Source organism: Gopherus evgoodei, chromosome 4, assembly GCF_007399415.2.
Source record: "Gopherus evgoodei ecotype Sinaloan lineage chromosome 4, rGopEvg1_v1.p, whole genome shotgun sequence".
Lineage (NCBI taxonomy): Eukaryota > Metazoa > Chordata > Testudines > Testudinidae > Gopherus > Gopherus evgoodei.
In genome coordinates this window covers 144,353,970-144,642,327 of record NC_044325.1, presented here as the reverse complement: position 1 = coordinate 144,642,327, position 288,358 = coordinate 144,353,970, and the positions used below count along the sequence as shown (strand labels likewise).

General features: G+C 43.8%; 4 protein-coding genes and 2 long non-coding RNA genes across 9 annotated transcripts; 2 read left to right on the top strand and 4 right to left on the bottom strand.

The window, feature by feature from the left end:
- The first annotated feature begins 7,467 nt into the window (after positions 1-7,467).
- LOC115650960 lies at positions 7,468-17,362 on the top strand. The gene is made up of 7 exons (XR_004000269.1): positions 7,468-7,934; positions 8,834-10,023; positions 11,878-11,995; positions 13,553-13,604; positions 15,035-15,250; positions 16,266-16,373; positions 17,197-17,362. It is a non-coding gene; the product is annotated as an uncharacterized LOC115650960 (long non-coding RNA).
- Positions 17,363-58,374: 41,012 nt separating this feature from the next.
- LOC115650951 (membrane cofactor protein-like) lies at positions 58,375-100,311 on the bottom strand. The gene is made up of 12 exons (XM_030561670.1): positions 100,176-100,311; positions 77,220-77,411; positions 76,255-76,351; positions 75,293-75,378; positions 73,574-73,786; positions 71,512-71,694; positions 70,605-70,796; positions 65,559-65,738; positions 65,114-65,143; positions 63,442-63,502; positions 61,134-61,239; positions 58,375-58,800 (listed from the first exon to the last, which is right to left on the bottom strand). Exons 1-11 carry the CDS (start codon positions 100,273-100,275, stop codon positions 61,149-61,151), a joined length of 1,425 nt encoding a protein of 474 aa, XP_030417530.1. The 5' UTR covers positions 100,276-100,311; the 3' UTR covers positions 58,375-58,800; positions 61,134-61,148.
- LOC115650959 lies at positions 61,246-87,785 on the top strand. Of its 2 annotated transcripts, none has more exons than XR_004000267.1 (4): positions 61,246-61,986; positions 83,760-83,828; positions 85,800-85,964; positions 86,819-87,785. It is a non-coding gene; the product is annotated as an uncharacterized LOC115650959 (long non-coding RNA). The 2 variants fall into 2 exon arrangements; XR_004000268.1 differs by having other exon boundaries at positions 85,742-85,964.
- A 3,651-nt stretch (positions 100,312-103,962) lies between the features above and the next one.
- On the bottom strand, positions 103,963-160,970 carry LOC115650943 (complement receptor type 1-like). 3 transcript variants are annotated; one of them, XM_030561634.1, is made up of 40 exons: positions 160,917-160,970; positions 160,154-160,336; positions 159,211-159,393; positions 158,452-158,634; positions 157,003-157,194; positions 156,569-156,665; positions 155,202-155,287; positions 150,695-150,889; positions 149,581-149,763; positions 147,503-147,679; positions 146,741-146,923; positions 145,836-146,018; positions 145,081-145,263; positions 143,633-143,824; positions 143,196-143,292; positions 141,983-142,068; positions 141,006-141,194; positions 139,128-139,310; positions 136,589-136,765; positions 135,809-135,991; positions 134,951-135,133; positions 133,987-134,163; positions 131,286-131,468; positions 130,426-130,608; positions 127,262-127,438; positions 124,372-124,554; positions 123,532-123,714; positions 122,773-122,955; positions 121,340-121,531; positions 120,998-121,094; positions 119,734-119,819; positions 118,987-119,169; positions 117,412-117,588; positions 115,413-115,595; positions 114,508-114,690; positions 113,757-113,939; positions 109,389-109,418; positions 107,206-107,281; positions 105,923-106,004; positions 103,963-104,769 (listed from the first exon to the last, which is right to left on the bottom strand). In XM_030561634.1, coding segments are annotated over exons 1-39 (6,036 nt in total). In that variant the 5' UTR covers positions 160,918-160,970; the 3' UTR covers positions 103,963-104,769; positions 105,923-105,946. The 3 variants fall into 3 exon arrangements, with proteins under 3 accessions (XP_030417494.1, XP_030417495.1, XP_030417496.1); XM_030561635.1 differs by lacking the exons at positions 103,963-104,769; positions 105,923-106,004; positions 107,206-107,281; positions 109,389-109,418 and adding exons at positions 110,905-111,009; positions 111,187-111,210; XM_030561636.1 differs by lacking the exons at positions 103,963-104,769; positions 105,923-106,004; positions 107,206-107,281; positions 109,389-109,418; positions 113,757-113,939 and adding exons at positions 110,905-111,009; positions 111,187-111,210.
- A 1,587-nt stretch (positions 160,971-162,557) lies between these two features.
- Positions 162,558-173,221, bottom strand: LOC115651278 (complement component receptor 1-like protein). The gene is made up of 6 exons (XM_030562217.1): positions 173,154-173,221; positions 169,927-170,118; positions 169,593-169,689; positions 168,221-168,306; positions 163,714-163,908; positions 162,558-162,781 (listed from the first exon to the last, which is right to left on the bottom strand). The coding sequence occupies exons 1-6, from the start codon at positions 173,218-173,220 to the stop codon at positions 162,558-162,560; spliced, it is 861 nt and encodes a 286-aa protein (XP_030418077.1). The 5' UTR covers position 173,221.
- Positions 173,222-176,594: 3,373 nt separating this feature from the next.
- LOC115651277 (complement receptor type 2-like) lies at positions 176,595-263,901 on the bottom strand. Its single transcript, XM_030562216.1, has 21 exons — positions 263,813-263,901; positions 260,164-260,327; positions 259,179-259,265; positions 257,687-257,734; positions 256,318-256,374; positions 253,390-253,435; positions 250,660-250,754; positions 228,830-229,252; positions 224,460-224,645; positions 219,179-219,272; positions 217,237-217,322; positions 216,221-216,412; positions 214,959-215,138; positions 212,267-212,452; positions 206,835-206,928; positions 201,210-201,295; positions 200,190-200,378; positions 197,575-197,754; positions 197,392-197,451; positions 185,202-185,231; positions 176,595-177,468 (listed from the first exon to the last, which is right to left on the bottom strand). The coding sequence occupies exons 1-21, from the start codon at positions 263,818-263,820 to the stop codon at positions 177,413-177,415; spliced, it is 2,547 nt and encodes an 848-aa protein (XP_030418076.1). The 5' UTR covers positions 263,821-263,901; the 3' UTR covers positions 176,595-177,412.
- Between the last annotated feature and the right edge of the window lie 24,457 nt (positions 263,902-288,358).

Below are 288,358 nucleotides of genomic sequence, written 5' to 3'. Positions count from 1 at the left end.
GTTTTTAACTTTATAAAAAAAATAACAGGGAAATTTTGAAATGCTTTGAACTGAAAAATGGAAATACTTTGATTTTGTGGGGGAAATTTTATAAACAAAAAATTCTGTGAAATCAACAGGTGCTTGTGAAATTTTTTGGTGTTGCTAAATTTGCATTTTTTCAGTGAAAAAATGTTTTGGTCAAAAATACTTTTCCAGCTCTAATTGTAAGCACATAAGGTGTTTATAGGTGGTTATAAGCTATGGCAATAAGCAACCTATTGACCTCTTGGTCATGCAAACAATTGATTAACCATGTATTAAAACATTTATTACCTATGTATTAGCACTTTATAATGTATTTGTAAATGGAATCTTAATATTAAGTGTGACCAGTAGAGGGTTAGCAGACAGGAGGCAATGGAAACTAAAGTGGATTGAACATGGATAAGGACTTGTTAGTCCTGAGATGGTGGTTTGGTATGTTTTACTTCCTGGTAATATTTAGTTGTTTGCAATATAGCTTAGAGGACTAGGTCCTTTCCAGTGCTTGTGAAAGGCAGAGGGTTTAGGGAGAGAGTGCTGGACTGGGTGAGGAAGGGCTGTGGGGCTCGGTTCTTACTTACATTGAATGTTGTTTGGGATCCATTCCAAACAAGTCTGCCAGAGCTCTGTTTGTGGGTGAAAAGATCTGTTTCTCTCTGCAGGGGAGGCTTGAGCAGGGCTAGCTTCCTTGGTGTGGGAGGTGCAGGCCCAGTCAGATTCATGTGCTTCCCATCCTCAGTGCTGGAACAGTGAGAGGAGAGAGAGAGCTGGTGAAAAAATGGTGTTTCCTTCCATGGAAAATGTTGACTAAAACAAATTAATTTTTGTCTAAATTTTCTATGGAAAATTTTGATTTGGGGCAGAAATCCAATAATTAGTCTCTTTTTTTTGTTTGGTAATACTGCCACTGTGCTTCATGGGAGTTGAAGTTTGAGTACCTCAAGTTACTATTCTCCTTTATGGGCCAGACTCTCTGGTGGGACTACATCTCCCATGATACACCATAGTTTTCCCACTTGGAGGGGGGAGGCAGTATATACCACTCCCTGGCCATGGGGCATCATGGGAGATGTAGTCCAGCCACAACAGGCAATCAAGCTACAGTTCCCATTGAGGTACTGCAGCAGTATTTTCAAATCAAAATATTTGGGTTTTCTGGCCTTTGGCTTTTCAACAAAAGATCAAATTTTCCATGGAAAACAGTCACTTCTCATGAAAAATTTTGTTTGGTCAGAAACTCATTTTTTCAGCTCCCTTAAGCTTCTTTTCAGGGCTTGGAAAGGGTCAGTTCTTGAACTGCCTCCACTTCTCTTCTGTGTAGCAGGGTATACGGGGGCAATTTCTTTTCTGCCCACTTCACTCTATCAGTGGGAGGAAGGACAGGTCCACCATACCTCCAGAGGTGAGGAACGTGCATGGCTGGGTAGTATGAATGAGCTGGGTATATCTGCAGTAGACATCTCCCTTGGGAGAACTGTTATGTCCTGTGGAGCAGGGACAGTGCACGGTGGAGGTGGGAATTTCATGGCGAGAGGAGGTATGTCAGTGCTCCCATACTTTTTGTTATAGGAGAGGTGTTTCCCTAGTGGAAAGCAGGCTCCCAGCACAACCCTGCTGCCTCACTGACTCTCAACCCTCACCACAGAGTCCAGCCCAGTGACACGTGCTGTCTGGTTTGTGTATGTCCCTTTTGTATGTCAGTGACTTGTGAACCTGCTGAGTGCAGAGAATGACTATTTCTGTGCTTCCACTGCAACTCCTGGTACTTGCAACTGTGCTAGCAGTGCAACTCAGTTGCCCAGAGCACCTCCATGGGCTCTATTCTTAGCAGCTAATAGCTGAAATAATTATGTTTGTCTCAGCACCATTTGCTCCTGAGATTTGGAAGTTAGCATACCCTCCTGCTCAGGAAGGCTTTCTGCTTCCTTTCATTGTCCCGTGGAGTGTGAAGTGGTCCTGGGTACTCTAGGGCCACACATGCCTACATCTTGGCAGGGCTTCCTTTACTGACTGCTGCAGAGTACAAAACACTGCTAGGTGTGAAGTGGAATGATGAACAGGGCTATTATCTTGAGATGCTAAGTGCCATTGGACACAACACCAACATGGGAGGTGGACTCTTCCCTGAAATGACCTGCATGTTAATGCATCACCATCTCATTGAAAGGGAGGGAGGGAGAGAGAAAGTTGTCTTCAGTTTGTGTTGTTCAAATTTAATAGAGTAAATTGTAGGACTATGTTTTCTCTAAGCTAGGGCCAGATTTAACCTCTGGGATCTAATCTTCTAGCTGGAAAATGGAGCAGATTTTGGTGACTCAGGCACAGAGGGAAATGCATAAAACACACTGAAAAGTGCATATATAGTATTAGTGCATGCAAAATTATTTGGTTCAATTTTGTGGTTGCAATTAGTTGTGCACTCACAAGCAGGTGCGTGGATTGAAGACCTTTAAGGTTATTTGCAAGTGTGTCCTTTTTTTTTTTTTTTTTTTAACATGTGTTCATGACAGTGCTTTCTGGTGTTAGCCATGACCACGAACAGAAATAAAATACTGTGAGCATAACAGAGAACAGTGTATGTGGCTTGGGATGGGGGTGATAAAGAGGTGGTATCGTTACTGCTTCTGACCTATCTTAATCTGGAAGGAACTGGAAATCTTACAGGAACCAGTTTCTCTGACATTCCAAGACCAAACTAGTTTTGATATGATGAACTTCTCAATCGAGCTGAACCCAACTCTAGTAGTAACTAGTCATTACTTTTCTAAAATAGGTGCAGGTAACTTTCGAATTGTAGATTAGGCTACCAGCCCCTTGGAATAAAATACAATACAATGTAGTCCATTATAAATGTTTCCTTGTAGACGACAGTATTTGCTCAAGTAACTATCCACCCATGTTTTGGAATAGCACATTTCCACTGTCATCTCCATGCTTCTGTGGTCATTTAAAACAGTGTCTTAAGGTGCTGTGTGTATGTAATTTCCCATCCGTTTCCTTTAAAAGCCACAATGTTCTGGTAGCTTCTGTTTCAAGCGAAGAAAGGTCTCTTTACCTGATTAGGTTGTTTGTTTTATAATTTTTTTTTTTAAAAGGAAGGCAGATCGAAATCAAAAACTAAACATTTCTATTGATCTACCTAAACTATATTTAAAAAAAAATTTTTTTTCAGTTCATGAAAGTTTTTGAAATTTTAACGTTTCATCCTGATTCAGGACTGGAACTTTTTTTTTTTTTTTTGAACTCTCAGAAATTTTTGTGGGAAAGGAAACTGTTTCCCATGTAACTTTCTTCTTGCATCTTCCTCTGAAGCAGTTTGATATAGTTAGCCAATGACTGTGTAGCCCTGAATTGGCACATTTTAATGGTGCTCATGTTTGCAAAGCACTCAGCAGAGTGGAAGAGCCATACCAGTACTAAGCAGTATTATTAAGTTGCACATTTTTTTCATTCTCTTTTGATCTCTTGCTGCTTCAGTTTACAGCCGATTGTTCCCCAAGGCACCATGCTGCAACGTCATTGACACGGAGATTGAGGTCATGAGGTTGCACATACACAGCAGCTGCAACTCTCCATTTATTCTTGGGCAAGAATTTGTCTGGCACTGCTTAGGCCTGTGGATTATTTGATCTTGGGCTTTTAAACAGGACTTTTGCCCTGATTTTAATAATTGTAGTTTCCTGTGCTTGAGAGGTAATATGAGCTAAGGCTTTGCTAGTGGTCAGAGGAAAGTCCTATGCAGTCATCTACTGTACCACTTGAGTCAGAATTTTGCTAACATCAGACCAAGGACCTCATTTAGTGAGTGCACAGCGAGGTTTAGTTAGGTTCTTGTATCACCCACAATACCACTGTAATGTGGCCAGAGTATTACATGGGATCCTTAAGTGTTCATGTGTGAAATCTGGAGTTATGGAATCCCATTGCTGCTGAGAACGTGTGCCCTGTGGTGGAGGAGAGGGAAATGACATGGGAGAGTGTGAGGAAGAATTTGAAATGCCAGAAACGTTTTTGATGAATTAGCAGATAAAGTTTAATCCTGCACTTGCCAGATTTACTGATAAAAGGCACCACTCTGCTTCTACCATGATCCCAGTGGAAAATTGCCAGCTAATATCAGCTAGGTAAATGGCCAGCAGGGAGTCTTGATATTTGTTTGCTTGTTTATATTTACCAAAAAAAATCACAAAACTTGTAAGCGTCTAATAGTGTGGTAGCTAACATGCCTAACTGCGTTATCTGCATGATGTATCCTCCTCATTCCTTCTGATTGCTCCAGCCCGTTGCTTCTTTTTTTCAGTTGAATTGCAAGCTCTTCGGGGTTTCTTTATCCATGTCTGTACAGCACCCAAACTCTGGGGCCCTGATCCCTGCTTGGGGCCTAGAGGTACTATCAGAATATAAATAATTATGTTCTGGCAATGTGCCAGAAATGTTCCATGTTTGGTTATTTTAAAATGAACAGTTTCTGTCTGTGGAGACACAAATAAAAGAGAGCCAACCTCTCTCTCTACCCCCAAATAAACCCTCAAAAAATACATTAAAACTCCACTTTCCCCCCGATCCTCACCTTTTAAACACTGTGGCACTGACAAAATGTGTGCTAAGAGCAGTACAATAGTGCCCTGCTTTCTGCTGCTTTCCTGTCCTTTTCCTTGATCTGTTCACACAGTACTTAGCCCAATGGGATCTGTATTTTGATGGGGCGTCTAGGCATTACCACAGGATAAATAGTAATTATAAGGGCTTTGAGACAGGGACTTTTTCTCCTGGTGTATCTGCATAATACATCGCGCACTGCTGGTGCTATTCTAAATCAGCGGGATGCAGAGTGAGTGAAGAAATCAGGGTCTGACCTTGAAAGTTAGTGGGGTTCATGAGACACATAAGGGTAGGTGGAACCAGCCTAGCAAGCTGTCTTAGGTGTTTTCTGTGTAATATGTATACTGCTGGCGATAATGTCCATGTGACAATGTCTCTTTCAAGTGGCTGGTTCACACCGCTGTAATACCGGCTGTTTGCTTTCATCTCCTTTAGCTCAGGTGACATAAACTGTGCTTTGGTGATGAACGTCTTAGGCTCAGTCTCCACAGGTGACTATATGTCTGTCTGTACGCATGCAGCCACGTTTCATTGCATCCAATTGATGGAAAGTAACCTTACTGGGTCACTACAAAGATCGGGATGCTCAGTTTCTTTATAGCAGCTACAAAACACCACCTATATTTCTTGTATTGGCTTCTGGCTGTTTGGTGATCTGGAGGGGCTATGCTTCTCACTCCAAGTCAATGTCTTTCCCCCAGTATAAGATGGTTCCTGTGACTTGCATCTTTTGTCAGAGTTTTATTTTATAAATTGGGACCTTGCAATTATTCTTGTTCATGTCTGCATGCAACAGGTGTCACTTTCAGTATAATACAGAGGAATCCCAAAATAGCTCAGACTCTGAAGGAAAAAATACTGGTTATTTCAGCCTCAGCTGTACTGAAAACCCAAAACTCACAGCCCATTCTGAAATCTGGTATTAATATGGCAGGTGTATTGATTTTGTGGTGTTCACCTGTATTTTTTTTTCCCCTACAGATGCTCTTTCTTGCGCAGATTCTTTCATATGCTGTTGGCTTTTCATTAGCATCTACACAGCTGTCTGGTTGCTTAAATGCTATACCTGCCTTTGCTCTTCCTCTGGGTTTCCCTAGTTCAGATGTTCTCAAATTGTGGTCTGCGAGCGCTGTTCAGGTGGTCTGCAGATAGTTCCCTCTAAGCTGTGCTCCTGGGCAGTTGCACACAAGAGAATGAAGGGCCACCCACCTAATTAGTGGAACCACGCAGGCGTGCCTCCACTAATTAGGAGTCTGGATCTGAAGAAGACGCACCTGTAAAATGAGGTGGTAGCCTTGGGGGGGAATAGGTGGTAGGGGCAATGGAGTGAGAAGAGGGGTTGGGGGGAATTTGGGACATGCAGGGCTGTGACAGGCAGAGAAGGAGGCGACTTTCCCCCAGCTCCAGGGCTGCGGCTGCTGGGGAGAGACGGCTCTCCTTCCCAGCCCCAGCTTGGGGGCTGCCATGGCTGGGGAAAGCGGGAGAGACCCCCCTCCTTCCCAACGCCAGCTCGGGGGCTGCTGCGGCGGGGGAGTGAAAGCACATCCTTCACATTAGAAAGGTAAGACTACTGATACTAAAATATGAGTTGTGTGCTTTTATTTATAGAACAAAAAAAGTTAATTAAGTTTTTTTTATATAGTGCTTTTATCCAAAGCGCTTTACAATATTTAGCTAATGGTACAAATAACATTTGGAAAGATCATTAAGTGGTCTGCTGAGACCCTCAGCAATTTTCAAGTGGTCCACGAGAAAAAAGTTTGAGAAGCACTGCCCTAGTTCTTGAAGAGAAATAATCTGAGCGTCCAACTTTCTTTGTCGAACATGGGAGCTAGCTGTGACTCACTAGGGTTAACCTTCAGCCTGCTGCCTGAGGAGCTGTGTCCAAGCCCTCTGGAATGTTTTGCTTGCCTAACCCATGCAGGGTTGTGCTGATGTTTTTAGCTATTATGAAGATTCTTGGACTGTGCCTGGGTCACCGGCACTACTAGTCAATGTCGTCATGAGCCTCAAAATCTTCACTCTGGGCACAAGCATTCATGTTATCTGGTTAACACATTTTTGAAGTCTGTGTGGATGGAAAGGGAAGAGCTTACAATTTTCCAATATTTATAGTAACCCACACTTATGTAGTTTGTCTCTTTGTCTCCCTCAGGTGGTTAGGAGTTCTGGTGTTATAACACAAGAGCTTGATGAATCTGCTACAGCCTTTGGGCTAATGCAGCTGAGTCTTTTAGGTCAGGCAGTTGAGGCTCATGCTTTCAGATCCAGAGGTCCAAAGTTTCATCCCTGCTGCCAAAAACCCATCCAGGGAACATCTGGTTACATCCCTGTTTTACAAACACTTACACACACACTTAGCGTTACTCAAGCAAGTGGTCCCTTTGAAGTTCCATTGTGCGTAAAGTTAAACATGTGTGTAAACGTTTGCAGGTTCTGGGCCGAAGTGCTTTACTTTCCAAAGTCAAACCGTGTCTCATATCCCTGAAAGAGTTAATCAGACAGCATTAATATGCCATTGGAATGTTGTTGTTGTTTCTTTTAGGAGTGGGAGAGGATTTACCCTGGTTTAAAAAGAAAGAACACCACAAAGTTGTCCATGCTGTCAGTGGCACTTGTTCGAGATTTGCATTGCTGACTACCGACCCCAAAAGAGTTAACCGAGTAGGTGTGACTAAGCAGCAGAGAAAAAGATGCAATCGTGCGAGGTTTGGAACCAAAGCAAAAAAACGGAGGTGAGGAGCATTAATAAAAACAAGAAAAGGGCAGAGGTGCAGAGTCCAGCAGTGATTGACTTTCTTGATTTGACTGGCCCTGGCATTGTTGGCATCAGCTCTCCTGGGAAAGCTGCAGTTCCGCTGTTATAACACAGGGAGCAGCCTGGAGAATTTTGAGCTGCGTCACAGAGCTCTGAGAGAGTGAGTGAGTGTGAGAGAGAGAGCAAGCTCCCTCGATAGGTCTACTAGCAACAGCCCTGCTGCAGCAAGGGGGGAGAGAGAGAGGCAGCAAGAGAGAGAGAGACAGAAGTAATAACATCATGGACTGGGCTTCTGCAACCGGCCAGCTTAATTTTTAAAAAATTTATTTTGGCTTAATTGATATTGGAGGGTTCGCCCATTGACGATGCTGGAGACATGATGCGTTTAATCCCGCGGGGAGGGAGGGTGGGCAGACGTCGGAAGGGTTAACGGGAAGAAAATTCTGGAACATTCTATTCTGCGGCGCTGCACAGCGAGCGAACGAAGGGCTACGGATTGCGCAGATGTTTAACGGGCAGAGGTCTTCGGCTCGGGGTCCGTCTTTCCCACGTACGTATCCTTTGATTGGGATTGGGTTAGAACTGCATCTTATTTTATTTATTTACATGTTCTTCTCTCCCTCCCCACTCCTCTAAGTTCAAACCCCGGAGTGGCTTTATGATTTTGGCTGGATGTTACTGCACTGTTCTGCGTCAGAGCCGTTTTCTGAATGGAACGATGGCACAAGTGGTACGAATGTCGCTCTTGCCTGTGGTGCTGTTATGCAGCTGGGGGTGGTGGTCGTGGGGGGAGATGACAACTTTGCAGAGGCTGTCATTTAATTTTTTTTTTATTCCTCCCTCCCACCTATTTAAAGGCTGGCACGTCGGCCAGGGCTTGGTGCAGGGATTAACAGACACTCTGCATTTTAAAGCTTGGAGGTTTATCACTGCGTAGTTCAGAAAGTGGTAAATGGTGACGCAGTGATCATTGGAGGGCATGTTGTCCAGTTTTTAAAAGCATCAGGGGGACAGGTACACAGCGCCTTTCAGAGGCTTCCAGACTAGCAGAAAGGGGTTAAGGATGAGTCGAGAAGGGAAGCTAGGGTTTAGGGATTAAATGTCATCATTTTGGCGTTGGAAAGTTGTTTACCTTGCTCTCTCCGTGTCTCCATGTTGGCAGCCTTCCAGCTCACATGTGATAGTCTTGCCTGTACTGCTGCATCATTAACTAAGTGGCTGAGCTTGCACATGATTGGCTGGGGAGGGTTCTGAGCCTGAACACTTGATCCTATTGGTAGAAGGGGTGATGGCAGGTGAAAAGCTCTCTTGGATTGGCTGAGAGCAGGGTGTCAAATCTAAATGTTGATTTCACTTGCCTCAAATCAGTTCCAAACACTTTGTGACTAAAATCACCTGGGTTTTTTCTTTTTTTAAGGCAGACATTTGAAATCTCTTTCTCTCTTGCAGGGTCAGTTATGCAAAGTAACAAAAAGCAAGGGAAGAATGTGACAAACTCTTCAAAGTGGTTTGTTATGTTATTTATGCAAATAACACAGCCAGAACCAAGTATTTCATAGCTTGAATTACTTCAGTGACAGGTGAGTTTCCTGTTGTTGCAAAATAAGCCACAGTGACATGTAAGTCAGGCCAGAGGAAAGTGATAGACTTTTATGCATCTTTCTCTTCCTTCTAAGGATATTAAGTTCTTATTATTGACCAACACCACAAGTCTAGGAGGGACCTGGAAAAGAGGGTAAGGAGGCCAAGACAAACAGGAAGACATTTTTTTCATAACTATTTTTTGCTATCTTCGCACCCTCCCCTGCCTCCTCGAAGTGATGATAATGAAGATTTCAGTTCTGCTCTGACGTTCTGTGAACAAACCATTTGAGCTTGGATCATCTTGCTCAGAAAGCCATCCGGATTCTGAAGAGGAGTAGTAACTTGCTTGATCATTCAGCAGGGAGAGTTATTCCTTATCTCTTTTTCATGTGAAGTGACTTCAAGAATATGGGGGTATAAGCATTTAATGTATAACTTACCGACATCTAAAGGGCCAAGTATAGATCAGATGTATTGTATTCTCTTTCTTGATTTCTTTTATAATAGTTTGTCTCCTAAGGTGCATCCTGATTTTTATATAATGTAGATACATGCGCACACACCATTCCAACACTGATTTCATCAGGTCTTAAAGAGCACCTGCCTTGCTCTCTTGCTTCCAACTCAGTGTCTTAGGGCAATAAAAAGGAGGGAGTAGACCATTTCCAAAGAGGGAGAAGTGGTAGGAGACAGGAGGAGGGAAAACAACAAGCCAGAGGGGATAACTGATTTGCTCTCCTCTTTCCCTTCTCATGCCCATCTCTGTTTTTCGCCTCTCCCCCCTCTTCCAAGGTTCACGGTGAATTTGAAATGCTCTTACTGCGGTTGCTACTGCCCCTGCTGACTCGCTGATCCCTCACCCTGTGGATTTGTCTCCCGTGGAGTCTCCTTGCTTCCTGCAGTGCCAGGTCCGCAGAGCAGCGGAACGGCAGTAACAATATGTGTCTGTTCGTCTTACTGCAGAGCACACAATACGTATACGTATATAGGCACAGTACTGCAGTTGCATTTGTACAAGGCAGCAGCTGGGTTAAGAGCTGTTGCTTGGGAGAATGGTGAGTTAAGTCTATTTTGCTGAATGTCATGTATATGGGTGCCCCTTGTATTTCCCACCTATCATTGCTGGGGGCTGTGTATTAACTTGTAACATACAGCGCCCAATAATGATGTTTGTCATACTGTTTGGGGTTCCCACTGGGAATTGGATTTAGAGAAGGAGGCAAAGAGCAAGCATCCTTTCTAGGCACCCATATTCAGGCATGGAGAGTGGTTCCTTTTTATTCCTTTTCTCATTTCTCAGCCACTTACAGAGATGTTTGCCTTCGTGACTCATTTTTGTTGTCTTATTTTAACCTTTAAGTTTAGGTTTACTGCTAAACACATGTTCACATGGGAATTGAGATTACATGCTGCAGCTAAATCTATGGGACTCAAAAGATCATCTGAAATAAGGCAGTGGCAGAGGCATGGTATTTTTCTGTAGGGTGATGGGGAAAACTGACTCATTCAGATCATGTGGCTGGAGTTATTAATGTAAGTGTGTTAGAGGTATGAAGAATCAATTGGTCAAAAGTGGTCTAGTGGTTAAGCACTGAACAGGAGTCTGGAATTTTGGTTTCTATTCCTGGCTTTGCCACTTACTTGCTTTTGTGTGACCTTGGTCATGTCACTTTGCCTCTTTGTGCCTTGGCTTCCTCTTCTGTAAAATGGGGTTTATCATAACTGCCTCAGAGGGTTATTGAGCAGCTTTGTTCATTAATGAGCTGAATCATTTAATCTTTACTCAAGCAAAACCCTTACTGATTTCCATAGCAGTGTTTACCGTTCAAGGAGTCACAATTTGGGACCCTGTTGTAAATCATGTTCAGACCTTCCAATGGACGGTATTATGCATTTGAAAGCATTACCTTAATGTTTTTCTTAGTCCCTTCTGGCCTTGGAATCTATCACAATTGTCCAGGGTGGTCTCCCCTATAGCATAGGCCATGGAAATTCCAGTGTTTGTTTTTTTTTGTTTGTTTGTTTTTTTGCATTTGAGCAGGGCTCTGAATGGGCGGCCATGGTTTCTTCCTGCACTTGTTTTGCTGATGGTCGTGTTACATCTGTGACGCATTCTGTTTTGTTGGTGATGGGAGTCTCCACTTTGTGGAGCAGAGTGGTGAGGGTTAGAACGGAGATTCGTGGAGACATAAATTTAACGTCGGTAGCATAGTGTGTAACCATAACCAAAGCAGCAGTTGTATCGGCATCCACCATTTTCACCCGTCGTAAGCAGCAGAGGAATCCAAATGGAGGCAACAGCACCGCTAGCCATTTTGTTGCTTGCAGAGTAGATTCTAATCTTGCAGTGCTGCTGCTGTTAATTTCCATGTTGTATAAATACAGCGTTGGACTCTGTGACAGAAGCTTTGCTGATGCTATGAGGAGGTTATGTTCTTTCAACAAATGATTTTGTTGTTGTTTGGAGAAATCTATTAAAAAACATCCAAATACTAGATTTTTGTCCCCTTCCCAACCCACCAGAAATCACCCCCCAAACCACTGAAAAAACCACATCTTGCTTTAGGATTTTTTTAACCCTGTGCATTGTGTTCTTTTGTAGTTGGTATGGGTGTGGCCAGGGATTACCAGTCTTTGATGCCTGAGGTTGGGACGTATGCCGCAGTGGTTAGCTGTAGCTCAGACTTAGGGCTGGTGATGTGCCTGATTACAGGGTTTCCATATAAAATGCCAATTCTGAGTTGCTTAGATGCCCTGGTTTATAGAGGGGAAATCGATTCCATTGTTTCTCCTGCCCTCCCGCCCCCCTATAATTTTTGCTGGAAAAGAGCAATGGATACTTACGTTGGTTCATGGAACGGTTTTACTAGTATTAAGAAATACTGATTGTTTTTATATAATTTATGCAGAGATCGATCTTGGAATAACTGTGCTCGTGCCCAGAGAGAGGTACCTTCCACAGCAGGGTGGACTATCAGACCACCTCCTGCAAGGTCATTCAGCTGTCTCACCATCAACCACTAACAGGTACTAGAACCAAATGTCCTTGAATGTTGATGATGATGATCAAGCTCTGCACCTGTTTCTGAGTTTTGCAAATGGTCTCTACTTTTGTAATGGGCCAAACTAAAACCCTAAATCTAAATAACCATAAAAAATAGTGGTATTTTGAAATCCAGTTCTGAGTTTTGTGCTCTGAGCTGATCTTCAGAACTGGTAAAAACCCTTTTTCCTGGACTAGTAGGCATGCGGGAGCAGATTTTTAAACATAGACACTTAAGTTGCACCTATGCAAAAAATTAATAAATAAAAAGCCATCCATATTTGTATATCTGCTTACATATTTGTTATCACTCAAATTCCTTGGGTTGCTGATTGTGCTTCTGCCAGTAACCATCTAGTTAGCACAGTCCCTTGTATATTCTTAGTGCTAGTCACTGCTCACTGGCTTTTCTGCTCCTTGCTGCTCTGCTGCCTGACCAGCTGATTCCTGATTCTGTGCAGGTGTTTTCATTTGCACAAGCCAGTGATATTTTCAAGTAACTCTGGGCTCCTAGTGTGTAGTGGCATTGTTACTTAGGTTTTCTTGTGGGTGGAGAGGCAGCACTGCCATCAGAATTAGCAGCTGGGTTCCTTTCCCATGAAAACTATGTGGTAGTTTGTCTGCTGAAACACCAAGCCAACACAGCATGATTAAGCTTTCCAAGAAGCAGATATTTCCTAGTTAAATATATCCCTTCATCTTCAAGCACAACACTTTCTGTATAGGGCAAATGGGTTAGAAGGTTTGTCCTGACACAGCCACTGGCTTCATATTTGATTATGAAATTCATTCACTTCAGAGTTGCTATTGAACTATTGGCACATGTGTTAGACTGACAACATTTGGATACTGGCAGCATGGTTCCCCCATCCTCAGACAGATACGTGGGGTCCATGGTACATGGTGTCACAACTGCCTGCATTCTTGCAGCCCATCCGTACGTGAAGCACTGGCTTCAATCCCCTAAGTGCAAGGATAATTTCTGTGGAGGAAAGGCAAATGTAATGGTTCAAGGACCAGCTCAGGACCACACGGCCCGAAGTGTGAGACTTGTGGCCAGAAGATGAAAGTTCTGAGTCTCTTTCATCAACAGTTTCAATTGGGGGATCTGCAAAATAAAGCAGAAGAAGTGGTTCTAATATGCGTTGAACTACAGATAGCATGTGGCTATATGGCCTTGCATCAAGGGCTTGTATGGCAGCGATCATTTTAGGGGCATTACAGTACCTACCTTCTAGAACCCTTCTGTGCCAAGCCACTGATTGGTGGCATGCATGTAGCCCACCTTCCCTTCAAGGGCACAGGGAAGGGCTTGAATTGCCTTGCTAATGCTTAGAAACAGACATTTCATAGAAGTTAGCAACTGAAAAAGACCCTTTGGTTTCCATCTAGTCCCATGGAGGATTGTTCACTACAGTATATTTTCTACCATGTTGTTCAGGCTAGCTTTAAATGGCTGAAACAATGAGTCTGCTAGCGCTTTTCTTGGATGCACTTCCACAGTCTAGTAGAGCTAACCGCTAGGCATTTCTCCTTAACAGCTGCAATTTCCCTTCACTTAATTTCAACCCATCGCTCCTTTTAAAGCCTGTGGTAAGTCACTGACTTCAGTGGAATTTCATCCTCATAAGCCAGCTCTGAATTTGACCCCTTAGATTTTAACCCACTAAGGCAAAGTTATTCAAGCTTTTTTAACCCTCTCCATTTCATCTAGACAGAGAAGATAATGTGGCCCCCTATGGCAAGGTCATAAAATGTGGGGTGAACTTGCATGCCATATGAGTTGTGTGTCTAAATGCAGTGAGGCGAGTTAGCATTGGCTTGCAGTTGCATATTATGTCATTTATTCTTTCTAGGCTGGCATGAGACCAATCAGAATGATACTGTTATGATCTATGACTAGTGGATCATAGTGTTCTACTGGGTTGTCTTGTCCAACAAAAAGCGTATTGGTCAATATTAACTCTTTTATTTGACTCCTGCATGGGAGGGCTGGTAGGGTGTTAGGAGGCTGCAGATAGATGTGACGCAGAGCTGGGCTCTGTGGGCACTCCTTTCAGGTTGCTGCAGAGAGTGGGAGGAGCAGGCACAAGTGGGACTGCAATAGCATGGCTTCTCCAGATTTTCCGCCGTGCTAGCTTTGGCAAATCTACTGCCGATCTGCAGCCCGGGCAGTGGGATTCTGACCCATGGAACACTCTGCTGTGCTAAGCCACATGTTCTTGGTCTGGTGGAGGGAATAGGACTTTTATTTGGTGGGGGATAATGCTATACAAGCTCAATACTCCATTTAAAAAGGTTTTAATATGGCTCTGATCATTCAAAAGCTGCTTTCCTGTTTAAAATTGACCTTGCCTAACAAGAATTGAAACCACTAGCCATATTAAACGACTTGGCAGAGCAAGGGTTAATCATGCAGTAACATGGGTTCAGTGCAGCAGTTACGCATAAGAGAAATTGCTTTGAAATGTGACTGCGTAGCAACCACTTTTTGAATATCTCCACCATTTCAAAAAAATCTTCCCGCCACTTCTGCCTGACAGTACCAAACTTTATTCAATTCTCTCCATGTTTTTTAAAAATATATATATATTTTAAAATATTTCTTAAAAAAACTAGTGACTGGCCAAACCAAACCCTTGTCTGTTACTCAGTTAAAAAAATCTGCATCTCAATCTTTCTGCCCAGTTAGATATTTCCAAGATAAATATGTGTGGGTACGCTGGCATCTTGGAGACTAACTTTCACTTGAACAGGAGTTCAAACCGCTGGTCTATTTGGAACAGAAATGTTGGCTCTCCTGTTATTACGTTAATATAGACTGGGACAAAAAGCCCTACAGCCTTTACTTGTGGGAGGTCTCATGGGCTTCTGGGATTACTACTCTGAGTAAGGTTTGCAGGATCAGAGCTCTATGTTGTTTTAGTTCATTAGCTCTATCACAGTAGTAGGGCAATGAATATAAGTGTAGGGTGCTGTCAGGGCTGTAATAATTAAGGGCATGCTCTCTTGTTTTTATTCAGTCCCTGCTCAAGAAGAACTCCCACTGGAAACTTTTGAACCAAGTGGGAAGATTGTCTCGGCCTGTTCCTGTCCTGTGAATAGATAATGCTGGAGTATGGAAGGCTATCTGTCGCTTTTCATCAGCATTAAGTTCACTGAAACAAAAATAGTAATGGCTAGCCTATCTCTGACTTTTCACGTTCAGCCTAGGTTGATGAGGCTGCTCACTGAAAGAGGTACGGTGATCTAATGGTTGTAGCAGAGAAGACCAGGAGTCGGGTCACATAGTGGTTGAGTGAGGCAGAGGAGGACAGAGTGCCACATTGAGTGGGCATGAGTTACACATCTCCTCACATGGAAATCTCAACCCAAGCTTCAGAAGTTCACCCAGTTCAATTCTCTCTATGTGCTACTGCTTGTTACACCAGATCCCCAGGTCCTGTGCCTGGCTCTACTATTAACTCATTATATTACCTTGTGTGTAATTCACATTTCCTCAGTGTCTTAGTCTCCCCCCTGTAAAATGGAGGTTTTTCCTTTCAGAGGTGTTGAGAAAATTAGGGTCTGATCCTCAGTTAACACTATTCCTGGGAATGGATGGAGGGTGGTGCCCTTAAAGCTACCTTTGTCTCTGTATTCTGGGATCATTGAGGAGCCTGTATGGGTTGCAGTGTAAATTACAGCAGCCTCAGGGCTACTTCGACATATGCTCTGCTTTCCATGGCCCCCTGTGGGCCCTGGGAAGAAGAAAATAGCTTTAACATGGTGGACTCTGGTCCTGCCTCCAGTCTGCCATCTGTACTGAGCCAGTACAGAGTCTTTATGCCAGTTAGGAAGGTCCCTGTGTAGGGGTGATTCTCAAGGTGGGTTCTGCCCAATTTAAGGCCCCTTCATGCTACCAGAGTGTTGCAAAGGGAAGTTAATGTCCATGAAGCCCTTAGGTCCTGAAAGAGGCTGTGTACATGCAGAGCATTATTGGAGCTGGCTGAAAAGTGGGAAAAAATACATTTGTGGAAGTTCCACACCCACCCTCTGTTTTTCGCTGAAAACTTTTCTGCAGAAATATTCCAGATAGATCTAATTGGTTATATATTTCTCAGAGAGGGGTGTGTAGATACTGTGTGTGCACATGCTTACTTTGTTAGGGTGAATTCTGCCTACACGTAGTTTCTGTTTCCCAGGCAACTGCTAACCTATTGCAGAATTGTGAACTGTTCTGATTTTTTCTTTTTTATATTTCCCCTTCCCCAGTGCTGCCTGACCTCGTGGGCATCCTGTATTAGATGCCCAAGCAAGCCACAGACTTTGGAAAGAACAGCATCAGCTATCAGAGATTCCTCTTTCATGAAAGGAAACTTGGTAAGATACAGGAAAGCATGTAGGCGCTGACACTGAACAGCATCTATATTGAATTGAATTCTGCTTTAAAACAATCGACTGCCAGTTCCTACTGACATGGAGTAAAGTAAAGGATTATGGCAATTCAACTGAGACTGAAAACAAATGAACCATTACACTTTTCTGTGGCTTCATTGTGTTTTTGTAAATGTTAGTCCATGTTGTTGATGTTCCTTTTCCCCCTGTCCTGTCCCTTCTCTGACTACTGCGCTGGGTATGGTTTTGATTAATACAATAACTAACTGGAGTTGCTGTTTTGTGAAGTCATTTTGGCTCTGCTCCTTTTCTGTGGCTCTATCATTGGTTGCGGTCAGAGACCTTGGAGCACGAACAGTACAAGACTGATTGAAGTGCCCTCTAATCTTTAGTGTGTGAATGTGCAGCTTCTGTGTTCTTAAAAAGCTTGAGACTATATTTCATTCAATGTGGTTTCCCTTCTCAGATTTCAGATGCAAGATTTAATGAGGTAACAAAAGGGCTTCGATAATGCTCCAGCACTTAAGAATGTAAGAAATAATTCTTGACCTTAACACATTTTGTGGGAGAGATTTTCTTTAAATGAAAGCCTTGGAGTGAAGGCAAAGATTTGCAGACATTGAATTACTTAGACATCTAAATTAGAACATGGTCTCAAGCCAACATGCAAATCTTACTTATTATTCCTCTTTTCATTTTCCTGCCCTCATCTGTTTATTCACAAAGATTGTTCTGATATGATCTCTTCCTGCTCCTCCTCCTCCTCCTTTTTTGTCTTCTAATATTTCTGTTCCCCTCACACTTTTAGGTGCAGTTTGGCAAAGGGACACAATATGTGAAACTAACAAGGATGCTCAGAGTTAAGAAACACAAGAAAGGCTGAAGATAAGAAGGTTGCATTTTTGTCTGCTTTCTGAAAAGCCTTGAGATTGATTCTCCCCTGCCTTTCCCTTTGTGTCATCATTAATTACTCCGGTGCATAGTGAGACACTATTATTCTGATTACATGCTCTTTGTACATACAAATGACTGCGTAAGGTTCATGGCAATAAGAATCAGTCCCCTTGGTTGTGATCGGTGAGAAAACACAACTAGTTAAGCATCAAGAAGAGAAAGTTTGAGGGCAAAATAAATCGGATGGCATTTAGAAGGGGGTTAGAGGTCATTTTATTGCATGCTGTGGAAATCCGAAATTCCATGTGTCATGATGTTAATTTTCAGTAATTACGCTTTCCCATCGTTAGTAGTTCACTAGACTAGTTCCCATCTTAACAACTAGAATGTACTATGGGGTTCCTGCTTTAAAAGACTGTCTTATGATGTACCACTTTGGTGTATCATATTTTATCAAGTAATTGTTTTCTGATACGATGACTTGAAAATATCAGGAGGACATAGCTGTTACAAGAGGGATCGTCTTAAATTAAGTAATGGGGAAAGCTTGCAGCAGCAACTGGCCATCTTGAAAGAGATGAACAATCTGAAATGAATACTAGTTCATGCTAAGGGAATGGTTGCTAGGTGTGACAGTTAGTAGCTATGAACTTAATGAGACATGAGTAGCGCTGTGGAGGAGGAGGAGGAAGAGAAGGAGGGCTCTTTGGAATAAATGAGTAAGGAAAAAAAAAAGAGTAATGCCAAGTTTCCAAAGTTTAATGTGACTGTTTCAGTTAACTCTTTCTTACTCAGAAAATATTCAGTGCTCTGCTGTAGTGCATCATAATTTCCCTTTCTTTAAGATGTGTTGCTTCTGGTAACAGTAGGTTTTTTTTGTTCCCTGCATTTATATATAGAATATATAATTTAGTGTTAACGAAAGGTGCAGAACTGGCAGCCTATCGAAAAGGAGCAGATATAGGCACAAGTTCCCCATCCTCTGGCCCTCAGGATGGATGGCAGCTCTCTCCATCAGTCAGAGGGGAATTCAGTCTTCATGGTCCATTCCTATGCTGGGCCTCTCTGCTGAGACTGGGTGTCAATGAGAGCAGGGTGTAGAGTTGTTCTTGTGATTTCAGATCAGATCCTGCACAGACTATTGGCCTCACTTTTTAAAAGTGGCAAGTGATTTTGGCTTCACCTGTTTTTTCGGTGCCCAGACCGAGATGACTTGAAAGGGGCCTGAATTTCAGGAAGCGCTGAGTGTTTGCCTGTGAAAACCAGGCCCCTTTAAGCTGTCTTAAGTTGGGCACCCAAAAATTCAAGTGACATTTGAAAATGCAGGCTTCTTGTCCTTATATCTTACTCTGCAGATCCCCATTGGTTTTGATGAGACTATTGTAGTAGTAAACACTGTACGCAACGGTTAGTAGAACAGTAAGATTGTAAGATGGATTCAGGCTCTAGCTGTCCAGATGAGAATTCCTGTGGTGGTGAGGAAATATCCGCTTGCAGAAAGACAGCAGAACAGGCCCATGGGCTAGCTGCCTGTAGCTGCCGTGGCATAGGGGATGTGTCAGGCAAGATGGAACTCTGCTAGTTCTTCTTCAAGTGCTTGCTCATATCCATTCCAGTTAGGTGCGCGCGCGCCGCATGCATGTTCGTCGGAAGATTTTTACCCTAGCAACACTCGGTGGGTCGGCTGGGTCGCCCCTTGGAGTGGCGCCACCATGGCGCTGGATATATACCCCTGCCGACCCAACCGCTCCTCAGTTCCTTCTTACCGCCCGTGTCGGTCGTTGGAACAGTGGCGCGTGACTTAGCTGTCCTCCACTTCACTAGCTACTCGTAGTTTCTTCGATATCATTATTGTATATAGTTGGAATTTATATAATTACAGTTAGTTTGATAGTTCTTTAGATAGTTAGTGTATATAGTTAAGCAGGGTTTGGGCATTAGCCCCTTCCCTGCACCCGGTGCTGGGGCCCATTCCTGGTTCACCGGGATTCAAACCTTGCTCAGCCTGCCACAAGCCAATGCCTACAGGAGACCGCCACGACTCCTGTCTTAAGTGCCTCGGGGAATCGCACATTACAGATAAGTGCCGTATTTGCAAGGCATTTAAACCGAGGACGAAGAAAGAGACTTTCGCTAAAGAATCCCCTCATGGAGGCAGTTCTGAATCCTCCGCCCTCGGCATCAAGCGCTGAGCACTCTGCTGGAAGCGCTCCTCCGGCACCGAACTGTGCTGGCACCGCTAAGATGCCGCGGCATCGGCCATCTCCGGCGCAAGGACCTACTTGGCATCGATCTCTGTCCCTAAAACTGAGGAGGTTGAAGTCTTCCAACTAGCTCTGTGCCCTCTGCGCCGCAGATGCAGCCTTGTTCAGACCGCCCGGCACCTACTCCTGCTGCGTCAGCGACTGCTGCGGTACCGTCGACTCCGGTCCTGCGAGGGCTGTCGAGTCTGGTCCCTGAGAGCTCCCCGCCGAGGCTTGTGGTTGAGCTTACGGTCCCCTCTGCACCGGAGACATTCTCCACAGCCAGGGACCTCATAGCTCTGACGGAGTCCGTCCTGCCTCAACCCCCGGCACCGACGGTGCGGGTATTACGCTCGATAGGCAAGCCAGCCCTGATGAGACCGCCTTCAGTCGACCTGACAGATTGGCACCGATCATGATCCAGGTCCCGGCGCCGTTCACGGTCCCATCGACAATCACGGTCCCATTGACGATCACGGTCCCAACACCGCTCGCAGTCCCGGCACCGCTCTCCTCTTCAGTACAGGTCATACTTGCTGCATAGATCGACGTCTCGGCCTCTGGCTCAGTACTCTCAGTACCACTCCAGCTCCTGGCACTGCTCCCGGCACCAGGACTCTCGCAGCCATTCCCCGGCGCAGACCTTCGAGATCCAGGTCGACCTCCTGGCATCGTGCAGGTCGCAGGTCCCGATCTCGTTCTTGGTACCGGTATGGCTCCAGGTACCGATCCCCGGTGCCGAGGAGATCAGCAATGGCGAGAGAGAAGGACTCTTACCAGGGGCTTTCAGCTCCTCCCTGGCCGTCCCGGCACCTGTCAATGTCTTTGCAGGCGGACAGTTCGTATGCCCAGGACAGAGACTCCGATGTGCCCGCCAGGATATTCCACGAGCCCCAGGCCCAAGATCATGGCCCTCACTAGTGGGCATTCTGGACACCTTGGGCATATCATCAGGCCCAAGGTGCATATCCAGGCCCATCTCACTCTGCCACATTGGAGCACCGGGTGCCGGAAGCCACTATAAGCCACCCTCCTCCTTCTACTCCAGAGGAAGTGCCGGTCCAGCCACAAGACTCCCAGATCCCAAGGGAGACAGAGGCTGGCCACCAAGAAGAGGCGTCAACTGACCCGCTTGTCCCTGGTCTCTCCTCATCCTCTTCTCCTGATGAGGCGGTAGCCGGAACATCATCTGTAAGCCCTCCGCCAATTGACCTGAGGGCCCACCAGGACCTTCTCAGGCGTGTGGCAAGAGGGGGGCATCCCTTTATCTGGACGATCCGGGCCAATGCCAACATGATCTGGCAGTCTCTGGCCTCTATCCCACCTGCTGCCCGGGGAGTGGAACGTAAATATATGGTGCTTTCCAAGGGCTAAGAATACTTATACATCCATCCCCCTCCCTGCTCCCTCATTGTCCAGTCGGTCAATGAGAGAGAATGCCATGGCCAGGGGGCCCCAGCCCTGAAATCAAAGGACGCGAGGCGCATGGACTTGCTGGGGCACAAAGTCTACTCTGCAGGGGCGCTCCAACTCCGTGTAGCTAATCAGCAAGCCCTCCTTAGCCGCTATAACTATAATACCTGGGTGGCGGCGGACAAGTTTAAGGAGTTGCTCCCGCAGGACTCCTGGCAGGAATTTGCGGCCCTCCTGGACGAGGGGAAAAGGGTGGCTTGAACTTCCCTCCAGGCTTCCTTGGATGCAACGGACTCTGCAGCTAGGACCCTATCCTCCGGAGTTACTATGAGACGTATCTCATGGCTGCAAGTCTCAGGCCTTCCCCCAGAGCTCCAGCATGCAATCCAGGACCTCCCCTTTGAAGGGCAAGGCCTCTTCTCCGAAAAGACAGACCCTAGGTTGCAAAGCTAAAAGATAACAGGGTCATTATGCGCTCACTAGGCATGCACACCCCAGTGACTCAGTACAGGCCCTTCCGCCCCCAGCCACACTGCTCTTACCCTCAGTCCAGACAGAGGCAGGACTTTGGCAGAAGGTGGGGTAGAACCGGTTGTCAGAGGCACTCAGGCACCCAAGGGGGCCAGAACCAAGGTTCCTCCAAACCACCCACAGGGCCAAAAGCCACCTTTTGAAGTTGTGCCCGAGGATGACGTACCAGTTTCGTTAAAGGCTCCGTTCCCTCCTTTCTCCAGCCGCCTCTCCCTTTTCCTCCCTGCGTGGTCCCAGCTAACATCAGATTGCTGGGTCTTACGCACGCTGGAATTTGAGTACCACCTGCAATTTATTCCCCCTTACCCTTCCACCCGCCTTCCTCGTCCCTCTTCAGGACCCCTCTCACAAGCAATCCCTCCTTCAGGAGGTGCAGACGCTCCTTGCCAAAGGAGCCATAGAGGAGGTACCAAAACACGAAAGGGGCACGGGTTTTACTCCCACTACTTCCTAATCCCCAAGGCAAAGGGGGATCTCAGACCTATCCTGGATCTGTGAGAACTCAACAAATTGATGATAAAGTTGAAGTTCCACATGGTATCCCTGGGGACCATCATCCCATCCCTGGATCCCAGGGACTGGTATGCCACCCTCGACATGAGAGATGCGTATTTTCACATAGCCATCTACCCTCCTCACAGGAGGTACCTCCGGTTCGTAGCCAACCGCCAACATTTTCAGTTTGCGGTCCTACCATTCGGCCTCTCTACAGCCCCAAGAGTATTTACGAAATGCATGGCTGTAGTCGCCGCCCACCTCCGCCGCTGTCGGATACACGTTTTTCCGTATCTAGATGACTGGCTTATCCGAGGGACCTCCGAGGCACAAGTCACCCATCACGTTGGTGTTGTCAAGGACCTTTTCCTACATCTAGGCCTGATGGTCAATGCGGAAAAATCCACTCTGATTCCCACTCAGAGAATAGACTTTATTGGCGCCACCCTGGACTCCAATCTCGCCAGAGCCTGCTTACCGCTGCCCTGGTTCCAGGCAATGGTGGCCATCATCCAGAGCCTGCAAGCTGTTCCGTTGACTTCGGTTCGCACTTGCCTCAGTCTCCTGGGTCACGTGGCGGCCTGCGCGTTTGTGACAAAACACGCCAGACTGCGCCTCCGTCCCCTCCAATCGTGGCTTAACTCGCTGTACCGACCAGGCAGAGATGCCATAGACATGATAGTCACCATTCCCCCAGGCATCCTAGGCTCCTTCGAATGGTGGCTGACCCCCTCCCTGGTGTGTGCAGGGCTGCCGTTCCATCCACCCCAGCCCTCTGCGTCCCTGACGATGGACGCATCATCTCTCAGCTGGGGTGCTCATCTTGGACATCTACGCACTCAAGGCCTTTGGTCATCTCAGGAGCTGGCCTTGCACATGAGTGTCCGAGCGCTGAGAGCAGTCCGCCTTGTGTGCCAGGCTTTTCAGCAGCACTTGCAAGGCCATTGTGTGTCAATATTCACAGACAACACAACAGCCATGTAGTATATAAACAAACGGCGGGACAAGGTCCTCGACCCTTTGTCAGGAAACCACGTGACTCTGGGACTTTTGTATAGCACACTCTATAGACCTCATAGCGTCCTTTCTCCCGGGGGTTCGAAACACTCTGGCGGATTGCCTCAGCAGATCCTTCCTTTCTCACGAGTGTTCACTTCGCCCGGATGTTATTCTTTCGGTCTTCCGGAACTGGGTATTTCACCGTGTAGACCTCCTCCCTTCCCGCGAGAACAGGAAATGCCAGATATTCTGTTCCTTTCAAGGCTTCTCCCAGGGTTCGATAGCGGATGCTTTCCTGATGCCATGGATGGCTCACCTGCACTACGCTTTTCCACCGTTCCCGCTCGTCCACAGGGTCCTGCTGAAAGTACGCAGGGACAGAGCCCGCTTGATCATGATTGCTCCAGCGTGGCCCAGGCAGCACTGGTACACCATGTTGCTCGACCTGTCAATAGCCAACCCCATCCCTCTACCTCTTCACCCGGACCTGATAACTCAGGCCCACGGAAAACTTCACCACCCGGACCTACAATCCCTCCATCTCATGGCATGGCTCCTAAGTGGTTGACCCAGTCTGAGTTGTGTTGCTCTGCCCACTGCAACAAGTACTCTTGGGTAGCAGAAAGCCTTCCACTAGATCAACATATCTGGCCGAGTGGAAGCATTTCTCATGCTGGTGCAGAGAGCAGAACGTTCTTCCCGCTGAGGTCTCGATCCCCACCATCTTGGACTACCTCTGGTCTCTTAAACAGCAGGGCCTAGCGATATCATTATTAAGGGTACACTTGGCTGCCATCTCTACCTTCCACCCAGGGGAGAATGGCTGCTCTGTGTTTTCACATCCTATGGTATCTTGATTCCTCAAGGGCTTGGAGTGCCTATACCCCCAGGTATGCTGCCCCACCCCAACCTGGGACCTCAACCTGGTTCTTACCAGACTTATGTTGGCCCCTTTCGAGCCGTTAGCAACTTGCTTCCTTCTGTACGTCTCCTGGAAAACCGCTTTCCTCGTGGCCATCACATCGGCAAGACGAGTTTCCGAGCTTCGGGCTCTCACGGCGGACCCTCCATATACTGTGTTCCACAAGGACAAGGTGCAGTTGCGACCACATCCGGCCTTTCTCCCCAGAGTGGTATCGGCCTTCCATGTTAGCCAGGAGATCTTCCTTCCGGTCTTCTTCCTGAAGCCACATTCATCACGCAGGGAGCAACAGTTGCACTCCCTAGATGTCTGTAGAGCACTCGCTTTTTATATCTAGCGGACAAAGCCCTTCCTCAGAACACCCCAACTCTTTGTCACGGTGGCAGAGTGTATGAAGGGCCTACTCGTTTCCTCACAAAGGATTTCATCCTGGGTGACGTGCATCCGCTCCTGTTATGACTTGGCTCATGTCCCCTTGAGCCACGTCACTGCACACTCTACCAGGGCTCATGCTTCATCTGCTGCCTTCCTGGCTCACGTGCCCATCCACGAGATATGTCGCGCAGCTATCTGGTCCTCGGTCCATACCTTCACCTCTCACTATGCCCTGGTTCAGCAGTCCAGAGATGACGCAGCCTTTGGCTCCGCAGTATTACACTCTGTGACATCTCACTCCGACCCCACCGCCTAGGTAAGGAATCACCTAACTGGAATGGATATGAGCAAGCACTCGAAGAAGAAAAGACAGTTACTCACCTTTGTAACTGTTGTTCTTCGAGATGTGTTGCTCATATCCATTCCAAACCCGCCCTCCTTCCCCACTGTCGGAGTAGCCGGCAAGAAGGAACTGAGGAGGGTTGGGTCGGCAGGGGTATATATCCGGCGCCACGATGGCGCCACTCCAGGGGGCGACCCAGCCAACCTACCGAGTGTTGCTAGGATAAAAATCTTCCGACGAACGTGCAGACGGCGTGCGCACACCTAACTGGAATGGATATGAGCAACACATCTCGAAGAACAATGGTTACAAAGGTGAGTAACCGTCTTTTCTCCAGCGGCATAAATCTGTACCACACACTGGGGCTGGCATAGGCCGGCTCACAGAATCAGGGAGCCATAAGACTCGCCTGATCCCACCTTCCCCTGCGCTCTCCTGTACCAAGCAGAGATTATCATCAGAAGAGAATCTGTCCCTTGTTCTCTGGGAAATGGACCTACACTATTGAATTCATTTTGCATGGGTTCCTTCAGTTGCTATCGGCTCTTGGTCAAAACCAGCTAGGCAGGTTCAGATATGCATTTTCCTCAGCATCTTCTGCTTATTTAGATGTTAACTTAAAACAATCAGTGGTGATCTGATGAGGCAGTTCTAGGTGCATCTGCCCCACAATTCCTTTGTGGATGTGGAGAATATGAGATTTGTTTGAAAAATTAATTTGTCTTTTTGGGCAAGTTATTGTGGGATTTTTAAAAAATAAATAAAGTGTGAAAACTGGTGGGTTTTAAACTTTTAGCTACGTGACCATTTTTTGGCCAAAATAGGTGCAGGCAAAGTCACTAAGGATCTCAAGCACAAAGTTTTTGCAGTGGACAAATGCACACCCTTGATGTTTATAGTTACATGAAGGGTGGGTAAAAGTGTGAGATGTTTTTCCCATAGCTGCATGAGCTCCTATGGGGTTAACAGGATTAGAGATCAGCAGATGTGACTCAGAGACACAGGGAGCAGCAGGAGCCATTTGTACATGGTCTCTTTTTAACCCTAAAAAAATGCTTTAACGTAACCGATACCAGGTGTAAAGGATTGAGGGTGAGAGGTTGGTTTCACTGTTGTTAATGATCCTTCCCAACACAAGAAGCTTTCTTTTTCTGAAAAAAAGAGGATGTGTAGCTTTTAAAATTATAATGTTTCAAATGTCTCTTGTTCAGACCCGCACACATCGCTTCCTCTTTTGTTCTGATGTTCAGCCCTCCTGAAAATTCCCTTCAGAGTTTTGTGTTGCCATTATTCTGCTTGTGCTCTGAGCTATTCAGGCCATTGTGGCATGGGTGGCGGGTATCATAGGCTGGGGAAGCCTGCGCCTTCCCGAACAGCCAGGGGTGGCCCTGCCCACGCTCTGCTCCCAGGCCCCCCTCCCCCCTCTGCTTCCCGCTCTGGCTCCAGTTCCCCTGTGCTTGGCCCTGGCTCAGGCTGGGGCTTCCTGTGCCACCCGGCCTCCTGGCACTGTGGGGCAGGAAGACTAGAGAAGCTGGCTGGTGGCCATGGTGGGGGGCAGGGAAGGGTCTCGGGCGGAAGGGGCACATAGCAGGCAGTCCATGTGTCGCCCATACAGTTTGGTTATATTCTTTAGTCAGGTGGCTCTTTGTGGTATGAAGCCTGAGGTGAAGTGGATAAGCCACCACCCACAGGCAGTGGGAACAGTGAAGGGCTGCTTCTCTTACTTGATCCTGATTTTACACTAGTGTAAGATCTGGCTCTGGCTCTGACCAAGCTAACATGGCACTGGTACAATAAGAGAAGGAAAGACTGAAACTGGAGGAGGAGCCTCACTCCCCTTAGCTGAAACTAGCTGCTGCCTATCCAGGGAAGCTGGTTTTTTGTTCTCTCTTTTGGTTGCAGCAGCTTTGAATAGCTGGCATAACATCAAATAGAAGTTGGCTGAATGGGTCAACAAATGAGGATGAAGCCTTTAAAATGTAGAAGTTCTGCACGCTTCAGTGTGTGTGCAGATAAAATAGATAAGAATAGTTATAATAGAGATAAACGTTGTAAAAATTCAGGTTCTGGGATTGGTCAATGAGGGTGATCAGAGAGATCTGAATAAATCACCACTGAACAGTTTAATAAAACAAATAATAATTGAGTCAATGCCGTGGAAACCACTTCTAGTGCTATTGTTTGTTTAATAAAATAACTTCCCTTTCAGCAGGGGGTTGGCTGGAACTAGGACTATGATTTGCATGTCATGACGCATTGCAACAGTTTGGGGCTTTCCATTTCTCTTCACAACATAGGTTCACTGGTTCAGAATCAGATCCACTCTTTGTTTCCTTGCCCACTTCCTGTTTGTCTCTTAGGGCTGTAAGTGTTGAATATTGCAAGAACTCAAATATTTAATGCACAGTTCTTCTCTTTTGTTGTTGTTAAGCTTGCTACTTTCCTTGGAAAATCAGGGTTTAAAAATTATTTTCTGCTTTAGTGACTGTCGGTATGTATTGGTACTTTGCAAACATAGAACATAGGAAACCAAAAATCTTGCTGCCAGGAGCTTTGCATTCAAAGACAAATCTTATCTCTACCCATGTCTGCCTTGTGGAATTCACAATACTCATGCCTTTGCTGGCTGTTCCCCACCAGCCCATGTCAGCTGAAAAGCTCCTGCAGACTGTCTAGTGCTGTCCCTTCTTCAGGGACACTGTGAGCAACTAGGGAAGTAGCGTCTTCCCTGATAATATTACAGAGGCAATAGGATGTTATCCAGCAGGGTCATTTCAGGGCGTGTGTAGGTTTATGCTATAATTGCCTAATCTGAATTGGGATAGCTCTCGCACCTGAGTTGTTCCACACTCCATCTTTCCCCTTTTCCATCCAGCAGAGGTGGTGGGTATTGGGAATTAAAGGTGAGCAATATTACCAGCAGTTCCACAGGAGAGTGCCAACTTGGATCTGTGCCTTAAACCACTCTCTAGCAAGTACTCTCAAATTCAGAGTTCCACAAAGTGTATTTCCTTCCTGCCATACAGACGGCTCTTTCAGGATAACAGGGAAAATCATTCATATGAACGGTCCTTCCTTATCCGAGTGTCTTACTAATACTGGAGGCCATGCTGCTGAACCGTGAAGTGTCTATTGAGCAGTCTACAAGGATACACAACCACTGAAAATTTCTATGCAATTACTGCATTTCTCCACCATATTAAGATTACATGACATTTCTAACTACCGCCACTAGAAAACAATTCTGTAGTATGCCAGGTGGTTTGTGATGTTAAAAATATAACTAACATTCTGGTCAAGTAGCCAAAGCCGGACAAGATGCTTATGTATTCCAGATGTTGGGAAGTAATCCATTTTCTGAAGTTTGCTTACTGTGTGTGTATGCAGAGCCACGTTTTCAAACAATGTTGCCTAAGTTAAACCTTCAAAATATGTACATTCACTTTGTGAAAAGTGAATGAGTATAATGGGAAAGATTTAAACAATGTTTTAGGTAGCAGACTGTTTTGCAGTTCGGGGGAAAATGCCTGTGATGTGATATATTGATATGATACAATTATTTCAGCCACTGAAATTAGGATTCCAGAGACAAAAAGGGCACTTCCTGTTTGCACTGCTGAAAGTGCACATCCTCATTGGTCCATCCAGTCAGCCTCTAGTCTAACCAGCAGATCCTGCATCATCCTTGGAAGACATCCAAGACAAGACCATAGCTGGTGGGGATGAAGAGTGCCCACAAGGCGGAACAGAAGCCATGGAGTCTTTTTGCTCCAAGACACATTTTCTTAGGTAAGCAAACTACAGAAAGTCAAGTTGTCTCCCTGTTTTTGTTTCTAAATCCAATGTCTGAGTCAAAATAATTATTGGAAAGCAAAAGAAAAATTTGACGGTGCTGACGTTTGCCTTAGGCTTTTCTTACTCCTTTACAGATCACCTTGAATATGGAATGTGATTATTTCCTGATGATTCTGAGGACTAGGATGTGAGATGTATGGAATCGTGAGTGCTATGCCTTGTTGTCTTTCTGAGTGCAGGGTAACCAGGAAATGCTCCATGATAGCATTCTGCAAAAGGTCTGGCTAATTATATTTGATATATTAAACCATAGCACATCCACGTGGTTCTATTACCTGAGCCTCTTATCAAAGGAAAACATTAGTCAGGTTGTTGCCGAAGAGTGCTTCCTTGCTCCATAGAGATTATCAGTTTGCAGTGATTGATTTAGATTAAGAGTAATGGGAAGCATGTAAAAATTCTATTTCACCAGCAAGGGATGCCAAGGCATTTTGCAACTGAAGTGCAGTCACTTCTGGGATGAAGGTAGCAGACAACTTTCCAAAATTTCCTATCTTAACCGTGAGCCAAAGAGACATGGGTAAACCACTCAGCTCCTACCAAAAGTGTTATGGGATTATTGGTTTCTAGGAAGAGTGCACACAAACTGTTTCTTAATATCCATGAAAGACCCCTATGCCAGTGAGCTGTGTGGAATGCAGACTTGAAAGGATGAAAGACTGAGTCTATTTTGACACTGCTGATTTAGAATTTCCCAGTAGGATAGGTAGTTCAAGCTTAATCTTCAGCTCGTCTCCAATCTCCTTTGAAGTGAGCTCTGATCTGGAACATCTAAGAACAGACACTCAGCTGGGGGGCAGGAGAATGAACCAGATGAGATGGTGTCCTCTTTCCTGGTTCAAGTCTGTATAGCTGCTCCCACTCCATCCTGCCATAATAGGAGATGGTTCCTGGCTGTGATTCAGTTTGAGGTGGCCCAGTGTGTGACCATTCTAGTGACTAGGACTGAAGAGAGTAGAAGGGACTTACTTCTGTTGTTAGTTAGAGGCAATCTTATTGGGCTCAGATAGTGAAGTTACATCCATTGTAGCAAAAAATTCTTGTGTTCCAACCCTGATGCTACGCATGTACAGTATAGATGGTGACCCACTATAAGTCTACAACACATAAGATTATGTCTGTTACTGAAGGGTCTGGAGCAATCTCCAATCAACAGGACAGGTAAAACAGTAGAAGAATAAAGAGAGGACCTTAATGATTGTGGATAGGTTCTGCTGTCTCATTGATCTCCCTGCTGTTGCCTCAATCTATGCATATGTTTTTCCAGCCTGATTTCTTGTGTTATCTGCAGGGCTCTCATCAGATGGCAGGTCTCTGTGGCTGCCACCAACAGTGTTCCAAGTATCAGAAGGGTAGCCGTGTTAGTCTGGATCTGTAAAAGCAACAAAGAGTCCTGTGGCACCTTATAGACTAACTGACGTTTTGGAGCATGAGCTTTTGTGCTCCAAAACATCTGTTAGTCTATAAAGTGCCACATAACATTGTTCCAGGTGCTCCAAGAGCAGGAGCTCTGTTCATTTGAAAGTGGCTGCAATCTAAGGCCTTGAAAGCAGAGATGAGGATACACCTCTGAGGCTAGGTTTACGCCGCATACCTTACAGCGGCACAGCTATGCCATCATAAGATACGCAGTGTAGCCACTCTTTGTCGGCAGGAGAGAGCTCTCCTGCTGACAAAATAGCTACCGCCCCTCGTTAGGGGGTGTTTTTTTTTGTTGGTGGGAGAGCATCAGCCATCAACAAAGCACTGTCCACACTAGCACTTTTTGTTGGTAAAACTTTTGTCAGTCGGTTGGGGAGGGATGTGTGTTTTTCACACCCCGACCGAGAAAAGTTCTGCTGATGTAAGTGATAGTATAGTGTAACCAGATTCTCTGCTTTTTAATGTCTGTGTTTAACTGAAACGGCTTTACTTGAAGTATGCTGATTCTAGTTCATAGCATCGACATCACAGATGGTGGGAAGGTATCTAGGCTAGACCCTCAGTACTGATGGCACAGAAGCTGTGTTGGTTTACACCAGCTGAAGATTTGGCCCTGTCTGTGTGTACACACACATCTCCCTATGTGCCTACTCTAGCAGGAGAGAGCCTGTATCTCAGAGCTGGAGGCGCTGTCACTGAAGCAGTGGAATGATTCCCCCACACCACTGTCTGAATTTGGCTCTCGAATTTCAGCTTGACAAAACAAAATGGCTGCTAGTTCAGCTGAATGCTTTTTGAATAATGTATCTTGTCATCTGTAGCGCATGAATCACACTCGCTTCCTATTAACGCAATCATTTTTCAGAGAATGAAACTGGAATTCCTTTTCTTTTCTGTTCCAAACCACTCTTTGCTGTTTTCTGTCCATGCTTGTCTTCAAATGGACTTTGGCCTTTAATTCCTTTCAGCAGAACAAAATAAACGCAGTGCACGCTGAAACACTATGAAATAGCATTAGTCCTCACATATTCCTTGTTGCATTTATAAGTGCTGCTGTAAAACAATACAAAAACCTCTACTTTAGCTGGCTGCATCTCGTAGAAGAATTCCAATTGTGGTCCAATGGTTAGAGGAGGGCACGGAGAGTCAGGACTCTGCCACTTACTTACTGTGTGACCTTGAGAAAATCACTGTGCCTCAGTTCATACTTCTATAAGATGAATAATTCATACCCACCTCCCAAAGGGGTCGCTACATTTAATTAACATTTGTGAAGTGCTGTTATGTGTGAAAGGGGCTATAAAAACCCAACTTGATGATATTTTTGTGCTAGGATGTTTGGGTGTTATATGATAGCCGTGGAACGCCACGTCGAATCGATTGCAAAATTTCAGGGAATGTTCTAGGCATCGATTGGCAGAACCCTACTGATTTTGGTTAAAGTCAGCAGAGGGAAATTGGAGATACGTGGAACCCCTAACCTCTGGTTAGCAGAGCTAGCAGCTTCAGCCACCTCTGTAATTGTCTACAGATCAAATAACTGGTGGATGGCAGCCATTAACACATTAAAGCATAACAGTATCTACCCCTCATTTTAGCTCTGCCTATCCTCCCAATTCACTTAAAAAATGTTGACTGAGAAATAAAAGAAGAATGGGTGGGGGAGGGCACACATAACCCCTGGCAGAGGGAGAATGTGATACCCTGGTATGGGGAGAAGGGGGGTTCACATAGAGCATGAAGAGGACTGGGGGTGCACACAGTCCCTGGCATGGAGTAGAGAATGGGGAACACAGCCTGTAGCATGGAATGGAGGGATTGCAACAAGTCCCTGAAATAAAGGGGGATGGGAGGGTGGTGTGGGTCGGGGAGGATGGAGGGATGCAAGGACCCCCTGGTGTGGACAGTGAGCTTCACTGACAGAAGCAAAAAAAGCATGAGATCCCCTAGTTATTATGGCTTGCAGTATTTCTGCTGCATCCTTTGTCTGTTTTCTGACACACTTCATTTCAGCTCAACCATTAACATTTTTGTTGCCTGTCGGATGGGCATATTGTAGCAAGGATGGATTTGAAATGCATCAGGAAATTAGCTTATAATGATAGTTTTGCACTTAACATCTTTCTTGTCCAAGAATCAAAAAGTGCTTTATTAAGGTAAATAAGTATTATCCAGTTTAAAAGATGGGGCAACTGAGGCACCAAGCTGTCTTGTGTGACCTTGGACAAGTCAGTTTCGAGTTAGTAACAGAACCCGGGTCTTCTGATACACTTTTACCTGCTTTCATTACTAGATACTGCCTCTTCCTATTATGTAGTTAATATTGTAGATCATTGGTGGCAGGCAGGCAAATTAGTTTGGCTAATCTTATTGTCTTACTCTGGGCAATGGATGGGGCCTGTTCAGTGCTGCCTGAGCAGCTTTTAACGGAAGCCCAGTTAATACACGTGTGTGTGTGTGTTCATGCGCATGTGTGCTGGTGTTTGCTTTTATCCCTGTAGTTCCCTAGCTGAGAGGCACTCACCAAAGTTTATTGTCAAGTCATTTGTAAAATATGTACTTGCTGCACTTGAAACTATTTGTTTAGCTGGAGGCCATGCTAAATGACTACTGATTAACCTGATGTGAAAGAGGAAGAATTACCGCTGACGTGCGTGAAATAGCCTGTGCATTTCATACCTAGACATGTTTAGTACATGAAAACAAACACAAACCTGTTACTTTTAGTATTAAGCTAAAGCAGAGGTTCCCAAACTTTTCTTATCACATACCCGCTTCCAGATCTACCAGCTGCCTGCATATCCCCTTCCAGATCTACTAGTTGCCTGCGTTCCCTTACCTGTCTGACCACTGATAGTTTGTGTTCTTCATAGCATTGCCTGTCTTGAGCCATTGGCCCATATTTCACTGTTATGTATGAATAGAGTTATAGTGAGATGTATACAATTGGAAAAAACAACCCTGACTAAGTTCTAAGCTCAGTTAAAATTGAAGGTGAGGGCCCTGTACGTCAGTGTCTCCGTGACTCAGTGTTCTCATTGATACATCGTAAAATCAATGAACTACCATATTTTATATAACAAATTCCCACCGAGTTGTAAAGCTTTGTCTGAATAGTCTATTAGAAAAATGCAATAAATAAAATAGTAAACCCCTATTACATAATTTCTTCTTCATACCCACGGAGATGTCTCATGTACTCCCAGGAGTATATGTACCACAGTTTGGGAATCTAAAGCATTAGTTCCATGGAGGTAGAGAGCTGGCTGAAGTATTCTACGGAGATGTCCAGTGTTTTTAAAGCTATAAAACTAATTAGGTCAACCTTAAGTGAATGGGACCGTTAGCCAGGCATCCATGAGACTATTCTATGTTGTTAGTCTTCTCTCTTAGCTAGGTGCCCCAAAAGCCTCCCTTTATTGGATATTTCACTTTCTCAGTGCAGTAATTCTTCAGAAGTCCACACAGTTTAGCACCAGGGGGATGGGTAACTCAACCTGTGTCTGTGCTGCAAGTACAACAGCAGATGCACTACCTACATTGACAGAAGGGTTTGTTATTGGGTTTTTTTGGTCCGTGTACTTAATCTACCTCTCTGAGAAGGGATAGCTAAATGTAGCTGCATCTATGCTGGTGGTTAGAGTGTCCTAACTACGGCATGTGGAGGCAAAATTTTTCACAGCCCTGAGTGATGTAGCTCGGTCAATACGATATTTAAATATGGACCAGGCGTTAGAGCAGGGATAGGCAACCTATGGCACAGATGCCGAAGGCGGCACGCGAGCTGATTTTCAGCGGCACTCACACTGTCAGGGTCCTGGCCACCAGCCTGGGGGGCTCTGCATTTTAATTTAATGAAGCTTCTTAAACATTTAAAAAACCTTGTTTACTTTACATACAATAGTTTAGTTATTTATTATAGTATTATAGAAAGATCTTCTAAAAATGTTAAAATGTGTGACTGGCATGCAAAACCTTAAATTAGAGTGAATAAATGAAGACTCGGCACACCACTTCTGAAAAGTTGCCGACTCCTGCCTTAGAGTTTGTTATAGGACTCCTAACCCGCTGTCTTCCAGATGAACCTGTTTAAATCCATTTCAGCTTGATGGCTATTGAAAGCTCTTTCCGTTAGATGGATGCTTGCAGCCCATATTAAATTATTTGGTGTCCTCCGTCTGTCAGTATCCCTGTCACAAAAAACACCAACATAATGGGCAGTCTCAGCACAGGCCAAGGACTGAATGGATTGTGGAGACTGAACTAGCCACTTGTTCCCAGCTTAAAGTGCAAGGTGGAGCAGGATGGGGGCTGCCCAGGCTGCACCTGGTTTATGAGTAAAGTACTCAACCTTAAATAGTTCTCATGAGCATAAAATAACTTTTTAGGGGGTAAAAAAAAAAAACCTAAATCACTCGCAAGTGTTTTCCTAGTTTGGTGTTAACCTTGCTACCTGGCTGTTCAGTTTAAAAGTTATTTCTCTCCAGAGAGAGTGGTTGCAAGGTAAAAGTGTGAATTCCTAAACAAAGCAGTAGCTTTCACTTCACCTTTCTAGTGGTTTAATATGTTTCCATGACTTATGAACAGTGCGTATAATTGTTGTGTTTCATAACCTCTTCTGGGTCTCTCTCAATTGAAGTGAAAAATGATGCAGTAAAGCTTAGTTGTTGCAAAACATTTTACACGGTAAGGTAATTTACATACATGATAGGAGTCCGGAAAGTCAGCATTGCCCAGTCTGCGTTGACACTTTTCATGACCTTCACAGACCTTGAGCGGAGAGAGGGAAAAGGGAGTGGAGAAACAGAGAAGGTGAGGAATTGTTTTGTCTTTTAAAGTAAAAAGTGGAGCCCTTTACTAATAAACACAACTTACAAAATCAGATAGACTATTTTTAGTGTTTCTTTAAACACCGTCTGTTTGAGAAACGCTTATTTTAAATGTAGCCCACAAGCTTCTTTTTTATCATCACCAGTGCTAATAAATAGCTTGATACAATATCTCTGGGACAATGGCGACATTTCTTTCTTTTCATACTTAAATGTTTAAAGCCAGATAATGTAGCTTGCTGGATATATTGCAGGAAAGGTATTGCACTTGAGCTGCCTAAGAGATCCAAGAGCTAAGTACATTTTATTTTCTTCTCCCACTCCTCCCACCCCACTTCCTCCTCCAGGTATTGCCGTTAAGACCAGCTCATCAAGCATTCCCTCATCCCTAATTGTTCCCAACATCTTGTTTGCATGTGTTTGCCATGTCGTACTTGAACTGTAAATTAATCTGGGCAGTAGATATGTGGGCTTATTTCTGATAGTTAAAGCCTTATATGGCAGCCTGGGGTTGAACTCACCCTGCTAATGTGAGTTAAAAGCCAAGTTGCCATGTCTTCACTGCTGTTTTAACCTGAGGTAAGAACATACCATTTTTTGTACATAGACACACTATGTGTAGTACAGCACCACTGAACTGCTGCTACCTTAGAAAATGGTATTCAGAATGCTGCACAATATTGGTAGGATCACAAATTCTGGCCGGGGCATCAAGGCAAAATGCCACTCTAGAAGATGCCATGTCAATTTTCATAAATGTCCATGAAGAACAGACAGCGTCTCTCCTTAAAGGGCTTGTCTACACTTAAAATGCTGCAGTGACGCTGCTATAGCACTTCAGTGAGGATGCTATCCTTCCCGATGGGAGGGCTTCTCCCATTGGTGTAGGTACTCCATCTCTCCAAGAGGCTGTAACTGTGTCAGTGGAGGAAGCTCTCCTGCTGTTTACGCTGCGAGTAAGGCTGCTATACTAGCATTGCTTGAGGGTGTGGAAAATCCACACTCCAAAGTGATGTAGTTATACCAACATAAGTTGCGAGTCTAGACTGAGCCAAACTTACATATGACAGACAGCTAATTGTATGGATCTCAATTTATTTACTGAAGAAGGACCATGGACTAAGTTGACCTTGGTAGGGTTTGAACCTGTGATTCCAAGGAAATGAGATGTTGAAACCTTAATGCTTGGCCTCCTACAGCATATCCTCCAATTTAGGAACCATTATCCATTAATGTAAATATGTTATGCACAATTCTATTTTTATTAATTTATTTTTACACACAGGAAGATTATTTTTAATTTTTGTGTTATCTTCAGTTTGTAATTTTCATATGCAAATGTCTCTAGTTGGGTTAAGAATGACCTCAACAGTGCATGCTTAGCATTACCTTTGGCTCACTTGACGTGGTTTGGCTTGTGTTGAAGCTCAAGGCTAGAGAATTATAAGGAGGAAGAAGCCAAAGCAAATATAAACACTTTTGAGAAGTATTTTTCTCTCCCTGTGCAGGTTATAAAATTGCTGCGTGTCTGATGAGCTTGGTATTTCCCACTAGCATTAATCTCTGCAAGAGTGAACCAACAGTTTTTTAAAACGTTTTTGGTGGAGGGATAAGAGGCTGATTGAACAAGCTTTTGGTGAATGTAAAAGCAGTGCTGCAATATAGTCTTACTTTGGATCAAACCTCTCTTCTGACCTGATACAGCCTGCAAAGAGGAATTTATAGAAGTTGAAGGCAGTTAAATATGATTAGCTATTAACATAAAATGTGTTTTTAGTTTGGATCCTGCACTGGAAGAATTGATTGGGCATCCTGTTCCATGTGCTTAACTACAAACATGGGATTAGGCTTAAAGTTAAGCACATTAATAAGTGTTCTGCTGGACTGAGACCTTAGTTTCTAATTCCTTCCCTCCATCATTTTTTCACCTGTAGGACTTAAACTTGATGGATCGTCATTTTGTGCTGAGAACAGAAGCATAAGCTACATATTTAAAAGCCAGTAGTTTCTCTCTTTGATTTGAGGAATATCAGAATTATTTGTTAATATTGGAAAAAGGAGGAAAAATTATGAACTTTCAATAGTCTCACTATAGATACAGAGAAAAAACTTTATTTTCAGAGTGTTCTTGCATTCATAATAACATTTTAGAATGTTCCAGCACTGACTCCAAAGTTGCCCAGCATCTGATAATTCAGTTAACTATACACAGTACTGCCACATCACTATTACTCCATTGCTCTGGGTTCTGTGAGGTTTGAGTGCCTTCATTTTCCATTACGTGATCATTGCTTTGTAAAATTAGAACCATGGGAGACAGAACCCATTTTTACAAAACTTGATCATCATGTCAAACTTTCTATCCTCAGTTTAAATGCCTGTAATTTTTTTCCGAGTATTTTTTTTAACGAATACTTTCCCTGACCCCCATACTCGAGCTCCTCAATCTCTTTTGGGTCTTGTGATGATGGTGGCCTTTTAATATATTGTTATAAATTTCTAATTATGATGAATTATAGAAGAGTAGAGTGTAATGGGATAAGAAGAACATAAGAACGGCCAACCTGAGTCAGATCAATGGTTCATCTGGGCCAGTAGCCTTTCTCTAACAATTGCCAGTGCCAGATAACATAGAGAATAAACGTGATGCACAATCTGTTGTGTATTTCTCACTTCTGGCAATTGAAAGTTTAGGAACGCCCAGAACATGGGTTTGTATCCTTGATCTTTGTGGCTAATAGCCATTGATGGACCTATCCTTCATGAATTTACCTAATTCTTTTTTGAACCCAGTTATAGTTTTGGCCTTCACAACATCCACGGGCAATGAGTTCCACAGGTTGACACTGTTTTGTGTGAAGAAATACTTCCTTATGTTAATTGTAAATCTGTCTATTAATTTCATCAGGTGACTTCTAGTGCTTTGCGAAGGGGTAAATAACCCCTTATTCTCTTGGTCGTTGCCATTTTGCGGCTACTCTTGAAACACAGCCATCAGTACTGTCAGTCCCACCAGTAATGAGGAATCCGGCCTGTTTTTCTGAGTGAGAGGCTCCACAGGAGTCTCTGTGGCGCAGAGGAGAGGTGGCCCCAGACAGAAGGCCTAAAAGGTCAGGGTTCCAATCTCCAACCAGACACAAGTGGCAAAGGGCTTGTTTGTATCTTATGCCATGGGTTTCCCCCCCCACCAGCGGATCCATCTTGCTGACAATACTAGGGGCTGTGGGAGTCCTAATCCAGACAACCAGGATCAGTGCATGAGTCCTGCTTGCCATCACCCAGCCATACGCAACCAGCCCCATCAGTATATTCAGAGGAGGAAGGGGAGTCGGTTCCAGTGGTTCTGGGAACAATCTTGTCATCAGATGAAGAGCACACTCCATATCCTTCTCTGCCAGAACACCACCAAGAATTAATGCACATGATAGTGGCAGAAATACAAATATAGCTGGAAGGAAATTCAGGATCCTCAGCACAGCTTACTAGACATTCTTCAGCCCTCTGATCCCAGTCCAGTTGTGCTCCCTATCAACGAGGCCATCATAGACCCATTGTGTTTTTGAGGGACATACCTGTTCTAGAGATCTGTAGAGCAGCTACTTGGAGCTCTTTGCGTACTTTCACAAGACATTACGCCCTGGTACAGTCATCAACTCTGGCTACGGCTATAGGGACAGCAGTACTGCAATCAGCTATCGCTTCTGTGTCCTTGCACCCATCTCCTATCTGACTACTGCTTGTTAATCTCCCACATGTGGAATTAACATAAGGACCATCACTCAAAGAAGAAATGAAGGTTACTTACCTGTAACTGGAGGTTCTTCGAGATGCATGGTCCCTATCTGTATTCCGCTACCCGTCTTCCGTCTCCTCTGCTGCAGATGGGAATGGGAAACTGGAGAGGCGTTGGCCCACACTTCCCTTAGTGCCCTTAGAGGGGAGCGTGAGGAGAGCTAATGCATTTGTCCCAGACAATGGACACTGCTTGCAAGAAATTCCAGATGCAGGCACGTGGTGCTCATGCGTATCTCTCATATGGAATACGTATAGGGACAACACATCTTGAAGAACTTCAGGTTACAGGTTTGTAACCTCCATATCTCTTTCTTGAGAGGTAACAGCTAATTTAGACCCCATATTTTGTATGTAGAGTTGAGATTATTTTTTCCAATGTATATTACTTTGCACTTATCAACATTGAATTTCATCTACCATTTTGTCATCCAGTCACCCAGTTTAGTGGTGTCCCTTTGTAACTCTTCACAGTCAGCTTTGGACTTAGCTATCTTGAATAATTTAGTATTGTTAGCAGATTTTACCACTTCACTGTTTACCTCTTTTTCCATGTTGAACAGCAGTGGTCCCAACAGAGATCCTTGGAGGACTCTGCTATTTACTGCTCTCCATTGTGAAAACTGACTATTTATTCCTACCCTTTGTTTCCTATCTTTTAACTGGTTACCGAGCCATGAAATGACCTTCCTTCATATCCCATGACTGCTTAGTTTGCTTAAGAACCTTTGATGAGGGACCTTGTCAGAGGCTTTCTGAACGTCCAAGTACACTATATCAAATGGATCACCCTTGTTCACATGCTTGTTGACTTTCTCAAAGGATTCTAATAGATTGGTGAGGCATGATTCCCTTTACAAAAGCTGCATTGACTCTTTCCCGCCATATCATGTATGTTTTGTGTCTGATAATTTTGTGTTTTTTACTATAGTTTCAATCAGTTTGCTTGGTACTGAAGTTAGGCTCCAGAGGTGATCTTTACAGATCAGTAAGCCTGTATTTAAAACAGGTGTCACATTAGCTATCCTCCAGTCACCTGGCACAGAGGCTGATTTAAGAGAGAGGTTATATACCACCATCAGTAGTTCTACAATTTCATATATGAATTGTTTCAGGACTCTTAGGTGCATACCATCTGGTGCTGGTGACTTATTAATGTTAAATTTATCAGTGTGTTGCAAACCATTTCTATTGACACCTCAGTCTGGGACAGTTTCTCAGATTTGTAACCTAAAAAGAATGGTTTGGGCGTGGGGATCTCCCACACATCCTCTGCTATGAAGACCACTGCAAATAACTCATTTAGCTTCTCCACAACAGGTTTGTCTTCCTTGAGTGTTCCTTTAGCACATTGATCATCCAATGGCCCCACTGTCTGTTTGCCAGGCTCCCTGCTTCTGATGTACTTAATTTGTTTTCTGTTAGTTTTTGTGTCTTTATCTAGTTTCTCTTCAAATTCTTTCTTGGCCTGCCTTATTGTACTTTTTACACTTGACTTGTCAGAGTTTTATGCCTCTTTCTGTTTTCCTCACTACGATTTGACATCCAATTTTTTAAAAGACCTTTTTGCTTCTACATGCATCTTTTACTGTGCTGATGAGCCATGGTGGCATTTTTTGGTCTTTTACTGTTTTTTATTTGGGGTGTACATTTAGGTTTAGCCTCTGTTGTGGTGTTTTTAAATACTCTCCCTGCAGTTTGAAGGCATTTCACCCTGGTGACTGTTCCTTTTAATTTTCTTTTAACTAGCTTTCACATGTTTATATAGTTCCCCTTTTTTGAAGTTAAATGCTACTATGATGGGGTTTTTTGGCATTTGTTCCCCTACAGGGATGTTAAATTGATTTACATTATGGTTGCTATATTCACCTCTTGGGCCAGATCCTGCATTCCTGGTAGGACTAAATCAGGAATGGGCTCTCTCCTTCTGGGTTCCAGGACAAGCTTCTCTAAGAAAAGGACGGTTACTCACCTTTGTAACCGTTGTTCTTCGAGATGTGTTGCTCATATCCATTCCAGTTAGGTGTGCGCACACCGCCTGCACGTTCGTCAGAAGATTTTTACCCTACCATGTGCCGTGGTTGAGCTTACTGTTCCCTCCACGCCAGAGACATTCTCAATGGTGAGGGATCTGATTGCCATGACACAGCCCGGGCGGTATATCGAGTTGAGCAAAACTTGGAGAGGACGGAGGCGGAACCTGGTGTGTTTGGTTACAAACGTGCAGGCAGCCATGTGACCCAGGAGACCGAGACAAGTGCGACCCGAGGTCGTCGGGAAATTCTGTAGACCTCGGATGGTTGTTGCCATCGCCTGAAACTGCGACTCTGGTAAGCAGGCTCTGGCTAGATTGGAGTCCAGGATAGCTCCTATGAAGTCTAACCTCTGTGTGGGAACTAGAGTGGATTTTTCTATATTGATCATCAGGCGTAGACGTGTGAATAGGTCCTTGACGATGCCCACATGCTGAGTGACTTGTGTCTCGGAGGCCCCTCGGATGAGCCAATCGTCCAGATACGGAAAAACGTGTATCCGACGTCGGTGGAGGTAGGCGGCGACTACGGCCATACACTTTGTAAATACCCTTGGGGCTGTAGAAAGGCCAAACGGCAGGACCGTAAACTGGAAGCGCTGACGGTTGGCTACAAAGTGGAGGTATCTCCTGTGCGGAGGAAAGATGGCGATGTGAAGATATGCGTCCTTCATATCGAGGGCAGCATACCAGTCTTCGGGATCCAAGGATGGGATAATGGTCCCCAGAGATACCATGCGGAATTTCAAGTGTATCATAAACTAGTAGAGTCCTCGCAGGTCTAGGATAGGTCTGAGACCTCCCTTCGACTTGGGGATTAGGAAATAATGAGAGTAAAACCTCTTGCCCCTTTTGTCCATCGGTACCTCCTCTATGGCGAGGAGCGTCTGCACCTCTTGTAAGAGGAATTGCTCGTGAGAGGGGTCCCTGAAGAGGGACAGGGTTGGAGGGTGTGAGGGCGGGGTTGAAATAAATTGGAGGTTGGATGGTGCATAGGACCCAGCGATCTGAAGTTAACTGGGACTGCACTGGGAGGAAGTAGGAGAGACAGTTGGAGAGGGATCCTGGCCTGTAACTGGTAGGCTGCCCTCGGGCGCACCTTCAAAAGTTTGTCTTTGGTCCCTGTGGTGGTTTTGAGGGACCTTGATTTTGGCCCCCTTGGGGTCCTGACGGTCGTCTGCGACCACTTCGGCCGTGCCGCCTGTCTTTATCTAGGCACAGAGTATGGGTGGTGAGGCTGGGGATGGAAGGCCTGCGTTGGGTCACTGACGTATGCATGCTGAGCGCATTATGACCCTGTTGTCCTTCAGGCTTTGCAGCCTGGGATCAGTCTTTTCCGAGAAGAGGCCTTTACCATCAGATGGTAAAGTCCTGAATGGGATACTGCAGCTGCGACTGGAGATTTGAAACCTGAAGCCATGAGATGCGCCTCATGGCAACACTCGAGGCCAGAGTCCTGGCTGCTGAGTCTGCTGCATCGAACGAGGCCTGGAGGGAAGTTCTGGCCACCTTTTTCCCTTCCTCCAAGAGGGCAGCGAACTCTTGGTGGGAGTCTTGAAGGAGAAGCTCTGTAAACTTACCCACTGCCACCCAGGTGTTATAATTATAGCGGCTAAGCAAGGCTCGTTGATTTGCCACCCGGAGCTGTAGGGCCCCTGCCGAGTACACCTTGCGGCCGAGTAGGTCCATTCGCCTAGCTTCCTTCGATTTCGGGGCTGGGACCTGCTGGCCGTGGCGTTCCCTCTCATTAATGGACTGGATGACTAGTGAGCCCTTTAGAGGGCACCATATATTTACGCTCGACTCCCCTGGCTGCAGGAGGGATAGAGGCTGGGGACTGCCATATAGTATCGGCATTGGCCTGCATGGTCCGAATAAACGGTAGGGCCACTCTAGTGGGGGCATCCGCTGATAGAATATCCACTATCGGGTCCTCTACCTCTGGGACCTCCTCCACCGGAAGGTTCATATTGAGTGCTACCCTCCTTAGGAGGTCCTGATGGGCTCTCAGGTCGATTGGAGGAGGACCTGAGGAGGATGTGCCTGCCACCGCCTCATCTGGAGAAGATGAAGAGGAGATGCCAGCGACGAGTGGGTTCTGGGTGGCCTGTTGCTCTTGGGCGATCTCCTGCTCCAGAGGAACCTGGGAGTCTGGTGGGTGAACTGGGGCTTCCTCTGCAGCAGTCGGAGGGGGACGGCTAAAGTCGCCTCTGGCACTTGGTGCTCTGATGAGACAGAATGGGATGGAACTACTGGTACGCCTTGGGCATGATGGTACGCCCAAAGTGTCCAGAAAGACCACTGATGGGGTCCTGGGCCTGGGTCTCTTGGACGACTCTGGTAGGCACATCAGAATCGTGGTCCTGAGCATAAGAGCTGTCCATGTGGGACGACACTGATGCATGTCTGGATGGCCATCGAGGTGCTGAAATGCCCTGGGCAAAGTCTCTGTCTCTAGCGGACCTTGCTCTACTCGGCACCGGGGACCAGTACCGGGAGGCGTACCGGTACCGGGAATGAGATCGGGACTTGCGACCGGAGCGGTGCTGGGAGGTCGACCGAGATCTCGAGGCTCAATGTGGGGAGCGGCTATGGGAATCACGGTGCCAGGAGCGGTGCTGGGAGCTGGAACGGTGCTGAGAGTAGTGGGCCAGCGAACGGGAAACCGACCCGTGCGGTGAGTGCGACCGGTACCGAGGAGGAGAATGGTACTGGGACTGCAAGCGGCGTCGGGAGCGCCGACGGGACCTGGAGCGTCTGCGGGACCGTGATTGTGAACGGTGCCGCTCTGCTGTGCCGATAGAGGATGGTCTTATCAAGGCAGGCTTGCCAATAGACTGTATTACCTGCACAGACGATGCCGGGGATTGAGGCAGCGTTGGCTGTGTCATGGCAATCAGATCCCTCACCATTGAGAATGTCTCTGGCGTGGAGGGAACAGTAAGCTCAACCACGGCGCATGCCGGTGAGCTGTCAGGCATCAGACTAGACGGCCCTCGTGGGACCAGAGTCAACGGTGCTGACATCGGTGCCACGGCAGGTGTCGGTGCCGGGCGATCCGACTTAGACGAGCTCTCTGGCGGCGGTGCAGGTGGCACGGAAGCATTAGGAGTCTTAGGCTTTCTCGACCTCTGGAAGAGGGAGTGGTGCCGAGTCAACTTCGGTACCGGCAACGGGCGGTGCCGAGAGGCCTTGGCAGTACTGGCACGGTCCAGTGCCGAGGAGGCGCTTCTGCCCGCCAATTGACCAGCGCTCGGTGCTGAAGGCGGAGGGGTAAGAGCCGCCTCCATGAGGAGCTGCTTTAGCCGAAAGTCTCGCTCCTTTTTTGTTCTCGGCTTAAAAGCCTTGCAAATGTGACTCTTATCTGTCAGGTGAGATTCCCTGAGGCACTTAAGGCAGGAGTCGTGTGGATCTCCTGTCGGCATCGGCTTATGACAGGCCAAGCACGGTTTGAAACCCGGTGAACCGGGCATTGGCCCTGGCACCGGGTGCGGGGAAGGGGCTAATCCCTGAACCCCTCTAACTATAACTATATATCGTTCATAGTTAAATTTTTAACTATACATTAACTATGAACGATATTTTGTTGTGTATATAACTAGAGAACTACAAGTAGCTAGGGAGGTGGAGGTCAGTGAAACCACACTCCACTGTTCCAATGACCGACACGGGCCGTAAGAAGGAACTGAGGGGCGGTTGGGTCGGCAGGGGTATATATCTGGCGCCATGGCGGCGCCACTCCAGGAGGCACCCAGCCGACCCACCAAGTGTTGCTAGGGTAAAAATCTTCTGACGAACGTGCACGCGGCGCGTGTACACCTAACTAGAAATTTTTTCTTCGAGTGCTTGCTCATATCCATTCCAGACATATTAAATGATGGTTCATCTCTGCATCCCTTCCTGAGGTGATATGTAGCCAATCAATATGGGGATAGTTAAAATCCCCAATTTTTATTGTGTTTTCTGCCTTTGTAGCCTCTTTGAGCTAGAAATATGCACTTGTGGGGAAAACTGCCCTTAAGAGCTTTTGAAAATCCCATTCTGAGTGAGTAACAGAAATAAAACTGAGACAAAAGAATCAAAGGCAATATGGTCAGATAAAAATCAGTGCCAGAATTAAAGTCTGTCTTTTTCAGATGTGTCTTTCAGCTTGCTATGAAAATTAGGTTAGGAATTTATTTTCTTTGCATGAAGGACCAGGCCTGCATGTTATTACTGACTTCCATTGAAACAATACAAATAACTAGTTAGGAAAAGATTAAGTAAGAGTGAAAGCAGGTGCAGAAGGCAGGCATAGACATAGGATAAATACCTGACAGGAGTGAGTGATCATTGTAATTATGGGACACTGTTTACCACAGGAAGGGAGGTTATATATGCTTTCCTTTGTGGGTGACCCTGCCTGCCCCTGACGCCTGACTCATGGTTTGCCCTCTGACCTGTCCCAGACTCTGGCCCTCTGGGACCCAACTCAGCCTGACTCCTGCTGTGACCACTAGATTTGACCACCCATGACCCAGTTCTAACAGCTCACTCCTGCATCTACTCTGCTACAAAATATTACAATCTGTCCTAGAAACCAGGATTCGAGGGAGGGAAGCATGTTTCCAGCCCCTTACCGAGTTGGACATGTTGTAACTGGCTGGATTCTTGCAAATCCAAGAGCTCCAGCTGCCCAAAACATCAGCCTTTTTGTGTCTCTCTTAAATCAGCCTGCAGGTTTGCTTTCTCATTTGGGCAATCCAGATGGCTTGTTGTGACACATCTGTATTCATGTGCTTGCTGGACAGAACCGCCTTTTCAGGGCAGTTTTCCCACAAGTGCGTATTTCTGTGTGGTTGGTAGCAGGTATACACAGGAACAAACAACTACTTTGAGTCAACTTCCGTATCTGTTAAGAGTTCAGTTTCCATTGAAGTCAGTGGGAGTTTTGGGTGTGTAAGGAGAGTTGATTTGAACTCATGATTAACTCTGTGATAAAATAAAAAGCAATACATATATATTACATATCAGACAGACTGTAAGAAGAATGATCTGTCACAAAGTATGCAGATGAATGTATGCACTTTTAAATGTAAGATGACGGAGTTTCCTTTTATTTTCTTCAAATTGGAGAATATACTATTTAAATCTGGGGCTAATATTTTTGATCTGCAGCCAACTATCTTCTTACATACTAGGTAATATCCCCATCAACTGTGTGCTACATATTACTAGCATGAACAATGCACAGTACACTTTTCAACTAAACTTTAAAGTTCAAAAAATAAAAATGACAAAGCAATGAATGTCTTGCCTACCATATTCTCTAACCTGATCAGACTGGTGTGTTTGCAAAGCAATACGTTGATTTTGACTTCTGTTTTGTTTAAGAGTTTAAGTAGTTCCACAATAAGCAGTACTGTTGTAAAACCTTTGAAGTGGGAGAGAGGAGGGAATGCATATCTGCCAGATGGAGAGGAACTCTGGGTAAACTCTGCTGGTCTTTGCTTTACCTTAATAACTGAAACTTTGACTTGAAGAAAACATGGATAAAAAACCCATTGGTCTCAGTATGTTACAAAAAGGAGAGTGAGAAACATTCGTGTGTCGTTCTGCTGTTCTGGGTTTTTTCACAAACAGTGGTTAAACAGTACAAAAAAATCAGAGGAAAGGTAATATTTTGTTTTCCGTTTTTAACACACACTAAATGTCAGACTCGGCTTTTTAGGTAGTTTTCAATATAGCAGTAGGGAATACTGTAAAGAATACAGTTTCAAAAACGTTTTGTTTGTCAAACTTTGGCTTTTCATTTCACTAGCATTCAAGTCCTTTTGTCAAGAAACCTCTGCAAGAATTAAAGACTGTGATTAGGTTAAATAGGAAGTTAATATGCTGATATTGTAATAACATTTCTTTTGTTTTTGTTTTCAAAAATATCAGATAAATTTAAAGCAATACCTTGGTTTAATAGTTGAGGATTTTTACGTATCAGAACCAAACTACTACTATTTTTGGAATAAGAAACACAGTGAAGAGGTTTTTCAAGTCAAGCCTCTGGGCATGATTTAATAAACAGAAAGAGAAGTATTAATTATCACGTCTTTCAATTATCTGAAAGTAATGCAAATTGTGTGTAATGTACAGTAGAAACTCATTAATTACGAGGCCCGTTGTGGATCATTGAATTTTGTGAATTAGCTAATAACTGGATTTTATATAAAAAGAAAATCAAACATACTATATCACAGAATTCATATTTTCCTTAATTTGTTTTGACAAATATGGGTTTGAGGTTTTTTTTAAAAAGTTGTCTGAATATCATGAATTTAGTTACAAATACATTTTAGTACCTCATGACCTGTTATGTTGTTTATTTTGTTGGGTCTTGAAACAATACAGTACTTTTAGCCATTTATTTTCAGAGGTGATGTTCCTTGCAATATAAAGTAGTCAATCAGTTCTAAAGGTAGATGTCCCTTCTGTAGAGGTAGTGATGGAGTGTTATAAATAATTAAAATCAAAAGAATTTTTAGCACAAATGAATATGTACTGTGCTGTAATTTGTAGAAGTAGACATGTTAGTAAGATGAGCCCTTATTAAAGATCTGCTCTAATTCCCTACTGAAGGGCAGGTGACTCTTCCCTTTGCTTTCAGTGGGTGTGTGACTGTGCCATCATTACTTCTCGGTAAGTGTTCAATAGCAGAGTGAGACTTTTGGACAAAATTTTCAAACGTGGTTAAAAGTTTGGTTTAGTTAGGTTCCTCAGTGATTTAGGCCTTACTCAAAACAGGACTTAGGCTTCTAAGTCACTTATGCATATGGCTGTGATTTAGTCATAGAATCCAGCACCGGCTGGGAGCTGCCGGGTCCCCTGCCGCCTGTGGAGACAGGGAGATGCGGGCAGCAGGTGGGACCCCCATGGCTCCCAAGCAGTAGTGGAGACCCCCAAAGCTGCTGGCCACTGCAGGTAGCAGGGGGGACCCCTGCTGCTCAGAGCCGCCAGCAAAGGGGGACCCTGGAGCTCCGAGCCCCCATGGATATTTTTAGTAAAAGTCAGGGACAGGTCATGGGCTTCCATGAATTTTTCACTGTTGCCTGTGACCTGTCCATGACTTTTACTAAAAATATTCGTGACAAAATCTTAGTCTTACTTATGCACTTTGAAAATTAAACACACAAATTAGTGGCCTGATTTTCAGAGGCGCTAATGTAGTCAAATTGAAGTCAGTAGGCTCTGTGGGTGTTCAGTACCTCTGAAAATCTGGCAGTTAATGTTGGTGGTTAAATATGGAGTCATAAGGTCTGGATTTTCACAAGTATCTAGTGATTGTGGGTGTCTAAATTTTGGTGCCCAAGTGAGAAGCTGTATATTCAGTTCCAAATGTTACAATTACTGGATTTAATAGCACTTCCTGCGGTGATCATTGTGCTTTTTTCTTTTTAATCCACAGATGATGGTTACCATACTGCATGGTGCTAGCCATAACTATGGATTCTGGAAGAGGAAGGTGACGAGCAGAGGTAATTTCCAGGGAAGGAAAGGAAGAAAAATGATCTGCAGCGAAAGATATGACACAATCCAATGGCTGAAGTTTGAAGCTAGACTCCAGAATGGAAATAAGGTGTACCTTCTTAATTTTAACAGAGAGAATAGTTAACCATTGGAACCACTTATTAAGGGTTGTGGTGGATTCTTCATTTTAAAATGAAGATGGGATGTTTTTCTAAAATATGCTCTAGGAATTATTTTGAGGAAGTTCTATGGTCAGTGTTATATAGGAGGGCAAAACTGATGATCACACTGATCCCTTCTGGTCTTGAAACTTTTTCTGTTCACAGATAATTCATAGATTCCAACTCCACCTAATAATTTTGTTTTTTGGGGGGAAACAAAGAAGTTCATTACTAAAACTGTTTGTGTTCAGGGAATTGTGTCAAACTGACCCTGATAGCCATCTTTAGTATGAGCCAAGGTAGAGCCAAGCTCAGTCCTAAATAATTTAGATTATTCCTATTATCTTGCCTGGTACTGATTTTGGAGTGACAGGCCTATAATTATCCAGCTTCGTCCTGTTAACCCTTTTTAAATAATGGCACGGTATTAGCTTACTTCCGGTCTTATAAAACTTCTCCTGTGTTCCAAAACGTGTTGAAAATCAATAGTAATGGTCCAGTGAGCCTCTCAGCCAGCTCTTTTAAAACTCTTGGATGCAAGTTATCTGGACCTGCTGATTCAAAAATGTCTAACTTTAGTAGCTGCTGCATAACATCCTCCTATGATACTAGTGAAATGGAAAATGATGTCATATGATGAGATTGTTATGGGTTTCCCCCCCTCCAATACAGAACAGAAATATTTATTGAACACTTATACTTTTAAATTCTAACAAAGGTACTGGTCCATTACTAGATGGAAATGGTAGAATTGTCAATAATAAGGCAAAAAAAGCATATTAGGAACAAAAAAGAATCCTTTCTATTGTCCTTGCATCTGCTGGTCATAGACTACTCCTGGGGGAATTCAGTGCCAAAAAATTAAAAATGCTGCGCACAATATTTTAAAATGCTGCAAATTTTATTTGTCAAAATAATCCCGCCAATTTCAATTATTTTGTGTTATTTTGAAATAAATTATCCACATACCTGTCAGCAAGAATGTGTATAACAAAAATTTACCCAGGAGTAGAGAGTTAAAAAAAACAAAACCCAAACGCTTATGACAATGCAGTTCCTGTTTCTCTGCCCCCTGCCCAACAGAACCCAGCTGGGGGGTCAGACATCCACAACCCCGCCCGCCAGAGCCCAGCTGTGCACCCCCTCCTCGCCAGTACATCCAGAGTCCCTCCCCACATAGGTCAGATGTGGGGCCCCCCTTGTCCAGGTACCTGCACCCCATCCCCGCAGAGCCCAGCCACAGGGCCACCCCTAGCCCAGACACCTGCCTTCAAAGCCCAGGGATCCAGAGGGAGAAACAGCCTGATGCTTGGTCCCAGGCTTGTGTAGCATTTCCTGTGTGCTGCTGTCTCCTTCTCTCAGAGCGTGTGGGAAACTGGGTACCCTCCAGCTCCTCCTCCTCCACCTGACAGTGTCTTCTATGTTCTAGCTGGGCTCTGCTAGGTCCAGTGGCCCCTAGTGGTGGATAGCAGCACTGCAGCCCATTTCGGTGGTGGTGGGGGAATTCTGTACGCACAATTTCTGCAAAATTCTGCATGGCGCAGAATTCCCCCAGGAGTAAGACTTCTCTTTATGACCCTTTGCTTCCATTATCAATTTTTGATAATTTCTAGATTCTGATTTATACTCATAACAAATTGAAAAAAGGGGAAGTTGATAGGAAGTGACAGCAGCTATAAAAAATACAAAAAGTTATTACTTTCTAAACCAGGCAGTTTTTTAATCAATACAGCCTTATTCCTCAATTTTGGGGAATCTAGTAAAGCCACAATCCCACAAGTGTTTTTGAACATTTCACAATATCATTTACTTTTTCCTCATTAAATTCCTACGCCTAGCTGATCTGAAGTTCTCTGTTTTCTCCTGGCTGTTGCTGGCTGTTTACTTTAGTGGAGATTTTCATGAAAAAACAGAAGGCACCGAGGGAAGCCGTGGTCGGGGTTGTTTTAAACAGCCTTCTTTTCAATCATGGTCCTGTAACTTCATGAAATGTTCCATTGATCTGTTACCTATTGTTAACTTGTAGAGTAATTTATGTATGTCATTCTGCCCTGCAGAAAAGTGTTCCAAGTGTAGACTGACTGACTGACATTGCTGGTATCAGGTACAACCAGGAGAGAATACAGCAGCTGTCTCCTGGGACTATCAGAAGTATGTTGTTTAACTCTTTATATTTTTCATGTAATAACCCCTGGATTTTTGATTCATCTTTTCTTAAAATTAGTTTCCATGGGTAATTTCTGTTCAAGCTTTTCAAATTTTATCTGCGGTGCAAAGAATCTCTTCTATCAGGATTTCTAAATCACATGTTGTAAACCTTCCTGTCGCAACTAAATAATACTGCACCAAGTCTAGCATGAACTCCATCGGCAGACCACTGTCTTGATCCTGCTCCTGTTTTAACCCTCATCTATTCCTCCCGTTTTTCAGGTTCTTTAGGGAATTGCTTTGGCAAAGAGGAGTGAAGACGTACAGCAGGATCTATAGAGGACACGCATGAAATTCTTATTTCTTTCAGGTGTGTCCTTCACACCCTAGGGCAGCTGTAAAGAAGGCTCTATCTCCCACTCTCTCAGGTTTTTTTTTGTGTTAAATGGGCACCACAGGTGTGTCTTTAACAGAGGCAGGCGTTTAGGCTAGCTTGGGCTTGTTCTACTCGGGCTTGGGAGAGAACAGATGAACCATTTCATTGCCAAGTGAGTGGTTTGTGTTTAAAAGTGATCTGCTGAATCTTGAGGGGGTGGTATTTTTTATTGCAACGTAGGTTAAATGAACTGACAATCTTAGTTTCAGGATTTTGCATTTCAGTGGTCTAACCCTCAACTAAGGAGATGTTTTGAATGGCTGAAAAAGGGCTGGTGGAATTCCAGCTGGAAACCCAGTGGGAGAAGAATGGAATTATACAAAATGAAACTGAGTGATTCACCTCTATTGGCAGATTAGGTAGGATAATGGCAGCTATTTTAAAATATAAAATTCTAGGAAGTAACTGAATAAGGAGATTTTTGAAACTCTAGGAAATGTTATTTTGGGATGGCCCTAGGAGGAGTACTCAAGCTGAAAAGCTAAGTGTTTGAATAATGTTTAAAATAAGCCAGTGTAAAAAACTTGAATCTTGCTTGGTTAGCCAGTGTGGAAGTAGTCAAACCATGTTAAAAATGTGTTTTGTAATGGTTTTTATTGTGCTGAAGAAGCTGGATTGTCCTCCCCCAAATTATAGAATATCATTCATTCCATCAAGGTACGAGGTCAACTGTAGTTTATGAAAGGCATTTGAGTTTATGTTAAAACATAAACAATGAGGTGAAACAGGTGGGTCTTACGTAGCCCCTGGGCTCTTTAACATCTAGTACATCATTCCTTCTTCATGCATTTAAGGACAGCAATGATGGCATTTATTTGCGAACTAGACTAGAGGGAGGCTTGTTCAATATCTCATGGTTTAGAGCAAAAGCCAAGGAAAAAGATTTTTCAGGGAAGATTCACTGTGGGCAACCTCTCAGAACCAGCTCTATTTGTTAAGCTGAAGAGCCAAAGCTCTTGCATGATACAGAAAATCTACCAATTAGTTTCAAGAAGACTGATCATATACCGAAGGGTGGAAGAACCAGTGCCTGACATCATTCTGGAGGGTAAATCTCTTGGCATCGTCGACAGCTTTTGCTATGATTGGCAGGACTCCTGAGCCTCCGATGGAGCTAATAGGATTGGAAAAGCAGCTAAGAATTTTGGGCGGTTAGAGAAATGTCCACGGAATAACAGAAAACTGTTAACTGCGGTGAAGATGTGAATCTACGAGAGCACTTGTGTGCTGTCAGAAATGTGGGCTACACGTGGTAGGCACAGCAGGAGGCTGTATAGCTTCCACATAAGATAACTTCCAGGATCTTGTGTAGGCAAGTGGGAAGACAAAATACCAAACACAGAGGTGCAGGAGTGTGCAAGACTGACACACTTAGAAACCACTATCAAGAAGAGGAGGTTGCGATGGCTCGGTCATGACAGAAGAATGGGAGGAGACCGTATCCACAAGAATATTTTTTAAAGCGAGTTTTGAGATGGCTCTAGAAAGTGGTTGCCTTTTATGATGATGCCTCCCAAAATATGTGCAAAAATTATATGAAGTCGTTCAACATCAATGTAAAAAGCTGGGAGGAGTGAGTCCCTCCAGCTTTGATAGGATTCTGCTATCTGGCAGTGGGTGTAGCTCATCATGAAGCAGCTTTGACCCAGAGCATGAAAGCAAAGTGAGAAAGAAGGAAGTGTGCTGTAATCTTGGACTCCAACACAGACAACGCACGGATCTGAAATTTGTAACAAGCTGTGTCACTCTCGCCTTGGACTTGTCAGCCATAAGGTGATTCATCAAGCACATGACCGGATCAGCGGTTGCCTGTGGTAGAACACTGTTCAGATCCATCCACACTGACCTATGAAACTCTTAGTTTGAAGCATCTTCAGTTTAAACAGCTACAAACATGTTTAAAGATAGGAGCCCAGCCACACTGGGCTAATGAGCCTTATGTGCTGTTTTGCTCTTTTCAGTTTCCAGGTCAAGCAGGAGCTCACTAATAGAAGAGTCTTTAATGCTCTCCTATTGATGAACCTACAAGTTGAGATAGTGACCATTTTAGCAAAAAAAACCAAACCCTACAATGTTCTTTAGTTAAGGTGGTGTCTTCCATTAAGGACAAAGAATGATTAGTAAGAGGATACTTTCAGTGCTCTTCTCAATTATTTTTCTGGTACTGAGCATTGTTTCCATGAAACCCTGTTAATCTTCTTCAAAGAACACAAAGCTGTTTTCTGCCACCAGAAAGTCAGTCCTTGGAACTGCAGACCTCTAGCCAGCAAGATCAGATGTACTTCCTGTACCTATGCTTGCTTCTTTAAAAACAGATGTGCATTCGTGGCAAATCTCACATGCAGAACTGGTAAAAACCTATGGCTCTGTCTTTACAAAAGCTACATATGCTTCGAGCCTGTCTGGATTTTTTTTAAACCAACGTACTTACTTGTGATCACACCTGTCACTATATTTATAAGTAAAAACTCAAAAATATAGGCCTATTTTCACTATTACTGAAAGGAGGATGGTGTGGCTGTACACATATCTGGATACGTGAATGAGACTGTCTGTGAACCCGGCCTGTGGCAGTTGGCCTTCTGCAGTGTAAACATTGCTACAGAGACTGAAGGATTTTATAGACAACAAAAGGGGGTGGATATACTAGAAGATAGTGAGGCTTTGGTTGGCTTAACTGTGTCTCTCGGGTGTGGATTTTTCACATCCTTGAGTGAGTGATGTACCTAGGCTGGCCTAAGCATTAGGTGTAGACAAAGCCTCAGCCTGAACTAAGGGACAAAGGCAACTGAGCTGAGGCATTCAAACCCCTCCAAGTTTGGTGGTATCTAAAATGGAACAAAAATCCTGTAACATTTAGACTAAAAAAAAACCTGAAAATGAATAGCATAGCAAACTAAAAGTGTGGATATTTAATCGTACGATTAAACTATTTACTATATACGTATGTCAGATGGATAAGTATGGTAACTCCTCACTTTACATTAAGCAAAATGATGTTATGTTCCTGAAAAGTGCAACTTAACTACAAGGTTAAGTGAATACAATTTCCTCATAAGAATTAAATACGATGTGGGGCAGGGAGTTAGGTTCCAGAAAAAACTTTGTGCCAGACAAAAGGCATTGAATTTTTAAACAATTCAATCATCATTACTGAGTATGAAGCTTGGTTGAGGTGGTGGAGTGAGTCAGAGTGTGGATTGTCAGTCTGCACCTCTTGCTGAACTTTCTAGATGTTAAGAGAGTGTTGTTTTATTTTCCTCTTGGTAAATTTCTTCATTGCAAGTCATTAGATGACTAACTAACTCTCCCAATCACATGGGAGCTGCGTTCCCTGTCAGAATCATCATCGCTCAGGATTTGCAAGCCAGCCTTAACCTGCCTCTTCTCTCCCTCACCCCCTTCACTCTGCAGGATGGGTCCTTGCTCCTCCCCCCTCCCTCGTGTGACAATCAACTGGTTTGCCATGTTCAGGAGGGAGGAGTAAGGACTTGGCGTGCAGGCTCCCCCTGCCTCCTGAACATGGCAAACCAGCTGATTGCCTGGGGCACAGGGCAGGCACTGGTCCATAGGGTCTGCCAGGCGGCAGGGGGTGCATTTAGGAGAACTGATTGTGATAGTGTCAGCCTGCTTTGTTCACAGCTGGCAGCCCCCAAACCATTGCACAGCTTAAAACAATCTTACATCCCTGCTTCATTACAGAACATGCTCTGTTTAAACTCCCCACTTTAACATTGTTTCAAAGTGGAATTAGTTACTGTATTTGCTATAAGGAAATCAAACAGGTGTCCTACCATTGATAATGCTTGCTTAGTCTATATATATAGACTAATGCTGTTATATAGAATGTCCTGACATTTTAGATGATGAAGTTTGTCAGCACTTGCCATGGTTTGCTCCCACAGCTGTGGCTGATCTACTGATGTAATTTAAAGAGACTTTGAAGAAGGCTGTTTTTCTTAGATATGGGCCATGCAGAGATGTCTTCTTCTGGAAGCTGGTTTCACATGGTGGCTTAGATTTTCCCATCTTTGTATCTAGCACCATTTGAAATCAGTGTTCTAGGAGCAAGAATTGCAGCATGGGAAAAGAAGATCCCAGAAGCAGCCTGCTAACTTCATCAAATGGATCAACTCTTCAGGTAAATAGCCTGAGTGGCAAGTTTTGAAGCATCCCTTGTGTGTGTCAGTTGTGACTGTTACAAATCCAACAGATAACTAACTAGTCAATTTAGGGTTGTTGCAAGGAAGAACTTAATTGGGTAAAAATACATTCCAAGGAACGATGAGCGCCCCAGAGATACTGATTTCAATAGTTGAGGATCTACAAAGGTGAGTTAAGAACTTAACTCAAGTGTTTTGGCTATGGATACTTACTTTAATATGGGAAGCTGAAGCCCAATTAGGCTCTAAAATAAGTACTTTATCTAGATAAAGTACTTAAGTGACTGGGTAACTTCAGCATGTACACAACCTGCTAAATGAGTGCCATAATACATCATGGCACTCATTTTAGAGCCTGCTTATCAGTAGTGAAATCAGTGGGAGCTACACGTGCTTCTCTGGAACTGCAGGTACTCAGCACCTCTGAAATTCTGAACCTTTCGCTTCCCAGTAGGTGGTGCAAGCTCATGTACTGAATTTTAAAGAAAATAGCTTGATAAACAAAAATTCAGGGATTACTTGTAACAGGAGCTCCTGGAAATATGTTACTGTTGAGAAAAGTAGTAAAGCCATAACCCTTCCATATTTTACTACAGACCACTGAAGATTCTGAGTTCTAGGGTAGGCTAGTTTCTTCAGACTGACTGTTTTTCAGAGGCTTTTGTGGCATGTCCAGTCAGACCCTCGGTAGAGCTGTTTTTTCTCAAATGGACCTGTGGCTGTGACCTAGATGACCCCCCTTCTTTGAGCTGGGAAAATCTCTCTTACACAGGCTGACCGATCTCTCTTGGTGTTCAGAGTTTCAGTTTTTGTCTAGCACCATTTGAAATCGGTTATGATGTAGGGGGAAAAGCAACACTAAGGGAAACTCAGTTTTTCCCCTCTCCACAAGCACCTATAGTCACATCATGGGGGTTCCAGAATGCTGTCAGCAAAAGTATCATCTTGCTCTGTAAGTATGTGTATTAATGTAATATTTGTGGTTGTATTCTGTTGAACTGGTAGGAAGAGCTTCAATGAAGGGTCCTGTGTTTTGGTTCAGTAGTTTAGAATTTTTTTAATAGACAAAGAGGTGCAGGCATCTAAGTCTTCAAGAAGGTAGATCAGATTCTTCCTATTCAGTGGACAAACTGTTTTACTGGTTTGCAGAATGTTTTTCAAATCTGGATGATCTACTTTGATTTAGTTTGTCTTTAAATCAAGCTGGTATTGGCCTCTGGCTCAGGTGCCCGCATGTAAAGCATGATTTCTTTTAATCTAAACACAAAAAGATGATAGAAACTGGACTGGGGATATGAAAACTGCATGAAGTAATATGCCTGCTGGATGGAGATACTTGCACAGCTCTACTCCATATATATTTTATACTACACTCACTTTGCAGCCCAGTAACTCACTTTTGGGTTGTCCTTAATCAAAAAAAATGTTGGATCAATCATTTTGCAGGGGAAAAAAATAAAGACTTTAAAATCATAAGTGAAGTGCTACAGTAAGACAAATCCTCCTTGTGTTAGAATACAAGTTGATACTAGACTTTTCAGTTTACAAACTAATAAAAAAACCACTTTAAGTGAAGTTTGTCACTCAAATTTGCCTTTGATTTTTAAGCAGTATGTCGTGAAAACTTCAGGAATAAGTCAGGCTAATTTTGTAATTTCACTCAATATTTTATTTTTAATCATTTAGTACTATACATCATCTTCCAATTGCCTTGCATTTTAAATGCTCCCCCCTGCCCCACTAATACTGAAAGGCATTATAAAACAATCCAATGATTGATATAGGCATTTCTAATAAACCTTGTACTTAGAAAGCAATTCCACCCCAAGTATTCACAATGTGTACACAACAGCCTTACATAGTGGGACTAGTTTGCAGGACCAGGGTCCCTAGCTGTTCTAGTCTTTTTGCTTATCAGAGTAGCTTGTAGATCTTTTGGGTTAGATTCACAAAAGGATGTAGGCATGTAACTGCCACTTAGGCTTTAGTTGCCTTAAGCCCCAGAACAGTGCATAAACCAGGAAAAAGGTAGGGCCCCACAGATGAGTTAAAGGACCATCTATCAGGTAAGCATGCTCAAACCTTGCCTGCTGGATCAGGCCCCTATAAATGAACTTACACAAAATGACCAGAGGGCACAGATTTTCCTTCTAATGTTTAGCCCAATGACCCATGGTTCAAGTCTCCTCTCTCATATACTTGCTTACTCCTCCTTGCTGGACCAATGTAGAGGCTGTTACATGATGAGTAAATGGAAGCTTCAACAACCCTGCTCCACTTCTTGCAAAAAGTTTAGGTACTTCACAGGAGTGAGGTGCCAGTCTCAGAGAGGCGTGAGCTTAGCCAGTAGGTGGTACAAAGCCATAGGGTTTGTGGTACCTTGTACAAGGAGCATCTTAAAACATGCTGTTTTCTGGGAGTCCCATTCTTTCCACAGCCCACCTAGACTTTGATTTCTAGACACCACAAAAACTTTGTGAATCTAGCCCTTCCTTGTTAAGCACGCCCCACAGTTTGAATAAATATGATCCCATAGCACACTTAAAGAGTTCTGGTACTGGTACAAATATATACATCCATATCACACAGAACAATGACTATCTGAAATAAAAACACTTACTTAAGGTTCATTTTCCCACAGAAGGAAGTGCACTTAAACTTTTTCTCTTACCACAGACCATGTAGGCAGTTCAGTTAATTAGCTTAGTCACACATTGCTATGAGAAACAGATCATGTAATGTATAACATTATGAAAATGGTCAAGTCAAAGCTTGGATTGAACTCAGCAGCTAATTCAGAGCCAATTCTCTGGAGGCAAAACACATATATTTAAATATATGATTTCAGATATGCACCAAGAACCCAACTCCTGTAAGAAACTCCCTAGCCAAGATCTCTAATGCAATTTTTTGAGCTGTTTCAGCTGACAAGTGTTGGCTGGTCCTTCAACAAGGAAATACTTACTTAATTGGACAAAGTGCTGGCAACTACAAATACAAATACAAATTTGTATTTATATTGCAATTTGTAGTTGCCAGCACTTTGTCCAATTAAGTAAGTATCTTCCATCACTTCCAGTAGGAAACCTTCATTAGCTAGCTAATCTGAGAGGTAACAGATGTTTCTGATGGGGTCATTCTCTTGATTCCCCATTCAAGGTGGTCGCTTGCAGTCTTAACTGGGACAGAATTACTATCCAGGCTCCCCACTGTTGCCCTAACAGAAAGGTTACAGAAACCTGATTTAGATGCACAGTGTATCCAAAAGCAGCAGCCAACAAGAGAAGTTTATATTTGCAAGAAAGAAATACGAAAACTAAAGGGAACAGTGTGCAAAACTTAACTTACTTTTCATAAGTAAGTTAAGTTAAGCACCAAATCTTTCAACAGGCTTCCTAAATTACCTCAGTACCTCTAATGTGATATAAATCATATGAAGAACCTACAAAGCACTCTGTCATTGCATAGTCTCTTCTGGAAGCAAGCAAAAGGCAGCAGGTGGCCTGAAGGCACAGGTTTAGTGTTCCAGGCTGCTGGGAGATGGCTATGGGCATGAAGCTTTTTGTAAGTTAATTTCAGACACAGGCAAGTGAGCTAAAAGAGACAGCACTGGTACACGTTCTGGCTTTGTGCCTTGGTAAAGATGCAGTAGATGCTTTTGTCTTAATTTTCTTCTCCTTTTGTGATTGACTGTTATAAGCATCTTCAATTCTGGTGAAAGTAGGGGCTAAATATTCCATTAGAAATAGTGCAAATGCAGTCCTTTCTCCATCTGTGAGACTTCTTTCACCACTGCCCCTTCCCTGCCAACCAGGTTTTACACAAGGTGTATTGGGCAGTAGGTGAAGCGGAGACATGTTTCCTGCAAAAACAAGATGATTTAGAATTGATTTTTCATATAAACTAGTGATTTAGCATATTTTCCCTTGTAATGACAAGCTGACTTAGAAAAAACTGGTGATATTTTCCATTACTTCAGAGACATGCTGGTACACTTGTAAAATGTAAATAGGCTCCTATGACTTTGTTAGTGATTATCAAGGTGCTAATGACAAGTATTAAAACAACCTGCATTTCTGCTCTCCTGAAATGCATTTGTTATATAGATTGTTAAATTCTTAGTGTTTTGCAGTTACCAACATTATTTTGGGTGCTGAAGAGATTGTCACAGTGTTTATTTTAGAATTATTAGCTAGGAATCCCATGCTCCTGGGAAGTCACTTCCATAAGCATATTGAGGACTGGTGGAGGCATGTGAACCAGTGGCATAAATTAAGAACCAAAAGCTGCCCTAAAAACACAGTTTGGACCATAAAAATGAAAGAATGTTGCTCAAATGACATTATGGTTAGCATCCCAACATCCGAGGATTTAAACCCCAATGTGTACCCACAACTGATTGGTCTGAAAGTCTCAGAATATACAGAAATTAATCTAACACTGGATCCTTTTCAAGGATTATTGAATTAAGCTAAATACTGACACAACTTTTTTGTGTGGGGGGGAGGGAGGGCAGAGAAGAGATAAGATTCGAATAAGGAACCTAGAGCAATAACACTTCTTGGTCCTTACTCTAGACTCCAGTGAGCAGTTCCTGGCAACTGCAAACTGGGAATCAGATGTTACTACTGTAAACACCTTATTGCTGTTGCTTCAGATCACCATGTCCTGCCCAGGGGATACAGAAACGACGACTACCTATTTCTAGATTTCACAACAAAGGTAATCAGAGTACCTTCTTCCCACAAGGAGACAGGCACAAGCTAATCTACATCCCTCACAGCCCATGTACCATTGTAGGACAGTCTGACTACTTTAGAATGGTGTTTCTCATTAAGACTGTAATTTGTAGCCCAGACTGACTGTTTACATACCTAAAATTTATTGAAGTTAATTTTGTTTTAAGGTTACAATACAGAAAACAGTTCAACTTGAAATTAACTGAATGTCCTTCCAATAAACCTTTTGGAAGCAGCCAGGATTGAGACATTTGGCTTCCAAGAAAGTGGTAGTAATGGATTGGAAGCCAATACTATACTGTAGGATTTGAGACTCGGATAAAGGAAAACCCTGGTTTCAAGAGGATGGTTGTGTTATTTCAAAGTTTTTAATACTCTCTAAATTTTCCATGCAGAGATAACTGATTTTGAAACAATCATAACCCAACAAGGGACCAACCTGCTGCTTTTCACTGTGCTCAGTGATGACAAACATTTTGACTCAACTCAGGTGTAAGAATAACCATAATTGTTGCCAATTATACACGATCACCAGGTGTTGTATCAAGTACAGTAGAACCTCAGTTGTGAACAACTTGGGAATGGAGGTTGTTCATAACTGAAATGTTTGAACAAAATGTTACGATTCTTTCTAGAGTTGAAGTTTACAACTGAACAGTGGCTTAGTACAGCTTTGAAATTTTACTATGCAAAAGGAAAAATGTTGCTCTTAATTTAAATGCAACAAGCATAGAAACAGTTTCCTTACCAAAGTCAAATGTAAGCTACTAGAAATGGAAAGTTTTAAAAAAGTTTTAACTCGTTTTGTTTCGAACAGCATGGTGATCAATTGTTCATGTCCACTGAAGATGGACAAGCAGTAATGGGCTTAATCTGTACCAAGGAAGATTTAGATTGGCTATTTGGAAGACTATTCGCATGCTTAACTATCCTTATAGTAGAAAGTTTTTCCTAAGGAAGTTGTGGAATCCCCATCATTAGAGGCTTCTGAGAACAGATTAGACAAAACTGGGCTGGACTAGATGACCTCTTGCAGTCTCATCCAGACCTACCTTGCTATGATTACTTCCTCATAATAACTAAGGAGTATTTTATTAAATCAATTTTACTGAAAAACTAAAGCCACTAATACTTGAAAATGAAAATCTGAAATATTTCATGCATGCCTATAAAAAACACACTTAAAACCAAACTGCATCTGATAAGGACCACTGTACATCACCAGGTTTGAAGTGACCATATTTCTCTTTTTTATCAAACAAAAAAACCCAAAGGACATAACACATGAGAATGAATTAGTCCAAACAACAAACATACATACCATACAGGAAGACCTATGAAAATAGGTTGTAGTCTTCACCTAATACATAGCAGTTACATACCACGTCTCCTTTGTCTAAATTAGATGGCTTATTCATATTTCCATTTTCAAGTGGAAAGGAAATTTAAACAATACCTTTTCATGTTTCAATTAATTCTTCAATGCAGATGCTTCATTTTCATCTGGTACTTTAACATTTAAAATGCATGCTTCTTTGCCGTTTTCATCGGTTTCGTATGTGCTGAACAGTAGGGGAGGGAAGAAGTCTAATTAATAGTCTCTATGAATGGAGAGTGAAGCTCAAGGGAGTGGAGGGAAATAGCTGGTGAGATGTTTTTATGGGATCCTTAAGAAGTTTAGAAACCAAATACAGAGTTTGGTGCCTGCGGTGATTTCCAAAATAACTTCTAGTCTATATCACATATTGTAGCCAAAACAGTCTGTTGAAGGTCTCAGTTTTAAAATTCCCCTCCCCACTCCCCTTTCACAGAAGACAAGTGGGGGCATAAAACCTCATTCTGATGTGTTAACCTGGTCTTGCATTAAAAAAAAAAAAAAAAAGTCAGAGGTTCATGGAGAGCATATTTAATGGGAAAAAACAACCCACACATGGTGCACTAATGTCCTGGATCTAGCAAAGCGCTTAAAACACATGCCTCAACTTAAAAGTAATCAGGCAAATACTACAGTTGACTTCAGAATTTAAAGTGCTTTGCTGAATTGAGGCTTAAGCCCCGTACTTTGTTCTTTATAGCCCTTTGAATTTCTCTATATTAAATATTTTTGAAAGTATGTTGTGTCCCCAACCTCGTCCACCCCCCCCCCCAAGATTCTAACAAATGCTTATTAAATACCTTGCATATATTTTTATTGAAGTCTACTTTCTAGGACAAGTTATTACAAAGAGGAAACTCATGAATTAAGAGGTTAGGCTCCAGTCCTTGCCTGAGAACTACATCGATGCAGGGGCCACTGCTCTCAGAGCAAGGTCAGGTTCTAATGTTCACTATTTTATTTTTTACTTAAAAACATTACTTCTGTCATTATACAGGTTTACTAGAAATCTATACAAATGAAATGTCAAATACTTGTATTTATTGGGTAGCTTCAAAATGTAAATACTATGCATCTTGTTTTTTCTATACTACCTACTATTTTGTATTATAAAAGTATTGTATAAAATAAAAAGTGAACATTATATACAATTCATAAGTGCATGCTGTTTTAGCTTTGCCTTGTGTTGTAGGGGGATTTAATTTACTGAAATGGCTTCTTGATGAGATAAAAAAACATTTTCAACAGGTAAAAGATACTTTTGAGAAACAGACAGACATAAAAAAATAAAATATTTTGAATAGACAAGCAGTATCTTTCAGATTCTTCCCTAATGAAGTCAGCTGCCCTGGAGGCAGCAAAGTAACAAAAACAGATGGTAGCACACACTTGTGCTACCATCAAAATTACTGGGGGGAAAAAAACGGGTGTACTTCTGAGCAGGGCATAGGCATATTCCTTCCACAAGAAAATATTGTACAGTATTCCTAGGATCCTTTGTCAGAACTAAGCCTACCTCAAAATGGCCGGATTTAGTCAGACTAGCAGTCCATCTAGCCCAGTATCTTGTCTGACAGTGGCCAGTGCCAAATGCTTCAGGGGGAATGAACAGAACAGGGCAATTTAGAGTGATCTAACCCTGTTGTTAAGTGCCAGAGGCTGGGACTGGAAAGTTTAGGAACACCCAGAGCATGGGGTTGTGTCCCTGACCATTGTGGCTAATAGAAAAGTTTATGGAGGAGATGTGCATCAATGGCTTTCTTGAACCCAGTTATACTTTTGGCCTTCATGACATCCCCTAGCAACAAGTTCCACAGGTTGTGTGCAGTACTCCCTTACTAATTTCAGAGGACTCCTAGTTCTTGTGTTATGTGACGGGGTAAACACTTTCTCCTCACCAGTCATGATTTTCAAAATTATATTCCCTCACCCCCAGTTGGGTCTTTTCCAAGCCGACCAGTTTGTCTTTCTTTTTAATCTCTCCTCATACAGAAGCTGTTACATACCCCTCATCATCCTTTGTAAAACTTATAGAGAAGGCAACAATTTTAATATCTTTTTTGAGATGGTGACCAGAACTGCATGCATCCTTCAAGGTGTGGGTGTACCATGGGTTTATGTAGTGGCATTATGAGCTTAAATGCACATTATATTTTCCCATATAGTCAAGCAGTCCTTAAAAGCTGTGAAGTAACCTTATGTGGGTAATGATCAGAGCCAAGTGAGAATAGCTTCAACTCTGACAATTTATAACCGTAGATGAAAAGCTAGAATTTTTCATGTGTTACTGAATACAAAGGCTAATGACAGCTCAAGAAGCTACAGTACTTGCTCATGCAAAAAAAAAAAAAAGGTATCAGGAAGCTGACAAAAACAGGTGTAGACTTACCCTTTCTGTGAAAAAAATTTCTTATACATCCAAACAGCCAGAATCGCTCCGATTACAATTACTTGAAAGGGAAAAAATAAATGTAGTTGGGTGACAAGTCACTGTTAGCCCAAGAACACACCCGCAAGGAACAAGCTTCACAGGTGCAGAAGTGACAATCAATCATAATGCTTTTTTGGCAACATGAGGTGTTCACCCATAGTACAATCTCCCCCCTACCTCTGAATCTTTGAGCACTAAGTGAATATTTAATACTTCTGATGAAAGGCACACTGAGCTAGTGAACTGATCACTTCAGGGGAGAGGAAAAAAAGAGACCCAAAATGGTAAAGCAGACGCATCTATTGCATTACAGGGAGTTCACTGTAATTCTTTAAGAAGTAATGTGAACAACTTATCATAGACCACCACCCATGAAGGGGTTAAGGTGGCTCAGAAGGGACTAATTAACCTGGTAGGCTGCATGGGACTTGACTGACAAGCACTAACTGAAGATGGTGTCCATCTGAGCAGGAGTAGGTGTGGCTTCTATAACACCAGGAAGGGTGAGCAAACAGCACTGTAACATCAACATTTGCAGTCATTGTCTGAGTTTAGTGAAGATAGAAGGTGGAAACTTGGGGCAGTAGGAGCCCAAGACCTAGGCTCCTGACCCTGAAGGATTTACCCAGAAGGGTGGAAAGAAAGCCAGCAGAGGGCAGTGTAGGATGCAGCCCATGGGAATGGCAGCAAGAGTTGAGATGGTGCAGACCTTGGCCCCTGAATGTAGGGTCCCTGAGCTAGAAGCTGTAGTAGTGGGAGGGCCTGGGTTTCCTTACCAACCACTGCAAGAGTGGCACAGATCTTGAGTCTGCCTGGAACGACACCTGATCTGATGAGTTTGTTACCCTGAAAAGGGAAAGCAGTACAGTGATCTGTCTGGAGAGCCAAACAATGGAGAGGAAGCACTGAGTCCTAGAGACCAAGAAGGACTGTGGCATAAGCAAGTGAGGGAAGAGGATGTCAGCCTCAGCAGAGTTATTCCCCAGATGCAGCCACAAGGGATTGTGCCAGTGGTTAAGTAAACCTTGTGACTATGCCTAATGCTGCTTGTTAAAATAACCATGCTCTATGGTGGCCAGAGTGTTGCAGAATTGAGGTAAGAATGGGAGAGAAAGTCCAAGAGAGGATCTTAGTTTTCAACTTAGTTTTCAACTTTGTTTTACATTTTTGTGGACTGTGTAAAACAAAGTGCTAAAGAAGGAGTGAGAGGAGAGAAAAACCTTTTGTAAGATAGGCAATAACAGGGAGGCACAGCTGGTTGATTGTGGACCTAATTATAGTTCCAACAAAACCCCACAGGTTCCAATACAAAGCTAAAAGTGTGCTTCAAATTCTTTGCAGAGCTTAGCAAAATATTGCCACCAATTATTATAGATGACAAAAGAAAAACTCCACTTTACATTAAAACTATGATTTAGAGCAGCTGATGCTAATACACCTAATCAGTTTTTTCAGGAACTTTACAGCATTACAAAGGAGTATGCATGTAATTCAACGACAGGGAAACACCCAAATCACTGTAGGTTCTTGCAGTTCTATTTCAATTCATTGTACATAAGTAAAACACTGATTCTAGACATGAAATAAAACAAACTTCACAGTCTCTCATTGGTGTTACTAAGGTACTTACCAATAATAATGATGATAATGATGTACACACCTAGAGTAAACAAAAAAGTGTATAATTACCATGCATGCTCTTAAATTGAATTCAAGTCTACAAGCAGGTATACACGTATTAATCTCTTGCTAGATTTTCTTGGAGACGATCCAGTAAAGTGTTACATTAGGACAAGCAGCAATTAAAAATAAGACAAACTGAATAGTCTTCCAGGTACTGTGTCTAGATAAAAAAATCAAATAGAAGGGTAATATATAATAAAATCTCTAGAATAAAAGGGGAATAGCTGTGTCTCACCCCAAAACTCCTTAAACAAGGTGCATTAACAACACCTCTTCAATGGGAAAATGTGTCTCCAAGTGACAACTTCCTGAATCCCAGATAGCATTTGGGTGTCACACAATATGGAATATATTTTTGGGACCATTTTTTAGAATGTTACATTTATACTTACGTAGTTTACATTCTGGAATTGCAGGCTTCCACTGAAATTCATCAGTGCACTGAATATTAGGTTCACCATGCATTGCATGGAACGTAGAACATTCAATTGTAACATGATCTCCAACAACATAAAGAAGTTTTGCTCCAGACTTCACTGTTCCATGAGGTATGAGCAGGTCTGGACAAACATCTGACGATAAAAACATGAAAAAACACTTGTTAAAATGAAGTAATACAAAACCCATGTGCAAGAGGGATTAGGCTGCCCATTTTAAAAATATTCGCAGTCACATGCATTTTAAAATACAGATACCATATTGGAGCTTTCTGCTACTTTTAAGACGTGTTTGGTAAGAACTAAGCACATTTCAGAGGACCTGTTCCATAACTTACTCAACATTTTTCATGTTTGAGTACTTTGCATCGGTTTACTAAAGGAGTGGAAAACAGCCACATTACATAAGACAGGAATCTTACAGTCTCATGACCTGTTTATTTCCAGTGATTTACTATTGTTTGTTTATAGGCATTTATACAATGCTTATCCTAACAGATGGGTAATGAGAAGCACTGGAAGAGTTAGAATAGCCATCCAACCAACAGGTTGCAAGCCCTTCATACACTGTGGAGCTAATCTCCATCCACAGACCAATTACTAGGACAGAAAAAATCTCAAACTATTAATAAAGCTCCTTAAGTGACATGACAAACAGCTTTAAAAGTTTATTCCCCTCCAATATGAAGACTACAGCATGCACTCCCCTTTTGGGGAGTGCATTCTTGATGCTCTTGGCATTGGGGCTTTCTTGGGGGGAGGGAGGGGGGGAATCAGACAAAGGAAAAAGAGCCAGAACTAGTGTGAAAGTTCCACTTAAAGAGTATGTGGGGTGTAATTTTCATTTAAGTAAGTGAATGGAATCTTAATTGTTGGTACATTAAAATAGTTTTTTAGATACTAAATAAAGTCATTTTACATAAAGCTACATTAAAGGGTGGGACACAGCACAGGCACAACTCAAGTTTTTTGTTCATGTATTTAAACAGTTAAAGCCAATTTAAAAAAAATCTGTAAACCCCTCCCCTCCACCCCCCTTCCACACTTGTCTACATCAAGATGCTCCACAGATGATAAAGCAACAGACATTACATATCTGCAGTGCGCCTGAGAACAAAAGCCCTTTGCCACAGATCTAAGAGGACATGAAACCATATGCTTTCAGAACCTCTCAGGGCTTGTCTACATCAGAAAGTTGCAGCGCTGGTGAGGGAGTTACAGCGCTGCAACTTTGAAGGTGTACACATCTGCAGGGCACCACCAGCGCTGCAACTCCCTGTTTGCAGCGCTGGCCGTACTCGCGTTTTGTCTCGGGTGTAGAGGATCCAGCGCTGGTGATCCAGCGCTGGTAATCCAATGTAGACACTTACCAGCGCTTTTCTTGACCTCCGTGGAAGGAGGAAGCCTCTGGTAATCAAGCTGGTCTCCTTTCCCGGTTTGCTCTCGCGTTCCCGGAACCCCGAGCAAGCAGGTCTCCTTCCCTGCGGTTTGCTGGGTGGCTCCGGGAACGCGAGAGCAAACCGCGGCGAAGCTGGTCTCCTTTCCCGGTTTGCTCTCTCGTTCCCGGAACCCCGAGCAAGCAGGTCTCCTTCCCTGCAGTTTGCTGGGTGGCTCCGGGAACGCGAGAGCAAACCGCGGCGAAGCTGGTCTCCTTTCCCGGTTTGCTCTCGTGTTCCCGGAACCCCGAGCAAGCAGGTCTCCTTCCCTGCGGTTTGCTGGGTGGCTCCGGGAACGCGAGAGCAAACCGCGGCGAAGCTGGTCTCCTTTCCCGGTTTGCTCTCGCGTTCCCGGAACCCCCCTTGAAGCCGCCCAACAGCGCTGCAGTGTGGCCACATCTAACACCACTTGCAGCGCTGGTTGCTGTAAGTGTGGCCACTCTGCAGCGCTGGCCCTATACAGCTGTACTAATACAGCTGTAACAACCAGCGCTGCAAAATTTTAGATGTAGACATGGCCTTAGATACTTGTCACTCAGTCTGTTTAAAAGTTAAAACGAATGTTAACTCCACCTCCAGTACAGAAACTGCATTTACCTTGTAAGAGGTAAACGTTTCCTCATGCCTAGACTTTGCAAAAGCAACATCTGTGTTAATGCATGTGCCTCTGAAGCAGGAACAAGACAGCTTTCTCTAGACTTACGTAGGCAAGTTTGTACAGGCGGGTCCCACACATTGTTTCCTTCACAGTGAACAGTCATTGATTTTTCACCATGGAGCAAGACATAATTTTCCTCGCAGGTCAAGGTAATCCCATCTCCAGTGACATATTGAGGTTTTGATGGAAGTATTTTTCCATTTGGGAATGCTGGGGCACTGCATACGCTTGGAATTACTGTAGTAAAAATAAAGGGGTGACATGCCCTGGACTCTTATTAATTTAATGAGTCACTACTACAACCCAGAAGCTGGGTAACTATTTGTATGTCCATGGCCAGACAAGATAAGAGATTTATCTTAAGTAAATATTCACAGGACAGCTCAATGTACTGTCCTTTGACAAGGGCAGTGGCAGGGAATAACTACTAATCTCTCCCCTTCTGTTGTAAAGGCAAAGACAATGGCCCAAAGAGCTGATGTTCTAAAAGACATATGCATCTCTCTCTTTAGGAGGCCCTTCTAATTAATATGCTTACCAGAAACTCAGGCAAGTAATCTGCTTGCTTAAGGAGGTCTTGCCAGACCAGCTCAAGGAAGATGGTTTATAGGTATGATATACAGATAGTTGCTAGAAAGGCAGTCACACAGGGCATCAAGGCTAACATCACTGATGAAGTGCATAGTGTGACGAAAAGAGGACAGATAAGCAAGGGAGAACTCTGTACAGCCTTGAAAGCTAAGTTTGAACTCAATGTGGTGGACAAGGGCTGAAGATTTCTTGTCCTAACAATCTCATACTCCACACAGACAATGAGAATGCTACACAAATGTGTGTTCTCTCGCCCTACGTGGGATTCTTCAAGGCAGTCTCTGGGCCCACATATGCAGCCAGACATCGTTAGAGCCTATCTTGAGCCTAGCAGTGGCTACTGGAGACACCACCAACATGCTACTCTCCTGGTCTGACCACCACCACCGCCTCATCCAGGCAAAGATCAGAGCCTTCCTGCTTCTCACCAGGGCAGTGAAAAACCACAGCTAGTATGCCCCTAAAGACTCCTGAACTCTCCAGGTTTTAAACTTGCATAAGTCACTCGTGCAAGGCCAAGCTGCCAATGAGTTAGCACATCTAATGTCCACTGTCACAGATGCCAAGGCCCCAAGCTGCTCATTTCCTCCACCACCAAGATGATCACCATGGTCCACAGATTAACTATGGCAGATAGAGCACACAAGTGAATAAAAAATATTTTGAACCCACCTACCAGCAGCACTGGTTCTTCCATGACTGTCATTGCAGTGAAGGCAGCAAAGAGCATTCTACTCTGTCATCAGCGAGTCTTAAATCACAGCTAGCAGAGCTATTTCTCATAGCCCTCAGGTTAATCAGCCCAGACATCAGACCCAAGCACTGACCATTACCAAGAGCTCTCAGCTTACTTCATTGAATATATACATCAAACTATCAAACTTTCAGTCAAGCTTTACTGGGAAAGACAAATCCCATCTGACCAGATCATATTATCCACTCCACAACCCAACAGCAGGAACCATAGAATATCAGGGTTGGGAGGGACCTCAAGAGGTCATCTAGTCCAACGCTGTGCTCAAAGCAGGACTAATCCCTAACTAAATCATCTCAGCCAGGGCTTTGTCAAGTCTGACCTTAAAAACCCCTAAGGAAGGAGATTCCACCACCTCCCTAGGTAACCCATTCCGGTGCTTCTCCACCCTCCTAGTGAAAAAGTTTTTCCCTAATATCCAGCCAAAACCTCCCCCACTGCAACTTGAGACCATTACTCCTTGTTCTATCATCTGGTACCACTGAGACCAGTCTAGATCCATCCTCTTTGGAACCCCCTTTGAGGTAGTTGAAAGCGGCTATCAAATCCCCCCTTCATTCTTCTCTTCTGCAGACTAAACAATCCCAGTTCCCTCAGCCTCTCCTCAGAGTCATGTGCTCCAGCCCCCTAAATCATTTGCTGCCCTCTGCTGGACTCTCAAATTTTTCTACATCCTTCTTGTAGTGTGGGGCCCAAAACTGGACACAGTACTCCAGATGAGGCCTCACCAATGCCAAATAGAGGGGAATGATCATGTCTCTTGATCTGCTGGCAGTGCTACTTGTACAGCCCAAAATACAGTCAGCCTGCTTGGCAACAAGGGCACACCGTTGACTCATATCCAGCTTCTCATTCACTGTAATCCCCAAGTCCTTTTCTATAGAACTGCTGCCTAGCCACTTCATTCCTAGCCTGTAGCAGTGCACAGGACTCTGTGCCAGAAGAAATCTGAGGTTCAAGAAGGACAAGTGCAATCTTCTAATTTTCCTAGGTCACTCTGTATACTATTCCTACCCTCCAGCATATCTACCACTCCTTTCCAGTTTAGTGTTACTGCAAACTTGTCGAGGGTGCAATCACGCCATCAGACTCCATCATGTACGCCATAGCTCAAGAAACCCTGAAAAATATTTAAACCACAAGCTGCGAAATGGGTCCATGGTCTTCCTGGCTAGTAATGGCCAGGAGGGAACTATGGCCACTACTTACTACTTCTCGGAGAGAAGCATATTTCCATAACTACCAAGCCCCTTGCAAGAAACAGTACCTTCTCGATCCTCAAGAAACCATAACTGGACCCTGAAAACCTCTTCAACATCCCATTCCTGGGCAAAATAACTTACATAGTAACCACTGCACACATTGAAACATAAAATCAAAACCTTAAACTCCCCCCTCAACGCAGAAACCCTAACGGCTGACAAGTAAAAGCTATTTATCTTAAACTTGAGTTTAATGGCAATGTTTCCAAAGGCCTAGAATCTGCAGAAGCAGCATCTGTATTAATGCACATGCCTGTGAAGCAACTGTGGAAAGGCCATGACAGTCTTATCTAGACTTACGTTGACAAGTTTGTACAGGAGGATCCCACACGTTGTTTTCTTTGCAGTGAACAGTCATTGATTTTGCACCATCAGACAAGACATAATTCGCCTCACATGTCAAGGTAATACGATCTCCAGTGACATATCGAGGTTTTGATGGAAATATTTTTCCATTTGAGAATGGTGGAGTGCCACATACACTTGGAGGTACTGTAGTAAAAATAAATACATTTTTACAAATCAAAGCAGAAGAAATGCGTTCTGGAAGTTCCAAAAGCATGTGACCAGGAGGCCTCATTAATAGGGCTTGGACCAGGACATAGCACAGAGACTGTTCTAAGGGCACAAGATGACAAACTTCTTGTGATCGTGGACATAAGCAAGATTGGCTCATATTACATGACCACTATGCTGCCTCTGACACTGTGGACCATAAGCAACCAGCTAACCCATCTACATGACACAGCAGGAGCAGATGACTCAGCCATCAGCAATTGAGTTTCAACCACTTGACTACTAATTGCTCCTCCTACTGGAGGGCCCTCACCTGTGAGATTCCACAGGGATCCATGCTAACCCCGTTCCTCTTCAATATCTACAGGAAACTACTCCAGAGAAATAAACACCATGTGCTCAGCTGCCAATAGTATACCAATACTCAATTGCATCTATTGAGAATGACAAATACAGCTATTTGTACTACTGAAGTGTCAGAATGCCTACAAACAAACCAGCTTGTAGAGGTGAACTCCCTTATGAGCTCTGGAGAAAGCCCATGTTAGGTCTAAAATTTGCACTTCCTTTCTTCACGATAAACAACCTTATAGTCCAACCAAGTCTTGGAAGAACAAGTGTGATTTTTATAATGCTGTGTGCGCAATGTGTAAGGGAAGTTGATCTCTCATCAAATCCCATTTGCACTTACTTTCTTCACAAGTTGGTATTGCAGGAGTCCATGAACCATTCGCTTGGCATATAATCACATTACTGCCAACCAAGAAGTAGTCAGCATCACATCCAAATGTAATGGCGTCTTTATATGTATAGGAAGGACCAAATCCACTTTGTTTTCTCCCATTTTTAACTTCTACATTGCTGCACTTGACCACTGAAAATGGATAAGAATGTGAAAAACTCATCTTCTAGAGATGAAATTAAGCCCTGAAACATGTGACTAGCACCTCTTTACATTTTTTTAATAAATGGTGGCTGTAATTCTGCATCCCCTTCTCCTCCCCCTGACCTAAGTTTAACGTTTATTTCCACAACAGCTGCCTAGGAGCTAGACAAGGGGAAAAAAATCATGTTTTACATATATCAAAATGAGCCTTCAACTAAGTAACTGAACAGATGCATACAGATATTAAATCACATAACCCTATAGCTAATTGCACTCATATTTTACAAGTCCAAGAAGCAGCAAGGTTAAGGAAGAAATTCCTGTAGGTTTACTACAACCATGCTATTTGTGACGCTCTAAGTAGGCCAATGATAATTTCACTTGTCCCTTCTGTCTTTATACTAGTTCATTATCCCTTGGACAGGATGAGATTTGCTCAACTGGACAGCAACACAAAGCTACCTCATCCAATGCTACTACAAAGAAAAGGGAGATTTCCAAGCTCTGTCACTAATACACACATTGTCCAAATCAGTTTGGGATTGGCCGGTTGGGCTCATTACGATTTTATTCTATATAAGTTAGAATACCATGCTAATCTTAATAGCAGACTGCCTTCCATTCAAGCATTAAGCAACGTGCCTACATATCTGTCAAGTGCCGATGTCATACCATTGTTTAAAGTCAAGTGAAATACAAAGATAACATCTGTGTTAGAATGGGAGTAGACTACTGCAGACTCACCAGTTTGGGGACCTGGAAAGTGACCCCACATGGGGCAAACTGGGGAGATAATTGGTTAAGGGCTGGGTGATTGATCAGTTAATAGGGTGGTTTAGCTCACCAGCTAAGGACAGGAAGAGAGGTAGTCCAGAAGCAGGGGTTAGAGAAGCCCAGGATCACAAGGAGATAAGATCTCTCAGCCTTGTGCTGTGGGGAGCTTCTATTGTTGTTGCACAGTATAAATACAAGCACATGATGCTGAGCTTGCCAAAGGAGCGCTTGAGGACTGTTTGTCATAGGGCAGGGTTCCCTCATCCTGGATTCCTTGCTGCAATCTTTTTTGTGTCATAATCTATATCAGTGGTCTCCAAAGTGGGGTGTGCACACCCTGGAGGTGCGCAAGAGGATCTTTCGGGGTGCACAGCAGGAGGAGCACCCTGAGAGCAGTGCCGTCCTGTCCCCCCCCATCAGCAGTTTGGCCGGGAGTCCGAGCAGCTTTTTCTCCACCCTCCCCCTCTCCAGCAGTTAGGCCAGGAGTCTGAGCAGCCTTTTTTTTTTTTTTTTTGGGGGGGGGGGGGCTGCTTTGACAGTTTGGCCAGGGGGTGCGTGCTCAAAAATTTTGTACTGATGGGGTACAAGATCAAAAAAGTTTGGAGACCACTGATTTATATCATGCAAGTGGGAGATGAAAACTGAGCTGAGAGATCTTTACCACTCCTTTTAAAGTTCTGAAAGGATACACTACAAGGTTTTAGCAGCAAAAACTGTATTTGTCCTCCTATCCCATGCAGTTCTATATTGTTGATTTTTTTTCCCCCCCCAGACTAAAAACTCAGTGGAAGAGAGAGGACTATCTAGCATTGGGGATTTTTAAAGGAAACTACATATCTACTGATGCCACATATCTGAAAACATTACTAAACAGCAAGAAACTGGGCAGGGATACCCCTCTGAACAACTAAGAAATGTGATATGTGAAGGTTCAGGATTTGAAACAATACCACAGAAGCAAAGGAATTCAAAGTTAAGGACAACACACAAACAAGACATGTGGGGAGCCCTATTTAATCCAGATGAGATCTTTAATCTTAAACCTGAGTATCCTTTTGGTATGATTTTTACAGAAGCTACAAAAACTATTGACCTTTGCACTCAGGGGGCTCTCCACTCCAAACTCCATTTTGCTCTTCATCAGATGTACAATGAATAGATGCCTCTCCAATAAGTGAGAAAGAGTCTGTGCCTCTTGGTACAGCGTTACAGCTGTAAGTGACTGTTGATCCATAGGTGTAGTGACTATTAGGGTCACCCAAGTACTTCCCATTGTCGATTTCTGGAGGTGGAAGACATGGAATTTCTGGAAAATATTAAAAGTAAAGAAAGAAGCATTTAATGGAAGGGAGAAAAACTGACAAGCAACAAGGTACAATGTCTACAGGCAACAGGACAATGGTCATTCAGGCTACTGCAAAGAATTACAGAACCCTACTGATTTTTACAGCAATATTATTCAAGGCAAGGGGATTTCCAAAAGATCCGATGCACGTAAGCTTGCAATCTGACCCATTTGATGAGTGTACTACACTTTAGTGGATTGAGTGAAATCACTTAGTTTAAAAAAAAAAACTATTTGATAATGGGGGTCTGTGGTATAACAAGTGCAAAACTACCACCAAAAAGGTCAGAAAAGGAGAAAATGGAGATGTAAATACATACAATTTTATGTTAGCAGCATAATGGGGAAGGAGATGCTTAGGTGATAGATGAACAGAGAAAAAAGACCTCTCTGAAAACCTGAAAAAAGTAGATGCATTTGCACTAGAAATCATTGACTTATTAACTTTCCTTCAGAAGGCACTGAGAAAACATTATTTTAACATCTTCCTGATATTTAGATATTGGAAAGCCTGAGTGTATTTTGATAACAAGCTTTTCTATTACATAGGAAACTAGACGTCTGAAGTAAAACCGTAAAAGTTATGGACATTAAAAGGAAATGGTGTAATACAACTTTTGTAAGAAATGCAGTTAGCCTCTATGCTTGATTAACCTCTGTATATGGTGAAGTTATATTGGAAACCTTTTCCTTATAAGGATTCAAAAATAACTATTAAAAGAACAAGCCCTTAATGTATGCAAAACTCTAAAACTTAGTCCAGAATGACTAGCCTTCCATTAAAATGTATGCAAAAAGAATTTCCATAATAACAGCAAATAGATATTTTCCATTAAATGCCATATACACTTATGGCACTGGATGAATAAATTGTCGTAAGAGTCTGAAAAAAGCAAGCATGGCTTTAGCTCCCACATGCAATAAATCTGAGGAACACAGCAAAACAAAAGTTTAATTAATCCCATTTTCTACAAATAAGTCATGGGGAAAAAAAGCCTACTGTGATACTCAATAATCCTATGTTACTTCCTTTGTATCAGGATTATACATGAAAACATATCCTGTTCACCTAAAATCAGTCAGAAACAAATCAGTTTTAAAACCATTTTCTTCAATGTAATTTAGACAAAATGAATTTGATACGTGGCCATAAATTCCATCTAGACTATTAATCACAAGTTGACAGTTGTGTTACCAGTTATTCAACAGGTAAAGTTTACTCCTGATTTTCAATAAGTGGGTGAATTTGACCCATATGAGCTAGCTATCAGTACTCTTTGGGCATTTTCAACATAGTATTCCTCAGACTGGAACCTCCATTAGCTTTTAAAATGGTGAAATAAACACAAGACTGAACATTTTAACAAAAAACTTTTCTTTACTGGTGAATTCATCTTAAAGCACAATTTATCAAAACTAGTTGCATGAACTGGCATAACCAGAACAGAATGTATAAAATCCACTTACTTTCACATAATGGAATTTCATGACTCCATGTAACCCCGGTTCCATCAATCACACACTGACTAGTTTTCTGTCCAACTAATCTGAACCTAAACAAGAACATTTTTTTTTAAAAGGCAAGATTTCTTAAATTACTGAACTTCTAAACCATCAGCTCAGATATTTGGAATATAATTCTGTTCTGCCAGCAGAGGGCAATGACACACTGAATTTTAGGTGACATCATTCTCATTATAAGACAACAGTTACTTATTTTGCTAAGCATTCTGATCAAAGCTACAAACTAGCAAGTGAGAAAAGTGACTCCAGCTAACAGAAGGATCAACATCTGAGATTTACATATTATAGATACCCCAATCACCATTGCTGATTCTTTGAAAATTACCACAGCAATGCCAAAGATACTGTAGGAGGAGAAAAATAATGGCTACCAAATTCAGAACACTCAAGTTTACGAGCTCAATGCGTTCTGTTTGATGCATGACGCTATATCCCAAACATCTAGAAAGAGACAGGGCAGAATTTTGTAATTTGTATTAACTTTATTTTTGATGTTTATATTTTGTTAAACATCTATAATTGTATAATATGTACATAGATAATCTGAGAAATTTTTATAAAGGGGGGGCCTATTTAAAAAAGTTTTTTGGGGGCCTATTTAAAAAAAGTCATTCCAATATTTGAAAGCAAGTCTTTCTTTTCATATTTGAATACAAGATACTAAAAAAAAAAAAAAAAAAAGGAAGAAAGTAGGTCCACACAATGGAAATACTAACCCAACCTTCTTTACATTGAAATTGCAGAACAGTTAAAAAGTTTCAGCTATTTATTTCAGAAACTTCTTACTCCAGAATATCCTCCTTAAGGTTTGTCATAATTTGCTATCTAGTCAGTACAAATGTCTACGGAGGAAGGAGAAAAGTACTGGAAAAAAAACAAAAAAAATCTCACTTTGACATCCTTACCCTTCGTCACAAGAAAATGTAACGCTCGAACCAAAGAGGAGATCTGTGATATGAACCTTGCCATTAGCTAGGTCTCCTGGATGTCCACATGATTTCCCTAAAAAGAGAATAAAATAGGAATTAGATTTTTCTTTCTATGTTCTGCAGTAAATGACCCACATTTTCCTATGTGACTAATGTAAAGCTAAGTGTTACATTAATTAAAAAAGCCTATGAAGACAAGAAAAAGGCCCTCAAATGTGATGAATTTACATATTGTGGCGTTTGAGTGGAATGGAGAAGACCAGTGCCCTTTTAGTGAAATAATATCCCTATTGTTTATAAGCTATCACATTGCCAGGCTACAGATTGAGTCCTGCTAATAAACCATATGACTTTCAAATTACTAGGAACCCAAATCAAGCGAATTACACAGAAGATAATACAACCAGATGCCAAAAATTGTGGCTGACTTAAAGAGCTCTATCCTGAAAGATGCACTTATACTTTCCAGGATGTGAGAGCTAAAGAATTATACCCAACATTTCCTTTCTCAAGGAAAGCACAGCCATCCACACAGCACTCCCAGCCTACAGAGAAAGAAAAACAATTTGGCATTTCTGTGATAGTGATACCGATTAACTGATATCACCAAGTCATGGGCTTGGCATGCTTTTATCAATAACTACATGTAATGTCTTCAGTAATATCCATGTGCAATCCTGGCCCTACTGAATGGAAGTGTTGCCACTGACTTCAAGTAAACCAGAATTTCATCTTGTGTGTTAAAGCTCCCTAAAGACTCAGATGTAAAACTTTATGCTCCCCCTAAAAACAAACAATTCTGTTTGAAAAACAGTGTCCCTTTCAAGCTCCATATCATCAAATGTTACAAAATCTTTATTCCAGTCCAGAAGAACCTTTAAGCTGTTAGTGTTTTCTGACCCCAGAGTGTGGAGGGGTGGCAGAGAGGAGAAAAACCTTACCTCGACAAAACTCTTTGGGTTCTGACCACACGGATTCATTTTCACAAGTAAGAGTGGGTGACTCTCCAGGGACTTTTTGGTATCCTGAGCGGCAGCTGTATCTCACTGTGGTCCCAACTGTAAAGTTTGTCTGGGTCTTAAACTCATCCCGCAGCTCAGCAAAGCTTAGCCTTGGTGGGGCACCACAATTACCTATATACAAAAATAAACATTGTAACTTTGGAAAAAACCCATACACTCTGAGTTTATATTTGTATTTTGACTAAGCCTTAACTGACAGAGGCTGGGATTTTCAAAAGAGCCTAGCAAAGTTTCAATGGGTTCTGGGCATAGAATTTACTTAGGCCCTTTTGAAACCCCAGCTTGAAATCTTAAAACAAGGAGTACAAAGAGTAGCTGGCACTATCAACCTGTGAGGCACAAGGTAAGAAAAACGAACATACAATACTGTGTTAAGACGTTCTTTTTAAGTAAATATCTAAAATCCACAGAACAAGCATGACTAGTTAAGCAATGTCAAGATCAACAGAACTCAAAATCTGAAAGCAAGTGTTATCTGCCACCGTGGCATGCAATTTTCAGAGATACTGGCCCCTTAACTGCATGTCCAACCACAAGCAGCAATTTGATTCAAGTCTAATCAACAAGGATCTCATTAAGTAATGGGATGATTTCTAATTTTTTTTTATTTTGTTCTCTCCCCTTTTTCTTGATCTGCTCCTTCACACGATGACAGTGTGACAACTCCACTTTCGACGGCATTTGTCTACATCTGTAGCATTTTGACCAGTGTACTTATGCAAACAAGAAATCTACAGAAACATAAGGCTGCACATCAGACCACAACTTTCCATTAAATGATGCTTAATTATGATGCTTACTCTGCAGTAAAGGAATAGCTACTTTATCTACAGTAGCTATGGTTCAAGATGTGTTGGACACAGATTCCACTCTTGGTGCACAGGAACATCATGCCTTAGAGAGACTGGAATCCTTTTGGCTAGCAGTATCTGTTGGGGCCATACCTGGATCCTTGATCAATCACTGACCACACCCAGGGCATAAAGATCGTGCAGACCAAATGAACTGAGAGATGGTTGGAAGATACAGAATCCCAGAAGACTAGGACTCCACATTAGTGGGGAATGGGGGCTGTCTGTTCAAAGCCCCAGACTGCGGAGCAGCTGAGGAAATTGCAGAGGTTGCCTCTGGTGAAAGCTCCGAGCCTCTGAAGAAAAAGAAGAGAATCAGGGAGCACTGCCTGAACTATGGCAGTTTTTGTCATTCTCTTAAGGGTTGGGACACTGCACTCCTTAGGGCTCGGAGCAGCCCTGCAATCAATCCTTCAGAATATGGTGTTGCCCTCAATCGGACGGTCTTCAATTTTTGCCTCTTGGAATCCTTGAGGGTTGCAATCATGGCAATTTCTCAGGGATTCCAATGGCCAACACTCGCACTGCCGTGTCAGACACATCCAGTCTGCAGAGATGTTCTGGCAGTTTTATACTCTGCCATAAGTGTTTTTAGTTCTTCCTTGTGTTCCTTGGATAGCTTATCCACAAAAACAGGCAGTTAATCCCAGTTTAACTCCTTCCCCCCCCCGCCCCAGCCCCAATAATGCTTAGTAACTTCAAGTTACTACCCTCATTTGTAGGCTTGTGAAGAACCGGCCTTTCAGCCAAACAAGTCACGCTTTTCAGAGAGGAGGCAAGGAGTCTCTCTTGAGGGTGGACTTCAGAGAACCATATCGTTTTGTCCTGTACTGTACAGCTCGTACAACCACAGAACCAGGTATAGGTAGCTCAAAAATATGTAAGCTTTTTGGACAGGACCTGATTGACAGTCTGCACACCATGTCCATTCTTCTTACGAAATGATGATTAATTTTGTACAAAGGATGCCTTTTGAGGAATATCCTAGGTAGATAAATCCCATCAAGGGGTGTCTGGTCACATATAGTCAGCAGACCTTACACCTCAACTGCTAGAGTCTGATAGCTTAACACAAAACAAGACTATGAGACCTAGCAGTCAGAGTCCCCTAGGGCCTGCTACCAGGGCAGCATGACCTACCGGTCACGGTAGATTGCACCACCATCTCAGGCCCTCAGTCAGGGAAAAGCAGCAAACACACACACAGTCTCAATTGTCTAGCATTCCGACTCTGGTGAGTGGTGGACGACAGCAACCCTCTAGGTCTAAGCTGGGGGAATTGCCACCCCAGTGGGGGCTAGCAGCAGGGGGACACAGGCCCATCCTACTCCACTGGGACCCAGCCCAGGGCCCTAACAGTGGCAGAGTGTTGTGCCACTGGGTCAGCAAGAATCTGCCCAAAACAGTGAAAATTTTCAGTCCTATGACCAGACTAGTGTCTATTTCCCCTGGGCCACTTCCTTCCTGGTCTCCTAGTGCAGCAGTCCATGGGTGCTCTGGGGTCACCTGCTGGCAAGGTCTACAGCAACTCAGTCCCCTCCCAGATAATCACTGGCTGCCCAGTGTCCATCTGGGGTTCAGCATGCCTAGCCTCTTTAACCTGGGGCTGCCACAGATCCATGGAGGAAGCTCACAATATACATCTTTTCTCCTCAGCAGTCCAGCTCAGCTCAGTTGGGCTGCTTTCCTTTATACCCTGTTTCCAGGCTGAGCATGCTCAGCAGGGATGGAGGGTTGTGGCTTCCTCAGCCAGCAATGCACAGTTAACCCCTGGGGGCCCAGTGCGGTGTAGATAGACCCCATCACAAGGCATCATGTGAAAACTCATAATCTGCTGGACCTTATTGCCCTGGCAAAATGTGTGGCAACATCGTATGTAATGTTAGAAGATTCTACTGTATAATGTTGCTGTGACATGTTCCAAAAGTTAGAAAAACAGGCCCAAACCTAATCAAATGGACTACTACCATGTGGTCATTCTCTGGCAGGAAGAAGAGCATGAGCTAGAACAAGAGTAGGCAACCTATGGCATGCGTGTCAAAGGCAGCACACAAGCTGATTTTCAGTGGCACTCACACTGCCTGGGTCCTGGCCACCGGTCCAGGGGGGCTCTACATTTTAAATGAAGCTTCTCAAACATTTTAAAAACCTTGTGGTATGTAAAGTAAATAATAGTTTAGTTATATATTATAGACTTATAGAAAGAGGCCTTCTAAAAACATTTAAATGTATTACTGGCATGTGAAACCTTAAATTAGAGTGATTAAATGAAGACTCAGCACACCATTTCTGAAAGGTAGCTGACCCCTGAGCTAGAATTTTACATGGAAAGCCCTCAGTTGTTCCATTGCCACTAGGTAAACAGACTGTTGCCTGAACCCCGGCTGTAGATAGGCCTCAAAGAAGGGAGAAGGATACAAGACTGAAAAACAGAAGCTCCCATATCACCTCTCTCCACTAATGACATCAATAATGTTTGAAACCTAAAGGAAGCCCACTGAACTAGGGGGAGGTCCTAGCTGAAGCAGTCTAGCCAAATGGCTATAAGCTGGCAGGGAGGCAAACCTTTTTGCTTTTAAGCGATTGCATTTTACTTTTTACTTCTTTTTTTGTAACCAATTCTGATTTTTATGCCTCATTACTTGCAAACTAATACCTAATTTCACAAACTTAAGCATGCTTAAAACAATAAAACAAGTTTATTACCTGCAGATATCAAAATCAGTGTGTTTGGATTGAAGTATTTGGTAATCTCCACTAGAGAGAACAAGATTTGTGCACATCATTTTCCACTGATGAAATGATGAACTTTGTGAGTTTGCATTGTTCAGTAGAGAGCTTGGCAGTACAAGAAAACATTTCAGGGGCAAGATTTGGGACTGGGAAGTTGCTGGTGGTGCCCTGTATGTAATTCATGAATAGCTGGCCAGAGCATTCATGTAATTCAGCTGGGCATGATTTTGCATGCTTGAGGCTATGTGTGATCTGGCCACGAGTGGTTGTTCTCGCAGCAAAACAGTGTACAAGGCACCTCAGACTGGAGAATTGAGGGGACACAGTTGGCCATCTGTCCAGACTGTATCCTCAGGAATATCACACTGATATCTTCTGTTCACTTTCTTGGAGGTAGCAGAGAGAAAAGCCAGTGTGTGGAGTTCTGTCTTGCAGCCATGGGAAGTAAGAAGAAAGTGAGAGGCGGCTGGGCCCACTCCACCCTTTGTACCCTCTGGGGAGGGAAGTGGTGGAAAAGGGCACAGGTGCAGCTAAATGGACACTGCGAGCCAAAAAGAACTGGATTTTCAACCCATGGGGTGCACGTGTACAAATTGTTCTTTGAGTGACTGTTCACACAGATTCCACAATCTGTTTTTGCAGGAGAAAAATATTGGCAGCTCATTAAAGAGGCTCAGCTGAGCAGGAATAGGTGGGCCCTATAAAGCCCAGAACTGAAAGACAGATATTCTCAGGAGAAAGGGAGGAGTGAGTGGAGACTGCAGTCACTTCCTGGGAAGAGACTTTTGGGAACTGATAGGCCTAGGAAGGAAAAGGGAACCGAAAATAGGAAGTAGCCCAGCGATAGAGGAGACACACCAGAGAGAGAAGGCCCAGACTGCTGAGCTGAGGATCCCTGGGCTAGAACCCAGAAAAGAGGGCAAGCCCAGATTCCCCTACAAGCCACTGGGTGAATGGTACTGAGGTAGTGAGTGAGAGGACTGCCTATGATTACTGATGGCTAAACCATCCCTGGAAGTGGGGAGCACAGTCAGTGACCAGGCTGGAGGGTTGAGCCATGAAGGACACTATGGTTCCTGAGGCTGCGGGAAGAGCTACAGGCAGATGGAGTGACAGTGTGTGAACTGTGGGGCAGGGGTTGTCCTTGAGCTAATCCTCAGAGTATCAGGAGGAGGCACCAGCCCAGAGGTGAGTGGTATACCTTGTGATAGGCAGGCTTCCTTTCAACCTCTCCTCAGGGGGCCTCCCCTCCTGAGGGTTAGCAACCCACCCACCTAGACCCTTCCTGCAGGAAGTCAAATACAGAGAAGTCACAGACAAATCAAGGAATCACAGTATTCATAACGGTCTCTGTACTGTCATGCGCTTGCAATATGATAGTGGGAAACATAAGCTATGGCTACGCTAGAGAGCTTACAATGGCCCAGCTGTAGCAATGCAGTTGTGCTGCTAGTGTCGCTGCTCTAAGGCAGGGGTTCTCAAACTGGGGGTCGGAACCCCTCAGGGGTTTGTGAGATTATTACATGTGGGGCCGCGAGCTGTCAGCCTCCACCCCAAACCCCACTTTCCCTCCAGCATTTATAATGGTGTTCAATATATTAAAAAGAAGTGTTTTTAATTTATAAGGTGGGTCACACTCAGAGGCTTGCTATGTGAAAGGGGTCACCAGTAAAAATGTTTGAGAGACCCTGCTCCAAGGCAATCGGCGAGACCTCTCCCATCGATTGAGCTACTGCTGTGAGAGAGAGTTAAGCTGACCTAACCTATAACGTAGACCAGGAGTGGGCAAACTACAGCCTGGGGCCCGCCTCTGGCCCTTCAGATATTTTAATCTGGCCCTCAGGCTCCGAGCAGGTTCTGGAACTTGCCCCACTCCATGTGTGCTGTGGCTCTGCATGACTCCCGGAAGCAGTGGCATGTCCCCCTTCTGGTTCCTAAGCGTAGGGGCAGCCAGGGGACTCTGCACGCTGCCCCTGCCCCCAGAACTCCCACTGGCTGGGAGCCATAGCCAATGGAAGCTGCAGGGGGGATGCCTGTGGACATGGCAATGCACAGAGCCACCTGGCCGCACCTCTGCGAAGCAGCTGGACGGGGGACATGCTGCTGCTTCTGGGAGCTGCTTGAGATAACACTGCCCAGAGCCTGCGCCTCTGATCCCCTCCTGTGTCCCAACCTCCTGCCCCAGCCCTGATCTCCCTCCCATCTTCTGAACCTCTTGGTCCCAGCCCGGAGCACCCTCTTGCATCCCCAACCCCTCATCTCCAGCCCCATCCCAGAGCCCGCACCCCCAGATGGAGTCTGCACCCACCACTCCCAATTTCGTGAGCATTCATGGCCCGCCATATAATTTCCATACCCAGATATGGCCCTCGGGCCAACATTTTGCCCACCCCGATGTAGCTACTACTAGACATCTTTTGTTGATCTAGCTACTTCCTCCTGAGGGGGTGGATTTACTACAGTGATGAAAAATCCCCTTTGGTCACTTTAGCAAGTGTCTACAATACAGCAGCATAGCTGCAGCTGTGTCACTGTAGTGCTTATAGCATAGATGTATCCTGAGACGCTTAACTTTCTTACTCCTTACTTAAAAAATGTAAGTTACCCGAAAAGATAGATGAACTTCTCACTAAATATCACGATTAAAACCGAAAAGAAATATGAAATAAAAAGAGAAAATTGGCTCTTAATTTTTCTTAAGATAAGAGAGTCTTAGGAAGAAGAACTTCCGAAAACAATGTTTTTTTGTTTGTTAGAAGTTTGAAACAGCTTACCATTGGGTGGGCAGATTTCAGAGTTTTGCAGTTTCAAAACAGGTAAGTGTCTTCACTTCCAGATATTTTAACATTAATTTTTATTGCTCCTGTATTTTCAGACGCTATTAACAGGAAGGAAATCTGGAAGACTACCATTTGCTGGTTTGGAATTGGTAAAAGATGGCAAGGTACTGGTATCACAACTGCCTAATGATTCAAGATTAATGCTCTTATGTTCCTAATTATATGAACTCCAACTGGAAAAAAGTCATTTCTTGGTTTCTAGTATCTAGTAGGTTACATGTGTCAATAATGGTGAAACCTAATATGCTGAAAGTTCAGATTCCAAATAAACTTCTGCTACCAGCGTAAACAGTAAAGGGTAAACAGTAAATGATGTAGTGTAATACTTTTCAGTTTTAATTATAGAAAAGCCTTTTTAAAAAAGCTTATCCTAATATTGCATTAACATAGATGAATTCAAGTGATTTTCAGTGAGTCAGATTTAAAGAACAAAAAACATTCAAAGGAGAACGTGGAGAGAGGTCTAAGTCTTCACATCCAGGATAGCCTTAGACATATGTCTACACTACGGACCTTACAGTGGTACAACTGTGTAGCTGCTCTTCAATTTAAACTACCCACAACAGCATTACCTATGTCAGCAGCAGAGCTTCTCCTGTCGACAGCAGCACTTTTGCTGGTGAAACTTATATCCCTCACGGGAGAATTTTTTTTTTTCCACACCCCTGACAGACAAAAAGTTTCACCGACGAAAGTGGTAGTGTAGACAAAGCCTTAGTCTTGCAGATCCTTTCTGCACAATATCTTTTAGATTTTCCATCCATCCATCTACACAGCTAAAACTCTTGTCTAAGCTCTCATCACCTCATGTCATGATTACTGTAACATCCTTTTCCGGCCTTGATAAATAATATCTTGCCCCACTCAAAACCATTCAGAAGGCTATTGCAAAGATCATTTCTTTAGCTCATGCTCTGATCGTTACATCCTTCCATTGGCTGTGTCTTCTCCATTGTAATGAACATAAGCTACTTGTCTTCACTTTCAAGGGCCCTTCATGACCTATCCCAACTCTATCATCTCTCATTCAGTCTCAAAAGTCAACTCCCACCTCCAATTAGGCTATGATGCCAGCCTCTAAGGCCCGCCTGTTAAATTTTCAAATACGCCCTTTCTTCGTGCCCTTTGCCATACTGCTCCTCATAGTTGGGAGGAGCTCCCAGGTAACAAGTGCACATATTATCTGCCTTCAAATCTCTCCTGTGCCATGCTGCCTACCAAAAAAGTGGTAATAATTAGGCTGCTGGTGGGCTGAGATCACAGCCCATCATACTGACCAATATCATCTATTCCCCTGTACTCCTCCGCTGGTCTGTCTTTGTCCATCTTTAACTCTTGTCTTAGACTGTAAAATCCTTGGGGCAGGGACCATATTTTTGTTATGTGTTTGCACAGCACCTAGAACAACGGAGGCCACAGAGTACCATCCGAGCTCCTATGCACTACAACATTACCATCTCATCTCATGGAAAAGTGTGTGTGTGAAACTGGAACTGGGTAATAGAAATGTGGGGTACTGCTTTCATTGGGTGGAAGGATAATACCGCTACCCCACACTTACTCCAGACCCCATCCTTTTTCAAAACGCAAGGAAGCAATCTAGCTATACGAACAAGCCATACTAGGTCAGACCAAATTGTCCACCTAGCCCAGTATCCTGTGTCCGACAGTGGTCAGTGCCAGATGCTTCAGCAGAAATGACCAGAACAGGGCAATTACTGAATAATCCATCCTGTTATCCAGTCCCAGCTTCTGGCAGTTGGGGGTTTAGGGGGACACAGTGTATGGGGTTGTATCACTGACCATCTTGGCTAATAGCCATTGATAGACCTATCATCCATGAACTTATCTAATTCATTTTTTAACCCAGTTATGCTTTTGGCCTTCACCACATCCCATGGCAACAAGTTCTTCAGGTGGACTGTGCCCTGTGAGAAGTACTTGGTTTTCTTTGTTCTAACACTGCTGACTATTACTAAATCTGCTGCCTATTAATCTTGTTTTCTGTGTTTCTCAGACTTCTGCGTACAAAATAAGATCTGTCATGGTCACTCCTACATCCATTCTCCCTGCAGATCTCGTCAAAGGAAACTCAGCCTGCCCACTGCAGACCTCAACCTTCCCCAGTTCCTTTTCTCCTACTTTTTGCCAAAGAGCTGCTGACACCCTGCTAGAATAACCACCTAGCTGTTCTCCATAATGGGATCTGGAATGTACCGAAGTCTTATGAAAAACCATAAGTAAGCTCATGCAGTAGCATTCACCAACTGTGTTTCTTCTGTGAAGCTAACAATAGATTCAATCCCCTTATGTGCCCTCTCTTTTTAAGATAGAAGACCTGTAAGGAAGAGACCAAAAAGAATGTTTGTGAACGGCCTCTATGCTGGTAGTGTTTGCCTGCTTGTGAATCATGATAGTAATCCTGCATTTCTATTATACTTTACTGTATACCTGTTAGCTGCATTTCTCTGGCAGATGAAATATTCCTATTTCACCAAGGCCCCAGTTCAGCAAAGCACTTAAGCACGTGCTTAACTTTAAGCATGGGAGTGGCCCCACTGAAGTCAATTTGGCACTCGTGTACTTAAACTTGAGCAGAAAGCCAGGATTAAATGCTTTAAAAATGATGTAGGATCCTTAGTGATTACATGGGTGCAGGACTTTCCAATCTCCACCCAATGCTAAAATTGGAATAGTCTTAGATTCCGAAGTGAATAGGGTGGAGGAGATGCGAGTTCACATCCTGCTACTATAATTGTTTAATTAGAGACCATTTCATTTGAGTTGATTTAAGTATTGAAGAGTCTTCACCACATAAGAAGGTAATTTTACATTACACATTTTAAAACAAATTATTCTATAAAATCAACTTCTAAAAAATAATAGTTGCTCTTCACTTATCAGTGTGGTGTCACTAGTTAAGTATAGTCTGCCTACTTTTGTATATGGCTAATGTCAGCTGAAGGCCTGTTTCACTTTTTGTCAGTTTAAATATCTAGATTCCATTTAAAAATAAACCACAGAAGTCTTCAGAAATCTTAAAGGTGTTTTCTCATTTACTGAAAAGGTACTTTTGTTTTCTTTTCCCACACAGTGGAACCTAGCAACAGTTGTCCAGAATGCTAGAGCCTGGGCCTGACTGAAGAACAGCACAGATACGCAGACAGAAAAAACAGACTACAGCGGGAAAAATATCTGATTCTTTTACAAAGAAGCCACGAATCACCAGCAAATATGAGGCACTTTTTAAAGGAGAGAAGAAATAAATCTGAAAATTACATTACGCATGTGATGTTTTACAAAACACTTAAAACTAATGAGATGCATTCAATTGAAATGTCAAAAACAGAACTTCCCAGACTGTTCCTGCAACTTTCTAATGCCTTAGATGTAAAGATGAATGACCCATTAGCTTAAAAAAAAAGTCAATCCTATCATGTCTATCTGTATCGGGTGGTCATCACCACCGTGGCTATAGAGACTGGAAGTGGTGCAGTTTTTCTATAACATGTAATGTTTAAATATTATTGGGCATCCAATCAGCAAAAATAATAAAATCCCAGAAAGGCTGTAACTTATAGAATCGTAGTTTAATTTTGACCAAAATGGGCAGATAGTACTTTCAATCATATTTAGAAACTATTTTGACTACATAGTGCATTGTTTTGGAATGTTGGTGTTTTATTTAGCCCAGGGTGGTGTATTTTATGCATTTTCCTGTACTACTTTGCCTTTTCTTAAAACCAAAGTCTACAATGACATGACAGTATGACCTCCTTTGTACCATACAATGCATCAAAATATTTATCATTTGCAGAATGGACTCATTTCAGAGAAGTTTTGTCTATTTTATGAAGTTGTGCAGACAAAAGCTCAGATAGCTATGTTGTATAATTAAGGAGTAGAGCTCATTTGCTCAGATGGAGCCATAAGTCTAAAGCATACATGGTACACCTGTAATTTCACAGGGCAATACATGTACATTACTAATGTAAAAGTGATGACTCTAAGTAGCAGGGCTGTACAAAGTTTTTTATGAATATACTGTGTGAGTAACAAAGTATAGCCCTGTATTCTTAATTAACCCCTACCTGTAACTCTGAGCTACCGAATGGCTAACATACAACTAGTTTGAGCTATATTTACTCAGAAAAATGCTCACAATAAGTTGCAGATAGTTGAAACATTTTTACTCTGCCTCAGAATCTGTGTCCAATGTGTTCACTATTCCATGGCTACACTTGTCCCTATCACACTGGCATGCATAAGAGCATACCCGCGGCATTCACAGCTCCTTCCTGCAGACATACTCTCACAGGACAAGGGGGAGGGTGACTTTTGGAGCAGTTGACAGCACCCTCGCTTTAGTAAGAAGGTGTCCCGTGCCATCTACTACCCATCCATTGCTGACAGGGGCCACGGGAAGATACTGAACTTTTATCAGTCACATATATGGAATCGTACAATGCACTTTTTAGGTGCTGCCTGAAGGAGGCCACTGAAGGTGGCATTTCTTTATTTGTTTTGTTTTAGCAAACAATTCATAGTGCACATTATTGTACAGTGGTAAGAACCAAGTATCTCTGGATAAAGATGCCACATTACCTACATTTAACTCTTGCTAGTGTTACTGAGCACACGCTACTTAGGTCAGGCAATGGTTTCAAAGTAATGCCTGTAATTTATAAAGCCCTCAACCAGCAGAGATGTAGCTGCCTACTAGATGGTTGGAACATCTTTGATGTGAGACCATGCCTGAATGTTTCTGCTCTATGCCCTCAAAAGTGCTCATGCTGAAGGTAATGGAAGCAGGCATATAAATGACAGCAGGCAGTTAGAGAGACAAGGTGGGTGAGGTAATATCTTGAAATGGACAGACTTCTGTTGGTGAGATAGCGCTGCAGCTCTGTGACTGTATTGCTGTAAGTAAGTGGAGACAAGTCTTAAGTGAGGATGCTACCTATGCCGATGGGAGAGCTGCTTTCGTAGCTATAAGTGCTCCGCCTCCCCAAGAAGAGTTAGCTGAGTCGACAGGAGAATTCCTCCCATTGACACTGGGCTGTCTACACTGGGAGTTCTGCTGGTATAACTGGGTTGCTATGGGGTGTGTGTTTCCTATGCCCCCAATGATGTAGTTATATTGACATAAGTTTGTATTGTAAACCGCGGCAGAGACAAGCTTCCCAGCCACGCAGAACTCTTATTCAGATCTGGGAAAGGTAGGCCAAGCATCACAGCTAAATCCAAGATGAAAGAGACTGTTTTGCATAAGGAGTTAGCACCTACTCTAAGGGGCCATGGAATATAGAGTGGTCTGTCAACACAGGACAAAATGAGGGAGTCAGTGGGTTACAGCTTGTTGTAATAAGCCAACGGTTCTCAAACTTTTGTACTGGTGACCCCTTTCCCACAGCAAGCCTCTGAGTGCGACCCCCCCCCAAATTAAAAAACACTTTTTTATAATGGAGTTAAATATATAAAAGCTGGGGGCAAAGCAGTGTTTAGGGTGGAGGCTGGCTGCTCGCAACCTCTCAGGTAATAACCTCGTGACCCCCTCAGGGCCCCGACTCCCAGTTTGAGAAGCCTTGTAATAAGCCATAAATCCAGTGTCGCTGTTCAGGCTATCTTTTCTAGATAGTGTAAAAAAAAGAAAAAATAAAACCCTTTATAGGTGAACACATTTCACAAAGTGATCGTTGTTTGTCTGACCTATCGGTCCTCGTCCTCAGAAGTAACCTGCACAACACGTTGAACAGACTAGCCTAGGAGCTTAGTTCATAACTCTTTCCAGTGTGAGTCCATTCAAAAATGATAAAAAAAAATAAAAATCTCCAATATTCCTAGTGTGGAGCTTAACTACAAACTAGAAGGGGATCTCTAAGAGCATTGGGAGTAGCCTACCCATCATACTACAGAGGACATCTCGTAGTCATATTGGCCCAATGAACAGTTAATTAAAAGAAACCAGCTTCACCAAAAATGAAGAGTACCCCACACCAGCATACTGCATAGTCCACCACTTAGGACATTTGCTTTAGTAGTAGAAGAGTGGTGGTCAGATTCCTTCTAATCAAGAAGAAGAGGGCGAGAACCACAATTATCCACATCCCATGTGAGCACCCAAAACAAAAGACTATAGACTGTATTAGGGTCCTAATCAGGCAGCAAGAGGAAAGTGAGGCACATAACTGCTGTGTGAGGTGGCCTCAGAGCAGGCATAACTCCCTCTGCCACATCTACAAAGGGCCTTAGGGATGGCAACACTGATTATTGCCATAGCTAATTTCTAGATGCCAAGAAAAATCACTAGAATGACAATGGATGCCCTGAAGCTTAACTCAGACACTTACACTCCCCACTTCAATGAATGGAGCTGGCTAGGTACCTAAGCAGGGAATGCACAAAAGCCAGCACACTAGGCTAGGAGCCGCCTAAGCTAGCCAACAGGAAATGATAGCATTTCCCTGATCGTTCCCCTCATGTCAAGTGCTGCCTTTCATGGAGTGAGGTGCATTGCTCTCTGTTTGAAAGCCACAGTCAGGAAATCCTTGCCTGAAGGCAGCTGACTTAGGTGCCTAAACCATGTCTTGTGAGATTGCTGCGATCTTCTCCCCTCAGCTGTTTTGTGTGGTGCTGGGCAGGTACCTAGCAATCTTTCATTTTGCTGTTAGCTTAGTGGTTAGGGCCACGGCCTGTACCATGCCAGATGGTTTAATTCCCTGCCTATCTTAAAAGAAGAGAGACGAATATGGATCTGCTAGCATATAATGCATATGGCCCAATAACTGAATTAAGCGCTAGTCCGCTGTTGGGTGTTCTTTTCTAGTTGAAGCTGGGCTATGTTAATTAAGCCCTCTACAGTGTGGGAGTTAGAGGACACATTTGGTGTGTTGGAGACCCCCAGCTCCCATTTCTCCCTCTAGATGACATGACATGAATGGAAGCTCCCTCAGGCTTTCCCCTTGAAGTTGTTCCACTTTAATTCAATATTAATTGGGCCAAGGTGAGCCCAAGAAGCACTCAGAGGTAGAGTGGTTACGTGACTCTCGCAGGCTCTTGGAGAGGCTCCTCCCTCTACCAGCTGAGAAGGAATTTGAACTAGGAGCTCCTGTGAGCTTGCCTCTTTAAGCAGTTCCACTTGAATAGTATAATCACTATACTGCGGAGGGCTTCTCATGTGCTTTGGCCCAATTAATATTTTCTTCATGTGGAATGTTGACGGTGTGGCTTCAATTCCTCCCTTTACTTGATGAGCAGAAGGGATCTGAGATGGGAGTTTCCTCAGTCTTTCCTCTTGAAGCTGTTCCACGTGAATGAAATATTAAGGGGGACAAAGTCCAAGTGACAAGCTCTCCATGGTATAATGGTGAGGCTAAACATGTGGTGCATGAAAGACCCTGCCTGCTTCAATTCTTCCCTTTACTTGATGAGGAGAAGAGATTTGAAGTGGGCACTCCCTCAGTTTTTCCTCTTGAAGCTGTTCTACTTTAACTATAAATTGGCCTGATAACTTCCCAAGGAGCCTCTATAGTACAGTGGTTAGACTTCTTCTGAGGCCTCTTAGCTAATGCTGGTTCAGTTTCCCCATGCAGCAGATAAACAAGCAACTCCTTCTCTCTTGAAGCTGTTCAACTTTAATTAAATAATAATTGGGCCAAAGCAAAACAGACAAGTCCTCTACAATAGAGTGGGTGGGCTATTCCCCTGGACTGCTGGAGCTATGGATTCAATTCTTCCCTCTATCTGATGAGATGCAGGCTCTTGCCTTGGGAAGCTGTTCCACTTTGCTTGACCCAATTAATTAATTTTTAAGTTAAAGAACTAAGAGTCCTCTGTAGTTGAAGGGTTCATTGAGACGTGGATTTGTGGATTCAATTCCTCCTGCTATGGAATGAGGAGGTGGTGTTTGAATGGGAGCTCCTTCAGTCTTACCTCTTGAAGCTATACCAGCTTAATTGAGCCAAAAAACCTAAGCACTCTCTATATCACTGTGGCTGAGTTGATACCCTGGGAGCCTTCATAATGCAGGTTCAAATCTCCCCTTGAGGTGATCAGATTTGAATCAGAACCTTCCTGAATCTTTCCTCTTGAAGCTATTCCACTTTAAATAGTAATTGGGCCAAAACAAAAACAAGCAGCCATTTATGTTACACTTGTTAAGCTACCCCCAATGGGGAAACCTGGAGTTTCTAGTTCAATTTCTCCCTCTGCTAGATGATGATGAATCATGGTTTCAACTGGGAGCTCCTGAGGTCTTGCTTCTGGGAAGCTGTTCCACTTTAAACCAAACATTAATTGGGCCAAAACAAAGGCAAGAAACCCACTATGGTACAGTGGTAAGGTTACTACCCTGAGATCCTTAGCATCATGGGTTCAGTTCCTTTCACTGCTGAATAAGGGGAAGGGGTTTAAATGGGGAACTCTGAGTCTTGCATCTTGAAATGGTTCCATGTAAATTAAATAGTAATTGGACAAGAAGCCATCTATGCTACACACTCCCGGAGGGGAAACTTGGTGTAGCTGGTTCAATACCACTGTCTCCCCAATGAGGAGATGGGGATTAAACTACAAGCTTCTTAGGTCTTTCCTCTTGCAGCTGTTCCACATATATTAAATTGTGTTTGGGCCAAAGCAAAGACAAGCAGCTCTCTATGCTACAGCAGTTAGGCTACACCCCTGGGAAACTCAGAGTTGCTAGTTCAAGTCTGTCCTCTACCAGATGAGGACAAGGGGTTTAAATGGGAGCTTCTGCACGCTTACCTCTTGAAGCTGTTCCACTGTAATTAAATAGTAATTGGACCAGCAAGAAAATTAGGATCACTCTGTAGCCCAGTGGGTAGGCTACTTGCATAGAAAGTGGGAAATCTCAGTTCAAAATCCTCCCTTGGCCTGTTAAGAAGAAACTTGAACAAGGCTGGATCACCTCCCAGGTGAAAGGGCTGAAGGTGAGAGATCCCTGTTAAAATCCTCTCCTTTCTCAGGAGGCCCTTGTCTTTCTGGAAAAAGAGGAGGTCTAAACAATAATCCCTCACCTTTCATGTTCCCATGCATGTGTGGGGGAAAGAGGTACCTGGAAGATGGGACACCCCTGTTCATATCCCTTCACAAAGGAGGAGTTTGAACAGGGTCTCCCACAGTAGGCAAATAGTAATCTGCATTTTTGTACCCCCAAGTCATAGCTAATTAAAAGAGGAGCCTATACTGGGAGATGCCAAGCTAAACCCCTTCTTCTCCTCAGCAGGCAGGAGAAATTGAACCCCCATGTCACATGAAAAGTCTACCTACCATACTAGATAGAGCTTCTCCTTCTTGCCTGGGCCCAATTAATATTTCCTTTAAGCTCATACTGTCCTGTGACTACAGACTTATGCATTTTTCTGTACTGTTTTGACTTTGGTTAAAGCAAAACATATATATCGCCTACAAATTTGGTCAAAATTAAACTATGGCCTTGGCTACACTGCTGCTTTACAGCGCTGCAACTTTCTTGCTCAGGGGTGTGAAAAAAACACACCCCATAGCACTTCAAGATACAGCACTGTAAAGCGCCAGTGTAAACAGTGCCCCAGCGCTGGGAGCGCGGCTCCCAGCGCTGCAAGCTAAACCCCATGAGGATGTGGAGTACGTGCAGCACTGGGAGAGCTTTCTCCCAGCGCTGGTGCTGTGACCACACTCAGGGCTTGGCTACACTGGAGAGTTGCAGCGCTGGTGGTGGGTTTACAGCGCTGCAACTTACTCACTGTCCATACTTGCAAGGCACATACAGCGCTGCATCTCCCTGGCTGCAGCGCTGGCTGTACTCCTGCTCTGCCTGGGGTATAAGAACTGCAGCGCTGATGATGCAGCGCTGCTCCGAAAGCATGGCCACCAAAAGCGCTGTAATTGGCCTCCAAGGTATTCGGAGGTATCCCAGAATGCCTGTTCAGCCACTCTGCTGTTTTGTTGTGAACTCCGGGGGGGTGGGGGGGGGGAAAGAGCTTGTTTGCTCGAGCAAGGCAGGCAGGGGGATTCCTTTGGAATGTTCACAGTTTGCTTGAGGAGAGAAGTAACACTGTGAGGGGGGAGTCCATTTTGGAGCAGCTGCTTATCTGGTCTGAAGGCTATTTGCATTTAGTGAATAAGAGAGGGGTGGGGGAAGGGGTCGAAACTTTTAAAATGATTGAAGGTTGGTGCTGTGTATCTTCCAGTCCTTAGAACTTGCAAGGCAGGGAGCTGACACAGTGTCAGCTCCAAAAATCCACTCCCTCTGTCTCCCCCACACTCCCTGTCACACTCCACCCCACCCCCCTCTTTTGAAAAGCACGTTACAGCCACTTGAACGCTGGGATAGCTGCCCATAATGCACCGCTCCCAACAGAGCTGCAAATGTGGCCACACTGCAGTGCTGGTAGCTGTCAGTGTGGCCACACTGCAGTGCTTTCCCTACACAGCTGTAGGAAGACAGCTGTAACTCCCAGCACTGTACAGCTATAAGTGTAGCCATACCCTCACACTTCAAAGCAAGCTTTGAGTGTAGCCATACCCTATGGCCTTGGCTACACCGGCGCTTTACAGCACTGCAACTTTCTCACTCAGGGGTGTGAAAAAACACCCTCCAGAGCGCTGCAAGATACAGCGCTGTAAAGCTCCAGTGTAAACACTGCCGCACTGGTGCTGCCATCACACACATACTTCAAAGCGCTCCCCCGGCAGCGCTTTGAAGTTTTGAGCGTAGCCAAGCCTTATGTTTCTATGTGTTACAGCCCTTCTGGTGACTCTGTTCAGATGAGATACCCAATAACGTTTAAACATGAGGCGATGCAAAAGAACTGCAACACTTCCAGCATCTCCAACCACCCTGCGGACCACCGCCAGACACATGCCTAATGCGATAGCCATGAATTGGGTCTAGCTGCTGGGTGACCCTAACTCATTACTAAGCCCCCTCTGTAAGAATCACGTGATCTGGCAATGGCAGACAAGGCACCGGATCCCAATCCGCCGGGAACAACCCCCGGCTCCCCCCGCCGGATTCGCTCCCCTCCTGCACCTGGAGCCCCCCAGCCCCTGCTCCCCCCTCTGTCCCTGCTCCTCTCCCCGGCCAGCCCAGCGCAGGGAAAGGGAAGCCCGGGGGGCGCGGCTGAGGGCCCGGAAAGCGGGGGGGGGGGGCGCCCTTCGCCCCCGACACTCACCCAGCGCTCCCCGGGGAAGCAGCGCGAGCACCAGCAGCGCCGAGACGCGAAGCCCAGCTCGGCCGAAGCAGCACTACGTTCGATGACCCGCCCCGCCTCACACTGCGCATGTGCGGAACCCAGCCGTCGCCGCTGCCTATTGGATGACGCGTTTGTCGGGAGCAATGCGCGCGTGCCGTGGGCGGCAGCGGGAGCGCGCTCTCGCGGCCGCAGCTAAAGGGCCGGGGGCGGGATAGGCAGCGGCCGCGCGCGCTGATTAAGAGCACGACGCAGGCTGCAGCCGCCCAGCCGGGGAAGCGCTCGGGCGTGGCCGGGCCGCTCCCCCGGGGGAGCCTGCGGCGAAGCTCGCCCAGCGCGGCCCCGGTCCCCGCCCTCGGGAGGCGGCCAGCAAAGGCCTCGCTGCGCCGCCAGCTCCTGGTTTGTCCCCAGCTCCGCTCTGGTGCGAGCAAGCGGGGAGCGCAGCGTTCAGCCTCCGGCTGCGGGGAGGGAGAAGCAAAAACGCTCCCGATGGATTCGGGCCCGAGAGCTGCTTTTTGGTGCTGGCAACTGCTGCAGTTTCATACCAAGCTTTGTTTCTCAGCCTTGCTGCGTGCTAGGAAAGCGCTGCTCGCAGGCGCATCTCTCATCTAGTTTGCGTTACTGCTCAATGGCACAGGCACATCAGAATAAAGGGGGGAGTTAATTCCCACCCGCCCCTTTATCGTCACAGCGCTTGTGGGGTTTTAATCATTGGCTGTGGGTGGGTTAAGACCCCTCCCCGTGCTAGAGTGATGGCTAGAGACACGTCAGCTGTTTATCCTACCAGGAAGCTAGAGGAGAACAACGATTTTCCTAGGACAAACAAGCTTTAAGAAAGAACAAACGGGAGTTTAGTCCTAGACCAAAAACAGAGAGAGAAACATTTGCTCCAATGAGTGATGTCACTTAAAAGCTTGCTACTAAATGTTACACTTGATTTGTATGAGCACCTAGACCCCACTGGAGAGCAGACTCCCATTGAAAAGGTGAACAGATTAATGCACTTGTTGTCTATTTGTACAGAACAGGCCTGTCACATTTCGGTTTAATTGTGGAGAAAATGGCCAATGTAAGTCCCTGCACAGTTGTCTGATCTTTCAAACTACTCTGCATTTACAATGATACTTTTCACCAATGCTGACCCACACTCCAGCTTAATACTGTTACAAGATGTTGAAGAAAAATATGAAGCCGATAGTCAATAAGGCAAAAATCAATAGCCGAAGGCATAAACAGAAAAAGGCTTGTTTGTCTAGAGACTGTCATCCATTGCCCGATGAAATTTCTCTGCAGCATGTTTTAGTCAGCACCTCTTCCGAGTTGAGATCTGTTTTACTTGCCAAACACATTACACTGTGCCCTAGGTTTGTGTGAACACCACAGGAACAATAAGGTGTGAAGTGAATCTAGATGCTTGAAAAAAGTATGAGGCACTTTAGAGTCCTTGTTTCTTACATAAATAGTGCACATTCAATGGAGACCCTGCAGTAGCCTAAATTAAGCAGAGAAAGGAAAGACTGCATACTGAAGGCCAAAGCTTGAGCCCAGTGAATTCACTGGGAGTTTTGCCAATAACTCCACTGGGACCAGAATTTAGACTTAAATCTACTGTTTTTGGTTTCAACTGACAGTTTTTAGGTTCCACTTTTGAATCATAAAAAAAGATGTCACTTAGGGCTTGTCTGTATGAGGAAGTTGACTAGCATAGCTGTAGCAGAAGAACTATTCTGGTATAATTCTACAAGGAGTAGCCTTCTTTCCAAATAATTACACCTCTACCCTGATATAATGCAACCCGATATAACACAAATTTGGATATAACGCGGTAAAGCAGAGCTTAGGGGAGGCAGGGCTGCGCACTCCGGTGGATCAAAGCAAATTTGATATAACACGGTTTCACCTATAACGCGGTAAGATTTTTTGGCTCCCAGGGATAGTGTTATATTGAGGTAGAGGTGTACTTTGGAAGCAAACAGTTATTCCAGAATAAAGTCACTTTTGTTGCACAAGACAGTGTCCACATGGGGGAGTTATGCTGGCATAGTTACATAAGAATAACTATTGCATCTGAGGAAGTGGGTATTCACCCACGAAAGCTCATGCTCCAAAACGTCTGTTAGTCTATAAGGTGCCACAGGATTCTTTGCTGCTTTTATGAGAATAACTGTTCAGCTTAGTTATGCCAATCCATTTCTTTATGTAGAAAAACCCTTATAGACTACTTACCAGTATCAACCCCACTATAATTGGTACAAGTTTTCCCCATCCCACCAGCTCCACAGCTTCCATTGGCCTCCACTAGGGGCAGGTGGGACAAGTTGCTGCTTGCGGGGAGCCACCAGAGGTGAGCGCCCCCCAGATCCACCACTCTTGTGCCCCAACCCACTTCCCTGAGTCCCCTCCTGTACCCTAACTCCCTCTCTCTTAGTTAACTGGCATTTTTCATTTACTCGTACCCCCCATTCCTCCAACATGCCAGATAACACAGCTTTTTAGTATTACAGTAAAAGATACAGGCATGGCAATCATGAAGCCCTTTTGTAATTCAACAACTCTTTTCACAGGTGCAGGCAAATGCGCACACACCCAAAAGTTTTCAAGAAGATAGCTGTGGCCATTAGTCAATGAAGCAGCCTCAGGAGGAAGTTTAGGATTTTGTTGTTGTTGTTTGTTCATAGAAAATTAAGGCACACTTAGCAGCACTTTTCCTCCAGGTGATAAAATTTTAGCAAAGAAATACAGGAAATTGTATATCAGTTAAAACAAAAGTCCCATGACAGTATGAGTTTTTGTACCACATAATACATTGAAATACATATTATTGTAGAAGAGACTCACTCCTGAAAAGTCTGTCTAGTTTATGAAGTTATGCAGATAAGATCCATCAAGCTTTCTTGAAGCTGTTCTACTTAATTAAGTATTAATTGGGACAAAAATAAAAGAGGAAAATTCTATGGGACAGTGGTTAGGCTACTCCCATGATACACTTAGAGTTGCTGGTTCAATTCCTTCCCACTCCTGAGAAGGGGACTGAGCTGGGAACTCCTTAGGTCTTTCCTCTTGCAGCTGCTCCAAGTAAATTAAATAGTAATTGGGCCAAACTAAAGACAAGAAGCCCTTTACACTACAGCCATTAGGCTACTCCCCTGGGAAACTCAGAGTTACTAGTTCAAGTCTGTCCTCTACCAGATGAGGACAAGGGGTTTAAGTAGGAGCTTCTTGCCTCTTGAAGCTGTTCCACTTCAATTAAATAGTAATTGGACCAACAAAAAAAAATTAGAATCCTCCTATAGCCCAGTGGGTTGGCTACTTACATAGAAAGTGGGAGAACCCAGTTCAAATCCTCCCTCGGCCTGTTAAGAAGAGGATTGGACAAGGATGGATCACCTCCCACATGAGGGGTAAGAGGCCCATTTAAATCCCCTCCTTTCTCAGGAGGCCCTTGTCTTTCTGGAAACAGAGGAGGTCTAAACAATGATCCCTCACCTCTCAGGTTCCCTTGGGTGCAGGGTCAGGGGGTGGTGTGGATGGAGGTGGGGGAGGAAAAGAGGTCCTTGGGAGGTGGGACACTCCTGTTCAAATCCCTTCATAAAGGAGGGGTTTGAACAGGGGTCTCCCACAGCCTGACCCATGGGGGGCAAAAGAGTGATCTGCATTTTTGTAACCCCAAGTCTTAGCTAATTAAAAGAAGAGCCTACAGTGAGAGATGCCAAGCTAAACCCCTTCTCCTCCTCCTCAGCAGGCAGAAAAAACTGAAGAGGCTACCCAATAGACTAGAGAAAGCTTCTCCTTCTTGCTTGGGCCCAATTAATATTTCATTTAAGCTCATATTGTCTTGTGACTACAAATTTTTGTTTTAACCAAAGTCAAAACAGTACAGAAAAATGCATAACATATATATTGCCTGCAAACTTGGTCAAAAATGTTTCTATGCGTTACAGCCGTTTTGGTGATTTTATGATTTTTTTTAGAAGGGATGCCCAATAACGTTTAAACGTGAAGAGATGCAGAAGAATTGCACCATTTCCAGCATCAACAGTCACCCTGGGGACGACCTTGCCTAATACAAGACTAACCTCATTATCTCTAGACCAGGCCTGCACAACATGGGGCCCGCATGGGCTCATTATGCGGCCCCCCGGGGGATGAGTAGGTGGGCTCACTGTGTGGCGGGTGAGGGAGGGGGGCTGAAGAGGCAGGAAGGCAGTGGCGGGGGATGAGGAGGTGAGCCAGGTGGGCGGGTGGCTGAGGAGGTGAGCGGGTGGACAGTGGTGAGGGCTGAATAGGTGAGCTGGGGGGTGGGGTGTGGAGGGCTGAGGAGGCAAGTGGGTGGGCAGTGGCAGGGGGTGAGTAGATGAGCCGGGGTCGGGGGTGTTGGGGGCTGAGGAGATGAGCGAGGAGTCAGTGGGGGACCTGTTCTACTGATGTGGTCTGGCTCCCATCCTCTCTCCAAGGGTTGCAGATGCCTGGAGGTACCTGCCTTCCATGCCTTCCTCATTCACATCTCATTCATTCAACAGCGCAATTGATTACAAAGATGGGGGAAGATCTTATTCTACTTCTAGCAAAAATACGTGTTTCTTTTACCTTAATTTAGACTACTTTAGGAGCCCACTATAACATATTACCAAGGTTCAATACCACTGTTTCGGTGGGGCAGCGCTGGGGAAGGAAGGTTTGTTTCCCGTGGCCGGTGGTGCTGGGGCGCGGGAGGGTTGGGGGAGCCGCGGTTCAGCCCTCAGCTGTTTTCTTTGGAGTAATATGGCCCTTTACGAGTTGTGCAGGCCTGCTCTAGATTGATTTCTTGCCTGCACATTTATACCTGCCTCTGGAAACTTCCACTACATTCATCTGAGGAAGTGGGTATTTACCCACGAAACCTCATGCTCCAATTCTTCTGTAAGTCTATAAGGTGCCACAGGGCTCTTTGTTGCCATTTACAGATCCAGACTAACAGACTTACCCCTCTGATACTAAGCCCCCTCCGTAAGCCTGGCTGGCAGAGACCTGTAGAATCACGTGACCTGTCAACCGCAGACAGGGTAACGGACCCCACTCCGCCGGGAACAGCCCCCGGCTGTCCCCGCCGGATTCGCTCCCCTCCTGCACCTGGGAACAGCTGGAGCCCCCCAGCCCCTGCTCCCCCCCGTCCCTGCTCCTCTCCCCGGCCAGCCCAGCGCAGGAAAAGGGAAGCCCGGGGGGCGGGGCTGGGAGCCCGGAAAGCGGGGGAGGGGGGAAGCACCCTTCGCCCCCGACACTCACCCAGCGCTCCCCGGGGAAGCAGCGCGAGCACCAGCAGCGCCGAGAGACGCGGAGCCCAGCTCGGCCGAAGCAGCTCCATGGCGGCGAGCCACCACCACATTCGAGGACCACACCCCGCCTCACACAGCGCATGTGCGGAACCCAACCGTCGCCGCTGCCGATTGGATGACGCTTGTGTAGGGCACTGGGCGCGCGTACCAGGACGTAGGGGGCAGCGGGCACGCGCTCGCGCTTTGCTGCTACAGCCGCAGCTAAAGGGGCAGGGGCAGGTCGCGGCTGCGCGTGCAGCGTTAGCGCGAGACGGTTCGGCCACCCCAGCCGGGAAGCGCTCAGGCCGCTTGCTCCGGGGGAGCCTGCGGCGAAGCTCGCCCAGCAAAGGCCACGCTGTGCCCCCAGCTCCGCTCTGCGGCGACCAAGCGGGGAGCGCAGCGTTCAGCCTCCGGCTGCGGGGAGGGAGAAGCAAAAACGCTCCCGATGGATTCGGGCCCGAGAGCTGCTTTTTGGTGCTGGCAACCGCTGCAGTTTCATACCCGAGCTTTGTTTCTCAGCCTTGCTGCGTGCTAGGAAAGCGCTGCTCGCAGGCGCATCTCTCATCTAATTTGTGTTACTGCTCAATGGCCCAGGCACATCAGAATAAAGGGGGAGTTAATTCCCACCCGCCCCTTTATCGTCACAGCGCTTGTAGGGGGTTTAATCATTGTCTGTGGGTGGGACAAGGCCCCTCTCAGTGCTCGGGTGATGGCTAGAGCCAGGTCATCCTAGGAAAACCGTTGTTTAGTCCTAGTCGAAAAGCAGAGAGAGCAACATTTGCTCCAATAAGTGATGCTGCTTAAAAGCTTGCTACTAAATGTTACACTAGATTTGTATGAGCACCTAGACCCCACTGGAGAGCAGAGTCCCATGGCTGTAGGCCAGTGATCCTCTGCTTCAGGCTTTTGAGTTACAACTGGCTCTTACTGTGTCAAGTGCAGCTCTTTGCAGCATAATGAATCAGGCTGCTCACTGTGTTAATAGTTGATAACATTTTTGTAAGTGGTCAGTCATCTTGTGGTGAAAATATTTAAAAAGTAAATTTTTTGTCATACCGTTTTAATATGAATAAATAGTGCTCTAGTAAATGAAACCATGAATTCACATTACGAGGGCTCTTTTGGATAATGGTAATTGCTAATTTGCCTCCTCAACCACTGATGTCTTGAGTATCACTGCTCTAAGCACTGAACATAAGCCCAGTGAGAGACTTTTTCATCTGTTTCTCTTCCTTTCCCTACCCTTAACCACCCCTTCTCCTCTTGTCCCAACTCTAACCACAACACTTAATTTGTGAGTTTGGTTGTAGTAGAGCTACTATACTGAAACCACTTCTTTAGTTTTACTTATCAGAATGCTTGTCAACTATAAGTCTCTCTGGCTTGTTCCAAGCAGTTTTTATAGTCTTAACTGTATTAGTTATTGAAAATGGGCTGAAAGATGGAGTGTCACCGTCATTCAGGAAATAAGTAATGAGGCTTTATAGTTCCTTCTTAAAAACTAATGCATATTGAAGTACATAGAAAAATGCTTGAGAGATGCTTAGCTGACTTACCATCCCAGTGAACAGCTGGAAGGTGTGAAGCCAGATTTAAAAAAAAAAAAAAGGGGGGGGGGAGAAAGGTGAACAGACTAATGCACTTGTCTGTCTGTCTGTCCAGAACAAGCCTGTCACTTCATCCATTTTCTCCACAATTTAACCTAAATGTAGGTCACTGCACAGTTGTTGGATCTTTTCAAACTACACTGCATTTACAATGATACTTTTCACCAATGCTGACCCATACTTGAGCTTAATACCCTTTCAAGATGTTGAAGAAAATCTTTGCCTTATTGACTATGGGCTCCATATTTAATAGCCGAAGACTTAAAGAGTAAAAGGCTCTTTTGTCTAGAGACTCTCACCCATTGCCTGATGACATTTCTATGCAGCATGTCTTAGTCTGTGAGCTTTTCAGTGTAGAGACCTATTTCACTTGCCAAAAGCCTCACAAAAACCTAGAGCACTGTGTAAACGCCACAGGAACAGTAAGATCTGAAGTATATCCAGATGTTTGTAAAATGTATGATGCACTTTAGAGTTCTTAATTGTTGCTTATATAAAACAATGCACATTCTTTGGAGACCCTGCATTAACCATAGAAATAAAAGGTTGCATATTGAAGGCCAAAGCTTGAGCCCAGTGAAATCAATGGGAGTTTTGCTAGTAACTCCACTGGGACCAGCACTTAGACTTAAATCTACTGTTTCTGGTTTCATCTGGCAGCTTCTGGGTTTCATTTTTGAATCATTAAAAATATGTCACTTAGGGATTGCCTGTGTGAGGAAACTGATTATTCTGCTACAGCTATGCCAACTTTTGGTATAATTCCCTTATGGACACTCATTATGGAAGAATCCTCTTATTTCAAAATAATTACTTTGAAAGTGAACAATTATTCTAGAATAAAGTCACTTTTATTCCAGAATAGAGTGCCCACATGAGGGAATTATACTGGAGTACAAGTGTTCCAGAACAACTATTCTGCTTTAGTTATATCAGTTGATAGAGAAAATAGCCCCCCCCTCCCTTGTTAATTCAGAGTTTCAGAATAAGAATAACCTATACCCCCTCGACCTTTCAGGCCCAAAGCCTTTAGCACAAAACTATGCTAAATAAAAGCAAGAATTACAAACTTCTGCTAAAATTGTTTATCAGCATACTGAGCACTGGGACATAAAGAAACTGGGTTGTGAAGAAACTAGATATGAAGAAATGGCGTATGACACACTGACAAAAGAGGAACTGGGAGGAGGACAGGAGGTCTCTTGGGGGCCAGCTCAGCTTTAGGCAAGTATAGTATGGCAAATATTGCTTATTTAGGTAACTGTAAGGAGGGGTCACAGAATGACCAGTGCAATCACTGCCAGAACACATGTTGAAATAGCTTGCTGATTTGCAATATTTTATGCCAGTTACGGTAAAATATTAATCTTAATCTGCAGTGTTAACAATATTAACCCAAATATGGGCATGCTTATATGTGATGTTTTGCGGTTTTAACCTTTATAAGCTTGGTGAAAATTGTAAAGGGCAGAGCAGCCTACCTCTTGCGTGGGATTACACTGTCTCTCCCTGTATGCATACTTGTAATCTAGTAGTCTTGTTATAGCAATAAAGGTGCCTCAGGCTGTCTGATACAAAACCAACCGTGTGGTCAATTTTCCACAACACAGTCAATTTTCCCATGTAGAAAAGCTATTAGGCTACTTACCACTATCACACAACCCCACTATCATTGTTACAAGTCTCCTGGTAGCACAAGAGGCCTGGAGTTGACATGTGGTTTGTGAATCTGCCCGTTCTTAACCCTGGATCAAGGACAAAATGAGTCATATCTTTGTACTGCAACTGGCATTCACAAATGCCTTCAATCAATGTATAAGTGAGAGATTATTTTACTGCAAGATCAGTCCCTTTACCTGGTTTAAAGGAGGCATTTGCTTCTTTGTGTGCAGGTTCTTTTAATTGTAGTTCAGATTAAAAATTCAGTGTAGGAACCTCTGCTCAAAAATATGGCAAGGTCTCCAAAGATGGAGGCATCATCAGTATCTTGAATCACAAGATTATCAAAATTGTTTTTTAAAATGTGTTGCTGTAAATTCACAAATCTCCTTTCTAAACAAATATTTTCCCTCTTACAGTAGTATTATAAATTCCAAACATTTTAAAGAAAGCTTTTGATTTAAAATCAGTATTAAAACATTTAATCTGTAGTTTCATGCCTATTAAGTCATTTTAAAGTAAGTGATCCAAGAAGAAAAAATTAAACATTGAAGACAAAATTTCATCCTAGTCTTATTTTTAGAGGGGTTAAAAATTACAACGGGTTGTAAAAGTTGATTGTGTCTCTACTATAAAGGTGAAGGACATTAAGTGCTGTGTCTTTGAAGAGCAAGTAAAACTAAAAAGATACAGGGTTGGCAGTCATGAAGCACTCTTATAAAATCCACGAACCCCTCAAAATTAAAGGTTCCTTTCTCACACACACAAGCTTCCCAAACTTTTCAAGACAACCGCTGTGGCAGTCAACGAAGCATACTCAGGAGGAAGTTCAGGGTCCTGTGCTTGCAGTTTCTGATCAAGGCAGGCTCAGCGGCCCTTGTGTCTTCTCCTCCTCCAGGTGACAGATTGCTTAGTCAACTGCTCAGAAACACGAATTTCCATGAAAGGGAAAGAAGGCCAGAGCATAATCTGAGGAGTAAGCATCCTTGATGCTGCAGCATCTCTTGTTCATTTCAGAAGTCTGCATGCAAGACATTTACATGGACAAACAGCAGGAGGGTATGAAGGAGGCCTAAAAGCTACAGTCTGGTGCTGTGTAAAGTTGATCTTAATGAACGAAACTGCTATAAGCATCTAATGGAAGCAGCTGCAGTAATAACGTCACAATATGTTATGACTTTGCATTTTCCCCTAGGGAACTTCGTTGCAACAAGGTAAATTACCCACAAAGACGGTGAAGGAAATGCTTCCGTGTTCTCCAGGCAAAATACTCAACCATGATGAGAAGCAGTTTCCTGCCTGCAGAAAAGGATACACCAATGTTAAAATAAAACTAGGTTCTTCTATGCTCCTACCAATGTTTAGAAACATTTTATTGCAATTTTATTATTTTCACTTGGACAAAAAGTAATCTTTTTGAAAATCTTACATTTCCCGGGGAAAGATTCTCAGATCAGCCTACTTTTTAAAAAAATCCAATTTACAACAAGTCAAAATAAATAGCACATTGTAAACTTGTTCATGTCAGACTGTATTTCATGCTGTTTAATGCACAACCATGAGGTGGTAGGTATGAATGAAGTATAAAAGCAGATAGCTGTTGGAGCCATTATGTTAAGTGTCAGCATTCTAAAGAGAAGCAACACCAGCAAAAGTCAGTTTGCATTATGAACAGTGACAGCTACAGGACTAAATGCAGATTAAACTGTAAGCAGAGCAGCCACCACAACACACATTTAAACAGACAGACCCAAAGAACTGTTTGAGCCTTCTTCTAGTGTGGTTAGAATAAGTTGTATAGAGAATAGATTCCCCTACAACTTTACAAACAAAACATGGTTTCAAAGCTAGGTAACATTTGACCCATGATTTCCATCTTCCTTTGTACTAGATGGAAACATAATTATATGCAAGTAATGCTTCAGAACTGATTCTGTTCTAGCTTCCAAAAAAGAGGTATGACATTGTAGCAAATGAGATCACATTTGCTACAAACAAAAGCTCAGGCAAACCAGAAGTGTTTGTCATTACAACAGGCACTATTTTTATTCAATCACCAGAGGAGCAAGAAGATTGGGAGAAAAGTAGTCATTTTCCATTCAACATACAGTGTCTTTGCATTAGAGCAGTAATCTCTATGGTTCAGGAGCCAAATTAACAATCATCATTACCCGAAGGAGCCACAGTAGTATAAAATTGATATTATTCTCACAGCAAGTAAGTTAATAACTCAGTGCAAGTTGGTAACTGGCTAACATACTAAAAGCATCCAGACTGGTTGATAACTTTTAATATATGCTGCAAAAAACTACAGAAGACACAGTAAAGAGCCACTTACAACTCTCAAGCCTCAGTCTGAGTATCACTGCATTAGAGTAAGTTAGAGCTGACATCATTCACCACAATTTTGACATTTTTATATTGAAGAAGGTGATTTAAAATAAGCCCATACCTGCTATGGTGCAAATGAATTTTTTTATTCAGTTATGTGGGCCAAAGGTATCTGGTACTTGTTTTCATGTGTATAGTAATAGCTGAACAGAGGAGAGGAAAAATAAATTACATTTTCAAAGGAAAACTCTAATTTAGTTTCTTTTAAAAGGAGAGACAAAGTAAATTTATATTTAGCCTCAAAATTAATTCCAGATTTTTATGGCTGTTGAAGTTTGAAAAGTTGATCTGAAGATATTTGAGGTCTCACTGATAACATCAGAGGACACCAAGATTAATTAATTTACCAAGACAAAAGATGAGGAGGGTTCTGATATTAAAGCCTTCTGATATAAGAGGGCTGGTAGGAGTAGGGAGGGAAATCTTCATTGAAAGGTGATATGCAAAATAGGAAAAAATAGGGCTTGTTCCACTTTAATGCTGTTTTGTTACATGGCCAAACAGCCTCAATGGTTTTATTACTAGAAATTCAGTTATTGGCTACTAGAGAAATAAAAAGGCTACTGCAGGACATCACAAGAAACTGAACATAAAGCAAGTGAGAGAGTGGAAAGGATTTTGGACCAGACTGTTTATGACACTTTGTTTACACTATTTAAGTCTATTGTCTGACAGTTTGGAGAAGGGAGAGAAAGGGGTTTGGGTTTTTTTTATGTAATTTTTAAACACCTTCTGCCCCTGCAATTCAAGTTTGAGGGCTCACAATACACATTCTCAAAACTACTTCCATTCCTAGTCCCAGAAAGTCTTCAACAAAACCTGAGAGAACCATGTTACGTTGCTGATATTTCAAAAGGTAAAAAAGAAGCAGGGGAAAATGGAAAAAAAAACCCTTTACATCCTTTTTCTCTTTTCAAATGTTAGTATATTACAGAGATGTGCCCCCCACCCCGCACCCAAAAAAATCCTTTTGGATGTAAAGGGGAAAAATTCATCATGAGCCATATTTCTTTGTATCATGCCAATATCCTGGTGACAGAAAATAATGTTTTGGGTTTATTTTTGTAAAAATACATTATAATAATGCTTCTTCCAGAGCAAAGAGACTAGGAGGGAGAGAAGTTTTAAATGTTATGTATAAAGATTGGTATGTGAAAAACACTAAACTATCACGACCCGCAGACTCACAAAATTACGCTAGTGATTACCTATTTCTTTTGTCCCATTGTTGTATATGGAGATCATGATTCTTTTAATGAAATGTTTGGCCAGCATTAAACAGTGGAACCAAAGAACAGTTCATACACATATTGAAATGAATGGAAATTTAGAAAAATCCCTCACCCTGCATTCTGCTTAGACATAATCTTCCACATAATTCTGGTAACCAGGAGAAGCAGCAGCACACCACCTGCGATCCCTGAGACAACAAGGAGAGAACTGAATTAGTCTGACAAATGGGCTTATGAAACACAGAAATACTATTATTGGCCTTTGCAGATTTTTAATTAACTCACAAAATCCCAAACAAAGTTAACAGGTGACGACATTCCTCTATCTGTACCTCAATTTCACACATACAGAATGGGAAGAGACTGTCTAGGAAGGAATACGGCAGAAAGGGATATAGGAGTTATAGTGGACCACAAGCTAAATATGAGACAACAGTGTGATGCTGTTGCAAAAAAAGCAAACAAGATTCTGGGATGCATTAACAGGTGTGTTGTGAGCAAGGCACGAGAAGTCTACTCTGTGCTGGTTAGGCCTCAACTGGAGGATTGTGACCAGTTCTGGGTCCCGCATTTCAAGAAAGATTTGGAGATGGTCCAGAGAAGAGCAAGAAGAATGATTAAAGGTCTTGAGAACATGACCTACGAAGGAAGGCTGAAAGAATTGGGTTTGTTTAGTTTGGAAAAGAGAAGACTGACAGGGGACATGATAGCAGTTTTCAGGTATCTAAAAGGGTGTCATAAGGAGGAGGGAGAAAACCTGTTCACGTTAGCCTCTAAGGATAGAACAAGAAGCAATGGGCTTAAACTGCAGCAAGGGAGGTTTAGGTTGGACATTAGGAAAAAGTTCCTAACTGTCAGGGTGGTTTAACACTGGAACAAACTGCCTAGGGAGGCTGTGGAATCTCCATCTCTGGAGATATTTAAGAGTAGGTTAGATAAATGTCTATCTGGGATGGTCTAGATAATATTTGGTCCTGCCATGAGGGCAGGGGACTGGACTCGATGACCTCTTGAGGTCCCTTCCAGTCCTAGAATCTATGAATCTATAAGGGTTTCTGACTCCTGAGTTATTGTCTGTGTTTACAAAATTAACATTTCATATTGTACCCTTCTCAGGTTTAGATATTTAGGCAAAAACATAAAATTACTGCATTCAACAAGTTCACTGTGAATAAGACTATCTATTAGTGTTTAAATATAATATGTGGATTCATAGTGGCACAAACAAAGGATTTACACCATACACAAATAGGTCACCATTCACATCCCATTGTCTAAAACAGGGGTCGGCAACCTTTCAGAAGTGGTGTGCCAAGTCTTCATTTATTCACTCTAATTTAAGGTTTCGTGTGCCAGTAATACATTTTAATGTTTTTAGAAGGTCTCTTTCTATAAATCTATAATATATAACTAAACTATTGTTGTATATAAAAGTAAATAAGGTTTTTAAAATGTTTAAGAAGCTTAATTTAAAATTAAATTAAAATGCAGAGCTCCCCGGACAAGTGGTCAGGACCCGGGCAGTGTGAGTACCACTGAAAATCAGCTCGCATGTCGCCTTCGGCACACGTGCCATAGGTTGCCTACCCCTGGTCTAAAACCTAGAGCTCTTTAGACTGCTTGAAATGAGGAGATCAACTATGTTCAAGTATATGAAAAACCCAAGCTACTGTGCTGCTGTAGCACATTAGTGTAGACGCTACCTATCCCATTTGCGTAAGTAATTTACCTCCCCAAAAGGTGGTGGCCAGGTCAATAGCAGAATTCTTCCATTGATCTTGCACTGTCTATGCAGGGATGTAGGTCGGCTTACCAACTCCATTCAGGTGTGGATTTTTCACACCCCTTACTGACAGTGAAACTGAACTAATATTTTAGTGTAGACCAGACCTGAGCCAGGTGCTCTAGAGGAAGCCCTACAGTAAAACTGAAGAATGCTAACAAAGCTGACAAAAATCTTAGGCCAAGTGGCTTTGGTGCATACGGTTTTTGGACATAAAATAGTTGCTGCGTTCAAGACAATGTAATCTCAAGCCTTAGGGAACTCCACCAGGAAGTGAGGTTTTTTAAAAGAGTCTGATTATGGAGGTTCTGTACTTTTCCTGGTTCACATGTAGTCTTGTGGAGAAGCAAAGATTTGAAAGCTGGGAAACTGACTCCATAAAGAAGGTTCAGAAACAATGGACCAGATGTTCAACTAGGGTAAATCAGCATAGCTCCACTGAAGTCAGTGGAGCTATTTCTATCTACCCCATCTGTGACTCTAACCCCAAGTCTTTGTAGTAAACTACTTACCAAGCACTACTGAGATGAAGTTATAGGAACCTAGAATGGGAGGGAGAAGGGAGAAAAAAAATTGAACTACTATAATATGAAAGAGGAATCACAGCCATATGATTTCTTCAAAAATATTTATCCAAACATTTTCTGTATTTCAGGCATGTTACAGATTTTATTGGTGAGAACTAGAAAGCAACATTTATGAAAAGTCCTCCCCAGATTGCCAGCTATATAGAAAGGCCCTTGCAACTTTTAAAGGGAGGTAAACCACTGTAACCCAATTACCTCTTCCAGCACAGGAGACAGCTCAGCACTGTATTGAGTGGCTGAGCAAGAAAGAAGCTCTTTCAGTTCACCTGCTAAATTAACCACATATCAACTGTGAGGGCCTTGGGAGCACGTCACACACCCACTGAATTAAGCTGACGGGACAAAGCTGTTGCTTAGAGAACTGCCTTTTACTGATAGGGAGAAAATGTTAAGTAGAGAATAAGGCATATTTTGAAAACTGCAACCTAAACACAGTGAGTTTTACACAGAATAACATAACTATTGTGAAAAGCTCCCTTAGAGAGCCAATCAGCACAACAAGACAAAAGCCATGGTAACACTGATTGGGTCTCTACATAGTCAAAACACTCAAAACATATTAGGACATCATATTATATTTTAGACACGCCTCAAGTTGAGAGAATTTGCTTTTTACCTTTCCATATTTAGGTCCCGTCTACACACAAAATTCACAGTGGTTTAAGTTAAATAAGACGTTATATCAATTTAGTTAACCGGGTGCAAGCCTCTGCGTGAATACACTTATCTGTTTGAAAATTCTTATATTAGTTTAGCTTGCATTCATAATTTAGAGGTGCAGGCTAAACTGATATAAGCCAAGTAGGAATTGCTTTGAGTGCCCACACACAAAGTTAAACAAGTATGATTAAATCTGCTTTAAAAAAAAATAGCATCTTTAGTTAAGCCCTTGCAACTATGTGGGGAGACCAGGTATTAGTCTTTTCATTGTACATGTCATGAAACAACTGATGCAGATATATTCAGGAGACATATACTCACTGAGTTCATTTTGGGTACCAGTATAACTTTGTTGAAATAAACATTTGAAAACCTTACATACAATCTGTTTTCTATCCTAGATAGATACTGTCTATGCAGCCAAAGAAACATTTTACCTTGTCTGCACACAAACTTGCACCGGTTTAACTAAATCAGGTTTTAAAAAAGACCTGTCTAGTGTTGGAAATCTCTGTGTAAAGCAGGCCTCAGAAAAGACAGGGATTTGTGTTGCAGATTCTAGAAAGGGCAAATCTCATTTCAACCTCTATTTTCATTTGACCACTAGATGGAAACCTAACACAGGGAATAAAAATGAAATAGTCACCATCTACTGTTAAGCTTGCTACAGTCTCATCACAGCAAAGACTTAACTCACGAGCATGAATTTTTCCCATTTATTCTATACATACTGGGACTACAGACTGGCACAGGGGGATCCCAGGTAAAGTCATGTTGGCACTGTATCAGACTGCTGCCTTCCAACACATAACCGTTGTCACATTCCAGAGTAACATAAGTTCCAAATCGATATGTAGTTCCCACTACTGCCTTCTTGAACTTAGAATCATAGACTATTAGGGTTAGAAGGGACCTCAGGAGGTCATCTAGTCCAACCCCCTGCTCCAAGCAGGACCAATTCCCAGATTTTTACCCCAGTTCCCTTAATGGCCCCCTCAGGGATTGAACTCGCAACCCTGGGTTTAGTAGGCCAATGCTCAAACCCCTGAGCTATCCCTCCCCCCTTCTGGGAATGCACATCTGATCTCTGAAATAAAGGGCAGCAAAAACAATGTTTCAAGAAGAGGAGGCATGTAAGTTGCAGAAGATGAAATTGCAGGGTTTTTTTAAGGTGTAGTCAGGGCCATCCCTAGAGGGGTGGGACTGACTGTGCTGGGCCAATCGCATCAGCCTGCGGAGCCCAACAGAGTACCGTGCCAGGACCAGTCACCCTGATTCGCCGTACCCAAGGGACGGCTCTGGGTGTAGTTATATTCACTTATAAAAGTGACAAGAACCAACATGTAATCCTATTACTGTACCAAGGTGTAATTTGCTGCCTTGTCGCTGGAGGAATGTAGACATACAGGGCAAAATCCTGGCCCACTGAAGTCAGTGGGAGTTTTACCAGGATTTCAATTCATAGTCTGTTTCAGTCTTTAGTTTTTATGCACTAGCTCAGTACTGTGTTGAAGCAGAAGAAAGATGTCAAGCTCCTCAAGGCAGGCAACTGCTATTTTATTTTTAGCTGGTTTGCAGGGAAAAACCTATTAAGTCATTTCTGTTCTTAATGTTTTGTAGAACAGCGCAAGCATGACAGGACTAAATCAGAAAGGCTAAGGAACAAAATGGATTACACACAGCAAGGGACATAAAAGGGACTAAGAAGAGGTTCTTTAAATATATTAGGAGCAAGGAGAAAGACAACGGAAATTGTAGGTCATCTAGATACTGGGGAAAGAGAACTAATTGATGACATCAAGAAGGTTCAGGTATTTAAGGCGTATTTTGCTTCAGTCTTCATTGAAAGGTTAATGGTGACCCAGATACTGAATGTTAACAAGAAGGAAGGAAGGAAGGAAGACAAGCCAAAACAGGGGAAGAATAGGAGAAAGAACATTTGGATAAGTTTCATGCATTCAAGTCAGCGGGACCTGATGAAATTAATACTAGAGTAATTAAGGAACTAGCAGAAGCACTCTCAGAAATATTAGTAACTATAGTCAAGAAGTTATGAAGGATGGGCAAAGTCCTAGAGGTCTGGAAGGGGCAAACACAGTACCTGTCATTAAAAGGGGGAACAAAAAGGACCCTGGGAATTATATACCAATCAGCCTAACTTCGATATCTGGAAAAGATACTGAAATATTAAACAATATATAATTACCTAGAGAATAACAGGATTATAAGGACTAGCTCTCATGGATTTGCCAAGAACAAATCATACCAACCAACCTACTTTCCTTCTTTAACAGGGTTACTGGCCTAGTAGATAGGTGGGAAGAAGTAAACGTGATGTATCTTGATTTTAGTAAGGCTTCTCACATAGTCCTATCTTTTTCTTTTTGAGCCCCCCCACCCCCCAAACATGCTATAAAAACTCCATGGCCCACCTGTGCCACAACAATTGGTTTTCTGCATATAAAAGCCAGGGCTGGCGTTAAGTAGAAAGCAGGACACTGCCCAGGGCCCCAAGTCACAAAGACGCCCGAACAAAGCTAAGTTGTTCAGGCTTTAACTTCAGCTCCCAGTGGTGGGGCTCAGGGCCTCAAGCAGCAGGGCTTCAGCTTTCTGCCCTGGGCCCTAGTGATTCTAACACTGGTCCTGCTTGGTGAACTTCCTGAAACCTGTTTGAGGCCCCTTTAGGGGCCCGGGACCCCTGGTTGAGAACCACTGCTATATGACATTTTCAATAACAAACCATGGAAACGTGGTCTAGATTAATTTACTATAAGGTGGGTTCAAAACTAGCTGAAAGACCGTACTCAAAGAGTAGTTATCAATGGTTTGCTGTCAAACTGGGAGGGCGTATCTAGTGGCATCCTGCAGGGCTCAGTGTGCTGGGTCTGGCACTAATCAATATTTTCATTAATGAGTGGGATAATAGAATGGAGAGTATGCGTATAAAATGTGCAGATGACACCAACTTGGGAGGGGTGAAAGCATTTTGGAGGACAGGATTAGAATTTAAAATGACCTTGACAAACTTGAGAATTGGTCTGAAATCAACAAGATGAGATTCAAGAAAGACAATTGCCAAGTACTTCACTGCAAAAGGAAACATCAAATACACAACTACAAAATGTGGAGTAACTGGCTAAGTGGTAGTAATGCTGAAAAGAATTCGGGGTAATAGTAGATCGCAGATAGAATATGAGATCCACAGACTCATTTTCAGTTGAGCCTTACAGCAGTGAGGCAAACACACAGCGGGGTAAAGTTTACTACCTACCTTCCCTTACATAGATTTACATCCCCCCAAACACTTTTAACTTCATTTTCGTTAGTATTTCTACACTATTCCATCTTCCTGCTGACACTTTTATAAATCCTTTCAACAGCAACCTCATCCGGCAGTGCTCAGAGAGCCGTGCTCTCCACTGGCATCAGAGCACAAGTTCCATTGAAGTCAACTGAGCTTCTTGTGCAAGCAGTGATTATAGCCCTGTGTGTCTCCCTGCGGGATCTGTTCCCAGCTGTGAATTTTGTTACATTAGCTGGTGTGTCTGAACATTCTCTCTCTCATTTTAAATCCAGCTGGGTGACTGACACACCTACAACCAAAGGGAAGAAGCCAACCGAAAATCCATTCACCTTCACATAGAGGAGAAGGGAGGCTCCACGTTCCAGATGTGGTACAATAGATCGAAGCCTCTCCACGGAGGGCGTAGCCAGGTTCACAGCTGTAGTTCACATATGTTCCACTGGGGAAAGCTGCCAATGGCTTGGCATTGTGCTTCCCTTTGACAATGAATGGAGGTGGGGGACACGGCAACGCTAATGGGGGAGAGGAGAAGAAGAATATTTCAGTGAAAATCTGAATCCTGTTCAAGCAGAGCTTAAAATAGGAGCAGAATGCGGGAAAGCCCAGGATGCACGAGTTATATCAAACCTTCCATTGCACCAGTGATGCAACACATACAAAAAAGATTAAATATCACCTACCTTGATTCACCCTTCACCCTGAAACTCAGATTTTCCCAATCTGCTACTTTTCTGTTCCTACAAATTTCCCTTGAGTCCCTTAAAAATCCAGAATAGAATTTGTTGAGAGGGGGATGAGTTTTGTTGATTTGTGTTTCTATTCACACCTTTAGGACGCTCAGTGAGACAGACCATTGCCAGATCTTCGTCAGGAGGGCAGAGCAGGATGCAGGGGATCAACTATCACAGTGACAAGCACAGTCAAGAGATAAGGGGGTAGGTGGATATTTGTATTTTCCCCATTCACAGCTGAAAATTGATCCCAGGATTCAATGGAAGTTTATTTTTTAGCCTCCAGGTATAACCCTACCAGATGTTGATCATCTCAGTCACCCTGCAGTCAACCCTGATTCACACTTACCCTGTATGCAGACCGGAACAGGAAGATCCCAGGTTCTGTCATCTCGGCACTGAATCTGATGGCTGCCAATCAGGGTGTAGCCAGGATCACATTCAAACCTAACAGTATCCCTGGGTCTATAGACAGGTCCACGTCCAGCTACTTTTCTTCCATTCTGGATTTCTGGGGCAATGCAGAGAACTTCTGAAATTGAAAAGGTGCAGATGGTGTCAGTCTGTCTGGCAAGCAGTGCTATTCAGTGGGCACTTGGTATCTGTGCTCTGCACTGGCTGCCTACCAGTTTCTGGGGAGAGTTGATCATGTTGCTTTTAACCTCTAACATGCAAACGCTTTAGTGCTAGCCTGCCTAATACCACATCCCAGGGGTACCGTACTGTTCTTCTCGTGGTGAACAGAGGCCCTACATGGATCCCTCTCAGTGACAGAGATCAGGGCTGGTGGGAGAGCTCCCTGTGAGGGACCTTCAATTTGGTGCCTACTCCTTGCACTTCGTGTTAAACAGTACAGGCCTGTTTGCCTTTAGGACACACACTGCAAATCTTTCCTGATCGCTCAGCATGTAGCAAGGGAAGAGATTGGAGGCAGAGATCTCTCTCTGTGATGTGAGGGGAGTATGGATATTCGTTTCTAGTTTTTGTAATTCATGCCAAGTGTGCCTAGGGTTTCAGATAGACACTTTTTAAAATATTTTCCTTGTGGGTGTTTAACTGCACACACATGTAGGAATGTAGAGTGTGGATACAGTGCCTTTATTTTCAAAAGCATTTATTTCACCATCTGTCTAATTAAATGGAGCTTTAATTCCATGCTATTAATTGTGTTGCACTGGTGACCTTGTCTTTCATGTTAAATCCTGTGGTAGGAGCTTCTTCCTCTTAGTTCTAGGTAACAGAACATAAATGCACCTTCACACCGAGGAGGGGGAGGGCTCCAAGTTCCGGATGCCGTACAATAAATAGATGCCTGCCCAGTAAGGGAATAGCCGGGCTCACAGCTGTAATTTACAGACATTCCGCTGCTGAACACTGCCAAGTCCTGGTCGCTGGGCTTCCCATTGGCGATGGCTGGAGGAGAGGGACACTGCAGCACTGCAGGGAGGGAAGAGAGTCTTAACTGAACCAGAGCTCATGCAGGCTAATTTATAGCAGGGAAAAGATCCACATGCTTGTTTTGAGTTGTGCCGAACACAACAGCAGTGAGGCTAATGCACACCAAGGGTAAAGCTACCTACCTCCAATCCCTCCACCTCATTCACATCCCCCCAAATACCTATATAGCGTGATGAGTCAGTCATGTTTCTTGACACCCACAGACATGTTTCTAACCATCTTAATAAGGCTCCAACAGCTACTTCCATTGTATATTTTGTGTTTGCAATGGAAATGCTGCCACTTTCGGATAATTTATTGGTTGCTTGGTTGGGGCCTTCTCTACAGTCCCTTATCTTGAGAGGAGAGTTAAGTTGACAAATCTGGCCAGTACTCAGTTCTTCAGGGATCTTTTTGGACTGTGGAAAAACCGAGATACTATGGAGAGGAGCATGGGAAACACTGGGATAGCTACACAGATATTTTCATTTCCCTTTCAGATCTCAAAACTAATCCCAGTGTCCTTTTGGCCTCCATGCTCAGCCCTGCCAGATCTTACTCTTCACTGTGATGGCACCCCCATAAGGCTTTATGGAAATATGCTTATTAATATATATGACATACTAGAATATGTTCTGTGCTACATATGCCATGTAACATATCTATGTGAAGGTTATGATCTACTGAATCTATTAATCCTATTAGTATGCATGTATCCTTTTTGTATTCAAAGTTATGAATACTGGCTGCGTACCGCTTTGATTTCTAAATAACCTTAGTAGAACACTTGGTCAGTTCCTGGAGAAAGGAATTTGCAAAGTTAGGGGCCTAGTCAAGAAGCACTTAAGGAACAATGCATCTTGGAATGCTCCAATCCACATAACAAGTCTTCCTGTAGACATTCAAGATACCATGTGGTCAGTGGCTTCTGCCTGTAAACACTGTGAGTCATGCACAGACTTGTGACTTGCCCAGGTGACTCCAGAACTCCATCTTGGAGCTGGACTTTGCATAGGAGGGAGGAGGGGGTCTTCACCCACAAGAGAAACTCTGTTTAAGCCCATGGGAGACCCCCTCCATTTTGTCTTCAGCCAGCTAAAGAGGGAGAGCCTCTCCACCTCTGAAAGAAACTGGAACAAAGGATAGTCACCACAGGGGGGTGAGAGTGATTGCTGGACCCAGACTATCACAAGACTAGTCTGTAAAAGGAAACTTACTGGAACTGGTGAGATCTTATCTGTATTCAGTTTTCTTAGGCATAGACTTGCGTGTTTTATTTTATTTTACTGGGTAATTCACTTTGTTTTGTCTGTTACTACTTGGAACCACTTAAATCTTACTTTCTATATTTAATAAAATTACTTTTTACTTATTAATTAACCCAGAGTATGTATTAATACCTGAGGGAGCGGGGGACAGCTGTGCATCTCTATCAGTGTTATAGAGGGTGAACAATTTATGAGTTTACCCTGCATAAGCTTTATACAGGGTAAAACGGATTTATTTGGGTTTAGAACTCACTGGAGTTGGGCATCTGAGTGTTAAAGATAAGAACACTTCTGTAAGCTGCTTTCAGTCAAGCCTACAGCTGCTAGCGGACATGGTTCAGACCTGGCTCTGGGTTTGCAGCAGGCTAGCAAGTCTGGCTCAAACCAGGCAGTGCACTGATGTCCTAAGCTAACAGGGCAGGAAAGCAGGGACATAAGTAGTCTTGGCACATCAGGTGGCAGGTCCCAAGAGATTTTCTGTGATCCAACCAATCACAATCACTATGGGATCAAAGACAACCCACTATCAAAGCCTCAGTCACACTTACTTCTTTCACAGACAGGAACAGGAGGATCCCATCTACCATCATCTTGGCACTGAGTCTCGGGGCTGCCGCTCAAGGTGTAACCAGGGTCACATTCGAACACAATGAGGTCTCTGGGTCTGTAGGCAGGCTGTACCCCATTTGTTCTGCCATTCTCCACTTCTGGGCCTAAGCACGTGGCTGAGCGGGAAAGCATAACAAACCCATTAGACTCTAACGCACATGTGGGATGGAATGGGCAGTTTACCCACTGAGCCATTTCCTTTGACAAGTCTTCTACTTCACTTTCATAAGTATTTCTACACTCTGACATCCTCTTGTCACCTGTGTCAGTTCTTTCAGCATGAACATTACCCAGCTGCACTCGCAGAACCATTCACCACTGGTACAAGTGGATGCAAAGCCACTGAAGTTAAAGGAGCTCCTCTTGCCAGCAGTGACTTTGGCCCATGTGTCTCACTGCAAGTTGAGCCCCTAGATGTCAAATTTGCTGAATTGGTGGCTTGTCTCAAAGTTCTATTTAAATCCTTTTGTGTGTCTGACACACTGAGCGAGGACAAGGGAAGCAGCAAACAGAACAGAAACGCACCCTCACATTGAGGGTGGGGGTTGCTCCAAACTCCAGATGCTGAACAATGAAATTATGCCTCCCCAAAAAGGGAGTAGTCAGGATCAGAACAGTAATTTACAGACACCCACCACCCAGAAAAAAATATCAGCCTCCTTTAAGCATCTCAGGTTGGACAACCAAAAAAATCACTGGACAATTTATGCTCACTATTTAGTGTGTTACATTGCAAGAGCTAATGGCCTATTGCTTTTCTGAATCTTGTACTCATTTGTAACAATCTCGTCCTCACCCCATTATAGAAAAGAACTTGACTGCAAGACCACTGTCAGGGGGGAAAACAAAAAAAGGTTCCATGATTATTCAGCATGCAGGAATTAGAGGGTCATCATCCACCTCCAAAGGAAGAGTGAAAAGTGAGTGTAGTAACTGGAAAGCCTGCTCATAATTGATAAAACTAGTGAAATTCAGCTGCGGAAGCAGAAGTACCTGCAAAAGCTGTGGTGGACCAAGAAATTATTGAATATCATCTTGTAAATCATTTCCAGTTCCCATTTCAAGATGGGACAGACATGAGGATCCTGAGCAGAGGAAGATAAAAGTGCTCTGGCTTTCACCTTTAAGTTACAGAAATTCCCCCCAGCAGACCCATGGCTCTTGCCAACTTGGGTCACTTCTCACAGTTTGAGAAATCATAATCCCCAAATGCATTGTGGGGAAGCACAAGGATTGCAATAAAACAGAAGGGACAAAATTACTCATCTGGAATCCCCACTGCTCTCAGAGCCCTGCCCCCAACCTGGTTCATTTCTTATTCTCTGGGTGTGTTCCTAACAATTGGGACCGTCCATTTCTCCCATCAAACCAGTCTGTAAAGTCTCTTGATTTGAGGTGAGCATCAGGCAGGACAGATCCAGACTGGGTTAGAGTTGGAGGTGCTCATAGATCAGACAGAAGGGAAACCTGTTTCTAGATGCATAATACAAACAAATCAGAGTTTTGACACTTGCCTGGCTCACAGACCGGCAAAGGTGGATCCCACGTGTCATCAGTTTGGCACTGACTCAGACTGTGACCCTTCATGGTGTAGCCGGGATCACACACAAAGGTAACATTGTCTTTATACGAATAGACATGTCTGTCATCAGATATTCTTCTTCCATTCCGGATCTGCGGGGCTGGGCATCTAACCTCTGAAAAGAAACGCTTTAGGTGAAACAGGGCCAGAGAGGAAGAAAAAAATCTCTGCACCCTACACAGCTCTCAAGCCTTTTTTAGGCTTTCAACATTTTCCATGTCACTTGTTGCACTAACCTATATTACTCCTACTTGAAACTACAGATTGTTGTGGGAAATTTGGAGGGCTATCCTGGGACAAGAAGATGGAGATACACTGGTCACAGTGTAGGTCCCTTCATAGCAACTTTACAAGTGTTCTCTCCTCAAAGAGTGTCCTCTGTACAATCCCCCCTCACATATGCCTATAACCCTGAGAGGCTCTTGCGGCTAATGTACTGGCTCGGGACTTGGAGATCTGGTTTAAATTTTTGGCTGTGCCACTGACCAAATCAGTATATCACGCTGGATAACTAATCTCTCTGTGCCTCATTTCTCCCTCTCTAAAGTGGAGATCATAATTCTTTCCTCCCTCTTAATTAACATTTGTGAGGCAAGCAAACGGGCACATGCAACAACATGGACAGACAGCTGTGACCTACTTAGGAAAGCACCTGGACGGACATTTATAATTTACTTACTCTCACAAAGGGGAACTTCACCACTCCATGCAACACGCATGCCAGAAATCTCACATCGTCTGTAAGGCTCTCCAATCAACCGGTGCCTGGAATTAGGCAGAGCGGGTTATCAGTTGTTACCTAGTCCTTTGGTGCAGGAGTTCTCCTGTGAAGCTCAGTTATTTGGGAAGCTCTTCTCCCGAGCAACAGCAGACACCAACTACTGAGTGATGATCATAGGAGAAAAGGCTCCTTGCCAACTCAGAACTCCCCAGCCCCCTGTAGAATTAAACCATGGAACAGAATCCTATGTAGACCAAATGAGCTGGCACTCTCTGAACCAGGGGATCCAAATGTCCTTCCTGTGCCCTCAAGTCCTCCTCACCACAGTAGCATAATCATTCCCCACTATGGAATCACAAGCCACAGGCAAACTAGTAACAGCATTTTCTCGCAGCACTTTCTGGCAGGTTGCTGCAGGAGGGGTATTATTATGCCTGATAGAGAGGGGTTTTGTTTTTCTCATGATGGATGAGATAAGTTTTTGAGGCAGTGGGCCAGGGAGACCCAGCTGGGGTCTGGATAGCTTGAGATTCATAAACTAAGTCAATCATGACTGTTGTAACCCATGCAAGAGTAACACTCCACCCTAGCAGAGAGGTCCAAATAGAAAGACACTGTACAGCAAATCTCAGCTGAGCTGGCTCTGGAGTTCAGCAGCCAGCTGTTGTTACAGGCAACGGCTGTGCAATGGGACTTTCTGCAGTTACAGGCTCTTCCCTTTCGCCCCCACATACGACACGCTCTACAAGGCCACAAGCCAGCACTACAGCTGCAGACCTTTGTTTCTCAGACCCCAAAGCACAGTCCTAGTCTTCAAATGGAGAGGGCAAATGACGCCCTCTTCTGCCACCGTATCCCCAGCACTCTCACTCGGACACCTTCCCCAGCAGGTTCCCCTTGGAGACACCTCCTCAGTCTGGCAGGTGGGCAGTTAGTCAGTGAAAACCCTTCCACCCAACTCCATACCAGAAAACTGCCTTTTCCAATTATTCAGAAGAAGAACTGTTCCCCTGTCAAAGCAGGGGTAAAATCCAAGAGATTCCAAGGTTTGCCCCGATCACTTGGATCCTACTCAGAGGAGACATCTGTGCTCAGCCAGCACCTTCAGGCAGTACGGAAGAGTAAAGTGCTTTCAGGAGTTGGGGGAATACGAAGATATTCATTTGTGTTCCACAGCTGCAAGCTAAACACAAGTAGTCAGCTCAGGCAGTATGAAACTTACCCTTCTTCACACGTGAAGCTGACGGTTGACCCAAAGAGAATATCTGTTATAATAACTCTGCCGTTCTCTGGCTCTCCTGGATGACCACATGATTTCTCTGGTAGAGAACAAGGCAAAGATTAGGCTTCGCTCTTTCAATGCAACAATTATCTGAGGGATCTGTCCCTATTTAACACACTCCACAAAGAAGGCATTTAGAAGGCCCAGAACAGCCACAGCTAGAGAACTTGACTAGTTACTATTAACTATTTAAAGGCACATTAGTTGTATCCATGCTGCAAAATGTTATTGCTATTAAGACCTTTATCGAACAATGGAAACAAAATCCATGAAGATATTCACTTTTACAGAACTCAAGTGCTTCTGACCACATTCGATTTTGAAGGCATGTAATCGTGGGTGGTATCTGCGGCTGTCTGCTGTATCCAGGCCGGCAAGTATAGTTTATAGTCTTCCCAACAGGAAAGGAAGACTGATTTTTATACTCGCTCTTCAGCTCAGCAAAGCTTAACCTCATTGGGACACCACAGCCATCTAGCAAGAAAGAAAACATACATGAGAAAAAAAACATATCTACTGAATTGGTATGTACCACGTCTGGCGCAGGCAGATAAAACAACAGTGTTATAAAGAAACAACTGCAGATCCACTTTATAAAGATTCTTCTGGGTGTTACACTAGGATTAAAGCTGAGGGAAAGAGAACCAAGAGACAAAGATGCTACTACAACAAAAATCCATAGCTGGAAACTAAATCTCAAATAACATACACACTGAGCAAAACTCACTGGTGGCACAAGAACCTCTATTTCCTAATCAACTAAAACATATGCACCTCCCCTGTTTACATCTGGTTCTAATACCCATCCTTGGGCTGCCACACTCCCAGGATGCTAAAATGTGCTGTCAGCGAAAGACTGAAGAATCACAATAGTTGCTTCTGGCCTTAAAGCATATGACTCTATAGGTTCAGCAATGCCCAGCAGAATTAATATCCACATACAGCATCATCTATCAAAGGACCCAAGCCCTTCACAAACTTTGATACAACAGCCCATTGACTCAAGATACTTAAGTTATCTCTTACTGTAATTTAGCAGCTGAGGTTATAGGATGAGCACACCACACCGATGGCAGACATGGGAAGATAAATAACCACTCATCGTGCTGCCTCCACCATGAGAGCTGTCTTCTCATTCTATCTAGCAGTTTGTACACACCCAGAGCTGCACCCTGTGAGCTTTCAGAGTGTTCGGATGAATACACTCTCTGCCACTTTCTTCATTTACATTTTCAAATTCAAATGTCCCAAAAGGATATATTTGCTTTTGTAAGACCAGAGGGTTTCTGGGTTCACACCATTAGTTAAACCACTGCAATTCTATGTGTGGACATGCCCTAAGAGTCTGCGAGGGAGTTTGTCTATAGAGTTATTTCTTTTGCAGAGCATTTAACTTCATCTTCATTAGTATTTTTACACTATTCCATCTTCCTGCTGACACTTTTATAAATCCTTTCAACTGTAATCTTGTGCGGCAGAGCTCAGGGAGCTGTGCTCTCCACTGGCATCAGTGCGCAAGTTCCACTGAAGTCAACTGAGCTTCTTGTGCAAACAGTGATTATAGCCCTGTCTCCCCCTCGGGAGAATCTATTCCCAGCTGTGAATTGTGTTACATTAGCTCGTGTGTCTGAACATTCTTTCTCTCATTTTAAATCCAGTTGGGTGACTGACACACCTACAGCCAAAGGGAAGAAGCCAACTGAAAATCCATTCACCTTCACATAGAGGAGAAGGATGGCTCCAAGTTCCAGATGTGGTACAATAGATCGAAGCCTCTCCATGGAGGGTGTAGCCAGGTTCACAGCTGTAGTTCACATATGTTCCACTGGGGAAAGCTGCCAATGGCTTGGCATTGTGCTTCCCTTTGATAATGAATGGAGGTGGGGGACATGGCAACGCTAATGGGGGAGAGGGAAAGAAGAATATTTCAGTGAAAATCTGAATCCTGTTCAAGAAGAGCTTAAAATAGGCTGGTCTGCAGGATGGGGGAAAGCCCAGGATGCACGAGTTATGTCACACCCTCCATTGCACCAGTGATGCAACACATCCAAAAAAAGATAAATATCACCAGCCTAGATTCACCCTTCACCCACAAACTCAGATTTTCCCAATCTGCTACTTTTCTGTTCCTACAAATCTCCCTTGACTGCCTTAAGAATACAAAATAGAATTTATTGAGAGGGAACGAGATCTGCTGATTTGTGTTTCTATTCACACCTTTAGGACGCTCAATGAGACAGACCATTGCCAGATCTCTGTCTATCAGGAGGGCAGGGCAGGATACAGGGGATCAGCTATCACACTGATGAGAACAGTCAAGAGATCGGGGGTGGGTGGACATTTGTATGTTCCCCATTCACAGCTAAAAAGTGACCTCAGGATTCCAAGGAAATTTAATTTTTAGCCTCCCAGCACATCTCTACTAGATGTTGATCATCTCAGTTACCCAGCAATCAGCCTAGATTCACACTTACCCTGTATGCAGACTGGAACAGGAGGATCCCAGGTTCCTTCATCTCGGCACTGAATCTGATGACTGCCATTCAGGTTGTAGCCAGGATCACATTCAAACCTAACCGTGTCCCTGGGTCGATAGACAGGTCCACGTCCAGCTACTGTTCTTCCATTCTGGATTTCTGGGGCGATGCAGAGAACCTCTGAAATTGAAAAGGTGCAGAAGGTGTCAGTCTGCCTGGCAAGTGGGGCTGTTCAGTGGGCGCTTGGCACCTGTGCTCTGGACTGGCTGGGGAGAGTTGATAGTGCTGCTTTTAACCCCTAAACTGCAAACACTTTAGTGCTAGCCTGCCTAAAACCACATCCCACAGGTACCATACTGCTCCTCTTGTGGTGAATAGAGGGCCCAGGTGGTTCTCTCTCAGTGACAAAAGAGCCCATTGTGAGGGGCTCTCAGTTTGGCACCTTGGTATTCAACAGTACTGGCCTGTTTGCCTTCGGGGGACACACTTTCCTCTTCACTTAGTATGTAGCAAGGGTGGGGATAGCGTGCCTGTCTGTGAGTGTAAGGGGAGCATGGAGATTATTTGCCAGTGTTTCTAATTTATGACAAGGGTGCCCAGGGTTTCAGACGGGCACAGCTTTTTAATATTTTATTAATGGGATGTGTATGCTTAGGAGTGCAGAGTTTGCATACAGCACCTTTATTTTCAAAAGTATTTATTTCACCCAATGTCTAATTAAATGGAGCATTAATTCCATGCTATTAAATTTGTTGCACAGGTGACCTTGTCTTTTGAGTTAAATCCTCTGGTAGGAGCTTCATCCTCTTAGTTCTAGGTAACAGAACATAAACACACCTTCACACCGAGGAGTGGGAGGGCTCCACGTTCCAGATGCCATACAATAAATAGATGCCTGTCCAGTAAGGAAGTAGCCGGGCTCACAGCTGTAATTTACAGACATTCCACTGGTGAACACTGCCAAGTCCTGGCCGCTGGGCTTCCCGTTGGCGATGGCTGGAGGAGAGGGACACTGCAGCACTGCAGGGAGGGAAGAGAGTCTTAACTGAAGCTGAGCTCATACAGGCTGATCTCCAGAAGGGAAAAGATCCACATTCTTGTGTTGAGTCGTGCCCCAATGCAACAGCAGTGAGGCAAATGCACATCAGGGGTAAAGTTACTGACCTCTATCCAGTCACATCACACCAAATACCTATAAAGCACAATGACACAGGGTATGTCTACACTATGGGATTATTCTGATTTTACATAAACCGGTTTTGTAAAGCAGATTGTATAAAGTCGAGTGCACGTGGCCACATTAAGCACATTAATTCGGTGGTGTGCATCCATGTACCGAGGTTAACATCGATTTCCGGAGCGTTGCACTGTTGGTAGCTATCCTGTAGCTATCCCATAGTTCCCGCAGTCTCCCCTGCCCATTGGAATTCTGGGTTGAGATCCCAATGCAAAAACAGTGTCACGGGTGATTCTAGGTAAATGTCGTCACTCAATCCTTCCTCCGTGAAAGCAACGGCAGACAATCATTTCGCGCCCTGTTTCCCTGGACTGCCCTGGCAGATGCCATAGCATGGCAACCATGGAGCCTCTTTTGCCTTTTGTCACTGTATGTGTACTGGATGCTGCTGACAGAGGCGGTACTGCAGTGCTACACAGCAGCATTCATTTGCCTTTGCAAGGTAGCAGAGATGGTTACCATCCCTATTGCACCGCCTGCCATTGTAAGTTGGCGATGAGATGACCATTATCAATCATTTTGTACCGTTTGCAATTTGAAGTTGGCGATGATGGTTATCAATCATTTTGTACCATCTGCTGCTGTCATGGGTGCTCCTGGCTGGCCTCGCTGAGGTCGGCCGGGGGCGCATTGACAAAAATGGGAATGACTCCCTGGGTCATGCCCTTCTTTATGTTTTGTCTAAAAATAGAGTCAGTCCTGCCTAGAATATGGGGTAAATCTACTAGAGAGCCAGAGAGCACAGCCGCTCCGGGTCAGAGCCCCAGAGATCCCGCAGAAATGATGAGCTGCATGCCATTCTAGGGGGTGCCCCTGCAACAACCCCACCCATTGCTTCCCTCCCCCCACCCTGCTGGGCTACCATGGCAGTGTCCCCCCATTTGTGTGATGAAGTAATAAAGAATGCAGGAATAAGAAACACTGACTTTTTAGCGAGATAAAATGAAGGGGAGGCAGCCTCCAGCTGCTATGATAGTCCAGGCGGTACAGAATCTTTTCTTTAGACACGAAAGGGGCGGGGGAGGCTGATGGAGCTCAGGCTCCAGCTGCTATGATGAGGACGGTTACCCAGCGTTTTGCACCGTCTGCCAGGAATGACAGGGAGTCAATTTTACCCAGGCGCTCCCGGCTGACCTCACCGAGGCCAGCCAGGAGCACTCACGGGATGATGACGGTTTTCCACCATTTTGTACCATCTGCCATCAGGAAAGGAAGGGGAGGGGATGCTGCTGTTCAGCACCACAGCACTGCGTCTACCAGCAGCATGCAGTAGACATACGGTGACATTGAAAAATGGTAAGAAACTATTTTTTTCCCCTTTTCTTTCACGGGGGGAGGGAGGGGTGGGAAATTGACGAGATATACTCTGAACCACCCGGGACAATGTTTTTCACCCTATAGGCATTGGGAGCTCAGCCAAGAATGCAAATGCTTTTCGGAGACTGTGTGGACTGTGGGACAGCTGGAGTTCTCAGTCCCCCCTCCCTCTCTCCATAAGCATCCATTTGATTCTTTGGCTTTCCGTTATGCTTGTCACACAGCACTGTGCTGAGTCCCTGCTGTGGCCTCTGTCTATCATAGCCTGGAGATTTTTTCAAATACTTTGTCATTTGGTCTTCTGTAACGGAGCTCTGATAGAACAGATTTGTCTCCCCATACAGCGATCAGATCCAGTATCTCCCATATGGTCCATGCTGGAGCTCTTTTTGGATTTGGGACTGCATGGCAACCCGTGGTGATCAGAGCTCCATGCTGGGCAACAGAAAATGAAATTCAAAAGTTCACGGGGCTTTTCCTGTCTACCTAACCAGTGCATGCGAGTTCAGATTGTTTTCCAGAGTGGTCACAATGGTGCACTGTGGGATACCGCCCGGAGGCCAATACCGTCGATTTGCGGCCACACTAACCCTAGTCCGACATGGCAATACCAATTTCAGCGCTACTCCTCTCATCGGGGAGGAGTACAGAAACCGGTTTAAAGAGCCCTTTACAGCAATATAAAGGGCCTCATAGTGTGGATGGGTGCAGGGTTAAATCAGTTTAATGCTGCTAAATTCGGTATAAACGCATAGCGTAGACCAGGCCACAGTCATGCTTCTTGCAAACCCCAGACATTTTCCCAGCTGCCCTAGTAAGGGGTCAAGGGCTATGTGCACTGTATATTTTGTGTTCGGAAATGCTGCCACTTTCGGACTATTTCTTGGTTGATAGGGGCCATCCATAAGTTCCCTTAACTTGGGAGGGAGGTTAAGTTGGCAAAGCTGACCAGGACTCAGTTCTGCAGGAATCTTTTTGGAGAGTGGAAAAGCCCGGATACTATGGTGTGGACCAAGGGAAACACTGGGATAGCTACACACATATTTGTATTTCCCTTTTCTGATCTCAAACTAATCCCACAGTCCTTTTGGCCTCCATACTCAGCAGTGCCAGATCTTACTCATCACAATGGGATCAAAGATAACCCATCTTCAAAGCCTTAGTCACACTTACTTCTTTCACAGACAGGGACAGGAGGATCCCATCTACCATCATCTTGGCACTGAGTCTCGGGGCTGCCGCTCAAGGTGTAACCAGGGTTGCATTCAAACACAGCGATGTCTCTGGGTCTGTAGGCAGGCTGTACCCCATTTGTTCTGCCATTCTCCACTTCTGGGCTTATGCACATGGCTGAAGGGGAAAGCATAACAAACCCTTTAGACTCTAATGCACGTGTGGGATGGAATGGACTGAGCCATATCCTTTCATAAGCCTTTTACTGTACTTCAGTTTCATAAATATTTCTACACTCTGACGTCCTCTTGTCACCTGTGTCAATTCTTTCACTATGAACATAACCCAGCTGCACGCGCAGAACCATTCACCACTGGTACAAGTAGATGCAAAGCCACTGAAGTTAAAGGAGCTCCTCTTGCCAGCAGTGACTTTGGCCCCTGTGTTACCAGGGGTTCTTTCAACCCAAAGCTCTTGGTAACTTTTACTCTGTGCGAGGAGGTGTCAGGAAATAAATCAAGGGAGACACGGCCGTCCGACTGATAGATGGCTGGCACAAACAGGACAACACAAGAGTGCTTTCACTTAATGCTAAACTTTACTTGTCTCAAGCACTTGCACACGTCCACAACAAGATTAGTGAAACACCCGCAACCTTTGATAATTACCAAAACTGAGTGTGGCATTCGAGTGACACAGCGGCAGCCTGTGTGCCGGTGGGGAACATGAGATGCATCCAGAGGGAGAGACCAGTCCCGAAGAGTCCCCCAATGAGTCCCATTATCTCAAGCTTTTTCCCCTTATTTATATATTAGTAATAGAATGACATGTCCCTTAAAGAAGCCTTGTTAAGTAAGCATTTCAATGATCAAGCAGGAATTTCTTCTGATTATTGATTAACCAGGTGTGGGTTTTTCCAGAGTCTGCAGCCTTGAGACCCCAACACACATTCCTTGGCCACATCCTGCTCTTCTAAAATGTATCAGCAACTTCAATACAATTCTTATGAGGAAGGACGCGGGGTCAAGCTGTCCTTTCTGAGGCACACAAAACCAGCTCCCCTTCTGCCTTGGTCAAGCTGAGATTGCTGAATGACCTATTTACAACTTGCTGACTAGGCCGCCTTTAACAATAATCCATAGTGGTTTTAGGCACTTTACTGGTTTGCCAAAGTCTCCCTGTATACATGTGTCTCACCGGACGTTTAGTCACCAGCTGTGGAATTTGCTGAAATGGTGGTGTGTCTCAAAGTTCTTGTGGTCTCAATTTAAATTCTCATGTGTGTCTGACATACCAAGTGAGGAAAAGGGAAGCAGTAAACAGAACAGAAATACACCTTCACATTGAGCGTGGGGGTTGCGCTAAGATCCAGACGCTGTACAATGAAGTGATGCCTCCCCAAAAAGAGAGCAGTCAGAGGGTGAGTTCTGCTGCTTTGTGTTTCCATTCACAACTTTAGGACGACCAGTGAGATAGACCATTGCCAGATCTCTGTCTGTCAGGAGGGCAGGGCAGGATGCAGGCAGGGGTGAAAGTAACTTAAAGGATTTGCCGGTACTCCAGAGTCCTGCAGAGGGGGAGTGGCCTCAACCGGAAGAGGCGTGTCCTCTATCAGAAGAGGTGGGGCCTTTAAATCCTGGGGCTTTTAAATCAGGATTTAAAGGGCTCAGGGATTCAGCTGAAGCTAGGAGCCGGGCCCTTTAAATCACCCCGGAGCTACCAGATGCAGAGGCGGCTGAGAGCCCTGGGGTTTGGGCAGGGGTGAAAGTAATTTACATTTCTTACCCATATGGTCCAATCGCAAGCAACCCACCTCTCCTACGTACTTCATGGATCCCGCCCATTGCATGACATAGATAGAGAAAATAAAGCTACTATTACTACTACCAGTACTGCCTGTAATAAAAATTAACTTAACTATTGGAATAAGCCTGAAAAAGTGAAAACTCACTATCACATTTTTCTCCGTGTCTTCCCTCCTCCTCCAGCCAGACTGCGGACACTAGGCTCCGTGCTTTCTCCCTGCCTGGCACTGAGCAGCAGCTGCAGGGGCCTCCCTCTAGCTTGCAGCAGGGAGCAGGGAGACTGGCTGAGGGAGGGAGAAGCCTGCCTCCTGCACAACAACAGTTTAAACTCAGCTGTTCCCTGTGCAGTTCAGTAACATTTCAAAGAGGATCTGCAAGCAGTTTGGACATCACAACCAAGATCCTCTGCTGGGGAGGGATGAGGTAGATTTGAACTTGGAAATGGTTCCTGATTTTGATTGTGTTTTTTGTATATAGGAGATCCCCTCATCCCGGGGGCAGAAAAGAACTGCCCCTGCCATGGTCACACACACCCTCCTCTCCCTCCACCCCCACTCCCCAACAACAATTGGGAGTGAAATTAACGAGGATGCCAGAAACAACTTCTAACCCTGGGGGTTGAACTGTGCAGGGAATAGCTGAGTTTAAACTGTTCTTATGCAGGCAGCAGCAGCAGGCATCTCAGCCAGTGTCCCTACTGCAAGATAGAGCCTAGAGGAGAATCCTTGCGGGGGTCTGGGGGGGAGGACGGGAGGAATGCAAAGCCTTGTCTGCAGCCTGGCTGGAGGAAGAGGAGGGAGGAGACGAGAAACCAACAAGACAGTGAGTTTTCCCTTTCCACCTGCTTTTATTAGCTCTGGATTTAAGCTGTGCAGCCAAATGCTTGTATTTGTTGTCTATATTAGTAATGGAGACAAGATCCCCTCATCCCCAGGGCATACAAGGACTGCCCCTGCCATGGTCAAACACACCCTCCCCACTCCCCTCAGCTACTGTGAGTGAAATTAACAAGGATGCCAGAAACCACTCCTAACCATGAGGGCTGAACCACTCAGGGAACAGCTGAGTTTAAATAATCTTATGGAGGAGGAAGGCTTCTCTCTCCCTCAGCCAGTCTCCTTTTATTACCGGTCCTCTGTCCCGGCCTGTACCGGCTTACTTTCACCTCTGGATGCAGGGGATCAGCTATCACAGTGACAAGCATAGACAAGAGATTAGAGGGTGGGTGGATATTTCCCCATTCACAGCTGAAAAGTGTCCCCAGGATTCAAAGGATGTTTATTTTTTAGCCTCCAGGCACAACCCTCCCAGATATTGATCACCTCAGTTACCCAGCAGTCAACCTAGATTCACACTTACCCTGTATGCAGACTGGAACAGGAGGATCCCAGGTTCCTTCATCTTGGCACTGAATCTGATGGCTGCCATTCAGGGTGTAGCCAGGATCACATTCAAACCTTAACATGTCCATGGGTCTATAGACAGGTCCATGTCCAGCAACTTTTCTTCCATTCTGGATTTCTGGGGCGATGCAGAGAACCTCTGAAATTGAAAAGGTGTGGAAGGAGTCACAATGCACCGGCAAGGGTGCTGTTCAGTAGGGGCTTGGCACCTGTGCTCTGCACTGGCTCCCTACCAGTTTCTGGGGAGAGTTGAACATGTTTCTTTTAACCTCTAACATGCAAATACTTTAGTGCTAGCCTGCCTAATACCACATCCCACAGGTACCATACTGCTCCTCTCATGGTGAATAGAGGGCCCAGGTGGTTCCCTCTCAGTGAGAGAGAGAGAGAGAGAGCGCAGAGCTGGTGGGAGAGCTCCTTGTGAGGGGCCCTCAGATTGACGCCTTGGTCTTAAACAGTACTGGCCTGTTGGCCTTTGGAGGGACACACTTTCCTCTTCACTCAGCATGTAGCAAGGGTGAGGATAGCGTGCCTGTCTGTGAGTGTGAGGGGAGTATGAGATTAGTTGATAGTGTTTCTAATTTATGTTAAGGGTGTCCAGGGTTTCAGTCTAACGTGGTGTGTGTACGCTTAGGAGTGCAGAGTCTGCATACAGCACATTTATTTTCAAAAGCATTTATTTCACTCTGTCTCTATTTAAATGGAGATTTAATTCCCTGCTATTAATTGTGTTGCACTGGTGACCTTGTCTTTCATGTTAAATCCTGTGGTAGGAACTTCTTCCTCTTAGTTCTAGGTAACAGAACATGAACGCACCTTCACACCGAGGAAGGGGAGGGCTCCATGTTCCAGATGCCGTACAATAAATAGATGCCTGCCCAGTAAGGGAGTAGCCTGGCTCACAGCTGTAATTTACAGACATTCCACTGGTGAACACTGCCAAGTCCTGGCTGCTGGGCTTCCCGTTGGCGACGGCTGGAGGAGACGGACACTGCAGCACTGCAGGGAGGGAAGAGAGTCTCAACTGAAGCAGAGCTCATACAGGCTGATCTCCAGAAGGGAAAAGATCTATATGCTTGTGTTGAGTCGTGCCCAATGCAACAGCAGTGAGGCAAATGCACATCAGGGGTAAAGTTACTGACCTTCAACCATTCACATCCTCCCAAATAGCTATAAAGCACGATGACTCAGTCATGCTTCTTGTAACCTCCAGCCATTTTCCCAGATGCCTTAGTAAGGTCCAAGGGCTATTTCCACTGTGTATATTATGTTTACATTGGAAATTCTGCCACTTTGGGACTATTTATTAGTTGGTAGGGGCCATCCATAAGTTCCCTTAACTTGGGAGGGGAGTTAAGTGGGCAAAGCTGACCAGGATTCAGTTCTGCATGGATCATTTGGAGAGTGGAAAAGCTTAGATACTATGGAGAGGAGCAAGGGAAACACTGGGATAGCTACAGAGATAGTTGCATTTCCCTTTTCAGATCTCAGACTAATCCCACAGTCCTTTCGGCCTCCATATTCAGCCCTGCCAGTAAGGCCTCCCATACTCAACACAATGGGATCAAAGATAACCCACCATCAAAGCCTTAGCCCTTGTTTACACTGCGACTTTAGGTCAAATTTAGGAGCGTTACATCAATTTAACCCTGCACTCGTCCACATGACGAAGCCGTTTTTTTCAACATAAAGGGCTCTTAAAAATCGATTTCTGTACTCCTTCCCTGACCAAGGGATTAGCACTGAAATCGACATCGCTGGGTCGAATTTGGGGTAGTGTGGATGCAATTAGACGTCATTGGCCTCCAGGAGCTATCCCAGAGTGCTCCATTGTGACCACTCTGGACAGCACTTTGAACTCAGATGCACTAGCCAGGTACACAGGAAAAGCCCCGGGAACTTTTGAATTTCATTTTCTGTTTGGCCAGTGTGGCGAACTCAGCAGCACTCAGCAGCACAGATGACCATGCAGTCCCCCAGAATGTTTCTATGTTCTCCCTATCATCTCCATCCCTGAGGTTATCGCAGATTAGAAGGTGAAAAGAATGCACTCGTGATGACATGTTTTCTGAGCTCATGCAGTCCTCCCGCACTGATAGGGCACAGCATAATGCATGGAGGCATTCAGTGGCAGAGGCCAGGAAAGAATTGCTGTGTTTGCTTAATGGCAAAAGTATCACATTTCAGTAGGAATCCTGCCTGAGCCAGGTCGCTGTGTCATCCTTGGGCAGAGGCATGACCACTTTGTGAGCAAGAAGGTCATAGATATAGACACGGTAGCTTCTGTAGCTAGAGAAAAAACATTCCTGTGCATTCAGCAAAGTCTGTGGCAAAAAAAGAGTAGCCCCGAAGTGCAGTGGTGATCACATTCACCTAACACACGAAGCATCACCAGTTTGAAACCAGGCGGAAACAGGTCACTGCTCCTTTTTCTGACTCCCATCTTGCATTTTTAGACTTGGAACAGACCCCGCTGTGAAATTTTACTTTGAATTATATCAGTTATGAGTTAAATAATATGGAAGCTCTCTCTTAGTTATAGTCCTGGGTTCCTTACCCTTTCAGCTGCTCTGATAAATTAACATTTTTGTTAGGGGCGGGGGGCAATTTTCATGAAGCCTTTTATAGTGACTAAATGCTATCTAGGACCCCGAAATAATCTTAACGTGGCCCATAGAGTGCAATCTTTCGTTCTGGATTTGTCATTCCACAAGTTGAACTGCTCCTTAGTACAGTCCTGGCTTCATGAGCCATGGGAGCAAGGGGCAGGCTGGGGTAGGTACGACCGCGCGGTAATGCCGGCTGGGAGAGCAGCCTGAGGGAGAAGCTTCCAACCCACATGATATTCCAGGCAGGGACCAGGGCTGAATCTCCATGAGACAAAACTTAAAGAAGAGAATGACCTGGAGTAACTCCCATTCAGTGCTCTAAGAGGAGGAGAGCCATATCTGTTCAGGCACCCCTGATTGACCTCACCAAGGTCTGCCAGCTGAGCAGGACCCCGGCAGTCAGGAGCCAGCAGACGGAGCCCCAGATTGACAGCAGGCTGAGCTGCTCAGCCTGCTGCCGGTCTGGGGCTCTGTTCACCAGCCCGCTCAGCCCACTGCCTGCCAGGGTTCCAATCATCCAGGCAGGCAGCGGGCTGAGTGGGTCCGGTGGACAGGTCCTTGGAAAAAAGGCACAAAACGATTATCTGCTGTTGCTTTCATGGAGGGGATGGGGGGCTGATGACATGCACCCAGAAACACCCGTGACAAAGTTTTTGCCCCATCAGGCATTGGGAACTCAACCCAGAATTCCAATGGCCGGTAGACACTGAGGGAACTATGGAATAGCTACTCACAGTGCCATGCTCCGAAAGTCAACATTAGCCTCGGTACTGTGGATGCACTCCGCCAAGTTAATGGTCTTAAGTGGGGACACACACAATCGACTGTATAAAATCGATTTTTAAAAAAACGACTTCTATAAATTCGACCTAATTTCATAGAGTAGACATAGCCGTAGTCACACTTACTTCTTTCACAGACAGGGACAGGAGGATCCCATCTACCATCATCTTGGCACTGAGTCTCGGGGCTGCCGCTCAAGGTGTAACCAGGGTTGCATTTGAACACAACAATGTCTCTGGGTCTGTAGGCAGGCTGTACCCCATTTGTTCTTCCATTCCCCACTTCTGGGCTTACACATGTCACTGAAAGGGAAAATATAACAAATCCTTTAGACTCTAACGCACGTGTGGGATGGAATGGACTGAGCCATTTCCTTTCATAAGTCTTTTACTGAACTTCAATTTCATAACTATTCTACACTCTGACATCCTCTTGTCACCTGTGTCAGTTCTTTCACCATGAACATGAACACCCAGCTGCACATGCAGAACCATTCACCACTGGTACACGTGGATGCAAAGCCACTGAAGTTAAAGGAGCTCCTCTTGCCAGCAGTGGCTTTGGCCTGCATGTCTCACTGGAAGTTTAGTCCTCAGTCTCAGAATTTACTGAATTGGTGGCTTGTCTCAAAGTTCTCCTGATCTCAGTGTAAATCCCTGTATGTGTCTGATACACTGAGCGAGGCAAAGGGAAGCAGCAAACAGAACAGAAACGCACCTTCACATTGAGTGTGGGGGTTGCTCTAAGCTCCAGATGCTGTACAATGAAGTGAAGCCTCCCAAAAAAGGGAGTAGTCGGGGGAGAGTTCTGCTGATTTGTGTTTCCATTCACACCTTTAGGACGCTCAGTGAGACAGACCATTGCCAGATCTCTGTCTATCAGGAGGGCAGGGCAAGATGCAGAGGATCAGCTATCACAGTGACAAGCATAGTCAAGAGATCGGGGTGGGTGGATATTTGTATGTTCCCCATTCACAGCTGAAAAGTGACCCCAAGATTCAAAGGACATTTATTTTTTAGCCTCCAGGATCATCCCTACCAGATATTGATCATCTCAGTTACCCAGCAATCAGCCTAGATTCACACTTACCCTGTATGCAGACTGGAACAGGAGGATCCCAGGTTCCTTCATCCTGGCACTGAATCTGACGACTGCCATTCAGGGTGTAGCCAGGATCACATTCAAACCTAACCGTGTCCCTGGGTCTATGGACAGGTCCACGTCCAGCAACTTTTCTTCCATTCTGGATTTCTGGGGCGATGCAGAGAACCTCTGAAATTGAAAAGGTGCAGAAAGAGTCACAATGCGCCGGCAAGGGTGCTGTTCAGTGGGGGCTTGGCACCTGTGCTCTGCACTGGCTCCCTACCAGTTTCTGGGGAGAGTTGATCATGTTTCTTTTAACCTCTAACATGCAAATACTTTAGTGCTAGCCTGCCTAATACCACATCCCACAGGTACCATACTGCTCCTCTCATGGTGAATAGAGGGCCCAGGTGGTTCCCTCGCAGTGAGAGAGAGAGAGAGAGCGCAGAGCTGGTGGGAGAGCTCCTTGTGAGGGGCCCTCAGGTTGGCGCCTTGGTCTTAAACAGTACTGGCCTCTCGGCCTTTGGGGGGACACACTTTCCTCTTCACTCAGCATGTAGCAAGGGTGAGGATAGCGTGCCTGTCTGTGAGTGTGAGGGGAGTATGAGATTAGTTGATAATGTTTCTAATTTATGTTAAGGGTGTTCAGGGTTTCAGTCTAACATGGTGTGTGTAGGCTTAGGAGTGCAGAGTCTGCATACAGCACATTTATTTTCAAAAGCATTTATTTCACTCTGTCTCTATTTAAATGGAGATTTAATTCTCTGCTATTAAATTTGTTGCACAGGTGACCTTGTCTTTTGAGTTAAATCCTGTGGTAGGAGCTTCTTCCTCTTAGTTCTAGGTAACAGAACATAAACGCACCTTCACACTGAGGAGGGGGAGGGCTCCACGTTCCGGATGCCATACAGTAAATAGATGCCTGTCCAGTAAGGGAGTAGCCGGGCTCACAGCTGTAATTTACAGACATTCCACTGGTGAACACTGCCAAGTCCCGCCTACTGGGCTTCCCATTGGTGATGGCTGGAGGAGAGGGACACTGCAGCACTGCAGGGAGGGAAGAGAGTCTTAACTGAAGCAGAGCTCATACAGGCTGATCTCCAGAAGGGAAAAGATCCACATGCTTGTATTGAGTCGTGCCCAACGCAACAGCAGTGAGGCAAATGCACATCAGGGGTAAAGTTACTGACCTTCAACCATTCACATCCCCCCAAATACCTATAAAGCATGATGACTCAGTCATGCTTCTTGTATACCCCAGACATTTTCCCAGCCATTTTAGTAAGGGTCCAAGGACTATTTCCGCTGTGTATTTTGTGTTTACATTGGAAATTCTGCCACTTTGGGATATTTATTAGTTGGTAGGGGCCATCAATAAGTTCCCTTAACTTGGGAGAGGGGTTAAGTGGGCAAGGCTGACCATGACTCAGTTCTTCAGGGATATTTTTGGAGAGTGGAAAAGCCCAGATGCTATGGAGTGGAGCAAGGGAAACACTGGGATAGCTACAGAGATAGTTGCATTTCCCTTTTCAGATCTCAAACTAATCCCACAGTCCTTTTGGCCTCCATACTCAGCCCTGCCAGATCTTACTCATCACAATGGGATCAAAGACAACCCATCATCAAAGCCTTAGTCACACTTACTTCTTTCACAGACAGGGACAGGAGGATCCCATCTACCATCATCTTGGCACTGAGTCTTGGGGCTGCCGCTCAAGGTGTAACCAGGGTCACATTCAAACACAACGATGTCTCTGGGTCTGTAGGCAGGCTGTACTCCATTTGTTCTGCCATTCTCCACTTCTGGGCTTACGCACGTGGCTGAGCGGGAAAGCATAACAAACCCTTTAGACTCTAACGCACATGTGGGATGGAATGGACTGAGCCATTTCCTTTCATAAGTCTTTTACTGAACTTCAATTTCATAACTATTTCTACACTCTGACGTCCTCTTGACACTTCTATCAATTCTTTCACTATGAACATGACCCAGCTGCTCTCGCAGAACCATTCACCACTGGCACAAGTGAATGCAAAGCCACTGAAGTTAAAGGAGCTCCTCTTGCCAGCAGTGACTTTGGCCTGCGTGTCTTTAGTCCTCAGTCTCGGAATTTACTGAATTGGTGGCTTGTTTCAAAGTTCTCATGATCTCAATGTAAATCCTCGTGCGTGTCTGTCATAACATTTCTTCCCAGATCTGGACCTTAGCGTCCAAAATATGGGTGTTAGCATGAAAACCTCCAAGCTTAGTTACCAGCTTGGATCTGGTATCACTGCCACCAGCTAAGAATTATACAGTGCCTAGCTCACTGTGGTCTCCCCAAAACCTTCCCTGGGGGACCACAAGACTCAGATTCCTTGAGTCTCACAACAAAGGGGAATAAAACATTTCCCTTCCCCCTCCTCCCCTCCAGGTGTTCCGTCCCTGGGTTCCTGGAGAGATATACAGAAGCAATCTCCGTGAATCTAAACAGAGGGATTCCACCCTCCCTGTTTCAAGTCCTTGAAACACAAGCACCGAGAGAGCTAACCTCTCTCCCCACTCACCCAGAGGGTATGCAAAGTCAGGCTTAGTAAATCTAACACAAAGAGATTTTCCCCCTGACTTCTTCCTCCCACCAATTCCCTGGTGAGCTGCGGACTCAATTCCCTGGAGTCCCCACTAAAGAAAAACTCCAACAGGTCTTAAAAAGAAAGCTTTATATAAAAAGAGAGAAAAAGGACCTAATATATAGTCTCTGTATCAAGGTGACAATATACAGGGTCAATTGCTTAAAGGGAAAAAATGAATAAACAGCCTTATCCAAAAAGAATACAATTCAAAACACTCCAGCAACTACACACATGTAAATACAAAAGAAAACAAATATAAACCTATTGTCTTACTATCCTTGTACTTACAACTTGGAAACAGAAGATTAGAAAGCCAGGAGATAGAAAAATCACTCTCAGAGCCGAGAGGGTCAGACCCAAGACAAAGAACAAAGAACTCACACCAAAACTTCCCTCCACCCAGATTTGAAAAAGTCTTGTTTCCTGATTGGTCCTCTGGTCAGGTGTTTCAGGTTCCCTGTGTTAACCATTTACAGGTAAAAGAACATTAACCCTTAGCTATCTGTTTATGACAGTGTCTGACACACCAAGCGAGGCAAAGGGAAGCAGCAAACAGAACAAAAACGCACCTTCACACTGAGGGAGGAGGCAGTTCCAAGTTCCAGAAACTGTAGAATGAAGTGATGCCTCCCCAAAAGGCAGGAGCCAGGATCACAATGAGAATTTATAGACAGTCATCACTCAAGAAAAAAAATCAGGCTCCTTTAAAGCATCTCAGGTTGGACAACCAAAAATCACTGGACAATATAGGCTCGCTATTTAGTGTGTTACATTGCAAGTACTTACTACCTATAGCTTTTTATGACTCTAACTCATATGTAACAATCTCGTCCCCATCCCATTATAGAAAAGAGCTTGACTGAAAGACCAGTGTGAGGGGGAAAAAGAAAAAATGGTTCCATGAGTATTCAGCATGCAGGAACTAGAGGGTCATATTCCACCTCCAAAGGAAGAGTGAAAAGCATGTGCAGTTACTGGAAGGACTGCTCATAATTGATACAAATTGTGAAATTCAGCTGAGGAAGCAGAAGTTCCTGCAAAAGCTGCGGTGGACCAAGAAGTTATTGAATATAAACCACTTCCAGTTCCCATTTCAAGATGGGACAGACACAAGGATCCTGAGCAGAGGAAGATAAAAGTGCCCTGCTTTCACCTTTAAGTAGGGTTAAAGAAATTCGTCCTCAGGCAGACCCATGGCTCTTGCCCCTCTGGGTCACTTCTTGCAGCTGGTGCAGTTTGAGGAATCCTGACCCCCCAATGCATTGTGGGAAAGCACAAGGATTGCAGCAAACAAAAAGGATAAAGTTACTCATCTGGCATCCCCACTGCTCTCAGAGCCCTGCCAGCACTGCCCCCAACCTGGTTCGTTTCTTACTCTCTAGGTCTCTTACTGTCTATTGGGACTGTCCACCTCTCCCCTCAAACTAGTCTGTCAAGTCTCTTGATTTGAGGTAAGCATCAGGTAGGACAGTTCCAGACTGGGTTAGTGTTGGAGATGCTCACAGATCAGACAGAAGGGAAACTTGTTTCTAGATCAATAATATGAACAAATCAGAGTTTTGACACTTGCCTGGCTCACAGACCGGCAAAGGTGGATCCCACGTGTCATCAGTTTGGCACTCACTCAACCCGTGACCCTTCATGGTGTAGCCGGGATCGCACTCAAAGGTAACACTGTCTTTATATGAATAGACATGTCTGTCACCAGATATTCTTCTTCCATTCTGGATCTGTGGGGCTGGACATCTAACCTCTGAAAAAGAAATGCTTTAGCTGAAACACAGGGCCAGAGAAGAAGAAAAAAATTCCTGCAGCCTACGCAGCTCTCCAGCCTTTTTTACACTTCCATAACTTGTTGCACTAGCCCAGGGGTTCATAAACTTCCTTACACCAGGACCCCCTTCTGACAACAAAAATTGCTATATGACCCGGGAAGGGGAACAAAGTCTGAGCCTGCCCAACCCCTGCCGTCCCAGACAGGGGAACCAAAGGCAAAGCATGAACCCCAGCGCCCCAGGCAGGGGAGCCATACCCCAAGAGCTTCAGCCCCAGGTAGGGGGCCTGTGACCTGAGCCCAGCCACCCAGGGCTGAAACTCTTGGGCAGTGGGATTCAGACTTTGACTTCGGCCCCAGGCAGAGAGGCTCGGGCTTTGGCTTCAATCTCAGGCACTAGCCTATATTATTCCTACTTGAAAATACAGACCGTTGTGGGAAATGTGGAGGGCCACCCTGAGAGAAGGAGATGGAGATACACTGGTAACAGCGTAGGTTCCTTCATAGCAACTCTGCAAGTGTTCTCTCCTCAAGGTGTGACCAGGGCACAAATCTCCAAGACATGGGCTTACCCCCAGGGTAAAGTCAAGGAGCTCAGTCCTACAAGGAACCAAGGGCCTTCACACCCACTGACATTGAGGGAGCTCAACAATCTGCACTGTCAAGTCCGAGATGCTTTAGGAACCTGGTGCTCCCAGCAATGTACCCTCTCTTCATTACCATTAGAAGTGCCAGCATCTTTCAGCCTGTCCACCAAACTCCTTCAAATATAAAATTCTACAAATCTGGCTTATCTTTATCCCAAGTGCATTCGTAATAAGAGGTCAAGTGTTTGGGACTAACACAGCTTCACCCTACCCCATTATCCACTGCACCAGCAAGCCTGTGTCCTTCACTCACAGGGGGGTAGACTTTGCATCCACGCTGATGGAACTACTACTAAACACTATGCAAGTTCCACAGACAGAGATCTCGCAGGATTAAGTCTTTTTCTTTTTAAGGAAGATTTTTCTGATGTGCATTCAGTTGTCCCTTCAAATGCCAAGAACAGAAATCCCCATGCTAATGGGAAATAGAGGGCTACCATAACATCCCCCACTTTTATTCCCCTGTGGCTAGGATTAAAGGTCTTTAACAGCCTTAATAGAAGTTGTGACCCTACATGGGCTCCTTTATGGGTGCATCGTGGCACCAGTTTCCATCTCAAATCTTTAGCTCCGCTCCAGAGCTATTCAGTCTCTGACATGAATTCTAGAAAATCTCGTGGAGATGTTGCCATGGGCAGTCTCCCCCAGTGCCGTGTCCCCCACCTCCGGTCATTGTCAAAGGGAAGCACAATGCCAAGCCGCTGGCAGCTTTCCCCAGTGGAACGTATGTGAACTACAGCTGTGAACCCGACTACGCCCTCCGTGGAGAGGCTTCGATCTATTGTACCACATCTGGAATGTGGAGACTGAATAGCTCTGGAGCGGAGCTAAAGATTTGAGATGGAAACTGGTGCCACGATGCACCCATAAAGGAGCCCATGTAGGGTCACAACTTCTATTAAGGCTGTTAAAGACCTTTACACTGGAATTTAACTGGAGTCTCACTTTTGTGGGTTTGTCTGAACCTGGACTTTCTATACATGGAACAGCAGAGCAGGGAGGGTCTTTTCACCTACACAAACCCTACCTCCACAACGAGGGGGACGCGCACTCCACACTCCATTTAGCCCGTCCTCAGTTGTGCAGTGAATAGAGGCTTCACCAATGAGTGGGTAACCACTGTTACATTTGTAGGTTACAGCTGACCCATAAAAGAAGTTTTTCATTAATGTGCGTCTTCCATTGGGGATGTCTGGAGGCGGAAGACACGGAATACCTGGAGAGACACAGGAGAGTGTATTTTAGAATCAATACTAGTAGAGAAGCAGCTCCAGTTATTTGATCTGATAAAGAAATTTGGGAGCCTTAGCTATGAAACCACTAGAATGAGCAAGGCCGACAGTTAATGCACCATGGGTAATTATACCCAATTCTCTTGAGCACTGATGGTCTGCAAACCACAAAAGTGACTTACTAGGATAACATCTGAATGGTCTACACCTTCCTTCATATGGACTGTTTTAAGATGAACCTGTTGCATACCTATCAGGTGTTTAAAAACACGATTTTCCTGTTGCACCATAAAGGTGGTGAACACGCCAGGGCATGTGAATGCCTTAAAGCACAGGTAATGAACTCCATCTCTGGTTTTGGATTAATATAAGTGGGTATCAGGTAAACCTGTTACGCTACTTGGAAATCCAGAAGGGCCAATAACTACCTTGGTGGGGGTATTTTATCAAGTTGAATGCCTTTGGCAGTTACTCAGACCAAAATCTGATTGCCAGGAACTTAAACACATTTCTCTCTTAGATATAACCCCCCTTCAATATGGTCTCATTCTTAAGATACTGGCATTGGACTCAGGATACCTGGGCTTCAGTTTTGGCTCTCTTACAGACTGACTCCCTAAATGATATATCAGGTAACCACTCTGTGCCTCAAGTGAGACTTTCCAGGGCAGGGATCATAATTCTTCCATATCTGTTTATTCACATTTGTGAGATATTCACAGGAGGGGGGGGGACACCTAAGCCCCTCAACAGACAGCTGTGACCTACTTACGCTCACAAATGGGAATATCACCACTCCATGCAACGCGCGTGCCAGAAATCTCACATCGTCTGTAAGGCTGTCCAATCAACCGGTGCCTGGAGTTAGGCAGAGGGGGTTATCAGTTGTTACCTATTTCTTTGGTGTTTGAGCTTTACTGTGAAGCTCAGTTCTTCTGGGAAGCTCTTCTCCCCAGTCACAGCAGGTGGGGATCAACACCATAGACTTTTGAGTGACCATCACAGGAGAAACGCTCCTTGCCAGAGCTGAACTCCCCAGCCCCTTGTAGAATTAATCTCTGGTACAGAAGACTACGTAGGACCAATGAGCTGCTATTCTTTGGGCCACGGGATCCAAATCTCCTTCTTGTGTCCTCAAGTCCTCCTCACCACATCAGCTGGATCATTCTGAACCACAAGCCACAGGCAAACTAGTAACAGCATTACAGCAGTTTCCCCTGGCACTTTCAGGCAGGTTGCCAAGAGGGGGCTTGATTTTCTCATGATAGATGAGATCCATTTCTGTGGGTGTGGGCCAGGCAGACTCAGCTGGGGTCTAAAAGCTTGAGATTCCCTTTCGCCCCCACATGACACACTCTACAAGGACACAAGCCAGCAGTACAGCTGCAGACCATTGTTTCTCAGACCCCTAAAGCACAGTCCTAGTCTTCAAATAGAGAGGGCAAGTGACGCCCTCTTCTGCCACCGTATCCGCAGCGCTCTCACTCAGGCACCTTTCCCAGCAGGATTTCCCTTGGAGACACCTCATCAGTCTAGCAGGTGGGCAGTTAGTCAGTGAAAACCCTTCCACCCAACTCTGTAAAGGAAAACAGCCTTTTCCAAATATTCAGAAGAAGAACTGTTCTCCCGTCAAAGCAGGGGTAAAATCCAAGAGATTCCAAGGTTTTCCTGGGTCACTTGGATCCTACTCTCCACAGGAGACATCTGTGCTCACCTAGCACCTGCAGGCAGAGCATTCAGGTGGCCAAATTGTAACTAAAGCTTGTACAATAAACGGAAGAGCATGAATGAAGAAAACAGGGAAACATGCCAATCCATCTTTCCTTGCATATAAAAATGATATTGATTGAGCCAAGAAGATGGAGTGGTTTAGTATGGAAGAGTAAACTGCTTTCAGGAGTTGGGGGAATATGAGGATATCCATTTAGGTTGCATAGCTCCATGCTAGGCAGAAGTAGCCAGCTCAGGCAATCTGAAAAACTTACCCTTCTTCACATGTGAAGTTGACGGTTGACCCAAAGAGGACATCTGTTACAATAACTCTGCCATTCTCTGGCTCCCCTGGATGACCGCATGATTTCTCTGGTAGAGAAGAAGACTGGGATTAGGCTTCTCTCTTTCATGCAACAATTATCCCAGGGATCTGTCCCTATTTAACACACTCCACAAAGAAGGCATTTACATGACCTGATATAACACAAATTTGGATATAACGTAGGGCTGTGCACTCTGGCGGATCAAAGCAAGTTTGATACAATGCAGTTTCACCTATAAAGCGGTAAGATTTTTTGACTCCCAAGGACAGCATTATATCGAGGTAGAGGTGTATTCAAGGACATGTTACATTTTGCAGAATGGACACAACCTAGTGCCTCTAAGACCTTTATTGAACAACAGAAACAAAATCCATAAAGATATTTACTTTTACAGAACACAAATGCTTCTGACCACGTTCGATTTTCAAGGCATGTAAGAGTGGATTGCATCCGCGGGTGTCTACTGTATCCAGGCCGGCAAGTATAGTTTATAGTCTTCCCAACAGGAAAGGAAGATTGATTTTTATACTCGCTCTTCAGCTCAGCAAAGCTTAACCTCGTTGGGACACCACAGCCCTCTAGGAAGAAATGAAATACACATGAGAAAAAAGAACCATAACTACTATGCTGGTATGTACCACGTCAGGTACAGGGTGATAAGACAACAGTGTTACAAAGAAACAACCGCGGATCTGCTTTACAAATATTCTTCCAGGTGTTACACTAGGATTAAAGCTGAGGGAAAGAAAACCTTCAGACAGAGATGCTAATACAAGAAAATCCACAGCTGAAGACTGAACCTAAAAATACACACAGGGCCAAGCTCAGTGCTGACAGAATAACCTCTATTTCCTAATCAACTAAAACACCATATGCACCTGCCCTGTTTATCTTTGGTCCTAATATCCATCCTTGGGCTGCCATACTCCCAGGATGCTAAAATGTGCCAGTTTTCAGTTGTATGTCAGCAAAAGACTGAAGAATCACAATAGTTGCTTCTGGCTTTAAAGCATATGACTCTATAGGTTCAGCAATGCCCAACAGAATTAATATCCACATATAGCATCATCTATCAAAGGACCCAAGCCCTTCACAAACTTTGATACAACAGCCCATTGACTCAATATACTTAAGTTATCTCTTACCGTAATTTAGCAGCTGAGGCTATAGGACGAGCACACCACACTGATGGCAGACGTGGGAATATAAAATAACCACTCGTCACACTGCCTCAATCATGAGTGCTGTCTTCACATTGTATCTAGCAATTTGTACACACCCAGAGTACCACCATGTGAGTTTTCAGATTGTTCTGAGAAACACATTCAGTGCCGCTTCCTTCATTTACATTTTCAAATTCAATTGTCTCATAAGGATACATTTGCCTTTGTAAATACAGCAAGTTTCTGGGTTCACACCATTAGTTAAACCACTGAAACATCTATGTGTGGACATACCCTAAGAGTCTGCGAGGGAGTTAGAGTCATTTCTTTTGCAGAGCCTTTAACTTCATTTTCATTAGTATTTTTACACTATTCCATCTTCCTGCTGATATTTTTATAAATCCTTTCAACTGTAATCTTGTTCGGCAGTGCTCAGAGAGAACTGTTCCACTCTTCCATCGGCATCAGTGCGCAAGTTGCACTGAAGTCAACTGAGCTTCTTATGCAAGCAGATTATAGCCCCATGTGTCTCCCTGGGGGAATCTATTCCCAGCTGTGAATTTTGTTATAGTAGCTGGTGTGTCTGAACATTCTTTCTCTCATTTTAAATCCTGTCGGGTGACGGACACACTTACAGCCAAAGGGAAGAAGCCAACCAAAAATCCATTCACCTTCACATAGAGGAGAAGGGTGGCTCCACGTTCCAGATGTGGTACAATAGATCGAAGCCTCTCCACGGAGGGCGTAGTTGGGTTGACAGCTGTAGTTCACATATGTTCCACTGGGGAAAGCTGCCAGTGGCTTGGCATTGTGCTTCCCTTTGACAATGACCGGAGGTGGGGGACACAGCAACGCTAACGGGGGACAGGGGAAGAAGAATACGTCAGTGAAAATCTGAATCCTGTTCAAGAAGAGCTTAAAATAGGCTGGTCGGCAGAATGGGGGAAAGCCCAGGATGCACGAGTTATATCAAACCTTCCATTGCACCAGTGATGCAACACATACAAAAAAAAGAGATTAAATATCACCTGCCTAGATTCACCCTTCACCCACAAACTCAGATTTTCCCAATCTGCTACTTTTCTGTTCCTACAAATCTCCCTTAAGAATCCAAAATAGAATTTGTTGAGAGAGGGATGAGTTTTGTTGATTTGTGTTTCCATTCACACCTTTAGGAAGTTCAGTGAGACACAGCATTGCCAGATCTCTGTCTGTCAGGAGGGCAAGGAAGGACGCAGGGAATCAGCTATCACAGTGACAAGCACAGTCAAGAGATCAGGGGTGGGCAGATATTTGTATGTTTTCCATTTACAGCTGAAAAGTGACCCCAGGATTCAAAGGAAGTTGATTTCTTATCCTCCAGGCACAACCCTACCAGATGTTGATCATCTCAGTTACCCAGCAGTCAACCTTGATTCACACTTACCCTGTATGCAGACTGGAACAGGAGGATCCCAGGTTCTATCATCCTGGCACTGAATCTGACGGCTGCCAATCAGGGTGTAGCCAGGATCACATTCAAACCTAACAGTGTCCCTGTGTCGATAGACAGGTCCATGTCCAGCTACCTTTCTTCCATTCTGGATTTCTGGGGCGATGCAGAGAACCTCTGAAACTGAAAAGGTGCAGATGGTGTCAGTCTGTCCGGCAAACAGTGCTGATCAGCGTACCTTTGGTACCTGTGCTCTGAACTAGCTCCATACCACTTTCTGGGGACAGTTTATGGAGCTGCTTTTAACGTCTCAAGTGCAAACAGTATATTGCTTAAAACCACATCCCCCAGGTTCTGTATTGCTCCTCTTGTGGTGAGCAAAGGCCCCACATGGATCCCTCTCAGTAACAGAGAGCACGGCTGGTGGGAGAGCTCCTTGTGAGGGGCCTCATTTTGGAATCTACTCCTTGCACTTGTTCTGAAACAGTACAGGCCTGTTGGCCTTTGAGGCACTCACTGCAAATCTTTTCTGTTGACTAAGCGTGCAGCAAGGGTAGGGATTGGGGTCAGAGGTTTGTGCGTCTGTGTGTGTGTGTGTGAGGGGAGCATGGATAATAGTTTCCAGTTTTTGTGATTCATGTCAAGTGTGCTTAGGGTTTCAGACAGATGCTTTTTTCCCCAATATTTCCCTAATGGATGTATATCTGTGCATGTGCGCACAGAGGTGCAGAGTGTGCATACCGTACCTTTATTTTCAAAAGTCATTTTTTCACCATGTGTCTAAATGGAGCTTAATTCTCTGCTATTAATTCTGTTGCACTGGTGACCTTGTCTTTCATGTAAAATCCTGTGGTAGAAGCTTCTTCCTCTTAATTCTAGGTAACAGAACATGAACGCACCTTCACACCGAGGAGGGGGAGGGCTCCACACTCCGGATGCCGTACAATAAATAGATGCCTGCCCAGTAAGGGAATAGCCGGGCTCACAGCTGTAATTTACAGACGTTCCACTGTTGAACACAGCCGAGGCCTGGATGCTAGGCTTCCCGTTGGCGATGGCTGGAGGAGAGGGACACTGAGGCACTGCCGGGAGGAAAGAGAATTTTAACTGAACCAGAGCTCATGCTGGCTAATCTTTAGAAGAAAAAGATCCTCATGTGCATATTGAATCGTGCCCAACACAAGAGCAGTGAGGCTAAAGCACAGCTGGCGTAAAGTGACCTACCTCCATTCCCTCCACCTCATTCACAGCCCCCAAATACCTGTAAAGCATGATGACACAATCATACTTCTTGACACCCACAGACAAGTTCCCAGTCATCTTAGTAAGGCTTTAAGGGCTATTTCCACTGTATATTTTGGGTTTACTTTGGGAATCCCACCACTTTGGGATGATTCATTGGTTGTATAGGAGGGGGGTTAGGTGGGCAAACCTGGCCAGGATTCAGTTCTTCAGGGATTTTCTTGGAGAGTGGATAAACCCAGAAACTATGGAAAGGAGCATAGGAAACACTGTGATAGCTACACAGATATTTGAATTCTCTTTTTCAGATCTCAAACTAATCCCAAAATCCTTTTGGCCTCGACGCTCAGCCCTCCCAGATCTTGCTCATCACAATGGGATCAAAGATAATCCACCACCAAAACCTTAATCAAACTTACTTCTTTCACAGACAGGGACAGGAGGATCCCATCTACCATCATCTTGGCACCGAGTCTCGGGGCTACCGCTCAAGGTGTAACCAGGGTCGCATTCAAACACAACGATGTCTCTGGGTCTGTAGGTAGGCTGTACCCCATTTGTTCTGCCATTCTCCACTTCTGGGCTTACGCATGTCACTGAAAGGGAAAGCATAACAAACCCTTTAGACTAACACACGTGCAGGATGGAATGGGCAGTTTACCCACTGAGCCATTTCCTTTAACAATTCTTTGGCTTCAATTTCATAAGTATTTCTACACTCTGACATCCTCTTGACACCTGCGTCAATTCTTTCAGCATGACCATTACCCAGTTGCAAGTGCAGAACCATTCACCACTGGTACAAGTAGATGCAATTCCACTGAAGTTAAAGAAGCTCCTCTTGGCCTGTCTCTCTCACTGGAAGTTTAGTCTCCAGCTGTGGAATTTGCTGAATTGGTGGCTTGTCTCAAAGTTCTTGTGGTCTCAGTTTAAATCCTTTTACATGTCTGACGCACCGAGCAAGGCAAAGGGAAGCAGGAAACAGAACAGAAACACATCTTCACATTGAGGGTGGGGGTTGCTCCAAGCTCCAGATGCTGAACAAGAAAATGATGCCTCCCCAAAAAGGGAGTAGTGAGGATCATAATGGTAATTTACAAACACTCATCAGTCAGAATTAAAAGCAGGCCGTTTTAAGATTCATATTTTGGGCAACCAAAAATCACTTGACAATTTAGGGTAGCTATTTAGTGTGTTACATTGCAAATATTAACAGCCTACTGCTTTTCTGAATCTTTTACTCATTTGTAACCAGGGCTGGCTCCAGGCACCAGCCAACCAAGCACGTATTTGGGGCAGCACTTTGGGGTGGGGCGGCGCTCTTTTTTTGGGGGGGGTTCATTGGGGGCAGCACTGGAGGGGTTTTTTTGTTTGTTTCGGCGGCACGGTGTTTGAGGGCGGGGCTTCCGGCAGGGGCGCACTGGGGGAGCAGGGGTCTGGTGCGGCGCGGAGCTCAGAGGGGGGGCTTGGTGTGGCCTGGTGCTCGGGGGGGCGGGGCTTTGGGCAGCGTGCCGCTCGGAGGGGGCGGGGCTTGGTGCGGCGCGGCTCTCGGGGGGTTGTGTGGTGTGGCGCTCAGGAGGCGGGGCTTCGAGCAGTGCGGTGCTGGGGGGAAGGGGGCTTGGCGTGGGGCTCGGAGGTGGGGCGGAGGCTTCAGGCGGCACTTCGCTGGGGGGGCGAGGGCTTGTGCGGCGCTCAGGGGTGGGACTTCGGGCGGCGTGGTGCTCGGGGGAGGGCGGGATACGGCAGGGCGCCACTCTTCTTTTTCGCTTGGGATGGCAAAAAAGTTAGAGCCAGCCTTGTTTGTAACAATCTCATCCCCACCCCATTATAGAAAAGAGGTTGACTGCAAGACCAGTTTTGGGGGAAAAATAAAAGTTAGTTCATGATCATTCAGTATGTAGGAACGAGAGGGTCGTATTCCACATCCAAAGGAAGAGTGAAAAATGTGTGAAGTTACTGGAAGGATTGCTCAAAATTGATAGAAATTTCAGGTTAATTGTGAAATACAGCAGAGGAAGCAGAAGTACCTGCAAATGCTGCGGTGGACCAAGAAGTAATTGAAAATCATATTCTAAATCACTTCCAGTTCCCATTTCAAGACATGAGGGACAGACATGAGGATCCTGAGCAGAGGAAGATAAAAGTGCTCTGCTTTCACCTTTAAGTTACAGAAATTCCCCTCCGCAGACCCACAGCTCTTGCCAGCTTGGGTCACTTCTCACAGCTGGTGCAGTTTGAGGAATTATAACCGCTAAATGCATTATGGGGAAGAACAAGGATTGCAGCAAACAGAAGGGACAAAGTTCTGGGTCTGTTCCTAACAATTGGGACCATCCACTTCTCCCATCAAACCAGTCTGTAAAGTCTCCTGATTTGAGGTGAGCATCAGGCAGGACAGATCCAGACTGGGTTAGTGTTGGAGGTGCTCACAGGTCAGACAGAAGGGAAACCTATTTCTAGATGCATAATAAGAGCAAATCAGAGTTTTGACACTTGCCTAGCTCACAGACCGGCAAAGGTGGATCCCACGTGTCATCAGTTTGGCACTGACTCAGACTGTCACCCTTCATGGTGTAGCCAGGATCACACACAAAGGTAACATTGTCTTTATACGAATAGACATGTCTGTCATCAGATACTCTTCTTCCATTCCGGATCTGCGGGGCTGGGCATCTAACCTCTGAAAAAGAAATGCTTTAGGTGAAACAGGGCCAGAGAGGAAGAAAAAAAATCTCCCCACCCTACTCAGCTCTCAAGCCATGTTTAGACTTTACCCTGTAACTTGTTGCACGAGCCTATATTATTCCCACTTGAAAATACAGTAAGCTGTGCGTCTAGCTATGCCAACAGCGCCAGACCAATGTGATGTCAGAAATAAGTTAACCCTTGCTGTTGGAATGGGTCAGTGGTGTGAGGGGACTGCATAGAGAGTGGATTCTTTGGCCCAACTGCTGCAGTTCTTCCAAACCACCCACACACTGCAATCACCACACACAAAATAGCCTCTCCCTGCAGCACACACCACTCCCTCGTCACCTGCAGACACAAATCGGAACAACCACCCGCACAACACAACCAGCACACATATTCAACACAGGCACACACAGCCTCTCATCCCTCAGTTCCTTCCTGCACAAATTAACACAAATATCCCAGTGCCATACATGGTCACCTATGTCATTGGATTAGGGTTTCTTAGAGCCATCTGCTTGGGGTGCAGAGCACCTAGGACAGTGGCCTGGGCATGCAATCTAGAATCTTAAACCCACCAGCTCCTCGACTAACATTCCCCAGTGTCACCCTTTGCCACTAGGGTTAAAGACATTTAACAGCATTCCTATTCACCTGTGAGCCTAGCTGCTCTGCTAACAGAGCTGCTCTACGGGTGCATCCAAAGGTACCAGTTTCCACCTCAAATCTTCAGCCCTGCTCTGGAGCTATTCACTCCCTGTCTAACATGAATCACGGAAATCTTGTGGAGATGTTGCCACGGGAAGGCACACTAAGTGCAGGGATTTAACTGGAGTCTCACATTTGTGGGTTTGTCTGAACCTGGACTTTCTATACGTAAAAGGGCAGGGCTGGGAGGCCTACGCTCATTCAAAACTCACCTCCACAACGAGGGGGACGCGCACTCCACTCTCCATTTAGCCCGTCCTTGGTTGTACAGTGAATAGAGGCCTCTCCAGTGAGTGGGTAACCACTGTCACATTTGTAGGTTACAACTGATCCGTAAGAGAAGACATCCATTATCACTCCAGTGTGTCTTCCATTGGGGATGTCAGGAGGCGGAAGACACGGAATACCTGGAGAGACACAAGATATTTTGAATTCATACTGGAAAGGAAGCAACTCCAGTTACTTGATCTGCTAAAGAAAATGAGGTGCACTAGCTATGAAACCACTAGAATGATCTAGCCCAACAAGAGATGGCCCAGGGATGTCTCAGTTGATTGGGCACTGAAGTTACATAACTCACCAAAGTGATTTACTAAGACACGAGCTAATTGGCCAGACACATGCACTGATCATCAGAGCTTTAGGCACATGGACCCCAGTAACGAGAGAGTGCTGAGATAATGCAGAATCGGTCATTACTACTCTCGGCTGATGCAGCAACGCATGGTCGGTCAAGGGACATCTACACAGAACATGTCACTGGACATTGGCAATAGCAGGAGGGATGAGCTGGAGTGCCGATGAGAAGCACAGTCAGGAAAGTAACTGAAATACTTTCCTCATGCATTGTATTTTCTAAATGGACAACCAACCGAATTCTCAATTACAGAGGGACAATCTCCACTCATTGATATATTTTGCTTTCCACAACCAAATCTATGTGCAACTTTCATGAGTGATGTATCCCAGTATTCAGATTTGAGTATCTAAACTCTATTGTTAAATCAATTCACCTAAATTTGGGTTATTGCTGATCATGTGTCATATGACTTTTAAAAATTAACTTTATATTTGTGGATAATCTAAGTACTATACCCAGAGGTACAGACACTCTTTTCCCAACCTATGTATTATATAACTTTTTTAAGATTAGCTTTAATAACATTTTACTGTCTTACTGATGAGTAGACTGGTTCATGGTTGATTAACAACAGAAGCTATTCACAGAAGTAAGGGAACTTATCTCACTACTGTTCTCTACCTGTAGTTTGAGACTGCCCTTTCATGGGCTACTTTCACTTCTCTGTCCCAGAAAATGACAACCTTTGTTTCTCAGAGACATTTGCTAGTACAGTGGTTCTCAACCAGGGGTACACTGAAGTTTTCCTGGGATAAATAAAGATAAAGATAATGGATTTCAAGAAGGCAGACTGTAGCAAACTCAGGTAGTTGGTAGGTATGATCCCAGGGGAAGCAAGTCTAAGGGGAAAAACAACTGAAGACAGTTAACAGTTTTTCAGAGAGACATTATTAAGGCCACAAGAGCAAACTATCCCAGTGCATAGGAAAGATAGGAAGTATGGCAAGAGATCACTCTGGCTTGCCCAGGAGATCTTCAATGATCTAGAAATAAAAAATAAAAAAAAGAGTCCTACAAAAAGTGGAAAATAGCTCAAATTACAAAGGACGAATATAAATAAATAACACAAGTATGTAGGGACAAAATTAGTAAGGCCAAGGCACAAAATGAGATCAAACTAGCTAGAGATGTAAAGGGTAACAAGAAAACTTTCCATAAATACATTAGCAGTAAGAGGAAGACCAAGGACAAGATAGGACCATTACTCAACGAAGGGGGAAAAACAATAACAGAAAATGTGGAAATGACAGAGGTGCTTAATGACGACTTTGTTTCCATTTTCACCAAGAAGGTTGGTGGTGATTGAACATCTAACATTGTGAATACCAGTGAAAATGAGGTAGGATCAGAAGAGGCTAAAATAGGGAAAGAAGTAGTTAAAAACTACTTAGATAAATTAGATGTCTTCAAGTCACCAGAGCGTGATGAAATGCATCCTAGAATTCTCAAGGAGCTGACTCAGGAGATATCTGAACCATTAGCAATTATCTTTGAAAGGTCATGGAAGACAGGAGAGATTCCAGAAGACTGGAAAGGGGCAAATATAGTGCTCATCTATAAAAAGGGAAATAAGGACAACCCAGGGAATTACAGACCAGTCATCTTAACTTTCTACACCCGGAAAGATAATGGAGCAAATAATTAAGCAATCAATTTGCAAACATCGAGAAGATAATAAGGTAATAAGTAACAGCCATCATGGATTTGTCAAGAACAAATCGTGTCAGACCAACCTGATAACTTTTTTTGAAGGATAAGAAGCATTGTGGATGGGGTGGAAGCGGTAGATGTGGTATATCTTGACTTTATGTAAAGCTTTTGATACTTTCTCACATGACCTTCTCATAAAGAAACTAAGGAAATGCAACCTAGATGGAGCTACCATTAGGTGGGTGCAAAAGTGGTTGAAAAACTGTTCCCAGAAAGTAGTTGTCAGTGGTTCACAGACATGCTGGAAGGACATAACAAGTGGGGTCCTGCAGAGATCAGTTCCGTGTCCGGTTCTGTTCAATATCTTCATCAATGGTTTAGATAATGACATAGAGAGTACACTTATTGCGGTTGTGGACGATACCAAGCTGGGAGGGGTTGGAAGTGCTTTGGAGGATAGGATTGAAATTCAAAATGTTCTAGACAAACTGTAGAAATGGCCTAAAGTAAACAGGATGAAATAAGGACAAATGCAAAGTACTCCACTTGGGAAGGAACAATCAGTTGCACGCATACAAAATGGGCAATGTCTGCCTAGGAAGGAGTACTGCAAAAAGCGATCTGGGGTGATAGTGGACCACAAGCTAAATATGAATCAACAGTGTAACGCTGTTGCAAAAAAAGCGAACATCATTCTGGGATATAGTAGCAGGAGTGTTGTAAGCAAGACATAAGAAGTAATTCTTCCACTCTACTCTGTGCTGATTAGTTATCAGCTCGAGTATTGTGTCCAGTTCTGTGCACCGCCACATTTCAGGAAGGGGGTGAACAAACTGGAAAGAGTCCAGAGAAGAGCAACAAAAATGATTAAAGGTCTAGAAAACATGACCTATGAGGGAAGATTGAAAAAATTGGGTTTGTTTAGTCTGGAAAAGAGAAGACAGAGAGGACATGACAACAGTTTTCAAGTATATAAAAGGTTGTTACAAGGAGGAGGGAGAAAAATTGTTCTTCTTAACCTCTTAGGATAGGAGAAGAAGCAATGGGCTTAAATTGCAGCAAGGGAGGTTTAGGTTGGACATTAGGTAAAACTTCCTAACTGTCAGGGTGGTTAAGCCCTGGAATAAATTGCCTAAGGAGCTTTTGGAATCTCTGTCATTGGGGATTTTTTAAAAGCAGGTTACACAAACACCTGTCAGGAATGGTCTAGATAATAATTGGTCCTGCCATGAGTGCACGGGACAGCACTAGATGACCTCTCAAGGTCCCTTCCAGTCCCACAATTCTATGATAAATCAACTCATCTAGATATTTGCCTAGTTTTACAACAAGCTACATAAAAAGCAGTAGCAAAGTCAGTACAAATGAAAAATGCATACAGTGACTTGTTTATGCTGCTTTATCTACTATACACTGAAACATTAGTACAATCATTATATTCCCATTGATTTATTTTATAATTATATGTGGTAAAAATTAGAAAGTAAGCAATTTTTCAGTAGTAGTGTGCTATTAATTTTTATGGCTCATTTAGTAAGCAAGCAGATTTGAAGTGAGGTGTAATTTAGGGGTACACAACACAAATTAGATTGCTGAAAGGGGTACAGTAGTCTGGAAAGGTTGAGAGCCACTGGCCTAGTATACAGGAAGTGTGGCATCTCCACGCTTTCAGGAGGAGTTTTATATAACACTCTATTGAGGAAGGGACTTCACTGTGTACTGTTTTAAAATCAAGGTGTTCCATTCCAATCAAACACAGAAAAACACACTATTTTCCTGCTGCACAATAAACTGGTGTCCACACTACCAGGGCACATGCATGCCTTGAAGTGCAGGTAATGAGCTTCTTGTCTAATTTTGGATTAATACAAATCCCTATCTGGCACACCTGTTACTTTATTTAAAAATGCAGAAAGGCCAATAACCATCCTGGTAGCAAGTATCATCAGGGTAGCCGTGTTAGTCTGGATCTGTAAAAAGCAACAAAGAATCCTGTGGCACATTATAGACTAATAGATGTATTGGAGCACAAGCTTTCGTGAGTGAATACTCACTTCATCAGACACATGAACATTGCTGCCATACTAAGGTCAGTAGCTTTTTCATTTACTCACTTGTCAAAGAAAGACTAAGTTCTTACGAAACAAGAAACGTCTTCCGGGGATAAAAACCCCTTCACACACACCTATCAACCCAAGATGCTCTTGTGGTTAAGGTATCTGGAGATCTGGATTAAAATTTTGGCTCTGTTATTGACCAATTCCCTATATCACCAGGGGTACATCACTTAATTTCTGTTTCTCAGTTCTCCCTCACGAAAGTGGGGATCATAAAGCTTCCCTACCCGTTTATTAACATTTAAGAGGCAAGCAGATAAGAGACACAAGTGCTCACGTTAGCACCTGGACCGATATTTGTAATTTACTTACGCTCGCAAATGGGAACTTCACCACTCCATGCAACACGCGTGCCATAAATCTCACATTGTCTATAAGGCTGTCCAATCAACCGGTGCCTGGAGTTAAGCAGAGGGGGTTATCAGTTGTTACCTAGTCCTTTGGTGCAGGAGTTCTCCTGGGAAGCTCAGTTATTTGGGAAGTTCTTCTCCCGAGCAACAGCAGATGGGAACCAATACCAACTACTGAGTGATGATCATAGGAGAAAAGGCTCTTCGCCAACTCAGAACTCCCCAGCCCCCTGTAGAATTAAACCATGGAACAGAATCCTATGTAGGCCCAATGAGCTGGCATTCTTTGAGCCAGAGGATCCAAATGTTCTTCCTGTGCCCTCAAGTCCTCCTCACCATATCAGCAGGGACATTCCCTGCCACGGAATCACAAACCACATGCAAACTAGTAACATCTACACTTCGGGGCAGGCTGTTGGGGGATTATTATTATGCCTGCTCCATTTTGGTTTTATAATTTTTGTGTTAGAGTGGATAGGTTTTTGTGGGCCAGGCAGACCCCAGCTGGGGTCTGGCTAGGTTGAGATAATCATTAATGCTAGTCGTAACCCATCCAGGTGCTATAAGCCACCGCATCACACAGGTCCATATGCACAGATATTGCTGAATAAAACAATGCAGAGCTGGGTCTAGAGTTCAGCACCAGCAGCTGCTATGGCCGTTTTCTGTGACATGGGACTTTATGCGAGAAGAGATTCTTCCTTTTTCAACAGAGACGTGACACTCCCTACAGATGTTCCAACCAGTCCTGCAGACCTCTGCTTTTCAGGCCGCTGAAGCACAGTCTGAATCTTTCAAAGGAGGGGGCAGGCAACAGCCCTTCTGACACCATATCCCCAAAGCTGTAACTCAGACGGCTCTCCGAGCTGGGTTTGTCCTTGCAGATAGATTGAAAGTTAGCCATGGAGCCCCTGCTCTGCATGGCCCTGAGGAAAGGCAGCCATTTCAAATTATTCAGAAGAACTGTTCCCATGTCAAACCAGAGGTAAATCCAAGAGAGATTCCAGGGTTTTCCCTGGTCACTTGGATCCTACTCTTCGCAGGAGACATCTGTGCTCACCTAGCACCTGCAGGCAGAGCATTCAGCGGGCCAAATTGTAACTAAAGTTTGTACTACAAACGGAAGAGCATGAATGAAGAAAACAGGGAAACATGCCAGTCCATCTTTCCCTGCATATAAAAATGATATTGATTGAGCCAAGAAGATGGAGTGGTTTAGTATGGAAGAGTAAACTGCTTTCAGGAGTTGGGGGAATATGAGGATATCCATTTAGGTTGCACAGCTCCATGCTAGGCAGAAGTAGCCAGCTCAGCCAGTCTGAAACTTACCCTTCTTCACACGTGAAGTTGACGGTTGACCCAAAGAGGATATCTGTTACAATAACTTTGCCATTCTCTGGCTCTCCTGGATGACCGCATGATTTCTCTGGTAGAGAAGATTAGGATTAGGCTTCTCTCTTTCATGCAACAATTATCCCAGGGATCTGTCCCTATTGAAAACACTCCACAAAGAAGGCATTTACATGACCTGATATAACACAAATTTCGATATAATGTGGGGCTGTGCACTCTGGCGGATCAAAGCAAGTTCGATATAATGCAGTTTCACCTATAAAACAGTAATATTTTTTGGCTCCCAAGGACAGCATTATATCGAGGTAGACGTGTATTTAAGGACATGTTACATTTTGCAGAATGGACACAACCTAGTGCCTCTAAGACCTTTATTGAACAACAGAAACAAAATCCATGAAGATATTTACTTTTACAGAACGCAAATGCTTCTGACCACGTTCGATTTTCAAGGCATGTAAGAGTGGATTGCATCCGCGGGTGTCTACTGTATCCAGGCCGGCAAGTATAGTTTATAGTCTTCCCAACAGGAAAGGAAGATTGATTTTTATACTCGCTCTTCAGCTCAGCAAAGCTTAACCTCGTTGGGACACCACAGCCCTCTAGGAAGAAATGAAATACACATGAGAAAAAAGAACCATAACTACTATGCTGGTATGTACCACATCAGGTACAGGGTGATAAGACAACAGTGTTACAAAGAATCAACCGCGGATCTGCTTTACAAATATTCTTCCAGGTGTTACACTAGGATTAAAGCTGAGGGAAAGAAAACCTTCAGACAAAGATGCTAATACAAGAAAATCCACAGCTGAAGACTGAACCTAAAAATACACACAGGGCCAAACTCAGTGCTGACAGAATAACCTCTATTTCCTAATCAACTATAACACTATATGCACCTGCCCTGTTTATCTTTGGTCTTAATATCCATCCTTGGGCTGCCATACTCCCAGGATGCTAAAATGTGCCAGTTTTCAGTAGTACTGTCAGCAAAAGACTGAAGAATCACAATAGTTGCTTCTGGCTTTAAAGCATATGACTCTATAGGTTCAGCAATGCCCAACAGAATTAATATCCACATATAGCATCATCTATCAAAGGACCCAAGCCCTTCACAAACTTTGATACAACAGCCCATTGATTCAAGATACTTAAGTTATCTCTTACTGTAATTTAGCAGCTGAGGCTATAGGACGAGCACACCACACTGATGGCAGATGTGGGAATATAAAATAACCACTCCTCACACTGCCTCAATCATGAGCGCTGTCTTCACATTGTATCTAGCAATTTGTACACGCCCAGAGTACCACCATGTGAGTTTTCAGATTGTTCTGAGAAACACACTCAGTGCCGCTTCCTTCATTTACATTTTCAAATTCAATTGCCTCATAAGGATACATTTGCCTTTGTAATAACAGCAAGTTTCTGGGTTCACACCATTAGTTAAACCACTGAAACATCTATGTGTGGACATGCCCTAAGAGTCTGCGAGCGAGTTAGAGTCATTTCTTTTGCAGAGCCTTTAACTTCATTTTCATTAGTATTTTTACACTATTCCATCTTCCTGCTGATACTTTTATAAATCCTTTCAACTGTAATCTTGTTCGGCAGTGCTCACAGAGAACTGTTCCACTCTTCCATCGGCAACAGTGCGCAAGTTGCACTGAAGTCAACTGAGCTTCTTGTGCAAGCAGATTATAGCCCCATGTGTCTCCCTGGGGGAATCTATTCCCAGCTGTGAATTTTGTTATAGTAGCTGGGGTGTGTGAACATTCTTTCTCTCATTTTAAATCCTGTCGGGTGACGGACACACTTAAAGCCAAAGGGAAGAAGCCAACCAAAAATCCATTCACCTTCACATAGAGGAGAAGGGTGGCTCCACGTTCCAGATGTGGTACAATAGATCGAAGCCTCTCCACGGAGGGTGTAGTCGGGTTCACAGCTGTAGTTCACATATGTTCCACTGGGGAAAGCTGCCAGTGGCTTGGCATTGTGCTTCCCTTTGACAATGACTGGAGGTGGGGGACACGGCAACGCTAACGGGGGAGAGGGGAAGAAGAATATGTCATTTAAAATCTGAATCCTGTTCAAGAAGAGCTTAAAATAGGCTGGTCGGCAGAATGGGGGAAAGCCCAGGATGCACGAGTTATATCAAACCTTCCATTGCACCAGTGATGCAACACATACAAAAAAAGAGATTAAATATCACCTGCCTAGATTCACCCTTCACCCACAAACTCAGATTTTCTCAATCTGCTACTTTTCTGTTCCTACAAATCTCCCTTAAGAATCCAAAATAGAATTTGTTGAGAGAGGGATTAGTTTTGTTGATTTGTGTTTCCATTCACACCTTTAGGAAGCTCACTGAGACACAGCATTGCCAGATCTCTGTCTGTCAGGAGGGCAGGGCAGGGCAGGACGCAGGGAATCAGCTGTCACAGTGACAAGCACAGTCAAGAGATCAGGGGTGGGCAGATATTTGTATGTTCTCCATTTACAGCTGAAAAGTGACCCCAGGATTCAAAGGAAGTTGATTTCTTATCCTCCAGGCACAACCCTACCAGATGTTGATCATCTCAGTTACCCAGCAGTCAACCTTGATTCACACTTACTCTGTATGCAGACTGGAACAGGAGGATCCCAGGTTCTATCATCTTGGCACTGAATCTGACGGCTGCCAATCAGGGTGTAGCCAGGATCACATTCAAACCTAACAGTGTCCCTGTGTCGATAGACAGGTCCATGTCCAGCTACCTTTCTTCCATTCTGGATTTCTGGGGCGATGCAGAGAACCTCTGAAATGGAAAAGGTGCAGATGGTGTCAGTCTGTCCGGCAAACAGTGCTGATCAGTGGACCTTTGGTACCTGTGCTCTGAACTAGCTCCATACCACTTTCTGAGGACAGTTTATGGAGCTGCTTTTAATGTCTCAAGTGCAAACAGTATATTGCTTAAAACCACATCCCCCAGGTTCTGTATTGCTCCTCTTGTGGTGAGCAAAGGCCCCACATGGATCCCTCTCAGTGACAGAGAGCAGGGCTGGTGGGAGAGCTCCTTGTGAGGGGCCTCATTTTGGAATCTACTCCTTGTACTTGTTCTGAAACAGTACAGGCCTGTTGGCCTTTGAGGCACTCACGGCAAATCTTTTCTGTTGACTAAGCGTGCAGCAAGGGTAGGGATTGGGGTCAGAGGTTTGTGCGTCTGTGTGTGTGTGTGTGTGTGTGTGTGTGTGTGTGTGTGTGTGTGTGTGTGTGTGTGTGTGTGAGGGGAGCATGGATAATAGTTTCCAGTTATTGTGATTCATGTCAAGTGTGCTTAGGGTTTCAGACAGATGCTTTTTTCCCCAATATTTGCCTAATGGATGTATATCTGTGCATGTGCGCACAGAGTGTGCATACCGTACCTTTATTTTCAAAAGTAGTTTTTTCACCATGTGTCTAAATGGAGCTTAATTCTCTGCTATTAATTCTGTTGCACTGGTGACCTTGTCTTTCATGTAAAATCCTGTGGTAGAAGCTTCTTCCTCTTAGTTCTAGGTAACAGAACATGAACGCACCTTCACACCGAGGAGGGGGAGGGCTCCACACTCCTGATGCCGTACAATAAATAGATGCCTGCCCAGTAAGGGAATAGCCGGGCTCACAGCTGTAATTTACAGACGTTCCACTGTTGAACACAGCCGAGGCCTGGATGCTAGGCTTCCCGTTGGCGATGGCTGGAGGAGAGGGACACTGAGGCACTGCAGGGAGGAAAGAGAATTTTAACTGAACCAGAGCTCATGCTGGCTAATCTATAGAAGGGAAAAGATCCTCATGTGCATATTGAATCATGCCCAACACAAGAGCAGTGAGGCTAAAGCACACCTGGCGTAAAGTGACCTACCTTCATTCCCTCCACCTCATTCACAGCCCCCAAATACCTGTAAAGCATGATGACACAATCATACTTCTTGACACCCACAGACATGTTCCCAGTCATCTTAGTAAGGCTTTAAGGGCTATTTCCACTGTATATTTTGGGTTTACTTTGGGAATCCCACCACTTTGGGATGATTCATTGGTTGTATAGGAGGGGGGTTAGGTGGGCAAACCTAGCCAGAATTCAGTTCTTCAGGGATTTTCTTGGAGAGTGGATAAACACAGAAACTATGGAAAGGAGCACAGGAAACACTGTGATAGCTACACAGATATTTGAATTCTCTTTTTCAGATCTCAAACTAATCCCAAAATCCTTTTGGCCTCGACGCTCAGCCCTCCCAGATCTTGCTCATCACAATGGGATCAAAGATAATCCACCACCAAAACCTTAATCAAACTTACTTCTTTCACAGACAGGGACAGGAGGATCCCATCTACCATCATCTTGGCACCGAGTCTCGGGGGCTACCGCTCAAGGTGTAACCAGGGTCGCATTCAAACACAAGGTGACTTTTGGCCTGTCTCTCTCAGTGGAAGTTTAGTCTCCAGCTGTGGAATTTGCTGAATTGGTGGCTTGTCTCAAAGTTCTTGTGGTCTCAGTTTAAATCCTTTTACATGTCTGACGCACCGAGCATTTTGGGCAACCAAAAATCACTTGACATTTTAGGGTAGCGATTTAGTATCTTACATTGCAAGTCCTAACAGCCTACTGCTTTTCTGAATCTTCTACTCATTTGTAACCAGGGCTGGCTCCAGGAACCAGCCAACCAAGCACGTATTTGGGGCAGCACTTTGGGGTGGGGCGGCGCTCTTTTTTTTTGGGGGGGGTTCATTGGGGGCAGCACTGGAGGGGTTTGTTTGTTTGTTTTGGCGGCATGGTGCTTGGGGGCGGGGCTTCGGGCAGGGCGGAGCTCGGGGGTGGGGCCTTGGCGCGGCGCTCGGGGCAACGCGGTGCTAGGTGGCAGGGGCGTGGTGTAGTACGGCTCTCGGGGGGGCGGGGCTTCGGGCAGCGCAGCACTGGGGGAGCAGGGGCCTGGTGCGGCGCGGAGCTCAGAGGGGGGGCTTGGTGTGGCCTGGTGCTCGGGGGGGCGGGGCTTTGGGCAGCGTGGCGCTCATAGGGGGCGGGGCTTGGCATGGCGCGGCTCTCTGGGGGTTGTGTGGCGTGGCGCTCAGGGGGCGGGGCTTCGAGCAGTGCGGTGCTGGGGGGAAGGGGGCTTGGCATGGGGCTCGGAGGTGGGGCGGAGGCTTCAGGCGGCACTTCGCTGGGGGGGCGAGGGCTTGTGCGGTGCTCAGGGGCGGGTCTTCGGGCGGCGTGGTGCTCGGGGGGGATATGGCAGGGCGCCACTCTTCTTTTTCGCTTGGGATGGCAAAACAGTTAGAGCGGGCCTTGTTTGCAACAATCTCATCCCCACCCCATTATAGAAAAGAGGTTGACTGCAAGACCAGTTTTGGGGGAAAAATAAAAGTTAGTTCATGATCATTCAGTATGTAGGAACGAGAGGGTCGTATTCCACATCCAAAGGAAGAGTGAAAAATTTGTGAAGTTACTGGAAGGATTGCTCAAAATTGATAGAAATTTCAGGTTAATTGTGAAATTCAGCAGAGGAAGCAGAAGTACCTGCAAATGCTGCGGTGGACCAAGAAGTAATTGAAAATCATCTTCTAAATCACTTCCAGTTCCCATTTCAAGATGGGACAGACATGAGGATCCTGAGCAGAGGAAGATAAAAGTGCTCTGCTTTCACCTTTAAGTTACAGAAATTCCCCTCCGCAGACCCACAGCTCTTGCCAACTTGGGTCACTTCTCACAGCTGGTGCAGTTTGAGGAATTATAACTGCTAAATGCATTGTGGGGAAGAACAAGGATTGCAGCAAACAGAAGGGACAAAGTTCTGGGTCTGTTCCTAACAATTGGGACCATCCACTTCTCCCATCAAACCAGTCTGTAAAGTCTCCTGATTTGAGGTGAGCATCAGGCAGGACAGATCCAAACTGGGTTAGTGCTGGAGGTGCTCACAGGTCAGACAGAAGGGAAACCTGTTTCTAGATGCATAATAAGAACAAATCAGAGTTTTGACACTTGCCTAGCTCACAGACCGGCAAAGGTGGATCCCACGTGTCATCAGTTTGGCACTGACTCAGACTGTCACCCTTCATGGTGTAGCCAGGATCACACACAAAGGTAACATTGTCTTTATACGAATAGACATGTCTGTCATCAGATACTCTTCTTCCATTCCGGATCTGCGGGGCTGAGCATCTAACCTCTGAAAAAGAAATGCTTTAGGTGAAGCAGGGCCAGAGAGGAAGAAAAAAAAATCTCTCCACCCTACTCAGCTCTCAAGCCATCTTTAGACTTTACCCTGTAACTTGTTGCACTAGCCTATATTATTCCCACTTGAAAATACAGGAAGCTGTGCGTCTAGCTATGCCAACAGCGCCAGACCATTGTGATGTCAGAAATAAGTTAACCCTTGCTGTTGGAATGGGTCAGTGGTGTGAGGGGACTGCATAGAGAGTGGATTCTTTGGCCCAACTGCTGCAGTTCTTCCAAACCACCCACACACCGCAATCACCACACACAAAATAGCCTCTCCCTGCAGCACACACCACTCCCTCGTCACCTGCAGACACAAATCGGAACAACCACCCGCACAACACAACCAGCACACATATTCAGCACAGGCACACACAGCCTCTCATCCCTCAGTTCCTTCCTGCACAAATTAACACAAATATCCCAGTGCCATACATGGTCACCTATGTCATTAGATTAGGGTTTCTTAGAGCCATCTGCTTGGGGTGCAGAGCACCTAGGACAGTGGCCTGGGCATGCAATCTAGAATCTTAAACCCACCAGCTCCTCGACTAACATTCCCCAGTGTCACCCTTTGCCGCTAGGGTTAAAGACATTTAACAGCATTCCTATTCACCTGTGAGCCTAGCTGCTCTGCTAACAGAGCTGCTCTACGGGTGCATCCAAAGGTACCAGTTTCCACCTCAAATCTTCAGCCCTTCTCTGGAGCTATTCACTCCCTGTCTAACATGAATCACGGAAATCTTGTGGAGATGTTGCCACGGGAAGGCACACTAAGTGCAGGGATTTAACTGGAGTCTCACATTTGTGGGTTTGTCTGAACCTGGACTTTCTATACATAAAAGAGCAGGGCTGGGAGGCCTACGCTCATTCAAAACTCACCTCCACAACGAGGGGGACGCGCACTCCACTCTCCATTTAGCCCGTCCTTGGTTGTACAGTGAATAGAGGCCTCTCCAGTGAGCGGGTAACCACTGTCACATTTGTAGGTTACAACTGATCCGTAAGAGAAGACATCCATTATCACTCCAGTGTGTCTTCCATTGGGGATGTCAGGAGGCGGAAGACACGGAATACCTGGAGAGACACAAGATATTTTGAATTCATACTGGAAAGGAAGCAGCTCCAGTTACTTGATCTGCTAAAGAAAATGAGGTGCACTAGCTATGAAACCACTAGAATGATCTAGCCCAACAAGAGATGGCCCAGGGATGTCTCAGTTGATTGGGCACTGAAGTTACATAACTCACCAAAGTGATTTACTAAGACACGAGCTAATTGGCCAGACACATGCACTGATCATCAGAGCTTTAGGCACATGGACCCCAGTAACGAGAGAGTACTGAGATAATGCAGAATCGGTCATTACTACTCTCGGCTGATGCAGCAACGCATGGTCGGTCAAGGGACATCTACACAGAACATGTCACTGGACATTGGCAATAGCAGGAGGGATGAGCTGGAGTGCCGATGAGAAGCACAGTCAGGAAAGTAACTGAAATACTTTCCTCATGCATTGTATTTTCTAAATGGACAACCAACCGAATTCTCAATTACAGAGGGACAATCTCCACTCATTGATATATTTTGCTTTCCACAACCAAATCTCTGTGCAACTTTCATGAGTGATGTATCCCAGTATTCAGATTTGAGTATCTAAACTCTATTGTTAAATCAATTCACCTAAATTTGGGTTATTGCTGATCATGTGTCATATGACTTTTAAAAATTAACTTTATATTTGTGGATAATCTAAGTACTATACCCAGAGGTACAGACACTCTTTTCCCAACCTATGTATTATATAACTTTTTTAAGATTAGCTTTAATAACATTTTACTGTCTTACTGATGAGTAGACTGGTTCATGGTTGATTAACAACAGAAGCTATTCACAGAAGTAAGGGAACTTATCTCACTACTGTTCTCTACCTGTAGTTTGAGACTGCCCTTTCATGGGCTACTTTCACTTCTCTGTCCCAGAAAATGACAACCTTTGTTTCTCAGAGACATTCGCTAGTACAGTGGTTCTCAACCAGGGGTACACAGAAATTTTCCTGGGATAAATAAAGATAAAGAAAATGGATTTCAAGAAGGCAGACTGTAGCAAACTCAGGGAGCTGGTAGGTAAGATCCCAGGGGAAGCAAGTCTAAGGGGAAAAACAACTGAAGACAGTTAACAGTTTTTCAGAGAGACATTATTAAGGCCACAAGAGCAAACTATCCCAGTGCATAGGAAAGATAGGAAGTATGGCAAGAGACCACTCTGGCTTGCCCAGGAGATCTTCAATGATCTAGAAATAAAAAATAAAAAAAAGAGTCCTACAAAAAGTGGAAAAAAGCTCAAATTACAAAGGATGAAGATAAATAAATAACACAAGTATGTAAAGATAAAATTAGTAAGGCCAAGGCACAAAATGAGATCAAACTAGCTAGAGATGTAAAGGGTAACAAGAAAACATTTCATAAATACATTAGCAGTAAGAGGAAGACCAAGGACAAGATAGGACCATTACTCAACGAAGGGGGAAAAACAATAACAGAAAATGTGGAAATGACAGAGGTGCTTAATGACGACTTTGTTTCCATTTTCACCAAGAAGGTTGGTGGTGATTGAACATCTAACATTGTGAATACCAGTGAAAATGAGGTAGGATCAGAAGAGGCTAAAATAGGGAAAGAAGTTAAAAACTACTTAGATAAATTAGATGTCTTCAAGTCACCAGAGCCTGATGAAATGCATCCTAGAATTCTCAAGGAGCTGACTCTCAAGGAGATATCTGAACCATTAGCAATTATCTTTGAAAAGTCATGGAAGACAGGAGAGATTCCAGAAGACTGGAAAGGGGCAAATATAGTGCTCATCAATAAAAAGGGAAATAAGGACAACTCAGGGAATTACAGACCAGTCATCTTAACTTTCTGTACCCGGAAAGATAATGGAGCAAATAATTAAGCAATCAATTTGCAAACATCTAGAAGATAATAAGGTGATAAGTAACAGCCATCATGGATCTGTCAAAAACAAATCGTGTCAGACCAACCTGATAACTTTTTTTGAAGGATAAGAAGCATTGTGGATGGGGTGGAAGCGGTAGATGTGGTATATCTTGACTTTATGTAAAGCTTTTGATACTCTTTAACATGACCTTCTCATAAAGAAACTAGGGAAATGCAACCTAGATGGAGCTACCATTAGGTGGGTGCAAAAGTGGTTGAAAAACTGTTCCCAGAAAGTAGTTGTCAGTGGTTCACAGACATGCTGGAAGGACATAACAAGTGGGGTCCTGCAGAGATCAGTTCCGTGTCCGGTTCTGCTCAATATCTTCATCAATGGTTTAGATAATGACATAGAGAGTACACTTATTGCGGTTGCGGACGATACCAAGCTGGGAGGGGTTGGAAGTGCTTTGGAGGATAGGATTGAAATTCAAAATGTTCTAGACAAACTGTAGAAATGGCCTGAAGTAAACAGGATGAAATAAGGACAAATGCAAAGTACTCCACTTAGGAAGGAACAATCAGTTGCACGCATACAAAATGGGCAATGTCTGCCTAGGAAGGAGTACTGCAAAATGGGATCTGGGGCGATAGTGGACCACAAGCTAAATATGAATCAACAGTGTAACGCTGTTGCAAAAAAAGCGAACATCATTCTGGGATATAGTAGCAGGAGTGTTGTAAGCAAGACACAAGAAGTAATTCTTCCACTCTACTCCGTGCTGATTAGTTATCAGCTCGAGTATTGTGTCCAGTTCTGTGCACCGCCACATTTCAGGAAGGGGGTGGACAAACTGGAAAGAGTCCAGAGAAGAGCAACAAAAATGATTAAAGGTCTAGAAAACATGACCTATGAGGGAAGATTGAAAAAATTGGGTTTGTTTAGTCTGGAAAAGAGAAGACAGAGAGGACATGACAACAGTTTTCAAGTATATAAAAGGTTGTTACAAGGAGGAGGGAGAAAAATTGTTCTTCTTAACCTCTTAGGATAGGAGAAGAAGCAATGGGCTTAAATTGCAGCAAGGGAGGTTTAGGTTGGACATTAGGTAAAACTTCCTAACTGTCAGGGTGGTTAAGCCCTGGAATAAATTGCCTAAGGAGCTTATGGAATCTCTGTCATTGGGGATTTTTTAAAAGCAGGTTACACAAACACCTGTCAGGAATGGTCTAGATAATAATTGGTCCTGCCATGAGTGCACGGGACAGCACTAGATGACCTCTCAAGGTCCCTTCCAGTCCCACAATTCTATGATAAATCAACTCATCTAGATATTTGCCTAGTTTTACAACAAGCTACATAAAAAGCAGTAGCAAAGTCAATACAAATGAAAAATGCATACAGTGACTTGTTTATGCTGCTTTATCTACTATACACTGAAACATTAGTACAATCATTATATTCCCATTGATTTATTTTATAATTATATGTGGTAAAAATTAGAAAGTAAGCAATTTTTCAGTAGTAGTGTGCTATTAATTTTTATGGCTCATTTAGTAAGCAAGCAGATTTGAAGTGAGGTGTAATTTAGGGGTACACAACACAAATTAGATTGCTGAAAGGGGTACAGTAGTCTGGAAAGGTTGAGAGCCACTGGCCTAGTATACAGGAAGTGTGGCATCTCCACGCTTTCAGCAGGAGTTTTATATAACACTCTATTGAGGAAGGGACTTCACTGCATACTGTTTTAAAATCAAGGTGTTCCATCCCAATCAAACACAGAAAAACACACTATTTTCCTGCTGCACAATAAACTGGTGTCCACACTACCAGGGCACATGCATGCCTTGAAGTGCAGGTAATGAGCTTCTTGTCTAATTTTGGATTAATACAAATCCCTATCGGGCACACTTGTTACTTTATTTAAAAATGCAGAAAGGCCAATAACCATCCTGGTAGCAAGTATCATCGGGGTAGCCATGTTAGTCTGGATCTGTAAAAAGCAACAAAGAATCCTGTGGCACATTATAGACTAATAGATGTATTGGAGCACAAGCTTTCGTGAGTGAATACTCACTTCATCAGACACATGAACATTGCTGCCATACTAAGGTCAGTACCTTTTTCATTTACTCACTTGTCAAAGAAAGACTAAGTTCTTACGAAACAAGAAACGTCTTCCGGGGATAAAAACCCCTTCACACACACCTATCAACCCAAGATGCTCTTGTGGTTAAGGTATCTGGAGATCTGGATTAAAATTTTGGCTCTGTTATTGACCAATTCCCTATATCACCAGGGGTACATCACTTAATTTCTGTTTCTCAGTTCTCCCTCACGAAAGTGGGGATCATAAAGCTTCCCTACCCGTTTATTAACATTTAAGAGGCAAGCAGATAAGAGACACAAGTGCTCACGTTAGCACCTGGACCGATATTTGTAATTTACTTACGCTCGCAAATGGGAACTTCACCACTCCATGCAACACGCATGCCATAAATCTCACACTGTCTATAAGGCTGTCCAATCAACCGGTGCCTGGAGTTAAGCAGAGGGGGTTATCAGTTGTTACCTAGTCCTTTGGTGCAGGAGTTCTCCTGGGAAGCTCAGTTATTTGGGAAGTTCTTCTCCCGAGCAACAGCAGATGGGAACCAATACCAACTACTGAGTGATGATCATAGGAGAAAAGGCTCTTCGCCAACTCAGAACTCCCCAGCCCCCTGTAGAATTAAACCATGGAACAGAATCCTATGTAGGCCCAATGAGCTGGCATTCTTTGAGCCAGAGGATCCAAATGTTCTTCCTGTGCCCTCAAGTCCTCCTCACCACATCAGCAGGGACATTCCCTGCCACGGAATCACAAACCACATGCAAACTAGTAACATTTACACTTCGGGGCAGGCTGTTGGGGGATTATTATTATGCCTGCTCCATTTTGGTTTTATAATTTTTGTGTTAGAGTGGATAGGTTTTTGTGGGCCAGGCAGACCCAGCTGGGGTCTGGCTAGGTTGAGATAATCAATCATGCTAGTCGTAACCCATCCAGGTGCTATAAGCTACCGCATCACACAGGTCCATATGCACAGATATTGCCGAATAAAACAATGCAGAGCTGGGTCTAGAGTTCAGCGCCAGCAGCTGCTAAGGCCATTTTCTGTGACATGGTACTTTATGCGAGAAGAGATTCTTCCTTTTTCAACAGAGACGTGACACTCTCTACAAATGTTCCAACCAGTCCTGCAGACCTCTGCTTTTCAGGCCGCTGAAGCACAGTCTGAATCTTTCAAAGGAGGGGGCAGGCAACAGCCCTTCTGACACCATATCCCCAAAGCTGTAACTCAGACGGCTCTCCGAGCTGGGTTTGTCCTTGCAGATAGATTGAAAGTTAGCCATGGAGCCCCTGCTCTGCATGGCCCTGAGGAAAGGCAGCCATTTCAAATTATTCAGAAGAACTGTTCCCATGTCAAAGCAGGGGTAAAATCCAAGAGAGATTCCAGGGTTTGCCCTGGTCACTTGGATCCTACTCTCCACAGGAGACCTCTGTGCTCACCCAGCACCTGCAGGCAGAGCATTCAGCTGGCCAAATTGCAACTAAAGTTTGTACAATAAATGGCAGAGGACAAATGAAGAAAAAAGGGAGGCTTATGCCAATCCATCTTTCCCTGCATAAAAAAATGATACTGATTGAGTCAAGGAGATGGAGTGCTGCTTCAGTATGAAAGAGTAAACTGCTTTCAGGAGTTGGGGGAATAAGAGGATATTCACTTGTGTTCCACAGCTGCAAGCTAAGCACAAGTAGTCAGCTCAGGCAGTTTGAAACTCACCCTTCTTCACACGCGTAGTGGACCGTTGACCCAAATTGGATATCTGTTATAATAACTCTGCCGTTCTCCGGCTCTCCTGGATGACCACACGATTTCTCTGGTAGAGAACAAGGGAAGGAATAAGCTTCTCTCTTTCAATGCAACAATTATCCCCAAGATCTATCCATATGTAACACTCCCCCAAAAGATGTCGTTTAGAAGAGCCCAGAATAGACACAGCTAGAGAGCTTTACTAGTCATTATTAACTATTTAAAGATATGTTACATTTTTGCAGCGTGGATACAACCTTGTGCCTTTAAGACCTTTTTCTAACAACAGAACCAAAATATTCACTTTTACAGAACTCGAGTGCTTCTGACCACCTTCCATTTTCAAGACATGTAATAGTGGGTTGTAGCTGTGGGTCACTTCCATATCCAGGCCGACATTTGTATTTTGCAGTCTTTCCAACGGAAAAGTAATTCTGATTTTTATACTCATTCCTCAGCTCAGCAAAATGTAACCTCATTGGGACTCCACAGCCAACTAGCAAGAAAGGAAACACACATGAGAAAGAAAAGCCACATCTACTGTGTTGGTACATAAATTGCAAACGTAGCAGGTGCAGGCAGATAAAACAACAGTTTTACAAAGGCCATGTCTACACTACCACATATGTCGGCAAAGCACCCCGAGTGACATACATTTCACTGGCATAAGTGGTAGTGTGCACAGCGCTATATGCTTCTTCCACCAACATACCTACCACTGCTCAATGAGGTGATTTTATTCTGTCAAAGGGAATGCTCTCTCCCGTCGGCATAGAGAAGCCATATGAGCAATCTTACAGCGGCGCAGCTGCACGAGTACAGCTGTGCTGCTGTAAGCTCGCTAGTACAGACATGGCCAAAAAAAGAACTGAGGATCTAGCTCATAACATTCTTCCAGATAATTAAACTAGTGATTAACACACACGCACACACACCCATTTCCATCTGGTTAGCTCAGTGTCATAAATTATGCCCTTGTTCAATGATACTATCAGCTAGAGACTAAATAATTATAACTGATCCCTTCTGGCCTTAAAATATATGAATTAATTCCCCATTGTAACCAGATCCCTTGAGTCCCAGTCTAGTGCTTTCTCCACTAGACCTCACTCCCTCCTTCCTCTGAATCAGGCTGGTAAGCTAGAACAAAACATCTCATGTTTAATATTTACACCTTAGCCCCCAATTCTACAACTGTCCCAAACAAGCAGACCCCTGAGCATAGTGACAGGTAATTGCAGGAGCGGGATGTCAGTTTCTACACTAAAGCATTTCTATAAATAAATGAAGATTCAGCCTGAGTTCTCCAGTCTCTGTTAGCTGGGTTGGTGACTATTTCCCACCGACAGTTTTGATTGTGTACATGGAGCACCTGTGAGCCTGATGCTCTGCAAATCTTTCCATTCCTTTAGATGGATGATTGGATATATTCCCACAGAAAAACCTCTCACCCTGCAAACTCAGAAAACAAGGTACTGATACTTCAGATATACTGATTTCCAACTTAAAAAAAAATCATGATTATATAAAAGTAACAAAATAGTCTTTACTAAACAGGAGTTAAAATACCCCAGTCTGTGCCTGTTCCTCTCTACATACGAACTTTGATACTTTTTATTAATTAACATCTAATCAAACTACTCACACCAGTCCTATTAAATTTTCTTTAATTCTTTTATTCTACTAACTTTTCCCTTTGAAATTAGATTCCATTATAATTTTTCTTTCTTTCTTAGGGCTTTATATTCATGTCTGTAGTACCTGACCACTTCCCATGTTAGATGGATCAGCAGATACAAAGACAGCTAGAAGACATAATAGAACCTCCTGTGTGTCTCCTTTCCAAAGTTATAGGAAACACTGTTTAGAGTGGGCTTTTTCGGAGAGGTTCGGTTATAGGAAATGGCGTTCGAGTTCTACTGCTTGCTTTGCTATTCTTACACCAACCCTGAAGGTTCTCCACTTCCCTAAAATTATTAATAGTTTACCTGCAGACTACAAGAAAAAATGATCATTTCTCTTATTTAGAACAATTATTGGAAAGAAATGTAAGGGAAACTAAGAGGCTTGCCACTACAAAAATGAAATTTCTGAGCTTTCCGAATTCAAGGCAGATATCAAACTCCTTTATCAGTCAGATTTTAACAGCCTGAAGGCCACTGAAATACCACAATGACATCTGCAAAATTATAAATCAGTTGGGTTTCAGAACTGATGGGACACCAACAAAATAAAAAGTTATGGCATGAAGACTCACAGTTTAACATGGACATAAAAGCCTTACCCTGAAACAAGAGTCACTGCTGCAGTGTCCTAGCCAATTTTAATAATACTGGGCACTTAGCGCTTTATGTTGTCACAATCCTGTAGGATTATTAACTAGTTGCAGGATCAGGATTGAAGTGGTTACACTAAAGAGTTTCCATAAAAAAAGAAATATTAATCTGGCCTCCCCTATCTCTATGAAGAGTCTTAGCAGACATTCTCCTTCAAGAAGTGGAGCAACCATTATCTGGATAAAACAAAGGCATTCTTCCCAAATAAAATTTCATTCATTAGCTAAGTAACTCTATAGTTTAATGCAGTGAACAAAGGAAATAGGGTACATCTATGTCATATTTTAATTCTTCACATATCTTTCACTTCTGCAAATGAACGGTAGTGGTTTGACAGTGCTGATCAACCTACTATATTTATCTATGTATAAAGTACTACTTCTATTTCAAAAATACAGTGCATCAAAGCTCACTTCCCACATCCTCATGATAAATGTCATTGCAACAATGACTTTCTTTAGCTAGTCAGCCAATCACAACTAGGTGAAATTCCATAGTCCCGGGTTAAATAAGACTCTGGTGGTTGTGAGTGGGGAGTTATGCTTGAGTAAGGTAATTCAGAATTCGGTCTGCTGACCTAAAAGAACAAACAAGCAGCTGAGCAGCACCTTTTACCTTAGAATGTCAAAACACTTCCTTAACCCTATGGCCTGTTTCCCAGATGAGCAAAAGGAAAGCACAGAAAGAAAAAGGGCCTTGCCCATGTGACAGTGAATCTGGCCAGCCTAGTTTCACTGTCCCAAGGGGAGCGAAGGGCCAAATGTAACCCAGCAGCATAGAGGGAGAGAGACACAAGAGATGGTTTTGTGACCATTCTTTCCACTTTAAGACCCCACGAGGGCGTGGATAAGACAAGGGGAGAGCTGCTGTCAATACATGGCCTTTAACCCCGGTGTGTCTTTTTAGAACCTGACACGGCCCCGTTGGAGTCGGCGCGCTGGGCACCAACCTTCAGAGGCACCGAATCCCAGCTTTTTTGTGGTGGTGTTGGGGGGTTGCTGAAAGCACTTTCCCCGAGTGATAAACCACCCAGGGCTGGCTCCACTCACCTGCATGCACCTGCCAGGGGGCAGAGAGGGAAGAAAACCCACAGAGAGCGAAGCGGGGAGGGGGGGAAATGGGCCTGGGGCGGAGCGGGGAGAAGGGAACGGAGAAGACCAGAGGGATGCGCAGGGCTCTAGCATGGGCCCCTCACCTGCATCCTGGGCGGTAGCAACCAGAAGCGCAGCGAAGCCGCCCAGTAGGAGCAAGGCGCGTCGCATCCTCCCGCCCCGCTGAGTAGCAGCGAGTGGCCCCCCAGCCCCGGGCCGGCGGAGATATCCAGGCAGCCGCCTCCGCCCCGAGGGAGGGACCAGGGCGAGGCAGCGGTGCCAGGCGGGGGCTTTCCGCGGGCGGCGTGAGAGGAACTAGCGCTGCCCCCAGCACCTCGGAAACGGGCAGCTGGCGGGACGTGGGGTGGGGGGGCTCTACGAGAATCGCTGTTCCGCTGAGCCCACGTGCGCGGGTCACTCCTCGGTGCGAGTTTTGCGCCAGGCGCTGCAGGTGCGTTCCCAGCTCTCACCAAGGGGGAGATTTTACCATGTGCAGATGGGGCGGGGGTCTGGGCCATAAAACGTGGGAGGAAGCACAGGCTGAAATCCAGGCTCGGTTGAAATCAAGGGTTAGGGGAGCTCTGTCATTTACTGCTGCGGAGCGGGGATTTCACCTTTTTTCTTTTTAAAAATCTAGCCCTAAAGTCCAACCGTCTGTTAAATTGCTGCTTTACCAGACGTCTCACATGAGTGAGTGTTTATTTTCATATCCCCCAGACCCCTGCAAACAAAACATTATGAGACTATACACTTCCATTAATAAAATACTCCTAGTTACTTACTTGAGTGACCAAGAGGCAAAACACCCAGACCCCAGAAGTGTACTTTTAAAAGCATCATCTCAGGCTTTTTAAAAGCAGCCTCTGTTTTTGGAGGCCTGAGTTGGGTTTTCTAAAGACTTGGCAATTCTGCCACTGTTGATGGCATTTACATCTGCCAGTTGACATTTGAAAAAGCTTGGAAATTCAAGGGAACAGCCTTGCTAGCGGGTGTCATTAAACTACTGTATGGGCCCTTTCTTGGATGGAGACTGTGTTTTAAGAAGGGAATTTTTTCAGAGCGAATTCTCTATTATTGCTGCAAAAAGAGAAGTTGCTCAGCTGTTGCAGCGTCACAGGCATTTACTGTGATTGCCTTGTTCAACAGAACAAAGAGGGTGGTTACCTGTGAATTTACTAAGGGCCTGTTCCTCCTTCCCAGAACACCCTCTTAGCATGGTCATAAGTAACCCCCATGTCCTAAAGGGCACAGGGCAGGAAGTGAGACAATGAAAATAGCAGAAAAAAGGCACCAAGAACAAAACTAAGGTAAATGTGTAGCTAGGAGGATTTTCCTCATCTATGAACAAGTTAGTTAGAATTGTGCAGTTCATGAACAACTCCAAGGATGTAGCACTTATAGGTGGTGCTCATAAATCCTGCACTAGTACTGGTGCTGTGAAACCAGCTGAAGAGGAGCATGCTGTCTATCCAGGGCTTCAGTTGCATTTCCTTTCATGCATCTCTCGTTCCTGAAGGTCAGCCCAAGAGGCAGGTATCTAAAACCCATTCTGTTAATCAAGGAACATGCACAAGGTTGAAGTTTCTATCCCATATTTAAAACTGCATGCACTGGGTTAGCTAGACCTTAATCTTCTCCTGCAGATTCATGTTAAAAAACAACACACACACACACACCCCTACTGCCCACAGAAACTTTAGTCTAAGCACAAATCACTGCCAGGCTGAACTAGTAATACCCTTCATTGATATACTTTGCTTTCCACGACCAAATCTCTGTACAACTTTTGATGAGTTATGTACCTGAGTATTTGGATTCTAATATCTAAACTGTATTGTTTAATCTATTCACCTAATGTGGGTTATTGCTGATTATGTACTCTATGTATCATGACTTTAAAAAACTGTTTGTGGATAATCTAAACACCACACCCAGGTGTACAGACACTTTTCCCAACCTAAGTATTATATAATTTTTTTAAACATTAGCTTTAATAAAATTTGAAAATCTGTTTTATTTCACAATCCCTGCCCCTCACTAACCTTTACCAAATTTGGTGCATTCTACACATTGTTTACTATTTTCCTGCAGTTGAGAGGCCTCAACTCCACCTTAAAGTGGTTTTTTAACCATTTCCATTTTATAACCTCATTGTATGGAAAGCTGTGAGCACAATCACTATGCTACAGAACAGAGACAGGCAGCTAATGTGACACATCAACTCCCTTTCATCTCAAGTCAGCTCCCACCAAATTTCAATTGGAATTTTCCTCCTTAACTCACTTAGGCTTTTTTGAAAAATACCATTAATTGTGTTGGAAATGCCCATAGCATCCACTGGCCCATCTACACTAAGCTTCCCAATGCTACCACCATTGATGGCCTTGTGTACACTGAGGGGTTGTCTACACTAATGCTGTAAATCTGAGTTACGCAAGCTACTTAACTGAAGTCAACGTAACTTGGGTTGACTTACAGCCGTGTCTACACCATGCTGCATCAATGGGAAACAATCTCCTGTCAACACAGGTTCTGCCTCTCAGGGAGATGGAGTAGACATTAACAGGAGAGAACTCTCCCATAGACTTAGCCTCTTCACCAGACCAACTAAAATTGACACCGCTGCATCAATTGCAGCCGTGACGATTTAGCCAGTAGTGTAGACATGGCCTGAGCCTTTGTCTTGCTTTCAGCCACTAGTGGTCTGACACCAGTACAGCTTCATCATGCTCAGCTGTAGTGTAGACAGGAAAACTGCCATAAACTGCAGTTTGCATTAGTGCAGTTTACACCTATCCATGCTTGAAAACATAAGCTGCACTAGTGCAAAGCAAGGCTTAATAGAGCAAACCTGATGCTATGCTGGGGATTTGAACTGCTAACTGAAAATCAGGACACATCCCCAGTGTAGCTATGACCTTAGCAACAGTGGGAAATTAAAACATCTAAATCCAGACACATCCTTCAGGTAATCTGAGCAAAGGCAAAGCATCATTAGATTAAATTTCTTTGCAGTTTCTAATGAGTATCAGAAATCTGTTTCTATCACATAGATCCTAATCCTATTGTAACACAGGCAGGATTGAACCAACTGGCTTTAGCAGACTCATTTTATGTCTTTAGTAGAGCAGACTCATTTTATGTCTCTAAAACATCTCTGTGACACTAGATGGGACAGACCACCACACCCAGGTGGTGTGTGGGTTACACGATCACACTTGCATTCAGTTTGGATAATAGCTTACTGCACAAGTGATCCCACAGAAGACATACATCCTGCAGTTTCTTAACAGTGCATTGTTACAAGGCTGATAAAGTGCTACCCCTTGCTAGAAAGATCCATGCCCTAGGAAATCATGGATTTTTGGGGGGGGGAGAGAGGGGAGGATGGGGGGTGCAAAAAAGTAGTACTAGGTTCATCTGCTCTGGAAAGCAGTGACCAGATCACAGTAGAGGGGTAGATTTCAAATCACAGTTTTACATCGCTATAGAGACAGTTTCTATTTTAATGCATAGGGGGAAAAAAAAAAAAAGTCAGGATGATATAGTCTTTGTAACATATTCCTTTTATTCAGAGAAATGACTTAAGTACAACAGAGAAATTCCAGTTTTCATATGATAAATATGCAGATTGCCAAGTAAAATTCTGTACAACTTGTATAAATACAAATAAATTATGTTTTCAGTTATGACAAAACAGTATTTGGTGATGAACACCTTCTCACAGCAGAGAATTTCCTGAATGTAATAAGTTTGCTTTAAATGCTACCAAACTTATTTTCAAGTACTGAAATATAAAGACATTTCATTTAGGGATGGATTACAGAAGAATTTGCTCACAAGTATAACCATTTTACTGCTTGCTTATCAGAAAGTGCTCATAAGGAAACAGGTAAGTTATTTTGGCTCTCGGTACAAGCTTAACAAATTTGATAGTGTGGACACTGAACACTTGAGTCTTACACACATCCATACACTTCACTCTGGGATGCCACACTGAACACAAGACTTGGGGTAAGAACAGTTGGGGTTGTTTTTTGTTATTGTTTTTGGAGTTTCCTGGACATGAGAGCAAAGGAACACTCATTCTGGAAATCTGATTTAACAGAGGATAGATTTGAATTAACAAAAGCCTACAGCAGTTCAATGAGTATCTTTGGCATCATGAATCTGTATTTTAAAAGGGATAAGTACTTCAAGATAGAAACCTCCAAACAGAAATCTCAATAGGTTCTTGCTTGCAACAGCAAAATCCACAACGCTGAATACAACTGTAGTGAGAGGAATCTGGGATCATGCGAGAAGTTTAGTGCAATCATATGAGGTTTCCCCTCAATTTTTCCATTTTCTTCCAATATCATGTTCATTGTCTGATGAACAAATTAGTAATCAGCACTGCCAGAATGACAGGCATCTTTCCTGCAAAAGCAAAATAAAGACAAAGTTATAACCAAAGTAAAAATGCATAATATCTTGACTTCACTCCAGAGGTTTAGGATAATGAGTTTTTTCATTTTATGTTCTGTTTGAAAGATGTGTTTTGTTTGTGTTAATGTAACTCTAAAATAATTATAAACTAATTTCCAATTAAAGCACAGTTCATGGTGTTTCTTCTCAGAGGTCTCGTCCAAAACAGAAAAAAGTTAATGGAGTAGAATTAATCTGTAATCAAAGTTAGCTAACTTTGTAATTTGCCATTACATATCCTAAATACATGAGAACTAGACTATCTATGCTCCCTCCCCCTAACACTCAACTGTTTAGAGCACTGGAAAGGCAATGGGGTCATCTATAACAACACTGTTTCAGGACATATTAGTTTCTTCCACTGACTAATCATGTTATAGAAGAATCTTATTCAACTGTACACCAAGAATACCACAGAGTACTGCTGAAGAGTTAACAGTACTTTTGTAGCACTGTCAGGGCCCAGGGTTTCACAGTGAACCCATTATGAAACACACCAACACCACCTGAGCTCTTCAGCAGAGATTTGTTTAGCATCTTCTACCTGCTGGAAAGCTCCACATATACAATTATATCAGTTAAAAGTTGTAATATAAAGTTCGTATGCTGCTACTCCTCTACTGAATGAAGTCTCAGATTTAAGGATATAATTGCACCCTTACACCAGAAATGAAAATCCAACATGGGCTTTGTATTATTAATATTCTTCTGGAGAAAATATTTGTTCTTGTATTAACAAAACAGTAATATACTGAAACAACATTTATATGTTAAGACAGAGCTGTTAATGATAAGTTATATCACAAGGACATAAGGCACACAATGCATTCATAACTGCTGTAGTTGACAAAATGGTTACATAGAAATAGAGAATTTAATGAATATTCACAGAAGTGTCACATTCAAACTATCTGTTTAGGCCACAGAAGAAAGGTAACCTAAAAAAGTAATTTATAGTCTCAATTTGATATGTTGCATTATGTTCCTGCAGATAATGGTTCATCAGACCTTCACCATCTTGTCACATTGACGTAAATATTTTCTATAAAAATACCTTTCAAGACCCAAGTTAGTTTTTTTTTTCCCCCCACATTCCTGTAGATCACTGAAGTGCTGATTTGCATCATATGGGCTGAACAGCAGGAAAGGAGAGAAACTAATTCAATAAAATATGGACTCCAGAATTCAAGAGTAAAACTCAAAGTTGCTTTTGCTTCTTTAAAGGAGGCTTTTTATATCATTAGAACTCCAAAGAAAGCTGATGCTGAATCTTAGGAAAAATTTTGATGGCAATGGATTATTATTATTACTATTATTTTTTGGCGGGGGGGGGGGGGGGAGAAGGGAAGTAGTGGAAGCCCTATTACCTGGAACTTTTAAAACTAGCATGGACTAAAATGGTAGGGAAGTGCTGCAGAGAACAATCCTGCCTTTGCTGGGACAGGATGATTCAACAGGTCCTCTGTGTCTCTCTCACTTCTAGATTTCTATAGTCCTGTGTTTAACTGGCTTAAAAAAAATCTTTACATGTTGTTATTTCCACATCATTAGATGATTAAACAGTGAAAGTTTTTTTTTAAAAACTAGTTAATGCTATTTACTTTTGCATTTCTTTCAATGCACATGGGGAAAATTTACTTTCCAAGCACTAGCACAATGAAGCATTGCAGTGTTGCAAATTAAGAGAATGTTTATATCCAAACTTTTTCTAAAATTTTATGTACAATTTTCTATTAAAAAACACAGTTGTGTAAGAAATCCCATACAAGGAAAGATCTATATGCAATCTACCCAGCTGTGCCCCTTTTAAAAGAGACAGTTTTAACTCAAGCTTATCATCAATATTTATATTCATATTTCTGCCAAACATACATCCCCAGGGAACTGAAGCAAACAGGTGTGTCAAGCTTCAGGTTCACATAATTGGGTATTTCGGACTAATTTATAGTTAGCGTACATGCTAGTACCCCTTTACTGAGTGAAGTCTCAAATTTATTTAAGCATATTGCTCTTCTAGAAAACATTCAAAAAAGAGCTATTAATAGTTTGACAAGTGATTGGTCAATATGCGATTTAATTAAAGTCAAGTTTAAAGCTTAAAAGTGTTTCCTAAAAACTGAAGTTAAACCATTGGAAAAACCTATGGCTTTACTTTTTCAGACAGCAAACTGTCTCTGGGATTAAGTTAACACAAAAACAATACACAACATTAAACATCTGAGTTTTAGATTTCAGTTTGTATTTAATCATTGTTCCTCATTTACAAAAAAAAAGTGTGTGTTTTGACAAAAGTTAAGTAAAACAAGCCACATTGTGCCATGTCCTGAATCAGGAACTGTTGGTCAAAAACCTGTTTCCTCACACAAAGTCATTTTTGTATGTGGGCTAGTCGTGGCATTGCAAAAATCGCAGTGGAATGCAAGAAAGCAATGTACTATTTTCTTCTCTAATGTGTGTGTCTTTTCCTAATTTAACAGACAGCTCTGGTTAAAATGTATAGGAGGACGAGTTACCTCATTTAGGATAGTTCTCTTCAAAATTGTCCTCAGTCAAATACTAGCAAGTCAGTAATTTTCATAGTCAGAGAAAGATTACATAGCAACATGCTACTTGCAAGTCATCTTAATATTGGATTTGTTTTATTCTGGCAGTAAAAGCCCATTTCAAATGTGAGCATCTTTTCTTGGGAACTTCCAACACTAAATATTATTCAAAAGGTATTACTAATTGGGCTTCTGAATACAATATTACCTTCAACAAGCACCAGGCTTGACGATCATGACAAAAGTGCAATACAAGCATAAAAGTGTTGATTCAGAGGGATAGTATCTAATAGCTCATGACTTGAATTATATTGTGCTTGAGCACAACTGGTCAATGTGCCTCCTCTAAAAAAGCATTAAAAAGGATATTGAAAATAAAAGGAAAGCTAAAAGTTATACAAAGCAGAAAGGATCTCTAAAGTCAGTTACCTGTGTAGCTGAAGACAACTCTAAATTAATAATGGTAGGATGCTGCACATCTCATTAGTTTATCTCATTACTTTAGACATGACATGGGACACCACTGTGTTGTTAAAGGCTTATGATCATTGGCCTTTGCTCAGAAGAAAGATAAAATAAGCCTCAGCACCAGAATTCTCATTTACCCTACAAAATGTATTAGGCAGGTGCTTTGTTGAAATGTCCTGTAAGCTAAGAATGTTTATTATGTGAATGGGAAGATTTGGGTCTCTGCCTACACAGGTAATAAGAATGGTTATATAGTAAAAAGCAGGCTCCACAGCATCTAAGATGTCTATAGCAAGGTCAGGGCTAAACACAAAGAAATTTAGATTGAAACTAGATCTTGGGTGCAAATCAAAAGGCACTTCAGAATCAACTGAGCCCAAGGGAACTTTATTTAAATAGCAGTTTTTCAAATAGTAAAATTTTAAGGCAGTTTTAAAAAGCTTTTACACAGTGTTAATTCAAAATCTTCAATGCGAACGCTGTAGCGAGCAGAACTTGAACAGCCGATCAATAGGATTATGTTTCTAGTGAGCCATATTCACATTTTACAAGCTTGAACATGTTACAGACATTTCTGAAGACATTCTGGGCCTGAATTCTCTTGGGGTCCATGGGAAAAAGCTCTGGGTCGCACACCTAGTTTGAGGATAACTCAAGTATTCCTATTTTGTCAATGGGAGAAGAAAATCAAAATAGAAATGCCACTTTGGGTTGAGGGATTGGGACAGACATACTAAGGATATGGAGATGTAGTTTCCTACTTGAGTAGACATAACTCAGGGCTAGCATGCTAAAAACAGTAGTGTAGCTGTGATGGCACAAGTGGCAAGACAGCCTTCCACGTACAGCGCCACTGCAGCTACACTTGTGCTTTTAGCATGCCAGCTCAATCAGAGCTAATGCAGGTATGTCTGCACCTCAGCTCAAAGTTACCCCTCCAGCTCCAATGTAGACATACACTAAGTTTCAAACCACCACTCATTCACACCCCCTTTCCTCCCACTGGCCAAGCTGAATGTGCCCTGAGTTTTCCTTTTTACATGAATCTACAGTTTAAAAATGGAGCTTTAATTGTCCTTGGTTATATAAAAGGGATTGATTTGTAGAAGCTGATAAAGCTCTAGTGTCCCACTTAAAAGACTGGTATGTTGACAGGGCAGAAATTGATTTCTAAGATAATATAAATAAGATTATTAAAAGAGTGTGAGCAAAGCACATCGATTCCCTACATTAGTGCTGGGGACAGAAGGATATGAGGTAGTAGCATAGAACCTTTCTGTACAGTGCTTTTGGGCTGCCTGTCCAGAATTTTCTCTCTGTACTGATTTTAAAGTAATATTCTGAAAATTTAATCTAATAGCTGTATGTACTAAGTTGTGCAAGAGACTATATATAGTGAACCTCTGCCACATTTCCCCCCTCTGGCTGCTGAGGAGATGGGCTGAGGGCTAGATAAATATTTAAGGGCAACTCTCTATAGTATTACACACAAGTGCTACATTAAACATCCTATGTTAAAAACACATTAATAAGATTGCAAAGTCAAGCACTCAGTTACAAAAGACAAGAATTAAGGTTGCCTGTACAACCTGAATTGAGCCCCCTTGTCCATACACACTGTGATCAGTCTTTAATTATATCAGGGGTAGGCAACCTATGGCACGGATGCCAAAGGTGGCACGCGAGCTGATTTTCAGTGGCACTCACGCTGCCCGGGACCTGGCCACTAGTCCGGTGGGGGTCTCTGCATTTTAATTTAGTTTTAAATAAGCTTCTTAAATATTTTAAAAACCTTATTTACTTTACATACAATAGTTTAGTTATATATTATAGACTTATAGAAAGAGAGACCTTCCAAAAATGTTAAAAATGTATGACTGGAACGCGAAACCTTAAATTAGAGTGAATACATTAAGTCTTGGCACACTACTTCAAAAAGGTTGCCGACCCCTGAGTTACATGATCACCTGCTGTTTTCTCCCCCGCAGGTCCCTTGCCTCACTCAGTGCATACGACAGATATTACTCACTTAAGGAGCAGCTTATATTTTTTGTTTAGAAAGATGCGTAGAAAAGAGAAGACTAACAGGGGATATGATGGAGGTCTCAAAAAATCATAAATGGTATGAACTAAGTTATTTACTCCCTCTTACATAACACAAGAATCAGGGGTCACCCAATGAATTTAATAGGCATCAGGTTTAGCACCAACAAAGAAGTACCTCACACAACAGAGTCAACCTATGGAACTTGTTGACAGGCCAAAAGTCTACCTGGGATCACAAAAAGAATTACAGTAGTTATGTCCATGGAGGATAGTTCCATCAGTGGCTATTAGCCAAGATGCTTAGGGATGCAACCCCATGCTCTGAGTGTCAGCACACCTGCCAGCAGCTGAGACTGGGCAACAGGGGATCAATCTCTTGATAACTGCCCTGTTCTGTTCATTACCTCTGAATCAACCCACAGTGGCTACAGTCAAAAGACAGAATATTAGACTAGATGGACCATTGGTGTGACCCAGTATGGCCATTCTTATGTTTTCTCCTTGTTGTTCAGCTGTGGCCCCAGGCCTTATTTACTCCACACTCTTCAAATCCTGCTCTGAAGACAGACATATTAATTCTGTTTCCTGAATCACTTGGCTACACAGTTGTCACAGAACGCCTGTAAGATGAGGAGATATCTTCATGGGCATAAAAATTAAGCACATGTGGAAGTGCTGACAGGATTGGGGCTTGAGTTTCCATTGCTGCGGGGCTGGGTTTTTTTGGGGAGGGGGCGGGGCGAGGAAGAGATGGTTCAGACAATTAAGCATGCATTAGTTTTGCTTTATGTAAGGTGGGCTTTCTCAGCTTAGCACACACACATTCGGCGGTAAAGATAAAAAACAAAAAATCAAATCGTTCTATCCTAAACTTTCAGCATTCAATACAGGATTTCTGCACAACACAAGATATTTTCCAGCAAAAGCATAATACAACAAATATGGTATTCAGCAGCACACTTAGCGTTGTTTTTCTTAATGCAGAATAAATTTTCCTGGAATGACAAAGTAGCAGAGAAAACAGTCCATTTAAATCACTTAAAAGCTTCTGCACTTTGCTGCTGATAAAAAAAATTGAGATGCAATTCTAGAAAAGCCTCTGTGTATAGTTGGGAAGTGTCATTACTTCAGAGCTGCACATGAGTGCAGTTTTAGAGAGCCATGCCTTTGCTTTCTCCTGGCATCCAGGTATGTAAGAAAAGACGCAGGCTGCTAAACTAAACAACAATCAGGTAAAAATCTCAGAATATATTGGCTCATGCTGCAATTGAAGGCTACAGGAAAGAAATGGTAAACTACTCTGAAGAATTAGTGAGACATCAGGATCTTGTTTTGGCTCACCCTTTCTTCCCAAAGCAAGCTTTGTATGTCACAATGGCAACAATTCCATCAGCCACCAATAAACCAATGATGGCTCCTTAATGGAAAAAAGGAAACAGTAACCTGGTGATAACTTTAAACATTTATGGTGAAATCCGGCAAAAAATTCTGGAATCCACTTGCACCAATGTTATCAACGCCAAGATTATTCAAATGTGAGTTTCCCAGAGGTGCTTCAATGATGGTTTCCTTACTGAAGAACCCATATAAAGATTTGAGCCAAAATGTTATTCTTTTGAGAGAAAATTGAACAGCGACATTAACAAAATATCCAACTAGGAAAAAAGTTACAGGACTAAAACCTCCCTTCAAAATGGAGAGAAAGTTCGAGCTCTGGAACTAGAAAGGCAGAACAGTGAAACATTATCCTACACGGTCAACTCCCAAAGTTGAGTTTCCTCTCCATTGTCTTTTCCATTCCCATTTCTGGCGGACACCAGACATACACATGCAGTCTGCAGTAGTACCCTTATCCAAAACAGACCTACAGAAGTGAAACTTCTAGGGGTAAGGTCCTTAATTCTCACTTCCATATCCTATAATCCTGAATATAACTGTTAAGATGAAATCACAGCAGGCGACTCTGTTTAGGTAAATATTAATAAATCACAAGTTTATACAGATAGTCTAAATAAATGGATTTTTACCAGAAGTTGATTTATGGTAGAATGAATCTGGAGAAAAATCTGAGGGGTCAGGTCAGAGTATAACAGCCATTAACATCTTTGAATAAAGAGGACAGTGATCAATTGTTCCCAACATCCACCGGAAGGCAGGACAAGTAGTAATGGGCTTAATCTGCAGCAAGGGTGATTTAGGTTAGATATTAGGAAAAATTTGTAATTAATGGCAGTTAAGCACTGAATAAGCTTCCAAAAGAGGCTGTGGAATCCCCATCACAGGGGATTTTAAGAACAGATTGGACAAACCCTTGTTCGGGATGATCTAGGTTTACTTGGTCCTGCCTCAGCACAGGGGCTGGACTTAATGACCTCTCCAAGTCCCTTTCAGCCCTATATTTCTTTGATTCTTTAAGTCAAGCCTCATGAGCTTTTACATGGCACTACTGGACAGAACATAATACAGTAACAGAAAAATTAGCTGCCCAGAGCAGATCTCACATAGTGAAGCAGAAAGGAAAAAAAGTTGTATGAGATGAAGATAGCGGAACATTAAATAAACTTATGCTATTACTGCATCTTACTACATAAAGTCTGTGCATTGAATTAATTTTTTTAAGTTACTTACCAATAGCAATCATGATACCAGCGTTCGACCCTAGAAAGAGAAAATGCAAGGTGAGCTGAAGTGTGAAGTTATATGAATGCCAGCTAAACTATAAGAATCCATTGATTCATATTGGATCAACATTTAATACCTGAAGCCATACCCTAAGTTAAAACAGACTCAAATTAATACCATCATGCAAAATTACAGAATTTATAAGACATATTGGAAACCATGATCTGAACCCTGGATAATCCAATATTGAAAGAAGAAAGGCAGCTTTTCTGGGTATTCTATTACTTGTACCTTATTATAGACACATGACGACAGTCCTGAGAACTGATAAGAGGAAATCTCTATAGAGGATTTGCCCTATGAATGAATGCTCTCATTTGCAGAACTGTTGCGCATCCTTCGAGACCAGAGGGCCTTCTCCTTCAGACACTGCTGGATCTCATCTGCCAAATTCTGCACTGATTGAAAGCTTGTTTCTCTCACTAACAGAAGTTGGTCCAATAAAAGATATTACCTCACCCAGCTTGTCTCTCTCTAATGTCCTGGGACCAATATCGCTACAACAGAACACTGCACACAAATTCTGCACTGGTCAGCCATATTTTTTACTTACAGCAAAAGTCACTCGAGGTGGAATGTTTGGATTAGCTACCACAAAACATGCCTCAGCATGTAACCACAGCATTAGTGACATCAGGTTATCTGTCAACCTGTACTTATTTGGGGAGTAAAGCAGCAGAAACAAGTGATGTTTTGTTTTGATACTCCTGCTGTCATTACCAGAGGATCAGTCAACTCAAGCCTAACCATTACTTACAGAACAAAAAGTGAACTGAGTAGACATCTTATTGAAGTGCAGTTTGACACCTGACTACCAGTTAAGCCTGTAGTTGCTTGTGCCATTATTGTGCAGAATTCAGACTCAGTTTCATACTGCTGGCATTTTATATAGATATATTGAGTGAGTGGGCATCAGCAGGTGGATATTACCATACAGAGACCAGAGGGGGGAGGGGGAAGGGAACGAAGGGAGAGAGTGTTCTGGGTGGGAGACAAGACTACTATAGAGGTATATAAATTTAATTCCAGTCTCAGGCTTATAATCCACACCTGGGCATATGGGGCATTCAGGAGACCACAACTGTACTTTGTTACATATTATGAAGTGCAAATTGATGTAAGTGTGCAGAATGCTCCCATTCAGTGTGTAAATCAAAGACTCCATTATCCACCATGAGAATTCTAGGTATCTGAGCTGAGTGGTTATTTCACTCCCTTTATAGTCATCAGGTTTACTTGGGCTTTCTTTAGGGCCATTTGGGGTTCTGTTTAGAGTAGGTTCTGCATAAAAAGAAGACTTACAAGAGGATACAGAAGCAACCCACTTATCTGAATGTGCTGAACAAAGCCATGCCATGCATGGAAAGACCTCAAAGGCAACAAGACAGCTAGAGTGATTTTACAATGTTCGTTTACAACAAAACATGCTAAAAAGACCCAGTCCCAAGATTGCTTCTTTTCTCTTCCATCGAAGGATCAAGCACTACCTCCTAGCACACTACTGAACTACAGAACACAGACAAGCCGTTTTACCCATTTCATTTTCCTTAAGATTTCTGTTGAGTCTGCACAGTGGAAAAAAAAAAAGTATCCACATGCATTAGGTATATTACTTGTACAGCCCTGCCAACAACTAACTCCTTGACCCAGAAGCCACCTACTCCTACACAAAATAAATATCATAGTACATTTTTCGAGATTGATTATCTTTGGCCAAGTCAATATGCCTGGAGTGCCACATCCCCTAGGTGCCTATAAGTGTCTATTCCCTCACTTGGTACATGGTCTCCCCCATTCTCAAAAGCCATCCTCTCATCCCACCTCTCTCTCTAAACTGTTCCCCTACCTCCCTTCATTTAAGTTCTCTCAACACACCCTTGCCTTGTGTTTCTTCACTCCAACACCATCCTTCACCCCCTCCAGCCTGGTTGGTCCCCTTCATTCCATCCTAACTTCTCTAATCAAGTTTTTTAACTGCTCCTTCTCAGACCAGTCTCAGGCCTGTACTTCACTCCATCCTCCTCTTCCTGTTGGACCCAGTTGATCCTCTCAAGACTGTTTAACCTGGGCATTTACAAGACTGCCACCCCACAAGACTGTCACCCCTGGCTGCCTCAGCAGAGTCTCTTGCAGGTTCCTCCTCCTGACACTGTTCTTGGTCCCTCTTTGGGCGATTTCATCTGCTCAAATGATTTCAACTAGCATTTCTAGGTCGATTTCTTGCAAATTTACCAGTCTACTCCTTACTTATCTCCACCCATCCAATCTCACATCTCAACCCGAGATCTCCTGGGATGTCTAAATTAGCCAAAATTAAAAATATACCAATAACGGTGACATACGAGGAATGCAGACCTATCTTGAGACTACGGTATTTAACATGAATGTTGTTTGAAAGTTACAGTCAGCGTCTGACAGCATGCAAACCATCAAAGACCATTATATTGATATGGGCCAGATGATATGAGCCCACAGACTATTCATAACATTATATATCAATACATGTATTTGTGTTCCTGGCTCACTAGAAGGATTTCCTGTGGAAACTGGATTAACTAGGGGGTCATGTAATGTAAAATCCCAAATCTGGTTATGTAGACAGCTCTGCCTCTTAAACCTTTCCTGTGGAGAAAGGGGAGGTGGCTGGCTTTACCTGCTTTCAGAGAGGCCTGAAAAAAAAGAGGCAAGAACTGGGGTTGTCAGGGGACATCTTGAACTGGTAGAGACCTTCATTTTGATTCAACAAATGGACATATTTATCCAAAGGGAGGACCCAACCCTGCTGAAGGGATGGAAGAACTTAAGTCTGCCAAGGTCCACAAAGGGTTGATAGGTGAATTCTGGTATGTTTAATATGCAGATAGACCTTTTTGATACATTTTCTCCAAATTATTTTGTCCTTAAATAAATGTACTCTGCTTTGAAAGAGCTGATAGTAGCTTACCAAAATCCAATCATTATCCTTGTAGCATGGGTGCTAGACATTTTTCTGACCCGCGTGTGATACCCAGTAGATTGCAGGGGAATGATGTGCTTGAAATGACGGCATAGAAGTTCACATATGTTGTTGATTTGATACTTGCAACTCAGGCCCATAGCTGTGAACAATGTGAAGTGACTTTTACATATCTTACTTTAAGATCATGGAGGAGTACTTCCAAAAGTAGTTGAGAAGCCAATCGGTAGTCTACTTTTTCCCTTAGCACAATCGCATAAAACCACTATCGAGGTTTGTGGTAAAACTGAGTTACAACCCAAAGTCAACAACATCTCAGTATCATTCTTGACTGCACGCTCACCCTCCATAACCATATTAAGAAAGTAGCCTCTAAAGCAAAGACTCACTTCAACATTGTCCAAAGAAAATAGCAGGAACAAGCTGGGGAATCTACAAATTAGTCCTTGTGTATTCAGTTGCAGAGTGCTGTGCACCAATGTGGACAAAAAGCTGCCACACCTAACTTGCGGATAGGCAGCTGAACCAGACCATGTGAATCACCATAGGAACTTTATAAATCAACCCTTCTGCAATGGCTCTCTGTATTAGCAAACACCGAACCTCCAGCTATCCACAGAGATACAGCAATTGCATGTGAACTTAACACAAAAAGACCACCCAGAACTTTCCATCCAGCAGGTTATGGGCAACATCCTGCATGCCTGAAAGAGCAACAACTGCTGTGGACCACATGCGACCACCTCATACCTTTGGATCTGGCCAAGGAATGGCAAAGTATCTGGACCTCATTCACCGTTCCAAACAAGCACATTAAACACTGACCCAACAAGCTGCTCTTGTGGTTTCAATCTGCTATGCAGACTCTGGACCATACTCAACTGCACCTGAACAAACTATCCACGACGCAGGTACTTGATGCAAAAATGGAAAAATCAGAGACTCCCTTTCATGCGACTGTGGTTAGAACATCCAAACCACTGAACACATCATAACACAGTGCCCCAAATATGGATTCAAAGGCAAAATGGATGATGGCCTCCTCTATGGCACACAGGAGGCCTTGAAATGCTTTATGGGCCTAGAATTGCATCTGCAGATACCGTGAATGAGGAACGAACAAACAAACAAAAAAAACAAACAGACAGGGGGGAGCTGTAGCCTAAAGTCTCCCAAGCTGGAGAGAGAACGGATGCAGGCTGCTGCCACAGAGAACTTATAGCTAGAGGCCTAAGAGGACGTTCCTTGAGCAGACCATAAGGGCGGGAAGGGTCAAAGATGCAGTTACCTCAAAATGTGACAAAACTAGAGAATTAACACTTTCCAACATAAAGTTGAGAGATTTTAAGAGTCTGTTTTAACCTAGGGTATTTTTAGTGGTTTCTTCTGTGGGTTTTGCAGTTGATCCTGCACAAAGAAAAATACGTACAAATATGTTCAGGTGCTAGGTGTGCATCATCCTTGGAATCAATAACTCATTCGTTCTATCAACTTTGCATTCAGATAACAAAAAAAGCCAATCAAGTATAAAACTCAAAATCAAACCCACAGCTCTTAAGTTACCCAGACTAAAGATAGAGATAAGAATGATTGCATTAACACTTTCCCATGGACCAAAGTTTAGAAAGATTTTAAGGGTCTGTTTTTATCCGGGGCAATTCCAGTGGTTTTTTCTGTGGATTTTGCAGTTGATTCTGTACAAAGAAAAATATGTACAAATATTTTCAGATGCTAGATGTGCATCATCCTTGGAGTCAATAACTCATTCTTTCAACTGTGCAATTAGACTAACAAAGATTATGTGGGATTTCAAAATTGTTTGTAGTATACTTAGTTAAGAGAACCCAGTTAGCAGCACAAAATGAGTTAAGCCAAAACATAAGTGAACAATGGCTCTGTTCCACAGCTGCTTCTTGTAGCATTACAGCTACCCTATATAAAGTCAAGCTCAGGGGTGGCCAACCTGAGCCTGAGAAAGAGCCAGAATTTACCAATGTACATTTCCAAAGAGCCCCTCCCCACCCCCTCAACAGCACTCCCCCTCCGCTCCCAGAGCCTCCCCCTCCCTCCTTGCACCTTCCGATCAGCTGTTTTGTGATGTGCAGGAGGCTGTGGAGGGGGGAGAAGTGAGGGTAGGGCAGGCTCAGGGGAGGAGGCGGGAAGGGGTGGAGTGGGGGCAGGGCCTATGACACAGCCAGGGGATGAGCAGTGAGCAGCCCCCAGAACATTGGAAAGTTGGCACCTGTAGCTCCAGCCCCGGAGTCAGTGTCTATACAAGCAGCTGCCAGGGCCGACTCCAGGCCCCAGCGCGCCAAGCGCGTGCTTGGGGTGGCATGCCATGGGGGGTGCTCTACCGGTTGCCGGGAGGGCAGCAGGCGGCTCCGGTGGACCTCCCGCACCGGAGCCGCGGGATCAGCGGACCCTCCGTGCTTGGGGCAGCGAAAATCACTAGAGCCAGCCCTGGGAACTGCATATTAACTTTTGAAGAGCCCGTGTGGCCCCATGAGCCACAGGTTGGCCACCTCTGGTCAAGCTAAAATGCACATTTATTCTTGGTTAGGCATAAAACCATTAGTCCTGCACATATTCACATCTGTAAAAGGCAATCATAGAAGATTAGGGTTGCAAGATATGTCAGGAGGTCATCTAGTCCAACTCCCTTCTCAAAGCAGGATCAACACCAATTAAATAATCCCAGCCAGGGTTTTGTCAAGCCAGGCCTTAAAAACATCTAAGGATGGAGGTTCTAACACCTCCCTAGGTAACCCATTCCAGTGCTTCACCACCCTCCTAGTAAAATAGCGTTTCCTAATATCCAACCTAGACCTCCTCCACTGCAATATGAGACAATTGCTCCTTGTTCTGTCATCTGCCTCCACTGAGAACAGCCAAGCTCCATCCTCTTTGGATCCCTCCTTCAGATAGTTGAAGGCTGCTATCAAATCCCCCCTCACTATTCTCTTCTGCAGATTAAATAACACCAGTTCCCTCAGCCTCTCCTCATAAGTCATGTGCCTGTCGTGGAAAGGACCACCAACGAGTTGAGTTGTTCAGACAGCCTGAGGCTCCTTTATTGATTAATCAGAGATTACAAGCATATATGCAGGGAGAGACGACAAAGTCCCCTAGCAAAGGGAAGTCACTCTACCTTACAGCAGAGATACCTGTGTTTATAAAGCCTAAAACCGCAAATTATCACATGAGCTTGTACATCTGTCATTACCTTATTTGGGCGATACATGACATGTTCTCAAAACAATTATTGCAAAAAGAGCTAAAAATTGCTAAGCTGTTCTTTTGTACTTCCTTTTAGGAAGCTCCTTCTATTGCCAAGACCTTGGCACCCCGGTTATCCTTCTCTTGCGGTTTGAGCAGCTGTTTTCTCAAGCAAATTTTGAGGAACTTGGGTCCAAAAATACATGTTTGTTCTTTTGGCCAAGTTATTAGGAGTTATCTTTTATGCTTGCATAAGCTACTTAATAAACTATAATGATCTAGCAGCTGTTAGTCTATTCCGGCGTGATGGATGAGTTATTTAAGGGAGTTTATGTCAGTTTTAACCCCTTATAGCAGCATTTTATTGTTTAGCAGCATTTGGTGGTGATTGTAGTGTTAGCAGCATTTAAATGATAAAATAGTGTTATAATAGTAGTAAAATCAGAGAGTGAGCCTCAGGAGAGTTAGTGGAAAATCAATGTTTTTACTTTGCTACATGTTAGTATGATTGAGGCCTAAGGCCTTGATGTGATTACGACCTGGCTTTTGGGCCGGGGGTTAGTTTTCTTTATCATGCCCCAGCCCTAATCATTTTTGTTGCCCTCCGCTAGACTCTAATTTGTCCACATCCTTTCTGAAATGGAGGGCCCAAAATGGGACAATACTCCAGATGTGTCCTCACCAGTCCCCAATAGAGGGGAATAATCACTTCCCTCAAGCTGCTGGCAATACTCCTACTAATGCAGCCCTGTCATAAACAGATAAGTAAGAGTTAATAGAACAGAAGTGCTTCATATCTCTCTTGCCTGTAAAGGGTTAACAAGATCAGTGAACCTGGCTGTCACCTGATCAGAGGACCAATCAGGAGACAGGATACTTTCAAATCTTGAGGGAGGGAAGTTTGTGTGTGTGCGCTCTGTTAGTTTTTGGTGGTTGTTCACTCTGGAGGCTCAGAGGGACCAGATATGCAACCAGGTTTCTCTCCAATCTCTTTGATACAGTCTCTTATATGTCCAGAATAGTGAGTACTAGGTAGATAAGGCTTATGTTTGTTTTCATTATTTGCAAATGTGTATTTGGCTGGAAGGATTTTAATTTGTACTTGTATACTTAGGCTGGGAGGGTATTCCCAGTGTCTATAGCTGAAAGACCCTGTAACATATTCCATCTTAAATTTACAAAGATAATTTTTACTGTTTTTTCTCTCTTTAATTAAAAAGCTTTTCTTGTTTAAGAACCTGATTGTTGTTTATTCTGGTGTGAGACCCCAGGGGACTGGGTCTGGATCCACCAGGGAATTGGTGGGGAGAAAGGAGGGAAGGGGGAGAGAAAGGTTAATTTTCTCTCTGTGTTAGGATTACTTTCTTTCTTAGGGAGAGTCTGGGAGGGGGAGAGAGGAGGAGCAGGAAGGTGAATTTTCCTCTGTTTTGAGATTCAAGGAGCTGAATCACATTCATCTTCCAGAGTAACCCAGGGAGGGGAAGCCTGGGAGAGGCAACGGTGAGGGAAAGGGTTTACTTTCCTTGTGTTAAGATCCAGAGGGTCTGGGTCTTGGGGGTCCCCGGGCAAGGTTTTGGAGGGACCAGAGTGTACCAGGCACTGGAATTCCTGGTTGGTGGCAGCGCTACAAGTACTAAACTGGTAATTGAGCTTAGAGGAATTCATGCTGGTACACCATCTTTTGGACACTAAGGTTCAGAGTGGGGGTTTATACCATGACAAGCCCAATATGCCATTAGCCTTCTTGGCAACAAGGGTAAACTGCTGATTCATATCCAGCTTTTTGTCCACTGGAACCCCAGGTCCTTTTCTGCAGAACTGCTGCTTAGCCAGTCGGTCCCCAGCCTGTAGCAGTGCATGGGATTCTTCCTTCCTAAGTGCAGGACTCTGCACTCGACTTTGTTGAACCTCAGATTTCTTTTGGCCCAATCCTCTAATTTGTCTAGTCTTTTTGTATCTTATCCTTACCCATCTACCACTCCTCCCAGTTTAGTGTCATCTGCAAACTTGCTGAGGATGCAATCCATGCTATCCTCCAGATCATTAATGAAGATGTCGAACAAAACTGGCCCCAGGACCAACCCGTGGGGCACTCCTCTTGATACCATCTGCCAGCTAGACATCAAGCTGTTGATCACTACCCATTGAACCTGATGATCTAGTCAGCTTTCTATCCACCTTATAATCCATTCATTCAAACCATACTTATTTAATTTGCTGGCAAGAATACTGTGGGAGACTATCAAAAGCTTTGCTAAAGTCAAGACATGTCCACTACTACCTCCATATCCACATAGCCAGTTATCTCATCATAGAAAGTGATCACCCTTCTATCATGGCTACAAAGAACCCTCTCTTTATAGCCATCGAATGTCATCTTAGTTTCCAATGCAGTTTCAACTAGCCTTTCACAAACTCTACTAAACAGTCCATTTTTGGATGTTCCCTCACATTGTTTTCATTGCTTATTCTGACTGACTAAGCAAGTAAGCATCCCAAACAGCAAGTAGTTTGAGAGTTCATGCAGACAGAACATATAAGTGGGGAAATGGTTACTCAACTGGGCTGTAACTGTTCAAGATGTGTTGCACACGTTTATTTCATATTAAATGTGCACATGCCTCAGGCACTTGAGCCAGAGAATTTTCTGTAGGGATGCCAGTCAATATACAATGGAGGAGGGATTCAGAGTCAATTTAGAGAGGGATTGTAGGAAACACCTTCCCAAAGCCTGCATCATCAGTAGAAGCTGTTGAGATGGCATAATGCTTGAAGAAAGTAAGAACCGAGAAACAAGGAGCAGCTCTGCACGTGTCCAACACAGGGACATTCTTCAAAAAGGGCTACTGAGACTGCTTGCATTCTTATATAATGCACTGAAACCTTTGAAGGTGGTATGGATTTAGCAGCATCCTAACACATAAATATGCAGGTCATAATCCAGTTAGGAATGGTTGGGGCTAAAACTGCCTGCCCCTTCATCCTTTCTGCTTAAGCAAAAGATATGGAGTCTTATCCAAATAAAAGGCAAGTCAACCGTTTGGAGCTTCTGCATCTTTGTGATGGTGAAGCTTGGGAAATGACATGAGCAAATAAATAGTCTGATGGAGGAAGAAGTGAGATGCCCCCAGTTTCTGACAAAAGTGGTAAGGTCCCAGAGAAAAACAGCATGATTTAAAAAGATGATTTAGAGAGAGGGACAAGGGCCTGAAGCTCCCCAAACCTCCTAGCTGATGACATGACCACTAATGTGGCCAGCTTAGCTCAAAAGTTTTATAAATAAGCAGCAAGCTAAAGGCTCAAAGGGCAGAGACATCTATACTAATACCAGGTTCAAATCCAAACCACTGGAATAAGAATCCTAAAACATCCAAAATTCTAGTAGCAGATGGAGAGATGTTTCCTTGTCAAACCTAGACAGGAAAATGACTCAATTCCATACAGTAAGTGGATCTGGTGGATGGTTTCCTATTGTTCAATAGAAAGTTCTGGTTGAGAGAGTTCAGATGCAAGAGGCTGGAGAAGTAAATACAGCATATTGGATGTTCCCTAGGAGCAGAAATGCATCTGTGAGAGATCCCAGACCGTAACTCAATCTAGAACGGAATTGATTGCACTTCCTGTTCTGCAGCGCATGGGGAACTCCCACAGTGGACCTAAGATGGGAATATTGATCTCTCTTAGTTTTCAGAGACCATCTGCGATCAATCCTGATTGATCTGGTAAGGAGATCTGCCAGGGAGTTCTGTAGCCCAAGAAGATGGGACGTGCTGAATGCTACTGCATTCTGGACACACAAATTCCAAAGACTGACTTCTTTCTGGAATTGCTGGGTGAACCCGGCATACCCTTGTTTGTTTAGGTAAAAGCGTGCCATGGTGTTCTCCAATAGGACTTAAACCATCTTGCCTTTGATATAAGTAGGACACTGACAAGCTCTGAAGATTGCCTCAAGTTCCAGTACATTTATATGTAAGGAGAAGTCTTGAATCCACCATACGTTCCAGCAATTGTAGGCAAAGTCTTAGAGCGGTGTGAGGATGAGCAAGGAGAAAGAGTGAGAGCGCGGGCGCGTACGCATGCGTGGAGATCTAAAATTCCTTGAAATCTGGTCTGAAGTAGATAGGCTCTTGCCAATTTAGAATCTCCTCCAAGAAACCTATTATTTGCACCAGAGAAAGGACAGATTCACTCTTGGTCATCAAGAGGCCCAAGATGTCAAATAGCAACTGGATCTGTCTTAGGTTGTCTGAAATAGCCTCAAATCAATCAGTTGTCCAAATACAGAAATATCTGGACATCAATTCTCCTGAGGCAAGCTGATGCACGCATGCAACTGCTATGCATTTTGTAAAGATCCTGAGGCTGAAGACAGGCCAAAAGGGAGGCCTGTGAAAAACTGGTAGTGTTTGCCTCCTACAATAAATGTGAGGAATCTGCTGTGACCAGTGAGGCTAGCTAAATGGAACAGACATCCTGTAAGTTAAAAGCAAGAGATACTAGCCAGGATCTAGGGGAAGCATGCTGGAAGCCAGGACACAGTGTGAAACTTCATTTTCTTTATAAAATTGTTCAGCTTCCACAGATCTAAGACAGGTTCTCTCTTCGCCTGCTTCTATAGCCATGCCTGTGAAAAGATCAAGAATAGGTCCTTGAAGGAGTGCGAGAGACTCAAGGCCTCCCCAACACTGAAGGCAAGCCATGAAACAATCTGGGATTGAGAGAGTGAGAAGGAATAATCAGGTAGCCATGGTGGTACAGTAACAGAAGCAGTCACTGGAGACAGAGCGAGACCAGTGCCCATGTCCCAGTACCTACGGGGGGAACTGGAAACTAGCAGAGTAATGGTGGTCTCTTCATCGATCAGACCTAGGCAAATATTGCCAGGGCCAATTGTCCCAGAGATAGTATTGAGGCCAGTGCCCATGCAAGCATAGTGGACAGGACTGATGCAGCAACCTGCACAGTAGTCTGGAAGAACAGGGAATCATATGCATATGCTTCTAATGTCTTCAATACCAACAATGCTGATTGAACCTCTGTGAGCAAATTGGAGGCAATTCCCAGCCCAAAATAGTAGATGTATTCATCTCAACAGTACAGTGGTTGGTACTGGAGTCACCAACTCTCTGGGCTATAGGTCTCATAACAGTACCAGGAACTTTGAGCCATGGCAGGTCTCAAAGGACTCATAAGGAAGTCCAGCAATCTCACCTCTATATTTTTGAGTCCTCTTTTTGAAGGCCCTACATATCTGGCACTTTTCTCTGATATGACCCCCTCCTAGACACTTCAAGTACCAGGAAGATGGATAACAAATGGGTATTGCTACCCTGCCAACGCAACAGTGCATAAAACTGGGTGACTTCTGCATGCTAACACCCCAGTTCTGAGCAACTGCCTGGATGAGAAACCAAGAAAATGTTTAAGAAAATAATCCTAACAGGTCAACAAGTGCTACAAATTCAGTAGAGGAAAAATCCTGTGTGCAGAGCTCACTGGAGACTGACTCAACATAGGCAGTGAGAAATAGCTGATGGGAGCTAGGGCAGCTTGGTAGGGGAACGAGGTAGCTCAGGGCACATGCACTGCTTCAATGGGTACCATTTCCTTGTTGTTTGAATGTATCAGTAACCTCAGGTGGGAGCTGCTAAACCTCTCCTCAATGCTTCACCTTATGGGCCCTCATGAGGAAAGTGACATATGCTCACAGCTCAGTACAGCTAGTAAGCTGTTTCAAGTGCTTTTGAGAAGAGGATGCAAGGAAGGGTAGAAGAATAAATGGGTCGTGCTCTAAAACTTGAGGGAAAACACTGCTTATAGTAGCGATTGTGAATGACAAAATTCCAGAACTTAGAGATGAAGTGTACTTTGTGAATTTCACACTTCCCTTTTCAGTCTTGTAGAAACTACATGCTAAAAAACTCTGGAACCTTTAAATAGCCAAAAGTTCTTCAAACTCACCAGACGTATCTGTCGTTCCTCCTGGAGAGGACGTTGTTGTTGTAGTAGTGTATGTTACACCTATGACAAAAAGTGGACACTTACTCCAACTTTACATCATTGTAACATGGCTACTCAAAAGCAATAAGCTCCCTAAACATTAGCAAATAAAAAAGATTCAAAAACACAACTGCTTATACTTACGGAGACAGGTAGGCAAAGATGGAACCCATGAATTGTTAGCTTCACATTTAACTGAACTGCTACTATTCAGAGTGTAGCCAGAATCACATTCAAATATTACGATGTTTCCATATGAATAGTTAGGCCCAAACCCAGATTGCTTTTTTCCATTTTTGACTTCTGGTTCTGGACACTTGACCACTGAAAATTACAAGTACCAGCATAAGGACATTTTGCACAGGAAGCATTTAGTGGTGGGAGGAAGGGAAAAGGGTAAGGAAAAGAAAAAACTGATACTTGACTACAGCAGATATCAAAATGTATTTTAAAATAAAAGTTGCACAACTTTCTATCTTTCCCTTTAAAAAGATATTAGTCTACATACAGCACCCAACTGTATAGCTATCATGTCCCCCCCTCCAGTATACTGCACGAGTTAAGCCATGAGGAATTTCGGTGAAGCTATAAGAGATGTACATACAATGACTTTCTGGAACTGAACTTCTCTGTTTTTGGGGGGTGAATATTAAGTAGCAAGGTGACCAACCTGCCTAATGCCTCTGAAAAAGCCTCCATCCCAGCTGTTAGGCTGGGTAAGTCATCAAGAATAAAACCAAAGTTGTTGCAGCTGCTTGAATACCAAGCACATTAACACATGGTTAGCTAAATGTAATAGTATGTGTGAGCACTGCCGTCACCCAAATGAGGATTGTACAACGACCTTTATTTCCCCCTCCTAAGAACTTTATGGCTGTGATATGAACTCTCAGAAGCATGAGCCTTCACTGCCAAGGAGCCCTCCCAGAGAGTTCTGAAAAATATGGTTGTGATGTTGCAGTCTATATGATTTTATAAAAATATGCTAGTGAGTGAACATAATGCAACTGGAATATGCTTCATGCAAAAAGGTCTCTTGTAAGGTATCATTACAAAGCTTATAATCTACTGAGTGTGATCATCCTTTTTGTATAAATGTACCACCCTTGTATCTGAAACTAGAAATATGAAATACAACTCTGAAGACCTATTGTAATTATGCAAAGTGTGGGCCATTAATGATGGTTTGGAATCTTGATGACTCCCATTAACCAGGATAACTGACTGCAAATGGCTGTTTTACCTGTAAGTCTCCTGTATGTGTGCACATTGGCAAGTGGGTAATGAAGTCTTGCAGTAACATGTGATCATGTCACCTGAACTGGACTCCATCTTTAACATAAGCCTTGGCTACACTCACACTTTACAGCGCTGCAACTGGGGTGTGAAAAAACACCCCCCTGAGCGCTGCAAGATACAGCGCTGTAAAGCGTCAGTGTAATCAGGGCAGCAGCGCTAGGAGCGCGGCTCCCAGCGCTGCACGCTACACCCGTAAGGGATGTGGTTTACATGCAGCGCTGGGAGAGCTCTCTCCCAGCGCTGCCGCTCTGACTACACTCACACTTCGCAGCACTGCCGGGGCAGCGCTTTGAAATTCCAAATGTAGCCATACCCTTGGTGTCTTTCTATTGAGAAAGAGGGCGTGGGAACCCAGAGAGGGACAAAGGATTCCCGCCTTATGCAAAAGATATATACAGGGGTGGAACAGAACAAGAGAGGAGAAGCCATCATGAAGAATCCCCTAGCTACCACCTGAGCTGGAACAAGAGCTGCACCAGGGGAAAGAATTGTGCCCAGAGCTGGAAGGTGTCCAGTCTGAGGAAAAAAAACTTACTGAAGCATCTCTGAAGGTGAGCTGATCTGTATTCAGTTTGATTAGACATAGATTTGTGCATTTTATTTTATTTTGCTTGGTGACTTTGTTCTGTCTGTTACTACTTGGAACCACTTAAATCCTACTTTTTGTATTTAATAAGTAAAAAGTTATTTTAACTCAGAGTATGTATTAATACATGGGGAGCAAACAACTGTGCATTTCTCTCTATCAGTATTAGAGGGCGAACAATTTATGAGTTTACTTTGTATAAGTTTAATCAGGGTAAAACGGATTTATTTAGGTTTAAACCCCATTGGGAGCTGGGCATCTGAGTGTTAAAGACAGGAACACTTCTTTAAACCTGCAGCTCTGGGGCAAGTAATTCAGACCTTGGGTCTTTGCTGGAGCAGACGGGAGCATCTGGCTAAGCAAGACAGGGTGCTGGGGTCCTGAGCTGGCAGGAAAAGCAGGGGTAGAGGTAGTCTTGGCACATCAGGTGCAGCTCTCAAGGGGGGGTTGTTCTGTGATCTAACCCGTCACAATGGTTTCCAAACAATCCTGTTTGTAAGCCTCTCTCTCTCCCCTCCCATCCCCTTTAGCACTGACTAGTAGGGTACTGGCATAAAAGCAAAACCTTAGTTTAAGAGTTTATCTCCATCTAATGTCAACTGTTTGTGACATGAGAATTAACTGCAGTCTTGAAACACTGAAGGGAGACAAAAAATACAAGATGTATTAGAGGCAAAACTGTTTCCAGGAATGATTTATGAAGTGTCCATCATTCTTCACTTTTCCAACAGTAACTAGTTTCCATGATACGTATTAGGGGGACTAAGCACTAACTAAACTTGCCCAGGTTTATGGGTTTACTTAGCAATCAAAATATAGTTCTTCCTGGCAGAGATCGTAGGCTAAGACAAGGATAAAAACAGACGCTACTAACCTTTGCATTCAGGGGCAGGCCCACTCCACTCTCCATTATTATCTTTCGTTGTACAATGAATGGAGGCATTTCCAATAAGGGAGAAGCCCTGGTCACATTTGTAAATTACTGCTGAGCCAAAGAAAAACTCTTCACCCTGACCAGTATGGGATCCATGGGTGATATCAGGAGGTGGAAGACAAGGTATTGCTGAAGCAAAGAATGTCAACATGAAAATTAAAGGTTACGTTGAAGGTGAACTGAAGAGAGTTTCACTAAGAAAGTTGTCTCAGATCCCCCCAGAAAGTTATTTAGCCATATGGAAGGGTACTTAATGTTGCATTTTAACATTTGAAGCAAGACCTCTATCAGGTTCTGAAGGTTTTTCTGCTTTTAGGCTTGACCCAATCCAGTACGTCCATTGCTCAAGGAGGATGCTCCATAAAATACCAGATCTGGAAGATGACTTTAAAAAAGTCTGGAAGCTTTAAAGAACCAAAAACACAGTTCTTCCAACTCACCATAAGTATCTTTTGTTCCTTTTGTTACCAGAGCATGCCCATCCCCAACATTAGCCTCATGGAACCAGAACCTCTTGCCCAGCATCTCTAGATGTAGTGTTGTTCTACCAGCAGAAAACTAAGCTAGGACATTTCTGGTAGCAGCAGCCGATTCTAGACTAGCCAGATTTGGGAAGGCTCAGAACTTCTTGAAGTCATTACCATGCCTTTTACTTAGTGAGCAGCAGGACTACACAGATACAATAGTGAGGAGGAGCCATAAGGCCTGTTGTATTGTGTACATTAAACAGTGCCAGGTGAACAATCTAGAAGGGACTTAAAAATAATTGTTGTTTTTTTTTTTGATTCTGTAGGAGTCATCCGAACACCACGGCGAACCACAATACGATTTCATTCCGCCCCTCTCAAAACTGTCCTTTGGATTAAATGCCAAAGTAAGAACAAAGACTCTTCTGAAGCACTAGCTATGCTGCATCATCTCCAGACACGAACCCTTCTTAAAACCATTAGATTAGTTTACCTTGGCAAAGTGGAAGCTCCTTATCCCAATCAACTCCAGTTCCTGCAACCACACATTTGGCAGAAGTCGTTCCAATTAATCTGTACCTAAAAGAAAAAAAAAAAAGGTTCAAGTTTGTTACTCATGTAAGTAAAGAACTAATTAACAGTCCAGAAAGATGGAACATGGTTTCTTTCTGCAGTAGGTGGAGACAAACCACTGAAAAACGGATACATCTAACACCATAGGACCAGTGAACACTGAGGCCAGATCTACACTACACATCTATATCGGTACAACTACCTTGCTCAGTGGGTGTGAAAAATCCATACCTTTGAGTGATAGTTATACTGGCCTAACCCCCACCCTCTCCTGTACATAGCGCTGTCTATGTTGACAGGAGAACTCCCACCAACGTAACTACTGCCTCTTGGAGAATTGGATTAATTATGCTGATAGGAGAGACTCTCCCATAAATATAGGAGCAGCTTTATATATACACACACAACAGTACAGCGGCACAGCTGCGCCTCTGTACATGAAGACCAAGCCCTGTATAGTTAAAGGCAATAAAGAGCTAATTACCAGAGGATACAACTCCCAAGAGAGTTAGCAGGAGAGAAGTCCTCGCTTCTGGGCTATGCTTATCAGATGCTTAGGAATATTTGTTAATCCTCAGCAAAGGGGAACAAAATTACTCCTCTTCTAAATCAGAAATTTTTGTACTTCTGTCGCCAATAGGTTGAAGAAGGCCCTATCACCTCTGCTTCAGAACTTTTCAAATACGCAGAAAACTAGTTATTTTATGAATCACTGCTCAGTGTTTTGACATGGAAAAAGAGTTTGGACTTGCTGAGTAGGAGGCCATGTCTCATACTACGTTTCTGACATGTAGGAGGAAGCGTTTGAGCTGCTGGCATTTTGCGCCTTAGAATTACTCTGCTTTTCTCTGCATAAGAACTAAAAACTTCTCTGCCCTGTTGTGTCAGGCTGGCTCAGCTGAAGCAGCTCTCATTGCTTTTTCTCCTACTTTAACCAATGCTGCCCCTGCTGGGCAGCCAGAAGCACTGCATTTCCAAGTCCATTTAGCTGAACGTCCAGCTAAACCCAGCACACAAAGTTGCGAACATACTGGCAAAGCTTACACTTGGTGTTCAATACAGAACACATGAACCATTCCATTAAATTGATTTCTGTAAGTTCTTTCACATCAATCTCTTGTGAAGGCAGGGAACAGTGAGTGAGAGAACAGACGGCAGCAGGTGATTGGGTGTAATTCTGTTTTACAAACTAAAACAACCTGACGACAGCAGCAATGGAAGACAAGACAGCTGCCCTGAGCTGTCACCCACTTGCCATCTCCCTGTTCCATATTCAAAATTCAAGCATCTTAACTGTCCAAGATCTAACCAGTGTCATTAAACCCAGAGACCTCATAGGCCTGCACAATTCAGCAACCCTGGAGTTTGTTTCCAGTGTACGTGTTATGTTCCTAAAGGCTCACGATTCAGGATTTCAGCCAGTCCCCTGCTGCAGTCAGGAAGGGATTCCCCACCCAATGCATTCTGAGTTGGTTTCTTTTATCTCCTTCCTTTGAACCATCAGGGATGGCCATGGCTGAAGATGGGACATTGGATGGAGCAGGCCAGGAGTCTGAGGTGGCATCAAGGATTCTCACCTCAGTGCTTGGCTTGCTGGTTCTTGCTCACATGCTCCGGCTCTAGTATGTGGGGTTGTTAAGAAAATTTCCCCCACATTAGATTGGCAGTGACATTGGGGGGTTTCTTGCCTTCCTCTGTAGCATGTAAGTGCAGGTCACTTGCCAGGATTATCTCATTTCAACACTTCCCTGCCATGAAAAGGCCCGAAGAATTCGTGCACCTCCAAGTCTCTGCCCATGGTCTACACTCCTGTGGACTGTAGTATTTTAGACTAATTTTGGTTGAGTTTAGTATGTGAGCCCCTGGGAAATTTTGGTGGCCTGTGATATACAAGAGGTCAGACTAGAGGATCTGGTGCTCCCTTCTGGACTTAAAAACTTTGAGACCTCAAAAATCCAACACACAGCTGCTCAGTGTAATGAAGCCACAAGCTATTTTTGATTCCCCAAGGCTTGGCAACATAACTCATACGAATAACCGCACTTGAGGCTATACTGGGTAATATTGACAACTATAAGGGAGGGACAGACATGTTTGCTATGGTAGAGCAGGAAGAGGTCTGCTTCTACTTGATGTGGCATTTTACGGCAATATTCTGCCACTAGCTCCCAGGACTCAGACACAAACCCCTGTAACAAGGGAAGGATGGCACGCCTCAGTAAGTGCCACATGACCCCTGAGGTGGGACTCTCAGTCTCATAACCCGACCCCTGCTGGATGATCTCATAGACTCAGACTCTAGGACTGGAAGGGACCTCAAGAGGTCATCGAGTCCAGTCCCCTGCCCTCACGGCAGGACCAAACACTGTCTAGACCATCCCTAATAGACATTTATCTAACCTACTCTTAAATATCTCCAGAGATGGAGATTCCACAACTTCCCTAGGCAATCTATTCCAGTGTTTAACTACCCTGATAGTTAGGAACTTTTTCCTAATGTCCAATCTAAATCTCCCTTGCTGCAGTTTAAGCCCATTGCTTCTTGTTCTATCATTGGAGGCTAAGGTGAACAAGTTTTCTCCCTCCTCCTGATGACACCCTTTTAGATAGCAATTTTCAGGTATCATGTCCCCTCTCAGTCTTCTCTTTTCCAAACTAAACAAACCCAATTCCTTCAGCCTTCCTTCATAGGTCATGTTCTCAAGACCTTTAATCATTCTTGTTGCTCTTCTCTGGACCTGCTCCAATTTCTCCACATCTTTCTTGAAATGCGGTGCCCACAACTGGACACAATACTCCAGTTGAGGCCTAACCAGCGCAGAGTAAAGCGGAAGAATGACTTCTCGGGTCTTGTTTACAACACACCTGTTAATGCATCCCAGAATCACGTTTGCTTTTTTTGCAACAGTATCACACTGTTGACTCATATTAAGCTTGTGGTCCACTATGACCCCTAGATCCCTTTCTGCCGTACTCCTTCCTAGACAGTCTCTTCCCATTCTGTATGTGTGAAACTGATTGTTCCTTCCTAAGTGGAGCACTTTGCATTTATCTTTATTGAACTTCATCCTGTTTACCTCAGACCATTTCTCCAATTTGTCCAGATCATTTTGAATTTTGACCTTGTCCTCCAAAGCAGTTGCAATCCCTCCCAGTTTGGTATCATCTGCAAACTTAATAAGAGTACTTTCTATGCCAACATCTAAATCGTTGATGAAGATATTGAACAGAACCGGTCCCAAAACAGACCTCTGCGGAACCCCACTTGTTATACCTTTCCAGCAGGATTGGGAGCCATTAACAACTACTCTCTGAGTACGGTTATCCAGCCAGTTACGCACCCACCTTATAGTAGCCCCATCTAAATTGTACTTTCCCAGCTTATCTATAAGAATATCATGCGAGACCGTATCAAATGCATTACTAAAGTCTAGGTATATCACATCCACCGCTTCTCCCTTATCCACAAGGCTCGTTATCCTATCAAAGAACGCTATCAGATTAGTTTGACACGATTTGTTCTTTACAAATCCATGCTGGCTATTCCCTATCACCTTACCACCTTCCAAGTGTTTGCAGATTATTTCTTTAATTACCTGCTCCATTATCTTCCCTGGCACAGAAGTTAAACTAACTGGTCTGTAGTTTCCTGGGTTGTTTTTATTTCCCTTTTTATAGATGGGCACTATATTTGCCCCCTTCCAGTCTTCTGGAATCTCCCCCGTCTCCCATGATTTCCCAAAGATAATAGCTAGAGGCTCAGATACCTCTTCTATTAACTCCTTGAGTATTCTAGGATGCATTTCATCAGGCCCTGGTGACTTGCAGGCATCTAACTTTTCTAAGTGATTTTTTACTTGCTCTTTCCTTATTTTCTCTTCTAAACCTACCCTCTTCCCGTAAGCATTCACTATACTAGACATTCCTTCAGACTTCTCAGTGAAGACCGAAACAAAGAAGTCATTAAGCATCTCTGCCATTTTCAAGTCTCCCGTTACTGTTTCCCCCTCCTCATTGAGCAGTGGGCCTACCCTGTCCTTAGTCTTCCTCTTGCTTCTAATGTATTGATAAAAAGTCTTCTTGTTTCCCTTTATTCCCATAGCTAGTTTGAGTTCATTTTGTGCCTTTGCTTTTCTAATCTTGCCTCTGCATTCCTGTGTTATTTGCCTATATTCATCCTTCGTGATCTGACCTAGTTTCCAGTTTTTATATGACACCTTTTTATTTTGTAGGTCACGCAAGATCTCAAGGGTAAGCTAAGGTGGTCTTTTGCCACATTTTCTATCTTTCCTAACCATCGGAATAACTTGCTTTTGGGCCCTTAATAGCGTCCCTTTGAAAAACTGCCAGCTTTCCTCAGTTGTTTTTCCCCTCAGTCTTAATTCCCATGGGACCTTGCCTATCAGCTCTCTGAGCTTACCAAAATCTGCCTTCCTGAAATCCATTTTCTCTATTCTGCTGTACTCCCTTCTACCCCTTCCTTAGAATTGCAAATTCTATGATTTCATGATCACTTTCACCCAAGCTTCCTTCTACTTTCAAATTCTCAACAAGTTCCTCCCTATTTGTTAAAATCAAGTCTAGAACAGCTTCCCCCCAGTAGCTTTTTCAACTTTCTGAAATAAAAAGTTGTCTGCAATGCAGTCCAGGAACTTATTGGATAGTCTGTGCCCTGCGGTGTTATTTTCCCAACATATATCTGGATAGTTGAAGTCCCCCATCACCACCAAATCTTGGGCTTTGGATGATTTTGTTAGTTGTTTGAAAAAAGCCTCATCCACCTCTTCCACCTGATTAGGTGGCCTGTAATAGACTCCCAGCACGACATCACCTGTGTTTTTTACCCCTTTTAGCCTAACCCAGAGACTCTCCACCCTTCCGTCTCCTATGTTCGTCTCCACCTCAGTCCAAGTGTGTACATTTTTAATATAGAAGGCAACACCTCCTCCCTTTTCCCCCTGTCTATCCTTCCTGAGCAAACTATACCCATCCACACCAACATTCTAGTCATGTGTATTATCCCACCAAGTTTCAGTAATGCCAATAATGTCATAGTTGTATTTATTTATTAGCACTTCCAGTTCTTCCTGCTTATTACCCATACTTCTTGCATTTGTATAAAGGCATCTAAGATACTGGTTTGATCTTGCCTCCCAGCTTTGCCCTGACCCTCCTTCCTCTCTGCCATTATAGCCCATGCTCCCTCTTGTTTCCAACCCATCTCCCAGGTCTTGTTCCCCACTTACCTGTGGGCTCTCCTGAGGGCTCTAGGCTGGGATCTCCAAAAGCACCTGAGTAAGTTAGGTGCCCATCTCCCACTGCATGACAACCATAGCAGGGTGGCTCTCTTCCTTCAACTCCTTTGAAAATCACAGGTGTAATTCTTAACAAGGGCCCAGTCCATGGCTACAGATTTATAGCACAACACTCACTTCTGTTCGTGAAGTTACGCAGGCTTCCTACTCTCATTTTGCCAGACTTCTGCAGCACTTTTACACCAGTTTAGGTTCTGTTAATTAGTCAAAAGAAGCAATTTGCCACTCACCCTTCATTACAGGAGAAGGTTGCTGTTGCACCAAACCGGAGATCAGTTAAATCAACCCTGCCATTTTCTAGTTCCAGTGGTTTACATGGTCTTCCTAGAAGAGAACAAGGCTAATATTAGCATTATCTCATATTACCTTAATGGGAAAAAGGGGATATGCTAACTTGCACCCCATAACAGAGCAAATACAATGGCAGATCAAAGCCAATGATCTTAGATCCATTCTCTGTCCTTTACAACAGGAGTCAGCACTGAAGGCTACAGAGGACATCTTAAAACCCACATTATGGATAATTTTGTAACATGCTCAGGGGAAGTGAGGAGAAGTGGAAGTGGGTTGATGCTTCCTAATCCCACATGGACAGCGGTTGCCTCATATCCCGATTCAAGAGAATTAAGATCCCCTTGCAGATTTAGTACAAGTGCAAATATTCATATTGTACATGTTAAGGCCCAGATCCTGAAAACTCATATGCAGAACCATATTCACGTGGGTAAACCCATTGACCTCAACTGGCAGCAATTACAAATAAAAAGCAACATAATACATGGAAAAAAAAGGATAGATGGCATAAGTTATGAAATGTAAAAATTGATATGGGGGAAGCTAAAGACATCTGCGGAAGAGTCACAACTGGCATGGTTACAGAGAATAAGGAGAAGGTTTTAAAGTTCCTTAGGAACAAAAGAAATCCTACTGTAAGACAATGTACCCCTGTTCACACTGCTGTAATAATCTTTGTACAAAACATGCCTTGTGAGATATCATCTGAAAATGTATAGTTTACTAGTCAATATTGTCCTGATAAAATGTATGACAAACACCATATGTGAAGTTATAAGATTTCCCTGTATAATGTTAACTCATGTTGAAAACCACAGCACAAGCTGGCAAAACAGCTCTGTCTCAAAGGAATGTGTGCTGTTTAATTTGCATTTAAGCAGTCATCAAGTTGGAATAAAACAAAAAACAAAAAACCTCCAAAGAGGTGAGGAACAGCAGCATGGTAGATATTTTTGGCAGCTGGGAATGTTTTCCAAGGAGCAGGATTGACACTTTATATTTAAAAAAAAAAAAAAAAAAAAAAAAAGGGACAAACACTCTAAGGTACCGCATCTCCCTCTCACTCCATCCATCGAATCACTGCACTAGAAGAGACAAAGGAAGCAGCCACTAAGCTGAAGAAGGGGTCCTCACCTGAAGTTGGGTCAGTAAGACTGCCGAGAGTATGTGGAAAGAAAACCTTTATTTTGAACGTACCACAGTTTGTTAACTTGGACACCAGTTGTGTTTTATTTTGACGTCTCCTGTAACCATTCTGGACTTATGCCTCATTACTTGCATTCATTTAAAATCTCTTTTTAATTAATAAACTGGTTTGATATAATCCAGTGTGTTTAAATTGAAGTGTCTGTGAAACTATTTGGGTAGCAAGATGTGAGCATATTATTTCTATCGAAGAAATACAGACTTGATATGAATTTGTATTGTCCAGGAGAGGGCTGGGCAATACAAGATGTATATTTCTGGAGGGGAAAAAACAAAACGAATACTAAGAGTTTGTTGGGGTCACCCTGCAGTATAACCAAGGCTGCTGAGAGCCAAGGTATGGCTGGCTGAGACGGATTTGCACATTGGAGGCTGTTTTTGAGCCATCCCCAAACTGGAGGCTACAGCAGTAAAGCATTGTAACAGGCACCCAGATTTCAGGGCAGGGGTGACAGAGTCTCATTAATTTGGATGATACATTGAGTATACTGTGCCTTCTAATGGTACACACCTGTTACTAAGCAGAGATGGTAAAACAATTATGATGCAGAAAAGGCAGCAGTGTTCAGGAAATATTTCTCTTTTGTATTTGGAAAGAAGAATGACAACAGTCTCATCACAAGAATATGATGAAGTACTTTCATGTCTATTAATAATTAAGGAGCAAGTTAAACTGTGTAGGGATAGACATTGCTAGGGATAGACATTGTTAAATCAAACTCTTGGGATAACTTGCACTCTTGGGATAACAAGCGTCCTAAAACATTGGCCAAGGAGATCTCTAGCCCACTAATTAACTTCTAATAAATCTTAGAACAACAGGAAATTCAAGAAGAATGGAAGACCGCTGATCTTGTGCCAGTATTCGAAAAGGGCAAGCAGAATGACCCAGGTAACACTAGTTAATATGGTCTCACTCACAGGCATAATAATTTAAAAGGTATTGTGGGATTCATCAATTCCAAGGGCAAATTGATTCTGACCTCTTGTGCAATGCAGGGCAAAAATTGCCCAATTCAGAAAGAATTAAGAACAGAAATATAATTCATATCAATCAATATGGTTTTATGGACAATTAGGTTTGTTTGATAAACGCAACCTTATTCTTTGAAGTTACAAATTTGTTTGATAAATGTAAGTGACATAATACACCTAGACTTTTGTAAAATGTTTGACTTAGTACCACACAACATTCTAATTAAAAAATTAAAAACTTCAGTATCAACAGAGCACAAGTTAAATGGACTAAGTATTGGCTAAGAGGGTGAGGTAATATCTTTTACTGAACCAATTTCTGTTCGTGAGAAACTTCCAGTCTCACACAGTGCTCTTCTTCAGGTTTGGAATACATTTCCCAGACCAAGAAGAGTGAAGTATAAGCTCGAAAGCTTGTCTCTCTCACCAACAGAAGTTGGTTCAATAAATATTATCTCATCCACTTGTCTCGCTAATACCGTGGGACTGACATGGCTACACCACCACTTCAGACAACCACTGGCTAACTGACATCTCAAAGAGCAGTCATCAATGGGAAGCAGCAAGTCCTGGGAAGCAGCAAGTCTGAACGGGATTGAGGTCACAGCAGATAATGAACTGAACATGAGCTCTCAGCGGGATCCTAGGGCAAAAAGGGCTAATGCAATCCTTGATGTATTAACAGAGGAACAGGAATAGGGAGGTGATAGCAATGCTGTATACATTGCTAAGACCCATACGGGAATACTGAACCCAGTTGTGGTGTCCACATTTTCAAAATGATGTTGAAAAATTGGAGATGGTGCAGACAAGAGCCACAAAAACATATTCATGGGCCTGAGAAAATGCCACACAGTGAGAGACTTAAAGAGCACAGTTTCTTTAGTTTATCAAGAGAGATTGTGAGGCGACTTGATTACAGTCGCTAAGGTCCTTCACAAGGAGAAGATAACAGGTACTGAAGGGCTCTTTAACTTAGCAGAGAAAAGTAGAACAAGAACCAGAAACCAGAAAGTGAAGCCGGACAAATTCAAAATGGAAATAAAAGGCAAAGAAGTGTTTAGAGAGGGTGACTAACCATGGGAACAAAATTACCAAAGGAGGAAACGGCAGATTCTCAGTCTCTGCAAGTCTACAAATCAAGACTGGATGTCTCTCTAGAAGATATGCTTTAGTCAAATGCAAGTTTTTGGGCTCAGTAAAGGTTAACCTGGTGAAATGTAAGTAGCCTATGATGTAACAATCCCTTCTAGCATTAAGTCTATGATGCAGCGGACTATTTACACAAGCAATATAAAGCACATTTGTGTTTGCCAGACCAGGTTCTAAGCGTCTCATCCTTTTTTGACTCCTACCATGTTACTGCCACAAAATGGAGGCAAAGATGTTCTACAGGCTTGTTATGCATTTTGTAAATATTTGTTATTAATTTTCTTTGTACATGAATCCTGATTTGAGATAGTAAGAACTGCACATTCCTCAGTCAAGCTCAGTGGTAGAGCTTTTCTTTACTCCTACCCGAGAGTTATTTGTGATGCTTTCTCCCGCAGTAGACTTATTCCCATGAGGAATGAACTAGTATCAGAGGGGTAGTCGTGTTAGTCTGGATCTGTAAAAGGCAGCAGAGTGCCCTGTGGCAGCTTTAAGACTAATGGATGTATTGAAGCACAAGCTTTCGTTCGTGAACACCCACTTTGTCAGACACACGAAAGCTTATGCTCCAATACATCTGTTAGTCTTAAAGGTGCCACAGGACTTTGTGAAGAATGAACTGTATAAAAAATTCACCGTATCTCTATGGAGTTCAATATAGATATACTGTATCCATGCAAAGATAAAAAGTGCTAGCTTTATGACTGTACTGGGAGAAAAAAAATTCAGTGCAGACAAGGCATGTAAAAATTGTGACCTATTTACTAAGGCCTGATCAATTCAGCAAAACAAGTCCCGCTGAAGTCACTGGGACTTAAGAACGCATTAAGTACTTTGCTGAATCAGGGCCTATAAATTAAGTATTTTCTCAAGCCAGCAGATGAGAGTAGGTGCATCTAAGGCTATTCAAGAAAGTCCCATCAGTATTCAATATGACAAATTAAATCATAGGTCACAAGAAGGCAGACTTAAGGTTCATCAGTAGCCAACTGTATATATCCTTACTAGTTACTGTAGTACTGTGTTTACTAGGGACTTCTGCATGGAATATAGCATATGTAGTCTTAAGATGAGGAAACTTGCAAAAATCTTATTGTACTCTTAGCAATGAAGCCAAGAGAAGAAGTATTCTCTAAGTTGTTATGAATTAGTATTTTGACCAAGTTTGTAACACATTATTCAATACTGGGTTTACTTTTAGTACAGTGAATTCAGTATGGCTAAATCCTACAATTTGTTATCGGGGTACAGCAACTACACATTTAAAAAAAAAAAAAAAAAAGAAGACGACAGACACTTACCACACCAAAGTGTTTCACTTTATTGCACTATTTGTGATGCTCCCTATACTAACAGGAAATACTATGAACACGATTAATTTAACCGCACCAAGCTGTACTTGTCCAGTGTTCTGTGGCATCCACTTCAATAAAGTTAAAAGATGTGACATGGTAAGAACCAAGATCATTAGGGAAACTAAAGAGGGTTAAAGCTTAGATGTCCTTTATTTTATACCTCCATTTAAGGCTGACCAGCATAGGTAGAGTATCAAATTCCAGTAACTTGACTGCTGTTCACTGAATGCCTCCCAGTCACAAGAACATTGTGTGGACAGTGGGGTTTCTGGTAGAGAAGATCTAAACTTAAGAATAGTGCAGATCTACTATTACATAACAAGATATTGATGTTCTAGAAAGGCAAATATTCAGCACACAGCCTAAAAACCAGGAAGAAATGTGGTAAACGTAGTCCTCAATAGGATTAAGAGGAGAGTATTCAGCACAGAAGGCTGAAGTTACTGAAATTTTGTATTTTAGCTGCTCTTAAAGTAGCCTACAAAGATAGGGAAGGTGTTCTGCTATTTTTTTTTTAAAGTCAACTACTAATAACAAAGAACTGTCCAAAAGGTATTTAGAAAGTGTTTATGAAGACCAGTGTTGAACTGTGAACCACTTACCCAATAGAAGAGAGATTCCTAACTGTGTCAAGATGGCTTGCACATCAATTGAAATGGAAAAGCAAAAAAGATACTCACCTACACAAAACTCGGGGTCTACAGACCATGTTGAATTTGCAAGACATGTAACAAAAGGAGACTTTCCAGAGCCCAAAATGTATCCTGGGCGACAGGAGTATTTCAGTTTGGTCCCAACAAGATAGGGATCGTTCACTGCCCCAGGCAGCTCAGCAAAATTCAACCATGGAGGAGAATTACAAGTGCCTAGCAAGAGAGAGACAGACAAGGAAGGGAAAAAAAAGTTAACCATGAAAGATATTCAGTAGTCTGTTGTAACAGACTACTTGTTTTTGAGATGCCACAAATTATTTTATTGGGGAAAATTTGGATGTACGTGTTTTCATTTGAGCCTTGAAGCTACTTTACTGAATGGGTTTGATACAGAACTGCAGTACATTAAAATTTTACATTTACCATTGTGACAAAGTTCCTCCTCTGCCTTGCTGGGTCCTGTGCTTATTGGCAGATATGCTCACCTCAGAGATCTTCCCCAGTCTGGGTCAACTCCTCCTGTGTCTGATCAGGAATTGGGAGGTTTGGGGGGAACCCGGGCCCACTCTCTACTCCAGGGCCAGCCCAGGGCCCTGTGGATTGCAGCTGTCTATAGTGCCTCCTGTAACAGCTGCATGACAGCTACAACTCCCTGAGATACTTCCCCATGGCCTCCTCCAAACACCTTCTTTAACCTCACCACAGGACCTTCCTCCTGGTGTCTGATAATGCTTGTACTCCTTAGTCCTCCAGCAGTACACCCTCTCACTCTCAGCTCTTTGTGCCTCTTGCTCCCAGCTTCTCACATGCACCTCCTCTCTTCTGGCTCCCCCCCCAGCACCTGACTGGAGTGAGCTCCTTTTTAAACCCAGGTGCCCTGGTTAGCCTGCCTTGATTGGCTGCAGGTGTTCTAATCAGCCTCTCTGCCTTAATTGGTTCTAGCAGGTTCCTGATTACTCTAGTGCAGCCCCTGCTCTGGTCACTCAGGGAACAGAAAACTACTCATCCAGTGACCAGTATATTTGCCCTCTACCAGACTCCTGTACCACACTGTTTGGGTCTGTCACACCATATATGCTCAGAGTGATGTATGTATGGTAAAGTAAAGTAAGTACATTGTGCAAAACAAGACATGGCTCCACCCACAAGGCTTATGGTCCAACATAGCACGGGCTCAGAGAGAGGGTTGAAACCATGCAGAGCGACATGAAGGAAAACGACACACAGGACAAAGGAGACCAAGGGAGCAATCTATAGAAGAGTACATGAAACATGTATGGATTTAGAAACACGTGAAAACCTCTCTCTGAAACGGCTGATTTTCATATTTCTCATGCAGTGCATGGAAGCTGTATGACAGGCATGAGGACAAGTGCCAATGAGAAGCAAAGTCGGGAAAGTAACTGAAATATTTTCCAGTATTCTGTATTGTATTTTCTAAGGAGCAACTGATCCTAAATTCTCAATTACTGAGGGACAATCTTCACTCATTTCTATATTTGCTTTCCACAAGCTTCTCTTAGTATAACCTTCTATGAGCGATGTAGCCAAATAACTGGATGCTAATACCTTAACCGTATCACTGAATTTATCAACTTTAATTTGGGATACTGCAGATTATATGCTATATGTACCTTATGACTTTCAAACCAAATTTTGTACCTTTGGATAATTTAAGTGTTATACCCAGATGTACAGACACTAATTACTGGTGTATTAGATTATTTTAATGTTAGCTTAATAACATTTTTTAAATCTATTTCTGTACAGTTACAGACCTAAGGCTGCAACAGGAGAATTTGCTCATTTTATAATCCTTAGGAGTCTTATATCCCAAACCTTGTTTCACCAGAACTGGTCAGCTACAGCAGCTGCACCTTTACCTGCTGTTTTAAGTGGCTTTTCTTTCCCCCCAGCCTGCTTCCACCTATGGAGAGGAGAGACATCCCCCATCCCACAGCAGCAGGCACTGGGTATTAACACTTTATCTCACTATACGGAATAGAGTTTAGCCTCCAAGGCAGAAGCTGTGCCAATAACTCTTCTCCCAGGCAGAAGAGCTCTCAGGGTCTCAAGACTAGCAGAGGTGTGGTGCCACAGTCAGCCAGACAGCCCCAGGTACTGGGATGGGGCACTGGGTATCTGTCACTGCCATGCAGCACAGCCATGCCTCTCCCTGCTCACCCCCTTCTGCCTCCCGCATGTCTCAGGCCCCTCTGGCCAAGTCCGACACAACGAGGGCTGAAGAGCTGGATGGGGGTGGGGGCCTAGGGCCAGGTGGAGCCAGGCCCCTGTGAGGGCAGAGCCTGGCCCCAGGGAGGATGAAGTAGTGGCCCCACTTGAACAAGGAGGATAGGGAGGGCCTGGGGAACCCACTGCAGCTCTGGTCCCCACCCAGCCTGGTACTAATTGAGGGGGGAAGGGGGCGAGGACTGAAGAGACTCTGTGCCCTGGCAGGGGCTGCCTGTGCATCCCTCGCCATGTCCCCCACCCCTGCCTCTCTGTATTAACAAACACTGAACCTTCAACTATCCACTGAGATACAGCCAATGCACTTTAACTTAACACACCAAGACCAGCCAGAACTTCCCATCCAGCAGGTTAGGAACATATCGCATATTGCTGAAATAGCAACAACTGCTGTGGATCACGTGACCACCTCATATCTTTGGATCTAGCCTGGGAATAGCAAAGTATCTGGACAACTGCTTATACTTACGTAGACAGGTGGGCAAAGATGGAACCCATGAATTGTTAGCTTCACATTTAACAGAACTGCTACCAGTCAGAGTGTAGCCAGAATCACATTCAAATATTACGACATTTCCATATGAATAGTCAAGTCCAAACCCAGATTGCTTTTTTCCATTTTTGACTTCAGGCTCTGGACACCTGACCACTGAAAATTAAAAGTACCAGCATAAGAACATTTAGCACCGGAAGCAGGTAGTAGAGGAACAAAGAAAAAGCCCTGATACAGTAATTTTTTATATCTGCTGTAGTCAAGAAAAATTAAGTTATACAAAATTTGGATCTTTCCCTTTAAAAAGATGTTAGTCTACATACAGCACCCAGCTGTATGGCAGTCAGACCCCCCCTCCCTCCAATAAACTGCACGAGGGAAAAATGATCATTTTTATGAAGCCATCAGGAATTTGGGTCAAGATATAAGAGATCTACATACAATGACATTCTAGAACTGAACTTCCCTGCTTTTAGGGGAGTGAATATTAAGTAGCGAGGTGACCAACCTGCCTAATGCCTCTGAAAAAGCCTCCACCCCAGCTGTTAGGCTGGGTAAGTCATCAAGAATAAAACCAAAGTTGTTGCAGCTGCTTGAATACCAAGCACATAAACATATGGTTAGCTAAATGCAATAGTATGTGTGAGCACTGCCGTCACCCAAATGAGGATTGTACAACGACCTTTATTTCCCTCTCCTAAGAGCTTTATGGCTGTGATATGAACTCTCAGAATCATGAGCCTTCACTGCCAAGGAGCCCTCCCAGAGAGTTCTGAAAAATACGGTTTCCAAACAATCCTGCTTGTAAGCCTCTCTCTCTCTCCCCCTCTCCTTTAGCACTGACTAGTAGGGTACTGGCATAAAAGCAAAACTTTAGTTGAAGAGTTTATCTCCACCCAAAAAATCAACTGTTTGTGACATGAGAATTAACTGCAATCTTGGAACACTGAAGGGAGACAAAAAATACAGGATGGATTACAGGAAAAATGGTTTCCAGGAATGATTTATGAAGTGTCCGTCATTCTTCACTTTTCCAACAGTAACTAGTTTCCAAGATAGTTATTTAGAGGGACTAAGCACTAACTATCAGAGGGGTAGCCGTGTTAGTCTGGATCTGTAAAAGCAGCAAAGAATCCTGTGGCACCTTATAGACTAACAGACCTTTTGGAGCATGAGCTTTCGTTTTTCCTGGAAGAGATAGTAGACTAAGACGGGGATAAAAAAAAGACGCTACTAACCTTTGCATTCAGGGGCAGGCCCACTCCACTCTCCATTATTATCTTTCGTTGTACAATGAATGGAGGCATTTCCAATAAGGGAGAAGCCCTGGTCACATTTGTAAATTACTGCTGAGCCAAAGGAAAACTCTTGTTCACCCTGACCAGTATGGGATCCATGGGTGATATCAGGAGGTGGAAGACAAGGTATTGCTGAAGCAAAGAATGTCAACATGAAAATTAAAGGTTACGTTGAAGGTGAACTGAAGAGCATTTCACTAAGAAAGTTGTCTCAGATCCCCCCAGAAAGTTATTTAGCCATACGGAAGGGTACTTAATGTTGCATTTTAACATTTGAAGCAAGACCTCTATCAGGTTCTGAAGGTTTTTCTGCTTTTAGGCTTGACCCAATCCAGTATGTCCATTGCTCAAGGAGGATGCTCCATAAAATACCAGATCTAGAAGATGACTTTAAAAGTCTGGAAGCTTTAAAGAACCAAAAACCAGTTCTTCCAACTCACCATAAGTATCTTTTGTTCCTTTTGTTACCAGAGCATGCCCATCCCCAACATTAGCCTCATGGAACCAGAACTTCTTGCCCAGCATCTCTAGATGTAGTGTTGTTCTACCAGCAGAAAACTAAGCTAGGACATTTCTGGCAGCAGCAGCCGATTCTAGACTAGCCAGATTTGGGAAGGCTCAGAACTTCTTGAAGTCATTATCATGCCTTTTACTTAGTGAACAGCAGGACTACACAGATACAATAGTGAGGAGGAGCCATAAGGCCTGTTGTATTGTGTATATTAAACAGTGGCAGGTGAACAATCTAGAAGGGACTTAAAAATAATAATTTTTTTTTTGATTCTGTAGGAGTCATCCGAACACCATGGCGAACCACAATACGATTTCATTCCGCCCTTCTCAAAACTGTCCTTTGGATTAAATGCCAAAGTAAGAACAAAGACTCTTCTAAAGCACTAGCTATGCTGCATCATCTCCAGACATGAACCCTTCTTAAAACCATTAGATTAGTTTACCTTGGCAAAGTGGAAGCTCCTTATCCCAATCAACTCCAGTTCCTGCAACCACACATTTGGCAGAAGTTGTTCCAATTAGTCTGGACCTAAACAAAGAAAAAAAGTTTCAAGTTTGTTTAGGGTGACCGGACGTCCTGATAAAAATCGGGAAGGTCCTGATACTTCGGTGTCTGTCCCGAGTCCTGAACGATCTTTGTCCCAATATCCACCGGTAGCACTGGGTTGGTTTTTTGCTCAGCTGGAGCAGGATTCAGCTTTTTTTTTTTTTTGCTCTGCTGGTGGGTACTCCCCCCAAATGTGTCCCAATATTTTTTTTCCCCTCATCTGGTCAACCTGATTTTGTTACTCATGTAAGCAAAGAGCTAGTTAACAGTCCAGAAAGATGGAACATGGTTTCTGTAGTAGGTAGAGACCAAACCATTGAAAAACGGATACATCTAACAGCACAGGACCAGTGAACACTAAGGACAGGTCTACACTACACATCTATATCTGTATATATACACACATAGTTTCTTTCTGCCATCTTCCTGGGAGGAACAGTCACCCAGTAGTAGTTGTGAGGGCAACTAATTTAGTTTGAGAGAGAGAGAGCCAGCCAGCCAAGTTTATGAGTACAATTATATGATGGGGTTGCTTGTGATGGCAAGGCTCAGCAACCCTGGGGTTTGTTTCCAGTGTGTGTGTTATGTTCCTACAGGTTCATGCTTCAGGATTTCAGCCAGTTCCCTGCAGCAGTCAGGATGGGATTCCCCACCCAATGCATTCTGAGTTGGTTTCTTTTATCTCCTTCCTTTGAACCATCAGAGATGGCCATGGCTGAAGATGGGACATTGGATGGAGTAGGCCATGATTCTGAGATGGCATCAAGGATTCTCACCTCAGTGCTTGGCCACTTGCTGGTTCTTGCTCACATGGTCCAGCTCTAGTATGTGGGGTCATTGAGAAATTTCCTCCCTAGCCAGATTGGCAGTGACATTGGGGGTTTTCTTGCCTTCCTCTGTAGCATGTGAGTACAGGTCACTTGCCAGGATTATCTCACTATCTCTCACATTTTCCTGCCATGACAGGGGCCGAGGAATTTGTGCACCTCAGGCTCACCTAGTCTCTGCCCATGTCACATAATGGTCTAAGCTCCTGTAGGCTGTAGCACTGTAGACTAATTTTGGTTGAGTTTAGTATGTGGGTCCCTGGGAAGCATTGGTGGCCTCTGACATACAAGAGGTCAGACTGGAGGATCTGGTGGTTCCTTCTGGCCTTAACCTTTGAGACCTCAACCAAACAAGCAAGAAAAAAACAAACCCACAACAAAAAACCCCAACACACACATACACCTGCTCAGTGCAATGAAGCCACAAGTTCTTTTTGATTCCCCAAGACCTGGCAACATAACCCATATGGACAAAAGCAACAACTGCGCTTGAGGCTATCCTGGATAATACTGATATCTATGAGGGAGGGACAGACCCAAATATTTGCTATTCTAGAGCAGGAAGAGGTCACTTCTACCTGCTGCAGCATTTTATGGGCAATATTCTGCCACTAGCTCCCAGCACTCAGACAGAAACCCCTGTAAAAAGAGGGGAGATGGCACGGGTCAGTAAGTGCCACATGACCCCTGAGGTGGGACTCAGTCTCATGATCCATGATCCAAACCCTGCTGGATGATCCCCTGAGGGCTCGAGGCTGGGATCTTCAAAATGACCTGAGTGAGTTAGGTGTCCATCTCCCACTGCATGACTCTCTTCCTTCGGCTCCTTTGAAAATCGCAGGCGTATTTCTTAACAAGGGCCCAGTCCATAGCTACAGATTTATAGCACAACACTCACTTCTGTTCGTGAAGTTACGCAGGCTTTCTACTCTTATTTTGCCAGACTTTAGCAACATTTTTACACCAGTTTAGGTTCTGTTAATTAGTCAAAAGAAAAAACTTGCCACTCACCCTTCATTACAGGAGAAGGTTGCTGTTGCACCAAACCGGATATCAGTTAAATGAACTCTGCCATTTTCTAGTTCCAGTGATTTACATGGTCTTCCTAGAAGAGAAGACGACTAATAATTAGCATTACCTCATATTACCTTAATGGGAAAAAGGGGATATGCTAAGTTGCACCCCCTAACAGAGCAAAAACCATGGGAGATCAAAGCCAATGGTCTTTGAGTCCAGTACCCTGTCCTGTACGACAGCGGTCACACCAAAGGCTACAGAGGACATCTTAAAACCCACATTATGGATAATTTTATATTATGCCCATGGGACGTCAGGAGAAGTGGAAGTGGGATGATGCTTCCTAACCCCACACAGACAGTGGTTGCCTTATATATCCTGAATCAAGAGAGTTAAGATCCCCTTGCAGATTTAATATAAGTATAACATTATACATGTTAAAGCCCAGATCCCAAAAACTCATATACATAACCATATTCAGTGGGTAGACCCACTGACCTCAACTGGCAGCAATTACAAATAAAAAGCAACATAATACATCAGAAAAAGGACAGATGGCGTAAATTATTAAATGTAAAAATTGATATGGGGAGCTAAAGACACCAGTGAAAGAGTCACAACTGGCATGATTACAGACAATAAAGAGAAGGTTTTGAAGTTCCTTTGGAACAATAGAAATCCTACTGTAAGAGAATGTACCTGTGTCCACATCCTAGACACTGCTGTAATAATCTTTGTAGTAAGTATGCCTTGTGAGGCATCATCTGAAAATTTAGAGTTTACTGGTCAATGTTGTACTGATAATATGCATGGCAACACTGTATGTGAAGTTATAAGATTTCCCTTTACAACGTTAACTCATCTGGCATACCATAGCACAAACTGGCAAACAGCTCTGTCTCAAAGGAATGTGTGCGCTGCTTAATTTGCATTTAAGCAGTAAAGCAGTCATCAAGCAGGAAGTAAAACAACAAAAAACTCAACACTCTAAAAAAGTAAGGAAAGGCAGCAGGGAAGATCTTTCCCTATAGACTTTTTGTGAGCTGGGAATGTTTTCCAAGGGGGCAGGACTGACACTATAAAAAAGGAGGGACAAACTCCCAGGCACCCCTCCTCCCTCTCACTCCAGCCACCAAATCACTGCACTAGGAGTGCAAGATACAACCGCATTTGCTCTAATCCCTCAGACAGAGATCATGTAGGTGTTTATCTCTATCAAGCATTCTAAAAACTACAATACCCACCTGCTGAAGTGAAAAGATTACTCCTCTGGCTCTGTCACTCAGAAGCCACCTACTACAGAACAGACCCAATGAAGAAAACAGACCACCACTAGCTGTCACATTCAGCCCCCAACTAAAACCTCTCCAGTGCATCATCAAACATCTACAACCCATCCTGAAAGATGAAGCCTCACTCTCACAAATCTTGGGAGACAGGCCAGTCCTCGCTTACAGACAGCCTCCCAACCTGAAACAAATACTCACTAGAAACCACACACCATACAACATAGGTTCCTGGGTTAGTGTTTATCTTTGCAACAAAGCCCGATGCCAGCTCTATCCACATATCTATTCAAGTGACACCATCATAGGACCTAGCCACATCAGCCACGCCATCAGGGGCTCGTTCACCTGCACATCTACTAATGTGATATATGCCATCATGTGCCAGCAATGCCCCTCTGCCATGTACATTGGCCAAACTGGACAGTTTCTACACAAAAATAAATGGACACAAATCTGACATCAGGAATCATAACATTCAAAAACCAGTGGGAGAACACTTCAACCTCTCTAACCACTCAGAGACAGACTTGAAGGTGGCAATTTTGCAACAAAAAAAATAAAACTTCAAAAACAGACTCCAAAAAGAGACGGCTGAACTTGAATTAATATGCAAATTAGATACAATGAACTTAGGTTTAAACAGAGACTGGGAGTGGTTGGGTCATTACGCTAATTGAATCTATTTCCCCATGTTAAGTTCGCCTCACACCTTCTATGGGTCATCTCGATTATCACTTCAAATGTTTTTTTTTTCCTCCTGCTGATGATAGCTCATCTCAATTGATTGGCCTCTTACAGTTGGCATGGCTACTTCCACCTTCTCATGTTCTCTGTTTGTATAAATATCTTCTGTCTGTGTTCTCCACTCTATGCATCCGAAGAAGTGGGCTGCAGCCCAGAAAGCTTATCCTCAAGTAAATGTGTTAGTCTCTAAGGTGCCACAAGTACTCCTGTTCTTTTTGCGGATACAGACTAACATGGTTGCTACTCTGAAATCTGCACTGAGAGAGACAAAGGAAGCTGCCACTGAGCCCACGTCCAGACTAACCCGCGGCATCGGCGGGTTAAAAAATCGATTGCTCGGGGATCGATATATCGCGTCTAGTCTGGACACGATGTATCGATCCCCGAGCGCGCTTACATCGATTCCGGAACTCCATCAACCCGAACAGAGTTCCGGAATCGACAAGGAGAGCCGCGGACATCAATGCCGCGCCGTCTAGACGGGTGAGTACCTCGATTTTAGAAATTCGACTTCAGCTACGTTATTCACGTAGCTGAAGTTGCGTATCTAAAATCGATTTTAATACCCTAGTCTGGACGTGGCCTAAGCTGAAGGGGTCCTCACCTAAGAAGTCTGGTCAGTAAGACTGCTGAGAGCATGTGGTAAGAAAACCTTTATTTTGAATTTAAAAATTTGCATATGACACAAAGACTGAGGGAGTGATAAATGAGGACAGGGCAGTCCTACAAAGCAATCTGGATCCCCTGGGTCTGTTCCAACAAATGCATTCTAGTATCACACAATACAAAAATTATACATCTAGGCACAAGAAATGCAGGCTGTTCCTAGAGAACGGGGAAAACTATATCCTGGGAAGCAGCAAGTCTGAAAGGGATTGAGGTCACAGTAGACAACAAACTGAACACTAGCTCCCAGTGGGATCCTATGGCAAAATGGACTAATGCGATCCTTGATGTATTAACAGGGAAGCAGGAATAGGGAGGTGATAGCAATGCTGTATACATTGCTAAGACCCATACGGGAATACTGTACACAGTTGTGGTGTCCACATTTTCAAAATGATGTTGAAAAATTGGAGATGGTGCAGAGAAGAGCCACAAAAATGTATTAATGGGCCTGCGAAAATGCCATACAGTGAGAGACTTAAAGAGCTCAGTCTGTTTAGCTTGTCAAGAGAGATTGTGAGGCAACTTGACTACAGTTGCTAAGGACCTTCACAAGGAGAAGATACCAGGTACTAAAGGGCTCTTTAATTTAGCAGAGAAAAGCAGAATAAGAACCACGAACTGGAAAGTGAAGCCAGACAAATTCAAAATGGAAATAAGGCAAAAGGGTTTAATGGTGACTAACCATGGGAACAAATTACCAAAGGAGGAAACGGAAGATTCTGTCTCAGAGTCTACAAATCAAGACTGGATATCCTTCTAGAAGATATGCTTTAGTCAAATACAAGTTTTTGGGCTCAGTAAAGGAATAACTTGGTGAAATGTAAGTAGCCTGTGATGTAAAATTCCCTTCTAGCATTAAAGTCTATGATGCAGTGGACTACTGACATGAGCAATATAAAGCACATTTGTGTTTGCCAGACCAGGTTCTAAGTGTCTCATCCTTTTTTGAATCCTATCATGTTCCTTGCCTCCATTTTGTGGCAGTACTTTCTACAGGCTTGTTATGCGTTTTGTAAATATATCTTCTTAGTTTTCTTGAAATCCTGATTTTAGACAGCTAAAAACTGCATGTTCCACTAAGCTTGACTGAGGAAGAGCTTTTCTTTGCCCCTACAAGAGTTATTTGTGATGCTGTCTCCCACAGTAGACTTATTCCCACGAAGAATGAACTGTTCCAAACAAAAAACCTCCCACCATATCTATATTGAGTTCAATATAGATATACTGTATCCATGCAACAATAAAGTTAGTACAGTCATCAAAAGTGCTGGGAAAAGTTTCTCAGTGCAGACAAGGCATGTAAAAATTGTGACCTATTAATTAAGGCCTAATCGATTCAGCAAAACAAGTTCCACTAAAGTCACCGGACTTAAGAACGCACTAAGGGCTTTGCTAAATCAGGCCCTATGTATAAAAGTATTGTCTCAAGCAAGCAGGCCAGAGTAGGTGAGTCTAAGGCTAGTCAAGAAAGTCCTATCAGTTTTCAATACAACAAATTAAATCTTAAACTTAAAAACATATGTACAAGGAGGCAGAGCTAAGGTTCATCAGCATCCAACTGTCTCTCTCTTTACTAGTTACTGTAATTCTGCATTTTCTAGGGACTTCTGCATGGAATATAGCATATGTAGTCTTGAGATGAGGAAACTTGCAAAAATCTTATTGTACTCTTAGCAATGAAGCCAAGAGAAGTATTCTCTAAGTCTTGTTACAAATTAGTATTTTGACCAAGTTTGTAACACATTATTCAATACTGGATTTACTTTTAGTACAATGAGTTCAGTATGGCTGAATTCTACAATTTGTTATCAGGGATAGAGCAACTACAATTTTTCAAAATACAAAAAAACCACAAAAAACAGCCACTTACCCCTAAGTGTTTCACTTTATTGCACTATTTGTGATGCTCCCTATACTATGAACAGGAAATACTAGGAACATGATTAGTTTCCCTAATAATCCTGGTTCTTACTATGTCACATCTTTATGAAAGTGGCTGCCACTGGACAGCTACAACTTGGTGCAGTTAAATTAAAGAGGGTTAAAGCTTTTATTTTATACCTCCATTTAAAGCTGACCAGCGTAGGTAGAGTATCAAATTCCAGTAACTTCACTGCTGTGCAGTGAATGCCTTCCAGTCACAGGGACAATGGGGTTTCTGGTAGAGAAGAACTGCACTATTCTTAAGTTTAGATCTACTATTATATAACAAGATGTTGATATTCTAGAAAGACAGGTATTCAACACATGGCCTAAAAACCAGGAAGAAATGTGGTAAATCTATTCCTCTGAATCCTATTTGAGAGTATTCAGCACAGAAGGCTGAAGTTACTGGAATTTTGTATTTTAGCTGCTTTTAAAGTAGCTTACACAGATAGGGATATGTTCTGCTATGTTTTTTAAATAAATAGTCAACTACTAATATAATAAAGAACTGTCTAAAATGTATTTAGAAAGTGTTTATGGATACCAGTGTTGAACTCTGAACCACTTACCCAATAAAAGAGAGACTCCTACCTATGTCAAGATGGCTTGCACAGCAATTGAAATGGAAAAGCAACAAAGATACTCACCTACACAAAACTCGGGGTCTGCTGACCATGTTGAATTTGCAAGACATGTAACAAAAGGAGACTTTCCAGAGCCCAAAATGTATCCTGGGCGACAGGAGTATTTCAGTTTGGTGTCAACAGGATAGGAATTGTTCACTGCCCCAGGCAGCTCAGCAAAACTCAAACGTGGAGGAGAATCACAAGTGCCTAGCAATAGAGACAGACAAGGAAGGGAAAAAGTTAAGAAAGATATTCATTTTTGAGAAGCCGCAAATAATTTTATTGGGGACTATTTGGATGTACCTGTTTTCATTACAGCCTTGAAGCTACTTTACTGAACGGGCTTGATACAGAACTGCAGTACATTAAAATTCTACATTTACCACGTATTCCTCACCCAGAACATGTATGGTAATGTAAAGTAAGTACGCTGTGTAAAACGAGACATTCTGCCACCTCACAGGTTTTATGATCTAATGCAGCAGAGGCTCAGAGACTGTTGCAACCATACAAGGTAACATGAAAGAAGGTAACGTACAGGGCAAAGGAGACCAAGGGAGCAGAGTACACAGGGTGGATAAAAATCCATGCTTTAAGAAGAAACAAGATATTTTTAATTTAAATTGGCTTTTTTGGATAAAATGCTTTTTGAGGAAAAAACCTTGTTAAAGACAGTTGTAATTAAGATATATCTTTGAGTGATAATGTCTCATCATGGAATAGGGATTATAAATTCTATAGTATGAGACAATATATTCATGTAATGTTTAAGGAAAGTTTTGTAAAAGAGTTGCAACAGTTCATAGATTAGGCACCCAATCCTATGGGGCTCCAGGGGGTTCTGTATAAATTATTTCAGTTACTCTTTCTATCTACTACCCAATGGGACTCAGCGCTCAGTCTAGAAGATACCATCGGAGATGGTTAGTTTTGCAGTTCTTCAACTGTGGATTTGCGTCTCCAGAGATAACAGCAAAAATGTTTTAAAAACAAAAAATAAATATACAGAGGTGAGAAATAAGACCTCAACTCTATTGTCCCTCTGCAAATGTATGTACACACACAGTCAATCCCTTACCTCTCTCTACAAGTGCAAAGTTTCAAAAAGTTCAATTAATAGAAGATTGTTGGGGGCAGAATAGATCTGGACAAGTTGATGTCTGGAGATAAATGTGAGAAGGGAGGGACAGATAGTAGAAACAAAAAAGTGAAACTGTTTGAGCAGCATATTCCAGAAGTCTTGAGTCTTTCTGAGCATAGCCTTTCTTGATTTGAGATCTACTATACCATTCTCTCACTAGAAGGGAAAAACCTATAATGGCAGCAGGCCATAAAAGAGATCCAGTTTGGGAATATTTTAATGAAGTTCCTCTATTTGTGGGTAAGACAGGTATGCATGCAAAATGCAAACAGTGCAACAAAGAAATGCAAGGCCTGGTTGCCCAAATGAAACATCATGAGAAGCGTTCCTCCTCAGGAGGAAGCTGCGTTGAAGATGATGAAAGGAACATATCTGAATGCAGGATCTTCAGGCTGGTAAACTTTTTTTTTTTTCCATTTCATACTTCTTTCTTAAAGCCTGCCTGTCTTCCTTCTGGACTATTCTTGAATTCTCATGTTTGAGCAAAAAATATAGTTGTTACTCTAGCGTACTATCATTTTAGATGTAGTTGTGATAAAATTTCACCTTTAAGGAGTAGTGAGTGTCAGTGAATACAATGAGAAATACTAAGCAAGCAGCATGGTAATAATAATTCAATAACTGCATTGACTTATTTTGTTTAGGAGAATCCATCCTCAACATACAGGATTCTGAAGACTATCCACCTTTGAGATCACCATCATTTTCTATAGTTTCAGTATATCATCTGTAGCAAAAATATCTCCATCACCCAGAAACAACCATAGGTAAGTTTGTGATAAGAACCAGCAGATTACAAAAAGAGGTTATTGATGAAAACAATTGCCCTGTTTGTTTAGGCAACAAACTCTCCTTTCTGTGTGATTGAGAACCCACACTTCATTTACATGGTTTAGTCATTAAGACCAGGATACTGTCCATCCAACAGAGCAGATGTCGCAGGCAAATTGCTGGACAAAGCGTATGAAAGAGAAATTGAGCAGTGTGCAAAAGGTCTAGAGGTGAAAATTGTTAACCGGAGTCTTGATGGGTGGAGCAATGTCCACAACGATCCTGTTCTATGCACCTGTGTGACAATAGAAGAAGGAAATGTCTTCCTTACAGGAACAACTAATACATCAGGGAATGCACACACAGCAGAATACTTACAAGTGGTAGCAATAAAAGCTATAACAAAAACTGTGGAAAAAAATAAAAAAAGCAAATGTCTAGCATGCAGCTTGGTCATAGACAATGTTGCAAATGCATCCAAGATAAGAAGACATGTAGAAGAGTCCCAAGCTAACATACGGTTGCAGTGCTCATTTGATGCACCTCCTAGCCAAAGACTTAATTGTTCCAGAAATAAAGGCTAATGTTGTTGAAATTGCAAAACACTTCCATACCAACCACTTTGCAGCAACTGCTCTGAAAAAAGTGGGAGGAACCAAGCTAACTCTCCCACAAGACATGCGAAACAACTCAGTGTTTTGAGCACTATATCAAGAACTAGCCTGTTCTGATGGTAGTCTGTGAAGAAAATAGTGAAAAAGTAGATGGTACTGTCACAGCTAAAGTTTTCAACATTGGCCTTAAGAGAAACATTGAACACATGCTAAGTATCCTGAAGCCTATTTCTGTAGTCTTGAACAAAATGCAAGGAAATAGCTGTTTTATTGCTGACACTGTTGAAATCTGGAAGGAACTGAGTGATATCTTAAAAAAGAGAAAAAAGCAATGACAGAGTTAAATTATAAGCATTTAAAAAACAAATGGGACAAGCACTATCACCAGCTCATTTTCTTGCAAAGATTCTCAATACTCAGCACCAGAGTCAAACCTTAACTATTGAAGAAGAGGAGTTGGCTATGACAGACATCCATCAGTCATCCCTCCATAATGTCAACTATAATAAACTTCAGAGCTAAGGGTGAATCATTCAATAAATATGTTGTTTGCTGATCATGTTTTAAAGAAAGTCACACCAATGAACTGGTGAAAGTCACTTAAGCACTTGGATTCAGAGACGGTTGAAGCTACTGCTGTTAAAAGTGAGATTACTACTACTTCTGGTGTAGAAATAATATTTTCTTCCTTTGGACTAATTCATTTCAAATTCACAAATTGTTTGGGACATGAGAAAGCAGGAAAGCTTGTTTTTCCTCTTCCAGATTATGAACAAACATGGAAATGAGGGTGAAGATGACTGAGTTAGCTACAGAAGCCAATATTTTAATTTCATGTTGATCTGGCTGACAGTCGATTTTTTTTTTAATATTTCATTTAACTATTTTAGTTAAAAACAATTTTAACAAAAACAAACCTGATTTTAAAAAACCTGAATGTTTAAATTCAAAAGTTCACACACTTGTTTTGTTAAAATATTATATATGTTTTCTGTTGAAGAAAAAAAATCCAGAATACATAATGTTGTTTTAGGTAAATAAAAACAATTTAAATGTCTGTCTGGTGATGTTCTCCTCCTAATATAGCATGGCAAGAAAATCCTCCAAATATTAAATGATTAACCTGTTGAATGGAGATAGTTCACCTCCCAATGCCTTCATAAACATCTGCTTCAATTACTTTTGGCAAATGAAATAACCAAACAATAATTCATTTTCTGATATAGCTGTAAAACTAATCACTTTAAAAACAGATAGGATGTATCTTCTAAAAATGAAACCTACATCTCTGACTTGTGAAGAATATGTATTAAGGTTATAACAACCAATAAGAATTCACTTTTATGTAGAAATTCATGATTAAATTGAGTCTTACAGACTAGTGATTTAAATCATGAAGATTACATGAAACATGTATGGGGTTGGCCAAAAGTGAAAAGAGCTGGTGGAAAGCTCTCTCTGAGACAGCTGACTTGCATATTTCCTCATGCGATGCATGGACACTGTATGACCGGCATGAGGACAAGTAACTGACATACTTCCGATGTCCTCCCAGGCAGAAGCGCTCCCGGGGGCTCGAGGCTCGCAGAGCTGCGGGGCCAGGGCCCGGGCTGGGGCAGCGGGGACTTGTCGCTGCCGCGCGGCTCGGGTCCCCCCCCGGGTCCCCGCCCCTTCCTGCCCCGCGGGCCGAGTCCGACGCAGCCGGGGCTGGATGGGGGCGGGGGCCCGGCCTCGCGTGACGGGGAGGGCCCAGGGTAGCCGCGGCGGCTCAGGTCCCTGCCCAGCCCGGTACCGATGCGGGGGGGACGGGAACCGAGGCGACCCTGTGCCCGGGGGGACCCCTCCCGGACACGCCCCGCACTCACCGCGAGCCCCAGGCAGGGGCGGCAGCAGCAGCAGCAGCAGCGCCAGGAGCCCCCGGGCGCCGGGCGGGCAGCGCGGAGCCGAGACCATGGCGGGGCCGGTGGGAAGAGTCGCGAGGTGAAAGCGGCGGCGGAGCGGACCCAGGACGATGTCACCTCTAAGACCCAACCCGCAGCTCTGACTCAACAACCGGCCCCGGCGCCTGCCGACAGGTGAGCCCGCGGGGGGCGGGGCCTGTGTGGCAGCTGGGCGTTCGCTGTCCGGTGCTGGCTGAGCCGGGGGCGCGAGCGGGACTAGTGCCCGGGCTCCTGCCGCTGCCCCCGCATTCCCCGCCGCTCCCCGGGCTGCCCCGCCCATCGCCGCACGGGCACGCACATCCCGGCTCTGCCCCCTGGCGGCCCGGCGCCACTTCCCCTGGCCCGGCGCTAGGGCCGAGGAGCCACGGGGATAAGCGCCGGGCACCAAGAACCCCACCCGGCCCGCTTTGTTTTCATAGCGGAGGAATCCGGCAGCCCGGACCAAATGCTGTTTGTTTAACTACGTATTTGCTCGCTTTGGCAGACTGGGCACACGCTATTTAATCCCGTACAGACATTGATGCCGCACCTGGAGACTGCGGTTGGCCAATACAAGGAAGCGGGTAGCTAAGATTTTTTTAATATAAACAAGCTACTTCCCCCTCTGCTTCTAGCGAATTTAACGCCCAGGTTACATCACCAAGAACGGGAACGCCCCGGGTGGTGGTGATTGAAGCAGCACTGACGCATTTTCCCAGCATCTCAGTGTTTGTCAGGGAGGAATCAGGCTCTGATCTCCGCGCTGTGGCGCATTACACAGTGCTGTGTTTGCTGCTGATCCCCCCCAAGGGGCTAAATCGGAGTGGGCATGAGGGGTGTGGCGGGGGCTCAGGGCAGGGAGTTGAGGTGCAGTAGGGGGTTGGGGTGCAGGCAGGGGGCTCAGGGTGCATGAGGGGTGGGACGCAGCAGGGGGCTCAGGGCAGGGAGTTTGGGTGCAGTGGGGGGGTGGGGTTCATGCAGGGGGCTCAGGGCTGGGGATTGGGATGCAGAAGGGGTGTGGGATGCATTAAGAGGCTCAGGGCATGGGGATGGGGTGTGGAGTGCAGCAGGGGGTTCAGGGCAGGGAGTTGGGGGGCAGAATGCAAGAGGACTTTGGGCTCCGGGGTGGCGGCGGTGTGCTAAAATCAGTCCCCAGCCTGGCTGCGCTCCAGGAAGTAGCTGGAACAATGTCCCTGGGGGAGTGGGGATGCAGGGCTCTCGGTGCTGCTTGCTGCGCCTCCAGGTATTTCCCCCGAAGCTCCCATTTGCCGCGGTTCCCCTTCCCGGCCAATGAGAGCTGCGGGGGGACGGTGCCTAGAAGCCAGGGCAACACATGGAGCCCTCTGCTTCTGTCTCCCCACCCTGGTCGGTTGCAGGGACGTGATGTCAGCTGCTTCACTCAGCGGCGCAGAGCTTGAGGGGGCAATCCTGCTCGTGTAGTTTGCCCACCTTTGGCCTGGAGGTAGGCTGGGGCATGGGGGCGGCCTGTGGGCCTGTCATAAACAGATAGCTAAGGGTTAATGTCTCTTTCACCTGAAGCACCTGACCAGAGGACCAATCAGGAAACAGGATTTTTTTTCAACTCTGGGTGGAGGGAAGTTTGTGTCGGAGTCTTTGTTTTCTGTTTGCCTGCTTTTCTCTCAGCTATGAGGAGTGATTTCTATTTCCTGCTCTCTAATCTTCTGTTTCCAAGTTGTGAGTACAGAGATCATGTATTTACATGTCTATAGTTGCTGGAGTGCTTTGAATTGTATTCTTTTTGAATAAGGCTGTTTATTCAATATTCTTTTAAGCAATTGACCCTGTATTTGTCACCTTAATACAGAGAGACCATTTGTATGTATTTTCTTTCTTTTTATATAAAGCTCTTTTAAGACCTGTTGGAGTTTTTCGTTAGTGGGGAACTTCAGGGAATTGGGTCTGCAGCTCACCAGGGAATTGGTGGGAGGAAGAAGTCAGGGGGAAGTCTGATTTTGCATTCCGTCTGGGTGAAGAGGAAAGTGCTTTTGTTTCCAGGATTGGAATTACAGAGGGTGGACTCCTGCTTAGATTCACGGAGGTTGCTTCTGTGTATCTCTCCAGGAGCACCTGGAGGGGGTAAGGGAAAAAGGATTATTTCCCTTTGTTGTGAGACTCAAGGGATTTGGGACTTGGGGTCCCCAGGGAACGTTTTTCAGGGGGACCAGAGTGCCCCAAAACACTCTAATTTTTTGGGTGGTGGCAGCAAGTACCAGGTCCAAGCTGGTAACTAAGCTTGGAGGTTTTCATGCTAACCCCCATATTTTGGACGCTAAGGTCCAAATCTGGGACTAAGCCGCGTGTTTGAGACCCCTGGATTAGTGAGTCTGTTCTACAGATTTAGCTAAGAGTCATCTGCCTTTTAGCTCATGCAGTAGAGCAGGAGTCAGCAACCTTTCAGAAGTGGTGTGCGGAGTCTTTATTTATTCACTCTGGCCTGGTCTACACTACGCATTTATACCGATTTTAGCAGCGTTAAACCGATTTAATGCTGCACCCGTCCACACAATGAGGCCCTTTATATCGATATAAAGGGCTCTTTAAACCAGTTTCTGTACTCCTCCCCGATGAGAGGAGTAGCACTTAAATCGGTATTACCATATCGGATTAGGATTAGTGTGGCCACAAATCGACGGTATTGGCCTCTGGGCGGTATCCCACAGTGCACCACTGTGACCGCTCTGGAAAGCAATCTGAACTCGGATGCACTGGCCAGGTAGACAGGAAAAGCCCCGCGAACTTTTGAATTGCATTTCTTGTTTGTCCTGCGTGGAGAGCTCACCAGCACAGGTGACCACGCAGAGCTCACCAGCACAGGTAACAATGCAGTCTCCTGAGAATCAAAAAAGAGCTCCAGCATGGACCGCACGGGAGGTACTGGATCTGATCGCTATATGAGGAGAGGATTCTGTGATAACAGAACTACGTTCCAAAAGACGAAATGAAAAAACATTTGAAAAAATTTCCAAGGCTATGATGGAGAAAGGCCACACCAGAAAACCAAAGAAGCAAACTGAAGGTCCGGGGCAGGGTCGAAAACATGCCGCTTCTACGCTGAGCTGCATGCAATTCTAGCCACCACTACCCCACCCCTGTCTGTGGATTCCAACCCGAGGTGGGGGTGGTAATCTCAGCCATGGCTGAGGATTCTGCGGACGGGGAAGATGAGGAGGAGGATGAGCTTGTAGAGAGCACACAGCACTCTGTTCTCCCCAACAGCCAGGAGCTTTTTCTCACCCAGACGGAATTATCCTCCCGGCCCTCCCAAACCACTAGTCCAGACAATGAAGCCATGGAAGCGACCTCTGGTGAGTGTACCTTTGTAAATATAAAACATGGTTTAAAAACAAGTGTTTTTTTTAATGATTGATTTGCCCTGAGGACTTGGGATGCATTTGCGGCCAGTACAGTTATTGAAAAAGTTTGTTAACATGTCTGGGGATGAAGCGGAAATCCTCCAGGGACATCTCCATGAAGCTCTCCTGGAGGTACTCCAAAAGCCTTTGCAGAAGGTTTCTGGGCAAGGCAGCCTTATTCCGTCCACCATGGTAGGACACTTGACCACGCCATGCATGTAGCAAGTAATCTGGTATCATTGCATGACAAAGTCTGGCTGTGTATGGTCCCGGTGATTGCTGGCATTCAAGCAACATCCATTCTTTATCTCGCTGTGCTATCCTCAGGAGAGTGATGTTATTCATGGTAACCTGGTTGAAATTCAAGAATTTAATTAAGGGGACAGACATGGCCATTCCTACTGGGCTGTTTGCCTGTGGCTTAAAAGAAATCCTTCCTTGCAGGTAGCCAAGCGGAGGGAGGGAGGGGTAATGGCACTGAGCTTTTTCGCGTTTGGCTAGCAGGGATCTTCCCCGCTACCAGCCAGGAGGTGGTGGGGGAAAGCGGGTGATTAGCAGTGATCTTCCATGATACCAGCCACACGGTGGGGGGAGGGGTAAAGCCATCATCCCACAGAATTGGAGCGGGGGTGGTTTCTGCTGCTGCACGTTAACAGGAAAGAAGCAGCACTGAATGGGCTTTGCTTGATATTTGGGAAGGGAGGGCACTGTGTATATGAAGGCTGCAGAAGCTGAAAGACAATGGCTTACCATGGCCGCATGCAAGCTGAATTCTGCTGCCTGGACCTGCATCTGTGAGATCTCTAATACCAGAGCCGCAGGCACTCAATATTAAGATGCAAAATGCGACCTTGTAGTGAAATCACATGTGCTATGTAAGGTGAATAGTGTTGTTCACTGTGAAAGAGTATAACCATTGTTCTGTAAAATGTATCTTTTTAAATACTTCTCTCCCATTTTTCCCTCCCTCATGCAGCTGCAAATTTTTCAAGCCTCCCTACTCCATCCCGAAGGCTATCTCAGATAAGGCGGAGGAAAAAAAAGACGTGAGACGAAATGTTCTCGGAAATCATGGAAGTAACCCGCAATGAAAGAGCTCATCTGAATGAGTGGAAGGACGTGGTATCAAATTACAGGAAAGATGCCAGTGAATGTGAGGACAGGAGGAACGAACGTGATGAGAGGTGGTGGCAGGAAGATCAGCGGTGGCGGGATGCAACGCTGGGGCTGCTGTGTGATCAAACTGACATCCTCTGACATCTGGTGGAGCTTCAGGAACAGCAGCAGGGTCGCAGAGTGCCACTGCAGCCCCTGTGTAACCACCCTCACCACTCACCATGTTCCATATCTTCCTCACCCAGACGTGTAAGAACGTGTGGGGGAAGGCTTCGTGCACCCACCCACGCCACCCCAGTGGACAGCCAAAAGGCTGTCATTACTTTGAAATATTTTTAGTGGCCTTTTCCTTCCCTCTTATCCTCCTCCCAAACCACACCCAGGATACCTTCTCAGTTCTCTCCCTCTTTTTATAATGACTTTTTAATAAAGAATACATGATTTTTAAACGATAGTTACTTTTTATTTCCTTAAGCAAGCTGTAGTCGAAGAGGGAGGGTGAGTTGCTTACAGGGAATGAGTCAATCAAGGGGGGGGTTCCTCAAGGGGAAACAAACACAACAGTCACACCATACCCTGGCCCGTGATGAAACTCGTTTTCAAAGCTTCTCTGATGCGCACCACTTCTTGGTGTTCTCTTCTAATCGCCCTGGTGCCTGGCTGTGCGTAATCAGCGGCCAGGTGATTTGACTCAGCCTCCCACCCCGCCACAAAGGTCTCCTCCTTACTGTCACAGAGATTGTGGAGCACACAGCAAACAGCAATAACAATGGGGACATTGGCTTGGCTGAGGTCTGAGCGAGTCAGTAATAAGCGTGAGCACACCTTTAAACGGCCAAATGTACATTCTACCACCATTCTGCACTTGCTTAGCCTATAGTTGAACAGCTCCTGACTACTGTCCAGGCTGCCTGTGTATGGCTTCATGAGCCATGGCATCAAGGGGTAGGCTGGGTACCCCAGGATAACTACAGGCATTTCAACATCCCCAACTGTTATTTTTTGGTCTGGGAAGTAATTCCCTGCAGCCGTTTAAACAGAGTAGCAACCTATGGCACGCGAGCTGATTTTCAGTGGCATTCACACTGCCCGGGTCCTGGCCACCAGTCTGGGGGGGCTCTGCATTTTAATTTTAAATAAAGCTTTTTAAACATTTTTAAAACTTTGTTTACTTTACATACAACAATAGTTTAGTTATATATTATAGACTTATAGAAAGAGACCTTCTAAAAATGTAAAATTTATTACAGGCACGAAACCTTAAATCAGAGGGTATGTCTACACTACAGGATTATTCCAATTTTACATAAACCAGTTTTGTAAAACAGATTGTACCTGCTGGTAATGGGGCAGGTTCTAGCCATTGAACGCTGACTTTGGGCCCGGGAAACAAGCACAGACAGGTGGGACCGCATAGTGTTGTGGGTGTGGGACAATTCCCAGTGGCTGCAAAACTTTCGTATGCATAAGGGCACTTTCATGGAATTTGGGACTTGCTTTCCCCTGCCCTGAAGCACCAGAATACCAAGATGAAAGCAGCCCTCACAGTGGAGAAGTGAGTGGCAATAGCCCTCTGGAAGCTTGCAACGCCAGACAGCTACCGGTCAGTCGGGAATCAATTTGGAGTGGGAAAATCTACTGTGGGGGCGGCTGTGATGCATGTAGTTAAAGCAATCACAAAGCTGCTGTTACGAAAGGTTGTGACTCTGAGAAATGTGCAGGTCATAGTGGATGACTTTGCTGCAATGAGATTCCCTAACTGTGGTGGGATGATAGATGGAACTCATATCCCTATCTTGGCACTGGAGCACCGAGGCACCCATTACATAAACCACAAGGGATACTTTTCCATGGTGCTGCAAGCAGTGGTGGATCACAAGGGACGTTTCACCAACATCCATGTGGGATTGCCGGGAAGGGTTCATGACGCTCGTGTCTTCAGGAACACTACTCTGTTCAAACGGCTGCAGCAAGGGAATTACTTCCCAAACCAGAAAATAACAGTTGGGGATATTGAAATGCCTGTAGTTATCCTGGGGTACCCAGCCTACCCTTTGATGCCATGGCTCATGAAGCTATACACAGGCAGCCTGGACAGTAGTCAGGAGCTTTTCAACTATAGGCTGAGCAAGTGCAGAATGGTGGTAGAATTTGCATTTGGCTGTTTAAAGGCGCGCTGGCACACATTACTGACTCACTCAGACCTCAGCCAAACCAATGTCCCCATTGTTATTGCTGTTTGCTGTGTGCTCCACAATCTCTGTGACAGTAAGGGAGAGACCTTTATGGCGGGGTGGAAGGCTGAGTCAAATCACCTGGCCGCTGATTACGCACAGCCAGACACCAGGGCGATTAGAAGAGCACACCAGGAAGCGGTGCGCATTAGAGAAGCTTTGAAAACCAGTTTCATCACTGGCCAGGGTACAATGTGACTGTTGTGTTTGTTTCTCCTTGATGAAACCCACCCCCCCTTGATTGACTCATTCCCTGTAAGCCACCCACCCCACCCCCTTTGATCACAGCTTGCTTTCTAAGGAAATAAAGTCACTCATTTTAAAATCATGTATTCTTTATTACTTAATTATAAAAAGAGGGAGAGAACTGAGAAGGTATCCCGGGTGTGGTTTGGGAGGAGGATAGTAGGGAAGGAAAAGGCCACTAAAAAAATTTCACAATAATGAGAGCCTTTTGGTTGGGCTGTCCACTGGGGTGGAGTGGGCGGGTGCATGAAGCCTACCCCCATGAGTTCTTACTCGTCTGGCGGGTGAGGAGGCTAAGGAACATGGGGAGGGGGGTTATACAGGGGCTGCAGCGGCACTCTGTGATCCTGCTGCCGTTCCTGAAGCTCCACCATATGCCGGAGCATGTCAGTTTGATCACGCAGTAGCCCCAGAGTTGCATCCCGCCACCGCTGATCTTCCTGCCTACACCTCTGATCTCGAGCATCTCTCCTGTCCTCATGTTGGTCCCTCCTGTCCTCATGTTGGTCCCTCCTGTCCTCATGGTCACTGGCATCTTTCCTGTACTTTGCTACCACGTCCTTCCACTCATTCAGATGAGCTCTTTCATTGCAGGTTACTTCCATGATTTCCGAAAACATTTCTTCTCGCGTCTTTTTTTTCCACCGCCTTATCTGAGATAGCCTTCGGGACGGAGTAGGGAGGCTTGAAAAATTTGCAGCTGCATGAGAGAGGGGAGAGAAGTATTAAAAAAAGATACATTTTACAGAACAATGGTCATACTCTTTCACAGTGAACAATACTATTCACCTTACATAGCCAGGGCCGTCCTTGTCCTTAGGCATAGGCAGAATAGGCAACGGCTAGGGCCTCACACTGCCTGGGGGCACCACTCTGCAGGCAGCCCAGACAGTGTAGAAGCAGGGCTGCTGGGTCCTAGAGAGAGCCGAATGCAGCACAGTCTGAGGGACGGGATTGGCTGCTGGGGTCTCTGGGAAGGGGAGGGGGTGGGGGTTGGGAAAGGAGCTCACCTGTGAGTGTGACTCTTTCCCCCCAGCTGAGGTCAGGTGAGGCAGGCTCTGTGGCTCTGGAACCAGTATCCTCTGTTGTCTCCCATAACATCCATTCTTCTCCCCCCGGCCCCACGGAGCACCCCCTCCTTTCTCCCTCCTCCCCAGGAGTACCCCTCTCTCTCTCCTCCCTCCCCTCCCGTCAGGACTGGGTTGGGTGAGGTGCTGGGGGTAGGTGGGGGGAGGCGAGGCTGGCTGCTTGCTGAGGAATGAAAGTGAAAGTAACTCACTTCCTGGGCAGGCAGCCAGAATTGGAATGTCACACGGGGCTTGGCTGGGGTTAGCCAGATGTGTGAAAAATCAGGATTGGAGTAGGGTGAGCAGACATCCCTATTTTATAGGGAGTGTCCCAATTTTGGGGTCTTTTTCTTATATAGGCTCCTTTTACCCCCCCCCCCCCCATCCCTGTCCTGATTTTACACACTTTCTGTCTGGTCACTCTAGGTGGGGGTAATTGGTGCCTATATAAGACAAAGCCCCAAATATCGGGACTGGCCCTATAAAATCAGGACATCTGGATCTGGACACCCTAGCTGGGGAGCGCCTCTCCCCCGGGCTGGCAGCTGCCAGCGATCCATCTCATCCGGGGGGAGCTGCATAGGGCAGGATGAGCTGCTGTGGCTCCATGAGTGCCCTGTCCCTGAGATCAGATGCTGTGCTAACTTCACCATGGTCCATAAGGCTGGTGGTGGTGCCCATTGGCGTGTGATTGGACTCGAGGGTTTGCTGGTGCTGTTGCCGCTCTGCACCCCAAGAGGTGGATTTTGGGGTCCTGCAGTTTTCCACCTATCTCCTCCTCTACTGCAGCTGTTGAACCAGCGGGCTGGGGGGTGAGCCAAGCATGAAAGCAGTACTGTGTTGCCATTTAGATTGTCATTTAACAACTTTGTTTGCCAAAAATTCTTGCTAACAATCCTGAATCCAATTTCAATATTATTAAAAAAAAATCAGTATCTTAGCCAAAAACAGAAAATTAAGTTGTTGACAATTATTAGTGACAGGTTTGGTTTGAGGCAGGGAGTGGGCCAGTTTTCATCAGAGAAACAAAAAATGTTGACTGACTTTCCTATAGCCTGTTACTCCTGATAAGAGCCCTCCAACAACTGTAATATGCTCATCTCCTTACTAGTGTATAAAGCAGGGGTCGGCAACCTACGGCACACATGTCAAAGGTGGCAGGTGAGCTGATTTTTGATGGTATGCAGCAGCAGGCTGAGCGGCTCAGCCCATCACTGCTCTGGGGTTCCAGCTGCTGCCCTATTGCCAGCTGGAATACCAGCCATCGGCCCCACTCAGCACCTGCTGCTGGCCTGGGGACCTCCAAGGAACCCCAGGCTGGCAGTGGGCTGAGCAGGCCAGCTGAACCACTCAACCTGCTGTCAGCCTGGGGTTCCATTCACTCAGCCGGCAGCGGGCTGAGTGGGCTGGTGGCGGGCTGAGCAGGGCCGATGGGGGGTTGAGTGGCTCAGTCTGCTGCCAGTCTGGGGTGCCAGCAGCACTCAGCCTACTGCTACTCCAGGGTTCCGGCTGCCGGCCCCTTGCCAGTCAGGAGCTCAGCCGCCAGCCCCACTCTGCCTCCTGCCAGCCTCGGTGAGCAGAATCCCAGGCTGGTAGCGGGCTGAGGGGGGATTGGCGGCTGGGATCCTGGCTGGCAGGAGTTGGTGGTCAGAACCCCAGACCAGCAGCGGGCTGAGCAGGGCCTGGGATCCTTGTCTAGGGTTCCAGCCACCAGCCCGCTGCCGGTTTGGGGTTTCATTTACTCAGCTGGCAGTGGCCTGAGCAGGACCGGTGGCCAAGACCTCAGATAATAACAATAGTTTATTTATATAATATAGACATAGAGAGAAACCTTCTACAAACATTAAAATGTATTACTGGCACGAGAAACCTTAAATTACAGTGAACTTGGCACACCACTTCTGAAAGGTTGCCGACCCAACCCCTGGTATAGAGTGACCATATGTTGTACTAAGATTCTCCTGCTTTTTTTTTCCCCCTGTGAGTCAGTATAACTTTTGCCAACCCAGAAGTTGGGCAGCCAATGTTTTACGTTTCCACAATGTTTTCTCCAACTTTCATAAAGTAAATACATAGTTAATATGAGTTAAAAAGGCCAGGGACACTTCTTTGTGAAGAACCTGTACAGCAGATCATGCCCATAGACGATCCAGAAAAGAAATTTGAGGTTGAATTTTTTAATGTTGTGATGGATAAAGCAGTATCTGCTGTTGATGAAAGGTTTAATACCTTGCAAGTACACCATGAACAGTTTGGATTTTTGTATAACATAAATAAATTCAACGAAATAGGAAAACAAGAGCAACTAATGACAAAGTGCAAGAACCTAGAGAGCCTCCTGAAGCACGGTGATAGTTTTGATTTAAATGGACTTGAACTGTACGAAGAATTGAGTACACTGTCATCAATGTTGCCACGTGCAAAATCAGTGATGGACATTGTACAGTTTATTCATACCCGCAAACTTGTTGACATATATCCTAATGTGTACATTGCCACTCGTATTGTACTGACAATTCCTTTAACAGTAGCATCAGGAGAACGGAGTTTCTCAAAACTAAAGCTCATTAAAAACTATCTCCGCTCTACAATGAGTCAGGAATGCTTAACTGGTCTTGCTATTCTTGCAATCGAACAAGACACGACTTTGTCTTTGTCATACGATGACATTATTACTGATTTTGCAGCCAAAAAAGCCAGAAAGATTGCTTTTAATTAAAAACAAATCTTTGTTTCAATACCTCTTCATATAAATTTCCAATAAAATTTTGATAAATTAAAAAAAAATTTGCATCATTCTGTCATCAGAATTTTTTCTATAGTGCTGCTTCTTTAGTGCTAGTCCATCAGCATTACAGTGTGCTTAATTAAGTTAAACTGGTTTTAATAACGTGAATGTGGCAAGTTTTCCAATACTGTAAGCTTATGTTCGTGTTGCTAAGAGCAGATCAGGCACAGGGGCACCAGTTTAATAATCTCGCCTAGGGCACCATAAATCCTAAGGCCGGCCCTGTACATAGCACATGTGTTTTCACTACAAGGTCGCATTTTGCATCTTAATATTGAGTGCCTGCAGCTTTGGTGTTACAGATCACAGACGCAGGTCCAGGCAGAAGAATTCGGCTTGCATGCGGCCATGGTAAGCCATTGTCTTTTGTCTTCTGCAGCCTTCATCTATCCAGCACCCTCCTTTCCCAAATAGCAAGCAAAGTCCATTGAGTGCTGCTTCTTTCCTGTTAACGAGCAGCAGCAGAAACCATCCCGTGGCTGGTATCATGGAAGATCACTGCTAAACACCTCCCTTTGCCCCTGCCCCAACCGCGTGGCTGGTAGCAGGGAAGATCCCTGCTAGCCAAACCGAAAAAGCTCAGCGCCAATTGCCCCCCCCTTCTCCCGCTTGGCTACCTGCAGGGAAGGATTTCTTTTAAGCCAGAGGCAAAGAGCCCAGTAGGAATGGCCATCTCTGTCCCCTTACTTAAATTCCTGAATTTCAACCAGGTTACTATGAACGATATCACTCTCCTGAGGATAACACAGCGAGATAAAGAACGGATGTTGCTTGAATGCCAGCAATCACCAGGACCATACGCAGCTAGGCTTTATTATGCAATGTTACCAGATTACTTGCTTATATGCATGGCGTGGTCAAGTGTCCTACCATGGAGGACGGAATAAAGCAGTGCTGCCCAGAAACCTTCTGCAAAAGCTTTTGGAGTACCTCCAGGACAGCTTCATGGAGATGTCCCTGGAGGACTTCCGCTCCATCCCCAGACACGTTAACAGACTTTTCCAGTAACTGTACTGGCCGCAAATGCATCCCAAGTCCTCAGGGCAAATCAATCATTAAAAAATGCTTGCTTTTAAACCATGTTTCATATTTACAAAGGTACACTCACCAGATGTCCCTTCCATGGCTTCATTGTCTGGGATAGTTGCTTGGGAGGGCTGGGAGGGTAATTCCGTCAGGGTGAGAAAAAACTCCTGGCTGTTGGGGAGAACAGAGTGCTGTGTGCTCTCTACAAGCTCATCCTCCTCTTCCTCCTCATCTTCCCCATCCGCAGAATCCTCAGCCATGGATGCGAATACCACCCCCACCTCAGAATCCACGGACAGGGGTGGGGTAGCGGTGGCGGACCCCCCTAGAATGGCATGCAGCTCAGCATAGAAGCGGCATGTTTTCGGCCCTGCCCCGGACTTTCCATTTGCCTCCTTGGTTTTCTGGTAGGCTTGTCTGAGCTCCTTAATTTTCACATGGCACTGTACTGAGTCCCTGGTGTGGCCTCTCTGCATCATGGCCTTGGAAATTTTTTAAAATGTTTTTTCATTTCATCTTTTGGAACCGAGTTCTGTTAGCTCTGAATCCTCTCCCCATACAGCGATCAGATCCAGTACCTCAAGTGCAGTTCATGCTGGAGCTCTTTTTCGATTTTCAAGAGACTGCATTGTGTGTTACCTGATGAGCTCTGAGTGGTCACCTGTGCTGATGATCTCTCCACGCTGGGCAAACAGGAAATGAAATTCAAAAGTTCTTGGGGATTTTCCTGTCTACCTGGCCAGTGCATCCGACTCCAGATTGCTGTCCAGAGCGGTCAAAATGGTGCACTGTGAGATAGCTCCCGGAGGCCAATACCATCAAATTGCGGCCACACTAACCCTAATCCGACATGGCAATACCGATCTGAGCGCTACTCCCCTCGTCGGGGAGGAGTACAGAAATCGGTTTTAAGAGCCCTTTATATCGATATAAAGGGCTTCGTTGTGTGGACGGGTGCAGGGTTAAATCGGTTTAACGCTGCTAAATTCGGTATAAACCCGTAGCGTAGACCAGGCCTAGCAGAAAGTGGTGCAGTACAATGACCCAAAGGTTAGATTTTCACTGGCCAGTGGGTATTGGTGTAGCTATTACAGACTTACCATGAAGATTAAATAAGTACACTGTATAATCCAGGAAATAGTAACTGGTTCAAAGGTAACTGAGCCCTTTATCAACGCATTGATAAATCATGTGATTTTCAGATAATAGGAAAATTAGTTGCAGTGAGGACTTTGCTTGCATGCTGTAAATGTCCTTCAAGATGCAGTAAGGGCTATACATTAAAAAAAAAGAACCAACAGGTGACTGTGTTCACCGGAATGCAGATAAATGTGCCAAGGTATGCTCTATTTCTAATCTGCAGTGGGGGCAGGCATGTTGTTGAGGTCCTTGATCTTCCCTCTGCTACACACCCTGTTACTTTCATATCATTTCCTATTAACGGGGCTGGCTATGTGTAATACCAGGTGGCCAACTCACAGATTAGGCAGATGAAATACACTATTTCCCCCATGAAAGCCTGTTTTTAACTAAGTGACCAGGAACACCTTATGAAACAGACATTTACATTTAAAGAAATTCACATTCATCCATCATTTCATCTATTCTCTGATGGGATTCCACTTTTGCTGTGAACAATTAAAGACAATGAAATATGGTATATTCACTAACATTAGCATAATTAACGATTTTCATTTGCACGTATGTCTGAAAGGAGGTATTCTATGCATCTGCAGGTCTGACCCTGCAGCTATTCCATCACTGCGGTTTACAAAAAATCAACACAGGCACTAGTATAATGCATATTCCAGCTGCAGACATGGATTTATCCTCACAGGCTCCCTGAGAGAGAGAAAGGTTTATCTCCATGTTAGAGTTGAGGAACTGGAGACCGAGAAAGTGTAGGACCTGGCTGCACAAAAGGAGTTAGGCATTGCGATGCTGAGCAGCTGGAAACATTTAGGCCCCTTGAAAATCACTGAGAGTCACAAAGTCTGAGTTAGGCACCTAACATTCTATCAAAGGAATAGAGGGTGATAGGCGCCTTAGCCTGTGATCCACCAAAGCCAGCGCGCAAAGCAGGGAGCCACCTAAACTGGCCAATGGGAGATGTTGAGGAGAAATTGCCCCTCAAACCCACCCCTCACAGAGATAGGCAGCTAACTCTGGGGACTCCTCCTCTGGAGTCAGGCAACTTCAGTTTCTTACCAGAATGACTTAGGTGCCTGCCTCACTCTGTATAAAATGGCTGGAGGTGGCATTAGCTGTACCCACCTGATAACATTTGGTCCCATAGTGAGCTCCTGGGATGTGGGGAGACCCAGATTCAATTCCCCCATCAGGCACAATAGGAGAAAGGATTTGAACACAGGTCTCCTACGGCTCTCAGCAGAGTGCTGTAACCACTGGCTATGAGATATTCTGATGGGGGCTCCCTTGGTCTATCCACTTGAAGCTGCTGCTGCACTCTGTGGAAACAACAATGAAAGTGAGTGGAGCTAGTGTCTCTTGCTGACTGTCTGCTCCACCCGACTACAGAGTCTCTCTGGCTCTGTGACTATTTAAGTATGTACCCAGACTGGAAAACTGAGCTAAAAGTTATCAGCGGGGCACTGGCACCACCACCTTCTCCTCCTCCTGAGGGTTAGGCAGAATGTTTCAGGCATCACAGAGATGCTGAAACCAGGACTTAGACACATACATAAATTGGGAGGGGTTAAGTTCCAGGGAATTTTTTTCACCAGATAAGACATTATATAAATATACACTATAAGTTTTAAATCATTTTAAACAAAATTTAATACTGTGCTCACCAATGATTATGAAGCTTGGTTGAGGCAGTGGCATAGCGGGGTCGGCGTGCAGGGGGCTTGCCCTGGTCTGCCTGCCCAGCCCTCCTGCCGGGGAGCGGGATCGAGGCACAGAGGCTGAAGCAATGGGGCAAGTCCCTGCACCCAGACCCTGCTTCCCAGCAGGAGGGCCGGGCGGGCAGAATAGGGTGAGCCAAACAACTTTATAATGGAACATTGCATGACTTAAAAGAAGTATGTTCTCTAATAAATCAGCAACCAAATAACGAAACAATGTAAACTGAGACAACTTTAAATGAGGAGTTACTGTACTTAAATACCCCAAAGGAGCAGCAACTTACTCAAGGGAAATGACTCAACACTTTTTTTACAATCTCTGCCTATCCCTCTCCTTAAATTTGTATCTTTGGCCTTTCACATAACAATACATATTTCCAAAGCCACCATACAAGAGGGAGATATTGGACCATAATGGCCTTAGTTTACTGACCACTGGGGCAGACTGCAAGGCTCTTTTTCCCTATCTAGAAGAAGTTTTGGGACTGTTTTCAGAGTTCCAACTTTCTTAACATTTGTTTTTGCCACTGCACAGCAAAGAAACACCTGGAAGCAGGAGAGAAATTCATCTTAGTTCACTGAACTCCCCCTAGCTGCAAAATTTAGTTGTTTAAAACAAACACACGGATGGGCCCCATGTCTGCCCCATTATGTGGGGAGCCCTGTTGAGATCAGGGATATTGTGTGAGGGCCAGGAGAATAGGTGGTGATGTGGAGGGAACCGGGGGGAGGGCATGTATATTCCTGCACTGATGTCTCCTCTGCTCTAGGGGAAGAGCTGCCTCTGTCTGACAAAGCCTATGTTATGAATGCCAGGATCTTCTGCAGAAGTAGCTCTGTGGCATCTCGCCTTGCCCATTCACACCCTAATGGGAAGTGAGGATGGGGAAAGGACTGCAGCTGCAATTGATGCCATAGCACTGATCTCAGCTCTGAGCAGTGGGGATCTCTTTCCTCTGACAGCGATCCCACAGGAGTCTGGCTAAGCAGAACTGAGTCAACTTCTGACATGTTATGAAAATCCCTCCACACTAGTAAAGATACTTATCTGCAAGAGGAAAGGAGAGAACTTTTCTGTTTTGTAAACAGCTAGTGATTCATTGAATATCAGAGTTGGAAGGGACCTCAGAAGGTCATCTAGTCCCACCCTCTGCTCAAAGCAGGACCAATCCCCAACTATTTTTTTGCCCCAGATCCCTCAATGGCTCGCTCAAGAATTGAGCTCATAACCCTGGGATTAGTAGACTAATGCTCAAACCCCTGAGCTATCCCTCCTCACAATTAGATGAGAGCACAGGGCTAGATCTCAGCATCATAACATAAGAACAGAACTGGGTCAGACCAAAGGTCCATCTAGCCCAGTATTCTGTCTACCAACAGTGGCCAATGCCAGGTGCCCAGAGGGAGCGAACCTAACAGATAATGATCAAGTGATCTCTCTCCTGCCATCCATCTCTACTCTCTGACAAACAGAGGCTAGGGACACCATTCCTTACCCATCCTGGCTAATAGCCATTAATGGACTTAACTTCCATGAATTTATCGTTCTCTTTTAAACGCTGTTATAGTCCCAGCCTTCACAACCTCCTCAGGCAAGGAGTCCCACAAGTTGACTGTATGGTGTGTGGAGAACTTCCTTTTATTTGTTTTAAACCTGCTGCCCATTAATTTCATTTGGTGGCCCCTAGTTCTTGTATTATGGGAATAAGTAAATAACTTTTCTTTATCTACTTTCTCCACGTCACTCATGATTTTATATACCTCTATCATATCCCCCTTTAGTCTCCTCTTTTCCAATCTAAAAAGTCCAAGCCTCTTTAATCTCGCCTTATATGGGACCCTTTCCAAACTCCTAATCATTTTAGTTGCCCTTCTCTGAACCTTTTCTAGTGCCAGTATATCTTTTTTGAGATGAGACCACATCTGTACGCATATTCAAGATGTGGGCATACCATCGATTTATATAAGGGCAATAATATAGTCTCTGTCTTATTCTCTATCCCCTTTTTAATGATTCCTAACATCCTGTTTGCTTTTTTGACTGCCTCTACACACTGTGTGGATGTCTTCAGAGAACTATCCACAATGACTCCAAGATCTTTTTCCTGATTCATTGTAGCTGAATTTGCCCCCATCATATGGTATGTCTAGTTGGGGTTATTTTTTCCAATGTGCATTACTTTACATTTATCCACATTACATTTCATTTGCCATTTTGTTGCCCAATCACTTAGTTTTGTGAGATCTTTTTGAAGTTCTTCACAGTCTGCTTTGCTCTTAACTATCTTGAGCAGTTTAGTATCATCTGCAAACTTTGCCACCTCACTTTTTACCCCTTTCTCCAGATCATTTATGAGTAAGTTGAATCGGATTGGTCCTAGGACTGACCCTTGGGGAACACCACTAGTTATCCCTCTCCATTCTGAAAATTTACCATTTATTCCTCCCCTTTGTTCTCTGTTTTTTAACCAGTTCTCAAATGCATGAAATGACCTTCACTTTTATCCCATGACAAGTTAATTTATGTAAGAGCCTTTGGTGAGGGATCTTGTCAAAGGCTTTCTGGAAATTTAAGTACACTATGTCCACTGGATTCCTCTTGTCCACGTTTGTTGATCCCTTCAAAGAACTCTTAATAGATTAGTAAGACACAATTTCCTTTTACAGAAACCATGTTGACTTCTGCCCAACAATTTATGTTCTTCTATGTGTCTAATAATTTTATTCTTTACTATTGTTTCAACCAATTTGCCCGGTACTAACGTTAGACTTACCGGTCTGTAATTGCCGGGATCACCTCTAGAGCCCTTTTTAAATATTGGCGTTACATTAGATATCTTCCAGTCGTTGGGTACAGAAGCCAATTTAAAGAACAGGTTACAAGCCACAGTTAATAGGTTTCACAACTTCACATTTGAGTTCTTTCAGAACTCTTGGATGAATGCCATCTGGTCCCGGTGACTTTTAAATAGATTTGTAAATAGTTAATGAGACAGTTTCTATTAAACAGGTGTGGAAAAAATATCAGGATGCTAGAGTCTTGATTCAGTATCCCTTTTATTTAAGAAAAAAGCCTATTCCAAATAAGATATTGTAAATAACACAGATATCTTCAATTATAGTTGCTTCATTTATGGAAAAGATTTCTTCTTACTGTTAAATAAAACTCAAAGCAACTCGCGGTCACAAAAAAGGATGTAAATGACATTTAAAATCTTTAAATCTTATAAGATAGATGACAAAGTGATTATAAACACCCCCTCTCAGGAGCAGTGCGACATTTCCTGAATATAAAAAAAAGCTTATTTTAAGATCTACAAAGACAGTTTTTGACAACTAACATATAAAAAGAATGTAGGCACTAAACCACTGGAGAACTCAGGAGCACACTTTTGATCATACAGCTTACTTCTTATAAGAAAATGTTAGAGGATTGCAAGGAAACAAATGTTATTTCTTATTCTCACATTGAGAGAGTTTTTAGTAAATCAGTAGGGAGTATACCGAGCATCTTTGGAACTATATGTAAATTCACGTTACTTTTAATTTTCTCTTAGGGGACACACACTAGATATCAAGCTTGAGGTAAGAATACACATTGTGGAGCTGGTAACAAAAGTTGGCTTTTTTCTGTAGAATCACTTAAAAAAAATCTGTAAATGGAGAGTAAATTTGAAGAAAGGTCACATGAAAGCTAAAACTATAACTGGGTTAAAAAAAAAAAAGAAGAATGAGAAGTACATGGAGGATGGCCAGGGATACAACCCCATCCTCTGAGTCTCCCTACTCTGATTGCCAAAAGCTGGGACTGACTGACAGAGGATGATGGGTCACTCGATAACTGCCCTGTTCTCCTCATTCCCTTTGAAGCACCTGGCTAGATGGACCGTTGGTCTGACCCAGGATGGATGTTTTTATGAAGAATCTACAACATTCCACCTAGTGTCTGGCATCTTTAAATTTGTCTTTAAAGAGTAATACACACTCCATGATGAAAGCTTGTAAGTAGGGATCTGAAGAGGCTCTCTCTTGCTGTCTGCAGTTACAGCCACAACTCACAATCCAAACCATGCCACGCTCTGATGGTGAATATGTTCTTTAAGGGGAAACATTTAGTGCTATGGAGAGACCTAATAAGGAACCAGGTGCATGTTCAGAAGAGCAAGTAATTTTGATGCTGCCAACTGCCTTGCTTGCTTCAGAAGCCATTTTCAAGGGCAAGAGCAATGATCCACCTCCGGTCTTTCTGCTTTACTCAAATGCAGCTCAACAGAGGAAAGAAGTTGTAGCAAAAATAACAATAGTTACCTGAGAGGGCTCTATTTTTACTACAGAAATTTCAGTACAAATGTATGACATTTATCTCTTAACTTTTCCATGATTTTCTTCCAATGTCTGTTAATGTGTAAACCACAGCCATCAGCTAGCATCAGTCATTTATACTGAAAAAGGAAGATAAACAATTAATCAAATTAGTTATATACTTCAGTTTTACACACATCTTTCTTTAGACTTCAAAGTATTCATTTAGACTAAACTTTTCATTGGTTGGACTTTTCAGTATTGTCAGGAACAAGTACTAGTTCTTGTATTGTCTTTAACTGGATAGAACAGAAATATTTTAAACTCATTTCAAGTTAAAGCAGAGGTTATGGCATTTTTTTCTTAGTGGCAAAACCTTACAAAAAGCAGGAGAAAACATGCATTCTGGATGTCACAGGGTTAGGGTTAATTTGTTAGCAGAGGTAGTAACTACAAGGGACAAACAACAAAAAAGTGACTGATGACAAATGTTGATAGTTACGCAAGCTAACTAACGGAGAACTAGGCTATCCATGAATCTGCTCTTCTTCCCTCCCACTATAAAACAAAGCTGAGCTGGAACATTCCTCTAGAAGGTCCGCTCTGCACCAGGAATGGCACCTACATAGATTTACATAAACAACATTTTATAGTGGGATAATAGTTTCTTCAGTGTCTAGTCACATTGAATATTCTTATTTAACAATGGACCATGGGAATGTTATGTAAAATACTGCATAGTCCTTATGAAATCCACGTGAGCTTCTTTATGATATATACTAAACTCAATTAAGCAATTACTTTAGTTCACATACCTGTTTTAAAGCACCATGTACTATAACTACACACTCAGAGTGCCATATAATCCATTTGGGGAACTAGCACATGCAATGCTGCCTCCTTATAGATGAAATCTTGTATTTGCTTATAATCTTTCTGGTTTTATATATTTATTTTTCACCCAAAGAACATCATATGATTTTCTCCTTCATTCTTAATAGGGGACTATGGAAGGCTACTGGGAACACATCACACCTGTCCTCTGCTCTCCACACTGGCTCAAAAGCAGCAGAAGCTTGACTTGAAAAGGTGGAGGGCTGTGGTTTGGGTTGGGGGTGTGTGCATCAAGGAGTCCAAGGCCCAGCGGGTACATCTACACTCGGATACAGGGCTTGGTCAGCTGACTCATGCTTGGGGGGTGCTCAGACTGCAACCCGAGCTCTAGAACATTCCCCCTTCACAGGGCCCCAGCCTGAGCCCAAACATCTACACAGCAATTTTTCAGCTCCAGAGCCCGAGCCATGCGAGCCCCAGTCAGCTGACCCAGACCAGTCACTGTTTTTTATTCCTGTGTAGACATTCCCAGAGAGAGCCTGGGCAGCAGAGCAGGCACTCACCTTGCCATGGCAGGCTAAGGAAATGGTCAGGGCAGTGTCCTTGGTCCCGATTCCCTACCCTGGGCACCCTGAGCAACCCAGTCTCCTGCTCCTGAGAGGAAATGCCTGCTCCCCTCACAATGATGTGGCTTCACCCAGCCCAGTTCCATTCCCTGCCTCCAGGTATGTCCTCTGCCCAGTGCTCAGGGGGCTGGGACACAGGAAGAGCAAAGCCCGGGCTGCCTTATTTCACTCTCCCCACAGGCACTTAGGAAATATTGTTTGGGGGTGGGGGAGAATATAGATCAGCCCTCATATTATTTCCACTACAGAGGCGCTAGCCCCCACTGGCCCTCCAGTTCTGCCACCACAGTATTGTTTTCCTATAGAATACTGGATCACAGTCAAGGTTTCCGTCCTTATCATCAAGGCACTCCATGGCCTGAGCCCAGGATATCTACAGCACTGCCTAAGGCCCCAGGACAAAAATCATGTTTGACAACCACGCTCCTCTCTACAATAAACATCAAGCTCCTCTGCATGGAGGACATAACTTTCTCTGGAGCCGGGCTGAGACTGTGCAATGAATTCCCCCAGAAACGACACAAACCTTATCACCTTCCACTCCACGTGAAAGACGCATTTCTTTGACCTGCCCTCTCTAACAGATACATAACAGAAAGCACGTTAAAAAGCCACCACATACGCTCCCTGCCCTCCAGCGGAACCCTACCAAAAAAAGACTGGACTCGTTTCTCCCCTCGGGGAGAGGATCAGAGAATAACCACCACATGACAGATGTTAGTCATGATGCTTAATGCACTAGCGGAAGGTGCTCAGATATGATGTTGATAAGCATGGTATAAGAACCTATATCATAACAGACGTAATGAAATGGAAATAATATTTATATTAGACAAATACCTGTTTTCAACATACTGCATTTAACAGACAAAGCACACAAAGTGTTCAAGTTTGTTGCAGTTGCAGAAAAACAGACATGCAGAGTTTTAGTAGATAATCAAATAATATTACATGAAATATTTTTGCATGCAGTGTAGTTGTAGCTCTCTTAGTCCCAGGATATTAGAGAGACAAGGTGGAGGATGTAATATCTTTTATCGGATCAACTTCTGTTGGTGAGAGAGACAAGCTTTCCAGCCACACAGAGCTCACCCACCTTCTCTCTCCAATGAAACGTTTTTGTTCATGACATGGAAGAAAAACAAAGAAGAAATAACCCATAGAAGTAATTTATATTCTCAATTTGTATTTAATATTGTAAACTTCTACCCTACTCTCTGATATTTAATCAGAAAACCACCACACCACCTGCATACTTTTGGGTACAGGAAAATATTTTTCTATAAAAATATATACCTTTGAAGATCAAATTACGTTTTGATTCATTCATATGGAAATCGTGTTCCATGGTAATTTGATGCTTTGAGGAATCCCGATTTACACTGTAAGAACTGAATAGCAAGAAAGGAGACAACATTTACTGATTAAATATGTTCACATACAAACAATTTGAATTTAAAGTAGTTTTTTTTTAAAAGATGAAGCCTTTTTATAAAACTAGAACTGTATAAAGAAAACATTGGAGGCTGAATATTAGGAAAATATTTTGATTGTAAGATGTATTAACCAGTGGAATTCTCTACCAAGCGCAGTGGTAGAAGCATTACAGTTTTGGAATTTTACAGCTAGCAAGGACAAGATACTTAAAACATTGTTTCCTTCTGTAAAATGTTCTCGAAATAAGATTTTGTAAATATGATTTATTTTATATCCCTTGTACTTTTCAAGAACTTAAAAAATTCTCACAAGGATTATGTTTTAACAATACAGAAAAATATTCAGCATCAGGCATTTAATTTTTAGGTGTATATCTGTACCCTTTATCACTATCCTTCACCAAGTGTTGTACAAGTAAATTTCACAAAACAAGCAGTATTTTTGCCATGGGAAGGAGGTCTCTTAATCAGAATGCTATTCCCACACAGAGTCACTTTTGTATAAGTATAATTTATCTTGCAGACTCAACAGCTCAAAAAAAGCAAGAACAAACTAGTATTTAATTTTCTTTGTCTGGTGAGCATATATTTTGCTACCTATATTTTGCCAGCAATATACAAACAAGACTGCAGTAACCACATTTAAGCTGGTTCTCCTTCAATATTGTTCACAGTGAAATTTTAGCACCCATTAGATTTCATAGCATGGAAGAAATTGCACATGACAATATGACGCATGAGAGTCAACGACATTGGATTACTTCTGCTACATAAAAGCGCATTTCTGCTGAGTGAGTGAGTGAGTGAGTGAGTGAGTATCTTCACTGATGAACTGCCAACACTGGATATTTTATTCAAACAACATTGCAAACTGGGCTTCTGAATATAAAGCTAATCTTAAACAAGCGACCTGCTTGATGATCATGACAAAACTGAATAGGATTGCATGAGCATAAACTTCAGTGGGATAAAGTCCAGTAGTCCACACTATTAAATAAGCCTCCTTGAAAACACTCACTAGAATCAAACGTTTAGTGAGAAATGAGAAGGAAAGGGGGAAATTCTAGACGTCAGAATAGATTTCTGAAGAATTTTGTTCTACACGTTTACTAGGGCATTGAGCCAATTATTATTTGTAGGCTGCTGCAGTCTATTAGCTTACTCAGGACTTGGAAATCAATTCTTTTTTTAGAGGCTTATCACTGGCTTTACTTGTATGCATTCCAGGGAGTGTCATATTAGAAATCTCATTCACCATAGAAACAATACCGGGCAGGTGCTTTTTAAAATTCAGTTGTAAACCTGTTTATATGGGAAGGCTAATATGCAAATCTTTTCACAACAGTTAACAAGAGATGGTGTCACCTTGAAAGAGTAACCAAGTTAATCAGTAAAAGGCAGACTTCACACAATCCAACATGTCAATAACAAAATTAATCTTTAATTAAAATAAAAATTAGATTAAAAATAGACTAGATATTAGGTGCAAGTCAAAGGCATCTCAGCATAAATGAACCCCAGGGGAATATTATTCAAGTGAATAGGTTATAAAGTAAAGGAACTATTTAAAAAGCCTTTACACAATATTATCTGGCAGTGATACAAAGAAAGCCTGTACTATGAGAACACAACTTCATGAGCACTTCTACACAAATCCCGCTTTGGGTTTTTAATTTGCCATATTGATGTTTTGCAGGTTTGAAAACTGAGATGCCTCTTAGGAGAAACATTTTTGAAGGTACACACTTTGAGCCTTAGCCATAGCCACTCCACATGCAGAATTCCTGCTGAAATAAACTAGAGCGCGGCTAGGGGGTTGTGTCCCAGTGCGGTGTAACTTAAGGAGCAGACAGGGAAGGGTTAAAGGAAGCAAAAATTTGGAGTAGTAGTTTTGGACCAAACAACAGCAACAAAGAATTTCTAAATCCATCGCGATATTTGTATTTTCATGGTACCTGGAGCAACCCAACACACATCCATGGCTCTGTCTTGTTTGCGTGACCTGCAGTCTTATCTATATCATCTTTTCCTTCTTGTGCATTTAGGACTTATTCATTGATGAAGCACAATGGTCATGTACTGGACCACAGCATCAGCTAGTCCAACAATTTTCAAACTATGGTCCATGGAGCATTTTGCAGGCAGTCCATGGAGAGCTAACCATTACATGATGCTGACTCTCATTCTAGCTTCAAACTGTTAAATCACACTGAAAGACAACTCTGGGACTCCGAGAGAGGGCAGGATCCCAGAGCTTGGGCCCAGTCTAAGCCTGAATTTCTACACATCAATTTTCAGTCCTGCAGCCCTAGCCCTGTGAGCCCATATCAGCTGACGTGGATCAGTCATGGCTGTGTTGTGTTTTTTTTAATTCCAGACCAACTAAACATCATTCCTTCAAAGCTGCATTTTCAGAGCACCACATATGTAACTTTTCTTGACATCCAGGTACATGCAAGAAAAGACAAACCCTGCTGAGAAGGTAGAGTAAATCTCAGAAGGAAATACCTGTTCATGCAGTAATGAAATTCCATGAGGATAAGTTGAAAATTAGTAAAGAATTAAAAAAAAAAATCTTCAGCTATCTTACCATTTTTTCTTTTGGTATTTTCGAATATAAACGATGATGATAACACCTAGAAGAAAAAAAAACCCCAGGAATAAGGCAATGAAGTTACATTTTATTTAACATTTTGGTAAACACAGCTAGCAAACTTCACAGATAAGTAGTATGGAAAAGCCCCTCTTGTATCCCAGATCAAATATCATGAGAAGCCCTTTCTTATCCAGAATATGGTTCTGATGTTGGATCTCCCAGTTTATCACATCTTTAATGTGTCTATACACTGCTGAATGTTTTGATTTCTAACTCATTCAGAATAATCTTCAGTACTCAATCTACTTAACATTCAAGATGTTCAAGCTTTATATCATCTGTTTCCCTTCAAGCATCTCCAAGCTGTTTAAGGAATTTTCTCAGCCAATCATAGGATGTATTCTCATGTCCAAGGTTTAGTCTGGCTTATTTAATTTCTTCCTTGACTGACTAAATATTTTAAAAGAATACATAAAAATTAGAAAATGAATTCATCTGCATGTGTTGGATTCTCTCAATCTTGAACTTGCAAATCAAAACCTCTAATCAGATTGGGCCAGTTAAAACTACATTTAAATTCAGCACAGTTTTCCCTGATTAACAGACAGGGACTGTTGCTTCTTAGAACCATTTGACAGGAATGCAGACTGCACAGTAGTTTGGGTTTGCATATTCTCAGTCCACATGGATCAAGAAAACTGCTAGAAACCTGCTTGTTAACAGCCACCTCTAGCATGGCTGTGCTCCAAGCACACAGGGAATCTACCCACTACTTGACAAAGCTGCTCTATGGCTCCAATTTAGCAAGTCACTTAAACATAAACTTAAAGCACATACTTAATTCTGATTGACTTCAGTGAGATTTATACATACGCTTAAGTGCTTTGATGAATGGGGGCCTATACAGTGAAAAAACTGTTCACAAAGGTTAAGCTACTACAGCCTTTGTGAGTATTCTCTGGGAAAGGGTTGCACATGTGTTCAGAATTTGCTAGCATGATGACTAAACACCCAGGCTCTGGTAAGTGGAGCCCTTTGCACTGCAGACTGACTAACTGAATGGTAGGAACTTCATTTATATAAGTAACAACTTTCTTATTCCCATGATGCTAGACTGTCAAATCCAACCTAGGAAGGGCTTGCTTGGATCTTCTGACAATTTCCCTTCCTGGCTTCTATCCTTTCCATTGTTGGTGAGCACCAGACAAATACTTCCTCCACACTTAGGGCTGTATATTCTCACCCAAGACAGAACTACAGACATGAAACTTTTCTTGAGGGAGCAGGGATGAATGAGATTCTTCACTCCCCTTGTGTTCCCCAATATTGTGCACACAAAATTAAGACAAAAAGAAGTACTTGACTACTTGAGGCACCTTAGAGACTAACAAATTTATTTAAGCCTAAGATTTTGTGGGCTAAAATTAATTCTAATTCAGCAGTTTCTCGCTGGAGTCTGTTTTTGAAGTTTGTTTGTTGTAGTATTGCCACTTTTAGGTCTGTAATGGAGTGACCGGGGAGATTGAAGTATTCTCCGACTGGTTTTTGAATGTTATAATTCTTGACGTCTGATTTGTGTCCGTTTATTCTTTCGCGTGGAGACTGTCCAGTTTGGCCAATGTATATGGCAGAGGAGCATTGCTGGCACATGATGGCATATATCACATTGGTAGATGTGCCGGTGAACAAGTCTCATGTGATTAGGTCCTATGATGTCACTTGAATAGATATGGACAGAGTTGGCAACAGGCTTTGTTGCAAGGATAGGTTCCTGGATTAGTGTTTTTGTTGTGTGGTGTGTAGTTGCTGGTGGGTATTTGCTTCAGGTTGCGGGGCTGTCTGTAAGTGAGGACAGGCCTGTCTCCCAAGATCTGTGAGAGTGAGGGATCATCCTTCTGGGTACTCTTCTGGCTCTGTCAATCTGTTTCTTCACTTCAGCAAGTGGGTATTGTAGTTGTAAGAACGCTTGATAGAGATAAGTGTTTGTCTCTGTCTGAGGGGTTGGAGCAAATGCGGTTGTATCTTAGAGCTTGCTGTAGACAGTGGATCATGTGGTGTGGTGTGGTCTGGACGAAAGCTGGAGGCATGCAGGTAAGTATAGTGGTCAAGTGGCAATACTACAACAAAAAAAACCTTCAGAAACAGACTCCAACGAGAAACTGCTGAATTGGAATTAATTTGCAAACTAGACACCATTAAATTAGGCTTGAATAAAGACTGGGAGTGGATGGGTCATTACACAAAGTAGAACTATTCCCCCTACTGTTACTCACAACTTCTTGTCAATTGCTGGAAATGGGCCATCCTGATTATCACTACAAAAGTTTTTTTTTCCGCCTGATGACAATAGCCCATCTTAAATAATTACACTTGTTATAGTTGATATGGCAACACCCATTTTTTCATGTTCTGTATCTATCTATATCTTCCTACTGTATTTTCCACTGCATGCATCCAATGAAGTGGGTTTTAGCCCACAAAAGCTTATGCTTAAATAAATTTGTTAGTCTCTAAGGTGCCACAAGTACTCCTGTTCTTTTTGCTGATACAGACTAACATGGTTGCTACTCTGAAAATTAAGACAGAATCAACAGCAGGTTTCCCAGTTCAGGAAAATATTATGAATAAAATTACAAGACTACAGACAGAGAAAATAAGTAAGAGCATTAATACAGGCTTCTCTCCAGGGAATGGCAGTACAATCTCAACTATGGGCATATATTTTTCATGGCATCAGAGGGCAAAAAGTTAGTTAGTGGCAGAGAAATTCAAGAATCCTAAATCCAATGACCTTTAGGAGTTAAGTGGGGGGCAGGGATGAGACAGAGGAAGCGCAATAGTAAAATAGCCTGGACTGTGGACCTCAAAACACAGTCATAGCTCTAGTGTATCTAATTATTTTTTCAGTATTAAGTTACTTACTAATGGCGAAGGCAATGGCGATGGCGGGAATGCCAATGCGTGTATCAAAGCCAGGCCCTAAAGAGAACCAAAATATGAGCTAAAATATGAAACCATATTCATGTCAATAACCTACAGGAACTCATCCACAATCTATGCATATGAAGCCACACTTAGTACCCTAGATTATAGCAGATATGAATGAAAAATTAATGGAGTCACATAAAACACCACATTATAAAATGAATAATCACTAGCTATGGAAATCATGATCTGATCCCTCGAGAACCTCACAAAGAAGAAAAGCATATTTTCAAGAGATTGCATACATACGTATCTTGTAATACTGGCAGGAAAACCATTTTAAAAATGGATGAACCAATCTCAGTTTAAAGACTTTCTACAATACAAGCCAAGGGGTGTTAACTATTCTCTTACACATGCTTCTAGGCTCTCATTTTCCAAGCCTGCACTGGCCAGCCATGTGTTTGCCAAAACACTGAGTAAGCAAAGAATCATTACACATGGGCTGTCTAGATGGGGTATCAGAATATCCTGCATGTTGTCATCAGTCAGTGATAGGGTATGTCTACATTACAATTAAACACCGGCAGCTGGCCCATGCCTGCTTGCTTGGACTAAGGGGCTGTTTAATGCTGATGCAGATATTTGGGCTCGGGCCTGCAACCGTCCCACTTCGCAGGGTCCTACAACCCCAGATCAAGCCTGAGCACAAATATACCACAATTAAACAAATCTCATAGCCCGAGCCCCAGGAGCCCAAGTCAGCTGGCACGGGCCAGCCACAGATTTTGAATTGCACTGCAGACATATTCTTAGATGTGAAAAGCATTGGAATCAGTATTTAAAATTATCCAAATAGATTATTTCATATTGTTCATCATAAGTGTAGGTGTAGGACTCAGGTTTACTGAGGGCTTCAGTGTTGGCAGAACACACAGTTTGGGTTCTTTTTTGTTGTTGTATAAATAAAGCTCAATGAAAAACATTTTAAAAACCAGGCAGGAAACTGGCTAATGGGAGAAAAAAAAAGTTAGGGAAAAAAAACCAAACACACACACACACAGAGAAAGAAATCTAGCTGATTTAGAAACAAATTTATTGTTGTGGTCTCCCTAAGTTACTGACTAGAAAGGAAACTTAATTTAATTTATTTATTTTTGGCAGAAATTCAATATAATTCCAATCTCATGCACATGATCAGCAACATTCAGGGGTTCCTTAGTGTAATAGACTTGAAAAACATTTGAAAGTATGTGGCCAGCTCCAGTTCTGAAGATCCCTACAGCCAGGCTTCCCTGCTCACCACACACATTGCGCTACCCAGTCTAAGAGCTCAAGTGTTTTCTCTCTCCCCTCAGTACGTCACCTCCACCTTCAGGCTCAGCAGAGTTGCCAGCAGTGTTCAGCGCAGAACCTGTACAGAAAATAAAGTTTTATAAAATACCTGAGGTGCTCTCTACACAATTGACTATTTTAAATACCAAAAAGCCAGCAGAGATTCCTGGCATGTAAAGACATCAACACGCACAAACAAACAGACTGAAGTGAAGTTTATCTTGCCAAGCACAGGACAAAACATTGAATTTTAAAGAATCAAATCCACAACTGCTCATATTCTCTCCCCAAGATATTTGAAGAAAAGCCCCCAAGCATGCCAGTGAAAGCAGTCAGACTGAATAACTGCTAGAGTCAACCTCCTCCCAGGGTTTTACCCACTTTATTTTCTCTAATATTTCTTTCTGTTGGGTATACCGTCAAGCCTGTAGAAAGCAGAAGATCCACACGCATTAGTTGCATTACCCCATCGTCATTCCAAGAGCTAATTCTCTTGGCTGGAAATTATTTACTCCTGAATTCCCATCCTTGGGATAACCATATGGATTTGGAGGCTAACTGTCTTTGTTACAGGAAAATCTACACCTAAGAAAGATCGTTTGCACCACTGAAATGATCTGTGCTTGGATGCCATAGAGCGATAGATTTTCGCACACCACCCCCTACTGCAGCCAATAGTGTTATTAGTTGTGTTGCAATAGTGCGTGAAGGCTCAAGTCATGACTCAGGACCCCACTGTGCTAAATGCTGTAGAACTACACAACAAAAAGGAGGTCCCTGCCCCCATCCCTCTCATTAGAGATGCCATCAATCAGCCCAGACAATAATATTCCTTACCCATGGTATTGGCCACTTCACTCTCCTTTTGAGAGGAATCAAAGAAATGGTCCATGGTCAGAGCCCGGTGGGAATTCTTAGGAAAGTGGAAGGTGAATAAGGACCCACCAAATAGCCTAACCCACTTAGCCTAACTGAAAGAATTTGCCAAATCTAAACGCTTGGCTACACATTGTGTACAATGAGGCTATTTGTGCATATAAAATCATTCCATGACCCAGTACTGGGTTGCAACCCGCAGTTTGAAAACCACTGCTTTGGGGGACAAACTGTCTCTTTATTATGTTTGTACAGAGCCTAGCACAAGGGGCCCATGATACCCAATTGGGACCTTTATGCAATATTGGAATATAAGTAGCACTATGCTGGTAAATCATTTCTGAAACAACAACTATTTCATATTTTCCAGGTGATGCAGCAAAACTGTAAGAGCATCCCGAGGATGGAGGGATCCCCACCTATTTCTGTGCAGTCAAAACTCAAATATAAAATTACTTCCCATTCCTGTCTATCTAAACCACACATTCCTGAATCAAGCACAAGTCATGGCCCGAGCAAATTTATTCCAGAGAAAATAGAATACTTACGACTACAAAACTCTGCATTGGTTGACTACTCTAAGTTTGCAAGGCAAACAGCAATGTCTGACTTTACAGGGATTTTAACAAAGCCATCACGGCACTTACATATCACTTCTCTGTTGGTAGTGAAGCCTCCTATGAGATTAGTATCATGGACGACATGATGGAGCCTTTGGTTGGGCCCACACTGACCTATCAGAAAAACATAAGAACACACTCTCATTTAACAGGAGAGAGATGTGTTTTAACTAATTTCACACAGCTGCCTTTGTTGAAAAGGATCCTGACATGCCTTAGATGCTACAGGGACCTGCCACAGACCAGGTGAGCCCTGTTGTAGGGGGTTCCTCAGGTTTTCCAGTAGCCTATGAGAATAGACAAGCTTCCCACAGCCAGAGGTTTAAACTAAAGGCGTCTTCACTGTTGTGCTAGGTCAAGTTATCTAAACAGGAATTAGCCGAGCAAGAGCAACCACAGTGCAAAAGTACGGTGGAGGTGCAGAGAGCGACTGGATAAGCAGCACAGAGTAGCTGAGTCCCCATTGCATGACTACTTCCAGTCTAAGCAACTCTCTAGCTCCCAACCACACTCCTAGTGGGCCAGCTAGGGGGCCAACTCGAGCTGGAGAGATCAGGCCCGGCTCTAACTTTTTTGCTGACCCAACCAACCAAAGAAAAAAAAAAAGCGCCGCCCCACTGAAACAAAAACAACCCCCACCAAGCACCACCCTGACAAAACAAAAAAAACCCGGGCGCCGCATCATTATTTTTGCATCTCTGAACAGCAGAATTATAGAAATTAAAATTATTTTTACATTGTACATTTCATTTTTATTCAAGTGGCAATTTGAACCCAATATTCTAGACCGGGGTCAGCAACCTTTCAGAAGTGGTGTGCCGAGTCTTCATTTATTCACTCTAATTTACGGTTTCGAGTGACAGTAATACATTTTAACGTTTTTAGAAGGTCTCTTTCTATAAGTCTTTAATATATAACTAAACTATTGTTGTATGTAAAATAAATAAGGTTCATAACTGTGTCAAGATGGCTTGCACATCAATTGAAATGGAAAAGCAACAAAGACACTCACCAAAACAAAACTCAGGGTCTACTGACCATGTTGAATTTGCAAGACATGTAACTACAGGAGACCTTCCAGGGACCAAAATATATCCTGGGCGACAGGAGTATTTCAGTTCGGTCCCAACAGGATAGGAATTGTTCACTACCCCAGGCAGCTCAGCAAAACTCAATCTTGGAGGAGAATCACAAATGCATAGCAAGAGAGACAGACAAGGAAGGGAAAAAGTTAACTACAGTATGAAAGATACTCAGTAGTCTTTCGTAACAGAATACTCGTTTTTGAGAAGCCGCAAATGATTTTATTGGGGACAATTTGGATGTACTTGTTTTCATTAGAGCCTTGAAGCTAGTTCACTCATGCGATGCACGGAAACTGTATGAGAGGAATGAGGACAAGTGCCAATGAGAAGCAAAGTCAGGAAAGTAACTGAAATACTTCCTGATGTTCTGTACTGTATTTTCTAAGGGGCAACCGATCCTAAATTCTCAATTACTGATGGACAATCTTCACTCGTTTGCTATATTTGCTTTTCCACAAGCTACTCTTAGTTTAAGCTTTTATGAGCTATGTACCCAAAGAATTGGATACTAATACCTTAACCGTATCACTGAATTTATTAATCTTAATTTGGGATACTGTAGATTATGTACTATATGTACCTTATGACTTTCAAACCAAATTTTGTACTTCGGATAATTTAAGCATTATATCCAGATGTACAGATGCTCTTTTCTTACCTTGTGTACTGGATCATTTTAACATTAGTTTTAATGAAGTTTTAAATCCATTTCTGTACAGTCACAAACCAAAGGCTATAATGGGGGAACTTGATTGTTTTATAATCTTAGGAATTGTATATGCCAAACTTTGTGTTACTGAAATTGGTCAGCTACAGCAGCTGCACCTTTACCTGCTGTTCAAAGTGGCTTTTTCTTTCCCCTCAGCCTGCCTCCAACCATGGACAGGAGACACCCCCAACACCAGGCCCTAACCATTAACACTCCCACCAATGGGACAGAGTTTAAATCAATTTTTTTAAAATTAGTGGAGATATCCTATCTCCTAGGACTGGAAGGGACCTTGGAAAGTCATTGAGTCCAGCTCCCTGCCTTCACTAGCAGGACCAAGTACTGATTTTGCCCCAGATCCCTAAGTGGCCCCCTCAAGGATTGAGCGCCTGGGTTTAGCAGGCTAATGCGCAAACCACTGAGCTATCCCTCCCCCCAGGCAGAAGCGCTCCCAGGGGTCCAAGACTCACAGAGGTACGGTGCTAGGGGCCGGTGGGGAAGCAGGTACCTGTCGCTGCCATGGGGTTTGGACCCCCTCGTACTCTCCTGCCCCCCACTGACCAAGCTGGATGTAGCCCAGGCTGAGGGGCTGCATGGGGGCAGGAGCCAGGGCCCCGTGTAATGGGGAGAGCCCAGGGGAGTTGCTGCGGCTCCGGTCCCCACCCAGCCTGGCACTGATGTGGGGGAAGGCAGGGACCTAGGGGATTCTGTTCCCAGGCAGGGGCCACCCTCCTCTCCAACCCACTTACCCCGAGCAGGAGCAGCAGCGTCAGGAGCCCCCCAAGTGCCAAGCTGGCAGCATGGAGCCAAGACCACAGCGGGGCCAGCAGCAGAGTCTCAGGGGCGTGACCACTTGCTCCGGCTCTGCCAGTGCTGTCCGGGCTACAGCTCGGGTGACAGCAAGGAAAGGGGGCAGGAAGCAGGGGCGTGACCAGGACAGTTTGGGCATGAGAAGTGGGGGTGGGGTGTGTGTTCAAAAGGGGTGGGGGTTGTGTCACTGCTTTGCACCCAGGCGCTGTCTGGGAAGGAAGTGGTGGGGTCAGAGAAGGAGAGAAGAGGCTCCACTGGGCCCTGGTTATTAGTTCGTCCCAGGGATCAGCATCAAGCCTGTGTCCCAGGAGGCAGGGGGGGACCTGCCCAGGCACACACACAGAGGGGGCCGGATTGCCCCACCGCATGCATATCTTTGTGGGTGCAGTCATGGGGCACATTACATGGAACCACTCACCAGAACTACCCCTCATTTGCTTTTGTTCATTAGGGTGTAAAATGGAAACATTTAAAGCCCTCCCTCGGTTTCCCTTCCAGTCTGCATCCCTGAGTGCAACAGCAATCCCCGGCCCTTTTGCCAGGAGCGGGCTTTCTATAGTGACCAAAGCTGTTTATTTCAAAAGATATAAAATCCATTGTTTGTACTAACCTAACTCTGTTCATTTTTTTTCCCCTTTGGTGAACAAGCTTTATGCCGATGTTATTACATTAGGCCAAAAGAGTCTCAGATGGGGGCTTAGACAGGGGCTGTGTTATTTAGAAATTTTTATTTTTAAATGACTGCCTCTTTCTTTGAGGGAAATTCAACCATCAGACATGGCTGGTATTTAATCTGAATATTGATGCATTTCCCGCACAGTCTCAGTGTTGAGAGGGGTGCGGGGAAGGAAGAGGAAACAGTCCCATAATGCAGAGACCTGGTCCATTCCACACTGCTGTATTTAGTTTCTGGTCCAACATAGGAGGATACATGTTCTGACATTCTAGCAAGAGTCACTGAGAGCCACTCAGAGCCAGGAGGTTGCTAAACTAATACTTAGGAATCTGCATCTTTAGAGACAGGACATACTTAACCCACTTACACTTTGGAGAGCCCATGTACTATCAGTTAGGCTACCTTGCAGATTGCTGCTGGGATCCCATTCCTATATTCTACAGGACGCTCATAGCAACCCCTACATTGAGCTGCCTACCACTTCCCTTTACAAAAGAGTTCCCTCCCCCCCCCCTTTTTTTTTTTTTTTTTAAAGGAAAGCGCTCTAACAGTTCCATGGTTTGCAGCAGGGATGTGAAAGGCTCAACGTGGTGCCTCTTCCTACCACCGTGAGTTACAAACTGCCAAAATCTGTCATTTCCCTTCAGTTTTACTCATCAAAACTTCCTAGAGGGACTTCTAAAACCCCTGAACATGCTGTTCTCCCTGAGCATTCTCTGCAAGGTGTTGCCATGCGCAACTCAGAACTATGTATCTCTGTCCCTCACATCAAAATATCCTATGGCCTAGGAGAAGGTGCACCATGTTGGGAACCAGGAGATGATGAGTTCAACTCATTATTTCTACTGACTGGTGTTAACAACCCTGTGCCCTTCAAAACTGAAGTTATCACTGAGCAACCCATCCTCCCTGAATGAAAGCTACACAAGCTAGGAAGAGAACCCAGATCTCTAATATGGCAGCCCCAAGTCTCATCCACTTAGCCTAACTGAAATAATTTGCTGAATTTAAACACTTGGCTACGCGATGTGTACAATGGATTATATATGCATAAATAGCTTCATTTTAAAAAAGCCCAGAAGTTACATAAAACCCATAGCAGAAACAAGTTATTAAAATTGTAAAGCATTCAGAAGTTAGGAAATCACAGAATTAAGGTTACCCATGAGATCTAAATTTTTCCTCCTTGTGTGTACATGAAGCGACAACCACTTTTTAAGGATTACATTTCCAACAGCAACCAGGGTTCCCACAAGTTGTAACTTTAGATGATTAATGCCTAACTCAATTTCCTCATGTTTATGGGTTTGCCTAGCAATCAAAATATGTTTTTTCTGTTGGAAGAAAGTAGAACAAGAGGAAGATAAAAACAGTCAGTCACCTTTGCATTCAGGGGCAGACCCATTCCAGACTCCACTGATGTTATCTTTAGCTGTACAGTGAATGGATGCCTCTCCAGTGAGTGAGTAATTATGGTCACATTTGTAAGTTACCAATGAGTTATAGACAAAGATTTCCACGTTGCTGCCATTATGCATCCCTTTGGCAATATTAGGAGGAGGAGAACAAGTAATCGCTGAAGGAAAAGAGAATGGCATCAGGAATATGAATGCACATTTCAGTTAGAGGTGAACTGTAAAGATTAAGTAAACCTTTACAATTCCTCCCAAAAAGAGGGAAAATATTCAACTATTTGAGAGTGTAATTAGTACTGTCCTTAACAAAACGTGAGGCATTACCTTCCTTAGATTTACAAAGTTTTCTCCACTTCCAACATCCATTCATCTGGAAGATTTTGGCTCCATGAAACAAATCCCAGATAACAGCTTATCAGTCCACATCCTTCCCCCACATTATATATAAGGAGCTAGGACTCTTTGATTGACATCCTTGAAAGACAATAGTTGTGCTTCTACAACTTTCCAGCAACTAGACGCTTCAATTAGAACTTTCCTTCTACATGCAGCTGGTTCTAGACCAGATTGACAGATCTGGTTGACAGATCCACCCCAGGCAGTGTCCACAAGGACAAAAAAGTAAAAGCAAATAAATTGGAAAGAAGTTTTAATACTGGATTTCACTCCAAAATAGCCTCAGATTTTGAGTATGGAGTCCAGGGCTGGTTGGTCGGTTGGCTGGTTTTGAGGGGAAGGGAGGAGAATAGTTAACAGGGAGGAATTACACAAAATAAAAAAAAGTTGGATGAAAAGGTTCAAAAGCAGCAGAGATTATTTGGCGAGGAATGAGAAACTAATCGAACCCCACCATCCCCGTGTTCAGGGTTCAATTGTGTCTATACACCAGACACCAAGCCCAAGGGGAATGCTCTGTAGGGATAGAGAGGGTTGTGAGGTTTTTTTGTTTGTTTAAGGTGTGGCTTCTACAGAAGGCACCAGCAACACAACAGATCCTCCTACACTTTCATCATGTCTTCCTGCTCTCAAAAATATCTATATTATCAATGTAATCTAAATTAAGTGAATATAAAATACACATGAAAGCTCTGTAACAGTTACTCTGCAACAGCTCCAATCATAAATTCTTCTTAAAATCGTAAAAATAACCTGACCTTCACAAGTTGGAAGTTGACGCCATTCAACTTGATCTCCCTTCAACAGACATTGGATGAAAGTCCGCCCATGTAATCTGAACCTAAAGAAAACAGAAAAAATTACTTACCTAACTCTCTAATTATTACTGTAATAGTCTAGAATTTTGGAAAAGGGGATCTTTCTGCCAGTAAGTGACCCTGTACGGTCATTCCTAATTTAAAGTACGAACCTGACCCCTAGGACCAAAGAATGTTGATAGTTAAAATCAATGTAGAACAAGCAAATGGGTGGGTATAAGATTGCAGAGACCATGTTAGCAGGTGAATCCTTCCCCTTAAAGTCTACACTAGCTAGATGCTTGGGAATTTCTGGGCAAAATCTTTGTTAAACCTTAGCAAAGGGAAACAAGTAAGTCCCTCATTTCTACATTTTTGAATGCTTCTTATTTCTTACATCTCCAGAAGGTGGAAGAAGTCCCTAAATAAGATCCAGAATTTGAAAAACACTAAGGAAATTGGTAATTTTCCAGACTGTTAATCTTCTCAAAGTGTTCGCATGTCAAAGATGTTTGGATTTTCAGAGTAGGAGGTTGCGTCACACCTCCCTTGTGGGGAGCAAAGTACTAAAAGGAGTATCTCTGTCACTCTGGAAGTCAGTAGCTCAGCCTTCTGAGTTCCATCATCCTTCTTCCTATTTTAACTCTGCTCTTCTACCAAAGAGTTGGCAACAGTCCACATCCAAGACACACTTAGCTAGACCGCTAGCTAATTCTTACAGAGGAAGTACTGCATACTGGCAATGCAGTCACTTAGCCTTCACTACTTCCTTTAACACCACAGGCTAAAGGTTGTGGCCTTATTTAGAGAATCAGATGAGAGGTGCACCTAGTAAGGCTGGTTTCTTCAGGTTCTTTCAATAGTCTGCTGAAACAGCAGGGATCAAAAGGATAGACATGAACATCATTTGTGACCAGGTGGCTACTACTTTTCTTCCAACTTAAAACATTACACCCAAAGGCCACTTGTGCTGACAGCAACAACAGGGAGAGAAGACATCTGCCCCAGGTCTGTCTCGCTGCTGCCACTCTTTCAAAACCCGAACATCTCAATGTCCAAACATCATCAGCCCATTTAAACCCAAAGCTTTCATTGGCAGACACAATTCCAAGGTGTGCAACTCCTGTACACTTCTGCAGAAGAAAATGTGAAGAATCACAACAATAGCTTGGACATTCTTGTGGGTGCAACTCAGGTGCAGTATTGGCGAGAGGAAAAACCACTAGACTGGAACTCAGGAAACTTGGATTCCATTCTCATTTCTGCCTCTGGCCTGTGGGTGGCCGTGGGAAGTCACTTCCCCTGTGCGCTTCAGATTCCCTACCTGTAAAATGGGGTAAACAATACTGCTGCCCTTTGTAAAGCAATTTGATATTTTAAAAATCTCTGATGACAGAGATTTCACAACTTCCCTAGACAATTTATTCCATAACCAGCCCCTCCCAATCATTATGATCCTAACACAGGAAATCTAACTCTGTACATACCACTGAAATGGGTGATGCAGTGAAAAACAAAATGATACATGAATTAAAACGAAGACATCCATGCTCATGCCATGTGCTTCCCTGTTCAATTACTCTGATGTCCAGAAAGTAACTGCATAATCCAATGAAACTACAACCCAATCACATATTATGGTAGTTTTTTCCCCCAAGAGCAGCTTGAACAAACTGAATCACACCCCATGACACCATAGCTGCACCTGCTTCCTCCCAACTTAATCTTTCAGCTGGAGGACTGAGGGATCATGATCTACACCTGGCCAAATTCAGCTTGAAGGTTATACTTTTTTAATAGGGCCCTGAAGCCAGGACAGCTGATCTGCAGCACCTGCTCAGATTAGGTTTTTAAATTAGATTGGAATTTCTATTATTAATTTTCCACTGTTCACCAGTAGTTTTACATCAAACTAAGCTCTGTGAATGAATCAGCGCCAATTGCCCAACACTCACCCTTCATCACAAATGATGTCTGCACTTGCACCATACTGGTCATTTGTTAAAACAACAGCTCTGCCATGCTCTGGTCCTTTTGGAACACCACAAGATTTCCCTAGCACAGAACAAGATCAGTGTTAGCGTGTTATGCAACAAACTCTAACAGACTTACAAGAGACAATGGCCGGGGTGGCAAAACTGTGGCTCTTTTACAGTTGAAGTGCAGTTCATGGAGCCCTCCTACCAGACTCTTGGGACCTCTACCTTGGAGCAGGGTGGTGGGCTGGGAGCTTATGCCCAGCATGGAGGCGGGTCTCAGGGCTTCAGCAGGAGCAGGGCTGAAGCCCTGAGCCCCAGCAGGTGCCTCCTGCTTCAACTCTTGAAATTCTGAAGATTGTTGTATGCGGCTCAAAGGGTCAGTAAGTTTGGCCACCCTGGACTCTGGCAGTGGTAGACCAGCAGTCCAGTTAGTTCACTCTCCTACTTAACTGTGGATATTCTTACTGTCCACATTAAGTGTTTAATTCTATCAGTTTGTTAACTTCAATGGCAGAGACTCCTCCTACCTGGTACAGGGAGTTACTTGTGATGTTTTCTCTGATGCCAGACACTTATTACCATAAAGAACACACTATCAGAAATTCACCATGTCCACATGCCAAACAGAAGAGACATGCTGCATTCAGGGCGCCACAGCAAATACCACTAATAAGTATATTGGGAAAACATCTCCGTCCTTGATGTGGACAAGGATTTTTTTCACATAAAAATATGCAGCCTATTATATACATCAAGTATTTTCCTAAGCAGGCATATCAGACTACTTAAGTCTAAGACTGCACAAGAAATTCACATCAGTTTTAAGATATATTCTGTTTGACAAACGCAGACTATAACACATACATAAAAGGAACTGCTGTTAAGGGTGATCACTCAGTTGGCTCCTTCCTCTCACCCTGTATTAACATAGGTTTTTGCATGTAATACAACAGATATCAATATAGACTAAATATAAGTAGCTTTGCCAAGACTTATAGTATTCTTCACAACGCAGGCCATTCGTCAATTAAGTTTTGTTATGTATTTTGATATTTGAACAACTTTGCCATAATATAGTTATTAAATATTTCATTTTTTTTTAATACACTGATTCAGTTTGGTTGAACTGTATGCTGAATGAGTGGTCTCTGAGGCTAGAATTTTGAAATGTGTGAATTTTAACAACAAAAATATTACTATTATTCTTCTTCACATATAGCTTCCAGGGATACTGTGCTCACCATTTTTAAATGGATATTTACCACAGTACAATATTAACCGTATTGCATTATTTATGATTTCCTATTGCTGCTGGGATGAACAACCAACACAACAAAAAGCTTAACTACTGCAAGTGCTGTCTAACGTTCAATAGTACTCATTTTGCTTTCTCTCTCCCCATTTAAAGCGTAATTGAAAATTTACGTCAAAACCTGAAAAAAAGGTTTTTTAAACTAACATTGACAAGCCGCTGCTGAAATGAGAACCAGCTGCTTAACAGAAAACACTCATCTGTTCACAGAGGGCCACTTGCTCAATAGAGAGAGAAAAGTGACAAAAAAAGACACTCACCTCTACAGAACTCAGGGGCTTCTGACCATGTTAAATTCTCCAGACAAGTAATGACAGGTCTCAGTTCGGTGCTCTCATATCCTGGACGACAGACATAATTCATAGTGCTCCCAGGAGGACAGTAATTCTTCGCCTCATCTTCCTTCCTTAAGGCAGCAGATTTTAACCTTGGTGCGGCACCACAGCTAGCTAACAAGAGAAGAAAAAGACACAGGATCTGAAAGATTTAGCTATTAAGTAAGTTAAAAGTACAATTTTATGCCTTTCTATTTATATATTCACACACACACACACACACACACACACACACACACACACACACTTTTAAAAAACAAAAAAAACACTAAGTGCACACAGCTCTGTAACATAAGTGAAGGGAACCTAACATGTACCCTGCCCCAAAAGTTTATGATTTAGAGGCAGCAGCAGCTATTACAGTACAGGCACAAAACAGCATAAGAGCATTAGAGCAGGACACTTTGCAAAATATGTAGGGGAAGGGAGATTTTTTTCAAATTATTTTTAAGGAGAAAAAGCAAAGAGCTTGGACAAAGCTAACTGGGAGCTGCTCCAAGCAGTGGGTGATATGAACTAAGTAAAAAAAAGGAAAAGGAAGGAGCTGAGAGAGAGAAAGGCATTAGTAGATTGAGGCTTATAGAAAGAGAAATACAGATTTCCCCCCTGCTCCTCATCTCCAATTCTAACTGAACATTCTGTTTACAACCACTGCACAGTTGTCATCTTCAACTCTAACCTTGTGACCCTTTCCAGTCTGTTTCCATCCTCTCCACTTTATTGAAGTCTCACACAATTCCCAGGGCCTCTACCCCACCCCATTCTCCTGGACCTTTTAGTGCCTTGGACACCATCAAGCATTCCTGTTTCTTTTAATCCGATCATCTACTGGCTATCGCCACTCCAGCCTCTCACGGTTTTTCTCCTGACTCTTCCATCTCATACTTTCAAGTCTAGTTTGGTGGATCCTCCAACTCCCTCACACCCTGGCCCGAGCAGTGAGAATCTCCCAGGATTCTCTCCTTGGCCCACCCTCTTTTCCTTGTGCACCCATCTTTGCGATCCTATCTGCTCTCACAGCTCTGAACGCAATCGTTATATTGACAATTCAGAAAACTCCTGTTTGGATTCCCTGCCAGTAGCTTAAACTGCACATGGCAAACACAGAGCTTGTGGTTCCCTCGCAAATCTTTCCTTCTCCACATCTTCAGTCGCCACTGATTGCACAAAATCCTCTTCCTCTCAGCTGCTCATGCCTGGTAGGGGATTGGGGCGCGGGCTTACCTGAGGTGGCTCCGTGTCAGCAGTGCCACAGGGGTGCTAAGGCAGGCTTCCTGCCTCTCCTGGCACTGCGGATCATGTTGCATCACGGAAGCAGCCAGCAGCAGGTCCAGCTCCTAGGCAGAGGCACGCAAATGGCTCCGTGCGACTCTCTCTCACAGGCACTGCGCCCCTAGCTCCCATTGGCCAGGACATTTATACAATTTTGTAATATAAGTGGTACTATGCAGGTAAATCATTTTCAAAACAGCCTTATTTCACATTTGCCTGGTGATGTAGCAAAATTGTATGAGCATCCTGAGGATGAAAGCATCCCCATCTATTTCTGGGCAGTCAAAACTCAAATAGAAAATTACTTCCCATTCCTGTCCATCTAAACTGCACATTCCTGAATCAAGCACAAGTTGTCTCACTGATGGATGTTCACAGATTGCTTTGTAACAAGATTCTTGAATAAGCAGGTTAATTGTATATTGTCACTGATCCAGCAAGGAAATTGAAACTAGTTATTACAACTAATTTTGAGTAGACCTATTCAGTGGGGGAAAGTCTGACATTTTCATCAGTGAAGGGTGGCCCCAGCAAATTCGTTCCAGAGAAAATAAAATACTTACCATTACAAAACTCTCCAATGGTTGACCACTCTGAGGTTGAAAGGCAAACGACAGTGTCTGACTTTCCAGGGATTTTAACAAAGCCATCATGGCATTTGTATGTCACTTCCGTTCTGATAGGGAAGCTCTCTCTGCCATTAGTATCACGGGGTACAGCACGACTGAGTGTTGGTGGGGCCCCACACTGACCTACCAGAAAAACATAAGAACACACTCATTTAACAGGAGAGAGATTTATTTTAAATAATTTCACACAGCCGCCTTAGTTGAAAAGGACCCTGACATGCCTTAGATGCTACAGGGACCTGCCACAGGCAGGTGAGCCCCATTGTGAGGAGTTTCTCGGGTTTTCCAGTAGCCTATGAGAACAAACAAGCTTCCCACAGCAAGGGGTTGAAACTAAAGGCATCTTCACTGCTGTGCTAGGTCAAGTTATCTAAACAGGAATTAGCCTAGGGAGAGCAACCACGCTGCAAAAGAAAGATGGAGATGCAGAGAGCGACTGGATTAGCAGCACAGAGCAGCTGAGTCCCCACTGCATGCCAAACTCCAGCCTAAGCAACCCTCCAGCTCCCAGCCACACTCCAAGTGAGCCAGGTAGTGGCCAACTCGAGCCTGAGAGATTCATCCCTTAACACCCGCCCCGACGGGCCGAGCCCGCTGCCCGCCCGCCCGCTCACACCTGTCACTCGGCCCGGGCTGCCCCGCGGCCGCTCGCTCCCCAGGGCCCGGAGCCCTTGCGCCCGCAGCCAGTGGGGCGGTGCCGCTCGGGCGGGGCTCGCCGCCCCCCGCTCCACCCCCCGCGCAGCCAGTGCGGGGCAGCAGCAGGTCCCCGCTCGCCGGCCCAGCACAGACCGGGGCAGCGCCCGCTGCTGGGGCCGCCGCGACTCACCGCGAGCCCCGGGCAGGGGCAGCAGCAGCAGCAGCAGCGCCAGGAGCCCCCGGGCGCCAGGCCGGCAGCGCGGAGCCGAGACCATAGCGGGGACGGAGCCTCTGGGGCGCCACCGCTCGCTCCAGCGCCGTCGGGGCCGGAGCTCGGGGACAGCTGGGGATGGGGGCGGGAGCAGGGGCGTGACCATGAGAGGATTGGGCGGGGCCTTAGAACTGGGGGGGCGTGGCACTTTCAAAAGGGGCGGGGCTTGTGCCTCTGCTTTGCAGCCCGGAGCTGTCAGAGGAGCAAGTGCTGGGGTGGGGAGAAGAGGCTGCCCTGGGCCCTGAGTTATTGGTTCGCCCCAGGGATCATAATCGAGCCTGTGTCCCAGGAGGCCGGGGGTCCTGCCCAGGCACATACATGGAAGGGGCTGGCTCACCTCCACTGCACGTGTGTCTTTGTGGGTGCAGCCGTGGGCACATTACAGGGAGGGGCAGCTGCTCATGGAACCACCCACCAGATCTACCCCTCCTTTGCTTTTGTTCATTAGGGTGAAAACTGAAACATTTAAAGCCCTCCAGGGGTTTCCCTTCCAATCTGTATCTCTGTGTGCAACAGCCTTCCCCGGGGCTGCTACCAGGAGTGGGCTTCCGGCACTGGCCCGAGCTGTTTCTTTCTAAAAATATAAAACCTACTGTTTGTACTAATCTAACTCTGTTCACTTTCCCCCCCCTTTTGTTATCCCAAGAGGAGTCTCTGACACACTTCATACCAAACACACTGCTTCAGGTAGAATAAACAGACATTTATTAACTATAAAGATAGATTTTAAATTATTATAAGTCAAAGCATAAGAAGTCAGATTTGGTCCAATGAAATAAAAGCAGGATGCATTCTAAGATGATCTTTAAATCCCCTTACAAACTTAGATGCTTCTCACAACAGGCTGTCTGGTTGCTCTTCAGCCAAGCTCTCCCCTTTGATCTGTGCTTCCGTCATTTTGTATGGTGTCTGCAGGTGTAGGTGGAAGATAGAAAGAGAGCATGGTAAATGTCTCCCCCTTTTATCATGTTCTTTCTTCCCTCTTGACTTCCCCCACCCCTTCAGAGTCAGGTGAGCATTACCTCATCACAGTTCCAAACTGACCAAAGGAAGGGGGGGGGTGACTCCCTCGGGAATCTAACTAATTCTTTTGTTTCTGCCTATGCCAGCGTCTTTTGTTCCTGTGAGGCTGGGCTGGGTTTATCCCAGACCTGGCCTGATGAGGTGTGAACTCCCTCTCTGCTCTTGAGAGTCTTTGTCTGGGCTTGCTTTAAGCCATTAGGATACATTTTCAGCCTCATAACTATATAGATAGAATTATAACCCATAACATAGCTATTACATCACTATAACAACAATGCTCGGTACATCCTGAGCCTTCCGAAGACATCCAACATGACAAACTTTGCATTGGATACCACACAATCATTTGACAGGGGAGTACTGGATGTTCTCCCAAGGTACAGAGCATGCCCCCCACCCCACAAAATGATCTGGAGAGTCCAGAGATAGTTTTATTGTCCCTTTAAGGAAACAATACACAACAACTTGCTATCTCAAATTGAGGTACCCAGACAATGTAACTTAATTAGACTGGATTAGTTTCAATTAAATAATAAAAACAGGTTTATTTAAACTTCAAGGAAATAGATTTTAAGGAAGTACAAGTAATGATACATGAAAGTTAGAAATGGTTACATGAAAAATAAAGATTAAAAAGCTTTCTGGTGCTAAACTTAAACTATACTTGATTCAAAAGTGAAGTCCTTACCCCATTCTGTCAGCATTACAGACTGAACTTTTCAGGTCAGAACACCTCCCTGAAGTCCAGCAGCTGTTTCTTCTGGTCTTCTCAGGTATAAAAAGGGAGATGGACAGGGAGAGATTAGTGGCTCTGGATGTTTGCCCTTCACTTTTACATTTCATTTCCCCCTTGGAAATGCAAGTCCTTGAGAGCATTTTTGAGTACAAATTCCTTCCGTGAGATAGCCAGGCAACAAAATTCATAACTTTACATATAATGCCACACACATCTTACTGTGATATTGATCAGTGAATTATGAGTTTTCAAATGATACCTTACAAGGCATCCTTTGCGCAAAGATTATTACAATAGCATGTAGGGGGTGAATACAAGGTGCTTTTGGTCACACATGTGCATTAGCCTCTACGCATTAATAATTACCTGGCCCCCAGTGCCCAGCTATGCCTCCTTCATGCTCTTTGACTCCATGCGCTGACTCACCAAACAGCTGAATGATGGGATGTGAGCAGAGGAATCATGGGACTTTGCCACTGTTAACTCAAGACTCAGAATGCCAGCGGTTTCTGGAGAGCATCCCTCAACATGCCATGAGAAGAATCCCAAAATACATAGAGCCTAGCAGAGGACCAAAGCTCCATAGGATGCCTTCCCAGAATGCAGAGCACTTATTTCTACTAGTTAGTGTGATTCGTATGCACGAATTCAGAGGGAAGTAGCTAAAAAAAAAACTGTGAGGACGCACTTATTTCAAAATAGTTATTCCACAACAACATACCCAATTTAATCCACAAAATTCCCACTATGTGGGCATACCCTAAGACCCCCTTCCTCTAATCTGTTCTATGCCAGCAAAGTCTTGCGTCTTTGCAGACCAGCAGCAGATTTAAATGGGGCTTCATACTGATGCAGGGCTCTGCTCACATGCAGAAGTGGGGCCTACGTTTTTAGTTAAAATATAAAAGAAATGAAGCTAGCACTCTAGAACTCATCTGTTTGTGGAATTATGTGGTCACATCACTGCAATGACCTCACCGCTAATGATGACTATGTGGAATTGAGGATGTGGACTGGTGACATTTTCTCCTTCACAAGCTATTTTATTTCTAAGTCACTGGACGAGCAGGAAGTGACTCTCATTGAGGTTGCCTAGCACCACCCATTATTTATAAAACATGTGTGTGACCTCTCCTGAGACATTTCCACATGGCTATTGTTTGCTGTAGACCTTGGAAATTGGTCAAGAAGAAAGCCCTCGGGTTAGAGATGTGCCTTTTCTTGGCCTCATAAAATTCCATTCAGGTTTGGCTGAGTTATCAACTACTGAAAATGTCAGTGAAACATGCCCAGGAAAACATTTAACCTGCCACAATAATGGAACAGGGCTATTATGAGACTCAGCCCATGCATTGGGAATGACTGGGAGCTGTCACAGGGCAGGGAAGGAAAGAAGCAGGCTGAGCTTCATTCAATCACACTCTCAAAGTCAGTACATGACCACCACCCCCTCCTCTCCCAGTACATCCCTCAAGCTGGGGGAACTAACCCAGGCAGGCACAGCCCCATTCCATGGGGGAGGCGATGGTGGCAAGAGGCAGAGTTGGGCTGAGCTCCAGCCAAATCAGCATACAAACCCAGTGGCCGATGAGCTAATAGAGTGAGTTCTGTAGATGAAGTGGTAGCTGTCTGTGGTAGTGTGTGCAGGGGAGGGGTTTCCAGTTGTACATAACAGGATTAATGAGCTGTTTAAAAAATACTAGGAAATTGTATTCAGTAAAAATTGATTTAAGTTGTAAAGTCAAGCACCAAGGAGTTAAATTCAGCATCTCTTAAGGTTGCTCATGCATAACACCAGACTAGAAGCTGCATTTAAACAGCACCTAGGACACTGAGGTCCTGCTCCATGACTAAGGCTCAGGGGCTCTCTACTAATACAAATAAAGAATGCAACGAATCTGTGGTAGATCCAAAAGCAGAGCTGAAAACAGAACCCACAACTTCTGACTCTTATGCTGGTGCTTTAACCATGTAACCACCTTCCTCCCTCACATCCACTCATTTCATCCTCTGCGGGTCCTGGATGTGAAGGTCTTATCTGCAATGGCAAGTTGTCAAGTTTAAAACAAGTTTAACTACCTCAAAGGAGTAATATCTTAATCACAAGGAACTGTGATTCAAAACCTCTATGCACTCACTGCCTATCCCTTCTTACATTTTCCATTATGGCCTTTCAGTTAAAAATATCTTTTAAATATCTGGTAGCTTTGGAAATATGTATCATAATAGCCTGTTTACTGACCTCTTGTCCACAATAGAGTGCCTGTATTTTCCCTATTTAGAAAAAATAGCATTGTTTTCACAGTGCCAACCTTCTTAACATTCCTTTTCACAGCTTCCTAGCGAAAACCAAAGCAAGAGGGAAATTAATCTCAGTTTACTGAACACCGCCCTCCCACCCCTTAGCTGAGGTGTAGTGCACAAGAACAGTAAGGTTTTTAAATTGAATACACATTATATGAGGGGGGCACTAGGGGAGCTAGGATGGGGGACTGCGATGGGGGAACATGTAGATTCTCTCACCTCTGCCCGCAGATTGATCCAGAGGAGAAGATGCAGTTCCAGCAGGGGTTTCTTGCTTCTTTTAGCTCAGGTCTACAGTACAAAATGTACATGGCTAAAACTGCATCACTCTGCAGTGTGAAAATCCACATCCCTGAGCAACACAGTCATAGCAACCTAATCTTTCACATAGACCAGAAGTGGGCAAACTACAGCTGAGGGCCACATCCGGCCCTCCAGATGTTTTAATCCAGCCCTTGAGCTCCTGCTGGGAAGTGGGGTCTGGGTCTTGCCCTGCTCCAGTGCTTCAGCTGGGGAGTGGGGTTGGGGTGCATGGCTCCCAGAAGCAACAGCACATCTCTCCTCTGGCTCCTACAAGTAGGGGCAGCCAGGGGGCTCTACATGCTGCCCCCACAACAAGTGCTGCATCCTGCAGCTCCCACTGGCAAGGAACCATGGCCAAAGGGAGCTGCAGGGGCAGCACCAGCAGACAGGGCAGCGTGCAGAACCGCCTGGATGTGCCTTCACATAGGAGCCAGAGAGGGGACATGCCACTGTTTCTGGGAGCTGCTAGAGGTAAGTGTCACCCGGAGCCTGCTACCTTGACTCCCTCCCATGCCCCAAAACCCTGCCCCAGCCCTGATCCCCCTCCTGCCCTCCAAACCCCTCGGTCCCAGCCCAGAGCACTCTCCTGAACCCCCAACGTCTCATCCCTAGCCCCACCCCAGAGCCCACCCCCCTCCAGCTGGAGCCCTCCCACACCCCAACCCCCAATTTCATGAGCATTCATGGCCTGCCATACAATTTCCATACCCAGATGAGGCACTCGGGCCAAAAAGTTTGCCCACCGCTGGTGTAGACAGTGCTATGTCGACATGAGAGTGGTACCCTTTATGAAAGAGTCAGAAGGAATGTTCCACAGTACCATCTCCAGGTGCTGCTTGCTTTTCCTGTTCATAATGTTCACAACAGGTGGTAGGGAGAGGAAGAGAGCAGCAGCTGAAGCCAGAGTAGGGATCTGAGCTCATCTTCACTGGGTTCTTCTTGTGACATCCTGTGGGACATGGACCAAACAGGAATACTCATCCAGATTACATCCTTTCAGACTGGTTAGGAAATCCATGCACCCTAGTAAAGTTGCTTACCTGCAACAGCAAAGAGGCAAACTTCCTTCTGTTCTGTGAGCAGCTAGTGATTGGATCAGGGCAGAGAGCTAGATTTCAACTTCACTTTTAAATAGTTAGCCAGACAATTTCTAGTAACAAGTATGAAATCAGAGTCAGGATCTATATTCAGCATTCCTTTTATTTTATTTTTTAAAAAGGACATCCCAAATAAGACTTTGTAAATCCCACAGATTTCTTCAACTATAGTTTCTTCACCTGTGGAAAGATTTGTTCATAGTTAGTGCTAAACAAAACTCAACACAATTTGTGGTTGCCCCCAAAAGAGATACAAACACGTTTTAAATCTTACAAGAAAAATACATCTTTATTATAAACACCCCCCAAAAGTAGCACAGAATCATTTCCTGAATTTAAAAGCTTATTTTAAAATCTACAAAGAGTTTTTAACCACTAAAATATGAAAATAATATCACTATAATCACTATATATCCCTGTAGAATTTGTTCTGGAGAAGTATACTTCTTACAAGGAAGTGCTTGTTGATTGTACGGATTGTTGTCATGATGCTGCACACTGAAAAACTAGCTTCTGAAGTAAGCATAGCAAAGAACAGGACATTTTATACCACACAAATGTGCATTAGGTGCTTATCTAAAGAGGCATTGGCCCTGTGCTGCCAGACCTTTGAGCCTTTGCAGAACCTTTGTTGATTTCAGGAGGACTCTACACAACTGCATGGTCTGTTTACACAGTACAGCTTGCAGAAGTAAAGCTCAGATATGTTTTATGTTTTAACTAGGGTTACCAGATAGCAACTGTGAAAAAATGGGGCAGGAGGTGGAGGGGTAATAGGCACCTATATAAGAAAAAATCCCCCAAAATGGGACTGTCCCTTTAAAAATGGGACAAAAGGTCACCCTATATTTAACTAAAAATAGCATTTTATTCCAGACTTGTGCCTTCTGTGGAACTCAGGGTGGGGTCATTACTGTGATCTGACTGCAAAAACTAAGCACATTTAGTTAGACAGGATGTAACCTGACAGTTATGAAATAAGGAGAAATGGTGTCTGTTTATGGTTTGACAGCCTGTTCCCTTTATTTCTAACTCACAGAGGGAGTGGGTAGTGACCCCTGTATGAGGATGGCGGTGTCTTTCTATTACAAAAAAGTCTTATGAACTTAGATTTTCTCAAACATCGCCATTGTTTGCAGCAGACCTTTGGAAATTTGGCAGGCAGAAGGCGCTCAGGTTAGAGACGTGCCTTTTTTTGTTTCTCCTCCCAGGCAATTCCAATCATGGCTGGCTGAGATATCAACTTAAAAATAAAGAAATAAATCACCATTTCCCTTCTCACTGACAGGTCCAAAAAATGTTGGCAGCCTGCCAAAAACCAACACAAATATCCTAAGTCCTACACTCTGCCACTACAGCAGCAAGAAGCTGCATAGGAATGCCTGGGAGCTAAAACAGGGCTGTGGAGAACACTGAGGTCAGGAGCCTCAACAGACCCTTAGCTAGCACATGGGCCCCTAGAGATCATCTCCCACTCTGGGGGCACCACGGGAAGCAGGAGCTAGAGGCCAGCAAGGAAGCCCTGGAGCCCATCTGTCATAAACAGATGGTTAAAGGTTAATGCCTCTTTTACCTGTAAAGGATTAAGAAGTTCACCAAGCCTAGCTAACACCTGACCAGAGGAACCAATGGGGGAACAAGATGTTTCAAAAGGAAGGAGGGACGTTTTCCTTTGTTGAGAGTCTCAGTTTCAGCCGGAGTGAAAAAGATCAAGGAATCAGCCTCTTATCAGAGTAGTAAGTTTTAGAAAGGGATAAATAGGTTTATGTTTATTTTCTTTGTAACTCGTCTTGGTACCATTAAGGGAATTATCAAAATTGGATATTTGGGTATTTTTTGTGTAACTAAATTTGTGCCCAGGGGAACCTCCTCTCTGTTTTGAATCTGTTGTCTGTGAGAGTAGCTGGAATGCTAATCTCTCCCAGAGGGTTGTCTTTTACCTTTCTTTTCTTTAATTAAAAGCCTTTTTCTTAATACCTGATTGATTTTTCCTTGTTTTTAGATCCAAGGGGATTGGAACTGGACTCACCAGGAATTGGTGGGGGAAAGGAGGGGGGATGGTTAAATTCTCTTTGTGTTAAGATCCAAGGGGTTGGATTGGTGTTCACCAGGAACTTGGTGAAAAAGTCTCTCAAGGTTACCCTGGGAGGGGAAGGTTTTGGGAGGAAAGGGGGTGTTCCAGACGGAGGATCTGGATGGTGGCAGCGATACCAGATCTAAGCTGGTAGTTAAGCTTTGAAGTGTCCATGCAGGTCCCCACATCTATACCCTAAAGTTCAGAATGGGGAAAGAACCTTGACACCATCAGTGAAAGAACTGTCAACCTGAATCCCGTTCGTAGCATAGGTGCTGGAACAATGTTTCTAATAGGGGTGCTGTGAGCCATTGAACCAAACTGTAAAAAACTCTGCATACAATGGAAATGATTTCAAGCTAGGGGGTGCAGCAGCACCTCCAGTTAGTAGAGAGAATCCCTTCTTAATGTTTTTCCCAGTTCATTGTCTCTAATATTTCTCTCTGTTGTAGGGTTACCAATCCTCCCAGTTTCACTGGGAGTCTCCTGGAATCAGGCCCTATTTCCCGGAGGCTATTGCAGCCAAACCGGGAGATTTGGGGCACTCGCAGTCCGGCAGCTCCACAGGGCTAAGGAAGGCTTCCTGCCTCCCCTCGCTCGGTGCTGCTCCTGGAAGCGGTTGGCTCAGTACCTGCAGCCCCTGGGGGTGGGAGGACAGGAGTCTCCGCATGCTGCCCCCGCCCCAAGTGCCGACTCCGCATCTCTCATTGACCAAGAACTGTGGCCAATGGAAGCTGTGGGGGCAGTGTCTGCAGGAAGTGACAGCGTGCAGAGCTCCCTGGCCTCCTCACACCTAGGAGACACTGCCATAGGGATGTGCTGGTCGCGTTCCAGGGCTGCCCAAGGTAAATGCTGCCCTGCTGTCCCTGTCCTGCACCCCAAGCCCCAGGTTCAGCCCAGAGCAACCTCCTACACTCTGAACCCCTTGACCCCATCCCCTCGAGGCCAGAGCCTGCACCCCCTCCCGCACCTCAACCCCCTACCCCAGCCCAGTGAAAATGAGCGCAGGTGGAGGAGAGCAAGTGAGCGATGGAGGGAGAGGGCTGGAGTAAGCAGGGGGAGAGGCCTCGGGGAAGGAGCAGGAGAAGGGTGTTTCCATTTGCGCCATTAGACAGTTGGCAACCCTACTCTGTTGGGCCCGCTGTCATGTCTGCGCAATGCAGAAAATCCACATGCATTAGCTGCATTACCCTTGTAATTGTTCCAAGAGCTAATTCTTTAAACTCTGGTAAGCTATTTACTCCCAAATTCACATCCTTGAGATAATTGTATGGATTTGGAGACTCTCTCTGGCCCATTAAGACACAAGAAATATAAGTTTTGTCTCACTTAGATGATCAATGCTTGAATAGGTCAGCATTAAGGTTTTCAGTCAATGCTATTTTTACAATTTATTATTTGTACTGTGCTAGTGCATAGTGGCCCCTGGGAGGATCAGGGCCCCACTGTGCTAAGCAGCATAGAATGGCACAATAAAAAGCTGGGCCCTGCTGCCATTAGTTCTCAATAGAGATGCAAGAGTGGACAGCTTCGTAAAGAGCTGTATGAGAGGATTTGGTTCCAAAGATTCCAGCATTCAAAAACTGTCCCTTAGTCTCACATTTGAGTGCAACACAACAAAAAGGAGGAAGTTCACGAAGGGTCAGGTGCAGGCCAGCTTCGTCAGCTCAAGGGCCACATGAGGCAAGATGAACACTTATGCTGATCACCTAAATTAAGCAGGCAGAGAGTACAGGGATAATGAGAGCGCCAAGAAGTTAACAGCTTCCATGAGGAAGAAACACATTACACAGAAAGACAAACCCACTGAAAATCCTCTCCGACTGCTGCCTACACGTGACAGACACAGCAGCTCTGTAATGTGGTCACAAAGCTCCCAACAACAAAACAGCGTTTTTTAACCCATATCACTTTTCATAGAATCATAGAATATCAGGGTTGGAAGGGACCTCAGGAGGTCATCTAGCCCAACCCCCTGCTCAAAGGGGGACCAACCCCAACTAAATCATCCCAGCCAGGGCTCTGTCAAGCCTGACCTTAAAAACCTCTAAGGAAGGAGATTCCACCACCTCCCTAGGTAACCCATTCCAGAGCTTCACCACCCTCCTTGTGAAAAAAGTTTTCCTTATATCCAATCTAAACCTTCCCCACTGCAACTTGAGACCATTACTCCTTTTTCTATCATCTGATACCACTGAAAACAGTCTTTACTGGTTTCTTCTGCTGTTTACAGTTGGTTCTGTACAGAGAGAAATACTTTCACATGCTTCTATTAAACATTAAAGTTGGACTAAAAAAAATTACAAGTTTATTCCTCAGCATCGTTCATTCCTTTTCTTTCTACCCCTACATCCAAATCTCTCATCCAAGTCCTCACTTCCCATCTCAACTATGGCAACAGTCTCCTCTTGGGCCTGCCAGATACCTACCTTGTCCCTTTCTGGTTTATTCAAAAAGCAGCCACTAAGATAGTGTTCCTTGCCCACATACGGACTATGTCACCTGCCATCAGCTCCACAGCATCAAGTTCAAGCTTCTACCAACCAACTGCAGAGGCCTGCCTAACTCAGCCCCTTCCTACTTCTCTGATCTGGTTTGGTATTGCTCTCTGCCCTCTCAAAACCCATCTGTGCCTTTCCCCAAAGACTCTCATCTGCAAGATCATTCTCCAATTTCCCCCTCTTGATGATCTACTTCTGCCATGATGCCTACAGGGAACTAGCTAGCTGAAAATGAAAAGTTTAAGGAATTATTGGCATTACATGGCATCCAGGGCCCCCCTTTGGCCAGGTTAAGTTTAAACTATTAGCAAAATATCCATGAGGAAGTGTCAGAAAGAATAGCTGAAATGCAGGATTTGGTGGAGGGAGAAAGGTCACAACTGGCAAAGTAGATCTGAGAGTCATCAGGATGAAGATGGTAGCCAGCACCAACCATGTCAACAGATGAGATCATTTAGCTAAGAGGTGCAGAGAAAAAAGAGAAATGGGCCAAAGTCAGAGTGCTGTGGGAATCCCATGGAAAGTGGAAGTGAGACAAGGACCCACTCACCTCACAAAAAAAATAGTGAAGGCACAAAGAGAAATGTAGGAAAATCATGAGTGACCACCAACGGAGGACACTGTTTTAAGAACAACATGTTTTAGAGTGTCAAAAGCAAATGAGGTGTGGAGGGAGAGAGATTAGAGGCCCTAACATTTGGCCATAAAGAGACCAACATCCAGTTTGCATTGTCGTTGCAGGGAGTGATACAGTCCCAGCCTGGGAGGTGAGATTGTGGGTGTGTACAGGTCTTTTGTGCACACCCAGCAGGGCTCAACCCGTGAGAGCTCTGAACAGATCTAAAACCAACCTCATTTTGTAACAACGTATATTCCTCTGCACCTTCTCATCCTGTGAGATCCCAAAACACCAAGGAGCCCTAAGGCTCCGGTAGGCTAGTGGGTCAAGTTCATCAGCCCTAGTACAGAACATGAGAAGGGGGCCAGATACTCAATGCCACTGGGAAGTGTGGGGGTTTTGCCTCATACTGGGAAGGATTAAAGCATTTGATTCCTCCTTGGCTCTGTTCCCTTAGGACATAACCACCTCCCCTTTGCATCTCTGTGCTCTAAAGCAGCCTTCCTATGTTCCTCTTTATCGCCTCCCTTTTCCATTTCCTTTCAAACAGCCAAGTGAGCACAGTTCTACTGAGCTCCACCAAGACAAATACATAACTGGCAGCCGTACCTTTGGATAGCAGCACTGGGTCTGTGCCGATGAAAGAGTCTATGACAACATGTTTTATCCTGCTTGGAAACTCCTTTGTCCAGCCCAGATGGTCTGCCAGATAAGCGGAGCAAAACAGATCAGGCCAGGCAGACATTAAGGGGACAAAAATGAAAGCAAGTGCAACACAAACAGAACCCCTTTTTGAACTGCATGCCTGATCTCCAGTCTACCACACCTAGGTGCATGATCAGATGCCAACTAGCATAATGACCTGATGAACAAAAGCTGTGGAGACCCTGAATTCTGCTATTAATTATCGACCTCACCCTCCTTGCTTAGAGTCAGATGGTGATCTCATCTTCAGGAGTATAACAATGGGGTTATTCCATAGATTTCACTGGAGTTATCACCGGCTTTACACCAGTGTAAACGTAATCAGAATCTGTCTCTTGGCATATAATGGGTAAGGCCGGACATATTAGGCCAGATTCAAGGCTGCTTTGTGTCACTCCATTCATAGCTCTCAAACTTACCCTTGTACTGTACCCCTTTCAGAAGTCTGATTTTGTTTTACATACTCATGAGTTTCACCTCACTTAACTACTGGCTTACAAAATCAGACATAAATACAAGTGTGTCACAGCACACTCTTACTGAAAAATTGCTGTCTTTCTCATTTTTACCATATAATTGTAAAATAAATCAATATAAGTATTTTATTTACATATCAGTGTATAGTATACAGAGCAATATGAACAAGTCATTTTCTGTATGAAATTTTAGTTTGTACCAACTTTGCTAGTACTTTTTATGTAGCCTGTTGTAAAATTAGGCAACTATCTAGATGAGTTGATGTACCCCCCTGGAAGACCTCTGCATACTCCGAGGGGTACCTATACCCCTGGTTCAGAACCACTGTTCTACATTATTCAAGAGAAAACATACATTGAGGTGCCAAAGTAGCTTTTAGTTTTCCACAAAGATATGTACACAGTCCACTCCTGCGCCTCTCACGCATTCCTGTCCTGGCCCTTGAAATAACACAGCCAAGTTCATGAAAGAGAATTCCAGGAGGAAAACATTCACCAGTCATTCTGAGCACCGGGAAGTTGATAATTTTTCTTTATATTTATGGTTAGATTTATTGGGGAACTTGGAATTCAATAGGCTTTGAGGATGTTCAGGGTCAGACTCTCAGGGATTCTCTATATTAGAAAGTTGTGCCAATTCAATTATATCAGCATAGATTGAGTCTGCACTACGGGACTCAGTTATATCAGTACAAAGGTGCTTATAGCAGTATAGCAAATCTCGTATGGGCAAGGGAATAATTTATACCACTCTAACGGCATCCATATTAGAGCTTTTAGCAGTGTAACTATTCTGCTAAAACATCACACATCTAATAGTGTCAAGGTTCCTCCCCCCCTCTGAACTTTAGGGTACAGATGTGGGGAACTGCATAGACACTTCTAAGTTTAATTACTACCTTAGATCTGGTAACACTGCCACCATCCAGAAATTTCAGTGTCTGGAACAGTTCCTGTTCCCCCAAAACCTTCTCCTCCCTGGGCAGCCTTGAGAGGCTTTTTCACCAAGTTCCTAGTGAACACCGATCCAACCCCTTGGATCTTAACACAAGGAGAATTTAACCATCCCCTGCTCCTTTCCCCCACCAATTCCTGGTGAGTCCGGATCCAATCCCCTTGGATCTTAAAACAAGGAAAAATCAATCAGGTTCTTAAAAAGAAAACTTTTAATTAAAGAAAGAAATGTAAAAATCATCTCTGTAAAATCAGGATGTAAAATACTTTACAGGGTAATCAGATTTATATAGCCCAGAGGAACCCCCTCTAGCCTTAGGTTCAAAGTTACAGCAAACAGAGGTAAAATCCTCTCAGCAAAAAGGAACATTTACAAGTTGAGAAAACAAAAATAAGACTAACATGCCTTGCCTGGCTGTTACTTACAAGTCTGGAACAAGAGAGACTGATTCAGAAAGATTTGGAGAGCCTGGATTGACATCTAGTCCCTCTTAGTCCCAAGAGCGAACAGCCTCCTAAACAAAGAGCACAAACAAAGAATTCCCTCCACCAAGATTTGAAAGTATCTTGTCCTCCCCTTGGTCCTCTGGTCAGGTGTCAGCCAGGTTTACTGAGCTTCTTCACCCTTTACAGGTAAAAGAGACATTAACCCTTAACTTAACTATTAACAATCTTTGGACCAAGCTGTAGTGCAACATACACCTAGGGATGGGTGAGGAGACCAGTTGCTCTGGGTGCCAATTTCCAGCAGATGCAAATAAACATCGAGGTTATCTGAGTGCACCAAATAGAGGCTTTAATTTTGCTCTTTGCTCTGACTTTGTTTTTTGCTCATCCATTTGCAGGGGACCAGAAAACGAAACACCTAGGGCCAGCTATAGGAATGAACCACTATTTAAACATTTCTTTCTTGGTTGTGGTATCACTAGGTGGACATCTCAACTAAATCTAGTTGTAAAATTTGATGTGAGGTGCTCTAACTAGCATACACACACAGTAAATGCAGCAATACCTATAGGTCAGATTTTCACCAGACACTGAGTGCAGTGTAGCTACTACCGACTGTTACCACTATTACTAACTATATTGCAAAACATAAGCCAAAACACATCAGTTGAGGAGGCAAAATACTTGTTGAAAGAAAAACCCTGTGATCAAGCACTGGCCAATTATTTGACATAAGCAGCATGGGAGAATTAGCTGAAATGAGCATTAAAAATTATATGATAGAGGGAAACAAAATTGCAGCACCATAAGATATTAAAAAAATAATTGCTTGGGTAATCTGAAAATTCTGTATATGTGTGTGTGTGTGTGTATTTCTGCAAGGCTTCCAGGTACAATTCAAAATGAAATGGAGAATAAATGCATCTGCAATAAAATTTTAGCTATAATTTTAGTTTAGTAATTTCTAGGCGAACAGAAGAATCCCTGTGCTATTGTAAAGGCTTCAAGGAATCAATCAACTAATAGCATGTAGCATTAAATCCTATTACAAGATTTAATTTGAAAGGAAAGTGGTATGAAGATTTAATGAAAGTCATCTAGCCAGTAAAAATAATTCAGAGTGAAACATTCTCTTTTTCATAGCAGAAAGACACACACTTGTCACATGTAGCACCTTTCTTCATGAGGGATCTTAACATGCTTTAGAAATTTTATTAAATGTACACACCATTACCATATATAACATTTAGGATTCTAACCACATGTTGAGACCTCTAGAGTGGAAGGCAGCAGCTGTTGTGAATTACCATACATAGCAATATAGGATAGGACAACAAGAATATTGTATTTATCCAAAACTACAGGGGAATTCAGGTAGTCAGATCTGCAGCTATATTGGGACATTGCATCCATACAGATGCTAAGGGAAAGAAGCCATATACTGATTTTAAAGCATACATTTCCTGCAGCTTTAGTGTTTTTTCCTGTGTCTCCAGTCCACATATTTACACTGGCCTGACCCTGCTTAGCATGTGGGATCTGATGAGACCACAGCCAATAGATATGGTGGGACCAGGAGCGCTGGAACTAGGCGTGTGGCAGCACCCCCTGGCTTGATGTTGTTTCCATCATACACAGGGTTTGCAGTTTTGTTCAATGGCTTTCAGCACCCCCGCTATAAAAAATTGTTCCAACAGCACTGGGTGTGACCGCAGGACTCAAATTCTAAAAGAGAAACAAGGAGCATGTTTGGATCTTTCAAAACTGCACTTATAGGGGACTGCAGGGGTTAGAACGATATAGGCTATAAGCTTCTCATTGCAAGCTTACTCCCAACCACTCAGAAAACACGAACAGTTTGTGCCACTCCAAAGTTACACATGCCTGAAATGTTATTTTCTCCACTACTGAGATAAATGATTACAAAGTGTAGAAATACTTAAACTGTAGAAAACTGACTAGATTAACAGCCCTTTTGTAACTAATCAAATATCCTCTTCACAAATTCCAAATTCCACAATATCAAGCTTTTATATAACACGTTACATCAGTAGATTGCTAAGCACTTTAAAAAGGAGGTAGGAACCATTATCCCCATTTTACAGATGGAGAAATGGAGGCATAGAGAGGTAGCTTTTCAATGGCTGGTGGGATATTTAAGGGCAGTTCAGCAACTTTAAGTCACATTTGAATGGAGAAGAAGGAAAGAATGTATGAAAAAAGTAATTTTTGCTTTCTGAGCCAGCCCAAGGAATCATGCAGTATCTCACTCAGAGACACACATGTGACAGCATGCACACCTGCTTTCCTACGCTGCTTTTGAGTACTCCGGCCAGCAAGGGAGCTGGGATTTTGTTTCAGAGATTTTTCAGGACCTGGTCAGAACTTCTGAAATGTTAACTCCTAACCAACAACCCTTTAAGTCCATCAATCTTGATGACATGTCTTAGCAGGGCATGTAGGGCACAGTCCCGCAAGATGCTGGGCACCTTATGGGAGCTGCTTAGCGTCCTCCACTCCCAGCGCCATAAAAAACAGAAACAAAAAAACACAAAAGAACCAATGAACCAACCAACAAACCCACAAGCTCCCCCACAAGGGGAGTAGCTACCAGCACTGTATACACTGCCACTTTACAGCGCTGACATTTGCATCGTTCAGGGGGGTGTTTATTCACCCCCCTGAGCAAGAAAGTTCCAGCGCTATAAAGTGGCAGTGTAGACAAGGCCCAAGTCTCCACCTGTGTTCCTCATAACTGACAAATTCAGCTTCCAAGTGGTGCTTTTAGAACTATGTGGCTCACTTTGTTAGCAGGTGCACTTGCTCTGATGGAGGAGACGATCTGCATATTCACCAGTGTGGCGATGCTGTCGTGTTGGAAGGTGTTGGCAGTGCTCAAGTGGGTCTTGGTCTATAAATCAAACACAGATCTGGTTAAAACGTGTGTGTGGTAAAAGCTTTTTTCCCCAGGCTAAATGATAGGACAATTAAATGCTCCTTTTATGTAGTGAGGTAGCTGGAAACAACAGAAACTGCCACTCAAGGCAATGGGCCGAATTGCAAGGCCAGATCAAATGAAAAAAAATGTAACCTCAGGAAATTAGAAGGATTTCCCCTGGGAATGGTTGCAAATTCAGGAGAAGGGGACTGTGTTTAGTAAGATGTATGTGTTAGAGGCAGAAAAGTCTGTGAGAAGGAGCTGAGACACCGGGCATCCTGGGCAGAGGACAACATGGAGAGGCAGACTTGGAAATAATGAGAAACATCCTTCTGTTTGTAATGTGTTCAGGGAAAGAGCACTTGGTGTACATTCTTTGTAAACAGGACTTGACCAAAGAATATATCCAACTCCTATCAGTTTCTTCTCCTCAAGGTAAACCAACTTGCAAGACTAGTAGCTCAGGCCAAGGAGCAAAACTGTATTTACAGAGTTACAGTGAGTTGCTCACAAGCGGCGTCAGGCTTAGCAACTCTGAGTATTTCAGGCAACCCAAATAGCATCTCTAATTTATGAGTACTAAATAACTCAAGTCTTCAGTATCTGTAAATGTAAATGTGCTTCAACTGGCACAAAACATGGCAAAATGCTGTTTCCGCTCAGAACAGGAGAAGCTCGATAGAATTTGCTCCTGATGCTTAAGCAACA

What these genes read in the sequence shown, in the direction of transcription:
- LOC115650951 (XM_030561670.1), bottom strand. Translation starts at nt 100,275, where the DNA reads ATGTGGTGGTGGCTCGCCGCCATGGAGCTGCTTCGGCCGAGCTGGGCT. An exon ending in ACCCAAAGAGTTTTGTCGAG is followed by an intron (nt 76,352 to 77,219) that starts GTAAGGTTTTTC and finishes TTCTCTTTTTAG; the next exon opens with GGAAATCATGTGGACATCCA. An exon ending in TGAAATTCCATTATGTGAAA is followed by an intron (nt 73,787 to 75,292) that starts GTAAGTGGATTT and finishes AATATTTTCCAG; the next exon opens with AAATTCCATGTCTTCCACCT.
- LOC115650943 (XM_030561634.1), bottom strand. An exon ending in TGTTCCAGTCTGCATACAGG is followed by an intron (nt 122,956 to 123,531) that starts GTAAGTGTGAAT and finishes CTCCCCCATTAG; the next exon opens with CGTTGCCATGTCCCCCACCT. An exon ending in TCCCCCTCCTCGGTGTGAAG is followed by an intron (nt 114,691 to 115,412) that starts GTGCATTTATGT and finishes TTTCAATTTCAG; the next exon opens with AAGTTCTCTGCATTGCCCCA.
- LOC115651278 (XM_030562217.1), bottom strand. Translation starts at nt 173,220, where the DNA reads ATGCGACGCGCCTTGCTCCTACTGGGCGGCTTCGCTGCGCTTCTGGTT. An exon ending in AGCACTCGAGTTCTGTAAAA is followed by an intron (nt 169,690 to 169,926) that starts GTGAATATTTTG and finishes GTTCTCTACCAG; the next exon opens with AGAAATCGTGTGGTCATCCA. An exon ending in CACTACGCGTGTGAAGAAGG is followed by an intron (nt 168,307 to 169,592) that starts GTGAGTTTCAAA and finishes GCTTAACTCCAG; the next exon opens with GCACCGGTTGATTGGACAGC.
- LOC115651277 (XM_030562216.1), bottom strand. An exon ending in GGAGCTTCCACTTTGCCAAG is followed by an intron (nt 216,413 to 217,236) that starts GTAAACTAATCT and finishes TCTTTGCTTCAG; the next exon opens with CAATACCTTGTCTTCCACCT. An exon ending in ACCTTCTCCTGTAATGAAGG is followed by an intron (nt 201,296 to 206,834) that starts GTGAGTGGCAAA and finishes TTTTTCTTTTAG; the next exon opens with GTACAGATTAATTGGAACGA.